General features: G+C 42.4%; 13 protein-coding genes across 25 annotated transcripts; 7 read left to right on the forward strand and 6 right to left on the reverse strand.

The window, feature by feature from the left end:
• Window positions 1–3,649: 3,649 nt before the first annotated feature.
• Window positions 3,650–38,701, forward strand: Msantd2 (Myb/SANT DNA binding domain containing 2). Of its 9 annotated transcripts, none has more exons than XM_041657658.1 (4): window positions 3,662–4,482; window positions 31,869–32,124; window positions 33,293–33,353; window positions 37,217–38,701. In XM_041657658.1, the coding sequence occupies exons 1-4, from the start codon at window positions 3,709–3,711 to the stop codon at window positions 38,067–38,069; spliced, it is 1,944 nt and encodes a 647-aa protein (XP_041513592.1). In that variant the 5' UTR covers window positions 3,662–3,708; the 3' UTR covers window positions 38,070–38,701. The 9 variants fall into 9 exon arrangements, 8 of the variants coding, with proteins under 8 accessions (XP_041513597.1, XP_041513598.1, XP_041513599.1 ...); XM_041657659.1 differs by having other exon boundaries at window positions 3,663–4,482; window positions 32,025–32,124; XM_041657661.1 differs by lacking the exon at window positions 3,662–4,482 and adding an exon at window positions 28,350–28,480 and having other exon boundaries at window positions 32,025–32,124.
• A 4,506-nt stretch (window positions 38,702–43,207) lies between these two features.
• Window positions 43,208–53,123, forward strand: Esam (endothelial cell adhesion molecule). Its single transcript, XM_041657479.1, has 7 exons — window positions 43,208–43,397; window positions 46,671–46,861; window positions 48,929–49,130; window positions 49,313–49,468; window positions 51,569–51,691; window positions 51,945–52,071; window positions 52,318–53,123. The coding sequence occupies exons 1-7, from the start codon at window positions 43,328–43,330 to the stop codon at window positions 52,634–52,636; spliced, it is 1,188 nt and encodes a 395-aa protein (XP_041513413.1). The 5' UTR covers window positions 43,208–43,327; the 3' UTR covers window positions 52,637–53,123.
• A 401-nt stretch (window positions 53,124–53,524) lies between these two features.
• On the forward strand, window positions 53,525–58,949 carry Vsig2 (V-set and immunoglobulin domain containing 2). The gene is made up of 7 exons (XM_041657273.1): window positions 53,525–54,162; window positions 54,610–54,767; window positions 55,008–55,215; window positions 56,111–56,269; window positions 57,093–57,212; window positions 57,324–57,468; window positions 58,820–58,949. The coding sequence occupies exons 1-7, from the start codon at window positions 53,964–53,966 to the stop codon at window positions 58,947–58,949; spliced, it is 1,119 nt and encodes a 372-aa protein (XP_041513207.1). The 5' UTR covers window positions 53,525–53,963.
• Window positions 58,950–59,274: 325 nt separating this feature from the next.
• Nrgn (neurogranin) lies at window positions 59,275–67,304 on the reverse strand. Of its 2 annotated transcripts, XM_041657271.1 has the most exons (4): window positions 67,039–67,271; window positions 60,725–60,951; window positions 60,477–60,494; window positions 59,275–60,097 (listed from the first exon to the last, which is right to left on the reverse strand). In XM_041657271.1, exons 1-2 carry the CDS (start codon window positions 67,051–67,053, stop codon window positions 60,730–60,732), a joined length of 237 nt encoding a protein of 78 aa, XP_041513205.1. In that variant the 5' UTR covers window positions 67,054–67,271; the 3' UTR covers window positions 59,275–60,097; window positions 60,477–60,494; window positions 60,725–60,729. The 2 variants fall into 2 exon arrangements, with proteins under 2 accessions (XP_041513205.1, XP_041513206.1); XM_041657272.1 differs by lacking the exon at window positions 60,477–60,494 and having other exon boundaries at window positions 67,039–67,304.
• A 2,784-nt stretch (window positions 67,305–70,088) lies between these two features.
• Window positions 70,089–170,547, forward strand: Siae (sialic acid acetylesterase). 4 transcript variants are annotated; one of them, XM_041657464.1, is made up of 13 exons: window positions 87,200–87,273; window positions 90,932–91,060; window positions 132,313–132,473; window positions 134,136–134,351; window positions 137,962–138,123; window positions 144,981–145,156; window positions 150,307–150,445; window positions 154,347–154,605; window positions 155,889–155,998; window positions 156,516–156,649; window positions 164,559–164,716; window positions 166,710–166,905; window positions 168,281–170,547. In XM_041657464.1, exons 4-13 carry the CDS (start codon window positions 134,285–134,287, stop codon window positions 168,497–168,499), a joined length of 1,620 nt encoding a protein of 539 aa, XP_041513398.1. In that variant the 5' UTR covers window positions 87,200–87,273; window positions 90,932–91,060; window positions 132,313–132,473; window positions 134,136–134,284; the 3' UTR covers window positions 168,500–170,547. The 4 variants fall into 4 exon arrangements, with proteins under 4 accessions (XP_041513400.1, XP_041513398.1, XP_041513401.1 ...); XM_041657466.1 differs by lacking the exons at window positions 87,200–87,273; window positions 90,932–91,060 and adding an exon at window positions 70,089–70,239; XM_041657467.1 differs by lacking the exon at window positions 90,932–91,060 and having other exon boundaries at window positions 87,209–87,273.
• Window positions 123,382–134,109, reverse strand: Spa17 (sperm autoantigenic protein 17). The gene is made up of 5 exons (XM_041657469.1): window positions 134,019–134,109; window positions 132,297–132,477; window positions 127,537–127,607; window positions 125,926–126,003; window positions 123,382–123,576 (listed from the first exon to the last, which is right to left on the reverse strand). Exons 2-5 carry the CDS (start codon window positions 132,448–132,450, stop codon window positions 123,433–123,435), a joined length of 447 nt encoding a protein of 148 aa, XP_041513403.1. The 5' UTR covers window positions 132,451–132,477; window positions 134,019–134,109; the 3' UTR covers window positions 123,382–123,432.
• A 1,951-nt stretch (window positions 170,548–172,498) lies between the features above and the next one.
• Window positions 172,499–180,308, reverse strand: Tbrg1 (transforming growth factor beta regulator 1). Its single transcript, XM_041657373.1, has 9 exons — window positions 180,055–180,308; window positions 178,282–178,352; window positions 177,439–177,659; window positions 176,429–176,565; window positions 176,006–176,152; window positions 174,676–174,773; window positions 174,316–174,426; window positions 173,394–173,536; window positions 172,499–172,835 (listed from the first exon to the last, which is right to left on the reverse strand). The coding sequence occupies exons 1-9, from the start codon at window positions 180,199–180,201 to the stop codon at window positions 172,690–172,692; spliced, it is 1,221 nt and encodes a 406-aa protein (XP_041513307.1). The 5' UTR covers window positions 180,202–180,308; the 3' UTR covers window positions 172,499–172,689.
• Window positions 180,309–184,351: 4,043 nt separating this feature from the next.
• Panx3 (pannexin 3) lies at window positions 184,352–191,502 on the reverse strand. Its single transcript, XM_041656698.1, has 4 exons — window positions 191,322–191,502; window positions 189,484–189,626; window positions 187,123–187,337; window positions 184,352–184,991 (listed from the first exon to the last, which is right to left on the reverse strand). Exons 1-4 carry the CDS (start codon window positions 191,500–191,502, stop codon window positions 184,352–184,354), a joined length of 1,179 nt encoding a protein of 392 aa, XP_041512632.1.
• A 36,180-nt stretch (window positions 191,503–227,682) lies between these two features.
• LOC121451859 (olfactory receptor 151-like) lies at window positions 227,683–228,612 on the reverse strand. The gene has a single exon (XM_041657649.1). It carries the CDS (start codon window positions 228,610–228,612, stop codon window positions 227,683–227,685), a length of 930 nt encoding a protein of 309 aa, XP_041513583.1.
• Window positions 228,613–240,238: 11,626 nt separating this feature from the next.
• LOC121451881 (olfactory receptor 151) lies at window positions 240,239–241,168 on the reverse strand. Its single transcript, XM_041657680.1, has one exon. It carries the CDS (start codon window positions 241,166–241,168, stop codon window positions 240,239–240,241), a length of 930 nt encoding a protein of 309 aa, XP_041513614.1.
• A 13,342-nt stretch (window positions 241,169–254,510) lies between these two features.
• On the forward strand, window positions 254,511–255,446 carry LOC121451872 (olfactory receptor 145-like). The gene has a single exon (XM_041657667.1). The coding sequence runs from the start codon at window positions 254,514–254,516 to the stop codon at window positions 255,444–255,446; it is 933 nt and encodes a 310-aa protein (XP_041513601.1). The 5' UTR covers window positions 254,511–254,513.
• A 16,779-nt stretch (window positions 255,447–272,225) lies between these two features.
• LOC121451894 (olfactory receptor 8B12-like) lies at window positions 272,226–273,158 on the forward strand. Its single transcript, XM_041657691.1, has one exon. The coding sequence runs from the start codon at window positions 272,226–272,228 to the stop codon at window positions 273,156–273,158; it is 933 nt and encodes a 310-aa protein (XP_041513625.1).
• A 7,089-nt stretch (window positions 273,159–280,247) lies between these two features.
• Window positions 280,248–281,192, forward strand: LOC121451778 (olfactory receptor 145-like). Its single transcript, XM_041657528.1, has one exon. It carries the CDS (start codon window positions 280,260–280,262, stop codon window positions 281,190–281,192), a length of 933 nt encoding a protein of 310 aa, XP_041513462.1. The 5' UTR covers window positions 280,248–280,259.
• Window positions 281,193–286,768: the final 5,576 nt, after the last annotated feature.

Here is a 286,768-nt window from a genome sequence, read left to right on the forward strand (position 1 = left end):
GTATTGGATGAAGGACTTCTCTCGAACTGCTTCAGGAAAGTCTTTGCTATTTATTTTACATTTTTATTTACTTTTGTGCGCATGTGTGAACATGCCAGTGTCATGGTGTGCATTCAGATGTCAGATGACAACCCGAGGGAGCTGGTTATCTCCTTTATCTGTGGGTCTGGGAGATCAAACTCAGGTGGTCTGACCAGGTAGCAAGTGCTATACCTGCTGAACTATTTTACCAGCCTGAGGATATCCAAGAAAAGGATGAAGAGATCAGGCAATAGTTAAGAGCATTTGCTGCTCTTGTAGAGGACCTGGGATCAGTTGCCAACACCCACAAGGCAGCTTACAAACTCTATAATTCCAGTTTCAGGGGTTCAATGTCCTCTTCTGGTCGATTTGGGCACCAGATACATGTAGGGCACACATACAAACATGCAAGCACTCACACATATACATAAAATCAAAGCAAATTAATATTCAAAAGCCAGGAAAACACTTGACATACAATTGAGGAAGTGATTGAAAGAATAAAGGGATGGTGTAAATCAACGAAAGTGGGCAGATAGCATATATTGCTCCATACTCCTTCCCATTTCATACACAAGTAGATGTTTATCTACTTGCAACTATCATTTGGACTCACAGTTTTACTTGTAGGATGTTCCTGCACATTTTAATCTTGATATAGTTTTTTTATTATATATACCTAAAGGTATGGAAAGGAAGCAGAATAATACAGAAATAGTAATTAGTAATTGCAGTTTGTGGGAGGTGAGTCCTCTCAATCAGCTTTATCTAGGAAAATTTTCTGAGTGAGTCAGAGTTGATATGAGAATCATCCATAATCAGACAATAGGAGAAAGGAGAATTGTTGGTGGATCTACATTAAGAGATAATAGAGAAATAAAACAGGAATTTAAAAACTCTTTGGAATCTCTCATTTGTATAGAATGATTCTCCCTTTCATGTATGCTAAATAACTTTATATTTAAAAAAACTGGACCAGCTAGGCAAAGGTGGTGCACACCTCTAACCCCAGCACTCAGGGAGGCAGAGACAGGCAAATCTCTGTGAGTTGGAGGCCAGCCTGGTTTACAGAGTGAGTTCCAGGGCAGTCAGAGACACACAGAGAAACCCTGTCTTGAAAAACCAAACCAAACCAACCAACAAGAAACAAAACTGGGCCTAGTAGGGTGGTGGTGGCACATGCCTTTAATCTTAGCACTTGGGAGGCAGAAGCAGGTGGATCTATATGAGTTGGAGGCCAGCCTGGTCTATAGAGTGAGTTCTAGGACAGCCAAGGCTACACAGAGGAAATCTTGTCTCAAAAAACCAAAGAGAAAAAAAGAAAGAAAAAAGAAAAAAAAACACAAAAAAACTGGGTTCTCATATAATGTTTATTGTAAACTGTCCACTATTCTAGGATACTTCCTATATTAAACCATTTAATTCTTTCAATAATACTGTGAGATTAGTCTCATTTCTTAGATGAAGAACTTGTTGCAGGTCATAGAAGTGGGATTTGAAGTCAGGTATCCAGACTTTAGGATCCATAGGCTTATCCAAGATGAATGAGTCTTGATGTTAGATAAAAGGGAACCACTAATTCCCTAGAGGTAGAGCTAGGAAGACAAAGAGTTCAAGGTCATCCTTGCCTATAATAGAACTTGTTCAAATAAATTTTGTAACTTCCTTAGGCTTCCTTATTCTGCAAACTTAACAAACTATGGTGGCAGTATTTGTGTCTCTGTGTGTATTTGAGATAAGGTCTGGTTAAGTAGATTTGACCTGGAACAGGCTGGCCTTGAACTCAGAGAACTCCGTCTGCCTCTGGAGTGCTGGGGTTAAAGTTGGCTCTGGTGGCATTTTACTATGATAGATGAAGGCGGTAATCTCTATTTATTACCTATTGCATAATCTTTTGACTTTCTAACAACTACCATAGCCATTCAGTTACTGTGGCTGATCTCAGCTTTTTCTTTTTCCTTTCAAAAACCTAACATAACTTTGTTAGTTAAAAACACATCACACATGCACACACAAACAAAAAAAATAAACACACTGCATAGTTTATTCATAATATTATTTGTCAGCTGCCTCAGTTACAAGTCTGTGTAGTCGGAGACTGCTCGCTTGTTTCCCCGACTGCCCAGACCCGAATAATCACACAGAGAAACTCTATTAATTACAACACTACTTGACCTATTAGCTCAGGCTTCTTCTTAACTAACTCTTACATCTTAAATTAACTCATTTTTATTAATCTGTGTTATCATAGTCACGAGGCTATGACTTACTGGTAAGGATCTGGCATCTGTCTCCTTCAATAGCTACACGGTGTCTCTCTGATTCTGCCTACTCTCTTCTCTCTCTCTCTCTCTCCCTCTCTCTCCCTCTCTCCCTCCCCTCCCTCCCTCCCTTCCAGCCTGGCTTTACTTCCAGAGGATCTGATGTCTTTCTCTGCCCTCACCAGCACCAGGCCCCACAGGCAAACATACACATAACACAAAAACACATTTAAAATGAAGTTTAATGTGTGTGTGTGTGTGTGAATGTGTGGGAACACGTGTGGCATGTCACATGTGTGAAGTCACAGAACAACAAATGGGAGTTGGTTATCTCTTTCTACCAGGGAGGTCCCCAGCAGCAAACACCCTACCTTGCTGAGCCATCTCTCCAGTCACTACAGTGGTTTTACAGTTAAGGATCCAAGAAACACATTTGTTTAGATAAACAAAAGTTAAGATTTCCAGTTTTAAGGAATATTGAAATTGGCCACTCTGGGGGAAACTGAGTTTGAGGCCAGCCAGGTCTACAGAGCAAGCTCCAAGAAAGCCAGGGCTACACAGACTCTGTGTCGAAACATAAAACAAAACAAAACCCCCAAAATATACAAAACAAACAAATAAAAGAGAATATAGATATACCTTACAGCTATGTGCTACTTCAGTGTTCTAGACTTTACAAAAATATTCAGGCATGACTGATGCATGCTAACATATCATCATGTCAGAACAGCTGTCATAATTGGTAGTGCTATTCATTTCCTTGTACTTGACCGTATGAAAAACTGGGAGATTTATACGACTTCCAAATCACAGAGGATTGAGATACTGGAGTAGCTAGTCTGCTGGCTCTAGAGTTCTTTCATGTCTCTCTCTCTCTCTCTCTCTCTCTCTCTCTCTCTCTCTATATATATATATATATATATATATATATATATATATTTTACAAGAAGAAGAAAGATATCTAGTGACCCTGTCACTGGCTACAGATACTCAGAGTAACACGAAAAAACAGGTTAGGCACTAGGCGAGGAATAGAGGGCTTGTGGGTGTGGCTCAGTGGAAGGGTGTTTGCCCAGCGGATCACATGAGTGTAATCAGTTACTATAGCGGATGAGTTTCCCGAAAAGCTAAAGCGTACACACTCTAGCACACATCTGCTCCTAAAAGCCTCGTTCAGAACTGTTACCCACAGCCTTCGCGCCTTGCCTTCCCCAACACTCTGTAGGGTTCCCTACTCTCCACCCTGGACGTCAGTCTCTGTACCTAAAGGCGGGCTTAGAGGGAGGACAGGCATAGGGGAGGAGACAGGAAAATACAGATAGCCAATTCGTCCTGAACTCGAGCCCCTCGCGGGCCTCACCCTTGTGGGGGCTGAGATTGGAGAGGAAGTGGGGAGGCTCCAATCAGTCCACGCTCCGGCGCCCTCATGCCCCCACCCTTCTCTGCTCGGGGCTCCGGCGCGCCCGGTCCCCGCCCGTCGCCTCCAGAGGGGAGCGGCCGGCGACAGCGCGCTCGCGGGATAAAGCGGAGATCTGCGGGCCACTCGAGCCCCCCAGACACGCCCTCCGTGCCCTCAGCGGGCAGCGAGCCACCCAGCCCCGAGCCAGGCCCCAGGGCAACCCCGGAGACCGAGGTGGCCGGATGCGCGGGCGCGTCACTTCCGGGCGGTGCAGCGGCGGCGGCTTGGAAGATGGCTGCGCCCTGTGGCTCGGAGCTGCCCGCCAACTCGCCGCTAAAAATTCCGAAGATGGAGGTGCTCTCCCCGGCTTCTCCTGGCGACCTGAGCGACGGGAACCCATCACTGTCCGACCCTTCCACGCCGCGGGGAGCCTCTCCTCTCGGGCCGGGCAGCGCGGCGGGCTCGGGGACTGCGGCGTCCGGGGGTCTCGGGCTGGGGGGCCGCAGCGCTGCCTCGTCCTCGGTTTCCTTCTCTCCCGGCGGCGGCGGCGGTGGTGGCGGGGCTGCGGCGGCCGCTGCCGCCGCCTGCCGGGGCATGTCGTGGACGCCGGCAGAGACTAACGCGCTCATCGCTGTGTGGGGCAACGAGCGGCTGGTGGAGGCGCGGTACCAGCAGCTGGAGGGAGCCGGCACGGTATTCGGCAGCAAGGCCCCCGGGCCGGCCATGTACGAGCGCGTGTCCCGGGCCCTGGCCGAGCTGGGCTACGACCGGACCCCGTCCCAGTGCCGGGAGCGCATCAAGGTAACCGGCCGCCCTGCCCGGGGCAGCGAACCAGAGGCAGAGAAGGCGGGGAAGCGGGCCTGGGGGCGGGGGCCGGGCCTAGCACGGGGCTCCCCTCCCGGGCCCCGGGTGCCCCTTGCGTCTCCCCCGCCTCTTTCTTCTCTCGCTGGGAAGGGGCGCTTCTTTCCAGATGGCCGCCAGCCCGTAGGTTTCCTGAGTTTGAAGTTGGGCGTGTCTGCCGCCGCCCCTCTTTCTTGCCAATTGAGGATGTTCCTGCGCTCTGAAGTTGCTAGTTTCTTATTGTGCGCGGGGCCGCACTGTCGCCGGTGCTGTCGCCCTTACTGCTTTGTTCCCAGGTAGAGGGGCTCTCAGGCTGAAGCTTTCCAGTTGGGATAGGATTGAGGAAGGGGCAGCAGGGTCCTGAATGAGCTCCCAGTTTAAGATTTTTTTTTTAGTAAGTGATGGAGTTTTAAGAAAGAGCCTTAGGAGGGCTGCCCTTTTGTGTCAGTCGCATTGCTTGTCACTTGAGGTGATGAGGACTAGCAAGGTTTGAGATGCGTTTGGAGAGTTGGAAAGGCTTAGTGAAAAGCAGGTCGTGTATTGTTATCGAGGAGGTAGAGGACACCTTGAATGTTAGCCTGGCTGAGGATTGCATTGGAATTTGGATTGGCGATCTCTTCAAAGTTAGTGTGGTTTGAGAGGATCCTACTTCTGAGGAAGCCCTTTCTTGACACCCAGTTTTTACTGCTTTTATTAAGGACCTGGATGCTGACAAGTAAAACAGTGTGCATCTGGCTGTCCTTGTGCGTCTGCATGTTTAAATGCGGAGACTTAATGTGGGCTACATTTTACCATCAGCCCGCGTAGCGCTTTTTCTCATGATTTGTCTAGGTGTTCTTGTCTGTCTTTGCAGACAAGGAGTTGTGGTTTAGTTATGTTCTTTCCCTCATTCTAGAGGCTACTAAAAGTTTCTCCCAGGTTTCTTTGAAAAGATTAGCAGTACTTAGTTATAGTATTCATTTCTGATAATGCAGGCACATTTTGTGGGGCATAAAAAACCGCCATGAACAGTCATAACTGAGAATAATCACATTAGCAAACAGCCACAGAACTCAGTAAGAACGGCTCTGAGTAAGGGTAGTCGCGATGAAACGGGGACATTGTGCAGAGTTCATGAAGTCTTGACTCCTGTGGTGTTCGCTTCAAGACCTTGTTACTTAGAAAACTTGCTCTAGAATCAGCTGTTCCATTATCACCAGCCCTTCAAGGAACTTGGCACTCACTGGAAAGTTAATTTAGATTATTTAGTGGTGTAATTTGAGGATTCTTATTGAATGCTGTTGTTAAACAAGAATGTAATTGAAATAATGTGTAATAGTGAAAAGCTGTTATTCTTCGGATTTCATTCACGGCTTTCTATTTAGGGTCATTCTTGTTAAGTTTGGGGCAGATTCTTTGCGCTGCTGAGGATAGAATCTGTCCACAAACTTTTCTGGAGTTCAGAGAGTATCTTGGGCATTTGTAAACTATGCCTCTTTTCTTGATTTTTATTCATAGGACTTTCAAAGTGTACTATCAAAACCTTGCTGAATATAAATCTCTCCATAAAATTGTTTCTCAAACAACCAGGGAATATCTAGTTGGAATGCTTCATTGTCCAGTTATGAGAAGGCAATCTAAAGCAAAGGAGATTGAGCCTCTGAAGAATTTAGAGGATCAGTTTACCTGTTTTCAGACAGGTAAGACCAAGTTGACCTCAAACTTCTAGTGTTCTGAGATTCTGAGTGGTTCTCTAACACACTGCAGCAATTAACAGACAAGACGGGCTGATGAATGTTTTGTAAAGTGCTTTACTCTGAATGATTTGGATTAAGCAGTTCAGACTCTCTTGTTAAGGAATCTGTTTCCTGGCAGAATAAAGATTAAGGACAAGTTCTGGTCTACCTTGTCCTTTGGTACACCGTCATACAGCAGGCACTGAATACTTCATTCACCAAATGAAGTTTAGAAAGAATTTTGGAAGGTTTTCTTGTTTTGTTTTTTGTTGCTGTGATAAAACACGGTCAAAACCAATGTGGGGAGTAAAGGGTTTTTTATTTGGCTTACAGGTTACAGTCCATTGTTTAGGGAAGCAAGGTGTCTTGGTTAACTTTTTTTAAATTGCTCTGAAGAGACACCATGATCAAAGCAATGTATTAAAGGCAACAGCTTTAGAGGGTAAGTTTAGGTGGGAAGCATGGCGGCAGATAAGCAGGCGTGGTGCTGGAACAGTAGTGAAGAACTAACCTCTGATCTTCAAACAGGAGGCAGAGAGAAAGAAACTGGGCCTGGTTGTGCTTTTGAAACTTAAAGCCCACCCCCAGTGATACACCTTAATTCTTCCCAAAACAGTTCCACCAACCAGGAACCAAACATATAAATGTATAAGCCTGTGGGGTCAAACAAGCACACCAGCACCAAAACAGTTCCACCAACCAGGGACCAAACATATAAATATATGAGCCTGTGAGGTCATTTTCCTTCAAACAAGCACACCAGGACAGAAGTTCAAGGAAGGAATCCGTAGGCAGGAACTGAGGAACTGCTTACTGGATTGCTTCCACTTGGTTTGCTCAGCTAGGCTTTTTTAGTAGCGCAGGCACACCTTCCCAGGGATGGTACCTCCTCCTACGTCAGTTAGCAATTAAATGCTTTACAGCTGTGGCTACAACTAGTCTGATGGAGGCATTTCTTCAGCTGAGGTTCCTTCTTCTCAGGTATGTCTAGGTTTGTGTCAGGTTGATAAAAGCTGTGACTGAATTATAAAAGTTTATAGTGGTGTTATTGAATTTAAAAATAAAGACTTTGGAACCAAATTAAAAAAATATATCGTATTAAAGCCAAGCTTCGAAGGCTGAGGCGTTACAGCTGTGTGGTGGAGTGCTTGCTTATTTTCTACAAGGCCTTGGAGTCAATCCCCAGCACTGTGGACAAATACAAAAACAAAACTGTTAATAATTCCCAAGCTTTGTTTCTTTAGAAAACTGTGTAAATGTGATCTTAAGCACAGAAGCAAATGTAGTCCTGAAACCATACAATTATGAGACAGCTGTCCAGGGAATGGAGATTATACTTAGGAAAATACAACCTTAAGTTCTTAGAGTCTTTGACCTAAAAATAAACCTTTTGGTTTCAATTTTTAGAAATACCGTCTTAGAACAAGTAATTCAGAAGCCTCTTGTGACTGTTTATTGATGAGAAATGCAAAAAGAAATGGGGGGGCTGGAGATAGACTCGGCTTAAGAGTGCTTGCAGCACCAGAGTTTGTTCCTCGATACTCATGACCACTTGTAGCTCCACCTCCAGGGGGTCGAATGCCCTCTTCTGGCCTCTGGGCAACTGCACATACATGGAATGCTGGGTGTACACACACACACACACATGCACGCACGCACACATTCATGCACATAAATAAATCTGAAAAAAAAAACAAAAAAGAAATCCAATTATTCATGCCATTGTTTTTAGCTGTAGAAAATAAATGAAGACAACCAGAAAGTGGTTTTTTTTTGTTTGTTTGTTTATCTTTTGGGGGGAGATGGGGTTGAGACAGGGTTTCTCTGTGTAGCCCTGACTGTCCTGGAACTTGCTCTATAAACCAGGCTAACTTTGAAGTCAGAGATCCACTTATCTCTGCTTCCAGAGTGCTGGGATTAAAGGCGAGCACCACCACCACCCAACTATTTATTTTATCTTAAGTGAGTGTTTTGTCTGCATATGTGTGTGTATACCACCGTATGTGTGTGTGTCTGGTGCCTGCAGAGTTAGATTGAGGGCATTGGATACCTGGAACTAGAGTTATGGTTGATGGTGAACTACCAAGTGGGTGGGTGCTGGGAACCGAACCCTCCTTCTCAGCAAGAGCAAGTGCACATTATCACTGAGCCATTTCTTCAGCCCCAAACCAGGGAGTTTTTGTATAGAGTAATGTAGCTTTTTTAAATGTAAGCTCAGGGCTAGAGTGTTAGAGCTTGTGCTTCATTTGTGGAATTGCCCTGGGTTCCATTCTCAACATTGCAGATTAAGCAAAACTCCTTAACAGAATGTAGACAAGACTGTAGTTACTGCCCAATCTGTTGCGCCCCTACAGTATTCTCAATAAACTATTAGAAAAACAAGTCAACAAAAGCCTTAACAGACTTGCAGGGAGAAAGAATATCATGTGAGTCATTTATGTTTCTTTTGTAATATATTTGAAATTCCCGTAAGTTTTCCATTATGTAAAGTTAGAAAAGGGGGCGGAAAAGATGTCTCGGGTTGAGAAGAGTACTGCATTTCTTCCACAGTATCTATGTTTGGTTCTCAGCACCCACAGGCAGGCTCACAAACATCTCACTCCAGGGGCACTAGCCACACAGTGATACACAGACGTACATGCAGACAAAATACCCATATGGATTACATGGGGGTGGGCTGTTTACAGATAGGTATCAGTAGAATTCTTCATTTTTCTCTTCTTTTTTTTTTTTTTTTTTTTTGAGACTGGGATTCATATAGCCAAGGCTGGCTTTAACTTAATATGTAGATGAAGCTAGTTTTGAACTTCTGATCCTTTTGTTTCTACCTTGTGAGTGTTGGGATTATAGGGCTATCCCACTTTGCCCATCTCTAGTAAATTCTTCTTGATTTTGAATAATAATCAAATTTTCATTTAGATAATTTCATTTAGATAAAATCTGTCTGCCTGTCCGTCTCTCTCTTTCTTCCGTTTTTCTAGAAAGGGTCTCACTATGGGGCCCTGGCTGTCCTGAAACTCACTCTGTAGAACTGGGTGGCCTCAAACTCACTGAGATCCGCCTGCCTCTGCCTCCCAGAGTGCTGGGATTTAAGGCGTGTGTCACCACTGCCCCTCCCCATTTAGATATTTGTTTGTAACATGGAGTACCTTCCTCATAAGAAGTCTGGGAAAGCTGACTCCTCTCCTAGCCGAACTGCTTTCTTTAAGTATATTAGTTCTCTAGAGTATGTTTGTTAGTTATACGATGAAAGTATTAAGATTATAAATATTAATAACTTTTGGATTTTGTTACTGAAATTAAACTTTTTAACATTGTTCAAGTGACTGTATTTCTAAGCCTACAATATTTTAATTGAAAGTCAAATATAAACATTGTTTAGAGTTGTAGAGTTTCATTTGACGTCTGCCATGATGTTAGTATTTGTTCTGGTTTCTTTTCTTTTTTTGGATAAAATAGGCATGTTTGAAGCTGCTTTGCTACACAGATTGTTTACTCTGAAATTTTCTTGCATTTTTGTTTGCCAGAAGAAAATGTGTTTGCTAACAGTTCCAGCCCAGTTTTGGAGTCAGATAAACAAATATAGAAGGCAGGTTTTTTATTTTTCTTTTGGTGTTGTTTTGTTTAATTGCATGGTTTTTCTTTTTCTGTAAACTTTTTCTTCGTATGTTCACTCACCAAATGGACCTTGAGTGTTTGTTATGCATGGGACTGTCTGCTAGTTGTTAGAGTACAAAAAGAACTGCTAAATACAGTTTCTGGATTGTCTGCTTGGAGTTAGAACACAAAACGCTGCTAAAGATAGTTTCTGTAATCTAAGTGCTTTTACTCCAGCTGAAGCTTGTGTACACACACCGAAGAGCTGAGAAGATGAAATACAAATGATGTTATACAGAACCGTACTTGATTAAGTGGCAGAGGACTAAAGCAAGTTGTAAGTGTGGCGACTTCAGAAGGGAAACCATCTTCTTCATGCATCCTCAGTAGTTGAAAGATCTGTCTTGACTTAGAATTCATGAAAGCATTCACTTCTGAGCCAGATGCCACATTCACACTCCAGTCAGTTAATCTGATGCACTGCAAACCTCGTCCTCAAGTCCCATATTTTTGGATGTTCGCCAAAAGTTTGCCACTCTGAACAGTTGTATATGTCTAGCTTTATGTGCAGTTGAAAGGCAAGGTGACTGTGACCTAACAAACTTGCCTTTGCTCTGTTCCATGCTGGTTAACCTTCAGAGTAGTCTTCTGTCTAGCAAACATAACAATTTTTTTGGGGGACACTGCTTAGATTTGTACATTGAAATAAATTTTGTAATTTAGTGCCCAAATCACAATACAGTATATTTGGACTTTTATTTTAGCATATGCCTTTTCATTGTGAGAACCAATAGAGCTGATATAACTTGGAGCCAAAAGATGCCTCTCCTCTTGTACAGCTTTTTGTTTTTTCGAGACAGGGTTTTTATGTATAGCTTTGGAGCCTGTCCTGGAACTTGCTCTGTACACCAGACTGACCTTGAATTGACAGAGATCCACCTGCCTCTGCCTCCCGAGTTCTGAGACTAAAGACCTGCGCTGCCACCACTGCCACCCACCGCTTGCACAAGCATTTAATGGACTAGCCATTCCTGAGGACTTTCTTTATTTTTGGCAAGTCTTTTCCTTCTCTTTGTATTGAAAGATCTCTAAGAAATGTTGTAACTTAAATGGATCCCGTTAGATCTATCTCCTTTCATTGGTTATATATACTGTTGTCCCAATCTTACTGTCACTTGAAAGCTTGTTTATCACTTTAAAGTTTACTTGTTTGGGGTTGAAAGTGTGGCTCAGTGGTAGAACATTTATTTGCCAGCATTGTAAGGCCTTGGGTTCTATCCAAAGCACTGTATGATCTGTTTTCTTTGAGCGAAGTATGGTGGCTTCTGCCTATAATCCCAGTACTAGGGCGGTTGAGTAGAAGGTTAAGGTCACCCTGATATATAGAGAGGTCAAGGTTTTCCTGGGCTAAGTTATCAAAGCCCTGTCTGTCTCGTGAATCTTACACTAGGGCTTCCAGCTTTAAAGAGATATGACAAGCTCCTGCTAGAACTGTGAGGGAATGGGGTTCTTTCAGTTACATCCTAGAATTTTTTTTTTTTAAAGCTTTTATCTAATGAAGAGTAGAGTTAAGTGTGAATCTGGGTCTGGGTCTGGTGACTTACATTTGCAATTCCAGTGCTCAGGAGGCAGAGGAAGAAGGATTACAAATTCAAGGCTGGCATGAGCTACATTCAAAGTGCCAAGCTAATCTGGAATACACAGAGAGACCCTGTACTAGTTACTTTTTTCCATTGCTGTCACAAAATATCTGACAAAAGCAGCTTGTGGAAGGAAGGGTTTATTTTGGTTCACAGTTGAGATGTAGTCCATTATTGCAGGGAAGTTGTAGCAGCAGGAATTTAAGGCAGCTGTGAATGTATTGTGTTCACAGTAAGGAGGCAGAGAGATGAATTCTGCTGTCTAGCTGTTTTTTATTCAGCCTGAGACCCCATCACAGGGCATGATGCCACCAGCATTCAGTTAGTTTCCTTCCTCAGACCTTTCTGGAAACACCTTCATAGATATATCCACAGCTGTGTTTCTGCAAGTGAGTCCAAATTTAGTCTTATCCATCATAAAAAAAAAAAACAAGAAAAGTAAAAGGGAAACATTTAAAAAGATAGATAAATATAGATGTAACTGGGTATATAACTATGGTAGAAACACTTGCCCTAGCATGGATAAGCCTTGCTTGGGTTCCTTCCCCAGGACAGCAAAGGGGGCATGGTGGAGCAGTGGAATCCCAGCACTTTGGGGAGTAGACACAGGAAGACAGGACTTTAAGGTCATTCTAATACGACTCTATGACTATGGCTATATAGAGAGGCTCATCTGGATTTCATGAGATCCTGTCTGAAAACCCAGAAAGGAAACATATAAACAAGCCATGTAGTATAAACGTTGCCATCCAGTAAAATTTTTCTGTGATGATGGGAATGTTTGTGTCTGTTAGTTCTGCTTGATTGTTATCAATTACATGTGACTACTGACCCTTTGGAATGTGACTAGGATGCCCAAGTAACTGGATTTTAAATTATATTTAGTTTCAATTAAGTTACTTAACCACCACTGCCCAAGCTCTCAAGCACTCTTTAAAAAGGTTCCCTTGGCCACATACTCAGACCTCTAGGGGAAGATCAGAATTCCTTTTACCTGTGATGCCATTCTGTTTCTCTGTAGGAGGAGCCTTGTAATGGTACAGTGCTGGAGGTGGAGATTTTAGTTGAAGAACTACAGTATTACCCTAATTGACTAGGACAGGTATTAAGTTCTTGGTTCTCTAGCACATGAAGTTCAGGGGGACTTTGTGTGGTAATAGAAAGACTTTACACCTGCATTACCTGTTATAGCAGACATTTAATGTGGGTGCTGTTGAATAACTGAAATATTACCAGAGTGGCTACAGATGAGTTTTGAATTTAATTTCATTTAAATGTGAATAGCCACATGTCTCAGTGCTGTTATATTGGCCAGGGCAACTTTGGAATTATAGTGTGCAAGTTTTTCTGCTGTGTAGTCCCCAAAGACTTGAAGTTCATGTACCGTCTAAAACATTTTTGTGCAGATAGTAAAATTTAAATCAGGTACTGGAGAAATGGCTCAGCAGTTAGGAACATTTGTTACTATTACAAAGGACCTTGGTTTAGTTTCCAGCAACCACATAGTGGCTCACTCGTAGCTCCAATTCCAGGGATCTGTTACCCTCATGACCTCCATGGGCACCGGGTAAGAATGTGGTATGCATACATACATGTGGGTAGCAATTACACACATAAGCTAGATAAAATAAATTTTAAAAAAATTTTAAAATTTTATAGGAAATTACTGATACTTAAAATGCTTAATCTGGTTTGGGATAAGACAGAGATGCTGTAGAATTTATGAATAATGTGCTTTGAAGCTGAAGAATCCTTGTAATATTCTTGTTGGTAAGTGTTAGCAGATTTATGGAGTAGGAAATATTCTAGTTTACATTTGAAAGAGGCAGTGTCTTAAACCCATTGTTTTTTGTTTTTGTTTTTGTTTTTTTGGTCATTTTAAATTCAGAAGCCAAACTTTATTCCTAACAATAAACAGTGGGTTTGTACTAATCTTCAAGTTTTTAGGTCCCTGATCAATCAGCAGAGGAAAGCCCTGGGTAGATTTTGGATATCTTTCTTGCCTGATCACAGTGGGACTCAATCCTTGAGATCCGGTGTTTCTTTAAGTAGTAAGGTCTGAAATAAAGACCTTAACTTTTCATTATGTACAATAAGTGTTTGAGAAGTACAGTGGTTCCTTTATCTTAAGGAGTTACACACTGAAAAACCAGTTACTGGCTAGTGACATTTGTGTGCGGAGTTGGCATTGATATGAAGCTCATGGACATTACGGTTGTGACGCTTCAAGAGCACATGGCATCTAGGCCCTCAGGCTTCGCCTGAAGGTGTAGTGCTGCTAAGTTGGGCAGAGGTGGTAAAGTAAAGGAGTGGCTGTGTGGTGTTCAGGAGCAACGTAACTTGGAGCCTTCTAAGTAGTGAAATTGCTCCAATTTTGTTTTGTTTTGTTTTTTCAAGATAGGGTTTCTCTGTAGTCTTGGCTGTTTTGGAACTTGATTTATAAACCTCGAACTCAGAGATGCATCTCCCTCTGCCGCCTCCTGAGTACCGGGATTAAAGGCATGTGCCAGCCCCCCCCCCCCCGCGCCCCCCCCCCCCCCCGCTCTGTTTGAAAATTCTTTTTTTTTTTTTTTTTTTTTTTTTTTTTTTGAGACAGGGTTTCTCTGTGGTTTTGGAGCCTGTCCTGGCACTAGCTCTTGTAGACCCGGCTGGCCTAGAACTCACAGAGATCCGCCTGCCTCTGCCTCTCGAGTGCTGGGATTAAAGGCGTGCGCCACCACCACCCGGCTATTTGAAAATTCTTAAGGATTATTTATTTATTTTTAAGAAATATTTATTTACTATGTATACAATACTCTGTGTATATTCCTGCAGTCCAGAAGAGGACACCAGACCCCATTACAGATGGTTGTGAGCCACCATGTGGTGCTGGGAATTGAACTCAGGACCTTTGGAATAGTAGGCAGTACTCTTAAACGCTGAGCCATCACTCCAGCCCTTAAGGATTATTTAAAAAGCAGTACCTTTTAATTAAAGAACAATTAATTAAAGGTGTGATTTAGGATCTGTGAATGATTGCTTTATAGTGTCATGAAGAACCATCTGAAAGAGTAAACTGGTAATTTCAGGGTGGCATGTGAGCAAATGCACCAATTCTAGGTAGTTTTTTAATGATTAGAACATTTTTTGTAGTATTGAACTATAGTTGTCTAAATATCTTTAATTGCATTCCTTAAAATTGATTTTAAGAAAAGCCAGAGTTGTACATCTTTGTTTGACTACAACCCACAAGAAGAATATATTTTACTCAGGGACTAGTACTCACATTAATATAATGTGTACATATAATAGAATAAGGTTCACAAAATATTAGTAATGATGACGATGATAGCTTATAGTGCTGCAATAAATGTAGCATGTACCACAATTGTTTTAAGTGCTTTACAACCATTAACTTGCTGACAGCATGAGTACTTTATTCCAGTAGGTCCTGTCCTACTTGAACATAGGCAGACTAGCTTCAGAGTCTTCTTTAGTAACTATAGATATGGAAACACCTAACGGGCACCTGCCCCTGCTATGCCCTCTTTGTTGACCCCTGGCACTACATTGTTTTTCATTCTCTCCAGTCTTTCCAAGTGATGCTTCCCCTGGTAACCCTACCTGAGGGGCTGCTCATCCATCCTATCCATAGCACAGTGTAGTGGTCTCCAAACATTTGCACCTAATACTGGTGTGAGAAAAATGAGAGGAAGATATTGGTAGCTCAGAGTCACATTGTCCCCACATGATGTAAACTCTGGAGACAGCAGAATAGAAGAGCTAGAGAGAGGGGAAAGGAGAGACAGCTTAGATTTCATCAAAGGGATTCGCAGAGCCCCTTTCTCCATGTTCCCTACCCCAAGCTTTACATTTGGGAGAGAAGCCTGCCTGACTTCCTGTCTATGGGAATGCTTCTCATGAACCAGCATGTTATATTAGCGATTCTGTGGGTGTGGTTCTTTGCTCTCTTGCGCATTGGTAGAACAGTGATCAGTGTCAGCCTTTGCCTCGAAGACTCTGCAGCAGTAGGGACCTATTCGCAGGGTCATGGAGTAGCCCAGAGATATTTGAGGCTTCCTCAATAATGTTTGCTATAAGGTGACACTGTAGAGACCAGAATACCTCCTGTTACTCTGTGTCCACAGGCTCAGCCCACCTCTTCTCCCCAGACTGGCTGTCTTCATATGTCCTTTGCTTACATCCATCCTTTTGACTTGTGTCATCCCCTGTTCAACCATCTTACTAGCTACCCTCTTGCAGCACCAGGATCCACCTCCCCGCCCCTCATCTATTCCTTGTTTTGTCTCTCAGGCAGGGAGGCAAGATTTTACTTAGTAGCTCAGACTACACAGTTACACAGTTGGAACTCACTGTGTAACTCAGTTTATTATTGAACTCATGATCTTCCTGCCTCAGCTTCCTATAATGCAGGAGCTATGGCCTGGGTACCAGTGACATCTTACTAGAACGGCTGTTTCCAGTGTGCATTGTCTCTTTAGCATTTATGTGGGCTCTTGTCACAAGGCCCCAAAATTGACTTCTCAAGCCATCCTACAGTTTGATACAAGAGGACTGAGCTGAGCTATCATCAGCACTTGGGAGTAGAGTTGGGAAGATCACCCTGAGCTTTGTGACATGAGACCCTGCCTCAACACCTCTCTAGCCCCCACTTCCCTAAAAGAAGACCTGGAAGATACAGAGATGAGACCAACATTTTTCATCCTGCTCTTTTTAAAAATTTATTACATTTACTTAGTGTGTATGTGCTCTTGGGTGTTCACATGCTGTGACACATCTTTTGGGAGTTGTTTCTCTTCTTATACCAATGTGGAACCCAGAGATTGAACTCCGGTCACTCAGGCTTGGTAGCAAGCACCTTTACACAATGAGCCATTTGTCAGCCTTGTGCTCTTGCTAAAATTTATTGTTTTATATTTAAATTTGGTTATTTTATATGTTTGGGCATTTTACCTGCATATATGTCTGTGCATCACATGTATGCCTGGTGCTTACAGAGGCCAGATGAAAATGTGTTTCAGGGATCAAACTTTTACCTGCCTACTGATCCATCGCTTGCCCACACTGCTTTTCTAGAGTTGTTACAACATGACACGAAGGCCCAGATTCTCCAGTGGAATGCTTGGTTGAATGAAGGAAGGGTCAAGGGAAGCAGTAGTGAGAAGAAAGGAGACTGGAGACAAACTGGAGGTCAGCTGATGTCCCAGGGAAGTGGGGCTTTCTCCATCTAACAAAGCCTTTTAATCCACCTGCTGATTTTTATAGCAGTCGCCGGCAGTGATGTGGACAGAGGGTCATCGTGGAGGCATGGAGTCCCTTCTGAACTCACCCTTGCAGTGAGTTAGGCAGACGGTGGGAGCAGTGGCAGTGAGGCTTGGAAGAAGAGAGCACATTCATTCCTGGCACAGCTTAACTTGCTCTAGAGCTGCCTGTCTACTTCTGCCAGTTCTTTGCTGTGGTCACAGATGACCTTCATGAAACTTTATGGCTAAGTTTTAGGCTTCATTACTCACAACCCAGTGAGACAGAAATAGAATACCATGTTAGGGCAGCCCTGCCCTGTGCCTGAAAGATTTTTAGCCTCCAGTCTGTCTGGTTTGGACAGATGTGGGCAGAAGGTAGATTGTCCCACCCTTTTTTTATTTTTTAAAATATTGCCAGAGATTAAGATTTCAGTTAAAAAAATTTAAATTATTAGCTCGCGCTGGTGGCGCACACCTTTAATCCCAGCACTTGGGAGGCAGAGGCAGGCAGATCTCTGAGTTCGAGGCCATCCTGGTCTACAAGAGCTAGTTCCAGGACTGGCCCCAAAGCTACAGAGAAACCCTGTCATGAATATTTTGAGACAAGATAGACCTGGCAGGCCTAGTACTCACTAGGTGAACTAGGTTAGTCTCAACGTTGCAACAATCTTCCTGTCACCTCCTCTGGAATGCTCATAAGAGTATGCCACCAGATTGGGCCAGCTTTCATAAGTTAATTGTCATACAAGTATTGTTTTATTACTAGGCTAAGATACATTAGCACAGCAATTCTCAGCCTGTGGGTCTCGATCCCCTTGGGTCAAATGACCCTTTTACAAAAGTCTCATATCAGATATCCTGCATATCAGGATATTTACATTATGATTCATAACACTAATAAAATTATATTTATGAAGTAACAATGAAAATAATTTTATGGTTGGGATCACAACATGATAAACTGTATGTATTAAAGGATCACAGCATTAGGAAGGTTGAGAATTACCGCACTAGCTGTATTTTACCATTGTGGGAAAAGCATACACCCGTTACCCCATCCCTGCTGCCATGGAAAGTCATGTTTAGAAAGTGAAATAAAATGGGAAAGAGCTAAGTTTCAAAAACAACTAACAAGTACTATTTAGTGCTTTGGATATTTATTTATTTGTGATTTTTGAGGCAGGATTTCCCTATGTAGCTCTGACTGTCTTTGAACTCACTTCATAGACCAGGCTGGCCTCACACTCAGAGATTCACCTGGTTCTGCCTCCTGAGTGCTGGGATTGAAGACATGCACCACCAAGCCTGGCAGTGCCTTATATTTTAAACAATTTTTAGGGTTACAGGAATAAGGACATACTCCTTAGTTTTATCACTGTGGGGAGGGGACTTATGCATCATACTGTATTCTGAGTACTTTTGCCTTTGCAGAAATTTCCATATGTATTTAAAATGGATGTTTAATGAACCAGTGCCTTTTATGCATATGCCACAATTATCCAGTTTGTAATCTGTATTGGGCCTTTCCACTGTTCTGAATACTAGGTGAAAGATGTCTGCACTTGGAAAAAGACATGTGTTTAAATCTTTGTAATTATCACCTATTTGTAGTTCAGCATCCTTGAGAACCTGTGGAAATACTGTGTTTTTCTTGGCACTAACCAAGTGTTACCTTTTTACTTCAGCTGTGCTATTTAAGTCTTAGTGAAATAATAAATTTGTATCTTTTCTCAGGTATTCTAGGAATAACAGTCATCATTTCAGTTTTCTGTGTGTGTTCTCAGCTCTGTTAATGAATAACATTTTGAGCTATCTGATATTGATTTAGTATAATTGATAGAGTAGACAGGAAGTTGTTTACTTCTGTGTTTTCTAGTTGCAATTCTTTAGTCTGTGAGACTCTTATTGTAATAGTTCAAACTTCTAAAATTTACAGTAAAGTACTTTTTATCTTAGATTACTTCATTTATTCAAATAAGCCAATTATGTGTGTAAGTGATGTTAATAAAACCAAAATAAAAGTTCATATCAACCAAAACTGCTCTTTATTATTTATTTAATTTATAAGTATTTTTCTCTCCATGGAAAGATTGGGTTGTAATTATAAAGAAGACTAGGAAAGCAGCAGGTCAACCTTGTATGTGGTGTCTGAACTGCATTACACACAATCTTAAAGAATTTGTATGCATTTTCCATCAAAGATTTATGGAGCCATTTTTATTTGCCATGTATTGAACATACCACAAGTATATCAATGAAAAGAATCACTTTTTTTTTTTTTTAAGAAAAAAAAAATAAAGACAGTAGCTCTAGCTCTGGCTGTCTTCACTGTGTGACTGATGGCTGTGAACTTCTGGGTGCCTCACCTTTGTCTCTCAAATTCTGGGGTTACAAGTCTGTTACCACACCTGGTTACAAAGCTGATTTTAAAAAACCACCGATCCTATATTCTAATAGAAAATGATGGCATTTATGTTCTTGCTGTGATGGGGATTGAGCCTAAAGCCTTGCATATGCTAGGTAGGCACTCTTTCATGATCCCACATACTCCAGTCTTAAGAAAATAGGCATATTTAAAATAGTTAATTCAAACCAAGTGGTTTACTCCTGTGATTCTAGCACCTGGTAGGAGGCAGAAGAGTTTGAGCCCAGCTTGGTTTGGTTACATATTGGAATCTTGTTTCAAAAATAAAAAAAAAATAAATAAGAACAATTAGCACAGGACAGAAGCACCCCAGACATATTTCTGTTAATGTGTTATTGGCTTGGCCTCAGCATGAACACCATACTTTGCGCTTTTGCATAAGGAATGGGTCGCTTTTGTTTTGTTGAGAGGGTTTTCATGCTATTTGTTTGTTTGTTTGTTTGTTTTTTTTTGGTTTTTCGAGATAGGGTTTCTCTATGTATCAGCCCTGGCTGTCTTGGAACAAGTTCTGTAGACCAGGCTGGCCTCAAACTCACAGAGATCTGCCCTACCTCTGCCTCCCAAGTGCTGGGTGGGATTAAAGGCCTGCACTGCCGCTGCCACCACTACCACCACCACCACTGACTCGTTATTTAATTTTTTTTGCATTGTATGCATCCAGGTGATGCTGAGATTTGCATCACCGAGCAGCAGAGTGCTGTGTTACTGTTCTGTCAGTGCCTAGCTAGCTCAGAGCTCCTATAGCCTCTTGATGCAGGTGCTGTGTAGTGTCCAGTCTTGAGCCAAACCAGGTAATTTCCTTCTCTTCCTCAAACTAGGAGACAATAGTTGGCGTTGAGAGGTCAAGGGTGCGCCATTTTAAAATGAAGTAAAACATTATTTTCCCTTTATGTAAGCAATGTATCCATATTACTAAACTAAGAAAACATGGAAGAAGTTGTAATTTCTTGACTATAGCATAGCCACACATTTTTCAACAAAATTGGGAAACCTACTCTTAATTTTAGTATATTTTCATGTGTCTAAAACAAGAATTCTGGGTTGGAGAGATGGCTCAGTGGTTAAGAGCACTGGGGGGGGGGGGTTCTCCCAGAGGTTCAGGGTTCAATTCCCAGTGCCCATATGACAGTTCACAGCTGTCTTCCAGTTACAGGGGATTAGACACCATCACAAAGACATACATGAGAGGCAAAACACCAGTGCACACAAAATGAAAATAAATCATTAAAAATTAAAAAAAAAAATCAAAAACTGCCGGGTGGTGGTGGTGGCACACACCTTTAATCCCAGCACTCAGGAGGCAGAAGCAGGTGGTTCTCTGTGAGTTCGAGGTCAGCCTGGTCTACAAGAGCTAGTTCCAGGATAGACTCCAAAGCTACAGCTTTTCAAGACAAGCTTTTTCTGTGTAGCTTTGGCTGTCCTGAAACTTACTCTGTAATCCCTCCTGAGTGCTGGGATTAAAGTGTGCACCTCCACCTCCTGGCTCATCCATATCTCTCATTTCACTATTTGTGGTGGGTTTTCCTTTGTACTGGCTTCTTGTGGCTTCATTCACTGGATAGGGAGTTATTGGAGTTCTTTTCCCTTTTTGGTCATATGTCAGTGTGTTAATTATGTTTTAGTTATAGTCATACTTAGCCTAAAAGTTGTTGAAATTGATTAGCTAACAAAGCTAAATGTTTCTAAATGATTCTATGTGTTTACATAGCAGTGCCACAAACCCTCACTTAGTATGAAGTCCTTTTGTGTGTTGAATTTATGTTAGCAAATGAAAAATGATTTTAAAAAGGTCTTTTCACTTCTAAAGTGGGTAACATACTGGTGTGACTTGGTTGAAGCTCCTGATTTGTCTCCCTGCCCTGTCCCTCCTGCATGACTCTGGTTTTGGTTTTGGTTTTTCAACACAGTGTTTCTCTGTGTGGCTCTGGCTGTCCTGGAACTCACTCTGTAGCCCAGACTGGCCTCAGACTCACATAGATCGAGCTACTTCTACCTCCCCAACACTGGGATTAAAGGCCTCCTCTGCCTGGCAGTAATAAGGTTCTTTTTGTGGAGATGAAGGGGTGTTGAAATAGTCTTTTTATGTAGTCCTGGTTGGCCTTGAACTTGGGATCATTCTCCAGATGCTGGGATCACTCCTGGCGTGTGGTTCATTTGAAGTGTCATTCACACTTTATTTATTGATTGAATGATTGATTGATTTAGCTTCTTCCAGACAGGGTTTCTCTGTGTAATCCTGGCTGTCCTGGAACTCGCTCTGTAGACCAGGCTGGCCTCGAACTCGCTGAGATCCGCCTGTCTCTGCCTCTCGAGAGCTGGAATTAAAAGTGTGCGCCACCATCGCTTGGCCACACTTTATTCTTCCTGTGTGCCTTTAATTTCCTGCTTTGCTTTACTTGAGTTTACCTTTGTTCACAAGATCCTCCATATACACTCATTGGGGCTGTATCATTTTGTAACAGTTATAGTAGCTAACATTTGTTGAATGAAAGCAATTAGCTACATTGCTTTAAGTGCTCTACTTCTCTTTTAATGCTCACAACAACCTGTGATGAAGTTCTGTCTTCAACTCCGCTTTACAGATGGAGAAATTAAGGCACAGAGATTAATTCGGCTAATGTCACAAAGCTAGCAGGTGGTTACAATAGAATACGCATTCTCACTCCAGACCCTGTGTTTATAACAACTTGGTTTATTTCCTCCTACAAATCATCAGCCCACTTTCTTTAAATTTTGACAACTGCAATAATGTTTTTGGAGCATAAAGCATAAATGTAATACCCAAACCATATAGTAACATTCAGAAGGACACACTACTATGCTTACATATATTTTTCTTTTCTCATTTGTTGTCCACCCCCCACCCCCGACAAAGGGAGGGTCTCATTATCCCAGGCTGGCCTCATACTCAGTACGTGGCTGAGAATGATGTTGAACTGCTGATTTTCCTGTCTCTAGTCCTAGGATCATAGGCATTTGCCCACCATGCCTCATTTGGAGAGATGGCTCGGCGGTTAAGAGCACTACCTGCTCTTTCAAAGGTCCTGAGTTCAATTCCCAGCAACCACATGGTGGCTCACAACCATCTGTAATGAGATCTGGTGCCCTCTTGAGGAAGAGACCTGGTCAGTCGTCCTCATCAACTTAAATCATGAAACCCAATATGGACAAGTTCAACAGAATCACCATATACAGGCGACCCATGCATGCTTCAGCATTGCCAGTGCATAAATTTCATTTCATTCAGGGATCAAACCCAGGACTACATGCATGCTAGGTAAGCATTCTACTAACTGAGCTACAACTTCAGCCTTCTTCTTCTTATTATTTTTTTAATTTTTATTTTATGTTCATTTGTTTTGTTTTGTTTTGTTTTGTTTTTGTCATGGTGTTGGGTCCTCTGAACTGGAGTTACAGACAGTTGTGAGCTGCCATGTGGGTGCTGAGAATTAAACTGATCATCTGAAAGAGCAGTCAGTATTCTTAACCACTGAGCCATTTCTCCGGACCTATTTTGTGTTGGTGTGTGTATGTGTGTTTTTCCGAGATTAAACCCAGGTCCCTTTATATACTGGGCAAGTACCTGTATTTCTCATTGAATTAATTTTTATCATTCAGATTTATGGAATCTTGCCGCCTCTGCTATATTAAATTATGATGCTCAATCTTCTATCTCACTTAAAATTAGGGATGGATTTCAAATAACTTGTATACTTGAGCAGGAAAATACAGTTATAATTATTCTCTATAGTCATTTGGATTTGAGCCCCTCAAAAATTCTTGTAAAACGAGAACTGGCACCACATCATTAGGGAATGTTTGAACTGAAGACTGCTTTTTGGAAATCTGTGTCATGGTTGGACATTAAGGCCATTAACTCTTAAAATGAAACCTATGAATATTTAATGTGATAATATACTGCTTGCTATATTGAGTATCTATCTACAGTGAAACATGTGTCAACTATAGATATGTCCAAGACAGAATCCTTAATTCTTAAAAGGACATGTTTCATCCATCCCATGAGAAGTGGAAGGTCGAATGAACCATTACACCTGAGTTTTCTCATTAAATTATCAACATAAAAAATAGATTTTATTATATAAATATTTTGCCTGCACATAAATTTAAGTCCATCATATATATGTATGCGGTGCTAAAGGAGACCAGAAGAGGGCATTCAGATCCCCTGAACTGGAGTTACAGGCAGTTGTGAGCTGCTATGTGGGTGCTGGGAATTGAACCTGGATCCTCTGGAAGAGCAGACATTGCTCTTAGCTGCTGAGCTGTCTTCCCAGTCTCCATAAACTTTTATTACTAGATCCATTCTTATTATCAGTGTCATTATAACTTTGAACTGTATAATACTCCTTACATGTGTCAAAACTCATGGTGAACAGTGAGTTAGTCAACTCACTGCTACAAAAGAAACTCAACAACAAACACAAATTCTGCTTTGGAAGCGTGTAGCACGAGTTCTAATTGGTCTTAGTAATAAAAACCCAGAGTCAGATGTTAAGGGGTGAAAGCTGAAAAATCAGAGAAGCAGAGCAGTCAGCCACTAGATCTCTTACCTCTGTGAAATCTCCAGACCAAAAAGAGGCCAAGCTCCTGTCTCCTTCCACTTTATATTCCTCTCTCCAACCAGGCATATCACTTTCTGTCTGTCTGTACAGACCTCCAGACCTTTACGGGTTAACTAGTGACTAGCTCCACCCTCTAGCTTCAGGCAAGCTTTATTTGTTAGAGCACAAACAAAATATCACCACAGAAGAGATTAAAACATGAAAATAAAACTAAAGTCTTTATTGTAGAAGATTCATTGTTACTCATTCACACCTTCAAGTCGATGGTGGTTCTTAAGCTGTCAACTCCTCTTAGAGGAGGTGTACTTGATGGGGATGGAGAGATGGCTCAGAGGTTAAGAGCATTGCCTGCTCTTCCAAAGGTCCTGAGTTCAATTCCCAGCAACCACATGGTGGCTCACAACCATCTGTAATGGGGTCTGGTGCCCTCTTCTGGCCTGCAGACATACACACAGACAGAATATTGTATATTTTTTTTTAAAAAAGGGAGGTGCGCTTGAACTATAGCATAAGAAATATCTACAAGGTACAATTTTTTTTACTATAAACACAGATAAGTGTGATACTTACTTGCCAAAAAGTTATAGATTATGACCATTTCCTCATGTTTTCTTTTATTTGCTACATGAGTAAATTTATATGAGTAAATGGTTGGAGATAAGAATGGAGATGAGATGAACTGTAATGAATACAAGCTGTGTTCCACACAATGGCATTTTTAAATCAACAATGGAAGTGTACAGGAAGACAGTTCCATAAGTCCCATTATAATGGAGCAAAAAATTTGTTGACATTTAGTCAAGAGATTGTAACTATCCTTATGTCCTATGACAAAACATTGCTCAGCATATTGTGATTCCGATAGAACAAACCTACTCTGTTGCTAAGCAACAGTCTAGGGCAACGGAGCATGGTGGCTCACTTCTGTAATCTGAGCACTTGCAAGGCACTCCTAGTTTGCTTTCTCTGTTGCTTTGATAAAATGGCCAAAAGCAATTTGAGAAGGAAAGGGTTTACTTCAATTTTACAGCTTACAATCTATCATAAAGAGAAGTCAGGGCCTGGACTCATTTAGGAACCTGAAGACAAGACCTGAAGCAGAGACCGTGGAGGAACACTGCTTACTGACTTGCTCCTCTGGCTTGGGCAGCTTGCTTAATTTTACCACCCAGGACCTCCTGCCCAGGTGTTAGTTACACTGACCATAGTGGTCAAGAAAATACACCGTAGACATGCCCATGATAACTGATAGATTTTTTTCAATTTAGGTTCCCTCTTGCCAGATGATATTAACTTGTGTCAGGTTGACAAAGTAATAAGTAGGCGAGGCTGATGCAGGAAGATTTCGATGAGTGCCAGGATAGCCCGAGTTACAGGGTGAGGCTAACAGGTACCAACTGTTAGTAAATTCGTGACAGTTTTAATGTTTTAGCTGAATACCACTTGGAGTCAGAGCCCCAAAGTGAAGGATGTATCGAGGAAACAGAAGCCTGGAAAAACATTCTGCCGTAGCAACTTTAGAGGAATGCTTTTCCTGGAGTCCAGTCTGTGGATTTTTTATGTTTAACGTTAACAGCCCTGTTTAGTGGTCTAAGGGCTTCCTTCCCTAGCATGCCTGACGGCCCGTTCCCAGTGTCACCTGCCTAGCTGTCGCCAACCTTTCCACAGTATCCTCCAGTTTTGTTGCAGTTCTTTAGTGTTTTGAAATGAGGTCTTCGGTGGCCTAGGCCCTCATTGTATTTCCAGGATGAATTTTAAAATATTACTTATTGCCACTTCAGAAAAGGAATTGTTGCTTATCACAGAAAAAAAAAGTGCCTTGAAAACAAAACAAAACAAAACAAAAACACAGCAGTCTGGCTTGTTGGCGCACACCTTTAGTCCTAGCACTTGGGAAGCAGAGGCAGACAGATCTCTGTGATTTTGAGGCCAGCCTGTTCTACAGAGTTAGTTCCAGGACAGGCTTCAAAGCTACACAGAGAAATCCTGTTTTGAAAAACAAAAACAAAACAAACAAAAGAAAGTAGAATGAGAACTTTATTCATTCTTTTTGATTATTGTGATAGGGTCTGGCTGTATAGCCCAGGCTGGAGAGATGGCCCAGTGGTTAAGAGCATTGCCTGCCCTTCCAAAGGTCCTGAGTTCAGTTCCCAGCAACCACATGGTGGCTCACAACCATCTGTAATGGGGTCTGGTGCCCTCTTCTGGACTGCAGACATACATGCCAGATAGAATATTGTATACATAATAAATAAGTAAATATTTAAAAAAATAGAATAGGCCAGAATTTTCTATCCTCCTGCCTGTCTCTCTTTTTTAAAATTATTTTTATTTCATGTGTACTTGTATTTTGCCTGCATGTATGACTGTGAAAGTGTCAGTTTCCCTGAAACTGGAGACAGACAGTTATGAGCTGCCATGTGGGTGCTGGTTATTGAACCTGGGTCCTCTGGAAGAGCAGCCAGCGCTCTTAACTACTGAGCCATCTCTCCAGCCCCGTGCCTCTACTTCTCTAGTGCCGGGGTAACAAATGTGCACCACCACATGTAGGAAACTTTTTTTTTTTTGCTTAAATAAGTCATTAAAATGAATTGAGAAACCAAGTAATATGTGATTTTTTTTTCTGAATCAGATACTGTTCTCCTTTGTTTTTATTTACTTGCTTGTTTGTGAGTTTTACTGAAATTTTCTTTAGGAAAAAAAAAATCAGAGAATCTTGGTGCTGTGTAGTATGCCTTTGGCTCCAGCTTATGAGAAGTTGAGGTGAGGAAATCTCTTGACTTTGGGTTCGGCATTGGCAGCACTCAGGTTCCATGTGTGGTGGTGCTATCACCTGCTAAGCCCTCCTGCTGGCCCTGGTTGTGCCAGTCTTTAGACTCCTCCGAAACCTGACTTCCTGAATTTACTATGTTCTTTTATGGAAGAAAAGCCTGTGAGCTGTACGGCAAACATAAAACAGAGGTGTGTGAACTCCTCGCAGTTCGTGAGAAGTTGTGATGTGTGCATTTTCCTCAGGAGGGGATCCATGGCTCCAATAGGCTGAGGATCTCTCCTGGCTAGGAAAAGGGAAAGCCAAAGGTTTAGAATTAGAAGGTTTTTACTTTTTTTACTTGCCAAAATTTGTTCTAACAATAGAACAGGGGTGGAGTGGAGGGGAGGGGAGGGGAGGATGGTAACACAAATTTCCTATATTTTTTCTTAGTTCTTGTGGAAAGTCAGTTTGCCAGATACTAAATGCATAAAATTAGGTATGATAAATACTAAGATTTTTGCCCAAATGGTTTTGTTTTATTTTTTTCTGCCCAAAATTTGCAATTGTATGTCAAAATATATAATTTCAAATTTATGCTTTTGGTTTGTTTGTTTCTTATTTTAAGTCAGATCTCTCTGTTTAGCTCTGGCTGTCTTGGAACTCTGTGTAGATCAGGCTGGCCTGGAACTCACAGATTCTCCTCCCACCCAGTGTTGGGATTGCAGGCATGCGCCACCTACTGTTAGCATGTTAGTCAAGCACTCTACCTACTGAGTTACTTCCCCAGCCCCCATATATTAGCGTGTGCCTGTGTGTGTGTGTTGCTTAAGATTGAACCCAGGGCCTTATACGTGCTGGGCAAGTACTCCACTGAGCTGTGTCCTTAGACCTTTTGAGTTTTTATTAAACTTGGTGTTTTGTTGCCTTAGTTAAGAGCCTCTGGTTGTAACTATAAATAGTTCAAAGGGAAAAGATCTATTTTACAGAGACTACTCATTTCTCTTAGAGGTATTTGTTTGGGGTTGTTTCCCAGAGACAAGGTCTCGCTGTATACCAGGCTGGCCTTGAACTTGTAGCAGTCTTTCTGTCTTGCATGCTGGTATTATAGATTATAGATGTGAACTGCCATGCCCAGTTCGAAGTGTTATTTTGACACTTTTATAAGAAAAACCTCCAGTTTTTGGAGATTCCCTTCCTGTGTAATTCCCCTTCTCCATATGACTTTTGAAGACTAGTTTTAATCGTTTGAGTGAGAGGAATTTTGGTTTTGTCATTGTTTAGTTGGCCACTGAGTATGTTTAGTATGGCCAGTTTGACAACTGCATATGAAAAGCGGTGTACTGTTTGTTTCTCTTATAACATTGTTTCCTGCTAATACAACTAAGCTATCCTCCCTGCGGGTTCACTTTATTCTTTATCTGACAGTGTAGACCAGCGAAGCCAGTGTTTTCTAAAAGCATGGTTATACAGCTATTGTGACTGATCTCTGCGCCTCCTCACTGTATGCTCTGACCAGTTGCTCTCAGCTCTTTTAGATCAGTGGTTTTTGTCATGGTGACTATTTTGTTAATATGAAGTGGGTTAACTACAGAGCCAGTAGCAGAACCCTTGGCCTGTGCCTGTATGAGCTATTTAGTTTTCTCCTGTATTGCCAAACCAGGGAGGAACTAGCTCTTCCCACTCTCTGAATACAAGAGCAGGGACTGAGGACACTGAAGTGAAAACACCTCAGTCTCACCCTTAGTGAGTTAGTAATGTCAGGAAGGGCTTTTGAAGCCTCTGGCCCTGCTTGTAGATCTTATTTTCCAAGCCTTTCATTATTTTATTTGCCCTTTTCTGAACTCTACAATTTCCCTCTCTTGTAGCTGGTTCGATGCCCAGAACTGAATGCTGTGCTCCAGCTGTGGTCTCACCGGTGCTGACTAGAGAGGAAGAGCCACCTTCATAGCTTACATGTGATTCCTCTGCCTATACAACCCAATACTGGATTTGCTTACTTTGGCAAGATAGCTGCATTGTGCACTGTATTAATGTTACGTGTACTGTAACCCTGGGTCTTTCTCTGCATTGCTGCCGTCAAACCTCAGTCCTGCCAATCTAAAAGTCCTGCCTTTGTGTACCCGCCCTCTTCCCCATAGACCCCCCCCCCCACATTCATTCACAACGGATGTCATCTTTTTATTCTCTAATTCCCTTTTACTTTAATCTTAAACTCTGGCAAGACTTTCACTCTGTCTTATAAATTGTCAGCTGTCAGCCCCCTCCCTCCCCGCTTTGGTAATGGAGCACCCCACAAGCCTTTTCTCTAGTTCTTTTCCATTTGTAGTCCTGTAACCCAAGCATTTGGTGTGGTGGATTCATAAGCTTTCACCTGGTGTTTGTGAATCAGGTGCTGGGAATAACTCTGGTTGGCCCCTGAAGTTCTTGCCTTGCTTTGTCTAGATTTCTTCAACTCCTTGGGACCTCTGTCTGGGTGGATAGTATAGTTTTATAGCCCCTCCTCCAGGGAGGAGATGCAAATGGACTGTCAACTTAATAGATTCCTAATAGACAGAAGTTAACTGTTGTCTTTTAATAGAATAGCCTTTAGTTTTTAAGTTTTTCCAGTTAGAGATCAATTTGCTATACATCTCTGAGGTGAGTGAGGTAAATGAAGGAAGTGAAGCGAATTTTTTTAATGTTAAGTAGGCTGTGGTTCACCGGGAAAGCCAAAATGTGAATCTTGTTGGATTTGGTAGCTTACTCAAGTGGGAGCTGCAGCCTCATTTTCCTGGACTCTGGAGCATCCTGATGCCTGATTTAGAGAAGGGTTTGTTTAGGATTGTTGATCCAGCCGCCCAGTCTTTTAATTATATGCTTTGATTAAGCATTTAGAGGGTAATGTATTCTATAATCTTTTCTGTGGGTGGTAAGAATTGGAAGGTCTCCAAATGTCCTTTTTATCTGTGTCTGAGCTCTCAAAGTGAATCCTAGTGTGTCTTAGGGTAGCAGTTAAGACACCTCAACCCCTCCCCACACCGTCTAGTGGATGTTCCCTATTTAAACAGACTGTCCTTGAGTTTTGGGCATTATCAGACCTACAAGGTACTGTTTACATGTATTTGTATCTTGAAGGAGAGAAAGTTGATTTGAAAATTTTAATTTTAGTGCCATTTCAGTATATCAGATTATTATGGTTTTAGACATCACCTGGTAGATGTCAGCACATTGTAAGCATGTGTTGCAGGTGTATATTACAACTAAGAGGTGTGTATAGCTGCCAGAGACCACTGATTTTAGTATTCGCAACTACATAACCAAAGGAAATTATAAGCTCAGTTTGGTGGCTTTGAAGAATGTCCTTTCTCTGGTTCCTCCCCATGCATATTATCAAAATTTGGTGAACTTATTTTTGATCAAGAGAATGAAAGTTTGCAAATATAGGAAGAAATTCATAGATGTGCTTGTGCCTCTGTCACTTCCTCATAAGTACGGTGCCTTTCTAAAAGGAAACGTTAGTTTTGTTCCTTAGCTTTTGGAGCAGCCCTCGGTGACAGAGCCAGTCAACTGGACTTTGGTGTTCTGTAGGCAGCCAGTAAGTAGTGAGACCATCTCCATTTATGGTCTCAGAAGAGGGAAAGGGACAGGACTGGAACTCTCTATTTACAGTCCTTAGGAATCAAGAGTGGTTGGGGTGTTCTTGGAGGCAGAAACTAGGCATTGTAAGATAAAAATAAATTGTCAGGGGCTGTTTGCAATTCAAATTCCTATCTCTGAGGAGGGCAGAGGGTGCTGGGAAAGGGGGGTATGTCCAAAGTCAAGTGAGATTTGCAACGCTTGTCTCTTTCCTTTGGGAGATTTGACCATGACACACATTTTCCAAGTTTATGTTTCTGGATTATTCTAGAAAGTTTTGTTAAGGGGTCATGATTCTCTGTTGAAAAAAGAAAGCTGAGATGACTTTTAAAGAGTTTGTGGGAAGCCTCGTTCTCTGTAAGGTACCATTTGAGGCTGTGGGAGAGGTGCTATGAAAGGGGTGCTGTCTGGGGGATGACCATGTCTCATGCTTTTCTTACTTATTATTCTTTTTGCCTGTGTGGGTTTCTGGCCTCAAGGGACAGATTTAAAGAGTCTTTGAGGGAGTGTGGTAGACTGTCAGCTGTCATTTAAAGGCACTGCACTCTTCATGGAGATGCCCTCACGACCCAGACTTGGTTTCATTTGGTGAGAATAGGTCAAGTATTGGCATATGGAAGGCAGTCTCTCCTTTAGGAGAATCAGATATTCTTGATAACACATATACATTAAGTTAGAGATAAACTAGTTTTAACAGTTCAGTTAGAAAAGTTAGATTTTTGTCTCTCGAAAAAATTCTGAGTGAAACTCTATATAGTAGAAAAGGGATTGGAAGGAAGAATGGGAGGCGAAGACAGGGAGAGCCTGAGTGAGACCAGAGCATCAAGCTGAGACAAGGCCCTTGATTGATCTTTTGATAGATATATCGAGAAAGATAGCAGGAGGTGTGCGCCCTTCACTTCGGGACACTGGGCTAGTCTGAAATCTACTAGAATGAGAGGCCGTGAGAACTGAGAGCTGAACCAGGCTGCGTTACCCGGTTTTGTCCTTGAGCTTGCACAATGGTATTTGCTGTGTGTCAAGTGACAGAGAAAGAGCAAGATGACTGTCTCACCTCCTAGAAAGATTGTTGGCCCTGATTGTTGGTTTGTTTAGTTGACAATTTCAGTTGGTAGACTAGTAAAATGTAGGTATTAATGTAATACTTACTTCTTGGTCATTGGGTCTGAGACTGGAGACTTAGGACATTTTTTATTTGATTTCTGTTTAAATTGTAGAAGTTTTTACCGTGACAGAGTGAGTTAGCGAGGAACACAGACTCTGTAAGGGATCTGTCTTGTTAGCTACTTGTCTAGGCAACTGTTTTCCCCTGTACTCCTTAACCAAGGGTAAGGAAGATGTTCTTCACTTGGGGAAATTCTTTTTTCTGTCCTTCCCTCACATTTTCCAAATTCTGGGCACCATAGCAGCTCTCTCTTGTGGCAGGTGTGCATCCTATTGGCTGGCTGGTATTTCGTTTTTTTCCTCCCCCTTATCCTTTTTAAGTGGGGGAGGGGGCATATAATATGTGTATGTGGGAAAATGCAATAATGTTGTAATGTTTCTTGTTGTTTTAATTGATAATTGCAAAATAATTGTTTGAATTATAGCATGTTTGAGTAAATGCTAAATTAGTATTTTTCTAATATAATAATGAATTTGAAATCTAGTATTCCTGTAACAATGTGTCTGTGTTTGTCTGTCTGTGTCTGTCTGATAGTAATTAATATCTGTGGTCCGTATCTGGAGGAGGAAGTACAGCTTTAAAGGAATAACAAAAGACTTTGTGTCTTAGACCCTTCGCAGGTGTTACAGTCGGGTGAAAGAACATGGTGTTGGGAAAAGAAAGAGCAGTTACACATTTGAACAGTTGGAACAGGTGTTTGGTCAGGGAGGATGGGATGCTCAGCCCTGCCAGCCTGTACTTATTAACAGTAGTGGCTTGTACCAGGAGCTGGAGTCAGATGGCAGCACTATGGAGGACTATTCACAGGAGGACTGGGGAAACCACAGTCAGGATCTCCATGGCTATCCAACAGATCAGGAATTGGGTAAGAAAACCAATGCATGTGTGTTGTGTGTGTATGCATGCCTGGTATGTGCACTGGTATTTATCATCTGTGATAGCTTCTAGTGCTGGCAGCACAAGGCGTATTGCTAAACTATTTGAGCCAACATGGGCATATTTGGTTTGGGTGATTTGGGTACCGCTAAGCTCCCTACAGATAGAAGAATTCCTAGTCTGAGTCATACAAGGAGGTTCACTGACAATCTTCTGCAACTCAAAATACCCTGCTCTTTGTAGCGCTAAGGTTCCTGCCAAGAGCATTGACTTTTGCTCCAGCTACATTTGATGGGCCATATAAGAGGATACATGTAGTCTTTTTCCTTACATCTCTGTATGTCAAGTCCACCAGTTTTGATTTTCTTATGTGGGAAATACAGCTCAGGTTTTAGCTGTAGCCTATGTATATCACCAGCAAGTTGTGTAATGAGTATGTTAGGAATAAATGCCCTTCCGCCTCAGGAGGTGCTCAGGATTGACTCTATACATTTGTTTCCCTTCCTTAAGGAAAAAAAAAATTACAGAAATCTTGCCCGGTGACAGAGAAATAAAGAAAAAGGGTAGATTGTTATCATAGTTTCTATTAGTACTTTAGAACTTCTTCCAAATATTGGAATGGGAAAAGAAAGAGGCTCTCAAATTGGTAAGATTATCAGCCATACGTAAGAAAACGAAGACTGGAAGAATAAGAATAGATGCCAAATGATCTGGCCTTTCAATCTCACAAGACCAGTAAGGCCTAGATTGCAGTGTCTTACAACCCTGTTTGCTGTAAAGAGTTAAATCACCCAGACCTCGAAAAAAGTAACACACAGAATATGCTGATCCTCGTATTTGGGGGAATAATTACTTACACTGTAAAGCCTACGTAGAAAACCTAAATAGAGCATAATCATTTTCGTTCTTGTTCTTTCAAAATCATGTTTGCAGTGAAATTAAGCTTTAAGCTCCTCGCTTGAAATCCACTGGTGACCTTGAAGAATTTTATACTTGGGAAGCCTGGTTTCTGATCTTGCATATAAATGTTCGCATCTCATTATATAAAGTTATATTTTTAAGTCTGGTACAGGGCAGTAAATAGAGCTACTTATCCACATAAATGTGTGCCACCATTTACAAAAGTATAACTTCTTTCAAAATTCTTTGTTTTTCAGATGAAATGCCAGTTTCAAAGAGAACATTAAAAATAAAACAAGAGTCTCCTGAAGAAGCACAGTAAGTACATGCTTCATTTTTTTCACCAATATGTCTAAATTTAGTGACCAAGGCATGGTATAGAAACTCCAGCCTTACCACCATGGAAGCGTGTCTGCTCTTTCTCCACTCTGCCACTAGGGACCTGAGATGCTGCATTTTACATACAGAAAGAAGAAACGTGTTACATGGAATCATGCGTTTCCTGTGTGGACGTGCTTCCTAAGACACAAGATGAGCCACAAAGACTTGAGCTTAGTGGGGCTGGGTGAAATGGTAGAGGGCCAAAGGGACATAATTTCTCTATAACACTGCAGTTTGAGAACAGAAAGGAAGCTCTTAGGTGACCTACTTACCATGTAGAAGTCAGCTCCTGGAGGAAAGACTGAGAAGGTCCAGGATAGAGCCTCTCACTGGCCCAACTGCTGTTCTTTCCCCTAAGAGTTTGTACCGTCCGTTACACTTACAGTTCTTTTTAATGGCTTTAAGTGAGTTCCTTATCAAAGCCCTTTAAAAAAATTAGTTTGGGGCTAATTGAAGAGCACTACTCACTTGTCTTCCTGGTAACCTTGAATTCATAGCACCCACATCTTGTGTGTTGCATTCCATATGTGTGATCTTGACATTTGAGACAGGAAGACACAAGCTGCCACTTGTCACTAGCTTTAAATGCTGGAACTTCATTGGTACTGGATCTTCAGAAGCCAGGAAGTAGGTAGATCTCAGGAACTACTCAAATAACTATGGTGCCAAATTGCTCCACACTTCTGAAATACCCTCGTGCTGAGGCCAGTAGGACTTTTTAGTATGCTCTGTCCTCTGCTGCTCTTTTTCTCCTAAGGAGTGAGAGGTTCTGAAAGAGCCGTTTACTGCTTGGTTAGCACTTCTGCAATTCCTCGCACTGTCTGCCTAGTGCTCATCATGGGACGTGTTGACTAAAATAAAAATAGCTTGGTTTGGGCAGTGGGTTGAGTTTTGTTCTCTCTCTCTCTCTCTCTGCATCTGTGGGGTTAGTTAACAAACTGATCCATGCATCACCAAGAATATTCACTAAATCATTTTGTTAACTTTTGTTTTCTAAGTGTCTGCTGTATGCAAAACACTAAGATAGTTCAGTGAACAAAATGAACAAGTCTCTGCCCTCTACTCCGTCTCCTATGTGTAGTCCTCCCTGAGATCAGTAAAACACGTTAAGGGCTGGAGAGATGGCTCAGTGTTTAAGAGCACTGACTGTAAAAGCATGGGAGTGGGAGTTCAGATCCCAGCACCTATGTAAGAAAGTTGGGCCTGGTCCTGTTATCACACATAAAGCTTGCACTGAAGGAAATGGAGCTTTGGGGTGGGCAGCTGCCTCTCAACTCAAAAAATGAAAGCTCCAACTTCAGTGAGAGAGGTGTCTCAAAGGAACATAGCTGAGAATGGTAGAGGAGGATACTTCTGCCCTCTTCTGGCTTCTGTACAACACATAAGTGTGCATACAGCAAACACATTTAATTCCTTTAAAAGAAGGAAATATGGGGCTGGAGAGATGGCTCAGTGGTTAAGAGCATTGCCTGCTCTTCCAAAGGTCCTGAGTTCAATTCCCAGCAACCACATGGTGGCTCACAACCATCTGTGAGGAGGTCTGGTGCCCTCTTCTGGCCTTCAGGCATACAGACAGAATATTGTATACATAATAAATAAATAAATAAATAAATATTTAAAAAAAAAATAAAAGAAGGAAATATACAAATGATTCAATGACTATGAAAGGTAATTCTCTTTTGACGTGTTGTCCCACTCAGTCAAATAGAGTAAGCGAGGAGTGAGCACCTTCATCTTCCCTGAGGAGGGAAGTAGGTCCCCAGCGAGCCAGTGCTTTCATTAGGTGCTTGCTTGGTCTCGAGAAGATTCCAAGCCAGACTCCTGGGTGACTGATAAACGTAAGGTACTCTTAGGTCCCAAGAAGCACCTGATAACACAGTGTTAGCCCTTTGTATTTTGTAAAGATAGGCCAGGGAGATGCTGTTCTGTATGTCCTCTAGAATGCTCCAAAGCTCTTCTAGAAGATACAAGATTTTAAAAGGAAAGTCTAAAGGACTGTGGCCTCTTTTGAAGATTCTGTTAGCAGAGAGCAGGAGAGAAAGCTCAGTGATTGAGTGCTTGGTGTTCTTGTAGAGGCCTCAATTTGAGATCCCAGCATTGGTGTCCAGAGGCTCACAGCTGCCTCTAACTCCTAGGCCTCCACCAGCACTTGCATACACTCACTTCCCCCTCCCAAATAGTAATTTTTAAAAAATGTACTCTTAGCAAATCCCCCTTTTTGATTGCAAGTATGGTCTAAGCACTTTAGTAGGTTAAACTTCGAATTGATTTTTAAAAATATAATAACTCGATTGCCAAGTTAATATTGAATAAGCCAAATTTACCATATCAAAGTTCGGCCATACTTAGCAAATATTTTTAAAAAATATTTTGTTTTGTTTTATGCACACATTTGCCTGATTGAGGGTGTTGGATCCCCTAGAACTGGATTTACAGACAGTTATGAGCTGTCATGCTAGTGCTGGGAATTGAACCCAGGTCCTCTAGAAGAGCAGCCAGTGCTCTTAACTGCTGAGCTATCTCTCCTGATTGCCACCTCCCCTACTCCTTGAGACAGGGTCTTTACATAGCCTTGGCTGTTCTGGAACTCACTGTGTGACCAGGCTGTCCTTGAACTCAAAGAGATCACCTGACTCAACCTCCCAAGTTCTGGGCTTAAAGGCATACATCACTATTCCCAATGAGAAACAACTTGGAATTGCATTTATGTAAATTACATGAAGTGTCAGTCAATACATTAGCTAATAGCCTGTTAGTTTATTAGTTCATAGCATGTTCTATCTTGATATGCTAATTACAGAAGTCATAACTGAAGATTTCTGTAATTTCACCTTTAATATTCTAACTAAAATTTGGGAGTGGTAATGAGTTCATACTAATTCATTTAATTAGAAATGGCATATTGCTCATGTCCTTAGTCATAACCACGTAATTATCTCTCCAGCACATGTGTGAAAATGACTGGACTGTCATAAATTCTGTTTTAAGAATTGTTATCTGGGGCAGCGCTGGTGCTTTGTTAAAGTAGCCTTTGGGTTTTGCACGTTGGCCCGGCGTCCACTATAAGAATTATGATAACCATTTATTAAAAATTTGTGATCTGCTGGGCAGTGATGGCACATGCTTTTAATCCCAGCACTCAGGAGGCAGAGGTGGGCCAGGTGGATCTCTGAGTTTGAGGCCTGCCTGATCTACAGAGTGAATTCCAGGCCATCCAGAACTACACAGAAAAACCTGGTCTTGAAAAACAAAACACAAAACAAAGCAAAAAAAAAAAAAATAATAATAATCATGCTCCTGAGAGGTATCAGTGACAGCACTAGTGATGAAAGTGCTTGTTCCAGCCTGGAAGCCCACGGCCAATCCCCGGAGTGCATGGGAAAGTAGGAGAGAAGCGACTCCAAGGTTTCCTTCTGACCTCCACACTAGTGACGTGCCACATACATACACACAATAGTAATTTTCTAAAATTTCATCGTTTCTGAAATCCTGGGATCTTAAGAATTTATATTTATTAAATTTAATACAGTGAGACTATGAAAAGCAGTTCATTTTTAATTCTAGGAACTCAATGGGATATTTCTGACATTTAATGCAGTGACCTTCCAATGTAGAAGCCTTTCTGAGATGTGGGTGTTTAAATGTAACGTTTTACTTACTCTTGTTGGCAGTGTTTTAAGATCTAGTGGTGCCCAGAATGGGCAGTTTAGGCACTGAACATTTCCATCATCTTAGAAAATTCTGTTAGATGTTGCTGCTCTAGACACTTCAAGAATTTGACTGTTAATTTCTCTTTCTAGGAAACGAGACACCATGCAGAATATTGTACAGATTTTGGAGTCAGTACAGTTGAAATGGGAACTGTTTCAGAGTTGGACAGACTTTTCAAGGCTCCATCTTTCCAATAAATTGGCCATTTTTGGAATTGGCTATAACACCCGCTGGAAAGAGGATATCCGTTACCATTATGCTGAGATCAGTTCCCAGGTGCCCCTTGGTAAGCGTCTTCGGGAGTACTTCAACTCTGAGAAGCCTGAGGGACGAATAATCATGACCCGAGTGCAGAAAATGAACTGGAAGAATGTGTACTACAAGTTCTTAGAGATCACCATTAGTGAAGCCAGGTGCCTGGAGCTGCACATGGAAATTGACTGGATACCCATTGCCCACTCCAAGCCAACGGGTGGGAATGTTGTTCAGTATTTACTGCCAGGAGGGATTCCGAAAAGTCCAGGTCTTTATGCCATTGGCTATGAAGAATGTGTTGAGAGGCCCCTCACCCCAGATGTCGAGCGCCAGGCCCTGGACCCAGGAAAAGAAGGCCGGGTTGGCCTGGAAACCCTCTCAGCACAAGCCTCGTTGCACGTGGAAGTAGAACCCACCCGGATCATCTACTGCTACCTCGGAATCGCTGAGGTCAGGACTCTGCAACAGTGCTTGTTTTTACATTTCCAAGCAAATACCAAAACCTTCAGTAAAGAGTGGGTTGGTATTAATGGATTTTTGTCTCAGAACTGTATTGTGGATCCTGGAATTTCCCCCAAATCCATCTATATCAAATTTGTAGAAGTAGAGAGGGATTTTCTTTCTGCTGGCTCATTAGTTGAGTGTCTGGAAAAAGCCATTGGATATCCCTTAAAATTTAACAACTGAGTGTCATCCTTCATAAGGATTTGGGCGTGTGCATTCTTCTCCATCCTTCCTGTTCCCCAGACTACCCCCAGTCCAGATGCTGCCCTCAGCCTCTCCGTGGGAACTCTGTCCACGATGAGACCAATGCAACATCTCAAGCAGCATAGCAGACACTGGGCAGAAAGGCAGACCTCACTGAAATGCTCATTTCGAGCAAGCAGGTCTTGCATGGTGGGGCAGTTCTTTTTTAAAAAAAGAAAACATTGATTTTTAAATGGATTTTAGAGCCCTGAAATGAACAAATGTAGGTACATTCCATATTGGACAAAACTTATACTTTGAGTTTCATATGAAATTGAAAATTGTATTTTTTTCACAATGTTTCATTTTTACACATCTCTATAAGTATTATTTACAACGTTGAATAAATAAGCAATAGATAATGACAAGTAAATCTTGAATCACAGTAAATAAGGCTGTTTTTCAATATTACCTTTAGCTACTATTGTGTATAATTTAGAGTTTCATCTTTTTCACCAACCAAGTGTTTTGCTATTTCCAATCAGTGTTGCCTGCAAAGACTTTTGTTTATGTGATGTACGATTTTTATGGTTGTGTTACCATTTAAATTAAAAAAAAATATTAAAGGAATTCCTGACCTTTTGGGTTGCTAGTTGAGCTTTCTGTACCAGAGTGTGGCTGCATTGATTGTGGGGCTCATGTCCAGCTTCGATGGAAGAGTGAAGAAGCCGAGGCTGGGCTCTGTCCAGTGCTAGTGCTCATCTAGAATGCTCAGGGCCCTAGGTTCAGTCCCCAGTACTGGAAAGAAAAGAATGGCCATACCAAACAGAGCATGCTGTTTCTCTATGTGTGAACAATGACCATAGTCCTTGTCGAGAGTTTCAGAAGGCATTCGACACCACAGTGTGTCTGTCCCTAGAAAACGACTGCGGGGATCTGCTTCTGACTTTGGGAGTACACATGGGCAGGGCGCTTTGACTCCTTGCCTTTCACTCAGTAACTGGAGTGAGTCTCCTAAGTACTGAGAGGACAGACGTAATGCCAACCTAGTGTGTCTAAAAAGAGAAAGTGAAGAGCCAGTAGAAACACAATACTAATGCCTTTGAAAAGCAATCCACGAGAGGAGAAACTGGAAGGTGTCGGTCCAGTAGATAAGGACTCTTGCACAGTCCTTTTCCGAGATTCCAGTGGGTCAGGCTCCACTCCACCTGGATGCTAGTGCGCTTGGCTAAGAATAGTCTCCAGTAGTCAAGGGTCACTTGGTCTTGTGACAGGAACTTGCTAGTTTGGCATTTGTCTTTAATGGTTCCTCAGCATCTCTCAGGTGTTCTGCTTTAAGAGGACAGCAAATCCAGATGAGAACTCTTAAGTCTCTGATTTTGTATACTGTTGAAAGTAAGACCACAGCCAGAAAGGAGGTGGTTAGTCCCAGCACCTGGGAGGCAGAGGCAGAGGCAGACGGATTTTTTTTTTAAATTATTTTATTGGTGTTTTAACCTGTATGTATATCTGTGTGAGGATGCTGGATCCTGGAGTTACAGACAGTTGTAAGCTGCCATATGGGTGCTGGGAATTGAACCCCGGTCCTATAGAAGAGCAGTCAGGGGGCTGGAGAGATGGCTCAGAGGTTAAGAGCACTGCCTGCTCTTCCAAAGGTCCTGAGTTCAATTCCCAGCAACCACATGGTGACTCACAACCATCTGTATGGGGTCTGGTGTCCTCTTCTGGCCTGCAGACATACACACAGACAGAATATTGTATACATAATAAATAAATAAATAAATTAATTAATTAAAAAAAAAAAGAAGAGCAGTCAGTGCTTTTAACCGCTGAGCCATCTCTCCAGCCCCAGGCAGACAGATTTCTAAGTTTGAGGACAGCCGGGTCTACAGAGTGAGTTCCAGGACAGCCAGGGCTACACAGAGAAACCTTGTCTCAAAAACTAGAAGTAAAATAAAAATTGCTTATGTAAACCCACAAAATTAAGTCACATTGGTGATTTTCCCCTTCTTATTTCAATATCATTTGGCCAATTCATGCGTGTATGTTTTTCTAGTGATCTAGAGCATTTTTAACCACTGGGATGGTTTATATTATTTGAGTCTGGGCTTATGGAGTTACCTTTTTTGTGATGTAAGCTGCTAAGAATAGGTGCCACTTGGAGAGTATAAATATCCCGAGACTGTCGTTGCAGCACCTGCTCAGTGTGCTCTGTGTGTGTGTGTGTGTGTGCGCGCTCGTGCATAGGGGCCTTGGAAGAGTCTTGTAAGTTTAACCTTTGGTTCTAAGGCTAAGGTGTATTGATGATCGGACAGCAGCAATCTCGTAATTAACAGTGGCAAACTGGAGGAACAAACATTACCAGGAATATTAAATGGCCCCTCCAATACAGCCACTGACCAATCAAGAACTAACATTAATACTGAATTTTTCTATATCCCTTCCTTGGCTAGTAGTTACTAGGTGGGGCAGAATATTTTAGGAACATTTGGTGAGGACTTTACCTGCATAATGTTACTGGGAGTGTGGCATTGTTAGACTCCTGCCATCAGGATGAGGGCAAAGATGAGACCAAGCTTGGGTTTCTGTTTGGCATGAAATGGTTTGAAGGTCAGGGAAGAGGACAAAACTGAGTGTTGGGAAATGGAGGCTTGTCAGGACCATGACTTGCTGATAGGAGTATCCTATCTGACCAGAGCAGTCTAGAAAAAGGTACCAGGATGTCTGGTAACTGGGCATTACCTAAAACAAGCGTACTACAGTTAAGGCCATAAGTATGCTTTTTATCTGATCCAGGAGTGATGGAGGCCCTTTATTCAAATGTTTTTAAAGACTTTTAGAATTACTTTTTAAAAAATTTTAACTTTCTTTACATGCATGAGTGTTTTGCTTGCATGTATGTGTTTGTGCCACACGTGTGCTTGGAGGTCAGAATAGAACATCAGATCTCCTAGTTTTGGAGTTCTGGATGGTTGTAAACCATGCGGATGCTGGGAACTGAACCCTTGTCCTCTGCCCAGTCTGTCTCTCCAAGCCCAGATTATAAATTCTTCGGAAGGTCTGAGAAGTGTGGTAGAGAGAAACCTATGAAGTTGTGAACTAGGCTTGCACACATCCAATGTTTATGTAAGCAGTTCTTAGTACAGGTGTGTGTTGATAGAGAGTTTTTACACCGCAGTGGAGAGCTGTCTACCCTAAAAAGTAAGCCAGAGCTTGTGGTGTGTCGTAGAGCGTCCCTGCTCACGTATTGACTTCCTCAGGCTCAGATGTGGTTGGAATAGGAGACAGTGAGGAAAATTCCTTTTGGTAAAAGCCTGGGAAGACTGCATCTGTGTCACATGGAGACAGTCACTCTTGTCATCCTTGTGGCCGTCCTGTACCTAAGGTAAGGTTTTTGGGAAACAGCTTCTGGACCACAATGGGCACCTGAGTCATCAGATGCATCGTGTCTGGGCTAGATCCAGGGCTTTGTACCCCCTTTTCCTGGGAGGAGCTATTTGGAGTGACAGTCCTGGTCCAGAAATGAATGAGGACTTTTTACACGAGGAGCTCAATGGGGCTGGAGAGATGGCTCCGAGGAGCATTCTGGTTTGACTCTGAACACTCAGATGGCCGTTCGAAACAGACTATTGCTCCAGTTCCAGGGCATTCAACACCCTCTTCGGGCCTCTACAGGAACCGGACACGTCGTATACAGACAACACGTGCAGGCAAAATGCCCATTTTTAAAAGTATAATATTCTGAAATCTAGAAAAATTTGAATTTGGTAGACTAGGATAGACTAGCACCACCTCTTTGACAATCCCAGTTTGAAGGTCTCTGCACTTGACTGAGCTGCCAAGAGGTAGATTCCAGAGATGTCAGGAGCAGCCTAGTGTTTGCGCAGGCATTTCGTAGAGCCACTGCATGACGGGTATTTGAAGAGGAGCCAGGCTGGCCGCACTGGCAAGAAATTGCTGGGGCTCTACAGGTGGGGAAAGTCATTACGCAATGCTGGAGCGGGTGCAGTGTGTGCTGCTGAGGGGGCCCGGCTGCCTCTGTTCCCTCCGAACAGGCTATGCCAGGCATCCCTCGTTATACGTAACCTTTGTTCAGTGGCGAAGCTCGGCCTAATAATTTGGAGCATCTTTTTCCGTGTTTCTTAGCTGTTGGGCAAAGGGCAAGCACCGCTGAGTTCCCTGCTGAAGCAGCCTCGGCCATCAGAGGGCGCATAGGTGCCTTCACCGAATGGCGTGGGAGGGGTATGGGGTTGAAATTAAATTCGCAGAGGAAAGATCTAGTCCTGGGAATTAAAGGATCAGAGCCGGTCTAAGCCGTTCACTGCAAGGGATGGTCAACAGTGAAGACACTAGTGGCTGGACAGAAGAAAAGGAAATTTATATCCGGTCCCCCTGCAGCTGTCCCTCCTCCCCAGTACGCATTAAGGATGAGGAGCTGGGGACAGTCGCCTCAGTTTCCTGCTCAGTTTCCTTGTACCAGTCTTCCCTGTTTGCAGCAATGAGGCTAAAGGCCGCGACTCCCTCGGGCCTCAGTTTCTGGAAGTTCTGGAGAACCGGCCCCTCTCTAGCCCTAGGAGAAGTAAGGCCTGTGGTGTCAGCTATCTTAGACTTCCTCGCCTGGAGCCTCGAGCCTGAGCCAGGCTGAGAGGGAGCTGGACGAAAGTTCGAATCCCCACCTCGTCAGCTGCGCCTGGCCCATCTGACCTCGCACTCCACACACAGCAAGGGCCCCTTCTTCCTCTGTGAAGGTCGCTCTGCTACGCAGCACCTCGGGCTTGGAGCGGGCCATTCTGGCCACAGCTGCTGGGCTTTTAGTGTCGGGTGAGGGTGGCTCCTAGACTTGGTTTAGTCTCCCATTCCTTTTATGTCACCTCAATGCCCAACGCCTGCGCAGGAGGTGTACAGGACTCCTCGGGCTGGTTCACGGGGTACCACGACCTCGCCAACCCTAGCACGAAGAGTAAACGGACAGAGGCAGCGGATCCGGCCATCCGAGCTCGGGCAGAGCTCTCCTCCCCCGCTGCGAGTCACTAGCGCCGCGCCCTGCAGGACGGTGACCTCTCCACCCCTTTGAATGCCCCGCCCCCGTCCAGTTGGTCCCCACCCCACCTCTCCATCCGCACACCCGGAGACTTGGGTTGGAGCCACACTTGTCAGTAGCCTGGTTCCTGTGCACATTCGAGTTGCCGCCGCTTACCACGGCACCTGTAGACAGTGTGTGCCCCAACTGTTCTGAGTACTCCGGGCCAAGAAGGGCCATGATTATTCCGGCTAGAATCCCCGAGCCCAACTTGCTGCGGGTTTTGTTCCTGGGACTGAGTACCCTCGGTGAGTCAAACCTCGGGCCTGGAGGGTCTTTGATCTTATAGATCCCATCCTAGATCCTAGGGAGGACTTTGGGAGTGGTTGTGACGTGATTTTTGCTTGACATTCTTGTCTTTCTTCATCACCCTCCACTTCAGGGTGTCCCTGGTTGGTGCTATGTTTTCTCCCTTCTATGGCCAGAACAGCTCCCAGCTTTGGTGTGGGGTGCGGTGTTGGGAGGGGATGGAGGCATCTCCAGGCAAGACCTCTGGGATGAGTTGGGGCAGCTATTCCCGTGTCCTCACCACCCCCACTCATCCCAGCTGGATAAGCTGAGGCACCAGATGAAACGGTGACTAAAGAGCTTACGGACTTAATTCCACTCCCCCCTCCCATTCAAGCTGATATGAAAGATCCCTGGGGGAATGTCTGGTCCTCCGCCTTGACGCAAGTACTTCAAGTCAGTACTTTATGTCACAGCGTTTCCCCCACCACATTGCTTTCTTTCCCTCCTGCTTCCTGCCCTGGAAATCAAAGGAGATGCCCCCAAAGCCTGACCATGAGGTCATTTGGACACAGGAAATTCGGGAAGAGGTCAAAACTGGAGACTAGTAACGCAGCACATTCTCAGGTCTACCATTATCCTTATCTTTTCTCCGATGGATCAGAAGGAACAAGGAAAACAGGGAAAGGGTGCTAAAGTGTCCAAGAGGAAGGACCCTCCTGAAGCCAGAAGTGCTTGGGAGAGCTTCCTGGGACATCTAGCAGTAGTTGAGGGTGACCCAGTGCTCTAGCTGGAGAGAAAAGATCCAGTAGGAACCAAGTTCACTATTAGTTATTCCCTGGCCTATTTTGCTATCTGGGTTTGACGTCCTGGGCTTTAACTCCTTTCTCAAGCTAGAGAATGCCAGAGCAAGCAAGACCTGGAAGAATGTGGAGTAAAATTCAGTCACATCGGAGGGGATCCCTTTGTTCCTGCCCACAGCCTGTCAACCTGTATGCCAGTGGTGTGGAGGGCCTGGGATCTTAAGGACCCCAGATCCATGAGTCTCATGAACTTCCACCCTCCCTAGCCGTCCAAAGCTTAGAGAATTTCCTGCTCCTTCAGCTTCTCCGCTCTACTTTTGCATCTTCAACCTCAGGTTCTGTTTCTTTTCTACATTCTTTCTCAATCTGACTCTTCGGTGTTGGAAGGGGCAGTATCAGTCTCTAAGCAAGGGAGAGGGAAAAAAAAATCTATACTGGATGCCTGGGCATCACAGACATCCTCTGCAGGTCACTCGTGGGCCCCTCCCCCCTTTCAACATTGAGACTTAGTTTGTCATATCAAAGACCCAGAACCTAAGTTGCTATATGATGTCATGGAGGTTGCCCTTCTTGGCCTCTGGAGGGTTAAATGGGCTCGCCCGTCCTAGGGAAGGCCCAAGGCAACAAGGCCCTCCTGCTCCAACTGCTCCTTCGTGGCTCATAGCTGCCCCCGGAGCGTGAGAAGCCCACAAGGGGAGTTTCTCAGAGAAAGAGGGAAACTAAAAATAGTAGCCCTGGGGAGCAGGGCCCATTCGCTCTGCTTAGGCCCTTCGCCTGTTCTCTCACTCTGGTCTCAGACTGGGCCAAATGATGCTATTCTTGAGCTGATCCAGAGTCCATCACTGGAACCCAGTAACTCCCCATTTTCCTCCATGTGGCACCCAGTTACCAAAGGTCTGACCAATTAGGGGTCTTCCGTTCCAAGTGACGCCAGAGCAGAGGGCTGGGAAATCTCAGGACCTCTTGCACGCCTAGTTTACCACTGAAAGAATAAGTGTGTCCATCGCTGCATCTCACTCCCGCTCCCCCATCGCCCCCACTTTGCAAACTGCAAATGCAAAAACCTAGAGTAGGCAGATAGTGCACCCTTGGCGAGCCAAGCTCGAGTCCATCTGGGCACAGACCATTTCCCCTCCTAACGGTCTTACAGCGAGTGTTTCTGAAAAGGCTAGGAAGAGCGACCGCCGCCAGGAGTCTCCAGGTGCGCCAGCAGGCAAAGTCTCTGGGGGAAGTGGAGCTTCTCAAGGCTGGGTTGTTTTCGCCTGCAGAGCCTCCGGTCTAGCGGCCCCGGCTTCATTGTCTTCTGCCTTATCGGCGGACGCAAGTTTCCTGCTCCTACCGCGGGGACCCGCCAGGAAATGTAAGGGGTGGGGGATGCCACGAAGGACAAGGAATAGGGGTGGGGTCCTGGGTTAAGACGAGGCCGGGAAGCGATGGGGGAGGCGCTCATCCTGGCTCGGTGGGTTCGGAGTCTCCCGAGCCTTCCGCCCGGCTCTGCCAGCACAGTCGTTGTGTGGCTTCTGAGCTGTTGCCGCCCGCTCAGCTTCTCCAAGGTGGCAGCTAGTTCCGAGTGCCGAAGAGTGTTCTGATCCCGGGAGAGCAGGGCCCAGGACCAGAGCCGTTCGAGTCCCCAGGCTCGGTTCTGTACTCATTCAAAGTTATTTTTCCAAAACCTTTAACACTGCACACCCTCTCGCCCCCCCGAAGAGCAAAAAGCAAGTGTTCTTGGCATTGGAGTGCCATCAGTGTTCCCCTATCTGAAACTGACACCCCTGTTCACCCGTACGCAGGATGCACGCACGGGGAGTTTTGTACTTGTGAGAAGATTGTCCTCACATCCCTCTCTGAAATTCCCTGCAACCCAGCGGCACTTGCTTTGATAGCCAAAAGTCTTCTCGAGGATTTGGTTGGGTCTCAGTCGTGCGTTTTCCTAGCATAGCAGACTCCATGGAGCTGAGCGGAGGCCTGGGATTCCCCTAGTCACCGACAGGCACCGGAGCTGTGAAGCACAGAACTCAAGCTCGCAATCGGTGGTTCAGAAGGAACCGCGGGGTTAATGAGTAACTGCTCAATCCCTCGCCTGCCCCCCCCCCAATCTGCCCATGGAGTCTGGATGACCTAGACCAGCACCTCCATTCTCCCTTGCTTTTCACCAAGGAGATTGGAGGAGCAAGTGTGTAACGTGGAGTGTGGATGAAAAGTAGGTCTGCCTTCCCTTCTGGAATCGCTCCTCCAGATTCTGTACCTCTGGATTAGAATGAAGACATAGAAATGTGGTCTCATTCCCACTCTAGACGCAATACTTCGGAGTGAAGAGGAGCAGGACCTTGGGAAACAGGTCTCAGGATAGTCCTCCAGGCTTTGTTCCTCCTCGAGGGATATTACTCCCCGCCTCCCTCCTTCCCCGTCAAGCGACTGACGTTGGTCAGGACCTTTGGGCTGACCAGGGAGCTAGCCCTGGGAGCTCACACCTCCTTGCTCTGATTTCAGCTTCCTTCTCACTGGCTCAGCTAGAGCTGCACGTGCCCGCCGGCCTCAACAAATTGGAGGCAGTAGAGGGAGAGGAAGTGGTGCTCCCCGTCTGGTACACGATGACGACGCCAGAGCAGTCTTCGTCCCACCCTTGGGAGGAGCCCCTCCTGATATGGTTCTTGGAACAAGAAGGGAAGGAATTAAACCAGGTGAGGGGAAAATCTTAGTCAATGACAACCTAGGGATGTAGGGATGAGATGTTGGAGAATGAGGGCGGAAGACAAAGGTATAGGGAAATAGGGAAGAGCAAGCGACCTCACAGTATTAGTGTTGGTTCTCATTGTGAAATCCAGCCTGGTTAAAGCACAGAGGCAGGCACGCATGCGTGTGTGCGTGCGGGGTGGGGGTGGGGCGCTAGAAGTATTGAAGAAACGTAGGGTGAGTGAAACATAGCTGTTTTCTGTTTGCAGACTCAATCTCACCCAGTAGATTCAGCTGGCCTCACAGACACCTCCTGCCTCTGCCTCCCAAACGCTGAGGTTAAAGGAGGGGGCATCATGGCCTGCATCATCAATTTTAAAAGTTCCACATGCTGTGTGTTAACAATTTTGGGCTTGAGATGTTGTCAAGTACAGGCCATATCTCTTCCTGGATCCACTTGCCTTCCACACATCCCCTCCCCTTTCCCCCCAAATCATCATCATCATCATCATCATCATCATCATCATCATCATCATCATTATCATCATGTTTGTCTATGTGCGGGTTTGTATGTGCCACAATGCTAGTACGGAGGTCAGAGAACAACCTTCAGGAATCAGTTCTTTCCTTCTATCTTTATGTGAGTTCCAGGGATTGAACTCAGACCATCAGGCTCGGTGGCAAATGCTTTTATCCAGTGAGACATCTTGCCAACCCCAAGCCCCCAAACTCTTTATATCTATGGAAGACAGTATGGCCTCCTTCCACCATTTGGCATCTCTGTTCATCCACTGCACAGGACTGGCACTCAGTGGCTCTTTTATCCAGTATCTGATGCCAGATTCTTGCTACTTGCAGGGATTCCTTGCATGGTCTTGGAAAATGTATTCAGGAAAGTCATTTGATCTTGCTATCTTGTCTTTTGTTTGTTTGTTTGTTTGGTTGGTTGGTTGGTTTTTGACGCAAGGTCTTTCTATAGCTCTGGCTATCCTGGAACTCACTATTTTGACCAGGCTAACCTTGAACTCCTAGAGATCCTCTGCTTCTGCCTTCCCATGCATTGGGATTAAAGGTGTGTGCTACCATGCCTGGTCTTGCTTTGTTTTGTTTGAGACAGAGTCTCATAGTTTATTCCGGCCTTAAACTTCAGATTCTCTGGCCTCTATCTTCCACGTGCTGGAATTAGGCTGGTACGGGCCTACAGATTCCTGCACACATGGGCGGGGCAGGGACTTTGCCCACTTAGCTTCTCATTCAGTCCCCCATTTGTATATGTGCATGTTTATATGTGCGTGCATGCTGATGTATGTACTTGGTGTACGTGCTCATGTACACAAGCATGTGAGAGTCAGACGTCAACCTTGGCATCATCCTTCAGGCACTATCTACCTTGCTTTTGAGAAAGGGCCTCATGCTAGCATTGGAGCACACCCATTGGACTAGTCCCAGAGACCACTTTTTGTGACTTTCCAGATTCAGGGTTATAAGTGCTCCACTGTGCTGGGATTCTTTGGTTGTTTGCATTGATTTTAAAGATCTTCATGGCTGTAAGACATCAGAGACTGAGCTATCCCACCCAGCTGTACCTTTCTTCCTCCCTCTCACCCATATATCCCTGGCTGTCTTGGAACTCACTCACCCTGTAGACCAGGCTGTCCTCGAACTCAGAGATCCGCCTGCCTCTGCCTCCCGAGTGCTGGGATGAAAGTCATGCATCACCTCCACCTGGACAGCCATAACTTTTAAAATTAGGAAATAAAAATCTTTTCTCCTTTTTAAAAAGATGTGTGTTCCAATGGTAGAACTTTCACATCTTACAATCTACAATCTAAATTTCTTTCATACACACTTCCTCTTGCATTGAATGCCCCTTCTTCTCCCACTGTGGTTTTCACCTAAAAAGCCACCATACAAGCGAAAGAGATGGTCTGTACATGGGAAAGGAAAACTGCCATGTATTGCGAGAGGGTGGGTGGGAAGATGGGTAAAAGGAAGGTGGTTTACATGAGGAGGCCATGAGGAAGTCCATTTTGGAGGAGGAACACAGGCTGAGCCAGATGTCCTGTCCCCACTAGGTGTTGTCCTATATCTATGGGGCTGTGTCCAGTAAACCTCGAGTATCCCTTGTCCATTCTATCACCACGCGGAATGTGTCCCTGAGGCTGGAGGCCCTCCAGGAGAAAGACTCTGGAACCTACCGCTGTTCTATCAATGTGCAAGATGGTGGAGGCACAGCCGTGGGTCACGGCAGCAAAAGCATAGAGCTCAAAGTGCTGGGTGAGTAAGGAGGGCATATCTCTGGGTCCCTTCTTACTCCAGCACAAGGGAGGCCAGAAAGGTCTCCCTCTCAAGTGGCTGAGTATAAGACCTGGGGATGAAATGTGGAATTACAAGAGATTGCTGGAGGGGAACCTGGGGGTCCTTAAGGTAAGGGTTGTAACCTATCTACCCTTCTCTAGTTCCTCCAGCTCCTCCATCCTGTAGTTTACAGGGTGCACCCTATGTGGGGACCAATGTGACCCTGAACTGCAAGTCCCCAAGGAGTAAACCTACTGCACAATATCAGTGGGAGAAGCTGGCCCCATCTGCCCAGGTCTTCTTTGGACCAACCTTAGGTAAGGGGATTTCTAGAGGTCACTGACACAGTAACTACAGATGGGGAAGGACGAGAGGTCTCTCCCAGACTGGGGTGACAAGGGTAGGCATTGCAGAAAAGGACAGGAGATGTGGAAAGAGGGTGAAAAAGATGTCATATTAAGTGAAAGTGCTATGCTCTACGCTTCCAAGAACTTTCGCATATAGTGGTACTAAGGTCTGGAGCTAAACTGCTTGCTGCTTCAAATTCCAGTCCTGCCACTCAATAACTTTGTGACTATACTCCCATTCCCGTATTTGTAAAATGAGATTTATACACATCAGCTATAAAAAATATTTGGGGGAATTGTGTGTGTGTGTGTGTGTGTGAGAGAGAGAGAGAGAGAGAGAGAGAGAGAGAGAGAGAGAGAGAGATAGATAGAGAGAGATAGAGATATAGATAGATAGATAGATAGATAGATAGATAGATAGATAGATAGAGGAGAGAGAGAGAGAGAGAAAGAGAGAGAGAGAGATGCTGGCAATTGAACTCATGACCTTGTACATAAAAGGCAAGCACTTGAACAGTGAGTCACACCCCAAGCTTCTTTAGTTTTTTTACAGAGTCTTGCTATGTAGCTAAGGTTGGCCTCAAACTAATGACCCTTCTGCCTTAGCCTCCTGAGTGCTGGGATTACATTACTAGGCTCAGCAACTGGAATATTTTAAGTATAAGTATTAGATAACTTTAGAAGATCATTACTAATTGCTGAGGCTTTGCAATGGTATTTTGATTGTATGAAATAACAGGGTTTCTTTCGAGACAGAGGCTCACTATGTATCTCTGGCTGTCCTAGAACTCGCTATGTAGAACCAGACTGACTTTAAACTCCCAGAGATCTGCCTGCCTCTGCCTCCAAAGTGCTGACATTAAAGCTGGGCATAACCACCCCCAGCTTAATTGATATTGTTTTTGAAGATATATTTTGAAGTGTTATTTTAAATAAGTTATTTATTACCGTTATTGTTGTGAATGATGGGTGTGTGCATGTGTGTGCCGTGGCACACGATAGAGGACAACTTTTGGGTGGGTTTCAGGGACTGAATGTAGATGGCCAGGCTTGTGTGGCAAGTGTTTTTACTCACCGAACCATCTCATTGGCCCCAAAATATTACTTTAAAATGTCAGTGGGAGAAGAGGAAGAAATAACATAAGTAAAGCAAAGTGTTAATTGCTGGGTGTAGGTGAGGGTATAAATATTTTCTTTTTTCCCCTTTTCTACTTTTCACTGAACCTATTTATTTTTGTTTTATTGGTGTATGGATGGAGCCCAGGGTCTTTCACACTCTAAGCATCAATTTTACTACTGAATTAAACCCCTGAAGCCCGTTTGACTTTTCTCCTCAAATAGAAATTGAGTGTGTATGCTTGAGCATGCGTGTGAAGGCCACTGTCACTTGGTATCACTCTCAGGGGCTATCTTCTCTAGGATTTGACACAGGGTCTCTCATTGGGATCTACCTTTGCTGATCTGTCTAAGACGTCTGGCCAGCATTTTGAACTATTTCCTTAGCCCCACATTTACGCATTAAGTAAGTATATAATAATTCAGAAAGGGCTCCATGAATAGGTATTTTTTGTTTGATAAACTAGTACAGGTAAAGAGCTCAGGCTGGACTTCAGCACAATCAATAGTCAAATGATCAGAATGGTTAGTCTATACAATCTTCTTAGCCCCACCAGGTAAGGAGCATTCACAGATGAAGAAGTGGGGACCCACAAGGCTCACATGGGGTGTTTGGGATCCCAACATTTCTAGTTCCTAGTCAAATGTTTTTTTCTGCCCCCTTCTCCCTTCACATTACCTTTCAGAAACAAATGTCGAATGATGCTTTGGATTTCTGTGTGGCACTTCCTGTTAAGACATAAGTCGGAAGTACCAAGTATAGAAATGGAGCAGGGGTTGAGTTAACCTGTGCGCAGAGCCCAGAGTGCTGCCACATTCTTCCGACTCATAAGGCCATGGATAAGCAGCGACTTTCAGAGACTCAAAGAGGGCATTCCAGAAGTAGGGCACGGTGTATATGCTTTCTTAATGGAAACGTTGGCCCTTGGACTGATAGCTAAATTGTGTCCGTAGATGCCGTCCGTGGATCCTTAAAGCTCACCAACATTTCCACTTCCATGTCTGGAGTCTATGTCTGCAAGGCCCAAAACAGAGTGGGCTTTTCCAAGTGCAACGTGACCCTGGAAGTGATGACAGGTCAGTGAGGGGTAAGTGTGGTGAAGAAGTGTGGTCAGTGGGTGGCATTGCAGGAAAAGAAGAAGCCTGTCTGCTGAGGCTTCTCACTGAACCATGACTGGGCATTGAACATAGTCAAAGCCAGGTCAACGTTTGGTCAGTGTCTGGCCATTTTCTACCCCTAACAGAGAAAATGGCAAACGTAACGGTGATAGTTGAGTAGTGGACAAGGAATGGAAAAGTGTCCCTCCCCCTGACACTAAGGATTTTTCAGGGTCTAAGGCTGCTGTGGTTGTCGGAGCTGTTGTGGGCACTCTGGTTGGGTTGGTGCTGCTGGCTGGACTGGTCTTGTTGTACCAACGCAGGACCAAGACCCTGGAGGAGCTGGCCAATGACATCAAGTAGGTGTCCCTGACCTTTGAGGAGGTGGGAACTCTTCTGACTTTTCTCTGGAGTCTGGGATTCAGGCCTTTGCCATTTTTAATGAAAAGATGAACAGGAACCATAGCAACATTCTTGAGAGAAGATTTAAGGGAAGAGAAAATGGGAATTGGTGTATGTGTGTGGAGGGGCAGAAAGACAGACAGGTAGGAACTCTTTCCCCTTTCTCCTTTCGGCTTCTGATGTGTTGCTTCTTTGATGATCAGGGAAGATGCCATTGCTCCTCGGACCTTGCCTTGGACCAAAGGCTCAGACACCATCTCCAAGAACGGAACACTTTCCTCTGTCTCCTCAGCACGGGCTCTCCGGCCACCCAAGACTGCTCCTCCAAGACCTGGCACATTTACCCCCACACCTAGCATCTCTAGCCAGGCACTATCCTCACCAAGACTGCCCAGGACAGATGGACCCCCGCCTCAGGCAGTATCCCTGAGCCCAGGTGGGGTTTCTTCTTCTGCCCTGAGCCGCATGGGTGCTGTACCTGTCATGGTGCCTGCTCAGAGTCAGGCTGGGTCTCTCGTGTGATGGTCCAGGCACCCATTGACTAAATCTGGCATCTCACCTTCCTGTGACACAGAGGACTGAATCTTGGGGGGACAACCACACTCTAGACCTCCAGTCCTCTGCCCCTACCTCCCTTTTATTATTGGAAAACTGGGCGTCAGTAAGATCAAAGTCTGGGTCAAATGAGAAACAAAGGAAATGGGCCCGAGGTGGGGGGTGGGCTCCACCTCTTCCCTGCGAAGCCACATGAATGTTGCTGAGACTGGCCACCCTCCAAGGGCCCTGGAGGAGACTGCCGGTCAGTGAGGCCGCTGTGGTCTGTAAAGACACCCTGTCGAATGCTGTCCTTTGCTTCCCACTCCAGCTCCCTGTATTAATATAACCTGTCCTGCTGGCTTGGCTGGGTTTTGTTGGAGCAGGGGATAGGGAAGACGTTTTAAAAACTAACTTGAAATCAGTGTTTTTGTTTTTATTTCGCAAATTTCAATAAAGATACTTGGCATTTTCATGGACTAGTAATCAAATCACTTTTGCTAACTAGGGCTTCACAGGACCTGAGTTGCGGGAGGCTATGCAGTAGATCTTACCTATTCAGGCTGTGTGTCCAGAAGACTTTATACGACTTCGGGGCTTATTGACTTTTAGTTTTTTTAGAGTTTGTAGAAGGGCCATTCACTGTTGTATGGAAAGGGAAGGTGCCAAAAGCCCGAGGTTGAGGAGCCCCTAACATAACCTCAGCAACCGGAGGTGGGGAGGGTGGAGAGGTGGGAGGAAGATGAAGAACCAGGGCACTTGTTGCTGGTGCTCTGGGCACTGCATTGCTTTGCTCTTTGTCTCTGGGGCTGAGGAGAGGAGCCTCACCTGCATTCTCTTTCCCATGCCTCTGCATCCGTAAACAAACTCACCTTCCTACTCTTTGGGTAGCTATCCCCTTTGCCATTTGAGGGAAGATGTAAGATGTGGTGCAGTGGGGATCTTCAGACCTCAGTTTCTCTGTCCTTAGTGGCTCTCAGATGGAGATGTGGGTGTAGCTTCCCTGAAGAGACTCTTATTTACCCTTGTCGGTGGTGGGAAGGATATCTCTGAAGAGTCCAGGACCCCCTTAGCTCCCAGGGATGCAAGCTTGCTGTCTATGGCCCCCAAGGTGACACCTTCAGTCAGTGGGTATCCTGCCAAACACACTTTCCTAGCAGAGTTCCGGTTATAAATCCTTGTCTTTAGCGTGCACTACCCAAGCCCCGCTTTTTCTCCAGAGCCTGGAAGCTTCAGAAATTAGGGGGAAATTAGGGCGGAAGAAGGATCCCAGAATCGGGCCTGGTGGAGGGAGGAGCGTTTCCCTTACTTGGGGATGCCCGCCTCTGCCCTTGTTTGCTCTGAGATAGCCAGTCTCTCTCCTGCCCAGCACAAGGCGCTGCCCTTGGGCTTTCCTATACTCTTCCGTCCTCTGACTAACAGACGACAGGATCTGGAGACAGTCGTGACCATGGCCTGGGCCCTGGTGGGGGCTTTCCTCTGCGGATCCTTGCTGGGCTTCGTGTGCCTGAGCGGTGAGGAGAGAATGGGAGGGCTGAACCTAAGCAAGAGCGAGCTGGGGGCAGGGCGGGGCTTACCTGGCCAGTTCCTTCCATTAGGTCAGGAGCCATTGTGCCAGGCTGGGAAGGGGCCATTGAAAGCAGGGAGGAAGGAGCAGGTAGGCAAGCTGGCAGGCTAATGAATTCAGCCTCTCTCGCCATCTAAGGATTTACCACCGCAGGGCCTTTTCTTGTTTCCTTTTCTGTCAATACATCCTCATACCTGGCCCAGTCTTGGACCTTTTACACACAAAAACCGGGTTGGGTCGTGGGCTCCTCCCTCCCGGAAACCTAGTTTCAGGAGACAAGGGGTTGAATTGAAGGAGGTGTTACGCTGTGGCAAGGGAAGCCCCAGCCTCTAAACAATCACGGTAGTGTGGGATGGACCCTCTAGATCGGTGGGATTGGGTTCCTCAGTCCCAGGGCTAGCCGTGGAGGTGACCGTGCCCACTGAGCCACTGAGCATGCCCAAGGGCAAGACTGCAGAGCTGAGCTGCAGGTACAGCACGTCCGTGGGGGACAACTTCGCCTTGGAGTGGAGCTTTGTGCAGCCTGGGAAACCCATCTCTGCATCTCTTCCTGTGAGTCAGGGCAGCTGTGCCTGCTGGGGTTGGCCAGGATGAAGGGTGGGGAGGGCGTTTACCTCCTGGGGCTTCAGCTACGTTGGCCCTACATTCTCCCTTCCTTTCCACAGCTCCTGTGTTCAATTCCCCTTAGCAAGCATAACCTGTTTCAGTTAACAAATTCACAGAACCCGAGGTGGTGTGGGGTTGATAGTAGAGTATACATTGGGGACATGAACACCTTGGGCTTCTTCTTAGATCCTGTACTTCACCAATGACCACCTGTATCCCACTGGCTCTAAAGCAGATCGGGCCAGCCTTCTCCACAACCCCCCCACAGGAGGAGTGGCTACTCTGAAACTGACTGACCTCCGCCCCTCAGACACCGGAACCTACCTCTGCAATGTTAACAACCCCCCAGATTTCTACACCAATGGGTTGGGCTTAATCAACCTTACCGTGCTTGGTAAGGCTCCTACCTTCTAAGTGTGCACTGACCCTGCCCACCCCCGCCCCCACTCCTGTCCTGATTTGAAGTCCAAGTCCAAGTCCACAGCTGCACTGGGAGCCTCCAGAAAACATTACCCCTTCCCAAGACTTTTAATCTAGATGGTTATACTCCAACTCTACCCCACAGTATCTCCCTTAGGGCCTAGTATCAATGTGGGGGGATGGGAGGAGGAAGAGAGAGGGAAGGAGAGAGACACACACACACACACACACACAGAGAGAGAGAGAGAGAGAGAGAGAGAGAGAGAGAGAGAGAGAGAAAGGAGAAACACATATAGAAAGAGAGGAAAGCAAAGAGAGAGAAAGAGAACCAACTATGGGGGGAGGGCTCAGCCATACTCCCCCATTCATTCAGAAACCTCATATTTGGATTCTGTCGCACCCAATGTCAGTGACAAAGAAGGGAAGGGGCCATTAGAGGAACAAAGCCTCTATAACTGAGTACCATATTGTGTTCAGAGCTTCCATCTCACCCTAAGTCAGAGCCTGTTCAAAGCTGAGCAAGAAGTTTTGAGAGCAGACAGGGATGTTTATATAAAAAAGAGAAGACCTAAGATATGGTGTGTGTCCTGTATATTCAAATATCTGAAGGGACTTGATGTGGAGAAGAAACTGTAATTTCTCTATTTATGGGCCCTAGTGGCAAAAACTGTAATTAATCAGCGCCTATTGTATTAACAACGTGCTTGGGCTCAGAATGAGGAAGACCTTTCTAAGACTTAGAATTCCCGGGAGTGGAAATCACTCCCGAGGTATGAACCACGATTTGGCGAAGATGTTCAAACAGAAAGTGTTGACATCATCAGGTCTGGGATGGGAGGATCACTGAGGTTCTTCTGTGAAATTGGCAGTGGCCCCCAGTGAGCCCGTATGCAGCCACAGTGGGCAAACCTCAGTGGGAGGCTCTGTTGCACTGAGATGCAGCTCTTCCGAGGGAGCTCCCAAGCCCGTGTACAACTGGGTCCGGCTCGGATCTTCTCCTACACCTCCTCCTGGTAGCATGGTTCAAGGTAAGAGTGCAGGGCATTGTGGAGATGGGGTTGGAGACCTAAGATCGGGTCTCTAAACCCCACACCCCACACCAGTTCATGACTAAGGCCCATTACCTCCTTTCTTGTATTCATGCCTTCCTGTCTGTCTTCCTGCTGCTGCTTGGGAAATACTTCTAAATATCCTGATAGCCTGGGAGAGTAGGGGGCAGGAAACTGTCTTCCAGTTCCTATTTGTCCACTCATTGGGGATTTCTTAAGGGGCCACAAATGGCTTCCAAACCCCCTAGAGGAAACGAAAGAGTAGCATGGACTGCCTCAAACATTCGATAGGTTTCTCTGGAGAGCCTTAGTTTCCTGTCGTTGGTTCCAGATGTCCTGTTTCATTCTGTAGCTACCATTCCAGTAAACCCCTTTATCCAGCAAGTTTCCTCCCCTAGTTCTCTGCCTTTGGAGGCAGCGGAGTTCAGAAAAGCAGTTGGGTCAGCTTACGGCTATTCTAGAAGATGGATGTTTAGTTATTAAGACTTTTGCTACTACTCAGGATCTGAGCTCATCCAGTAAACACCCCACCTTGCATTTCACCTTCCTGTACATGCAGTTTCTCCTCCCCGAAGAAAGCAGCTGGATGGGGGTGGCAAGGTTGCAGAAGCTGTACTGGCTTTGGACTTCCTCTCTGGGTCTTCTCAAATTACTCCCGTTGAGCCAGGATTCCCTCCAATCAAAGGGGTTAGACCTTTCTTGGTAGACTGTTTTAAGGACTGACTGCATTGAGCTATTGTAGTGGTAGCATGGCCTCATGTGAGTTGAATGCATGGTAACTTACTTCCTTCTCATTCTCTAGATGAAGTGTCTGGCCAGCTCATTCTCACCAATCTCTCTCTGACATCCTCTGGAATCTACCGTTGTGTGGCCAGCAACCAGATGGGCAGTGCCTCCTGCGAGCTGGACCTCTCAGTGACTGGTAGGGGATACTGTGTAGAGCCCTGTGGGAAAGGTTTGGCTTGGGAAGACTACATGACATTCTGAAAGTGGGCCCCAAACTTTGGCAACTCTGAAGGTCCTGTCTCCCTAGACTCGTCTGAAGGCCGAGTGGCCGGGACACTGATTGGGGTGCTCCTGGGTGTGCTGCTGCTGTCAGTTGCTGCATTCTGCCTGATCAGGTTCCAGAAAGAGAGGAAGAAGGAGCCCAAGGAGACATACAGGGGGAGTGACCTTCGGTGAGCAGGAAAACTGGGATGGTGCTGAGGGCAATGAAAGATCTTGGGCTCAAAGTGGATGTCTTTAGCCTTCAGGCTGATGTCATTGGAAGTATTTAAGGATGGGAGTTGGTGCTCAGCTCTGGCACAGGATGGAGGAATGGGTTCATAAGCTAAGATAGGAATAGCTCAGTTTTCAGGACTGCCTTGATGATCCTCCTCTTCACAATGAAATTTTTTCCTTTGGTTCTTTTTGTTTTATTTCTTTGTTTGTTTTCAAGACACAGTTTCTCTGTGTGGCCCTGGTTGTCCTGGAACTCACTCTGTAGACCAGGCTGGCCTCAGACTTACAGAGATTCGTCTGCTTCTCAAGTGCTGGGATTAAAGGCTGTGCCACTACCCCTGTTTCTTTCTGTTCTTAATGTGTATACATAGATACACAACAGGATCCATATATATGTACATACCTCACTTAATGCTTTTAAGTGTGTATGTGTATATATGTATATATATATATATATATAGGTGTGTGTAATCATACATACTTCCATGTGAGACATTCACACACACACACACACACACACACACACACACACACACCTCACATGGAAGTACTGAAGGGAGATGGATGGTGGATGCCAGGAGTGGCATTTGTCCTGAGATTAGTTATTCTGGGAATGGCAAACACAAAAGGCCAAAGCTCTCTTTGTTATACACTTGACATTTTAGCTGCAAGGCATGGGGTCAGAACAGGGATTGGTATAGCATTTCTTTTGCTTTCCTGAGACAGGGTCTCAGTAGGTAGCCTTGGCTGGCCCGCACCTCTTATGTAGATATAGGGATGACCTCAAACTCACAGAGATTCTCACGTTTCTGCTCCCAAGTACTAGGATTGATGGTGTGCACCACCATACCTGGTCATTTCTTTGTGTGTGTGTCTCCATGTGCACAAATGTACGTGTGTATGTGATCATACAGGTGAGTGTGCATGGATGTGGCCAGAAGACAACCTGGCCTTTTTAGGAAGGTTATTCATTGTGTGTTCATGTTGTACCTGTGTGGAAGGGTGGATGTGCTCTGTCACCCGTGTGGAAGTCAGGGGACAACTTAGCTAGATGGCAAGTGAGCCCCAGGGATCCATCCACCTCTCTCCATCTCTCCAGTTCGGGAATTACAAGCTCGTGCCTAAGAGGCACTCCTTAGGCAAAGTGTGTGTGTCAGGGGAGACAGGGCCTGGACTCTCTTAATTTTAAACAAAGTTCTGCAGATGATTCTCAGGAGAGCAAAGTTTAAATGTTCCTGAGTTAGGGGATGACAGTTGCCTGAAGGATGATGTTTCTAGCCTCTGTATGTCTTTGCTTGTATCCTTCAGGGAGGATGCCACCGCACCTGGGATTTCTGAGCAAGCTTCTAGGAGGGCCGATTTCAGCAAAGGGCTCCTGGAGAAGTCCCCATCCGCCAGCATGGTGACGACCAAGTCCAAACTCTCTATGGTTGTCTGACTTCTGATCCCTGAGGGTGGTGAGGGTAATGTTAATAATTAAAGTCCTTGGATAACATGTTGCCTCCTTTACTGGTGTGGTGAATTTCTCTCCTCTCCGTGATCCAAAGAGTACTACCAGTAAGGGGAGGAATGGATCTGAAAGTTCAGAAATGATGCTCCAGCAGGAAGTTCGGCAGGGTCAAAAGGATAGGTTTCATCCTAGGTGACTTTGCACACCTTTCGCCCTTCAATTCCGTTTGTTTCGACTCCCATTAGAGATTTGATGCAAACCCTTCCCCCCTCACTTCCCATTCCCTCCCGCCTCCCACCCTGCACCCTCTGAACACTTGAACATTCCTCTTTATTGTTCACATTCCAACCCAGAATGGTAACATGCACACGCAGAGATTAAAAACCTTCCAGCCACAACCCCAGGAGCCCAACGGGGGAGGGGCTATCTGGGGGCAGGGCCGCGGAAGACTCCTCCTACCGAGCCTCCCGGCGCACGGAGGCTTTTGCATAAACAAAGGAGAGCGGGAGGGGCTGCTCTCGGGTGCGCTAGGAAGGAAAAGTGGGTGACCGGCAGGTGTGGGATTGGACTTTTCTTCCCATCAGAGCAAGGGGCATTATCAGACACCATGAACACCCTCTTCCCCTCTTTCCTAGCCCCAGGTTTAAGGGGTTGAGGCTAGGCTGGGGTGACGGTACAAAAACTCGGGGCGCCCCCTTTCGTTGCCCACAGAACGAAAGGACTTGTGATGGTTGCTTTTCTTTTTCTTTTTTGAGAGTACTTGGGCGACGCTTTGGGCGCCCTCTGCAGTACGCGCAGCGAAGCGCACCGAGGCTGCGGAGGCAGAGCTGCATGCTGGGCGCAGGGACAGGTGGGTGTGAAGCAAAAGGACAATTTTGCGAATATGGGGTTTGGGATGAGGGTGGGAAGAAAAGGTGAAAGGGGGCCACGTTAGACTGGAGAGCTAACTAAAAGGGTACGGACTTGGCGACGTCGCGACGAAGCCAGCCTGGAGAGGGAGTCTCTAGGACGCGGCGGGGCGAGGTGGTGGGGAGGGCTCCTGAAGCTGGCTGGTTGGTGAGAAGGAGAGGATCACAAACACAGTAGGGAAGTCTTGTCACTGCGAAGGGGACGCGGCATCCATCTCTCCTCTGGAACTGAAGAGAGAGAAGGTCTGAGAATCTGCCCCCTGCTAGAGCCATCCCCCACCTCCCTTTCGGGGTGTGTCACCCACACGCCCTCCCCTGCTCACTGAGTTGAAATTAGCCCCGGGGCTGGTACGTGAGCCTCTCCTAGTGCGTATGGCCTTCGGCTGCGCTCGTGCAGTCAAATGAGGGTGACTGCGTGTCGGTGTTGGTTCATGTGTATTCCTACTGCAGCCTCAGGCATCTCGGCATACCAGAGGGGCTGCAAAGTTATGTTCCGTGACAGGGAGGGGTTAACGGCAAGCAGAGAGGAGGACTGGGCAATGGGGTCATTTCTCCCACCCAGTATCCTCCCCTACACACTTTGCAGCCTTGGAGACGTATTAATTACCTTCTAAAACGTTCAGTTCTTCGATTCAAGGTGAGGCAGAAATGAGGGAGGAAGAAACAAGTGAGCTCTAGGCACATTAGCATCCTTGGCCTTCTCTCACCCACCTGTCTCGTTGTCCTAGGTCCCCACCCTTAACTCCCTCCACGTTCTTCTCCACCATCACCCCAATCTTAGCCTTCCCAAGCTTTTTCCGAGCAAGCGCGAAAACCAAGAGCCTCCGGCCCGCCATGCCCCCTAGCCAGTCTCACCTGGCCTAGTCTCCGCTGGGGCCGCCGCCCGCGCCTCCCCGGGCGCCCCCAGCTCCGCCCGGTCCCCCGGGGCCCGGTCCCTTCCGGCCGCACTCTCCGCTCTTTATCTTCTTCCTTGCCATGTGGCCTCGGAAACTCGCCTGGATTTTGGCTGCAGCGGCGTTAGCTCCCGGATCATCCAGCGGGATGTCTAGAATATCGTCGTCTGGCTTGGAGCAGGCGCTCTCCTGAGGATGGGGCAGGGATTCTTATGGCTGATAAGGCCCATACTCCCGAGGGGATGGAATAAATTAGTGCCCTGGAAGATTGGGAGGACCTGGAGGGCGGTGGGAGAAGCAGAGCTGGAAGCCTCTTGAGGGACCGGTGAGCGCACCTCCTAGGCAGCAGCTACTAAGGAGGTTCTGGGCCAAAGGACACAGGAAGAAAGTGCATGGGAGAAGGGAGAAAGGAGAAAGCCAGCTAGCCCTACTGAAAGGAGCTTTAGTTCCAGGGTGCTGTGGAGTTGAGTGAAAAGTCTGGAAAAGCAGCCGAACTCCTAAAAGTGATTACCCTTTGCTCTGAGAAGATGCCTCCAGCTCAGAAGGGCCCTTCTGCGTATAGGATTCTCCAGGGAGTGAACACAAATATTTTCTACAAAGCACCCCCACCCCAGTAGTACTGCACCAGAGCTCAAGACTGGAGTTTGGGGAGTAGATGGAGGTCACTGCTCCTTGATTCAGCCAGAGGCCGGGATTCTGTGTTCCCATTGGGCTTGCCATTTCCTACTGTGCCCAGAGTTGGACTCACACACCAAAAAGAGGTAAAATAACAATAACAAAAAAGAAACAGGAGACAAGAAGTTCTTTTGTCAGTGTCCGCAGAAGAAACGTAGCCAGCAGCTTCCTTTAAGCCCTTACTTTGTCCCAGGTGCCACAGTGGTGTTTGCGAAGGTATTTTTAGTTCTTCCTCAGCAACAAAGCTGCCACACTCTTTCATGCTTACTTGAGTTTACCATGATAAAAGTCAATGATTAGAATGTCAAAATAAAACAAAAAAACCTACCCGGAGTCCCAGACAATTATCAGCTATTGGTAGATTTGAACCTTGTATGTCAAGTTCTAGAGTTCATTTTAATGCCTACGAAAGGAAATGCAACCAGCTGACCAGCTTAGCTTTACTCTTTGTTGCAATGGTGTGGTTTTGGGAAGTTTATCTGAGCCTTCTCAGTCTTAACTCTTCCATTTGAGAAAATCAGGATTATACTAGTCACCTCTGTGGGTTCTGGAGAACAGTAAAATCACATGGTATCCAGAAAGTTTCTGGCATAATCTAGCTGATCAGAAAACAGTAGCTATGCTATGATTATCTTGGAAAAGGTGATGTAAAATGATTGCTTATGTAAGGCCAAAGTTGTCCTATAACAACAATCTTGCACAGTTTGTCCTAATAACATGTCATGTGCCATGCAATGGTCCGACCAGTGATACGTCACGTATATGATCATGTGTATGATGGCAGTCTCTTAGGATCATACCAACTAGTGATGCCATAGCCATCCTAGTTTCATAAATACACCCTGTAATGTTTGCACCATTGTGAAGTTTGTCTAATGACACATTTCTCAGAACATAGTCCATCATTAAGGAATGTGTGATATAATTAAAGCCATCTCTATGCCCCAATGTTCCTTCCCTTCCCTTTCCTTTCTTTCACTTTCTCTTACTCCTGCTGTTTCTCATCCAGGGCCTTGTGCATGATAGGCAAATGGTTACCATTTAGCTACATCCCTACAGAAGGCAGCTTGTGTCCCAGGCAAGCCTTGAACTCTCAATCTTATACTGCCTCTATCTACAGAGTACTGTGGGCATGTTTTCATGTCAATTTCAGTTCCTCTGTCACCTCGCTCTACGTGAAACTAAAAAGGATGAAAATCAGACATGGTGGCAGATGCCTGTACTTTCAGTACTATGGAGCTATGATGCCCGAGGAAGGAAGATCAGGAGTTTGAGGAAATTGAGGAGTTTGGGCTGCCTAGGATCCTGTCTCAGACATGCACAGACACACCACCACCCCACTACAGGCAAAAAAAGAATAAAGAAAGGATGAAGAAATTGATGATATCAATTTCAGAGGCTGATCATTGCAGCATCAGTAATGACTGGGGAGGGATGTTGCTATGATGTCAGAAGGGCATTTTCTCTTGGTCTGCCTCCTAAGGCTTCTGGAATTTTGTCTTTATTTCTTGACCAGAGTGCTCACTGGTTTCCCTGTCTCTCTCTTCTCATATCAGGTGGCCAAAACCTCATTCTGTAAGCTTCTGCCTCATCCTGGCCATCAGTTTTGTATCTGATAGTTAGGAACGAGCAGGATACAAGTGAGGATTCAGTGTCCTCTGTCCTTGACAGATTTGCCCTACAAACATTTTTTAATTTTGATTTTTTACCTTTTATTATTGTTATTAATTTTGATTTTTCGAGACAGTTTTCTGTGTAGCTTTGGAGCCTGTCCTGGCACTCACTCGCTCTGTAGACCAAGCTGGCCTCGAACTCACAGAGATCTGCCTGCCTCTGCCTCCTGGGATTAAAGGCGTGTGCCACCACCACCTGGCTAATTTTGATTTATGTTTTGAGACAAGGACTCACCATGTAGCCTTAGATGGCAAGCAACTTGCTGTGTAGGCCAGGCTAGTCTTGAACTTCCCACAGTTGTCCTGCCTCTTAAGTGTTGAAAATACAGGTGTGAGCTACCATACCCATCCTGTAGCTTTTTACTCCAGTAGCCCAAGCCCAAGTTTACAGATGACTCCTCCTCCTCATGTTTCCCCAGCTGCTCTCATTTCCTGGGCCTCAGAGTTCCCGAATTTGTGCTCAAGATGCTTCTCAATCGATTTAAACACAGTTTCAAGGAGTTGCCAAGAGCCTAGTATGAGTGAGGATGGATGGGCCTAAAACACCCTTTATCTTTCTGTCTTTCTTAGCTCCAGGGCTGTCCCTGACATCTTGTTCTTCACATAAAATCCAAATCAACTCCTTTGGGTTTTCTGATTCTCTGAGTGCAAGTCTTTCTTGGAATAGTCTCAGGAAATAGACATCTTGAGAGGGAGGACACCCAGCCCAAACAGCGATTCCAGGTCCCCTCTCCTTGGTCTTGAGAACCCTAAAGGCTGCGAACTGATGCTGAGGGGTTGAGTGCTGAAGGAGTGTTTTTTTCCAACCATCCTAACCTGACCTTATCACCACCAGAATCAAAACCTGGAAAAATAAGCAAAGCCACCCCCACAGGGCTAGCATAAGGCTGCCTATGATGCTCCTCCCCTGAGTCTGCTCCCTGTCCCTCTGGCTGATTCCTTAGGACAGGATGCTCATGGCTACCCATAGGCAGAACTGGAGGCAAAAGGGAAAGGAACCCAGGGTCTGCTCATTGGTCATGGTGCTTGGGCAACTGCCTCCTAAAGTCAAGACTGATGCCAGCCTGTGCCGAGGGACTCTGAATGAACTGGGGACATCCAGGGGTGGGGGGAATGCACTTGCCAAAAAGGAGGAGCTATGGATGGGTACACCACTTTGCCTCCGAGACTCTCATTTTCTTCTGTGCCAAGCAGAGCTTAGCACAGGTGAATGGTATCCTACAGCCCCCCCAAACGATGCCCGTCTGCTGACTGTTATATGTCGGCCTTGTGCTAAACACTTGGCACATTTTATCCCATATAATCCCCATTTTAGAAGTGAAGAAACAACCTCAGAGACATTTTCTACCTCCCCCAGGTTTGCACAGCAAATAAATAGTGAAATGATCCGGTTCAGAAGCTTGTACTGCAACCACTGCCTGGGGCAGTTGCTGTTAACTGCTGTGGAGTCAACTAGACTACAAAAAAAGGAGTGAGATATCAAAACAGATCCCTTTTCCTATTAAATTAAGGCAGAAAAGTAACGTATGTTGGTTATGTCAGTCAGGCACTGGAACATTGACTAATAGCTCTGTGAAAAACATTCCTTGAAAAAAAGAACACAGATCTGTTTTCTTCTTCCTCATTTCTGTCTAAGCTTGCTTACCAAGGGGTGGGGGAAGGGGAAGACAAGTAAGAAAAGACTAAATTCTTCCCAAACATCAGGTGGGTTGGTTCTGGAGGGGAGTTCCAGTGTAAAAGATAAAGAGGCACATTGCTCTCTCTACAGCATAGGGCATGGGGGTGCCTGGTGGCAGCCCCGGCCTTCTCCAGTCCCCTACCCTTCTTGCCCTGTCCCCCTCTTTCTGCTCCCTCCACCACCACAGGCTGAGACTGACATTGATCTTGTGTGGCCCTTTGGTCCCGTGGACTTGGGACATGAAAACAGAAGACTGTGTCAGGGTCCATAGGAGGAGGTGCCCAGGGTCCTGGGCATTCACTACCTCTGGGTGGGCCATCCCTCTTCTTCTCAGGGGCTACTGAGTTCACACATGCCAACCACACCCTCAGCTACTATCTAAGAGCATCAGTTATCCGTCAGGCGACTACTACCTGCCATGTACCAGTGCTTTCCTGGGGACTCACTGTTAGGCAGCCTGCACCAATGGCTCCCTGGATATTCACAAGCCCTATCCAGGACAGTCAGGGCTTGCAGGCCGGGGTCCAACATCTCACCTGCCTCACCCTGCAGATTCCTAAGGAAAGAAACTCCATTCCATCCTAGGCTTCCCAGAGCCTCCACTCACTCCTGTCTTCCTGCTAGCCATGTCTCCTGATCCCTTTCTGCATCCTCTAGCTTTCTCAGCCTGTCCTTTCTTGCTTGGCAGTACTCTCCCCCCATTGACTCATAGCTCATAATCTGCCATCTATTTATCTTCTTACTTAATGAAACATTGCCGGGGGTGAGGGGCTCTTCTTGCATTTCTCCTTTCTGAGCCAAAAGGTGATTCCTGGGCTGAGTGTGTAGCTCAGAGGCAGAGTGTATATTTAGCACGCAGAAGGTCCAGAGTTCAATCTCCAGCACCAAGAATAAGGAAGTAAGTAAATAAAAAAATAAACAAGCAAACAAACTGTTCTCTGGAGAATAACAAGCAGTTTTCCCTGGAACTGTCAGTTTTCTTCGAGGTGCGGAACTGTATGTGATTGGCATGCTTCTTTTTCATAGTTTTTCTGGTCTATACATTAACTGCCATGAGCATTTACAGTAATGGAAAACAGAATACTTCAATGACGGGTTTTGAGAGGGCAGGCTCCACGCTCGTCAACGATGCCTGCCTGGGGGGAAATTACATCTCTAAACCTCCGTTTGTACAACTGTAAAAGACCTACCTCACAGAACTGGCACATCGGCTGTTGTTATGGATTCTAACAAGAGTTAAAATTTCAATCTTGGTTTGCTCCTAAGTTCTTGCTGCCTTTTGCCACCCAGACATCAGGAAGTCTCACCTCTTAAAGAAATGAGTTACTCTTTCCTTCAAAACTCATTTATTTATTTATTGCACACTGTGGGTGAAAGGTGGGGGTGCCCTCGTTTAAGTACCCTCTGGCGTCTTTAGCCAGGCTGACAGAAAGAGAATGCTAGGGGTTTGTAGTTGTCTTTCTCCGCAGATAGGGGCTAAGGATAAGTACACAGGTTTTATATAGGTCTGGCCACTCTACTCTTTAAGCCAGCCAGGAGCCAGGTCCTGGGCTGGGCGCCGTCACACAAGTCCTCTTAACAGGATCTGCTTAGGCGTTAGGCACTTGCAGCATCCAGTTTCCGTGTGGGCGCTGACACAGACACTTCCTCCCCTCGCCAGCAGGGCTCTCTCACGGTCACTAACCCAGCACCTTCTAAAAGAGAAGGCGTTGGGGGCCGGGCCAGCTCCTCCCTAGAACCACACTGACTAGGCTCTTTGCAGCCCATCACCACCAAGACCAGGTGGGTGTTCCCCGTCTTAGCCATATAAAGGCTAAACGATCATCCGAGGGTCGGTAAAGCTCTTGCCATGGTCCACGACGGCAGCAATAGGGTAGGGAATGATATGGGGACAAAAAATTCCAAGGGAAAGCACTTGTGTGCGCCAGCAACAATTTCCAGTATCTCCCTGGGGGAAATTCCACCTGACGCTAACCTGCAGCTTCCCTGAAGGAAAGCTCTGCTCAGCTCTCGATCCAACCTAGGTTGCCTTGGCCCCTGGGCGCTCAGACGCCCCCGCGAGCTGGGGAGCATTTCTCTCTGGGGCTTGGCTCAGATCAGTCCTTCCACCACCCAATACAAATATCGCTGCACCCTCTTTCCCCACATGGCTCCTAGGTCTTCCGCACCCACTTCCATCCTTCACTCACCCTCCAGGGCTTCTCGGGCGCCCCTTGCCCCAGACCAAGCTGAGTTCAAGCATGGACTTACCGTGCAGCAGTCCATGCCGGTGATGAGGGTCCTTGTCTGGGGTGGAGCCTGGCGCAGGACGAGGGGGTCTGTACGGTATCGGGTGGCAGCTCAGGGGCTGACAGGCACTACCCGACCAGACCAGAACCCAGACAAAATCAACCTCTCTCCTCTTGGGTCCGGTCTCCCGCGCTCAGCAACTCTTGCGAATGTAACCTGAGCACTGCGGCCTCGAAGCCAATCAGGAGGCACTTTCAGTAGGGTGGGCGGGGAGAACTGGAGCGAGGACCACTCCCCTCTCAGCGCTCTCTGCCTTGCTCGCTTTAATGCCCCAACCCCTCCGCCTACACACTTCCATCCATTCCTCCTACACACCCCATCTCCCAAATTCAATCCCTCTGCTCTAAACCACAGACTGCGAGGCAGATGTATGTCGGAGTAGGCACAAGTCTCCCAACATCCAGGGCACAAACACACATCTGGGCGCAGCACGCCTTACCGCCCATACACAGACAACCACGTACCCCACCCACCTCCCTATACTTTCACAACCCAGATTCGCAAACATTGCCCCCACTATCTCCCCTCTCTGCAAATACAAGGTCCAGAAACTGCAAACGAATTGCTCTCACCACTCTAGCTACGGAGAAAGCTGTTGATACACAGCCTGCAGGATGGGTACACAGTGATGCTGACGCTTCAAATCTCACACATCCATATATACTCCCGGCTCAGTGACGATGCCTATCCTTCCACATACAGACACAGCAGACACGACAGGCAAAAGCAACCACACAGGACCTGTACACACACCCTAAGAGGCACAAGTAAATTGCAAACTTCCTGTTTTGGAATTGGATGCTAGCTCATAGACAAAAATGCCAGCATTCCCGCTGCTGGCAATATCTGCATTGAATTGTTTCTTTTTCTAAAATTTTATTTAAATCATTGTTTTAGTATATATTAATTCTACATAATGCTTGGCTTCATTATGACTTTTTCATATGTGTACATAATGTATTCAAATAATTTTCACCTGGTTAGCCTCTCTTTCCTTCCTTCTACTCCCAATAATTCCCACCCCTTTCCACAAGTATCCCTTTCACCATCATGTCGTTTTTTTGAGGGGAGGAACCCACTGAATTTTATTAGGGTTGTTTACGGGAGCGTAGGTAGGCATCTTACCAGTGACTCACCACTGAAGAAAATGTCTCTCCCTACCCCACCAACCATTAACTGCTTATAAATCTTCTGGGAGAGATGGGACCTCATGAGTCCCTCCCCTTTCCATGACAGAGTATTGACGGGCCCAGTCTTGTCCAGATCTTGAGCAGGTAACCTGGATGCTGTGAGCTCAAGGGTGCAACAGCTAAGTCATTCCTGGAAGTCAGAATTCCATATCTCACCTCCCTCCTTCTTTCCACCCCTTTTCCCATGACGTTGTCTGAGCCTTGGAAGGGTTGGTTTTATATACACATCCACTCTATGACTGGGCATTCAATAGCCATTTATTTTCAGTACTAAGTGTCTGAAGGCCCCACTAACCAGGTATCTGTTTTGTGTCTATCTGTGATCTGTCTACCCATCTATCGATCCTTCCACTCATCCACACCAATAAAATCACTTATGCCCAGCACCCATTTTGATGCACTTATATGCTGGTACAGACTTTGCACACCCACCCTTCCCAAGCTGCACACTAGACTTCCTAACCTTTTAATTCACTGCCTCAAAATAAGACAAAAGTTAGCCACCCTCACTCTTGCTCTTTGGAAGAAAAAAGATGCTGTCAACTCAAGCAGCATAGAGGTCATCGCCAGTGCTGACCCCCTGAGCCCATGCTGGGAGAAGAGAGTGGGTTGGAGAGAGGCTGGGAAGCAGAGATATGGAAGGGATATCTGGGGTAGGCAACCTGTTCTTTTTGTGACCATTTAACCTCTCAGACTGTCAAGGTAGTAGAGCTGACTGTGTCGCATGTTATGCAGGTGGTTGGGACATCTCTGTGGAAACTCAATTCCTCCTCAGCTGAGATCGCTGGAGCTACAGGGAAGGAAGGGTTAGAGCAGAGAGGAAGAAATCCCCTATGGCTCTGAACAGGACAGGGAACCCCAAGTAGCAGAGCGGCAATGGCTCCACTGTCAGAGGCCAGCCACAACAGTGGGACTGTTGAGTGCCCATTTCACTGAGTATTTGGCCCATGGCTTTCCTTGCTAAAAGGCACATGAGTGGGAGGGATATACCAGAGTCCCTTAGGTTGGGGTCAGGATTAGCCAGTTTGGGGCTCCAAGTGGAGCTGGAGTCTGGCTAGGATTCCAGAGTTGGGGTGTAGGGGTGTCTCTCCAAGCATGTTTGGGACCCACCCACCCCTGTAACAGCAAATCTGTTCCCCAATCTGTCTCTGGCACATCTCTAGTCCCCCACCTCCACCAAATGGCAGGATGTCCTAGGAACTCGGGTCCTTGCCTAAATGACAGACACATCTGGAGTCCCTGGTTTGCCAACTTCCCCTGCACCTTTACTCCAGCATCCAGAGGGGAGAGGGAAGGGGGAAACTGAGGGGCAGAGAGGATATCAGGTCTGGACTCTGCTTTTCCCAAATTAGAGCTGAGGAATCTGGGATTTGGTGAGTTTGCAGTAAAGTCTCCCGAGTTGCTAGGCAACATAGCTCTGCAGGCTGTGCTGCCTCTGGGCCCTTCTTCCTGCTGGTCAGAACTGAAAGGAGGGGTATCTTTATCCCCCTCTTCCAACTCCCACACAGCACCTCCCTCCCTTCCTCCTGTAAAACACCTTTGTGTGGAGTGAGGGTGTCTAAACACTGGCAGACCCATGGGATACCAGATACGGCCACCGTCAGTTCCATCCACAAAACAACCATTTCAGGAGCAGCCCACTTGAAGTGCCCACACAGAACTGGCCTCATGCTTGGCCTGGGGGATGGGCAGACTTCAAGGTGAGGAAAAGACAGACAGAGAGGAAGGCAAAGCCTTGAATGAGAAGACAGACACACTCACAGTTCAGAAGCACAGAGCAAATGACACATAGATGCAGACTCGAAGGCATGCACCGTGGCTGCTCACATATCTTCAGAAACACCCTAAGCAGGCTGTGACACTGTGACATCCACCACTTCTTCCTGTTGGACTCCCTCACTGCTCTGGGACACACACTGAGGCTGGTAGGAAGCCCCTCTTCTGGACAAGGAGCCCGAACTTTGTCAGCAAGGTGAGCTGATGGGTCTGTTGCCTGTGGCTTTCTAGATGTCTTGGAGAAGGGACAGATGCAGTCTGGGGCCCTTGAGTGTGGCTGCATGAGTCTGGTCTTTGGCAAAGTGGTGTCAGGTCATGCTTCCCACCATAGTCTGTTTAGCCTTAGGGCCTGGTGTCAGAGGTCAAGTCTCAGAGAACTGCTTATGAGCTAATTTGGCTTAGGCCATCTACTTCTTAACTCTTCCAGTTTCAACTCCCCTGCCCATTTGCCAGCTCCCGCAGCTGGTGCGGGAGAGGACGGTAGACCTTGGAAAGAAGAAGAGTTCCAGAAAGGCCAGAGTAAGGAGGGAGCCGGGGCATGTTACAGTCCCGTGCTGGAGCCAGCAGGGATTGTGGAGGTAAAGACTAGGAGGTGAGGCAGGGGGAAGAGATGGTTAGACCAGTGAGAGGATAAACCACGAGTGTAGAGCCTCTATGGTCCAATGCGTATCCTCAGGACAGACAGAGAGGGGCTTGGAGAGGATTGGTCCTAGTCAGCAGAGGAAGAAAAAGCTGAAGGGTCACATGACAATCTATTTGCCAATACTTGTGGCTTCCCCTGCTGGGAGTGGGCCCTCTCTGAACATAACATCCCCGCTCAAGCCCACAGAGAGACTCCATAATAAGAAGGGGTGGGAAAACTGGAGGCTTGTGCCTTCGCAGAGCTGTGCTAGGGCTTCTAAGGTCAGGGTTTTACCCATTTGAGTGGAGGGAGTGGGGGTAGCAGGAAATTCAGTTTTCTCTGCAAATATTTCAGCTTTTGCTGTAGCCGTATTTTTAGCAACCTGGTTGGCAGAGGAAGAGCCTGGGTACATTTTTAAAGGGGCCTGTGCCAGACTGGAGGGCTCTTTACACCCTTAACCCACATGTCAGAAAGGAGGGGGAACAGGAGGGCACATGGCATAAGAGATGTGTTCAAACTTAAAATTCGGGGTTGCTGGTCTGTAGGTGACCATGAAGTCATCTTTATCAGCAGTCTTTGCTCATCACCAGCAGCCTTACAGTCTACAACACCATCAAGAAGAACTTGTGCCGAACTTGCCCTGTAGAGAACGCTATAGGGACACAGTCTAAAACTGTATAATATGTAGTTCACGCTCCAAGTCTATGGGTCTGAAGGTATGGACTCAGCTAAGTGCAGACTGCAAATATTCGGGAAAAATAAACTCATCTATACCGTTCAGATTTCCTTTCTTGTCATCATTCCATAATACAGTATAAGAATCATTTGCATAGCATTTACATTGAATTAAGTCTTATGCATAAGCTAGAGAAAGTCTAAAATATACAGAAGGATCTGCATAGACTGCATGAATACATGTCATTTTAAAGAACTTCTAAATTATTTAAATTTTTTATGTGTGTATGTATATGTCTCTGTGTGGGTATGTGCAAATGAATGCAGGTGCCCATGGAGACCAGAAGAGGGTGTTAGATCCCCCTGCAGCTGGACAGGCAATTGTGAGTCAGTCACCTGATAGGAATGATGGGAGCCAAACTTAGGTTCTCTGTAAAGGCAGTACCTGCTCTTAATGGCTGAGCCATCTTCTCAGCCCCAAATATGCCATTTTGTAGTAGAGACTTGAGCCTCTGGGAGAGAGTCCCCCTATGGATATTCAGGACAGGATATCCTCCAACAGTGAGGAGTGGATGCTAAGCTAAATCCATATAGTGTGTTCAGAGTGCTTCCATGGGCATCATTCAGTGTGGCCCTTTAAAGAACATGCTAGCATTTTAAATTCCCTTTGGGGCCAAGGCAACGTGAAATGCCCTGCTTTTTGTGCGATATCAGGTCTCCAGTGTGACTCAGGACTGGGGCTGCAGCGCATTGACTTTCTTCCCCAAAACACCTTATAGGACTAGAGAGAGGATGCCGGACATGCAAACACGAGGGCTTGTTTGGATCTCAGCCTTACTGTAAAAGCTGGGTGCTGGGGAGGGGAGAGATAGATAAACGCCTTGGACTTATTGTCCAGTTAGCCTACCTAGTCAGTGAGTTCCAGGTTTAGAGAGACCCTGTCTCAAAAATGAGTTAGAGGGTCACTGAGGAAGACACGTGTTATTAAGTCTCTACAAGCACACAACTCTTACACATGCATGCATACCCCCCCCCACACACACACACAACCTCTCATATCGTATTGGGTTTAGTGTGGTGAGTTGGGTTTGATTAAAAAATTAGTTCTGTTCACTTCTCTCTGAATTATTGTGCATAAAATAAAGGTAATAAATGACAGGAGCCAAATGAATGCCACAGACAGTAGCCATCATGGGAGCTGAGAATGTGGATGATCACAGAGACTTTCTGGATGCAGCTTGCCTGGAGCAAGGTTTGGACTCACAGAAGTGAAGAGAGAGGCCTGACCGTGGGCAGTGGAGGTAGGGCAAATGTTGTGAGCCACCATGTTCATTTCATGTCACCGAACTCACGCCATCTGTTCCTCTGGCTGGAGGAACCCTGATGATGGAAGTCTTGATCTCCTTCCCTATGCTCCGGGATTTTATGTTTGAAGTTCAGTGTCTCAGTGCCATTTATGGTGACATATTGGAGCATGTTTAGACCATGAGGAGCATGCCAAATGGTGCCATTACCTCGGTACTCAGCCTTACTGTTCTTTAGAGAGTTCCTCTTCCCTTCCTTCAGTTAGCTTCCTGCTTATTGCATGAGCAAAAGCTTCTGCTGCCCCACCAGTGTGTGTACCTGCCGGGCTAACACATCTTCCTGGAATGTTTGCTCAATGTGAGCATTTTAATAGCTAATGTTATTTGAATAGTAAACTCCAGAACCAACCTAAAAATAACCTTGTCAGTCAGAGATCCAGACACATGTCTGTTGTGACTGTTTTTTTTTTTTAAGACATAGTCTCATGTATATAAACTTGGCTGGCCTCAAATTTGCTATATATAGCCAAGGATCTCGAACTGCTGGGCCTTCTGCCTTCACTTCCTGAGTGCTGGGTTTGCAGGCATGTGCTACCACACCTGGTTTATGTGGCACTGCAAACGGACCCACGGATTTGTGCTTGCTAGGAAAGCACTTAGTCTACTGGGCTGCATTCATAGCAGCATTTTAATTGAAATTAAAGCTTTTACAGAAAGACTTGCTGAGCTATAATTTTTATATTATTTTATAGTCCATTTAAGGACCTTTGTTTCTTTTGTCACTTAGCTTGATAAGTTTAAAAAAAAACCCCAATTCTTGATTTGAGCAGTTGTGAATCTACTTACCCAAATGAGGGTTCTGACCACTCACCCAGGAGATGAGGGTCCTCTGAAAATCACCCAGAGTGACCATCTCCTGGCCTGTGTGTATGTGGTCAATGTTGCAGTCCTGTACTTCACCATAGTGACAGCCTCTGCAAGCTTGGAGTGGTTGTTCAGATCATAAATACTTATTTTTAAAACTTGTAATCAATCATTATACTGTGAGTTCGATAGGGAAACAGGTGAACTTCTAGGACACAGTGTAACATGATGACATCTCCTAAGACAGTGACACTTAAGTGTACACTACACAGATACCAATAACTGTGTGTGGGCTGAGTTAATTTGATTGTGGTGATCATTTTATAATGTTCGTATCTTAATTAGGGTTTCTATTGCTGTGATGAAACACCATCACTGAAAGCAAGTTGGGAAAGACAGGGTTTATTTGTCTTACACTTCCACATCATAGTCTATCATTGAAGGAAGTCAGGGCAGGAACTCAATGAGCAGGAACTGGTGCAGAGGCCATGGAGCAGTGTTGTTTACTGGCTTGCTCAGTCTGCTTTCTTAGAGAACCCAGGACCACTAACCTGGGGTGGCCCCACCCACAATGGACTGTGACCTACTGCATCAATCACTAATGAAGAAAATGGCCTACAGGTTTGCCTACAGCCTGATCTTATGGAGGCATTTTCTCAATTGAGGTTTCTTCCTCTCAGATAATGACTATAGCTTATGTTAAGTTGGTATAAAGCTAGCCAACACAGTACACATAAAACCAAATCATTGCATTGTATACTTACATATATACCATTTCATTCATCAATTATATATATATTAGGGAAAACATAAATATAAAACAATAAGGAAAAATTAGAACTGTTTAATCAATGTAGCTTTACCATGCTGTTTGGGGTATAGTGGACACTCAGTAAACATTTTTCTAATAATTGAATTAATAAAGGGTGAAATTAATGAATGAATGTCAAGAGGAAGGAAGATTTAGATTACTGACCATTGCAACAATCAGACATGACATTACTGGAAGTGGAACTGGTTCTGTTAGAGGCCCAATACTTCAGTGGCAAGAACACTTGCTGCTCTTGCAGAGGACCCAAATTCAGTTCCCAGCACCCACATGGCAGCTCACAACTGTCTGCAACTCCAGTTTTAAGGTTATCTGAGAATCAGACAAAACACTTATACACATAAAATAAGGTAAATACCTTTAAAAGATGAAATAAGGGCCAGGAGGTGGTGGCACATGCCTTTAATCCCAGCACTCAGGAGGCAGTGGCAGGTGGTCTATAGAGTATGAGGCTAGCCTGGTCTACAGAATGAGTTTCAGGACAGCCAGAGTTACATAGAGAAACCCTATCTCAAAAAACAAACCCAACCCAAACCAAAACAAACAAACAAACATAAGAAATAAGAAGGCAAGTCTTCTTGAGAGAGACAGATTTTCATGGCTCTGCAGTCTGGTCTCAGGCTTCCATTCTGATGAGCTGAGACATGAAGATGAGTTTCTCAGATGTTCGCATTGAGGTGGTTGCTTCATGGTAGCATGGCAGAGAAAGAATGTCAGGGCCTGCAAACCAGGTAGAAGCCATGTTTGTACCCCTGACTTGGCTTAATGTTACTGTTTATCTTAGTTTTAGCGGTCTCTTTCTTTGGCTTGATTAAGCATTCTGACATCAGCTCACCTATGCCCAGGGATGTTCATGGTAGAACTGTATCCCAGGTATTGACAAGAGAAGCCGAAGTAAGACAGTCAGTTTGATAGCTGGGAGCCTAAGCAGGTACCGCAAGAGAAACTTGCCTCAGAGTTTGAAGTCTTAGTGCTTTTTTATTTTGAGAGTCTCTTTTTAGTGATAATTTCAGAAAGCTTTACTTTTATTTTTTTAAAAAGTCAGGACATTTCTCTGATGGGCTAGTGAGATGTTGTTGATCCCATATTCCTTGAGTAAGTTCATATGCTAATGAGTGTCTAGTTTGCTCTGTTACTATGATACGCACCAATACCGAAAGGCAATCTGGGATGGAAGGAGCTTATTTCATCTCATGGCTTACTGCCGGTCCATCACTGAGGGGAGTCAAGGTCGGAGCTCAAGGCAGGAACCAGGAGGCAGGAACTGGAGCAGAACTGGGAGGGGTGCTGCTTACTGTTTTGCTCCCCTTGGCTTGTCCAGACTATTTTCTTTTTTTTTAATTTTATTTTATTGATATTTATTGAGCTCTACATTTTTCTCTGTTCCCCTCCCTGATTCTCCCCTCCTCCCTTCCACCCTCCCCCAAGGTCCTCATGCTCCCAATTTACTCAGGAGATCTGTCTTTTTCTACTTTCTACTTCTCATGTAGATTAGATCTATGTAAGTCTCTCTTAGTGTCCACATGGCCTAAATTCTCTGGGATTGTGGTTTGTAGGCTGGCTTTCTTTGCTTTATGTTTAAAAACCACCTATGAGTAAGTACATGTGATAATTGTCTTTCTGTGTCTGGGTTACCTCACTCAAAATAATGTTTCCTAGCTCCATCCATTTGCTTGCGAAATTCAAGCTGTCGTTATTTTTTTCTGCTGTGTAGTACTCCATTGTGTAAATGTACCACTTTTTTTTTTTATCCATTCTTCGATTGAGGGACATTTAGGTTGTTCTCAGGTTCTGTCTATGACAAACAAACCTGCTATGAACATAGTTGAGCACATGTCCTTGTGGCACGATTGAGCATCCTTTGGATATATACCCAAAAGTGGTATTACTGGGTCTTGAGGAAGGTTGTTTCCTAATTTTCTGAGAAATCCCCACACTGACATCCAAAGGGGCTGTACCAGCTTGCATTCCCAGCAATGCAGAAGTGATCCCTTTTCCCCACAACCTCTCCAGCATAAATTGTCATCAGTGATTTTGATCTTGGCCATTCTTACAGGTGTAAGATGGAATCTCAGAGTTGTTTTGATTTGCATTTCTCTGATGACTAAGGATGTTGAACATTTCCTTAAGTGTCTTTCAGCCATTTTAGATTCCTCTGTTGAGAGTTCTCTGTTTAGGTTTATAACTCCATTTTTTTAATTGGATTATGTGATCTTTTGGTGTGCAATTTCTTGAGTTCTTTGTATATTTTGTCTGATGTGGAGTTAGTGAAGATATTTTCCCAATCCATAGGCTGTCATTTTGTCTTGTTGACCATATCTTTTGCTTTACAGGTTTTCAGTTTCAGGAGGTCCCATTTATTTATTGTTTCTCTCAGTGTCTGTGCTGCTGGGGTTATATTTAGGGAGTGGTTCCCTGTGCTAATGTGTTCAAGTGTACTTCCCACTTTCTCTTCTATAAGGTTCAGTGTGGCTGGCTTTATGTTAAGGTCTTTGATACATTTGCACTTGAGTTTTGTGCATGGTGATAGATACGAGTCTATCTTTATTTTTCTATATGTTGATATCCAGTTATGCCAGCACCACTTGTTAAATATGCTTTCTTTTTTCCATTTGATATTTTTTGCTTCTTTATCAAAGATCAGGTGTTCAAAGATGTGTGGATTGATATCTGGATCTTGTATTCAGTTCCATTGGTCCTTCTGTCTGTTCTTACGCCAATACCAGGCTGTTTTCAGTATTAGATCTCTAGTAGATTTTGAAGTTAGGGATTGTGATGCCTCCAGAAGTTCTTTTATTGCACAGAATTGTTTTGGCTATTCTGGGTCTTTGCTTTTCCAAATGAAGTTGAATACCATTCTTTTGAGGTCTTTGAAGAAGTTTGCTGGAATTTTGATGAGCCAGACTGCTTTCTTATTGAAGAATTCAGGACTACCTGCCTGAGGGTGGCTCCACCCACAGTGGACTTTGCCCTCCCACATCAATAATTAATCAAGAAAATTTCCCAGAGACATGCCTCACAGGCCAATCTGAGGGAGGCAATTCCTTACTCAGTTGAGGGTTCCTCTACTCAGGGGGCTCTAGTTTGTGTCAAGTTAAGCCTTACAATGGCTTCTGCCTACTAGGACAAGCCAGTATCCTGTTGGGGGCAAAGGCTGAGGTGTGACTACCAACTCTAAGATGTTAAGGGTCTGGCACCTGCCAACAATGGCTTTAACCCTACAGAAATCATCTGCTGAAATATCACAGGTACTTCTCACAGTGAACCTGTCCGTATAGAAACATCTCTTACCGTTGATCTGCAGGAGGAAGGACATATTAACAGAATTGTTTGCATCAGCTGCTGTGTAATATGGTCATGACAGAGGTGAACAATTAGAACTCAGTCACCGTAGCTTCCTTGTGGGCACTACTCAGGATGAAAGGCATTTTATACAGCCTTGGGATGGTATCAGGGTAGGAATTTGGTTATTTGGGCCAATGTATTTCCATATGTAAAAATAAGAATACTTTTACCTAGATAACACACCCTTCCTGCACAACCCTGGGGAGTGAATTTGTTTTCTTGATCTCTATTTTGTGTGAGTTTTGGTCAGGCTAGAACCCTGAAAAATAAGAGATTGTTAAAACTTACGCTTTTGTTATTCAGCAGTTCATGCGGAACATTGAAGAGTATGCGCTCATATTGTTTGGGTTGATGTATTTGTGTTATTTCTGCTTTGCCTTCGCTGGGTTGTGTGTTGGAGTGGGGTGAGTGGGAGGAGAGCTGAACATGACTTGGTTCTGGATTGGGTTGTTAGTGGGAATGCTCCTGCTGCACAGAGCGAAGACATACTAGGGAAAACCATGTTTCCTTCTGACCCTTGGGCGTCAAGAAATTTCACTTTAATCTTTGTATGACTGGGCTTACACAGTCTTATACAGTATATGCTCTTCAAAAGAGAAAGAATGCCAAGTTTGGTCCTTAAAAAGGACGCAAAACATCCCGTTCCACTAGGTAGAAGGCAAGAGTGTAGCCCTGATACTGCAATGGCTAAGAGGGTGTCAGATCATGACAATGCACCGATTGTTTTGCAGGTTACTTCTAGGGATTCTTTGATGACGGTCTCAGAAAATTCCAGGAACAACTAGCAATTCAGTTCATGCAACCTCATGCAGCCTTGCTCTCCTAATTGGTTGTTCAAGTTTAGTTTTGCTTTGTTGAAGGACCCGTTATAGAATTTGGGGTGACCATTCAGTTTCTGCAGATGTCCTCAAAAGCCTCGTCTCCTAGTGTCTCATTATTCCTGTAGCATCTATAGCTTTTCCCAGATGTTCTGTGTCTGGGGCACAAGCTTGCTACAATTAGAATTACTCGTAATTAAGGAGGTGGCCGTTAAGAGAAAGATGAGAACTAAGTGACTTTGAACGCTTTCTCTCTAGCCAGATTACAGGTTGGTCGGCTACTTCTTTAAACAAAAACAAAGCCTTTTTAAGGTTAGCTCTGGAAGGAGACCTATGAAAGGGAGAAAGGGAGAGAGATGTTCGTTTATGTCACCTTTGCAGTTCCTCAGGCAATGAGAGTAGTTGATAACCCATATACAGCTACCAATCTGACTATCCCAATATTCGCAAGGGGCAATTAAACTCCCCAATGGTAAAGACTCGCTACATATTTTTCAGCAAATATGGGCTTGTTTCCTTTGAAATGGACCTTTAACTACTAGGTAGGACTGACTTGTACTGGTGATCTGAGACCTCTGGGATACTGGGAAAGAGGTGGTGGTGGTCTTTTTTGCTTCTTTATTGTTCATTATTATTATTGTCACCATCATTATTGCTATTATAAGCCAGCATGCACCCTGAATGTATGCATGTGTACATGGGCTTCGGAGTTTGTTTTTTTTTTTTTGATTTTCGAGACAGGATTTCTCCGTAGCGTTTTGGTTCCTGTCCTGGAACTAGCTCTTGTAGACCAGGCTGGCCTCGAACTCACAGAGATCCGCCTGTCTCTGCCTCTGCCTCCCGATTGCTGGGATTAAAGGTGTGCGCCACCACTGCCCGGACCTTCTGAGTTTATCTTAAGTTAAAGCATAGAATCTGTGAGTGTGTAAAGTCTCAAACAATTTTTGGGAGCACTTTCTGGGCCAAATATTTATTATGAGCATTTATTTTTAAATTATTATTTTTAAGTAATTAGTTAATTAGTCAGTTTTTAATTAATTAATTTTGGGTTTTCATGACAGCGTTTCTCTGCGAAACAGCTCTAGCTGTCCTGGTCACTTTGTAGAACAGACTGGCTTCGAACTCACAGAGATCCACCTGCCTTATTATGAGCATTTATTAGATTCCATCTGTTTGATACCAAGCACATCCATGCTGTATTCCTCAAGACTCTTTTGGGTAGAAGGGATACAAATCCAACTTACCTTAGCATAGCACTGATTCACTGGTGGGGCCCAGGGTTTTGTGGGCAATCCAGTTGCCGTGAGGTAAACTGAGCCCTTTTGCCACACACTTCTACATGAAGTGTGGCATCACCAGTAGCCTAAAGCAACAGGATTAAGCGAGTGTGAATTGGAGCCTCTGAAACTGTGAGCCAGAAAACTTTCTTCTTTACAATCGACTGTTCCAGCTGTTCTGTCATAATAATGGAAAGCTGGCTAGCAAAATGGGTAAATGGGTCTTTTATTTTTCTCCCTATCATTCAGCAAGGGTTCCCTCAGAGACTTTCTGCTGGCTATGCCCTCAGGTAGGTATGCTGTAAGATAGACGCTGACATTCTAAACCTTGAAAAGAAAAGAGATTATGTTTCTGTGTATCCACGTATCTTGTGAAGGACTCTAAGCACTCCTTGGACATTTGCCCATCATGTTAGTCGGCTTTCAATCACTATGACGAAGTGCTTGAGACAGTCAGTCGTGAGGAGGAACGGTTTTCAGCAACTCACAGCTTCGGAGGTTTCAGTCCATGTTTGCTTGGCCCTTTTGTCTTGGGTCTGTGGTGAGGCGGTACACTGTGGTGGGAGTTGTGTGGTGGAAGAGCCTATTCATTTCAGAGAGAGGAAAGGGTCAGGTTCCCAATAATCCCTCCAAAAGGGTGCTTCCGGAGACCTGGCTTCCTCTTACCAGGAAGAAACTCCTGACCTCTCAGATATGCCCCTGCTGGAGATCAAACCTTTAATGCGCATGGACTTTGGAGAGCATTCAGCATCCAAATTACAGCACTCATCACACTGACAGAAACTCCAGGGTGACGTGGGGTCATGGAGATGGCAGGCCAAACCTGGGAAAGGATGGCCAATTAAAACAATTTCCATCAATTTCTAGCAAGGTGAAATGATTAGGACACAGCCACGGCCATTCCTTTGGTTCCCACTGTCCCCTGGCTCTTCATTTGTAACACTGTGTGCTCATTGTACCTTCTTTTCTTCCCCATGGCGGCTGTCAGTGCCTGCAGAAGCAGAATTTGGCCTTTCATTTTGACACCCCAGCATTTAGCATAGTGCCTGACATATGGTAGGAGTTCAATAAATATTTATTGAAGGAATGTCATACACTGCTATGGTTTATATAGTTTACAATTCTGTAGTTAAAAATATAAGCATTCTCCAAAGGTCTGTCTGGTGCGTACTGCAATAATAAAAACTGGAACTCAAAAGTATCTGTATAATTTATCGGTAAATTATAAGCCCTTTGCCAAAGATTTCATGTGTGCACCTCATTGCACATCAGACATCATGAAAATTTATGTGCCACATGTTACAAGCCTTGCACCCAGCTGGGTGCAGAGGAGGCGAGGGAGGCTGCAGGAGTGAGGGTGGAGGTGCAGCCTATGTAGGGCCTCTGATCTTGTGGAGAGACAGGATAACCATGGCAATTAGCAAAGCTCTCCAGGACGACCTGTAATAAGTTTCTCCATTTAAGCTCTGGTGTTCCCTGGGGGAAGTCTAGGGTCTCTTCGGGTTCCCAGGAGGAATGTGGGGACATATTCGAGGCAGGGTTAGAGGAGCAACAAGGAGAAAAGCTGGAAAAAAAATGACACGTGGAAAGGTTAAAGATTTCAGATGACTCAGATTGGGGAAGAGAAGGCTGAGAGGAAACTGAATCATTTTCTTCAAGACAAAGAAGGGCTCTGGCTGGGGGATGATGGCCAGCTGTCCTCCATTGCCTTTGCATGCAGAGCAAAGGGAACTGGGCTTAGACCGGAGGCAGGGCTAAGATTAGAGAGCAGGAAGAACTTGGCAGTGAAGGATGTTGTATAACCTACTTTTTGAGACAACTTGAGGACTGAAGAGACTCCCACACTCCTGGTCTGGGCCCAGTGGACAAGTGCGCAGGGCTGATCTGGCTGGCTGGTTGCAAACAGAGGAGGTAGTCCTGTGGCTGCCTCTCCGTGTCCTCGATTTCCCCGTTGGAAGTTTAAGTTCCCAAATTTTGGAGCTGGCAAGGCAGCACCTCCCCCACCCACCGCGCACTCACTGCACCAGTGTTCCTGGGCTGGGTAATAATGCCTGTCATTTCCTCTCCCGGGGGAGTGGGGCTGCAACCGCCCTGACAGCCCCGAGGGATTGAAGGCAACTAAAAATAGTGCATTAAATATAATCTGTTGAGGGGCACATTTGCATTGCTTTTCTTCCCCCCTGCCTATCTCTTCATCCTTACTGGTGTGCCAGGCCCTGGTCTAGCTCTGGGCATTGAAGACAGGTTCTGGGTACCAGCTGTTCTCACTTAGTGGAAGAAGGATTGGCACTCTGCGAGAGTAATCCACCAAAAGTACAGTTGAGGGTCCTCAGGGTGCTCCTGGTACTCCTTGTCATTTTTTCCTGGGCCTCTGGGTCCTTCAGAACCCTTCTATGCAAGAAGAGGAGCTGGAAGTGGAGGAGGCAGTGTTGACAAGGAGAGCCAGCCAGGGCTTTGTTCTCCCATCAGCCACTTCCGTCTGCTACACAATCTCTCCGAGGTTAAATATTAATTAAGAGCAGAATGACAGTGAGAACTGAACAGTGTCACTTTCTGTCCCAACATAAATGCTAATTTCCTCACAGGTATAAAGTAACTCTGGGGTGGGACTGGCAGCCCAGAGAGAAGAGCTAGAGAAGGAAGGGAAACAGGAGACGGTAGTGAGGGTGGGGGTCCTTGTAACTGCTAAAATGGTCGTGAGACAGGGATGGTTTGAGAGGAAGGCCGGGGCTTTGCTGATGACAGAGTACATGTTTCCAGTGTGGCTCTGGGCTCTCTCCTTCTAACAACAGGGATCTGAGAGGTCAGGGAAGTAGTGGCTCCTTTCATGCCTATAAAACAGGGTTCTTTATTTTTTTTTCTTTATACAATGCTCTTATGATTAAAAAAATTCTAGCATACACCCAGGCTTGATACCTCAGGCCCATAATCCAACTACTTGGGCAGGGGGATTACATAGGTTCAAGCTACCTTGGTTAGCTTTGTGAGATTCTGTATCAAAATAAAAAGTCAAAAAAGGATGGTGGATATTGCTCAGTGGTAAAGGACTTGTTTAGCATGATAGAGGCCCCAGGTTAATACCCAGTATAGAAAACCCCACAGAAACAGCAGAATAATTAACAAAGCAGTGGGAATGTAACAAATTATGCAAATAGTCGATAGTTAACACTGAGCTTCCTCTTGCAGTAGATCAGGGACATCTGCCAGTGTGTCCAGGTGAGTCCTGTGATGAGTCCAGAGCTCATTCCTGTAACCTGTGTGCTCTGGAGTAAGGTGAGGCTCTGAGTTTGACCTCCATGCATGTGATGGTTTATCAGACTCCCAGAACGGCTTGCAAAGCTGCTCGAGTGCGTACAGGCAGGTATCTGGAGACAGAGTGGTGGATTTCTAGCAAGACTGGTATATTTCCAGTACCACCGTCATCACGTGATATGTATCAGTAGAGGCATGCCATGCTTAAAATGACTGCTACAGCTCTGAGTGGAACGAATGTATTCTAGGCAGGAAGAGGAAGTAGAGATGGGTCAGAGAATCAGGTAAATGGGTTAATGAGTTTCCCTAGAAATGTGCTTCTAACTTACTGGTGGAAGTAACAGAAACCCGCAAGAGAGACTGGAAAATATAATCTTCTAGCTGACTACACGTAGCTCCACACAAAACCAGTGTTTTTGTTAATAATGAGCAAAGAAGAGCAAATGGTAGACGACCAGGAGTTTCTGTTATTCTCTGCCTCAGAAAAGATAAGAATATTGATACTAGGGAGAGAAGTGTTAAGAAGATTCCAAGTCCAAATCCCGGATAAAACTAATGGAAGCGTCAGGCGGTGGTGGCGCATGCCTTTAATCCCAGCACTCCGGAGGCAGAGGCAGGTGGATCTCTGTGAGTTAGAGTTAGAGGCCAGCCTGGTCTACAGAGCTACTTCCAGGACCGTTAGGACGGTTACGCAGAGAAAACCTGTCTCGTATACCTCCCAAAACAACAACAACAACAGCAAGACAAAACAACAAAAACAAAACTGGCCTTGAAATGGGTGCTTTGGCTTCTCCTAAGCTCACAACTGGGCTTCTGAAGCTGGTTGCCCTAACTGAGGCTGGCAGAGCTAGTCTTTGAGCAGGGCCCCGTTCTTTCAAAGGAGGTTTACAAAGGAGATGCTTGTTTTATTCAGCTATGAACCTTGGAAACTACATCATCAACCGGCCAGGCCAGATATGCCCCCTGATGCAACAGTGGTCTCTCTGCTATGGGATATAATCGACTGCTTTCTTAAATTAGATCTGAGGCCCTCCTCCCTAGAAGGGAACTCATACCTACTACATTAAATCTGTTCCAAAGTCCAGGGCTGAGGAGGTCATAGGTTCTAGCGGGCCACCTAGGATTGTTGCTTTGCTAAATGGACACAATGTCAAGTCACTTCCCAACTGTTTTCATTTGTACCTATAGATGAGTGCTGCTGTCTGCCTTGGCCAGAGTAGCTTCTGATTGAACTCAACAATGGTCACTGTAGAGAGTCATAACTGTTAGGGGTCCGAGACTATGTGACTGTTGAAAGCGCTGTCCTAAACAGGACATCTATATAACCCCAAATCCCAAGCCTTGGGGGCATCCTAAGGGGATGGAAAGAATGGAAGAGGGTGCAGAGGGGTGCTGCGCAAACACTGTCCTCTGGCCACGACATGGCCGCTGTGCTCATGAGCCCACAGCACCTGTGGCCTGTGCAAGATCTGTACAAGATGGAAACTGTCAACCTCCCATCATGGATAGGAGAGGGACTCATGGGGCCCCACCTCCAGCTAGGAGCCCTTATCGGATGCTGTGGGAGGAAGAGTCATTTTCTGCTTTGGTGCAGCAATTAGTAAATTACCCATATTTAGTAAATAACCCCTCATTCACACTCTAATTAATCTCAGTGGGTCACACATGAAAAAGAACAATGAAAGGCCACGGGGATAGAAGGACTTGTTGGAAGAGGAAGGGGCTCAGTGGGAGTGGGAGAGGGATGGAAGAATATAACGGGGAGCTTGGAAGTGAATGGAATACATTATACATGTACGAAACTGCCAAATAATAATGGTGATGATATCGATAAGAATAAGAAACTGCCAAATAATAATGGCTCTTGTTTCACCAAGGAGCACAGCTCGGCAGGGGGCTTTGCAGTGTGTATCTAGGAATGACAGATTGGTCCCTGATAGTTATCATCATCCTAACAGCACGTTGCTCCCTACATCTGGAACAGATGGACAAAAGAAGAGAAGCCATTTCTCCCTCCTTGAGAAAGCTACAATTGGGAAAGATGTAGGAGGGTGAATTGAAAGTCTGTGTGGTTAGGATCACAGGGAGAGGGTGTTATTTCTCTTAGGTTTTTGCACCTAGGCACAAGCTGATTTGTCTGACTTCAGCGGACATCTCTAGTGGACTCTCAATCCTTCTCCAAGGGTCTGCTCTAAAAAGCCAGCCTTAGTTACTCTCTCCCATTCTCTTCACCCCAAGCCTGTCCTAGGAACCTTCTTGCAACTCTCTGATGGTCTCATGTCTTCATTACCATGTTCATCATGTTGTGTAAAGTCTCTTCCTCCCCAAGGATAGAGCTCTCTGGTGGTAGAGGAGGTTTCATGGCATATACTTCTTTGTGGGGATCAGTATGTGCCTGGTGGGGTAAAGTTTTCTAATTTATTTATTTATTTATTATTATTATTATTATTATTATTATTATTATTATTATTATTATTTTAGAGAGGGTTTCTCTGTGTAGCCTTGGCTGTCCTGCAACTCACCCTGTAGACCAGTCTGGCCTTGGAGTGAGAGGTCCTCTGGCCTCTGCCTCCTGAGTGTTGGTATTAAAGGCACGAACCACCATCACTTTAGTTTTATTGAAAGTAGTAGGTTCTTTTCTAACATAACATCTGATTGCAGTTCCCCTCCTTCTACACCTCCCAGTTCTTCCCCTCCTCCCTGCCCATCCAGGTCCACTCCATTTCTGTTTCTCATTAGGAAACAACAGTCTTCTAAGAAATAATATTAAAATATAACATAATAAAAATAATAAGATGGCTGCAGTGGAGACGCACGCCTTTAACCCCAGCACTTGGAAGGCAGATGCAGGTGGATCTCTGTGAGTTTGAGGCTAGCCTGGTCTACAAAGAGAGTCCCAGGACAGCCAGGGTTGTTCCACAGAGAAACCCAGTCTTGAAAAACCATATATGTATGTATATATATATACATATATATATGGTTTATATGTGATATTATATATATATGATAAAACAAAAACTATCACACTGAAGTTTAAAGGTTATTTTTAAGGAGCACCTATTATTACAAAAGCAAGAAAGGAGCTAGCATTAAAATGACTTAGCCATCAGCTTCTAGAAGCACAGAGATAGAAGACTCAACTGTTGGACTCATGAAAAGGCAGTGGTATAAGGGCTTGGGAATTTAGAAGAGAAGGTAACTCAGGTTTCTGTGATGACTCGCAGGAAAAATCCCACATGTGTCTGAGAAACCTGGGAGAGAATGAACCAGAGGAAAGGAGAAAGCCGGAGTGCATCTGGACACCAGGTGTTTGGGATCTCACAGTGTTTCTGCATTTCTAACAAGAGGAAACTAGTGTTGTGTGTGTTAGGTTGTTTCGAGGTTTGACCTCTGCCTTTCCTGGAAGAAAACTGTGCTGTCATGCTCCCATGTGACTGGAAGGTGCTGGTGAAGGTGTCAGAACTGCTCTGGGAAGGGGGAAGAGGAGGCAAGGAGCTGACTGTGTTGGAGTCTGGTGTGGTTATCACTTTGGTCCGTGTATTTGGTGGGGGGGGGGGGCTTGAGAAAGAGGGCTCGCCTTGGGTTCTCCCCTCACCCTTTCTTTTTCTGTCTCTCTTAAAATACCCCGTGTTCTTGCAGCAGTGTGGCTGCTCATCTAAAATAAAAACAGCAGGAAATGTAAATGGTCAGGTTCTCCTAGCAACAGGAGCCTGCCCACGCAGGGCGTGCGGAGCAGAGCAAAACTGTCCTGTGGCTGAGATGCGGGTGATTCGGGTGAGGAGCAAGTCTCTTCCAGATGGCCTCCTCCAATTTCCGGGAGGGACTGATTCGTAGGCAGCCACCTGCTGGGCCAAAGGCACCTCCTATAGGCTGGATTGGCAGAGGACCAAGTGTGGAGAGGAGGTGTAGGCTAAAGAATAGGGGTCAGAGAGGAATGCCCTAGGGCGACACCCCTCCCTAGTGGGGTAGCTGGAGCCCAATCTCTCAGAGAACTTACTGGAAGAGGGCTAACTCAGTGAGAGGCTAGATGGTTGCTGGGAAGGGCCTTGGGTTTGTGAGCATGCTTATGTGGTCCATTGCAACCAACCCACGGGGCTTTGTCATTTCTAAAGTTTCGGAACGAAGGAAGATGCAAGGTAGTTCAGGTTCCTAAGTAAAGGGATCAGCATCAGGAAACTGCGAAGACTCTCTAAGACATCTGGTTTAATCCCCTGCTATGAAGGAAGAAACTGAGGTCAAGAGAGGTAAGTGAATTTCCCAGGACACAGAAGTAATTAGTAGCGGAGGAGGAATTGGAAAACAGGGTTCCAGGCTGAGACATTTCATCTTAAGTAGAAGCTGCTGACAACCCTCCTCTGCGCACAGCGTGATAATTAGAAGCCATGATAACCTTGCTGGGCCCCTGGGGGGGGGGGGGGGGAACCAGTCATTTTAGGCGCTTCCAAAAAGGCTGAAGACGCTTGAGCGACAAACTAGGGTTGGGCAGGAGCCCAGAGAGGCGCCATGTGAGAATGTGAAAGTGAAAGAGGCCTTAGCTGGGAGGCTCAGCAGGAGCTCTGCTGGGTTCTTGGCCTGCCTTGGGGGCTTCTCTCCTGGAGAAAAAGAAGGAAGAACACGTCTGTGTTCAGAAAACTGGAGAAGGTGACCATGGCTTGCTCTAGAGGATTGACCCAAATGTGCGTGAACGTGAGACAGAAACTTGGGAAAGATTCTGGCTCTGGTTCCCAGAGAGGTCCACATACCCTAGATGGTGTGGATCTCTCTTACATAAGCAGTTCCTTCATTACTCACACCCTGGCTTGCTGCTGCAGCCCTCCTACAGCATCTCACCTAGAACACACCAGAGAGAACGGGGTTTAGTTCCAACTGGATACTGGAGACTCTGGGGACACGGTTGCACCTACGGGTTCCAGGGGTGGATAAAACAAATGCATCAGGAACACTATTGTATCCAGAGCTTGATTTCCGAGCCACTGGCCCCCGTGCCATCTCTCAGTGCCTATCTGCATGTTTCCCTTCCCAATGGACATCCCCACAACACCTGAGAGTGTCTTTAGTTCTTCTTTTCCTATGCTGCCTCATCCTTCCTGGCCAAAGCCCCAAACGGAGGTGGTCAGCTGATGACTGGAAGGAACATGGACTTTAGTGTCTGTAGCCCGACTCAAATTTGAAGTTGTCGAATTCGTGATCTTAGTCTACACTTCCCTAGCTCCTGAGGGTTGGCTTTTTCAACTGTAAAATGAGAGCAACGAGTCTGTTTCAGAGATCTATGTGAAGAACTGGTATAGCCCGACATACAATAGGCACTCAATAAATATTGCTTTATACACTTCTTACTTGTGGTAGCAGTTGCTCAGAGACCAGGTGGAGATTCAACTGCTGTTGCCAAGGCAGAGAATGCTATTTTCCAGGTAGCCCAAGATGGAGCTGTGGTTTCAATTCTTTATCACATAAAAAAAATGGCTTTGCTTTCGTAATTGGCAGAATCAGCTTTGATGGGTTGGTCTGGGCAAGCCATTTCTCTGCTTTGTTTTTCATCATTGTATCCCCAGCACAGCATGTATACAATAGACATTTGCTGAAGTTGTTTACATGCCGAAGGATACATCAAATTATGGGTAGTCAATTGACAAAAGGATATATAAAGCAGTGAGTGGATGTTTGGTATGCTCCAGGGTTCTCGCTGAGGCTGGGAAGACAGCCTATCAAGAGCTAGCCCTACTCTGGACAGTGCCTTTACTCCATCAAGACAACAGAGTCATAGGGATTTTTATAAGTAGATTTTGAAGAGGTAGGAGTGCGCGTGCATGTGTGTGTGCATGCATGCGTGTGTGTGTGTGTGTGTGTGTGTGTGTGTGTATGTGTTCCAGCAGCACAGATGAAGACACATTTCACTGAATTCTCTTCCAAGGAATTTGTTCTTTTCTCTTAGTTATGACTGCACACCCCCTCCACCTCAGTCCCTGCCTGACTTTCTCTCTCTCGTACACAGAACTGTGAGTTTGGATTTTGATCCTGCCATTTGAACTCCAGTTTCTATTCCTGTGAGCAGTACTGGCTTGTTCGCTGGTTCCTTGTTGCTGGAGTTGTAAAAATCAATGTCCCATTGTTGAGATGGTGGCTCCTGTGTCTAAAGGGGCATTGCATTGGACTTCTGGGAAATCCCAGAGACAACCTACCAATGGGCTCAGGTAGTGAGGCCCCCAGAGAATTCCAACACACCCCTCCTGGGAAAAGTACACCTGCTGAGCTCATCACATCTCCTGGAGTCTCAGAAGCACCGAAGTTTAGATTCCTTTTTCCTTACCTCCTGCACAAACACATTCGACTCGGGCACCAGGGATTATAGTCCCAGACTTCCATAGTGAGAAACAAGGTGTCTGACTTTTCCTTTCTGAAATAAAGGTCCCAGCTCCCAGGAATAAAGCTGCCTGACATCATTATCTATGAAACTGGTGGAAAGCAAGAAAATCATATTTCTCTTCATGGGTGGGAAATCAGGTCAGGCTCTGCCAAGGTATAGCAAACTCCCTCAGGCTGTAGAGAACATGTTCTGGTTTCTGCCCAGAAAAACTATAGAGGCAAACTGTGGCTGCCTACTACTGAGTATCAGGGGAAAAGCAGAGATATTTTTAACATACGGAATATCAGTGAACAGAATGCTAAGGAACCAGGAAACTTATTCCAATAAATATGAAGCATATGCTCTGCTCAAAGCAAACCCAGCTTTTGCTATATACAAATTTCACAAAAGGAAAAATATGTCAGAAATTGCATTATCTGATGGAAAGTGGGATACTATACCACTGTCTGCAGGAGACCCGCAAGATAGAGTGGGAAGAGTGGCTAAGTGGGTCAATGTGCTGGACTCTTCAGCAATCTTGTCTTGTGGGTGCGGGCTAGCTGTGGGCCCTTTGGCACAGAAGACACCCACTCCAACACCCTCATTTGTGATGGCAGGGGACTCCAGCAGCCACCGGACCATAATCTCTAGCTTCTCTATTCTGAATTGTCAGGCATACAAAATGCCTGTCTTGGTGGCAGAGATTCTCAGGTTTAGAAAAAAAACAAAACGAACAAAACATGGCACTTTGGATTTTATGTGACAGGTTCTTCTTCTTGCAGCTAAGGAAGGCAATTTGTATTCATCTCATTAGCGAGGCTCTAGTAATTGGGGGATATTAATTTTATTGCTAAACCTGACAAATACTTTACTCTCTCCTGTAGTGGGTAATTGCATCCCCAACAGCCTCTCTTTTGTGCCGCCAGATGGAAAGGATGTGTGTTTGCCATTTTCATTAATACAATTAGTACCTCAGCATCCCGTCTGCCCCCTCTCTAGCTGTGCACTGCCTGGGTCCTGGAGGAGGGTGCGTAGGAGGAGGGAGAGGAGGAGGAGGAAGAGGAGGAGGCCAGCCTGCCTGGGACTTAGGTGCTGGGGAGGCTGTGCCCAGGGGTTGGCAGAGAGCTGCTGAGAACCGCTGTTGAGAGCCAGCGAGCACAGCGCCTGGAGGCTGCCAAGCGCTAAACCACAACAATAACACCACTGCTGCCACCACTGACAACTCTGTGGTTAGGGAGCAACAAATCATTATGCTGCCTAGAACTCCCCAGTCCCAGAAGGGCGTGCACTCGCATGTGGGCGCCTCAGCCACCTTGGCTCCGGGGACTGCCTCTCTGTTGATGCCCCTGCTGCAGCCGGCTTCTGCTTGCTCGCTGCACTCTTTTCTGTCCATGCAACTCTGCAAGGAGGGGATGGGAACATGGTTCCCTGCTCTCCCTCCTTTGGGAAATGGTGCAAACGTTCTGCTCTTGCTGCCTGGGCCTCCACACTCCTTCTTGCTTTCCTTCTCCAAAAGCTGCTAACTGTTCCGAAGTTTTACTGTGCTCCTTGCTTCTCAGCCACCGCAGGCTCAGCTGGTCAGACAATCACTGTTAATGTCTTTCTTGGAGAGATGGAGAGGACGGCTGAAGCCATAGCGCACAAGGACTTCAAACTGTGTGTCAAGTCATAGGATGCCAAAGAAAAAGGTCAGTGCCATGTGTGGATCAGCCTACCTCTAGTTGTTGGTCAGGGGTATCCCAGAGAACCAGCCCCTCCCCCCAAATATTACAGGCTATTGTTATTGCTTTTGGTTGCTCACCTGAGCCAGTGGTAAGAGCTTGCTGCTGAAGACACCATAAAATATGACCCGAGGACTGTAGGAAGCTTTGTTGTCAGTGGCCAGCTTACAAATAATGACATGGAGACTTCTTAATTATGAAAGCTAGGTCTTACCTTGTCCCACTAGCTCTTATAACTTAAACCGACCCATTTATATCAACCTACATTTTGCCTTGCGGCTTTTTACCTTTCTTTTATTCTGTACGTCCGATTCCCGCCATGTCTCATTGACTATCTCCTCCTTCTTCCTCTCTCTGCCCGGAAGTCCCACCTACACCTCCTGACTAGTTATTGGCCTTTCAGATCTTTATTAAACCAATCACAGCAATATATCTCCACACAGTGGACAAATTGTCCACAACCCAGGACAATGAGAAATCAAGTCGATACTGATCAGGAAACTTCCCCCCGAAGCAGCTTTGCAAGCTATTGGATGGAGTGCAATAGTCTTACCCAGTTGTGAATTATAATGACAACCATGGCAAGATACTCTGGGACGCAATAGTGGCGTGCATGATATGGGACTAACCGGTCGATTTGTGATTGGATTTAAGGCCTTACACTTCATGGGGAAATGTGTGCCTGATACTGTAAATCTACCAAGGAATCCAGGGCTGGTATCCTGTGGCAAAACTACTACTATTATTTTGCTGAGTGGTCGTAGTATCAAACTACCATCTATGTTTGCATCTCTGTATCAATAGAATGATTACTGCAGGTTCTTTGTGCAATGAATAAACATTAGTGCAAAAACTCACAACTGTTCAAAATGTAGAGAATAGAGTCTTTGGAGCGCTTAGTCACAAATGAGACCTCTAGCTCACCCTTACTGCTCCTGAGGCTTAGAGACCATTGTGGAAGAGGAGGCAGAAAGATCATAGGTAGTAAAAGACTGAGCCGATGCCTTTTGGGTGCAACAGGACTGCTGCAGTGCTGAACTCAGAGCAATTGTAGCTGCCTGTGCAAGACCTGCCCTAAACCCAGCTGGTCAATACTCCAGCATGGAGGGGTAAGAACTGACAAGCCCCTACCTTTGGCTGGGAAGCTACTGACAGTTGGTGGCTTCTGCAGCAGGGATAGTAAATTTTATTTAATGGTCTCTGATAGGTCAACCATGTTCCAGTGTGTGGCCCTACATTCATAGGTATATGAGTAACACAAGTTGGAACCTGTGGGATGAAGAAGAAGAAGAAGAAGAAGAAGAAGAAGAAGAAGAGGAAGAGGAAGAGGAAGAGGAAGAGGAAGAGGAAGAAGAAGAAGAAGAAGAAGAAGAAGAAGAAGAAGAAGAAGAAGAAGAAGAAGAAATAATGCAGGGGCAGGAGGTAGGAGGAGTGTATCTGAGTGGAGGAGTGTATCTGAGTGGAGGCATATCCAGGAGAGGAGGGATATGACCAAATGCATTGCATGCTTGTCTGAAATTCTCAAACAATTAAAAAATTAATTAAGTTCCAGGACACCAAGGCTACACAGTGAAACCCTGTCTTGAAAAACCAAAAGCATATACTTACTTCAGAAACAAGAAAAAAAACCCAAAAATACTTCCAAGAAAGCACGCTCATAATCTGCTGTCTATTATCTAGAGCTGCCCATAGTTATCACTGATACACTGGAGACTGATGGCTTAAATGATAAATGTTTATGTCTCCAGTTCCGGAGGTTCAAAGACCAAGATCCAGGCGCTGGCTAATCCAGTGTTCCTGGAGAAGGCGGTCTTCCTGGTCTACAGACACCAGTCTTCTCTGTGTTCCCTCCCATGATGGAGAGGGAGACAGGAGAAGCCAGCTCTGTCTGCTTTTGTTTTTTGAGACAAGGTGTCACTATGAAGCCCACACTGGCCTGAAACTCCCTACTTAGCCCAGGTCGACCTTAAACTTATAAGTGATCCTCCTGCTTCTGCTTATCAGTGTTGGGATGACAGGAATGGGCACCAGGTCTCTCTTCTGATGAGGTTACTAATCTCACCATGAGGGAATCAGCCTCAGGGCTGAACTGCCTCTAAAGACCCCATGTTAAAAGGCCATCTCATGTGGAATAGGGTTCAGTACATAGGGGGTAGGGCACATACATGGGTGTTCCCATCTGTTCACAAATATCAGGCAGATGGGTACGTGGTGGTGCCACTTATTTTCAACCTGGCCATACCCAGAGATCGGGCATCTGTCCCTCCCCTTTCTCTGGCTTCTCAGTGCAATTTGGGGACCAATAAAAAGGAGTCACAGGGGCCTGGAAAGATGGCTCAGCAGTTAAGAGAACTGACTGCTCTTCCAGAGGACCTAGGTTCGATTCCCAGCATTCACAAGCTGGCTCACAACTGTTTGTAGCTCCAATTTCAGGGGGTCCATCTGACACCCTCTTCTGGCCTCTTCTCAGGCATGTGTATACTCGTATGCACCCATATACATAAAACACACAAACAAATAAATATTAAAGGAAAAAGATTCTCAGAAGCCTGCTCTAGACATCCAAGTCCTGCTCCTACAAAGAAGTCCGTCTTCCAGGGAACAGTAGCTGTTTTAGAGTAGGAAATGCTTTTAAAGATGTTAGTTTTACATCATATTGAGTGCTGTGACCCAGACCCAGAAAGACAAACACCACATGTACTCATTCATAAGTGGCTTTTAGACATAAAGCAAAGAAAAACCAGCCTACAGTTTACAATTCCAGAGAACCCAGACAACAAAGAAGACCCCAAGAGAGACACATGTGGATCTAATCTACATGGGTAGCAGAAAAAGACAAGATCTCCTGAGTAAAGTGGGAGCATGGGAACCATGGGGGACGATGGAAGGTGAGGGGGAGGAGAGCGGGAGTGGAGAGAAAGATATTGCTCAATAAAAACAATAAAAAGATTAGTTTTAAACAGGGCAGTGGTGGTGCATACCTTTAATCCCAGCACCTGAGAGGCAGAAGCAGGTAGATCTCTGAGTTAGAGGCTAACCTGGTCTGTAAAGTTCCAGGACAGCCAAGGCTACACAGTGAAACCCTGTCTTGAAAAACCAAAAGTAAAACCAAACCAAAATACAACCCCCCCCCATACTAGTTTTAAATGTTGTCATCATAGATGTTTTGTGTTTGAGATCAATGTTTATTCTGATTTAAACATACTATGCTTACATATATTAAAAAATTTACATGATAACCCATAATATGTAAATAAATTAAAATAGTTGGGCATTGTGGCTCACACCTAAAATCCTAACGGTTGGGAGGCTGAGGCAGGAGAATTGCTATGAGTTTAAGGCTAGCCTGTGAGATCCTGTCTCAAAAAACCAAAACAATTTTTAAAACAAAATAAATGATCCTCAGATATATCATGGAACAGCAGTAACAGCTATTACGTTGTGCAAATGTTTCCCCAGGGACATTGAGCCCCTTTTTCTCAGGTTATTGTCTGATGTTATCTCAGCCACTTGCTTCCTTCCAGCTTATGGTCTTCCACTCAGAAGCCTTCCTTCACTGTGGCTGTGCAGAGCAAGCATTGCAGAGACTGCCCTGCCTGTCCTGATCTCTGACCGTGTAAATGGTGTTGTCTGCTACACTTAAGGGTGGCAGGAGAGCCTGCCTGGATGGTTGACAAAAGTTTCCTTATTCTGAACTTGAAACTGGCAGCACCATGGGAGTTTCCAGAGCAAAGGGTGAAAGCAAATTTTGACATGTGGCACTTGTCACTTTGCTTCCGATGTGTGCAGAAACCACCCACTCATCTGGCCTTTTCCTTTTTCTTTTGATAGATGGAACCACTTACCCACCCCCCCCCCAAATAAAGTCTATTTAAAGTGGACAATTTTTATTAGAGTTTAAAGGAGAGACCCTAGGGCAGGCAAGCCATAAATCACAGCAGCTGCCTGGAGGAGGAGAGGAGGAGGAGAAAAGCCCATGCAATTTGGGTTACTCTGGCATGAAGGTCAGATACATGATGGACAGGCAGACGTATGGTGAGCAATCATTTGCTCTTTACGTTAGAAACTGGATCACGACATGAACCATGATCTTTCCGATCTCACTGGTGTGGGAAGTCTTTGAGAATTCTGTCACATTACTAAGAAATAAAATAACTCAGTGTTCTCTAGTGTTTTGAGTCACCCAGGGTATCTCTAGACCAGTTTAGGGTAGGCTGAGGTATGAAGGGTAGCATACCTCTCTCTTTGCTACAAGAAGTTAAGTTGCTTCTGATTATCTTTAACGATGGGACTGGTAGGAAAAAGATTTTGTTAAGCTACTTTCCACAGACCAGCTTCCAAGGGCTGCACTGTTTAGCTCCGCCAAGTTACTGTATCCAGAATGTCATGAATGTTACCACCCGTGAGTGCGTCTTCCGGTCTGTGGAGCCACTAAAACTAAGCAGATGTGATTGGAATCACAATTCTGCCTGTGTGTAATCACCAGTAGTAGGATAGTCTGGGGTCCCCCAGGACGGTAGCCTTGGGTTATTAGCTTAGTAAGGGAGACTGGGTTGGGCTGAGTTGATACTAGGAGCTTCTATTTGCTACTTGGAACTTGCTTCAGGCTATAGTAGATACTACTCTAAGAATCAGGGAATCGAAATAGGATTCTCCCAGCTACTAAACATTGACTCAAAATATTCATTCTGAGGCCAGAAATCACAAAATACCACTGATCTTAGATAAATCTTGAACTTTTTTTTTTTTTTGAGACAGGGTTTCTCTGTCTAGCCCTGGCTATCCTGAAACTCACTCTGTAGACCAGGCTGGCCTCAAACTCAGAGATCTACTTGCTTCTACCTCCCGAGATCTGGGATTAAAGGTGTGTGCTATTACTGCCTGGTGGGAACCTGTTGTTAAGAAGGATACTTTCATCATTAGTCAACCAAGATGGCATTTTAGGTTTTATTATTAGAATCAGTTCAATTTATTTTTTCTTTGTTTTCTTATTTTTAAGCATGTGTGTCTTCTTTTCTCCCTTTTTACTGAAAAAAGTTTCCCCCTGAATAATATATTCTGATTATGGTTTCCACTTCCTCTACTTATCCCCACTTGTCCTATCCAGAACCACTTCCTTCCTGTCTCTAATTAGAGAACAGCCAGGTGGTGATGGCGCACGCCTTTAATTCCAGCACTCGGGAGGCAGAGGCAGGTGGATCTCTGTGACTTTAAGGCCAGCCTAGTCTACAAGAGCTAGTTCCAGGACAGGCTCCAAAACAACAGAGAAACCCTGTCTTGAAAAACCAACAAAGCAAAACAAAACAAAACAAAAAACAATAACAGACTTCTAAGGGATAATAATAAAATAAAATACAGTAAGATAAAACAAAAACTAAAATATCAGAATTGAACACAACAAACAAAAAAGAAAAAAAAAGAACCCAAGAGAAGGCACAAGAAGCAGAGACCTCTTGTTAGCACACTCAGGGATCCTATAAAAGCACTAAACTGGAAACCATAATATATACGCAAAGGACCTGATACAGACTAGTACAGGGTCTGTGCATGCTACCTCCGTCTCTGAGAGTTCATGTGAGCTTTTTTAATTTAAAGGGTCTTATTTTCCTGGTGTTTTCCATCCCCTCTGGCTCTTACACTCTTTCTACCTCCTCTTCATCAGGGTTCCCTGAGATCTGAGAGGAGGGATTTTTATGGAGACATTCTACTTAGGGCTAAATTTTCCAAGGTCTCTTACTCTTCTCATAATATCTGTCTGTGGGTCACTGTATTTGTTCCCATCAGCTGCAGGAGGAAGTTTCTCTGATGATGGCTGATCAAAAGACGCTGGTTTATGTATATAGTAGAATATCATTAGGAGTCATTTTATTGCTGTTTTGAACAGCAGTCGTATTTGGTCTTACCCTTAATGCCCTAAGCTATCTCTCTAGTCTCTAGTCACCCAGGCACTGTCAAGTATGGGTTCTTTCTTGTGGAGCGGCCTTTAAGTCAAATCAGATGTTGATTGGTTCCACTCCTACAAGCCGTGTGCCGTCATTGCCCTAGCGTAATTTACAGGCAGGACACCTTTGTAGATCAAAGAATTTATGACTGGATTGCTGTTTATGTTTCTCTTTCGGTAGCATTCAGAGTACCTTCTGCACCAAATATGCTAGAACGTAGGAGTGAAGGCTCCATGCAGGTAACAGCTTGACTTTCCCACTTTTAATGAGTTGTTAAAGTGTTGTCTTCAGTGACGAGGCCTTGCTGTCTGTTTGTGGAGAGCAACCTATAGTCTTGGCAACAGGCCAGGTTGTTTGGGGATTCTTATGGGACCCCTTTAACTCAATTAGATGTAACTCAATCCTGGGACTGGGTTCATTTGGTGACAGGAGATGTACAGTTGGGCTCTGTCTCTCCCATTATTTGGTTATTTCATTTAGATTTCCTTCATATGTATTATATTTTAGGAAGATTCTACTGCATTAGGTTTCAATGCTAGCCCTCAAATGGTCATTAATTTTAACTGTTTCTCCCAGTCTTCCCTTCCTTGCCCTCCTCTTCCCTTCCCCTTCTTCCTTGATCCTTCTGTTCTAGCCCACCTCATCTTCCATAACTATCTATTCTTTTCCCTTTCCTAACAAGATCTCTCTGTCACCCTCGTCCCTTACCGTATGCTTAAACTCTGTGGTTTGAACAGATTGTAGCTTATCATTGACTTAACAGCTAATATTCACATATAAGCAGATACATACCATATTTGGCTTCCTAGGTCTGGGATATCTCATTTAGGATTTTTTTTAATTCCATCCATTTACTTATGAATTTTATGATTTTATTTTTCAAACAGATGAGTAATACCGCATTGTGTAAATATACCATATTTTCTTTATCCATTTTTCTGTTGAGGGGTATCTAGGTTGTTTCCAATTTCTGTCTATTATGAATGAATAGTAATGAATATGGTTGAAAAGTATCTCTTTGATAGGATACAGAATCCTTTGGATATATGCCCAAGAATGGTACAGCTGGATCTTGAGGTAGACTGATTCCCATCTTCTTGAAGAACTGCCATCCTGATTTCCACAGTGGCTGTACAAGTTTGCACTCTCACCAGCAATGGATGAGTGTTTCCTTACTCCACATCTTCACCAGCATGAGCTGTTACTTGTTTTGTTGATCTTAGCTACTCTAACAGGTGTAAGATGAAATCTCAAAGTAGTTTTAGTTTGCATTTTCCAGATGCCTAAGGATGTTGATCAAAGCACATATGGTATATCTAGTTTACTTTTCCCCTGTCCTTTAGCATTTTAACTACTTACCATGTCTGCTAGGTTCCAGGGAAGTTCTGATGCCTCAGCTTTGCTACCTGTCACTTTTGGACAGCTTAGCTGACTCCATGCTGCTTCCTCAGATCATGTGAGTAAACTCCAATTCTCCGTCGTGCCTCCACGTCAGCACATTCTTCCTCATCAAATCTTGCTTTATCTACTTGGCCTACTGACTTATGGAACCCACTTGAACACATGATACCCAGACTCCTGATTTAAGGTTTTGAATTTATGCTCTTCCTTAGGTAGAAACTTCATCTCCTCTTAAGTTTTACACTTTCATCATCTGGACTGTGTTGGTATTTAATTCTCTTTGAGGGATTAGAAGCAATGGAAGATCATGGAAATAGATATTCAAGAAAATCACATTTCATTGTATGGCTCCTTTCCAAGGTATGGTCTTCAGAATTTTTCAATTCTTTGCAAATGACCAGCTATAATCCTCCTGTTGGAGGTTTAGGGTGATTTTCAGCTCGAATTCTAAACTCACTTGAACCTGTATAACTCTCTCCAACATCTCAAGGTTTCATTACCTTTCCATTAGTACAATTAGCTTATGGTGGGAGATGGAAGCTGGAGAGTTTGAGGTATTTACCCCCAATAGTGGGGATCTAATCCAGAACCTTCCATATGCTAACTAAGTGCCTTATCACTTGTTATACTGTTTGCAGAATTATTAGGCCCAAGCCTGAGTCTGTCAGATTATATATATATATATATATATATATATATATATATATATATATATATAGAGAGAGAGAGAGAGAGAGAGAGAGAGAGGGGGGGGGAGTTCTACACTTTTCTCTGCTCCCCTCCCTGCCTCTCTCCTCCCCTTCAACCCTTTCCCAAGGTCGCCATGCTCCCAATTTACTCAGGAGATCTTGTCTTTTTCTATTTCCCCTGTCAGATCTTATAAATAAGCCAGGTTTAGCCCTTTGTTCTCAACAGACCAATTAAACAAACAAGTAATCTAGAAAAGCAGAAAAAGGAAACCTATATAATTTATACATGGGGAAGAGAGACAAAGATGACCCACAGTCCTCCTAGTCTGTCTTCAGGGCCCTGGCGTCAGGTTTAAGTCGTGGAGCCAAGGTGTGAATAGCTAAGTAGCCCCAGTCAAGATATTCCAGAACAGTTTAACATCTATTTCTCTTCTAGAAGACAATTTCTTCCTCTGTTTGGCATTAGGCATCAGTCTTCGCCCAGCATGAGATTCCTGAGAAAACTGTAGTTTCACAAGGATATTGTTTTTGTAGTCTGAATGCCAAAGCGAGGGACACAAGTATCTCTCTAGATTCTTTCTTATAAACTGGCCTCCACAGTTTCTCTCTCTTCTCTCTCTTCTCTCTCTCTCTCTCTCTCTCTCTCTCTCTCTCTCTCTCTCTGTGTGTGTGTGTGTGTGTGTGTGTGTGCGCGCGCGCGCGTGTTTTACCAACAGCTTTCCAGATATCAGTACTTAATTGTTTTCTTTTAAAAAAATTTAACCCTGTAACTATTAAAAATAACGTTTAGTTTTGGTCTTGGTTTATATTAGTTCAGTGACCAAAGGAGATGGACTCTTTTAAAGATGCCGCAAAGACTCTGACTTCCCATTAGATTCTGAGTTGGATATTTAAGTCACTTGATATTTTTTTTCCTTGTTTACCATTCTTAGAGCCATCAGAAGCCATCAGCTGACTATAGTCTCTACAAGCACTACCGTTACCATAGCAACTAAGTACCCCAGTCACTTTATTTCTATTGCCCTCCTCCACCTGAATCCACTTCATGCTGCCACCAGTGATAGGTTGCCACTGTTATTTCACTGAACACCTTGGGTTGCCAGCATTCTACTTTCTCCTGGTGAGGAGGGTGGTTGTGTGTTTCTCAAATATATGAGAGCAACAAAATATCAGACTACTATTTTGAGAGTGTGTTTTCTTGAGCCCCTCCTGGTACCTATCCCTGCATCTATCTGCAGCCAGGAAGGCAACATATGGTACACTCAAATGGGGGCAATTGAGATGGATTTAATAAAGGAAATATTTATATAGATGTAAGCAGGGGTGACAGATTGAGTAATGAACTTTGTTTTCTTTAAAGATTAATTTTATGTGTACAGGTATTTTGCAGGTATGTATATGTATTGCATATATGTACTTGTGCACTTGGAGGCCAGAAGAGGACATTATATTTCCTGTAACTGAAGTTATAAACAGTTTTTAGCCACCATGTTGGAAATAAACCTGGGTTTTCTGTAAGAGCAGTGAATGCTTTTAATCAGTGAACTATCTCTTCAATTCCAACTTATTAAAATATTTTGTTTTATTTTTATTTCTCTGTGTGTGGGAAAGAGAGAAAGAGGGAGAGAGAGGGAGACTGTGGAGGCCAGAAGAGGGATTGAATCCCCTGTAGCTGGAGTTACATATGGTAAGTTTACTCTATATCAAATAAATGGATCACAGTGATGAGAAAGAAAACTCATATAGTCCCTTCTGTATAACTGTATGACGGTGTGGAAGTGATACCGATTCAGCAACAATTTCTCTTTTCCCAGGTTAGCTTTTTGTGAAACAATACAGCAGTGAGCTGCAGCTTCCAGTTGCTTACAGGATGGTAGTGCAATCAGCAACTAAGTCTATGTAGCACACTGTGTTGCTTACATTTTAATTTTTGTTATGACAACAATTTGTGTGAGATATCCAGCCTTTGATCACAGAGCAAGTTTTCTGCTGATGTTTTTCCCAGCTTAGGCTAATATGAGTGTTCTGAGCACATTTAAGGTAGGTGAGTTGAACTGTGATGTTCAGTAGTCTAGGGGTATCAGGGTCATTCCATTTATGGTGTTCAACTTTGATGGGCTATTGGATGCAATCCATTGTAAGTCGAGCAGCGTCTGTACTCGTTTGTGCTTACAAGATGCTGCCACAGCCATTAAAGAACTATGGCTGCTAAGAAGGATGAAAGACATGGGAACAGAGTAGCTCCGACCACACATTATGTACAGTATGAAATGCTCTTGTTCTAGGTGCTAAATCGTGAAGTAATGATGTCTAGCTGAGCTCATCTGACTCAAGCAAGATCTAGTGGACCTGGACCTAGAGATTATAGAAACACATGGTAGCTTTGCAGCGTTAGTGTCACGGCAACCTGATGCAGTGGAGTAAACAAAGGGATGGGACAGATGGGACAGATGGAGCCTAAAAGACGGTGGGAAAGAAGTTACTAAGACCTAGAGAGAGTAGACAGGAAAGAATGCTTGGCTAGAGCTGTGGCATTTGGTGATGGATGCAGGGATCCATAGAAACCAGAGTGGTAGCCAAGGGAAATAACCGGCATCACCTTGCTGTCTCCTGCTCTCCAAGGACTCTATTAGTACAGCTCACTTCTTCATAGTAACTGAAGCAGGATGAAGATTTGGAAGGAGATAGAAAATATTATATGTATTTCGCATTTCTGAAAATCTTTCTGTTTTATTCTCACGATCATGTGATAGTCTGGTGGGGTTCAGGATTCCTGGCTTGAGATGATTCTTTGCAGAAACGTGAAAAAGTTTCCAGTGGACTAGGGAGAGGTTGCCAATTCTTCAGCTCTCTTTCTGTTTTTTTTTTTCCAGGACAAGGTTTCTCTATGTAGGCCTTGTTGTCCTGGGACAGCTCTTTAGACCCGGATGGCCTAGAACTCAGAGATCTGCCCGTCTCTGCCTCCCAAATGCTGGAATTAATGGCATGCTCAACCACCACCTGGCTTCTTCTTCAGCATCTTCTTTTTTTTGAGACAGGATTTTTCTGTGTAGCAGTCCTAGCTTTCCTGGAAATAGCTCTGTAGACCAGATTGGCCTCAAGCTCACAGAGACTTGCCTGTCTCTGCCTCCTGAGTGCTGGGACTGAAAGCGTGCACCATCGCCGCCCTTTCTTCTTTCAGCACTTTTGTGTGTGAACCATTAATTTTTATTCATCTCTGGAAACCAGTAGGATTTTCTTTGTCCTCAGTCAGATTTCACTACTTGCTAGCGTGTTGCTTGCACTGGATCTGCATTTTGTACACTATTCTAGACAATTTACAGAGTCTTGATTCTGCAACTATTTCCTGAATTATTCATTTAAAGATCACACTTCTCCTTGTCGTGCTTGTGTGTTATGTATGGCATGTATATGCCATGAGGTGCATGTGGAGGTCAAAGGAACATCTGAGTCAATTCTCTCCTTCCACCGTACTGGTCACCAGGGTTGAACTCGGGTTGTCAGCTTCATGGCCAGTGCCTTTACCCACTGAGCCATCTCACCAGCCCTCCATAATTTAGCCTCTGCTGTTACTCTGTTCTTTTAAAATCAAATTTCTTTTTTATTGTTAAAACCTTAGTGATTTGGTTTTACTGTGTGTGTGTGTGGGGGGGGGGCGTACTTACTAATAGAGGTGCCCATGGAGGCCAGAAGTGTTGGATTCCTCTGAAGCTAGAGTTCCAGGTGATAGTGAGCATCCTGATATGGGTGCTGGAAACTGAACTAGGGTCCCCTGGAAACGCATCAGGACACTCTTGGCCACAGAACCATCTCTTATTCCCCCTTTTTTTCTATTTTCTTTTTCTCTACTCCCTTCTTTCCTCCCCCATTCTCTTTTCTTCCTCATTTTTATCCCTTACTTCTTTCTCTTTCTCCTTCCTCTCTGCTGGAAACAGGGCCTTGTGTTACCTAGTGGGGCCAGATGGTCCTCCTGGTGATTGACCTGTTTTCTGAGAGCCAGCATACATTCTGGGAAAGAGTGCAGGGAAAGGGTCAGCAAAGGAAAGAAGGCAAAAAGGAGGGTACCTTGGTTCAAGAAAGTTGCCAGCCTGCTTCATCCAAAGATGCTCACTTGTGTGAGAAACACAGAGGAGGAGGCTGATCTGCTGAATTCCCTGTGTTCATGGTATAAGAGATGAAAAACCAAGAAAACAAGCAAAACCCCTTCAGTTGTAAAAATAACAAAGCTCCCCTCATCTACCCTCATTTTCTGTATCAGAAGCTACCTGGCATGTCTCATAGTCCTTGGCTGTTTAATAGTGATTTTTATTCAACGTGCAGAACCAGAAAGCCAATTGCATCATGGTCTTGATCATGTGAGTTTCTAACAGAATTTAAATCTAACTAATTTGATGGTGTATCTGCTGAGATCTCCTAATACCACTTAGCCTTAGATCAGCTTTTCCAGAAAGGACCTTATAACATTGCTCTGTGTGTGTGTGTGTGTGTGTGTGTGTGTGTGTGTGTGTGTAATGTATGTACCCATAAGTGTCAATGGGTCTTAGAAAAGGGCAAAGGACCTCTGGAAGCTGGAATTACAGGTGGTTGTGAGCCACTTAACTAGGTGCTGAGAACCAAACTCTGGTCCTCTACAAGAAGAACAAGTGGCCTTTTACCACACTGTGCCATCTCTCCAGCCCCAGGGACACTGCACCCTCTCTCCAGCTCCAGGGACACTGCACCCTCTCCTTTGAGAAGAAAAGGAGTTGGGAAGCCTTTGTACTCATGGTGTAGTATGCTATTAGGTTAGTCTGCTCTCTCCGGGTGTGGTGGTTTGAATGAAAATGGCCTCCATAGGCTCATAGGAAATGACATTATTTGACAGGATTAGGACCTGAGGCCTTGTTGGAGAAAGCAAGTGTTTCACTGGGGATGGACTTTGAGGTTTCATAACCAAAGTCTAGCTCTCTCTTTCTGCTGCCTGCAGACTGGCATGTAGAACGCTGAGCTATAAAAGTGTGTCTGCCTGCACGCTGTCATGCTTCCTGCCATGACAACAATGGACTAAACCACTGAACTGTAAGTCAGCCACAATGAAATGTTTTCCTTTGTAAGCGTTGCTGTGGTCATGGTGTCTCTTCACAGCAATAGAAACCCTAGCTAAGACACTGGGCATGGCATCCCATCTTTATAAGAACTGCTTCTATCTCCCAGTTCAGAGGTCATGCTACTCTCAGGACTACAAGCCTCAGTTATCTGTCAGGGCAAGGAATGAACACAGAAAAAAAGAGTTAAGGGACAGGACTGACTTTTCAACAGCCTTTATTGTCCTTTTTTTTTTTTTTTAAATGCTCATCCCCTTACCTGTCTTTTACCTCCACATCTGACACCTGACACCCACTAGTCCTTACGTCCACATCTGGTACCTGACACCCACTAGTCCTTACGTCCACATCTGGCACCTGTCCTTACGTCCACATCTGGCACCTGACACTCACTAGTCCTTTATCTTTTGTGGATTTCGTGGCACAAACTGTTTCTCAGACTTCCTCACAGAGGGTCTGGGATTCAGATGTCCTAATTTCTAGCTTTCATAAAGCTTTGGTGGTGTTCTCTTTCTGTTGTAAACACCAGGATTAGCTTCTAAGATAACAGCATTTCTAGAGGATAAAGAATTAGGTATATTGTGTTCAATTTTCTATCTCAATCTACAAATTTCTTTTTTTAAAAAATATTTATTAATTATTATCTATACAATATTCTGTCTGTGTGTATGTCTGCAGGCCAGAAGAGGGCATCAGACGTCATTACAGATGGTTGTGAGCCACCATGTGGTTGCTGGGAATTGAACTCAGGACCTTTGGAAGAGCAGGCAATGCTCTTAACCACTGAGCCATCTCTCCAGCCCTACAAATTTCTAAGTCAATCAAAATCTGGTATTTTGAGTTTCATTTAAATTAATCACAGTCTTATTGGGACTCAGAAGCTGCTATATTTTATAGAGTTTAATGTTAAGAATTACTAGTCAGGTGCACAGAATTGTTGCCATATGACTGAAAATGCTGTAGAGACAATAGCTGTTACAGAGACAAACATGGCTAGAAGCAGCTACTTGCCAATTCTTGGTCTAAAAAGACAATGAGAAGTTGGAATTACTAAAACTTTCTTAGGAAAGGGGTCTCCTGGAGCTAACACTCAAACAACTGAGGAGCCTGGTGGGTGGCTGAGTGCTGAAAACTGAATGTACGTGCTTCTGGGCTGAGCTGCTGCTCTGGGGCCAGGAAGACACACTGTTGGTGGCACTATAAGGAATAGGGAGCAAACAGGAAGCAGACAGGAGGGGTACCTTCCTCTTATGGCCTTGAAGTCTCTCCTGAGATACTCGCTGTGCAGAAAGCAGCCCTGCACCACAGAGCCAGTCCCAGTGGCCTTGGAGGAGAGAGGACAGCTTACTAACTACTCAGGATCTTCATGCCTTTTGCCCTCCTACAAAGTCAATTCTCATACTCTCCCCCTACCCCCACAAGAAAAGGAGACATTTGTACTCACATAGGGGAATGGAGTCTCAGAATCTAGTACTGGGAAATACTGTTGTCAAATCCAGTTGAAGTCTCATCTAAACATTTTGTTTCTCTACATCTTATGGGCCAGGGAGATCTCGGCTCAGTAGGTAAGGGCATTTGCCACCAAGCCAGATGACTTGAGTTCAATGTCTGGAACTCTATATTGTGGAAGGAGAAAACTGACTCCTGTAAGTTGTCCTCTGACCCTCTGACCTCCACTCAACAGTGTGAGACACCCCCCCCCCAGCTTTTTACAAAGTGAAAAATAAAAAGAGCTTGTTTCTATTGCTGTGACAAAACACCATGACCAAACAATTTAATTTGGGGTTCATGGTTCCAGAGGGTTAGAATTCATGACCCTCTTCTGTGGGACAATGGTATTCTACCCTGTAAAGATTTGTCACTTGTATTGCTTTAATAAAACACTGATTGGCCAGTAGCAAGGCAGGAAGTATATGCAGAGCAACCAGGCAGGAAGTATAGACAGGATGACCAGAACAGGAAAATTCTGAAAAGAGGAAAGGCTCAGCCAGATGCAAAGGAAACAAGATAAAAATGCCTCACTGATAAAGGTACCAAGCCACATGGCTAACACGAACAAAAATTATGGGTAAAAATTAGTTAATAAGAAAGCCTTAGCTAATAGGCCAACCAGTTTATAATTAATGTAGGCCTCTGTGTGTTTCTTTGAGACTGAACAACTATGGCACCAGGCATGATAGAAACCTCTGTCAACAACCCTCATTGTGGGGAACATGGCAGCAGATGGGTAAGAGCTCACATCTTGATCCACAAGTATGAGGCAGAGAGCGGTAACTGGGAATGGTGTGGGCTCAAAGCCTGTTCCCAGTGACACACCTTCTCCAACAAGGTCACACCTCTTAATCCTTCCCAAACATTTCCACCAACTGGGGGCCATTCTCATTCAAACCACGACAGGGCTACACATTATCTTTTGCATTGTTTCCTCCTCAGCTGGTTCAGGGTGTGACTGGAAAGAGAGGTGATATTTTGGTGTGGCAGTTTGAATAAGAAAGGTTCCCATAGGCTCATATATTTGACTGCTTAGTCATCAGAAAATGGCACTATTTGAGGAGGATTAGGAAGTGTGGCCTTGTTGGAGGAATTGTGTTATTAGGGGGTGAGTTTTGAGGTTTCACAAGCCCATGACAGGCCCAGTCTTTCTGTCTTTCTGTTTGTGGATCAGATTGTATCTCTCAGCTACTTTGCCAGCACCATACCTGCCTGCTGCCATAATGAAAATGGACTAAACCTCTGTAACTGTAAGCAAACGCCCAATTAAAGGCTTCCTTTATAAGAGTTTCCTTGGTCATGGTGTCTTTCTTTCTTTCTTTTTTTTTTTTTTTATTTTTTTTGGTTTTCCAAGACAGGGTTTCTCTGTAGCTTTGGAGCCTTTCCTGGAACTAGCTCTTATAGACCAGAATGGCCTTGAACTTACAGAGATCTGCCTGCCTCTGCCTCCCAGGTGCTGGGATTAAATGCATGTGCCACCACTGCCTGGCTCACAGTTGGCTTTCTAAAAGTCCCCCATAGTATGATCATTATAAATTTTATGGCAACTCTCATTCCAAAGAGCAGAATAAATGGGTTCTGGTTCATGACATCAATTTATGGGAAATTAAAAAATTTTGCTTGGCTGTACATGAAAATTTGTATGGCACCACTCTGTTGTGGGATAGTCTTTCGTATACTGTGAAACTGTGTCTCTGCCAAGGCACCTTCTGATTGGTTTAATAAAGAGCTGAATGGTCAATAGCTAGGCAGGAGAGGATAGGTGGGACTTCCGGGAAGAGAAAGGAAATCTGGGAAGAAGAAAGGTGGGATTCATCAGTAAGATGCAGAGTAGGTAAGATGTACAGATGTAGGTAATGAGCCAAGTGACAGAACATAGATTAATATAAACATGTGAATTTAAGTTTTAGGAGCTATTTGGGAATAAGGCTAATCTAAAGCTAAACTTTCATACTTCATAAGAAGTCTCTGTGTTATTATTTGGGAGTTGGTGTTCTGAAGAAAGTCTGGTTACACCTCTCCCTTTCCCTTCACCCTTTTCCTCTTCCTCTCTTCTTTGGAAGCATAGTTTATCAAGTATATTACAAGGGAGTTTTGGTTGCTATCCCCCTTTTTGATAGTGCATTTCTTTCCCTTTTTAAAAAGTCTATTTTTATGTGTATGAATCTTTTGTTTGCCTGTATGTATGTCCACCATGTTCATGCTTGTCCACAGAAGCCAGAAGAGGCTATCAGAGGCCCTCAAAATGGAGGTACAAATGGTTGTGGGCTGTCATATGGGTACTGAAGTTCTCTTAACCACTGAATCATCGCAAGATTGTGTTTCACTTAGCTGAGGTTAGTCTTGAACTTACCATATAACCAAGGATGACTCCTGATAATCATGCCTTAGCTTCCCCAGTTCTGGATCACAGGCATGTCTCACTATATCTGGCTTGAAATGATTTTCTTTGTTAGAGAGCCTTAACATCATTTTTCCATATGCTCACTAGATATAGGCCTTCTTTCTCTGTTCTTTCATTTTGCCCACTTTTCTATTTTTTCTTCTTAATTTGTAAGCATTCTTACAGTTTTTCCTGAAACATATTTGAAGTATATAGATAAGAATGAAAGTTATGACAATTTATGTTCCCACCACCCAGCCTCAGTATTGCTCAGCACCATTTTAGTCAGTCAGGTTGTCCTCCAATTCAGTCTGCCTGCCTCCATCTTTGTGAGTGCTGGAAACACAGGTGTATGACACTGTAACCAGTTTATCTCATTTTTAAAAGAAACAATGAAACAGGGGCTAGAGAGGTAAGTCAGCCTGTAAGAGCAAGTATTTCTCTTGCTGAAGACCAGAGCTAGATTCCCAGCTCTCATTTTGGGTGGCTCACAACTGCCTATATATCTCCAGATCCAGGGGGAGCTGACGGATGCCTCTAGTCTCTGTAGGCACCTACACTTATGTGCACATACCCCTCTAGTCTCTGGAGGCACCTACACTTATGTGCACATACCCCTCACCCATACATACACAAAATTAAAAATAATCTTTTAAAAAAGAGAAACAAAACATTTCATATATGTGCTTCTGTGGCCTGCCACATCCTGATTTCTCTGTTCCTCTCCTAACATAATCAGTATCACAAGTTTAGTATCCACTCTTCCCTTGCAGTCTTTATACTGAGTAGGAGTTTGTATTCTGTACACTAGTTTTCCCCTTAATTTTATGCAATTTGAATTGAAAATATCTCTTCTCAGTCTGTTGTTGTTGTTTTTTTTTACCTTGCTTATGGTGTTTTCTTTTTTTAATATATGAAAGTCAAATTTGAATGTGACCACATTTATCAAATGTTTCTGTATGGCTTGTGCTTTTTTACTGTCTCCTTCAGCCCTGCCTCTTTTCGCTGCACTCATTTTGTGAATGCTTGTCTCATCTTTTATGGAATGTCTGTTTCCTTGAGGAAATGTCCTGACTTAATGTATCTCCTTCAGCCTCTACAAACTTCAGTGCAGTGTTTGCCAGTCGGTAGTTGCAGGTGGGCTGTGTGACTGTGTGCCTGTGCACACTCAGATCTACCTGCTGCGTTTGTATGGCTGTATACTGTGCACATCCAGATCTACCTGCTGCATTTAGCTGGTAGTTTCTACCTTTGCACTCTTTCCTCCTCCTTATTGTCAGCTTTCCTTTCTTTTCCTTTGCCCAGGACTTAGAGCACAGGAGTTTTCAGTCTGTTACAGATTACTGAAAATGATTAAAAATGAAGAAATTTGTGCCCACAAGTCAAAGTTCAAAGATTTTAGCATTTGTTTAGTATGTTGTTGACATAATCACTAAGCAAACAGACATGGTATGTTTCTTTAGTCTCTACTTCCTGCTTGGTCAGTTTTATCTGAAATCTTGTTCTCCCTTGGAACTACATGACATTGTTAGTACTCTATTCAGGGGTTTTGCACCTTTAAACTATAGACATTTGGCCTTGATATTTTTTTTATGGTGGTGGTATATCTTACCTTAGTGTTATACAATGTTTAGAAAACATGTTGGACTTCTACCTACAGATATTTATAACCCGTTTCCTCCCTGTCCTGAGCTGCTACAACAGAAAATGTCTCCAGACATTGACAGCTGTCTCTTGAGGTAGGAAATCACCCTGGCCGAGCCTGACTATCTTAGTTCATTTTCTTTTTTAGGACATCTGATATGCACTAATAAAGGAGTGTATTTAGCTCATAGCTCTGAAGGCTGACATCAAGTGGCACAAAGGATAAAGGAGAAACCCTGCCCCATATATATATAAATATGTCCAGGAACTAGCTCTTGTAGACCAGGCTGGTCTTGAACTCACAGAGATCTGCCTAAGTGCTCAGATTAAAGGCATGTGTCACCACCATCTGGCTATTGAAATGTTTATTGTCAGTGGTGATGCTATAACATACATGTAAAGTACAGCTTGTATTAGCAAATACATTTTTTTTAAAAATTTTATTGAAACGTCTTTTCATTTATTTTACAAACTGACTGCAGTTTCCCCTTCCTCTTCTCCTCTAAGTCCCCTGCTCCCCCTGCTTCCCATTTACTACACCTCTTCTGCTCCTCCATTCAGAAAGGAGCAGGCCTCCTATGGGCTTGAGCAAAGCATGGCACATCAAGTTGAGGCATGACCAAGCTCCTCCCCTTGCATCAAGGCTGGGCAAAGTAATCCAGTATGAAGAACAGGTTTCCAAAAGCCAGCTAAGCAACACATAGAGAGAGGTCTTGATCTCACCACTAGGAGCCTTACAAAGAGACCAAGTTATACAACTGTCACACAGGTGTAGAGGGCCTAGCTAGGTCCCATGAGCTCAGGTCAGATGTCTTTGTGGGTCTGGCCCCCATGGTGAACTCCTGGCTCATACAATCCCTCCTTCTTTTCTTTAGCAAGACTCCCCCAGGAGCTCACCCCAATGCTTGACAGTGGATCTCTGCCTCTGCTTCTATCAGTTACTAGATGGAGTATCTCTGATGACATTTAGGGTAGTCATCAATCTGATTAGAGTAGATGGCCAGTGCAGGCATCCTCTTCATCATTGCTAGGAGTCTCAGCTGGGGTCACCCTTGTGAATTCTTGGGTTTTTTTTCTGGTGCCAGGTTTCTCCCTAACCCCCAAATAGTCCCCTATCAAACAAAATGTCTCTTTTCTTACTTTCCCCCTCCATCCCACCTCCAACCCACCTCCCACACCCAGCCTGTCCAACCAATTCCATCAAGATCCCATCCCTCGGCTGGGCGGTGGTGGCCCATGCCTTTAATCCCAGCACTCGGGAGGCAGAGGCAGGCGGATCTCTGTGAGTTCGAGGTCAGTTTGGTCTACAAGAGCTAGTTTCAGGACAGGCTCCAAAGCTACAGAGAAACCCTGTCACAAAAAACAAAAAACAAAAAAAAAAAAAAAAGAAGGAAAGAAAGAAAAAGAAAAGGACAAAGATCCCATCCCTTCATACCTCTCCCCACCCCCAGTTTACCCAGGAGATCTCTCCTATTTCTTCTTCCCAGGGAAGTCCATGCATCCCTCTTTGTGCCCTCCTTGTTATATAGCCTTTCTGGGGCTGTGGATAATATAGTATATTATAATTTTACTTTACTCCTAATATTCACTTAAGAGTTAGTATATAGCATGTTTGTCTTTCTGTGTCTGGGTTACCTTATTCAGAATATTTTTTTTCTAGTTCAGTCCAGTTGCCTGCAAATTCATGAGGTCATTGTTTTTTAACAACTGATTAATACTTCATCTTGTAAATGTACCACATTTTCCTTATCCATTTTTGGTAGGGGGGTATCTAGGTTATTTCCAGGGTCTGGTTATTACAAATAATGCTGCTATGAACATAACTGAGTAAATGTCCTTGTATGATTGAGAATCCTTTGGATATAAGCCCAAGATTAGTATAGCTGGGTCTTAAAATAGATTGATTCTGAATTTTCTGAGAAACTGCCATACTGATTTCCAAAGTGGCTGTACCAGTTTGCACTCCTACGAGCAGTGGAGGAGTGTTCCCCTTACTCTACATCCTCTCCAGCATAAGCTGTCATTAGTGTTTTTGAACTTGGCCATTCTGACAGGTATCTCAGAGTTATTTTGATTTGTATTTACTTGATGGGTAAAGATGTGGAGCAATTCCTTAAATGTCTTTCACCCATTTGAGATTTTTCTGTTGAGAATTCTCTGTTTATATCTGTACCCCATTTAAAAATTGGATTATTTGGTAGTTTGATGTCTAGTTTCTTAAGTTCTTTATTTTAGAGATCAGCACTCTGTCAGATGTGTGATTAGTGAAAATCTTTTCCCATTTTGTAGGCTGCCACTTTGTCCTATTGACCATGTCCTTTGCCTTACTTAAGCTTTTCAGTTTCAGGAGGTCCCATTTATTAATTGTCCATCTCAGTGTCTGTGTTACTGGTGTTATATCCAGGAAGAAGTCTCCAGTGCCAATGCATTCAAAGCCACTTCCCACTTTCTCTTCTAATGGCTTCAATGTAACTGGATTTATATGGAGGCCTTTGATCCACTAGGACTTGAGTTTTGTGCATGGTGATAGATATGGATCTATTTGCCTTTTTCTACATGTTGATATCCAGTTATACCAGCACCATTATTTGAAGTACTTTCTTTTCCCCATTGTACAATTTTGGCTTCTTTGTCAAAAATCAGGTTTTCATATTCTACTCTATTAATCCATATGTCTCTTTTTATGCCAATACCAAGATGTTTTTATCACTATAGCTCTATAGTAGAGCTTGAAGTCATGGATGGTAATGCCTCCAGAGGTTCTATTACTGTACAGAATTGTTTTAGCTATCCTGGGTATTTTATTTTTCCATATGAAATTGAGCATTGTCCTTTCAAGGTCTTTGAAGTATTGTATTGGGATTTTGAAGGGGATTGCATAAAATTTGTAGATTGCTTTTGGTAAAATCAGACCACGGTAATTTCTATAAAGGAAAACATTAAACTGGGGCTGGCTTACAGTTTAGAGGTTTTGTCCATTTTCATCATGGTGGGAAGTATGGCAGCACTCAGGCAGACATGGTGCTGGAGAGGAAGCCAAGAATTCCACGTCTGAATTGACAGGCAGCTGGAAGAGAGTGTGAAACTGGGCCTGGCTTGAGCACTTGAAACCTCAAAGTCCACCCCCAGGGACACACTTCCTCCAGCAAGGTCTCAACTGCTCCATCAAGGCCACAGCTTCCAATAGTGCCACTCCCTATGAGTCTATGGTACCGTTTTCATTCAAACTGCCACAATGTTTCTAAATATTTTATGTTCTTCCCCCTTTACATGATTTTCCATTTTCTTCTAATTTCAAATCTTGCTGAGCCTCTCTCATGTTTGCAACTCTAACAAGTATCATTAACAGCACAATTTATATGGCAGATGCCCTACTTTTACTTTTGCTGCTGTGATACTATACAGCAAAAAGTAACAAGAGAATGTTCAGATTACAGTCCCAGGTTGCAGTCTTGGAAGAGTTGGTCACGTGACATCTACAGTTACAAGCAGAGAGAGATGGATGCATGCATGCTTACGATTCAGCTCATTTTCTGCACTCTAAAAATATTTATTTTTAAATTGCATGTAGATATGTGTGTCTCTGTGTTGGAATGTATATATGAATGCATGTGCCTGCAAAGGCCAAAAGAGGCCATGGGATTCGCTGGAGCTAGAGCTGGCAGGAGTAACATTGTTACTCCTTGGGACTTGGAAACTAAACTCAGGACTCCTTTAAGAGCAGTATTTCTCTAGGCCATAACTCCAGCTTCATTTTCTCCACTCATACAGTGCAGCACCCAAACCCAGGGAATGGTCCTGCCTACAGTGGCTATGTGTTTTAAATCAATTAGTGCAATTAAGACAAACCCCTATAGACAAGCTCGCAGGCTAGCCAAATCTAGACAGTCCCTCCTTAGTGATTCTAAATCATGTCAAGTTGACAATTGAAAAAAGTCATCACAGCAGGCTACCCAAAATCCATATTTCTATATCACATTAATCTCTCACCTATTGTTTTAATATTTTCCTTTCATTCTTGACACTTCTCTATGACATAATGTCTGGTTTTTAGAACCAACAGGATAAACTGAAAAAGGAAGGTGTGATAGTTTGAATATAATTGCCCTCCCTAATCTCACAGGGAGTGGCACTATTAGGAAGTGTGGCTTTGTTGAAGTGGGTATGACTTTGCTGGAGGAAGTGAGTCACTGTGGGGGCAGACTTTGAGGTTTCCTATGCTCAGGATAGTGCCCAGTGTCTCAGTCAACTTTCCTGTTACCTACAAGATGTAGGACTCTCAGCTACTCTTCTAACACCATGTCTGCTTGTGTGCCACCATGTTCCCCACTATGATAATGGACTGAACCTCTGAAACTGCAAGCAAGCCCCCTCAATTAAATGTTTTCCTTATAAGAGTTGCTTGGGGTATTGGTGTCTTTTCACAGCAATAGAAACCCAAACTAAGAAGTCAAAAGGCTTTAAAAAAAAAAACTATTCCAAGAGAAGATCTCACTTTTATACCCAGAGTAATGACCTGAACTGAGATGATATCTGGTGAAAAGCATTCCACAGAGATGCAGGGAGCACCACACATAAAATCCCTAAGATGAAAGCAAGCCTAGAAAGTCTGAAAGATACTGATGCCAGTGTGTCTGGATCCCAGTGAATAAGCAAAGTGGGGCTGGAAATAAAAAAATCTGAAAAGGCTTTTGCAGACCATTATGACACCTTCATTTACAACTTGCAGTGAAATGAGAAGCCATTGAGGGTTTAAAAGGAGGGACATTTCATAGAGCTGGAGATTTTGGGGGTGGACGTATGGGTAATTTTGTGTGCAAATTTGACTGGGTAAACGAATGCTCAGACAACTCATCCAAAGATATTTATGGGCAATTCTAGTAGTGATCAGCATTTAAATAAACATGCTAAGGGAGGTAGGTCTCCCCTCACCACAGGGTTCAACAGAGTGAAAATGCAAAGGAAGAGTGAATTCTCTTTGGAGCAGGGGTAATCCATCTTCTTTTGGTCTTAGAGACCGGAGCTCCTGGTTTGAGACCTTGCGAACTCCAGGACTTACAGCACAGGTACCTTCCTGATGTCAGGCCTTTGGTCTTGGACTGAGAATTACACTTTTGGCATCTGACTCTCCTGAACGTTCAGATTCTGACTGAATTACATGACTGGATTTCCTGATTCTCCTGCTTGTTAATGACATATCATTCTGAACCTCCATAATTAAATCATTGTGTGTGGGGGTGTGGGGGTGTGGGGGTGTGAGGGTGTGCATGTGTATATGTGAAAAGTTCTTTCTTTTCCTTTGGACAATTCTAAGACAGAGCAGGAACAGAAAGGTTAGTTAGATATTATAGCTAAGGGCTCTATTGAAATTTAGTTTCAATTCTTGAAAATCATAAAAGAAAAAAAAGAGATGTTTTAACTTTTAGTACACAGAGTTTATGGTAGCCAAATACATAGAAACTTCACTAATTCTAAAGATAACCTTATTAGCACAAATATTACCAGCAGGCCTGAAGAGACGTCTCAGACACAGGTTCCATTCCCAGCACTTACATGGCAGCTCACAACCATCTTCTCTCTCTCTCTCTCTCTCTCTCTCTCTCTCTCTCTCTCTCTTTTCAAGACAGGGTTTCTCTGAGTAATAGCCCTGGAACTTGCTCTGTAGACCAGACTGGCCTTGAACTCAGAGAGATCCACCTGCCTTTGCCTCCCACGTCCTGGGATTAAAGGCATGTGCTATCACTGCCTGGCTCTCACAACCATCTTTAATTCCAGTTCCAGGCCATCTTTTCTGACCCCCAAAGGCATCAGGTACACAGCTGGTGCACATAAAAATATTCAGGCAAAATATACTCTTGTATACAAAATAAAAATAATAAAGCTTAAAATACATTTAAAAATAAGTACTAACATCAACTAAAAGAGAGAAAAACCCGTGTAAGTTATAGACAGCCCCTTCGGCATTCAATTTCCTACAAACAGGAAGCAGGTTGAGAACTCCACTGCCCTTTGCAAATATCTGAGGAAAACATGGAATTCAGGTACAGGGGACAGAGTGGGTGTCTATCCATGAGACATCATTCCACCTTTCATCTCACACAGGAAACTGGTTACTCTGGAATTTCATCATTGTGATTGTGATTTGCTTTTTTAATTCAAAGATTTCTACATCAGGAAAAGGCACACCTGGACTTTGTAGAGATCATGAGATTCTAGATGTCAAAGATTTGATGGACCTTCTAGGGGGTTAGGATCAAGAGTGAATGTATTTTGCATGTGGGGAGGATGTAATTATAACCAAGAAAGCAGCCTACATAGGTTAAATTGGTCCCCATTACTCCCTACCCTATACTAAAATAGTATTTTGCACACAGACTCCTTTGCTATGCTGCAAATAAATAAGGGATTACACTATTGCCTTTATATTTGGCCAAATGACTTTCTTTGGTCGATGGGATGGAGCACAAGTGACAAGTGCAAACACTTGAAATATTTGCCTGTGGTCTTGCTGCTTTTGCTTCTGTGGTCATCATGGGAAGGGCTTGTCTGAGGTTGTATCCTTCAGCAGAGGCAGGTGACCTGAGATTAGAGCATACAGTATGCCTCGAAATTAAGGCAACTGCTTGTGAATTACTATTCACAAGAGAGATGATGGGAACTAGGATCAAAGTGCTGCAATGGGCATGGCAAGATGTGTTTAGCTTCTGGGTATACTTTATAGGTAGACCCCACAGATTTGCTGAGCATATATTTGATAGGAGGGAAAGTGATGAGTTAAAGATGAATCTGGAGATTTGGGTCTAGAAAGTAGGAAGAATGGAGTGGCCATTTGCAATGTATATTATATTAGTAAGTTATCATGTGTTGTTTGAATTTAGTGAGAAGTTGTCATTGGAAGCTGGTTGCCCCAACCTCCATTTTCAGACATGTCTGTCTCATAAGTGTCCTCCAAACCAGGTGTGGTGGTGTACGCCTTTAGTCCCAGCATTTTGGAGGCAGATGCAGGTAGATCTCTGTGACTTTGGGGCCAGCAGTGGATTATATGGTGAATTCCAGGACAGATAGAGCTAAAAAATAAAACCCTGCCTCCAAGAAAACAAAAAACAACACAAGACAGAAAAAGTGTCCCTCCTAGGCCACTTGTCTGAGGATGGATTGCATCCTCATAACTATGTGTCAGGAGTGGGCAAGCAAGGCCTGAGCAAATTCTGGGAGCAGGTAGGAAGGCCCAAGCAACCTCAGAGAGCGCTGAGTGACTGGAACCATGGCCCTGACTCTAGCTCAAGGACAGACCATCTGAGCCTTGAACCCACTGGCATAGGGAGAAGTGATCATCGGAGAAACAGCCTCAATTACACCAGCTGGAAGAAAAGATGGGTAGACAGCAAGGTAAGAACACACTCAACAAGGCATCACCAAAAAATAGTGGTTTAATGACAGCAAGACTTGAACACCCCAACACAGATGAAGCAGAAGAAAACACCCTTAAAAATAACTTTAGCTCCAAAGCTACAGAGAAACCCTGTCTTGAAAAAACAAAACAAAACAAAAATAACTTTAAGAAAATATTTGGGGCCCTTAAAATCGGAAATGAAAAATTCCCTCAAATAGAAAAAATAGAGGAAAAGACAACAAAAAGTTGGAAGAAATCAACAAAATCCTTAAAGAAAACCAAAAAAAGGGGGGGGGGATTAAAGAGGTAAAAGAAACAATTCAAGACTAGAAAACCTGAAATAGAGATAATAAAGAATACAAACTGAGGAAATTCTGGAATGGAAAAAATGGGTAAACTATCAGGAACCACAAATGAAAGCATAAACAGCAGAATACAAGAGATGGAAGAGAGAATCTCGGGAGTTGAAGATATGATAGAGGAAATAGGCTTATTGGTCAAAGAAAATGTTAAATCTAACAAAAGCTTAACACAAAATATCCAGGAAATCCAGGACACCATGAAAAGACCAAACCTAAGAATAATATGGATAGAAGGAGAAGGCCAACTCAAAGGCACAGAAAATATACTCAATAAAATCATAGAAGAAAACTTTCCCAACCTAAAGAAGGCTATGCCTATGAGAATACAAGAATCTTACAGAATACCAGATAGACTGACCAAAAAAAAGGTCCCTTGCCATATTGTAATCAAAACACTAAACTTACAGAACAAAAGAAGAATATTAAGAACTGCAAAGGAAAAAGGCCAAGTAATATATAAAGGCAGACCTATCAGAATTACGACTGACTTTTCAATGGAAACAATGAAAGCCAGAAGGTCCTGGTCAAGTGTTATGCAGACCTATTAAGAGACCACAGATGCCAACCCAGACTACTATACCCAGCAAAACTTTCAATTACAATAAATAAAGAAAACAAGATATTCCAAGACAGAACCAGATTTAACCAATACCTAGCCACAAACCCAGGCCTACACAAAGTACTAGAAGGAAAATTCCAACCCAAGGAAGTCAGCTACACCCACAAAAATTCAGACAATAGATGATCTCACAGCAACAAATACCAAAGAAGGTAAAACACACACAATAATATCAGCACCGATGAAAACTAAAATAACAGGAACCAGTAATCACTGGTCATTAATATTCCTCAATATAAATGGACTCAACTCACATATAAAAAGACACAGATTGGATATGAAAACAGAATCCATCCTTCTGATGCATAGAAGAAACACACCTCAACCTCAAAGACAGACATCACCTCAGAGTAAAGGGTTGGGGAAAAAATTCTAATCAAATGGACCTAAGAAACAGGTGTAGCTATCCTAATTTCGAACAACATTGACTTCAAACTAAAGTCAGTCAAAAGAGACAAAGAAAGACATTTCATATTTATCACAGGAAAAATCCATGAAGAGGAAATCTCAATACTGAACATCTATGCCCCAAATACAAGTGCATCTCATATGTAAAAGAAACACTACTAAAGCTTAAATCATACATTAAACCCAACATACTAACAGTGGGAGACTTTAACACCCCACTCTCACTACTGGACATGCCTACCAGAAAGAAACTTAATGAGAAATAATGAAACTAACAAATGTTATAACTCAAATGGATTAACAGACATATATAGAACATTCCATCCAAACATAAAAGAATATATCTTCTCAGCACCTCATGGGACCTTCTTAAAAACTGACCACATACTTGGTAACAAAGCAAACCTCAACAGATACAAGAAAAAATTGGAATAACTCCATGTATCTTATCAGATCACCATGGCTTAAAGTTCAAATTCAGTAGTAACACTAATTTCAGAAAGTCAACAAACACATGGAAACGGAACAATGCTCACTTGACCAATGGGTCAAGAAAAAATAAAGAAATTAAAACCTCCTAAAATTCAATGAAAATGACTGCACAAAATACCTGAACTTATGGGACACAATATAAGCAGTGTTAAGAGGAAAGTTCATAGCACTAAATGCCTACATAAAGCAGATGGAAAATTCCCACAAAGTGCTAGAACACAAAAAATATAAAATAGCAAATTCACCCAGGAGAAATAGACAGGAAATAATCAAATTGAGAACTGAAATCAACAAAATAGAAACCAAGAAAACAATACAAAAAAATCAGTGAGACAAAGAGTTGGTTCTTCAAGAAAATAAACAAAATAGACAAACCTTTATTCAAACTAACCAAAAGTCATAGAAAGAATATCCAAATGAACAAAATCAGAAATGAAAAGGGGGACATCAGACACAGAGAAAATCCAGAGAATTTCAGGTCATACTTCAAAAACTTGTACTCCACAAAATGTAAAACTTAAAGGAGATGAACAATTATCTGGATAAATATCACTTACCAAAATTAAATCAATACCCGATAAGCAAATTAAATAGACTTATAAACACTAAGGAAATAGAAACAACCATCAAAAATCTCTCAACCAAAACAGCCAAGGACCAAATAGTTTCAGTGCAGAATTCTAAAAGATTTTCAAAGAACTAATACCAACACTCCTCAAATTGTTCCACACAACAGAAACGAAACATTGCTAAACTCTTTTAATGAGGCCACAATTACTCTGATACCAAACTACATAAAGACATACTAAGAAAGAGAATTACAGACAAATCTCACTCATGAACATTGATGCAAAAATACTCAATAAAACACTGGCAAACTGAATCCAAGAACACATCAGAAAAATCATTCACCATGATAACCAAGTACGCTTTATCCCAGAGATGCTGGGATGGTTCATATATAAAAATCTGTCAATGTAATCCACCATATAAACAAACTGAAAAGAAAAAAAACCACATGATCATTTCATTAGATACTGAAAAAGCCTTTGTAAAATTTAACACCTGCTCATGATAAAAGTCTTAGAGAGAGCAGGGATTCAAGGAACATACATAAATATAATAAAAGCAATATACAGCAAGGCAACAGCCAACATCAAACTAAATGGCAAGAAACTCAAGGCAATCTATCCAGCTGAAATCAGAAAGAAGACAAGGTTGTTCACTCCCTCCATATCTATTCAATACAGCACTTGAAGTTCTGTAGCACAATAAGACAAAAAAGGAGATCAAGGGGATGGATACAAATTGGAAAACTCATGAACACCTTCAGTAATGCAACAGGATACAAGATTAACAAAAAAAATCAATAGCCCTTCTTTATACAGATGATAAAAAGGCTGAGAAAGAAATCAGAGAAGCATCACCCTTTACAATAGCCACAAATAACATAAAATATCTTGGGGTAACTCTAACTAAACAAGTGGAAGACCTGTATCACAAGAACTTTAAGTTTTTTTAACAAAAGAAATTGGCGAAGACACCAGAAAATGGAAAGATCTCCAATGCTCTTAAGTAGGTAGAATTAACATAGTAAAAATGGCAATTTTACCAAAAGAAATCTTCAGATTCAATGCAATGCCCATCAAAATCCCAGCAAAATTCTTTACAGACCTCGAAAGAACAATATGCAAATTCACAAGGAAAAAGAAAAAAACCAGGATAGCCAAAGCAATATTGTACAATAAAGGAATTTCTAGAGGCATCACTGTCCCTGACTTCAAACTCTACTATAGAGCTACAGTAATGAAAACCACTTAGTATTGGCATAAAACCAGACAGGAGGACCAATGGAATTGAATCGAAGACCTGGGTATCAATCCACACACCTATGAACACCTGTTTTTTTGACAAAGAAGATAAAAATATAAAATGAAAAAAAAGAAAGCAAATTCAACAAACGTTGCTGGCATAACTAGATATCAACATATAGAAGAATGCAAATAGATCCATATCTATCACTGTTGGATGAGAGCCAGTTGTTGGTTCCTGGCTGCTTAGCAGCTCAGCCAGAATAATCACACAGAAACTGTGTTAATTAAATCACCGCTTGCCCCATTAGCTCTAGCTTCTTATCAGCTACATTTAAAAAAGGAAGGTTTTAACTTTTAGTAATATTACATATAACAAAACAGGTATCAAGGAAGACTTACAGTTACAGTATTTATATCTATTTTATCTTTTATCATAACTAAAGAAAACTATAACTATAAATTCTTCAATTCCATCAAAGACCACAGAAGGATATATTACCTAAGGAAACAGGAAGTATATTGTAAGCAACTTTCAAAACTCTAGAATTGACAGAGAAATCTCACTGCCTGGACAGTCACCCAAAGTTCTTCTGTACCATTGGGGCATCCATCTTCAGCCTACATGCCCAAAGTATCCAGTAGACTTTTCCATGAAGCAGGAAATTTCAAAGACAGTTCTGCCTATACTGGAAGTTTGCCAGTCACTTTCTTCTGTATCCTGCATAATGTCTAACAGAGTCTTTCATGAAGCAGGAACCCTGAAAGATCATCTTATCTTTAGGCAAGTTCAGCAGTCACTTTCCGGGGGTCCTGCATGTCCAGTTCACATAGCATACCAGGCAAGGGCTTAAAATTGTATCAATAAACCAAAATTCACACCAATGTAAATCTCTAAAGAATATCCCCCCTTTAAATGTAAACAAACATTTATAAACAATATTTGGGAATATGGACATAATTCTTCTCCAAACTGCTTCCTGCTGTTTATTGGGTGAAGTAAGTTTTTGATGGGTGTTCAAGAAAACCTTTCAGGGGCTCTTGGTCCATCAAACCACATTAGCCTGGAATGAATCCACAGGTTCTCATCCTCTGTGGAAACAAAAGAAGAACCTCTTTTCCAAAACAACATATCCTTAGATCCAAATTATGAAGTCAAGATACCATTATAATATACATGCTGGTTTAGCTTAGCAACCCATTCAATGAAATGTCTTTCTGTACTTAGCTCTTTAACAGTCAAAAAATTCAAAGAAAGCACAATAATATAAATAACCCAGACTATCTGTGTATATTCCATATTTACGTGGCTTATTTGTTTTTACACTATTACTTTTTAATATTTATTTTATTATCTTTGCTCTGTCTCTTTAAAGACAAGGAACATCAGTGGGGAGGGCAGGAGCTTTACTTACCTTTGTAACAACTCAAACATTAAAAGGAAATTAGGGCTCAGTCAGGGCCCTGGGATTCATCACCACCAACACCGAGAAGAAGCAGAAAGCAAACTATACTTAAAAGGAAGTGAGGTTATCAGCAGAAGAGAAAGATGAGCTGAAGCCCAGATTCCAAAGGCCAGGTAGAGTGGCTTTACTCACTAGTTGTCAGTGTGAGGGCCAACCATGATAATCTAAATCTGGGCAGAAAGGAAGTTCTCCTCCAACCATTATCACCTGGAATTCTGGCCATCAATAAATTTAAATGGAGCCTAGAGTCTCAATAGTTGGGTTTTTGATCCTACTGCACGTACTGGCTTTGGGGGAGCCTAGGCAGTTTGGATGCTCACCTTACTAAACCTGGATGGAGGTGGGCGGTCCTTGGACTTCCCACAGGGCAGGGAACCCTGTTTGCTCTTCGAGCTGAGGAGGGAGAGGGACTTGATGGGGGAGGGGGAGAAAAATGGGAGGCGGTGGCGGGGAGGAGGCAGAAATCCTTAATAAATAAATAAATTAAAAAAAAATAGTTTACCCTGAGACAATGCCTGGCAGGCTGAGATTATCTGACTCTCACCCAAGAGCAGACCGTTCAAAGGAAATTCCTGGTATTCCAAGCACTGTAGATAGAAACACCTGCCAGCACTTCACCAGGACACCCCTAGACAAATGTCAGCCAATCAGGGGTCCTGGACCTCAGAGACCCCTCACCCCCACCCTTTACTACTATAAAAACCCAATTCTAATTGAGCTTGGGGCTCTCCAGATACTCCAATACATTGGACTTGTGGAGAGACCAAGTTTGCAAACTTGATTAAAATAAAGGCTCTTTGCTTTTACATATGGGACTCCTTTGTTGGCTTTTGTGGGGACCCACAAATTTGGGCATAACAATCAGACCACAACTCAAGGTCTGAAGTGTCAGGCACTACTGTTCAGATGCTGAATATATATATGTAAGCTGGGGACAAGTAGAGATGATCCTCCTGGTCCCAAGGAAGTCTTCATGGGGTGTGTTTCAATGCCATGTTTACTAAACAAATGCTAATGACAGATTTTCACAACAGCAACAAATGCTATTCTACTACATCAAATCTCCCTTACTGAGGAAAAAATGACAATCACAACATTGATGGATTTGGATCACTTTTTCATGTTTTCTAGGGTGGGGGGTAAAGCCAGTATCCTCACTCGGCTTCCTCTCCTTTCTCTTGTTCCCTTTTATCTGACTTCATTTTCTTTACCTCTTCTCTGGCCACATGTCCCCGGAAGATGGATTGTATTTTGAGAGCAGCAAGCTCCTTTTCTCTTTCTTCCTCAGTGAACTCCTCCTTCATTGAAAGAAGAGAAAGTGAGACCCCTTTCCAGAATGCTGCCTCTTAGATGCCGTAGAAAGGAATGTATAGATTTAACTAATTTACAGATGCAACTATCTGAAGTCTGTTGCTTCCTGGGGGATTTTATACATTGTCACACACTGTGTATGTACCAAAGGCTACATGCCAAACGAGCATACATTCAGCTTGCTACTCTTCAATATGTCTTAATACAAGATCGTTGCCAACTTCTTTTCCCTTGTTTCTAGACAGCACCTATTTAATGTTTCCTGAGAAATAACCTTTTGTTCAGGGTGGGGAAGCAAGAATTATTGAAGTAAGTACTGTTCTGTGTTAACACCAGCATATGTGCTATTTTGAAGGAATTGTGATTATACAAGACTGATAAATGTTAATTCTAATTTCTAAATGTTTAGACAATTAAAACCACACATTTAGAGGTGGAGCACCAAAGAGAAAGCCAATTTACTATTAGTAAATTGGACTTATCAGGGTTGGTTAAACAGCGACATACAGTTTCTTCTTTTTCTTTTAAATTTAGGTATAATTTACAGATGGCAAAATTCATGGATCCTAAATGTAGAACTGAAAAAAATATGGCCCTCAATATATCTTTTTTAAGCTACGGAAACGATAAGTACACATTTTAAAAATCCTCAAGTTATCACTTGTAGTACAAGTTGAAACATTTTCACCTCCTCAAATCTTGCTCCTAAAAAGTACCCTTTATTGTAGGTTGCGTGTCTCTGTGTGTATTTGTGTATGTTTATACATCCTTATAAAATTTCTCTATCTGTGAGTCCATTTACATGAAGACACATTTGTTTTTCAGTTTAAAACAAGACCATGCTAATTGGAGTGCTCTATAGCTACTTTCCCCATGAAACAAGATATCTGGGCTCTTTCTTCTATGCTATTATTTCATATATAATTTTGCTCAGTTTTAAGGGGAGGGACATGGACATTGTGTTCCATTGTACTGAAATTTATTATTCAGTCAACTATTGATGGACCTTTGAGCTATTCAAATCTATTCACGCTATTTCATATTTCAAACTGAGTTAAGTTTAGCTCTTAAACTTTTAAATACAAATAGACAGGCATAAAATTCTTTGAGGTGATTCTCCAATATGGGCAAGTGAATTACTCTTAAGTTAAAAATCAATGGGACCATAACACAAACTTGTAGTAGCTTATAAAAGACAATCTACAAGAGAAGTAAGGAAATGGCTCTGCTTTTCTATATTCCCTGAATCCCTATTATGTCGGATGCCACTGTTAGATCATTTAGATTGTAGTAGTATTATTCTAGATTAGTTAAATAATGTAAGGAAAGGTTGGTGTAAAGTCAAGGACCCTGAGGTGCATATTCATTTTAGGTATCAATATTGCTAACTGAGATTCTAGGACATGAAACGGAACTCAAAGGTTTGAACTCTGACATTGTACAGAATGAATTCTTTTATGCAAAACCTTGCTTTTCTTTTTCCTTTTTTTAAAGGATGGGGTTACATTATGCAGCCTTATCCATCCTAGAACTAACTCTGTAAACCAGGCTGGCCTTGAACTCACAGAGATTAAAGGCATGCACCGCAGCCACCACCACCAGGCAAAGCCTGTTTTTTAATTAGTTTGGACTATGAAGAATACAGGTAATAATGTTCTGGTAAATGTTTAACTGGCTCTACAGGGAAATAATAGAACAAACAACATTGCCTTCCTAAAAGACCACCAAAACTCTGGTTTGTAGTGTTTACCTTGGTCTCAATACTTTTAGTATTTTAAGTTATCAAAATGATGTTTATTGCATTGTAGACAATTATCTCCAAGTAATGGCTTTAGCACACCACTGAATAGAAATAGGTAGTCTCTTTGAGGGTGGATTTTCCTATGTGTAGGAGGTTTGGACGTAGAATATCAAGGCAGGAAATTATTTCTATAGAAGATCTTGCAGGAAGTATGAGTAAGCCATACCGTGTAAGGCCATTTTATTTGGTAGTATGTAATTGTTTCCCTTTAGTTATCTCTAACCTTTGCCTTTGTGTGGTAGCAATGGCAACAAGTAGTGGAAAAATTCCCAAAGTAGAATATTAATATGAAAGATGAGAGGCAGTTCCAAGTTCATCTGTCTACCTCTTCCATGGAAAGATTTTCTGATCTAGATTTTTTAAAGGGAAGAATGCATTTATGAAAATAATCTGCTAGTTTATCACCAATGTTAATCATCTAGAAAGCATGATTTTAATTTCAAAAAGTGTGTTGATATATATTTTGTGCACAACTTTAAACTCATCGATGCCATTTTGGATAGCAATACATAAGTAAATGAAAAATACTACATACAAAGGCCGTAACTGGTGTTTCTTCATTAGCAGATGATTTGGCCATTTCTTCTTCACATTTCTCAGTTTGTTCTTGGTCCTAGAAAGAGATGAGAGGGCCACATAGGAACTGTTTTGAAGATAGAAAACTCTGGACCATACTGCATAAGAGAAACTTCAAGTTAAAGTACTGAGAAGCATTGGGGAATTAAAGATATATATATATATATTATATTTATCTTTAATATATATAGTATATGTATATTTAAATAATAATTTGTCTTGGAAGAAAGAAGTGAACAAAAACTCAAGGTATAAACCACCATCTCACACTAAAAATTGATTCAGTTTGGTAATAAATCTTAAGGATAGTTAAAAAAAGTTTATAGTTTCTACAATAGTAATAAAATAAAAGTCATTGTATTCCATACTATGAAGCCAGGTTGACTTTTTAATGACAATTATAAGTTAAAAACTCAGTCAGTATTACAGAAGAGAAGGGGATTTGGGAAGAGCAAGTAATAGAGGATGAATATGATCACCTTATGTGCATACATAAAGATGTTAGCCATTATTTTATGCAATCAACATACAATAATATATTAAATCAAGGAAGTGAGTTTCACTTTGGAAAAAGATATAAGCATAAAGGAGGAGCCAGCTCAGTCTGTTCTGACATGACTAATCCAGTCTTCTGCTAAACAGAAGCACTGCTAACTCACTGCCTTCAGGAAGAGAGTCTAACATAGAACATGGAAAATTGAGGATAAATAAATAAATAACATAAAACCATAAAAACCCAAAATAAAAGAAACTCCTTGAATTTTCTATGTGACACAAGGACTTAACATTTTCAATATTATCTCTTTGATTTAAGTAAAAAATATAAACGAACAAACCAAAAACTCATGCGTATAGATAATCAGGGTTAAACTACAAATAAAAGCAACAGACTCACACAAGCAGGTATAAATAAATGGATAGAAATTCACTTCTGAATGAAAAGTAACAGCTTCTACAAAAATATTTTGCAAATCTATTGGAGTACATTAAAGCCTGAACTTTGTCAATCTCTAAAATCTCTGTCAGAGTAACAACAGAGAAAATGGTGTTTCTTCAGCTCTCTAGAGTAGTATTCTAAAAAAATTTAATTTATTGTCATTTGTTGTTGTTGTTGTTGCTGTTTCGAGATAGGGTTTCTCTGTGTAGCCCTGGCTGTCCTAGAACTTGCTCTGCAGACCAGGTTGGCCTCGAACTCAGAGATCTACCTGCCTCTGCCTCTGAGTTCCAAGATCAAAGGCATGCATGATCATATTTAATTCAAATTAGTCTTTTTGTAACATGCAAATGGAAAAGTTGGACTAATAATGTTTTATTTTATGAAATATAATTTATGACTTATGATGCTCAATAAAGTTTAAACAATAAGAGATGAGAGTAATTCTGTGATATCATGTTCTTTCTCCTATTGGTCATCTTTAAATTTATGCTAAGTATCAGTAGTCAATTCAGATATTTTAGAAGATTATCTCTCATTATAAAAAAGTTTTAGTAAGCTATTAATAAAGCTTGACACACTTCTCGAAAGTTGGGGGAGACAATAGCCAAATCTGGTAGCTTCATAGGACTATACCTTGAATGCATGGTTGTTATAGAAGCGGTCCTCTAGCTTAGCCCCCCATTCTGCTGGATCAAAGTTGGTTTCTAAATAACAAAAATATTTTTATATTTATTTTGTGTTCATTACAGTGACTCTAGAACAATACAGGAATACAGGTTTCTTGTTTCAAATCATAGGTTCTTTACTGATAGCTGAAAATCTTACTGGCATTGAACAGCCCAGGGCTACAGGCATAAACAATTATTAAATATATGATGACTAGTTTAACACTGAGTGATCCTTTAGGGACATTTACTCACAAGAAAATGGTAAAGAAAGAACAAATGCCAATATTCAAGTGAACAGACACCAAAAGCATGCATTAACAACGCATAAAAGCATACAAAATATGGTTAAAGGATCAGGGAGTCTGGAAAAGTGAAAGATAAGGGAGGGTTTTCAAATGAAACACTATGTAGACAATTAACATAGACAAGAAGTATTTCTAGCCAAATATAATTTTCTTTAATTTTCTGTCATGAAGATTTCAAACTCCCAAAGTAGGATGTTCTGACAACCTCATGGGCACACTCCCTAGAGGCTACAATGGCCAATTCATGGCTTATCATTTTATCTCTACATATTCTTCTGGTTATTTTCCGGCCAACCCTAAACACCATATTAATTCATCTGTAAACATTTAAATTTGTAACTTTAAAATAGTCTTTAAAATATAAGCATGTACCATTACCATATCTGAAATATTAGCAGTTCCTTACAATCATCCTGCATCTAGCCTACTATCCAAAACTGTCTGTAATATCTAATATACTTAGGTATCTTGGTCATCAGAGCCCCAAAATGGACACACACTACCTTTTGTTATGCCTTTTAAAGAATTTTTAGTGGAAAATCCACCACCACCTTGTTTTTCTGTGTAATTTATTTGTTGATGCAGTTGGGCCAGTTTTCCTTTGGAATGTTCCAGTGCAGTTATTTCTGACGACTCCACTGGGAATTTTAACAGGGTCATTTGCCCTTAAATTCTCCGTAGTTAGAGTTGCAGGCTTCATCTGATTCAGATTTGATTGTTTTGGCAAGAATATTGATTGGTAGTGCTACTTAATCTCAGAAGATAAGTCATAACTTGCTCTCTCTAACCTTTAAATAATTTTTATGGGATCATGATGAGTGTTCCCTAACTTGTTTAGGGGTACAAAATGATAATGTTATAAATTAATCAGTACTTATTTTTGAGTGGATTCAATAAAGAAAACAGGCAACCATTTGGTTACCCTGAAATATGGCTCTTACAAAAAAGGTTACAGGTTTGATTCTCTCACCAGCTCTCTGAATAACCAGCTGGCTCCCAGAACTTTCCTGGGCAGTCTGACAATGATGAATTCTGTGACTGATTTTAGTATTATGATCTCACAAATATTTAGTAACCTGGGTGAATTCTGGTCCACGGAGTTTTATTATTTTTTCTTAATTCTTTCTTTGTCCAAAATCTGGTTAGTGGTAGCTTATCCAGGTGCTTGGATGCTCCTCAGGTCTTTGCTAGCATCCCTAGAAATCGTTAGGAGCTTATTTCCTGGGATGGAAAGATGGCCAGCCTAGTCTTACATATTTATCCCATGTGTATAGAACTGCAAGTCTGACTCATGGGAATTGGTATTCAGGGATGATAATATAGGGGACAGATGTCCACTAACATTTGGTTAGTCATGATTTTGAGTTTTCAAAATCTACCAAAAATGACTTTCATTAAAAAACGCATTTTAAAATAGTGCATACATGCATGAGTATGTGAGTGCATGCTCTATATATGTATGGGCACGGACATGCTATGGCACATGATTGGAAGTCAGATGGCAAATTTCAGGAGTCTGCCTGGTCTTTCCACAATGTGGGTCGTGGAAGTTGAACTCTAGTTTTCTGGCTTTTCACCAGGTGCCTTCACTCTCTGAGCTGCTTCCATTTTAAAAGAGAAAAGATCACATTGCTATTTCTAAATTCAAGATTACATGGTTTTATTAAACTATCTATAAAATTATATCTTCTTACACTCCAAATTTTATTTCCAATAAGACTAGCATACTTGCTTGATTTATTCTTTAATATACAGGTCAAAGTTTCTGGAATAACTCTACATATTAGTCAGCTTTTATCACTGTCACAAATACCTGATATAAAAAAGGTAAGGTCTACGTTGGTTTACAATTTGAGATATTAGTTAAAGACTGTTTTGCTAGCACAAAAATTTTAAAAAGCAAAACAAAACACCTAATATGTATATTTGGGTTGTTTTCATAATGCTGTAATGAAAAGTGCAGAGGTTCAACTTCTGGGCTGCAGGTTAAACAAATATGGAATTTTGGCATATGTTGCAAAATTCCTTTCCTTTAGACTTTATATTACATATTTAGTAGGAATGGGTATAAGGGCTTATTTCTCTGAGCTGTATCTACAAACCATACTGTCAAAGTGTCGACTTTCTGACAGTACGATGCAGGAGTAGGTGATGGCAGTTCAGTGTAATTTCTTCTATTTTTCTTTGTGTGTGTGTGTGTGTGTGTGTGTGTGTGTGCGCGCGCGCCTATGGAAACAAAGAAGAAGTCAGATTCCCTGGAACTGTAGTTACAGGCAGTTGTGAGCCTCCAGAAGTGGGTACTGTTATCTGAACTTGGGTCCTCTGCAAAAGCATTAAGTGCTCTTTACCCCTATACCATCTCTCCATCCCTAGCTGAGTGACATTTTGATTTGAATTGCTATTATGGGCCAGTCTGACTACACTTTCATGTTAAGGGCTATCTGTGTTTACCTCTGTGTGAACTGTTTGTTGGTATCTCCTGGTATACATATGTTACAACACAATATTTTTACAAGCTGTTTATTAGGTTTATTAACTTACTGGTATGCAAATTGCAAGCATTTTTTCTTAGTTTGCTATTTGCGTTTTTGTTTTCTTCATGGTGCTTTGCCACATACAAGTTTGCTTTTTATATTGTCAATTCTATCAATCTGTTTCCCCGTTGTATTTGGATTTGAAGCAACGAAGGCAACTTAGCAAGCAAGATGTTTTCTCCTAGCATCTATATGGTTTCTATTTCATGTTTAAATTTGGAGTCAGGTTATAATTTATTTGGATGTATGCCATAAAGAATTGATGCTATTTTGTTTATCCATTTTTATCTCACATCATTTAAGAAGTTCATTTTCCCTACTGATTGGAGAGACCACTTACATTGTATATTAACAGGTTTCCCACACAAAAAATGGAGCCTAGTAACCATCTATGAAAAATGGTGGCAAGGGATTCTTGCAATGTGGGAGACTGGATGAGAAACCTACAATCGTTTATTTTGCCTTTGCTTGGGAAGGCTAAATTCTTACACTGTGTCAGTTGGAAATTCATGTGTAGTTGATATAGGAGGAAGTGGGTGTGGTGGTTAAATTTTTTCAAAGGTTTTAGTCATTTGTTTATCAGAGAGCTTGCATTCTGAGGCCATTCGTCATCAATTGTTTTTATTACTATGACCTGGTAACAATGACTCAAATATGATTTTAGTGGTATGTTCCTGAGTTCTAAAGTTAAACAAATGACCATAGATTTTTACTGCATGAATTTGCAAAATTACTGTTATAATAACAAAATTCTTGTTCATAAAACTACTACTTTTAATCAAACATGTTTAATAGCCTTTCCCCACTAACGTTGCAGGCTGTGCACCCTGACTAGATATGGGACAGATCGGCAGTAATCAGGAAATTGGTGAAATTTTGAGTTCTTCAAAGGCAGGATCATAATGGGCAGGGGAGGAGCTGTTTGTGTGTATGGGAGTTGTTTTGATTCTTGCCTTGCTCTGGGTTTCTTCTCTTTGTAAAATGATTTACAAAAGAACGTCTGTTTGGTTGGGGCTATTTCTAGTCTCCTTTGCCCAAAGTAATGATAACAAAGCTTATATAACAGGATTGTTTGAGGCAAAGAACAGGTTTTCAGTACAAAGTTACGATTGTAACAGTCCTCTTTGACCACTGGGCCAGACCTTCATAGTCATGAATCTTCAAGGTTGGGATCTGAAGATTGTCTTTATGAAAGGGAATGTAGGAACTTCACTTTGGCTTGAAATCAAAAAGTCACTATTAGCATGGACCCTAGTCTCTATGTAGGAAGGGACCTGGAGAGCATAGAGAATGTAAATTCCCTTCCCCAACTGGCAATCCACTTGCCAAAGCAGTTTGTTTCTGTGTCTTCGTTGAAGAACAGTTTCATATACCCCAGAAAAAACTAATTTACTTAATCTAAAGAGTGTTGAAATATTTTTATAACACTTATAATACTTTCAAATGAGAGGAATCAAAATTTAAAGAAAGCCACAAATTATCCTCCCAGGAAGAACAGACAGTCAGCTAACAGAGATGCATAGGAGCAGGCCCGCCTCCTTCAACACCCTGGGTGTGAGAAAGGCAGCGAGCGTGGCCTGGGGAGTGAACCGGTACAGACTGTTTCCAACAGCAAGAACCTGTCTCATAAAGGCTTTCTGCACAATCAACACGATCTTAAGTTTTTGTTGTTGTTATTCTTCTCTTTTTTGTGTATGTGTATGTTTTTGTGTTCCCATGTGTGTGGGTACATGTGTGTGTGTGTGTGTTGAGGGTGTGTGAACGTGTGTTTGCATATGTATGGAGATCACAGGCTGAAGACAGGTATATTCTTCAATTGTAAGTTTTACCATAACAGAATGCTTAGTTAATTTAAAAATTCCTATTTTTTTTTTAAAAGAGCTTACTCTCTCTTTTTTCTAGAAGGTTTTCAAAATACGCTGCGGCAAAAGCTGGTATATTCTCCGGTTGCTCCCTCAGAATCTCCCGTGTCAGCCCTTCAAGAAGATTTCCAAATCCTTGTGGAATTCGGTAGTGGGTGTTGGAGAAAGGAATCGACATCTCCTTGGAAAGAATTGCCTATGGTACCTGAAGATTTAGTTAAAAGTATCTAATTTTAATGTGTCTAATTTAAAGTACATAATCACAGCTACAACAAACCAACTCACAACACAACTCAAATTATTTCACAGACACACACATTTTGGACTTTAAAAAGAAAAGTTCATACAATCCAGGCCTGGTGGTGAACTACCTCAGTAGGTAAAGATAGCCTGGAAAGAAATCCCTGCAATCCACATTGTGGAAGGCGAGAATTGACTCCCACAAACTGTTCCAGAGGCAGGCTGTGTCCCCCCATACAGACATTCGCACTCAATAAATGCAAACACAATTCAACCCTCTAAGTCTACCCATTTCTTTTGGAGTTTTTAACTCTATCACGAATCACTGGATTTTTGTTTTGTTTTTCCTTTTGAGATAAGGTGTCTCTACATAGCCCTGGCTGTCCTGTCTCCCAAGTGGTGGGATTAAAGGCGTGTCACACCACAGCCCGAGAATTATAGTATTATAAATGCAGATCCACTACTTTGGACAAATCACTCTTTTTAGAGAGCCACAGTTTTCCCTAGATATTAAGTACTTTGTCTTCCTGTCCTTACAAGGTGAGGTTGCTTTTGCTAGCCGGCAATATTTAAGAGACAGTGGTTGCTGGGAAGCTCATATAGTCCTGTTTACATTGCTAAGAAGAAACCGTTTAAAGTTTAAAATTAAAAAACAAACAACTGGTCAGCTGGGGGCGGGGGAGCACTCCTCTGATCCCAGTAATTGGGAGACAGGTGGGCAAATCTCCGAGTCTGAGGCCAGTCTAATCTACAAAGCAAGTCCAGGACAGTCAGGGTTACACAAAGAAACCCTGTCTCGGGAGGGAGGGACCCCAAAAGCAACCCCCCCAAAAAAACTAGCCTTGGTTGCAGAAATTATTATAATTTGTTGAATAAAATTTCACTTTCTTTTTCAGCCCCCACTTCTGAAGCATAGCCTATAAAGTCTTCAAGCACCTCTGTATTCTAGGTATTCTAGGGTAGGGCTGAGAAAGAGAGGTCGTGGTTTTGGAAGCCAGCCTTTGAAGTTTGGTGAAGTCTTATTTCCTGTGTTTGCCTGGCCTTGTATTTTGTAATTCAAGGGCTGGTGGCTGAAAGGTGACTGACAAAGAGAGGGCTGGGTCACTGAGTAAAGACAGCTTGGGGATTGGGTTCTTTACCCTGAGAGGCACAAAGGGGCGCTGGGAGGGGTCTAGGCGGGAGGACTTGAGGTTTAACGATGCCTAACCTTAGAGAGTCTTCCTTCTCTCTTGTGGGCGGGAACAGGAGATTAAATACTGAATTTTTGAGGACTGTGAAAAGCCCTAAACCGGGCGGGGAAGCGAGGGTGGTAGAGGGGGAAGACGGGTCAAACCATGGGCGGGACGTCGACGACCTAACGTTCCAGATTCTCCAAGAAAGGGCTTTCCGGGCTCCCTATCCGCTCTAGGGGTTGCGGGAGTGTAGGGAATGCCGAGAGACTAGGCCACACGACGAAAAAGGCGAAGCCTCCACGTTGGAGAGGGAATGGGGGGGAAACTGCCTCACCTCTTCTTTCTCTTCAAGCTGGTGCGGATGGTTCCAGTTGTTTTATCTCGTTGCTGGGTAACCGTTTTTTTTTATTTTTTTTTGTTTTTTTTTTTTTAAACTACGGCGGCCGGGAAGGAGAGGGCCCGCTCCTTGCCGAGGATGGTTTCGCGTACTGAAGACTCGAGGGTGGGGCCCCGCCCACCACACAGAGATCACGCCCCCGTCCCCGCCCCTGCCTAGGGCCTCTTCCTGAGTCCAGCGCTTTGACACGAATTTCCGCAAGCATGGTTGCCCTGGGGTCTGTGTATGGTCTGCTGCTGCTCATAATCGTTCGAGCCAGCAGAAGTGCAGGTGAGGTGACATGACTCTGCGGGACCCTTCCCTTTCAGATCCTCTGCAGGATCTTGGCCCTCCTTCCCTCTCAAAGTCTGGTTTGAGTCAGAACTGGTCTTTTCCTACCTAGGCCCTGGGTGAAGGTGAAGGTCCTGCTGGGCGGTCAGCTGCCTTTATCCCCACCCACCCACGGTCCTTCACTTAAAGCATTGGGGGCAAAGGGACACTTCGGTTTATCAAGTTGGGGAGGCTCCTATGTGCCCAGACCGAAGCCTTTAGGAGAGCTCTGAGAGAAGGGGGCGAAGCTAGTTAGATAATATTTGGAAACAGGTGACTGAGTCATCCAAAATACTTCAGCTCCTGCCCCCACAGTGGTACCCTTGGGGAGGGCTTCTATCGGAATGGGTGCCTTGAGGGAATTAAATTTTACTAGTTTAAGTGGTTATTAGGTCTAAGAAATGCAACCCCCTCACTAGTGCAGAATAATTTAAGGTTCAGCTCTGAATTTTGGTGCAGCTTAGAGAGATTGGTGGAGGGAGAAGGCTCATTGCCCTGGGGACAGGGGGAGGCTAACTCACACTGGTCATTCTGTAGGGCAGAGTTTGTCATCTGACTAATCCAGACTGGACATTGCCTCTCAGCAAGGAGGTGCCTGATGATAGGAATCTGTCTCAAAGTAAATCTTTGAGAATCTTCACTCAAAGTGATAGTTAAAGCTGGATCCACCCACCCTTTTTCTTATTTGGATCACTGAAAGAGTGAACCCCAAACACTGTCAATAAATGAAATTTGGGGGGGTTGGGATTATAGCTCAGCAGTAGAGCTCTTGGCTAGAATGCTAGGAATTTGGATTTTGTTTACCACAGTAAAAAGAAATGAAGGTTGAAGTGAGAAGAAAAGGCTTGTTGGTGTTCCATCTAAGCACAAGACATCAATGGCCTTTCAGAGTTTCAAAGCTGTAGTTAGCGGTCTCTCCCATTTCTTGTCTCTCTCATGATCCTGGAAACCTATCAGAGGAGGTGGGGAGAAGGTAAAGACAGTGGAGTTTTCCTCTTAGTTATTTTTCTTAAGGTCTGTCACATTTAATATCACTATTTTATTTCCTTTGGGTCATATTACATGACCTTGGTTGCTCTTGCCATTCATTGGTGCTCTAGAGTTCTCTCCCTTCTTCCTGGCATATCCTAAGGTCTTTCTTTTAACTCTCTCCTTTTGCTCATGTTTATAATGTAACAAAAAGTTACACTTCACAATGAGGGTCCCTATGAACTCACCACCCAGTGTGAGAGCGACTGCCAGAGTACTCCTCATTAGTACCTCAGCTGGGTTCTCATCAGAGGTAACCACTGTCCGAAAACTTTTGCTGGTCTACTTGTAATGATTGCTTCTTCCCCACAGCTCCCGTTCTCATTTTCCACTTCAGTTCTCAAATGAAGAGAGAAATCCAGCACCTTTAAAAAAATTCATTTTGACTATGCCTGGTTGTTTGAGATGCGTGACTCTTTTCCGTCCGTTTCTGGTCCTCAGTGTCTTTCACATCTGTCCAGCTTAGAATGTGAACTTTGTGAGGGTAGAATATATAATTTTTCTTTACACTATCATCACGATCTAACTGAAGCAAAAAGGAAATTATTCCTTCAGAATTAGATGACATGGATTCTAATTCTATCATAAACTACCTTCTGAGGCCAGTCAAGGAAATGACTGTCTCCAGTATCTTCAGCACTCCGTTACATGTGTAACTTCCTAGTAGGTTGCAAAATCCCCAGCAGCCAGACTTTTTAATCTATTATTGGTAGTATTTTCCCTCCACCGTTACAGCCTCAGTGTGTAAAATAGTGCCTGGCACACAGTAGGTATCAAGAGATATTTGTTGACTTCACAGCTATTCTTAAAAATTGCTTAATCTATTTGTGTCCTAGTTCCTTGGTGGGTAATGTGTTTAAATCTCTTGATCAGTCAGTAACACAATTATACTATTATTATAAAGTATTTTCCACCTCTAAAATTCTTTTGCTCATCCTAAAGCCATTCGCAGAGACATTCTATAAATGCGTGTTGGCAAACACAGACTGGCTTGAAAAGGCATTTCCCAGCCTGTGGACAGACTACTGGCTGCATACTCCAGTTCGTAAACAACGTTTTCTTCACTCAGTTCCTCTAACTCCAGCCCTCTCTCTACTTAGTTCTTATTTATGCCTTTGCTTTTCAGCTTTTGTTCTGTATCCACCCGAGACAGGGCCCTCCCACACATATGCCTCCCGGTTTCCCCAGCAGGCCGCCAGCCTGCTTATGCAATTCTGGGATGTTGTGGTTCTAGAGTGTTTTGCTCATGGTACACGCATCGTGAGCTTGTTAAGCCTTCTGGATGATCTTTGATTGTCGTGGAGGCTTCATGATCAAATGAACTCCTGAGTGAGAAAGAGAGCTGAGGATTTTTAGGGACTTGTCTGGTATTCTAAGAGCAGTATAAATAGGCCACCAAGCTTGTGAGGAGACCCCGTTAGCTCTACTGACCTGTTAAGTATAGCCTAAGGGGCCTGCCATCTTTTGTAGCTTCCAGGGAGGAAAATGTCAGCTTTGTTTGTTAATTCTAATTCTCTTTCCTGCCTATCATGCTTATTAAAAAAAATAAACCTTAATTTTGTTAATTATTTTCTTTGGAGGATTTAAAAAAATCTTTTCTGTTGAGACAAATTGGGATGTAAGTTTTATGATTTTCCTAGTTAAATTTCTGTGAGCTCACTGGGATCATGTGGATCAACGCTTGTTATTTAAAAAGTACTTCGATATAGGCTATGAGTAAAAATAGAAATGATCTCGTTAAAGTGAATTCTTATTCAGTCTTCTTAGTGACTCTTAGCACAGCATCCAATATGCAAGCATGCCTCCTCTTTCTTTTGCCTGTGAAATGGTGACGAGACATTTTCTCTGAGATTTTAACCTTCTGTCTCTCCATGATCTTAATTTTGTGTCCCTAATTTATCTGAATTTCTCAGGGAGATTTGTCACCGTCATAAGCGTGCTATCCCGGGTCATCAAAAAACAATCAAAAATCCCCCAAACCCAGACAATAACGATGGCAACAATGCGTGCTGAGAGGAATGATGTGAAGGGATTTGGCAGTGGCAGGATGGAAGATGGGCACGGCATTAGAGAGGCTATGCTGGAGACAGGCATCACTCTTCCTTCCTAGCTCCTAGGAGTGGGCACAGTGACGGAGAGTTGGGGAAGGAAGTGGTTTGGTTTTCTTATAAACACCATCTGTGAGGTATGTGCACGGTTCGGTTCACTTTTAGTGATTAGGAAGAAAAGTTAAGTGTTAGAGCCAAGTTTTAGAGCAAGGGCGTGTTGACCAAGAGCTATGAAGGGGAGGGAAGGAGAGTGTGTACATTGGTTGTTGTCCTGGACCCTAAGTTTTCCTTAATGATCATGTTATCCTGTGATGCACATTGTTGGAAACTGTCCTTATTATGTTGTTATTTAGTTAAGAGCAGCACAGTCTAGTTTTGGAAGATTACAAGGCTCGCGTAGACTCATATTCTTTTGTATAAGGACTGTATGTTACTTCCACTTGATGCTCAGTCTCTCTGATGATAGTCTCCTACATGTTTGCCAACATTTTTAGGTGTTGGTTTTCGCTTTGCCTCATACATCGATAATTACATGGTGCTGCAGAAGGAGCCTTCAGGGGCAGTGATCTGGGGCTTTGGTACACCTGGAGCTACAGTGACAGTGACCTTGTGCCAAGGTCAGGAAACCCTCACTAAGAAAGTGACCAGCGTGAAAGGTAAGGCAGCCCATTTTCTCTTCAGTTGTTGTCTTCTTCTGCCACCTGCTGGATTATCTGAAAATGAATGCTTATAGTTCCAGCTCAGGCTGTCAATCCATCCATCCATCCATCCATCCATCCATCCATCCATCCATCCATGCATCCAACCATAAAAGCTATTTTATTTGACTATTTACTATGTGAATAGGCACCGAAGATACCACAAATGGTAACAAGGCTCAAAGGGTTTGCTAAGGACTTTATTGAGCAGAACAGATTATGCAGAAGTTTGATGAACACTGATAAATTATCTGTGGAGTTCTATGAGATACAGAAGAGAGGCATATACCTCAGCGTGATTTCTATGGAAAAGATGCCAATGAAGATGATATTTGAGCTGAATCATACATGCCAGAGAGGCAGTCCTAGATTCGAGAGAGATGGCTCAGTGGGTGAGAGCTTTTGATGCTCCTGCAGAGGACCTGGGTTCAGTTCCCAGCCCTCACACTGGGTGACTCATAAGGCCCTGTAAACTCCAGCTCCAGGGGATCTGATGCCCTCTTCTGTTTACTCTGGGCACCTACATATACATGGTACACATGGACACACACACACATGGACACACACACACACACAATTTCTTAAAAAGTTTTAAAAAAAAAGAGTCAATTTGGAGATCTGCTAAATAACTTTGGCTCTAGAGTTCATGGGCTAGGTTCTGATTCTGACTCTGTCATTTCTGGGTATATAATTTAGACATATCAAATATTTAAGTGACAGTGTGTTTTCCATGTATAAAGTAGAAGTGGTACTAATTATTAATGGATGATAATGAGGAGTAAATACATAAATTAGTTAAAACAGTGTTTGGCACATTAACTTGGGTGGATATTATTGTTACTATTACTGTTGCTATTATTTACTCAGTTATTCCAATATTTATTATCTACTATGTGCGAGGTACTGGTGTTAAGGTGATACATAAAACTGATTTAGCCTCTCCGTTAGTGAAGCCTGAAGGTTAGGGAAGGCAGGAAAATAAAGAATACTTATAGCTATGTGAGATGTGCACCACAATAAGGAAGGATAGTGTGTGTGTGTGTGTGTGTGTGTGTATGTGTGTGTGTATGTGTGTGTGTGTGTATGTGTGTGTATGTGTGTGTATGTGTGTGTGTGAGTGTGTGTGTGAGTGTGTGTGTGTGTGTGAGTGTGTGTGTGTATGTGTGTGTGTGTGTGTGTGTGTGTGTGTGAGTTTAGCAGGGTAATGGACTTAGTTTAAGACTTGTCTTGAAAGAGGAGGCACAAGTCCTGGATACAGGGGTAGGAGACCATGTGTAACACTGGAGAATTGCCGTGGAGGTATGTTGTTCTGGGACACTGGGCTAAGTGACTGGTGGTGGATGACGGTAGATGGGACAGCATAGAGGCTTGTATCTTTGCTAAAGCACATAAGTCATGGATCTGTAGATTTTAAGCAATAAAAACACACAAGCAGATCAAAAGGGTTTGACAGCCATCAGATAGGGCTGGTAGAGCTGTGGGCAGACTCTTATGATATGATATGCAGATGTTCACAGTGAGGACTTGAGAGTATGGCTGTGGGGATGAAGGCTCAAGGTGAGAGTAAAGAGGTCTCTGGAGAAGGGATAAGGATGTCCAAGAGTGGATTCTGGGGACCAAGCTCAGGTCCTCTACACGAGCAGCATGCACTCTTGACTGCTGAGCCAGCCTCCAGTCCCTATTTGTGGTTTGTGAGATGCACTGAAAGTAAAGAATTCCAAGACTGCTGTGATTTCTGCCTAGTCTGTCCTCAAATATGTTATGTAGCTGAGAATTACACTGAGCTTCTGGTCCTTTTTCTTCTGTGTCCTAAGGCAGCAAAGTGTGGGTCATGACCCCTTTGACCCTTTCACAGGTCGCCTAAGACTATCAGAAATATCAGATATTCTCACTATGATTCATCACAGCAGCAAGATTACATCCAGGAAGTGGCAACAAAAATAATCTTATGATTGGGGTCATCACAATATGAGGAACTGTATTAAAGGGCCGCAGTCCTAAAGGATGGGAGTGTAGGCATGAACCATCATCACACCTGGTTTATGCGGTGCTGGGGAGTGAATCCGGAGCTTTGTGCGTGCTATGCAAGTTCTCTATCAACTCAGCTATATCCCCAGTCTCCTTTTTGAAAGCATATGAAATAGTGGGTCTCATTATTGGCATTTTATGCATAGGTATCATTATATTTTGCTCACATTCACTTCTTTACCCATCTTCCACCTCCTGACTCTAACTGCTTGTCTCCTTTCCCCCTCCAAGTAGTCCATTCTGCCTTCATGTCTAGTATTATGTTGAATATATTTTATTTAAATCTAGATTATTTGTGATAGATGTGATATTTGTCCTTGTCTGACTTATTTAGCTTAATATGATGCTTTTCTATTTTATCCATTTTCCTTACAAATGATATAATTTCATTCCTTTTTATGTCTGAGTAAAAATCCATTGCATGTAGGTACATAACACATTTTCTTCTTTATCTATTGATGATATCTGGGCCGATTTTTTATCTTGGCTATTGTGACTAGTGCCTCAGAAGCATAGATGTGTAAGTATCTCTGTGATGTGCTGGTTTATCTTCATTCAGGTATATACTCTGGAATTTACCTGCAGGTATAGCTGGATCACACGGTCATTTTACTTTTAATTTTTTGAACATATTAATCTTCTTTTCTTCTTTCTTTCTTTCTTTCTTTCTTTCTTTCTTTCTTTATTTATTTATTTATTTTTTGAGACAGAGTTTCTCTGTGTAGCCCTGGCTGTCCTGGAACTTACTCTGAGAACCAGACTGACCTCAAATTTAGATAGAGATCCACCTGCCTCTGCCTCATGAGTGCTGGGTTTAAAGGTGTGTGCCACCATCGCCTGGCTAGAGCATATTAATTTTCATGGATACTTAGTCAGCTTATGTTCCCATTAGTAGTCTATAAAGGTTCCTCACCGGCTTTTGTTGTCACTTTTTTTCTTAATGATGGCCGTTGTGACTGAGGTGAATAGACTTTCCGCCTTCGTAAAATAATCTAGTCTCAACAGGGACGTTTCACCTCTCCTCTGCTGCAGAACTATTGATTGAAAGAAGGTCATAGGTTCTTTTTGCTCTGGAGCAGGGAGGATAATACAAGCTTGTAACTTTAGAACCTGCTCTAAGGTATGTATGCCACAACATGCTATAGTTTATATGATTTTCATAAGCAGCTTTACTGACATAAAGTGTTCAGTTTTTATTTTGTTCTTATTTGGTGGTGATAGATTTGCATTTTAAGCTATAGACTGAATGTCGGTAGTAAGGGATGGTTCAGGCAGCAAGGTTTTCACCTTTGTGCCACATTTAAAAGCCACATGATCACGTTACAGCCAATGTAGAGTCAGGTTCTGTGTGGAGAAGTGAAGAGAGCCGCTTCTTTTAGCCCTACGTGTTCCTCTTGAGAAGATAAAAGGCCTTGGATATCCCACCCCCTTCTTGGTATTGGGCACAGTGACCTGCAAAATAATTAATATTTGATATGACTAATAAGAAGAAAGGAAAGAAAATATTTTATGATTAATCATGTCTTTACACACGTTATTTTCATTTTGTCCTTTTGATGGTGGTTTCCATCTTGAGGCTGGAGTTATCTGGGGAAAATGGAGAGAAAAGGGAGATAGGGAATTCTTTCTTCGCGTCTGTCCTTGGCTGTCATATTCAGATCAGTAGTTAGGCAAGCCATGAGACATGCTGTTACATGTGAAAACATAGAGCCCTTGCCAGTGTGCCTGGCTTTCTTCTCAGCATAACCCAGGGTTGGAGTTCATTTTTGTCATTTACTTGATGGGGTGCTTGGCAAAATGTAAGCAGGCTAAGAAGCTGTATGATGAAGCAAGGAGATCAGTCTTCCTAGATGGTAGAAGAAAAAAAATGTAAGGATGCAGAATTAAGGAAGGTCTTACTGCACTGAAAATGAAAACTTAGAGAAGCGTGGGGGGGGTGGGGGGGTGGGGGGCAGGACTGGCACGAGAGGTAACAAGGTAGCAAATGACGATTGCCCAGCAGGCAAGGCCAGAGCAACTGTGGGTCAGAAGACCAAGAACCAGCAGAAAGCCCATTGGATGCTAGATGAGTTATGGTCTCTGGCTCAGATTTTCTGTCTGTACCCATTCTAGCAGACTTGATGGGTGAACAGACTTTCTAAAAGCTCGTAAGTGGCCTGTGGCTTGCTCCCCATCAGCAACCTGTTCGGAATTGAGAGTGCCAGGACTAGCCAGTTCTCCTTGTGAAACACGGTGGCTTCTGACTTTAGAATCCCACCCTTGGTCTAAGACATCACAGAGGCTGCACTCTTTCCTGCAGGCAGTATCCACACAGAATCAGATCCTATAGCTTGTGAGTCATCTCTTGAATGGGCGTTCCCATCAGTGAATTCACTGCTGTGCAATAAGTTTCTCCTGCTCTGTTGCCCAATACAGCATTGGGTCAGGGCTTATTTTTCATTTTCTTAAATAAGAGAGGGAAAACACTAGAAACTCAACGATTTTAGCTAGCCAAGATGGAGGCTTTTTGAGAGATTGAAGACAGGTTTCTCTGGTACAAAGGATTTTGAGATCAGAGCTCAGCCTCCAGGTTCGGTTTTCCTCAGGTTCTAGGCCCTCCCAGTAGTCTCTCTACTATAGTGGAGAGTAAAGATGGTGGCGCTGTTTTGCCTCTTCTCCTTCCTATCTTTTTGTTGTTGGACATTGTCTTAGTCAGGGTGTCTGTTGCTGTGAAGAGACACCATGACCACGGCAACTCTTACAAAGGAAAACATTTAAATGGGGCTGCTTACAGGTTCAGGGGTTTAGTCCATTATCATTATGGCAAGAAGCATGGTGGCACACAGGCAGACATGGTGCTGGAGAACGAGCTGAGAGTTCTGTATCTGGATAGGCAGGCAGCAGGAAGAGAGAGCTACTGGATCTGGCTTGAGCATTTGAAACACCAAAGCCCATCCGCAGTGATACAGTTCCTCCAATAAGGTCACACCTAATGCCTCTTCCTAAGCATTCACATATATGAGCCATGGGGGCCAATCTTATTCATATCACCGTAGATAGTGACACTTGTTAGAAGTGCTGGCCAGAGGAGCTTTTGCCACCACCTGTGTGTGCCGAAAAGCTAAGGGAAAATACCCAATTAATACCTCTGAATCCTTGGATAATAGGAGAAGTCTAAGACATGGTCCTGTGTTAAGTTTTCTGGCACTTGACCCCATCAGCACACATGAGCAGTGTTAGTGGCAGGAGGACAGAGTAGTCTTGGGAGATGTGTCAGTGCGGGAAGCCTGGAAAGACCTTGGCAAGCCTGTATTAGGACAGATTGGAATGTCTGCCTGTTCAGAAGTGTGAGCCATACGGAGCACATCACACCTGTGCGACTCAATCTGTACTCGCTGCCCACTGTTTCCAAAACAGTGATTTTTCTGGTTTAGGTGGAATTATGAATTTTATACGCTGATGCCTGGCTATTGGTCAGAGAAATACAATAGTGAGCATGTGGTCCTGGGCTTCGCTGACCTCCTGGAGGGGAGCGACAAGCTCAGCTGCTTTTGCTTTTCAGAGGCCAAATATGTAGTCATTTCCTCCGGCATTCTAAGCGACCCTTTATGGCTTCAGTTTTTCCTAGTTTTCCGGTGTGCATCTGGGCATCTGTTTCTGCTTAGCTGTCTCTGGCTAGAAAGAGCCTCGGCTGCCCAGCATGGAGTAGGTGCTTGGGTGGTATTTATGTAATTGTCTATGTAATTATTTCTTCGCATAGGTTAGGGGAATAACTTTCCACTGCTCTGTTGCCCCATCTCCCCATTCTTTTCCTTTGAATTTAGATTGATGTGACGGCAACTGTGTTAAGCCAGTTCATGTTTGACCATTTTTATGTTAAAATGTTTTCTCTGCCTTTTCTATGTTTGTATTTCCCTGTTCTGCTGTTTTTATGTTTTCTTGGTGTTTTTCTTGCATACTTTGCCACTTGGAAGACAATTTTTTTTTAAATCTCTGAGTATGACAGTGCCTGCAGTGATGCAGTGACCGGGAAGAAGGGCAGTGGAAGGTGTGGCTCCCGGGGAGCAAGCCAGGGAGCCCTAAAATAGGGTCTTTCGTAGCGTCTCCTTTCCTTAGTGGAGTCCCAAAAGCTCATTCTGAATAATCGACTGGGCAAGTTAAAATGTCTTTTCTGCAGAGATTAATTTATACGCTTCCCACTACTTGTTGACGTGTTCGTTTCTCCACTCACCTGTTCGTTAATGGGAGAGCCCAGTGCCACCAGCAATGTTAATACTTGTTAGTAACGTGGGAGGAGGTGGGGTGGATGACAAGGGTGATTCTGCTTAGTAAAGGGAATATTCAGAGTAGAAACGAGTCTTAGCCTGTGCTCACATTTGATTGGATAATTGCAAGTTAGTTCAGGGTGCTGTGTAAATCAGAAAGATTAGATTATGGTAATATTGACAGTTGGATAGTGTAATGAGAATTTCTATTTTGTGTTTTTTAAATTTTTTTAAAACTAACTGTCCTTGAATTTTAATCTATCTGTATTTTTGTCTCTCCTAATTTAGGATTATAACTGGGTAACTAATTTTTCCTATAAACGCCTTAGATAAAAATAAGCGTGGATTGGTACAGATTAAGGATAAAAGGGCTGCTGTTCTCGACAGCTCCATCCCCCCTTGTCTGGAATTTGGCCAATCCCTATAGCTTTGCATACAGTTTGTCACAGAGCCTGGGCATAGCCACACGTGGAGTGTGTTTGGGGTTTGACTTCGTTTTAGGTGGTTGGTTGGCTAATTCCTTGGAGTCTGTTGTTGTTGCAGCACACTCCAACACTTGGATGGTGGTGCTGGATCCCATGGAGCCCGGGGGACCCTTTGAAGTGATGGCACAGCAGACTCTGGGGACAACGAATGTCACCCTGAGGGTTCACGATGTCTTATTTGGAGACGTCTGGCTGTGCAGTGGGCAGAGTAACATGCAGATGACTGTGTCACAGGTAATTCGGAGTCTCAGCTGACAATAAATGTTGATGATGATGGGGAGGAAGAGAGAAGAAGGAGAAGGGAAAAAGACTAACAAGGAAAAGGAAGGCTGTTTTCATTTACTAAGTGCTTACCATGCGCAGGATCTAATCCGACTGCTTTCATACTAAATTGTTTTATTTAGCAACCTAAAGAAGTGAACTATTGATTATATTGGAGTTATTGGTTGGCACTAATTGTGTTTATATACTCAGTTTTTTCCCTAAAGAGGTTAAAGCTTACCTCTATTCCTATCTTTATCCTCCAAACTGAGTTTCTTTTCTAGTTGATTTATCTCTTCTTGCCTTTCTTGACTATCCATTTTTCTGTTTTTAAGAAATATTTTAAGTTTGAGGTTTAGGAATCTGTAAAACCAAGCCATGCTTTCCTTTCAATTCTCTCTTTGGTAAAAGTATAAACTAGAGGGGCTGGAGAGATGAGTCACTGGTTAAGAGCACTGGCTGTTATTCCAGAGGACCCAGGTTCAATTCCCAGCACCTACACATCAGCTCATAACTGTCTGTAACTCCAGTTCCAGTGGAGCCAACAGGCACACATGCAGGAAAAACACCAATGCACATAAAATGAAAATAAATCACTAAAAAAGTGGAAACTAGAGTACTTTTATATATGTTAAGCCTTTTTTTTTTTTTTTTGAGATAGGGTTTCTTTGTGTAGCCCTGTTCCTGGCTGTCCTGGATCTAGCTCTGTATATCAGGCTGACTTTAAACTTAGCCATTCGCCTTCCTCTGTCTCCTAAGGACTGGGATTAAAGGTTTGTGTCACCACTGCCTGGCTTGTTTATACAGCTTTTATTCTTTATAATTTCATTATTTCCTTTAGGAAAACCTGTTGCCAAACAATGGTATTAAATGGTTGACAAATCTACTTCATTTTACCCATGTTTAACTAATTAAAAAATCTGACTTTTTGTATATATAGTTTTCTAATCAGTATTTTGTGAACTCTTCCTGCCTTAATTAAATATGTGGAAGTATTTTAAGTTGAAATGCCTATTAAGCTAAACTTGGCCTGAACCTTGTTGGCATGTTTGAATGGACACAGATGTGAGGTTTTATCCTGGTAGGAATCATGGTTTTATACAGAAGTGGAATTGCTGTCAAGTCATTAGAGAAAGCAGTGCTTTCCCTCATGTTTAATTGTAGTTCTGTGTTTTCACAGAAAGGCATGGACCAGATCTGTTTGTATCTATATAGTAACTTTCTCAATAGCAGACTATGCCAAGGGATCCCATCCCATTTTCTGTCAAGCTAAATCAGATCTTGATTGCTAAGCGTAAACACTTTCTTTCTGCCTGGAATTTTCTTGAGCATCTTCTGAATTAACTCTGGGATGAGAGCTCTGAGATGGAGGGGGACAGAAAAGAGGATTCTATCTGAAACATATGTGTTCTCTCTCTCTCTCTCTCTCTCTCTCTCTCTCTCTCTCTCTCTCTCTCTCTCTCGCTGATGCACTTAGTTTGTAAGGCAGTATTTTAGGTGCGATATTACCGAAAGCCACATTTTCCAGTCTTTTAACAGTGTGCAGAGCCTTCTCTTTTGATAGGAAGCATGCATTGCACGGCTCCCCCTTGATGCTTTTGCTCCTTTCTCTGTCCAGATTCCCAGTGCACATAAGCACACAAGCACAGGGCTGTCTCTCTCCCCTTTCCTCCCTCCATGAGCCTTTTTGAGGAGGTAAGATTCTCACTATAACCTACCCCTCTTCACATTCAAAGAAGGAAATGGCAGATTGTATGCCCATCTTGTTGTTAGGGTAAAATGGAATTTTAAAGCTGAATGTTATTTATAACACCGAGTGAGATGTTTATAAATGGAGAAAAGTCTAAATGTTCATCTGCCACCTCAGGGTAGGTCTTAAGACTCAGCTATTTCCAGTAAGCTTAGGAAAAGATGGCCAGTATCAGACAAGAAGCCCAAATTGCCCATCACTTGACAATCTCTTCCTTCTTATTTTACATATAGAGAAATTAATATACGGAAGAGAGGGATGGGTGCCACATTCCAGTAGCAGACTCTTGGAAGTATGGCAGATGGCTTATATACCATTATTACCTCAACCTTAGAACTAAACTGATATAGTAGAAGATGAAACAAAGTACTAAATCTCCAGATTCTTCTGTGTCGATGACTAGATGTCCGTCCACCACATGTGTGAGTGTGAGCACACACATACGTTTACATTTTCATACATTCACATACATACACACTTACACATGTGTCTTGTTCCCCCTTGCAGGCCCCTTGCTTAGAGCCTCTGAGGGAAATCGATTCTTGGCGTGTCTTCATTAATTCAAGAATGTGGTACAAAGGTTACAAAATGAACACTGGTGAGCAGCTGCTTTGATGGGGACCTGTCTGGTCCCTGGAGAGACAGCGGTGCTCTCCCTCAGCCCAGGCAGCCTTAATGACTTCAAATACCTTGGTATTCATTTACATCCTCATTTAAATACTTGGTAGGGAAATAATTATACTGAGGTGTTTGATGAGATGAAATCTGATCTCAGCAGATGGAGTAAAGCTTCCCTTTCATCAGCAGGGAAACCAAGTGTCATTTAAATGAAAATCTTCCTGAAATCTCTTTATTCCTAAATTTGCTGCCAACATCCCAGAGGAAATGCTTCCATCAAAAAGGCAGTGGTATTGGGAACGGGGACCAATTTCAGACGTGATTGTCATCAGGTACAGCAGGAATTTTCCCCACCCCCATTTTTGATAACACCCAGCTTTCCAGTTCTGGCAAATATGAGAAAAGATGGAAGCCTTCCAGTTAATGTTTTGAATCCAATTCCCTGGGCTGGTAACAATACAGGAGCATGCCAGCCACCCTGACTCCACTGCCCTCGCACTACCCAGGCAGACTCAGCAATGGGGTTGGAAGACAACTAGCATGTTCTCCCATCCTGCTTCCCCAAGCTGGCGTCTCATTGCTATGAGCTGCTCGCGTTCCCAGGCAGTGCGGAAGCTAGTGTGGGTGGAGGGAATGAAAGCAGCTTCATCCACTGTTTCCATGGAAGCAACACACGATGCTTCGTGCTCAGTGCAGAGCTGAATTTGAAAGGAGGTGACTTTTTTACAGGTACTTAACGCTAAAAAATAATTTCCCTGCCAGGGTACACTGTGAGCACATCAGCTTGTTTCTCTTTGCCATCCATTTTCCATTAAACCTGCCTGGTAAGCTCCTGAAGACTGATCAGGATTTCCAGTGGAATTTTCCTGTGACTGTGTGATGTCTGCCCTAAGTATGGAGACCTTCACAGCTGGAGTTGATACTGCCCAGTAGGCACATCAGGTTGTGGCTCCCACAGTGACCCAAGAGCAATTTCCTTTGTATTTGCTTGTGTTGGCTACAGCCAGTGCAGTAGTCAACTCAAGGCGATTCTAGGGACAGCAGTTTTCAATGAGACGCCAAGGGGGCACCCTGGCTGCTTTATCCTTTTCCTTCTTCTGGATCATGGGCTGGAAGGCCAGCTGTATTCTCTGCGGTGGCTGGGAGGGAAAGCGAAGCAGCTGCCATCTCTGTGGCTGGAGGCCAATGCAAAGTACCCTGGCCTCCTGTGCCTTGCTGTGGCAGCCGGACCCAGCTGGAGAGCCTGCTCCCTGAGGCACATGGTAACTGACCTTCCTGATGATCCTGTTGGTCCTTTGTCTTGGGAGAAGCTGACTGCTCTGGGGGATAGAGAAGACTCTGGAGCAAATGCGCACACAAATACAAAACCAAGCCAAGATATTGTTCTTCGATTTTTACCATAAAGGAAACAACATCAACAGACCTGTGCTGGCTGGTTTTGTGTGTCAGTTTGACATAAACTAGAGTCATCAGAGGAAGGAAGGAGCCTCAGCTGAGGAAATGCCTCCTTAAGATTGAGCTGTAAGGCATTTCCTCGTTTAGTGATCAGTGGGGAGGGCCCAGCCTATGATAGATGGTGCCATCCCTGAACTGTCGGTCCTGGGTTCTATAAGAAGGTGAGTTAAGGAAGCCATAGGAAGCAAGCCAGTAAGCAGCAACCCCCATGGCCTGTGCATCAGCTCTTGCCTCCAGGATCCTGTCTTGTTACTTCCTGACTTCCTTCAGTGATGAACAGCAATGCTGAAGTGTAAGCCTAATAAACCCTTTCCTCCTCAACTTGCTTTTTGGTCATGGTGTTTCGTCACAGCAATAGAAACCTTAATGAAGACAAAACCCCAAACAATAACCCAACAAGAGTGCAAGAGACCACGATGAAAGGAAGTAGGGTGCTCCTAAGATTTAGAGGAACGAGGCTTACCAGGCCTGATGAGTAAGTCACTCAGTACGGCACGTACAATCTTGCCCAGAATAGCACCAGACCACTGTGTCATGAGGACTCGTGGGGTGGTTTGGGACATGTGGTATCTCTGGGCAGACACGTTTCTTTCTTTAGTTCATTGGGACTCTTCTGAACCTTCCCCTGGCAGCACTTTTCAGATTACCTCTCTTGCTAGCTTTTTCCTTAGTGACTATGACCCACCCCAGGATCAAGATGAGAGTAACCTAGGTTCCACAGTCATTTCTCTTGTGTGTTTCTTTGTAATCTTTTTCTTTATTAATGGTATATAGATTAAATAAGTCATGGTCTATGTTGTCTCCACAGACACTCCCTAAACACCATTGTTAAAAGGAGTTAATTCAGAGACTCTGTGTTAGCCGGTATCAGTTACCAGAGGGAACAAGTCTTTTAGTTTCATATTAAACTATGGGCTGGGAGGTGTAGCTTGGTAGTAGAAGGATTCCCAGGCATGCCCTAGGCCCTAGATCCAGTCCTCAGAGCCATGGGGGTGAGGGGAGACAATGATGTAATACATAGTGTTCTTTAGCTGTATTCCGGCACAGCTCTTCTTGTCCTGTATAGACCTGCTGTGGCATATGACAGGTTCCCTCGCTTGTGAGTTGTGATTCATCATGGACTCCATTGGTCAGAGTGGACCCAATGGTTTTGGTCCAAACCATTACTGATTTGGTTATTCCTTTGTTCTCTGTGTATCCAAGTGTTAGAAGGAGCTCAGTGGATTGCAAGAAGTGTTTACTGAGAAGCTACAAGCCAGCTTGCTGTCTCTCAGGTTAACGGACCCTCTCATCTTTCTAGATCTTTAATGCCTCGAAGGAGTTGTCTGACAGTGCTGCCTACCAGTCTGTGCGCATCTTCTCTGTCTCCCTTGTCCAGGCAGAGGAGGAACTGGAAGACCTTGATGAGGTTGACCTGTCGTGGTCCAAGCCCACTGCAGGTACGTGAGTGCTTCAGCCTGCACATCTCTAGGGAATGGGTTAGTGACTTAAGCAGAACCTGTAACCCCTCAATTTGGTTCTTATTATTACAGAACTATCCTTTTGTTCCTATTGGGTCTCCATCCCATCCCTGATGATCATGGTTTCATGTTTCATGTCCACCCTGAGTCTTGCCCTGGTGTTCAGGAAAGGGCTCTTGCTTTTACTTTAGAACAGTACTGATGTTGTTCAGCATGAGGGGGGCCAGCATCTTCCTCCCTCATGGTAACCCTCTCTGTTGCCCCGCCCCCATGTTGGTGTTTGAGTACAACTTATTGATGTCCTTTTAGAGTGAATTTGGATCTGCCCCAGCTTCCTCCAGAGCCTTTTTCATCAGGATTTATTCTGCCCTTTTTCTCCATTCGACACAGAGTCTTTATTTCGTGTCTTTGCCTTTTCTGCTGCAGACTCTGCACTAGTCCAAGGACAGGGCAGAGAGTGTGAGAGACACATAATTCCTACTGCAAGGGTTTAGCCTTGCTCTTTCTTTTCACAAACTAAAACAGAGCCAACATCGTCTCATGACGCTCCATCTCTTCCTGTTGCTTTAAACTTTCTAGAGTCTTTTGTTTTCATTTTCTTCACTGCCTTGACATGTTTCACTCCTTTTTTTTTCTTTTCTTTTTTTCGAGATAGGGCTTCTCTGTGTAGCCCTGGCTGTCCTGAAACTCTGTCTATAGAACAGACTGACCTCGAGCTCCAAGATCCTCCTGCTGGCCTCTGCCTCCTGAATGATGGAATTAAAGGTGTGCGCCACCATCGCCTAGCAACATGGTCCATTCTTCAGTCCTTGGTAGTCTGGATCTTACACCTCAACACTTTGTTCACCTTAATGTTACTGCTCTCGTTATAAACTCTGTGACCTCAGCGGCAGTTGGCACTGTTGACCACTGCCCTTAGCCACTCCTAACCATGTGGTAATTCTTTCCAGTTCTCCTGCCACCACCCCCTCACCCCTGTTCTTTGCTTCCTTAATCCTACTTTCAAATGTGGTCTCCATGTTCTTTCTAGGCCCTTTCTTTTTTACTTTATATATGCTTTCCCTCAGAGACTTTATTTGTTCCTCCTTTTTCAAGTATTAGTGTATTCACCAAGCTCCCGAGAGCCTATCATTTGCTAGGCACTGTTTTAAGTGCTTTGGGTATAGCAGTGAACGACACAGGTAAAAACACCTGACCTCATGTGCTTATAATCTACTGTGAAAAAATTCAGGAACCCAGTACTTAGTAAACTACATTCTGTCTGATTCTTAGGGGCAGTGGTTAATAGGGCCTGTTTCCGTGCCTTAACCTGAGTTTGATCCCTAGGACCCAACATGATGAAAGGGTGGAACTAGCTCCCACCTCTGTCTCTGTCTCTCTTACACACACACACATTCCATAAAGAATGCCAGTTTTGCTATCTAGTGCCTAGAGATGATAAAATGTTTGCCGTGTAAGCCTGAGGACCTGAATCTGGAACCCCAGGCAAACGTGGCAGCATGTGTCTATAATTCCATCACTGGGGAGGCAGACACAAGCTGATCTCTGCAGCTCACTGGTCAGCCAGCTTAGCCGAATAAATAAGTCTCAGGCTTAGTGAGAGGCCATATCAAACAAATGAGGGAACGCATTGCTGAGAGCTGCCGTGGGAATATACAGTGACAGTGGTAGCTCTCAGCAATAAATAAATGGAAACATGAATATCTAAGTAAGGAGGAGGGCAGTCGAAAAAGACACCTGACATCAATTCTGGTCTCTACATAGGTACCCACACATGCTTGCACATCTACACACACACACACACACACCACAAATAAATAAATTCTTGCCTATCCTATGTCCTCCTAACCTATTTTCTTCCTTCTCAGTGACCTTTCTCCTCTACCTACCAGGCAGATCTATCTTAAACTGGCTACCCACAGCCACCTAACACTAGAACACACACACTTGCTCTGATTGTATCCTAGACATCAGAGACATAGGTATGAATAAGATAAGTTTCTGCCTTCGGGTAACTAAAACTATAGAAGACAAATACTCTTCTATAGCTGCGAGACACCATGACCAGGGCAACTTACAGAAGAAAACATTTAATTGAGGGCTTGCTTATAGCTTCAGAGGGGAGAGAGAGAGAGAGAGAGAGAGAGAGAGAGAGAGAGAGAGAGAGAGGGGGAGAGGGGGAGAGAGGGAGAGGGAGGAGAGAGGGAGAGAGGGAGAGGGAGAGGGAGAGGGGGGAGAGGGAGAGAGGGAGAGAGGGAGAGGAGAGGGAGAGGGGGGAGAGGGAGAGAGGGAGAGAGGGAGAGGAGAGGGAGAGGGAGAGGGAGAGGGGGGAGAGAGGGAGAGAGGGAGAGGGAGAGAGGGAGAGGGAGAGAGGAGAGAGAAGGGGCTTGGCATGGACTTTTGAAGCCTCAAAGCCCACTCCCAGGGGCATACCTCCAACAAGGCTCCATCTCCTAATCACGGCTAACAGTGGAGTCAGTGCCATTCTGACCACCATAGAGGGAAACACTGAGCAGATTATTACAGGAAGTGACTTGATCAGCCTGTGCAGAGAGGGGAGGAAGCCAGTCTAGACCGGACTTTTTAAGAAATATATTTTTTATTTTATGTTCATTAGTGTTTTTTCCTACATATATGTCTGTATGAGGGTGTCAAGAAACCCTGGAACTGGAGTTACAGACAGTTGTGAGCTGCCCCGTGGGTGCTGGCAATTGAACCCTGGTCCTCTGGGAGAGCAGCCAGCGCTCTTAACTGCTGAGCCACCTCTCTGGCCCCCAAACCAGGCTTTTTATGAACTTCATTTCATTTAGTATTTTTTCTTTGTTAACTCTGCCTTTCACTTCTCTGCCTCTCTTAAGACACTGTATTGCCATTTGACTCAGCTAATCACTTGACTTACTCAGTAAGCTTTAGAGCTCCGAGCGGTTCTTTGTGGTTCATTCACTGCTGCTGTGTCTCAGCCATCATGTAGCTTGGCACATAGCAGGTGCTCAATTCTAATTCGTCGGAAATTGATTTGATTTTCTGTGTTTGCACTATCACTTCTTGGGTTTGAGTCCTTTGCAGTACTACGCCAGTGCCTAAGTACTGATCTGAATCCGTATGGTCACTGTGCGTGTTTGCATCCTCCCTCCCCTCACCAACTTCCTCCCTGTGGAACTCAGGTGCAGCAGCTTATGTTGGTTCTGGGGCAGTGTGAACAGATAAACCAGAAAGAGCAAAGCTGGGGATGGCCGTGTCTCCCCTTCTGCTGGATTTCTCAGCACTCCATTACATTAGGCATGGAGTTGGTCATAAAATCATCCAGAGAAAAAAAAATGCATCTCATCCCTCCCTCCTGACTGCTTGCCTTAAGTGAGTAGCCAGACAAGAGGGTGGAAAAGGGACCTGATGGTTCTTGTGCCACTTACCTCCTGAAGATGGCGAAGATTCCTAGATTACAAGGTGCCTGAGGTTCTAGGGTACCTCAAAAGCTGCTTAGAGTTTTGGTTTCCTGATTACATAAGTGCATTATTTCTGTTCAGACGGCAACATAGTTGTTTTCATTTGCCTTGATGCCACACTGAGAGCTCTAGTTCCTCGTTATGGGAGAAAACATAAACAATTGAAAAAACAAACAAACAACCTAAAAAGCTACCAAGAGAAATGGTCACTAATGAGGGGGTGGGGGAGAAGATTCTCCATAGGGGAGCTTTGGAAGCTAAGCTTCATCATGGGCTGTATCTTGTTTCTGTCCCTCATTTTACCTTGCTTCTGAAGGTCTTAGAAAGGAGTCCAGGGCTGGCTCCTGCCCCCAGCTCTCACCTAGACTGATCTCACAGCTCTGGTTTGTATTCCCTTGCTTTTCTCATTACTGTCCCTGTAATATTTCTCTGCCCAGGAAACTTGGGCCATGGAAATTTCACTTACATGTCAGCAGTGTGCTGGCTCTTTGGGCGTTACCTGTATGACACTCTGCAATATCCCATTGGACTGGTCTCCTCCAGTTGGGGTGGGACACCCATTGAAGTCTGGTCATCTAGAAGGTCACTGGAAGCCTGTGGAGTCCCTGATACATGGAATGCAAGAGTTCTTCAGCCTGAGATAAAGCCCACAAAGAGGGAGTGTGAGAGTGATGGACCCTTGTGTCCTCTGAGGAGGTAAGTGTGCACTGAATGTCCACATTTGTCCTGCGTGTGTGGAGTTATCCATGTACAGGGTACAGCTGTTGTCATGAGCACTGTAGTTATCTGGGTACATGCCAGTAGGGGATAACGACCATTTAACTCAGTAACAGCAGTAGCTGAGTGCTTGCTGCCGTTTGCTATGGAGTGTACTGCACTAGGCTCTTACATCCCTAAAGTGTCGATACTGCTGCTGTTCCGTGGTTAAAGACACTGAGTCCCACAGAGGATCAATAAGTGGCTGTGGGCAGGACTAGTAAGTGGGCTAATCCAACCCCAACACCTGGGTTCCTCTTGGCCACCGTACAAGCTCTCGTGCCTCAAGAGTAAACAGCCAGGCAGGAAGGAATGCATAAATATGTATTTAAAATATATTAGTGTGCTGAGTAAGCCTGCCTGAGAAAAGCTGGGTGGGGAGAATATCTGGGGGAGAGAAAGAACTAGTTAGTGAAAAACGAAACAAAGCCCTAAAGAATACTGTATGCAGGTGAAGGTGAACGGCATGTGCCCCACTTCTGCGAGCCCTGTTTCATCCTCTCTGGGAGGGGGAGAGCTTTGCTCGCGGTACAGTTGGGACATTTGGATACAGGCTTGCCTGGGAATGAGTGGGGTGGAGACAGTAAGTTTGGACAAAGAGAATGGCCTTTGGGAGAGTAGGAGGGAAAGTCCTATCTGGCTGTGGTGGTGTTTTAAAGCCAGATCTCTGAGGAGTGGGGGTGCAAACGCAAATGGCGGGGGAAAGTGGGGGTCCTCGTACAGAGCTGCTGCACAGCTAAATGCATATATGTATTCCACAGGAAGTTTGGAACCATATCCAAAGTCAGAAAAAAAAAAAACCAAACCTTCTTTTTGACTCAGTAATGCTGCTGCTGGGAATTTATCTTGCAAAAAGAATTAAGTATGTATGCATTTTGTTTAGCTCTATGGAAGATAATCGTGATATTACTGACAAAAGCAAAACACTTAAGCTAGTCTAAGCGTCTCTCTACTGAGGAATAGTTAGCTGAAATTATTGCCTGTAAATCGGCCTCCCTCTCGCTTTAATGGCCATATCTGGAAACTGGCATGGCTTCCTGTGGACTTGCACAGAACTGACTCAGAAGAGCCTGGAGGTAGAACCCCAAGGCTTTTCCCGTGCTCTCAAGTGAAATGCAACTGGATTAGCCCTGTGCTGTTTCTTCTGAGGTTTGTCCAAGTGAGCGTGCGTGGGCAGGCTGACTATTGTGATCTGGTGACCCTGTTCATCTTTCCGATTCCAGGTTCTTCCGGGCTGCTTTAGTGGCTGGACCCTCAGCGCACTCTGTCCTCTGGAATGCCATGATCCATCCACTGCAAAACATGACTTTGAAAGGGGCGGTGTGGTACCAGGGTGAGCTTACCCTTTCTCCATTGTATCAGTTAGCTTTTGCCGTGTGGCCAAGTGCCCCAAGAAGTTAATGGTGTCAAAGCCCAGTGACTTTATACTTTTGTTTAGCTCTCTCTTCTCTGGCTTAACAGGGTGGTTCTCCTATCTGTGCTGCTTCAGCTGGTTTTGTCTGGGATCTCTTATTTGTCCTTAGCTACCTGCTAAGTTATCTGGTGGCCAGAGGGCCAAGGATGGCCTGTCTCTCATAACCATTGACTAGGGGCTGCGTGCTGGGCTTCGTGATTCTCAGGTAGCCTGTTCTTTAGCAGATTGGCTCACAAATATTTTTCATTTCCTTTATGGTCCCAGAGTTCCAGGAACCTAGAGAGAGCCACGCCTAGAGCCTCTGGGCACAGCAAGTGATGACCCCATAAGAACTTGCAGGCTACTACTTCAGGGCGTGGATGGGGAGAAGAAAAATGTAAGGCATTTTAAAAATCCACACCAAAGTCCTCTCATGATTTCGGTGATGTTTTTTTAGGGGAGTCCAATGCAGATTATAACCGAGACCTGTACTCCTGCATGTTTCCCGCACTCATTGACGACTGGCGCCAGACCTTCCACCATGGCTCCCAGGGGCAGACAGAGCGTTTCTTTCCTTTTGGATTTGTCCAGGTATGTGTCAGAGGAAGGGTGCTGAGCATATGTGGAAGGCATGCGCCATGCAGATCTCTGTCCAGGAGTTTGCGTTCCCACGTTTGTTTTCAGTGTGTGCTAACTCCGAGCTGTGTATAACCCTTAATTCACATGAATTTACTGAAGAGATGATGAAATCTTTAAACATGTTAATAAACAGCTAATATTTTTTATTCTAAAAGCACTCCAATTTCACTGGAAAACTTTCAAAGATGAAACAAACACCCAAACAAAAACAATCCCAGCTACCACCACTACCACCACCACCACCACGATTATAAAGCTGAGAATTCTAGAAAAAAAAAAGCATACTTCTGTTTGTATACAATTGTTGTTTCTCTTCCCATCATATTGTAAACATTTTCATGCCAATAAATCGTATTCTTCAACATGATTTGTCATGCTTACAGAATATTCAGAAATACGGATTCACTGAAACACATTGAAATGAGTTCTTAATGGACAGGCACTAGGTGGTTTCTCTTATTTTGCATTTACAAGCTGTGTTGTTTTCCTGAAAGCAGATTCCTTGTAACTTAATTATTGCCCAATGATAAATTCCCAGAAATGAAACAGCTGGGTCAGAAGATATACCTCCCCAAAGACTTTATCCACATCCCATTTCTTGTTAAAATTATGCAATTGTGTAAATGTGTACCCTTAGCAGTGGGTGAGAATGTGGACTGTCCCATGCTGAGCAGGGTTGTGCATTTCCCCGGCTGGCTCAGGCTGGCTCGGCTGCCTCCCTAGACTACTCACAAACTGCTCAACCAACCAGCCATGTTAGCTTTCCACTGTCTCCGTGACTTGCTGTTATCCCTGACACCCTCTAGATCTGGCCATATCGCCTGCCTGTCTTTCAAGCATCATACATATCCTTGGTTTGAAGACCTAGTCGGGTCTCTGCCTGGATTTTTAGGAAACTTTGTGTGACTAGTGAGAGTCTGGGCTAGATGCCTTTCCCCCAGATAATGCATTTCTTAGTAATCACTTACGCTCTTGTTTGGTTTACATGTAGTTGTATGGGTGGCTATATTTCTGGGGGTCAGCTTTGTGTTTCTAGTATGTGGTTGTTTGGCACTTTTCAGATAATGGCTTGCAACACAAAATGAAAACATTGTGAGGAAAAGCTGTGCTTTCTGTCAGAGGAAGCTGGTCAGAAATATTTTGCTTTCACCCTTAGATAAAGGTGATAAACGTATGGGCCAAGTTCAGATGTGTTCACGACATATTTAATGCCTAGACTTTTTAGTGGAGTGGTAGTTCTGGCTTTTATGACTCGGAAATTACACAATTAAGGTATTATGAAAACATCCAGCCGTCAGTGGCCACTGTTGTGGTTCAGTTATTACCCTGTGAGCCATAAACTCTTTGTTCTCATCACCTTCCCTCTCTTGTGCCTTTATCTTCCTTACCATACCCTTCCTGGAGAAGCCTTTTGTGTATGTGTGTTTATGTGGTGTGTGCTTCTGTGTATCAGCAAGAGCCAGTCCTCACCTTGTTTAAGACAGGGTTCTGTTAGCTCATATGCCAGGCGAACTGGTCCACAAGCTTGTGGGGGACGTTCTTGTCTCTGCTTCCCCTCTTGTTCTGGAAATACTGGACTCAGAGATGTGCGCTACTGAATACTTATCTCTTGTTCTGGAAATACTGGACTCAGAGATGTGCGCTACTGAACCTGACTTTATATGGATTCTGTGGATTTGAACTCAGATCCTTATGCTTGGGCAGCAAGGGCTTTACCCACAGATCCATCTCCACAGCTGAGCCTGGCTTTATGTGAGTTCTGTGGATCTGAACTCAGAGCCTCTTGCTTGCGTGGCGTGAAGATTTTCCTCACAGAGCCATTTCCCCAGCCACCAAACCCTGTGTTTGAGAAAAGTTTTTTTTTTTTTTTTTTTTTTTTTTTTTTTACTTTTCTTCACCTAACATGGCTGAATGATGATTTTCAGTTCTCTTACTGTTTCTCAGCTCGTGTATTTGGTTGTTTGAAGGTGACTCCCTAATTCAAATGAAAAATATGCACTGGATACTTATAAACATGGCATCTGGTCTTCTTAAATTTTAGTCTATAAAATTACCCTTTAACCTTAACTTTATCACTAACAAAAAATATGCCGATTACTTGTAATATTATCTTATGTATTTATGTAAGGATGTGAATTCAAAGGGAAGTCCTGAATGAGACAGCCTAGCCCAATGCTGGGCTGGAGTTAGCATCTGGGGCTCCAGTTACCCACCCCCTCCCGCAGTGACACTCCTTGCGCTGTGTGCTGTTGAGCAACTTGTCAAGCGTTTTTCTTATTTTAAGTAGTGTGTAACTTAATCTGTATGAAAACATGCTGCATGTTAGCATTTATTATTTTTGCAGAGCTGGTGGGGTATTCTAGTTACTGGTAGAAGGATGGCTGGAAGCATGAGAGAAAGAAGATCCGGAGGCTGGGTTTTAAAAGGGACCTTGGAGGAAGAGATTGAAAACTTCCCTGTTATGTGTAACATCTTCTGAATGTGGCTAGTTTTGTGGGCTTTTTGTTTTACGGTTATATGTCTTCATTAGCCTCTGTATTTGTAAGAAGCACCACGGGAGACTGAACCACACTTGACTGTACTTCAGATTAGGAAAAACACAAGCGTTTCATTTGGGTGTGGAGTATCCTGGTGCCCCCAAGTGGCTGGCGTGTGGTAGTGCCGCCCGTGAAACAACCCCAGGAATTCCCAGCAGACTGCCATTTTGAGGAAAGGCCTTTAGCTGGAGGGGCTGATGTAGCTGGTCTGCCTGTTGAGCTTTGCTTCCAGTAGCTTTGTTGCTTTGTTTCCATTATGACTCTGCCTGGTGAATATAGTTCCATTTACAGTCCTTGCCTTGACAGAAGATGGAGGACTAATTAGGGTGTGTGTGCGTGTGTGTGTGTGTGTGTGTGTGTGTGTACACATTTGTACGGGGACATGTGCACGTACAGGCATGTGGGAGGCGCGAGGATAGCTTTTGGTATGGTTCCTCATGTGCTGTTCTTTGTTTGTTGAGATGAAGTCTCTCTCAGCCTGGACCCTGTGTGTGCTTCTGCAGTGCCGGGCTTGTGTTTTCTGGTGATCAAACATTCCATTCAGGCCCTTGATTGACTGGGCTGTCTCCTCAGCCTTATTATTTTCTTTTTGATGAGATTCTGCTGTGAAGCAAGGTTTGTTGTTTCCTATGTTAAACCAGGTTTGCATAGCAGGATCCTAACAAGAAAACTGGAATGTTCCTTTGCTTCTGTGCCTCAGTCAGGGCTCTCGTCACTGCTTTAACCTTTCTTTGTTTTCCTGATGTCGCACACATCGCTCACGAATCAGGAAACATCTTTAAAGTTTCATCTGGGCACGTGTGTAGAGGATGCCAGGTTTTTTTCTGGGCAGCGTGATGAGTAAGGCTGGGTAGAACGCTTTGTAGAATGGAGCGTCTCTGGTGGGGTCAGGCTTTTTGAAATAGAGTCAGACGACAATTTGGGTGCTGTCCAGACTGTGTCTTGACTTGTTAGATCATGGTTGTGAAAAGATAGAGTAGGCTGATGCCTTTCGTTGGCTGGAACCAGGGCTGAGAATGAGATGCTGTCTAAATCATCAGAAAATAAACTCAGAAGGAAAATCCCAGCAGAAACTCATGTGTCACTGTGATGCTAAGGCATCCTCTTCCTTTTTATGTGATCTTCTATTACTGTTTGGTAGTTATATGTAATGGTAGATTTCATTAGGATGTATTCTTCATGTTCACAAGCAATTTGGTTATATTCACCCCATTGCTTTCTCTAGTCCCCCTTTCTTTCCTCTTTCCAAGGAGCTCCCATTCTACTTCCGTGTGTGTGTGTGTGTGTTCCAGTGTAGGATCATGGGTGAAGGTTTATTTACAGGAGCATGGGCACCTTACCAGTAGCTCCATCACTGGAGAAATGTCTCTACCTCTCTTCTCAACCTTTAGCTGTATACAAATTCTCAAAGAGGGGTTAGGTGTGGGGGCTTCACATGCCCCTCCCCTTCTCATGACAGTGTTGACAAGCTCAATCTTGTATAGATCTTGTGCAGGTAATCACCGCTGTTGTGAGTTCGAGAATACTAGCCATCTAGAAGTTAGAGGTCCATGTGAGTTCGAGAATACTAGCCATGGTATATCTAGAAGTTAGAGGTCCATGTGAGTTTGAGAATACTAGCCATGGTATATCTAGAAGTTAGAGGTCCATATCTTTAAAGGTCTACTCTTCCTTTGACCCTTACATTCTTTTCTCCCCTTCTTCCTCAAAGCACCTTGAACTTCGGAGGGATTGGCATGGGCATTGGATTTATGGCTGGGCATTTACCAGTCATTTGTTCTCAGCACTTTGATTAATAAACCTTCTCTCAGGAGCCCCTGTTCTTTGCAGGGCTGGGAGCATATTAGCATGAATTAGTTAATCTTATTTACTGCTCACTGTGTAGGGTCTAGAGCGCTTCACTCTTACCCCGACTGCTCCTTCACTAGCCAAGGACTCTCCCTTGACTTACCATCTCTTATCAAAAGCCTTTCTTCTTGTTTCTACGCTGACTCTTCCTCTTCAGGCTATTCTCAATGTATCAGTCAGGGTTTCAGTGTGCCCCCCACCTTGACTTGCAACTAATATCACGAGGGCCATGTATGCTCTGCTCCCACCACCCTTGACCTCACTTCCTAATGCTCTCTGCCTGTTCCATCTGAGCCATACTGGTTGCCTGATTTTTTTCCTTAAGTACACTAGGCGTACTTTGACTTTAATTCCTGACACTTTCTTTTTTTCCTGCCTGCAAAGTATTTTCTCTACTCTATTTTCTCTTGCTGCATAATAACTATATTTAGCAGCTTAAAACCATCCAACATATATTTATTTATTATCTCGCAGTTCCCGTTTGCTGTGTGCCTGGCACAGGTGGCCTAGCTGGATGCTGGTGTCAGGCAGAGCTGGAGGGAGTCTCCTCTGAGACTCGGGGTTCTTGTCTAAACTCCCACAATTGTTGGCAAAATTAATTTCCTTGAAGCTTCTCTAGGACTGTGGCAGTCAGATTCCTGAAAGGCAGCAGGGGCCAGTCTGTGACTCCAGACCTTCTCTGAAAGGGCACCCCTGACTGGTCAGACTCACCAAGATTCCTACCCTTTTGATCTTGAAGTCAACATTACATCTGCAAATGCATTCTTTGCCATGTGACGGGACATAATCCTAGGGATAGCATCCCATTACCATAGTATGTTGGTTAGGAGCAAGCTACCCCCACACAAAGGGTACAGTCTCATATAAGGATGTGGGCTAGTGTGTGTCATCTTAGAATTCTCCCTAACATCCTTTGATATCCACATAGCTTGCTTTCTTATGCTGTTGTCTTTGTTCAGCCTCAGAACTCTCTCTTTTCATATTATATACGAATTCATATTATATATTATTATTTTCTTGGTGACAAAGTGAGTTACCCTATTTTGTTTGTTTGTCAGGTCTCTCCCCTGGAATGCATCTTGTAAAAATATTGCCACTCTGAGTTTTGTTCCCTACTCTATCTTCTTGGTGAGGTTGTTGCCTGAATCAAGTAAGCACTCATTGAGAGAATGAATGAGTGGACTGCCTGACACTACACCAGTGTTAGTCTTCACAGGTTCTTTCTGGAACGGTGTTTTCTACAGGTTCTAGTTGTCTTTGGTGAATTTCTCTAGAACCCAAGCAGATGATCCAAATGTTACTGATTCTAAGCTACACACTTAGTGTTTTCTCTTGAGCCCTGTGTCTGGTTGGCTGCTTGGTCCTGTTGGTTTATCTCATTCCTGAGCATCCCATTCCCACTGTTACCCCTCTAGATAGGTCTGGCTTCTGTCTGTCTGTCTAGAAATACTAAGCTTTGTGCCAGCATAATGAGTACCTGAGACAAGTCAACATCTCTTAAAGATTCTCCCGCCTAACCAGCAGCACTCACTGGGACCAGTCCTTGAATGTGTGCACTTTTGTGGTTATTCATCTTCGGAGGTGGACATACCTCACGGCCCGCCAGCTTCCCTGTCCAGTCGCCATGCTAGCTTTACAACTTGCCTTTACTATGTCGACAGTTTCGATGGCACTCAGTGAACTGAAATTCTTTTAAGGCTGACCATTTTCCAGTTCTCAGTTCAGAGGATTTGAGCCACAGTGCTGTGTAGCTACCCCGTCTTGAGTGGCTGTCATTGTTTACAGAATCAAGTAGGAACCGTGCTCCCATCTTGGTCAGCTGTCTTTCCAACCTTGCGTTTCAGTCACAAACCCATGCAGGTGGTCTGCACCCTCCCTCAGAACAGCAATTCTTCAAGAAGCTGTTCTTCTTCATCTGAGCAGGGCTCCTTGGATGGCTTCTTTGCCTTTTTGCTTTTTTAAAAACTCCTAAATATATTGAGTCTTTGCACAACAGTAGTCACTGTCTGCTTGAAATGTAGGCTCAAATTGCTGTAGCACCAATTAGCTTTCAATCTATACTATTGTATGTGGCCGCATATTACTTTTAGTTTGTCATGCTCCGCTCTATCCCTCCAACAAGGCTGTAAAGTACTTGTACTAGGTAGCTACAACTTTGTAACAAACCACTTCCAAACCCCATGGCTCAGAACAGTCTTTAAGTTATAGTTCACATAGCCAAGGAACCCTCGGGCTTCCGTGATCTTGGCTTAGCCCCTCTGGGCTCTTCAGAGCTGTGTGGCTGAGCCAGGGCTCAGCTCCAGTTGAAGCAGAGCTGGACTTGTTAGATGGACAGACAGCTCCGTTCCACAGCTCTCATTCTTCTCTAGAGAGCAGTAGGCTAGCCAAGCCACATTCCTCTCTCAGTGGTGCCAGAAGTACAGACTAGGCAAGACCTACTGACACCTAGGCTGGCACACATTAATCTCAGCTTCCAAGGTCAAAGCAAACCTCATGACTGACCTCAGAGTCAATGGGTGGAGGAATATACTGCTTCTTATAATAAGAGGAACTGCAAAGTCACATCCAAGAGGTGTGGATGTGAGGAGGAGTGAAGACTTGGGGTCTTTTTGAGACTTGCCATGTACAGGGTGGAGCCTCCTTTGCTTCTCTCTGGTGCCAGCCCTGTGCTGCATGCTCATCTATCAGCTCCCTGTGGCAGTGTAACAAATTACCCCGGATATGTAGCTAAAAACATCATTGTTATCTACTCATATTGCACAGCTGGCGAGACTGAGCTAGGTCGTGTTTGTTCATCTCTGTCCTAGGTATTGTTAGTGAGACTTGCTAGTGTGGCCATAATCTGATTGCAGCATCTAGAATTCACACGACTGGCCCTTCAGCTGCTGTTTTTAGCTGTCTCCATATTATGTCCCAAACCTTCTCTATTTACAGTTTCTCCAGCAGAGTAGCTGGATATTTTTTGTCCTTTCATGGCTAATGGATGATTTTAAGAACACGAAGCTACAAGCAAAGGCCTCTGGACATAGATTCAGAAGCTGTATACAAATTCTGCCTCATTTTATTGATCAGCAAACCACAGGGTGAGCCTAAATTAAGTAGAAAAAAGAATGAGACTTACAATACATTGTAAAAAGTCACGTGGCTAAGCCGGGCGGTGGTGGCGCACGCCTTTAATCCCAGCACTCGGGAGGCAGAGGCAGGTGGATCTCTGTGAGTTCGAGACCAGCCTGGTCTACAAGAGCTAGTGCCAGGACAGGCTCCAAAGCCACAGAGAAACCCTGTCTCAAAAAAAAAAAAGTCACGTGGCTGTTGGAGACTATGCTGTCCATCCCCGGAGACACCCTCAACAATATGAGATGCTCAGAAAATACTTGAATAAATGTTTGGACAAAACAGTGGAGCAGAAGCAAAGTATCAGTGAGAAGCATCCAGGAGTCAAATACAGTAAAAATGACAGCATCTTTCTTTTCTAGCTGTCTTCATACACCTTGATGAACACATCAGATTATGGATTTCCTGAGATTCGCTGGCACCAAACAGCAGACTTTGGCTTTGTCCCCAACCTGAAGATGCCCAATACTTTCATGGCTGTTGCTATGGATCTCTGTGATCGGGACTCACCTTTTGGCAGGTATGCTTCCCTCTTCAACTTTGCTTCACCAGTAAATATTCTTGCCTGTTGTCTTTCAATGTGATGTTCACTTGTAATGGGATGGATTGGACTCTGGGTTGGAGCTTAGATATACTACATATCAATCATCTATGCTGGGATGTGCTGCAATAATCCAAACCAAAGCACACCTCCCCCAATACAGAAACTCTGACCAATAAACCAACCAAGACCCCCTTGGCACCTACCTCAGGGCTTTGATGCCACAGGAGCTTATGTCATGCTCACACTCAGTCAAGCAGGTCAATAGAGACTTTGCTCATTACAGTTGTTCACAGATCCAGAGCAAAAGTCTCCAAAGATCTGGGACGTAGCTTAGTAGTAGAGTGCTTATCTAATGTGTTCTAAGCTCTTGGTTCAAGCCCTAGTATCATCCCTAAAGAAATGACTCTCCAAGCTTATCTTCCTCCCATCATTACTTTTAAGTCTTATATTGGGAAGTAAGTGCTGTCATCTGGAAGCCACGTGTATTAGTGAAGGTTTCTGTTGCTGCTACAAACACAATCACCAAAACTGCTTGGAAAGGAAAGGATTTATTTCAGCATACAGTTCCACATCACAGTCCGTCATCAGAGGGAGTTAGGGTAGAAACTGAAGCAGGGCAGGAATCTGGAGCCAGAGCTGATGCAGAGGCCATGTTGGAATGTGCTGCTTATGCCTGCTTTTTTCTAGAACCCAGGACCACCAGGGCAGGGTGGCATCACCCACAATGAGCTGGGCCCTCCCACAATTACAAACCAAGAAAGTGTACCTCCTCTTCCCCACAGGCCAGTCTGGCAGGGGCATTTTCTCAACTGAGGTTCCCTCTTCTCAAATGACTCTGGCTGGTGTCCAGACAACTTAAAATATACTACACAAGTCACTTTTGCTTACACTGAATCACTAAACTAAATCATGGATATAATCACCTTTGGTGAGAATAGGCTATGGAATTGTAGGATGGACTCAGGGAAGGCTGGCATTTTTGTTGTCAGCACCAATGAATATTGCATACTAGCTGTAGGATATAGTATTCCAAATATGAAATGGAGCCTGATACATGACCTTTAAGTTACAGAAGGAACTTGATCATATTTATTGAGGGAATAAATAAAAGGCAGACAGACCTGAATGATGAACATCTGGTCAGAGGAGGGATGGCTTTTAGTGGTAGGCAGTAGATGTTAGCTATCCTAGGCTTGGGTTATTGCGGCACATCCCAGCATGGACAGCGGATACATAGTGTACCTAAGCTGCAACCAACAGTCCAGTCCATTCCCTTACACTTCACCCTTCTCTCTCCTTTTCTTCCTTCTCGCCCTCAGTTGCTGAAGGTTCTAAACCCATCTATCTCTCATTATCGCTTACTGTTCTGAAGATCACTAGCCACTGATTATTGATTTCAGCCAATTTTAGTCTTTCCTCTTTCTTTTTCCTCCTCTTTCTTTGCCCCTTCTTTTTCCCTTCTTTTTCCTTTTTTTTCTTTAGCATTTTGAGACAGACTCTCACTGAGTTGACCAGACTGGCCCTGAACGTGTGATCTTTCTGCCTCTGCCTCCTAAGTGCTTCTCGTACAGGCATGTGCTACCATACCCGGAAATCCTTTCCTCTCTTTCTTCCCTCTTCTTTAAAAAAAGATTTTAGAGACCAGAGAGATGCCTCAGTGGTTAGGGACACTTGCCACTTTTCCAGAGGTCCCCAGTTTGGTTTCCAGAACCCACATGGTGGCTCACAACTCTCTATTACTCCAGTTCTAGAGGATGTGACACTCTCTTCTGGCCCCCACGGGCACCAGGTGTGTATGTGATGCATACATACATGCAGGCAACACATACGTACACATAAAATAAAAATAAATGCACCTTTGAAGAATTGTTACTTTATCCCTACTTGAGTGCTTTGAATACTCTGCCTTATAACATGTAGTTATTGTTGCGCTCAGTCCCATCATCCTCCTTGTGTTCTTACACTGCAGCATCCACCCTCGAGATAAACAGACTGTGGCCTACCGACTGCACTTGGGGGCTCGAGCTGTGGCTTATGGTGAGAAAAATTTGACCTTTCAAGGACCACTACCTAAGAAGATAGAGCTCTTGGCTCACAACGGGCTGCTCAGCCTCACATATGACCAGGAAATCAAGGTGCATAGGCAAGATAACAAGACATTTGAGGTGAGAAAGCAGGGGGGAGAATGAGGATGGGTTTATGTCTGTGGTAATGGGGAGTCTTTCCCCCACCGGGGCCCTTTTCCATCACTGCAGTGTGATGTTGGAACAGCTGCTGGGTGGCTGGGGTGGTGGTGAGCTCATCTCAGAAGGACAAATGCACAACTATTGATCCATTAGTTTGGACACAAGTTTGATACAGCAACCAAGGGAGGGAAAATCAGCCCCTAATAAACCATATTACTTTCCTATTTTCTTTCTCAGGGCAGCCACCTTTGCTCAGAGAATGGCCTTATTCAGACTTTATCTGTTAAATGATCATTGCTGTAAACGAATCCCCTAAACCTTAGCTGTCTTTTTTGTTGCACTGTGCTAAAATCTGAATTTCTCAGAGTTTAGCATCTGTTTTGAAAAACTTAAGCTGCATGATTCTAAGCTTAGTGTGAACTAACATAGTCAGTCTGACCACTGATTGAAGAGGTGAATTAGAATCTCTTGTAGTTGAGGGAAGAGGCTTTCTCAGATGCCTCGTCTTTGGGAAACCTGAGGACAACAGGCTCGGAGCTGAGGTGTGAAAAGAGGGCGTGGTAGGAGATGATAATCGTGACAGGTGACCTTTGTGCAGGAGGTTAGAGCTGGAGCTCCCAGGGGTCCACGTGCCTCAGAGGCCTGGTCAGTGTCCGTCCTCTGCTAATTTCCACGCGGGCTTGAGGTGAATTTAGAGATTGTCAAGAAAGCTCTGCACTCTCCCGTTGTTAGCTGGTGGTCTGCCTTTCATCTGGCCCTGGGACCAACTTTGGTTGGCGTTAGGGCAGAATTTAACCTTTAGGTTCCGGATAATTTGTCTTCTCTGGATTGCTTTCTAATGCCCAAGGTTCAGCAGCCATGGTGGCTCTATGTCCCGCCTTACTGCATCCTCCTCTGGGAGTGCCAGAGAGCCACAGCTGGGTTGCTAGCTCACTCACATTCTGGCTTTAACATCTGGAGGTAGACATCAGCTGGACAATGCTCAGGGGTCCAGTCTCTGAATGCGGGACTATTGTTCCTTGTCTCCCCAGAAAGTTAATATTTTTCAATGGGTTTTAATTACTTAATCACTTGAACATTGAAATTTCTTTTTGGTGCTGAGATCAAACCCAGGGCCTTGTAAATGCTAGGCATAGGCACTTTCACCAAGCTATAACTTTAGCCTACATGAACACTTACTATTAACCCGTGACTCCGTCACCAGACCCATCAAACTGCTCTCTGGCTCAGAGTGGCTTATTTTCCCTCCTTTCTAGTATGTCTGAAAGAGTGGGTCTTTGTTTTTTTTTCTTTTTTTGGGGGGGGGGGGCACACCCCTCTAATTTGCCTGGCCATTCTGTGTTTCTCTTATTAGATCTCCTGTTGCAGTGACCATCAGTGCAAATGGCTTCCAGCTCCTATGAACACGTTCTCCACCCAGACCCTGATCTTGGGTATCAATGCTTGTCATGGCACCGTGGTTGCTGTTCGCTATGCCTGGATCACATGGCCCTGTGAATATAAGCAGTGTGCCATTTACCACCTTAGCAGTACCTTGCCAGCTCCTCCCTTCACTGCTCATATTACACACTAGGTTCCTGGACTTAAGGCGGGGCTGTCAAAGAACATTTGACACCTCTTAAATACAAGGGCATTTAGGAGTTTAAATGATGACAGCTATGGCTTTTAAGGGCAATTATCAGAAGTCTCATTGAATAGCTCCCAGCTACCATATGGCTCTTCCCATATTCTGAGATGAGCATTGACCAACAGACACTTGAAAATACTTACCTTTGTCTTCTAGGCTGATCTAATTCTTAACTGCAACATTGGGCCTTACCACCACCTACTTCCCTGATATAGGGAGTGAAATGCCCATTTATGCCCCTTCATCCAAAACTGAGAACCCTCAGGCATGTGAGAGATGTTGAAGGCCGCAGAGGCTGGTGCTTTGCGTGTTCTTTCCAAATCCCTGAAAATGGCTGGGGATGCTAAGAAGTTCCCATCTGCGGAACAGCTGTTTTTTGTGAAGCGTTACTACCTCATGACTAATCTTTCAGGTAACCTTAGACCATGTATTTGCATCCTCATTAAACTCCCAAAACTATCAGTATTCAGCACAAATCTTATTCTAAAATGAATCTTTGAGACATATCAGTCCTATGTTTAGGCATAGTGGCAGGTGCTAAGGACGGGCCTTAAGGAATAAAGAGAGAGGGCCCAAAGGGTGGAGAAATCACAGGCATAGGGACACATGAAGGTAGATGTACTTGGGGCAAATAAGTCTCAGGTCCCTGAGAGCTAGAAGTTGACTAAGGCTAATCCCCATTGAAGAAAGAGTTTAGGTGAAAGAAAAGCCCCATGATAAGAATGAGTGCAGGCAAGGCAAAGGTGTTGGTGCAGTCTGCCAGCTGATCAGAGACAGCTGGCAGCTCTGACAATTGCATCTAGTAGACATTGGTAATAAACCAAGTGTGCTATGCACACCTTTAATCCTAGCACTTGGGAGGCAGAGATGGTGGATCTCTTGAGTTCAAATCCAGTTGGTCTACAGAGTAATTTCCAGAACAGCCAGAATTATGTAGAGAAACACTCGCTTGAATTCCCCCCAAAGAAATTGGAAATAAAAGTATTATAACTAGTGATATATCTATATATTCAGTCAGATTGTTAGCAAGAGATTTAGTGTCCTTGAAGCATGGAAAGGAGTACGCGTGTCACCTGCACGTAGCTCTTTTGTTTGGTGTGAGAAGTGGGAACTGAAGCAGTGAGCATTTGTTATTATTCTGTGGGGCTGTGGTGTTACTAGAAGCAGCAAGATGTGTCAGGAGTTTATTTGGTTAAAAACAAAACAAAACAAAAAACCAAACTATCTATTCTGCAAGGGCCTTGACTTGTGTGGATTTCTAGCCTACATTCAATTCCTAATGCTCACACGCTGACCTCTCTGCATCTGCCATATGAGAACATAAGCCCAGTAACCATCAGTTCTCAAGAAAAAGTCAAATCTACCTGCCCGGCCCTCTGCCAAACCCTGGTGTTAATCCCACCAAACAAGAGTAAGGACCGTTACCCAAATTCTTTGGTCAAATTATTCAAGCTTTATTTTCTGTGAGGCAGAGCTAGCTCCCTAAAGTGGGGGTTTAAAGAAAATAGCATCGAACACAGGGAAGGGTTTATAAAGTTCAAAAACTGCAAGACTACATGGTTTTCCAGGATTGGGGGATTTCCAGAGGAATGTTGGTTACATAGGAATTTAGCTGAACATTTCAAAAATTATTTGGTAGAACATCTTATCAGGGTACATTCAGGGTGTGAGTCAAACTCCATAGAGTAGGGAGCATGTCAAATTCCAGAAACAGGCTAAAGCACGGTCAAGCTTGAATTCTGCAGCAAACAAACTTATTCTTAGGAACTTATTCTTACCTTGTAAAAAAAGGGTTCCATACTTAAAATGAAGTTGGGCTGGTTCATCACTGGTACACATGCTTATGTTGTTCTAATGTGGAGGCTGCCAGGAACCCGAGCCCAGTGTCCTTTAACACCCAATAATTGGTACATACAGTGCAAACTTTGTTTCAGATAAATCATGTGGCAATGAAGTCATTATGAATAAAATTTTAGTATTTGAAAAGTTTTAAACATTGTGTGCAGATTGTTTATTTCCCCAAATGGAAATAATGTACAACTGTTTGAAAATTAATCATTTTCAATCATTTGGGTTAAAGGAGAGTGTAAAAACCAGTCCTGAATCATCACTCGAGGAGAAACACTGCTGTGCTGACTTTCGCCTGGCTTGTACTGTATTTCATATGATATATATATATATATATATATGTAAATATGTATACACACTATAGTTGAAGCCAACCTTTCCATGTCTCATATGTTTTAGTGGGATGTGACCTTGAAAAGATTTAGGTGTTGACTCAAAGTTAAAGTTTTTTTTGGGGGGGGGGGAGGACAGGGTCTCACTATACAGCTCTGGCTGTCCTGGAACTATGTAAACCAGGCTGGCCTTGAACTCAAGAGATCTGCCTACCTCTACCTCTGAAATGCTGGGATTAAAGGCATGAGCCACTGCACCCAGTAATTCTGTAAATGTATGCAGCTAGAGGATTAAGGTTTGTAGTTCAAAAGTTGTGAACTTGTGCTAATCCACCAAATTGTAAAAAATGTTGAGGTAGGATCTTACTTTTAGTCTTGGCTTGCTTTGAACTCACAAATCTGCCTACTTTTCCTTGTTAAGATTAACAGTGTGTACCACCATGTTTGACTTAAAATGAAGCTTTAGTTTGTCTCTATTCAGGTTGTAATTACAATTGGCTGACACTTTTATATGGCAAAAGGAGCATGCTCTAGTAACTTGACAAAAATAAGACCAGGGTATTATTCTCTCCATTCTCTTAGATAGGAAGTTATGAACTTGGGCCCAAGTAAAGTACACTGATTCAGAAGTAGGTGCCACAGAAAGTCCCCCAACTTTGATGTTGTATGAAGGATCCAAAAAGTCCAATTGTGTAGAATACAGTAAAAAACGAGTCTGTATGGAGGAAGGGAACTAATCCTTAACTATGTTGTATCTGAACTTGTGTTAACATTGGGTACAAATGCATTCTTTAATAAGGAACTGAGTTACGGAGGACTTTATCCCCTCAAAAGATGTGCAAAACTCGACAAAAAATATGAATAAATATATGGATTCCCAGTTTGGAGATAAGCAGAACTTTTCTACTGATATTGACAAGAAAATAAAGCCAGGGCCTGGGTTACAGGGGCTTGGTGACTCAATATTCCTAACTAGGATTAGAATTTAGTGTATCAAGTTGTTAGACTCTCTGCTTACTTCATGAATCAGCAGCTGCCATGATCTCACTTTGCTAATGGGAACCCCTCTGTGATGTTACAGTCTTAGGGAGTTAGGTCCAAATAGCTCTGCATAACTGTAGGGATATATTTGTATTTTGATAAATAAAGCTTGCCTGAAGTTCAGAGAGTAAAACAGCCACACTGGTCAGCCTTCCAGACCAGGCAGTGGTTGACACACTAGTTGCCATAGAAACTGGGCGGTAGTGGTGCATGCCTTGAATCCCAGCCCTAGAGAGGAATATAAGACAGGAGGAGACAGCTCTCACAGTCTCATTCTGAGGATTCCTGGAGGCAGGATCACCATTTTGGACTGAGGTAGATGTAAGAGCCAGTGGCTGGCTGTTTTGCTTTTCTGACCTTCAGGTTGAACCCCTATTTCTGTCTCTGGGTTTTTATTAATTGTGCTTCATTTGGCCCCCAACATGGGGCTCGAACCCATGGCCTTGAGATTAAAAGTCTTATGCTCTACCATCTCCCTTCCACTTAGTCAAAGCAAAGCAGTTAGCTAAGAACCCGGGACAAGCTGTCACCAGGCATCTTGAATTTTGACTTCCCAGGCTCCCAACTATGAGTAGTAAATTTGTTTATAAGCTACCAAGAGCATGGCAATTTGTTATAGCAGCCCAACAGACTAAGTACATTTATATAGACTTAAGTTTACTTCAGGGAGAACTGAACAAGTATGATCAGATCCTGACTACAAGAAGATAAAAATAAGCAGAACTGTCAAGAGATATTTATTACTAAAAATAAAAGCAACTGAGGTTTTATCCCAGGGTACACTGTCAGCACAGGAACAGCCACGGTGAAATGTGTTAATATCGTCTCTGCTTCTCAATTGCTACCTCCTTCCACATAGAGTAAGTTTAAGTTAAACACTCATGATGATGAAAGGAAGTGGGCTCTCTGCCCTCTTCAGTCTGAAGACTGCATTGGGCTACACTGTGATGGAGACTTGAGATGCTGCAAGTCAGTGTCCACCAAGGGCTCATGTGTCAGGAACTCTGGTTGGTAAGATGACACAAAAGCTTCATGCTGAAGCTCAGGCAGGTCCAGGGATCCTGAAAAAAACAATTCCTTAACACATCATTGCCTGGGAATCTCAGGACTGTTTTGCTTGGATGCATACACAGCCTCTTAATTCCTTACACTTGTAAAAGTCAACCCTGTTTTGCCTTTGGCTGGTAAATAGACAGACAGGTATTTCCTTTAACTGTGGAACAAAGATGAACAGACTTAGTGAACTGTCATACACACAAACCCTTATATCCCTAAAATCCCCAAGCCCCTGACCACTTTTCATTTCTGGAAAATAATCCAGGCAACATAGGGCAGGGTCAGAAGCCACCACTGGCCTTTGCCTTCAGCTCAAGTTTTATTCCCTGTACAGTGCACCCTGCCAGTTTGCATCGGTCTCACTTAAGTTACAGAAAACAGTGAAGTTTCTGGGCAGGTTCTGTGGTAACACGGGAGCCCCAGGCAGGCTTCCCATCCCCCTTACTCTCACTTTCTATGGCTGGCTCAATGAAGCACGCTACTTACTGCCTGCCAATGTGTGATGAGGGTGCAGTAGTCTAATGATGGTCGATGTTCAAACCAGAAAGGGAAAGTTAAGATACCTGGCAGAATGGAATCCTCATGGTCATCATCAAAGGGCTGTGTCTGAAAGGCTTCAAGGCTCATAGCCGCATCGTTCTCTGGCAGCTCCTGGGAGAGCTGCCCCTTCCTGGGTCTGCATGCATCAGATTTCACCCACTGATAACTGTGGACCAAAGGGAGTCATCCTGGAGAGCTGCCTGTTAGCCCACAATAACCCTTCCTACCAATTGGATCAACTTTTTTTTCATCTGGTCTTCCTCCGCTATGTATCTAAAAAGCATCAGCTAAGAAAAACAACCCAAGCAAACCTGAGCAGGCAAGCCTCTGGTGACAGGTGACAGTCTCCACAGTATACAAAATGGCACAAATTGAGCAGCCTTAATTTGAGAATTCAAAATACTCCAACACATTTTGTGTAACCATGAAAACAATGGGAAATTCTACACCTCAAGGGATGGTCACAAAATGAAGGTGCACTAAAAATATAGTATAAAACTGTCCAGGGTGTATTAATAGTGTGTATAGCAAACAACTGGATTTCCTATTTAGACTTAGGTTTTGTCTCCAAGTTACCTCTTGTGCATATAAAGTCACCCCCCCACCACCACACCGCCCAAACTTGATCTGAAGACCATGAATACAGAGATCCACCTGCCTCTGCCTCCCAAGTATGGGAATTATGAGTATGCACCACCACACCTGGCCCACATAGAAAGTCTTAAAAAACCCCAAACTGAAGTAGTCTCCTCAAGCATTTTGGATATGGAGCACACTGGGTAACTGGCTCCTGCTCACCTATCTAGGTGGATAAGTGGGTCAGCGTTGTGGCACACGGTAAAGGAGCAAGCACACCTTTGACACAGAAATGCATACACAAACAAAGTACACTGGTCCACGGGCAGCTGAGCGCCTACCAGTGGAACAGTTTTGGCTCCCACTTACTTGGCGCAGTTCTGAGCTTCCGGACAACTCTGAATCAGGTTGTGGATGATTGGATGGGAAAACCCGAAGAACTCAGCACCACATGAAAGTAAGTTAGGCATCAGTTTCCCCCTAAGCAGAAGAGAGAGAGCTTTAACTTGAGAGCTTAGGAGGAGAAGACAGGCTTAAGAATGGAACAGTAGTATGAGCAGACACCACACTTAGGCCTTCCTAATATCCTCTGAGGCCAGCAGCTGAAGAGTCTAAGGATACAGCTTAGGTTTCTATAAAGCAAGAGATCTCCAGGCACTGAGAGAGAAATGTCTCAATTATACCAATGGTGAACCCTTTTGTGAGTCCTCTAGCTGGTGGACAACTTACGTTGCAACACTGATGGCCCTGACCAGTTCTTCATAACAAGCATCTGCAGAAGAGCCGACGATGGTGTTCTGGGGGTCATCTTCAGGAACAATCTCAAACTGAGAATGACAGGAACAACTAGGTCAATTTACAATGGGAGAGAGGTAGAGTTGTATGACTCCTGTAAACAGCCTCAGTCTCTAAAGCTGCTGCACAACATGCCAGGAGACGGGCACAAAAGCATCTTACAATGTTGTTAAAAGTTCAAACCCAAGTAAACAGAGAAAATCCCGTGACTTCTGATTCTCTGTACCTTGTTTGACTTTCGGTCAGCACTGAACTTACTCCATACCTTTCTATCCACTTACAACCCCCAAGTCCAAATAAAACCAGTACTTTACAGAAATGAACACCTTGTTCTATGTCATGCTCTATTTCTCTGGGAAATACAAGCGTACCTAGAAATATTCTGGGCCAAAGGATACTTTACCAATTTTCACTGTGTATTTGTTTTTTCTTTATCTTTGCCAATACTGGATATTATCAAACTAAAGTCACCTAATGTTGGAAAAAAATTGAAGCCAAATTTTTATTATAAATCAATCATATTATACTAAAAAATAAAATCTTGTTTGATTAGTGACCTAAGAACAGTAAATTTTCTTTTTGCATTTTGTCTCCCAGAGGAAATGAAGAATCATGTGATTTTCATTAAAATTCTAGTAAGACTCTGATTGGATATGTGCTGCACTTACAGATGTTGAAAATGTGGTACAGCGCACAATAGTAACTTTCCCTATTAGCATACTTTCTGTGGAGCTGAAATGATGTCAAACACCAGCTCCATGGGCCAGAGCTGTGACAGAGATGAGTTTCCCACAGTTAGGTAGGCTCAGGTTCCGACTCAAGGGTCCTTACCACGCCTCCAGCTCAGTGTTCTTGATTGGCAGCTGTATCAGAGAGGGAACCAAGGAACTCTGACACTGCTGTTTTTTTCCTGAGGGTCCTTGTATCTTAAATGAAGCAACAATTTATCAAATGATCTCTGTTTGAATTTGCACTTAACCTAAACCAACTTGTTCTAGCCTCAAACAGTAACAGTATGTGTGGTAAAATTACTATGGTTTAAGGAAAAGATATCACCTAGTGAATTAAAAACAAATTTGTATCCAAATCAAACACCCAGAAGTACAGCTGTGACAGGTTTTCTGCATCTTGGTATTGAACAAATGGTAACTATAGTATCTTACAGTCTGTCAGAATAAGTAAACAGTCAAAAAGCCAAGGATAAAAGAAGTTCTCAAAACAGAAAGAAATAACAAGAAAGGAAAATAATCATGAGGAGGTGTACCTGGGGTTGCACACCACCGTCCTTGATCTGACAGGTGTACAGACACTTCTGGTCTGGGTACTTCATGCTGGCAAACACTCGAGTACTGCAGTAGCCCACAGGGTAGATGGCACTCTCATCATGGAAGCCAGGTCGGTTGGTGATGATCTATAAAAGATTGCCCAGTTCTGAGTTCAGGTCACTTAAGGCTTTAGAGGCCCAGTTTACTATGGTAGCCTTTAGAGCCACTGTGGGGCTGCAGAGAGTGACAAATCCAACAGAAAGTGATGGCCGTGAACAGACGACACTGACCTGGTTTCGTAGGGACGAGAGATTTTCTGGGGTTGGTATAGATCAGCAAAGGGCTGCTGCCAGTGGGAACAGGGAAGGCTCAACCCCACTCCCACGGTTCTGATTATCTGTCTATGTGCTGGTCTCACTCACCTCCCCCAGGCTATATACTGTTAGACCCCCCAGTCCAATGGGGAACACAGGCCGTCCTGAGGGATCCAGGGCAATGGGCCGAACCAGCTTGCGAGCACCTCCCTCCATTTTCTTTTTCTTGGATGTTTTCTTCAGAACTGAAACGCAAATCTGGAGTCACCCACTTTAGGTCCCTTCCATTGCAAAGGGGAAGGGAAATTTACATATGAATGGTAAAGGCAGAAAGCAAATCTTGGCTTATACAGATGCTTTTTATGATGGCATTTTATACCTTAAGCCCATCGTAAGTTGAAAATACTATAATACATATAATATACTTAAATTAACAAGTATCACGGCAACAGAGTACACTGTGGAGTATCAAGTGTTTCCACAAGTATGTGTCTGTCTAGGAGCTGTAGCTTGAAGCTATTAGCTAATATCAGAATATCACACTGCATATCACTATCTTAAGAAAAGATCAAAATTCAAAGTCCAATTTTTACTGAATGCATACTGCTTTCATAAAATTGTCAAGTTGAGAAATCACTAAGTAGAACCAACAGCTGTGACTGAGGTACCATCTGCATTCACTAAATAGCCATATGGACCCATCCCCAAAGCCCAAGAATCTAACAGCCGATAACAGTAACCAGTTCTAACATAAGCACTGTGCTGCTAAAAATCTTACATGTTTAAAGTACTCCTCAACTGTACTACCAGGAATTCCTGAAGGACAGCAGTGTGCTCAAAAGGCCACCCTGCCCATTTCCCTGCCTTTAGGGAAGAGCAGTGAATGCAGTCCAGCGAGCAGGGGCACAAGATGAGGGGCAGAGGCCTCCGGCTGCTTATCCCCATCTATCAGGTCTAACCGGGATCTCTCCAAAGTAGCTTCTATAGCACATGTGTTTTTCAGGGACTTTAAGGAACTTTATGAAACACATGTGGCCCCTGTGTCCACCAGTTAGTCTACCAGGTCTTCGTATCAGTGTAGTCACTGAGACAATGGATACACTGTCTTCTTAAAATACCTTCCAGTTTGTTGTTCTCTTTGCCCTTTTCTTTTTTCTCCTTCTTGGATTTCTTCCCAAATGGTTCCTCGGCCCCAGTGTTGGGCCCAGTTCCCTGGATAGTTCCCACAGAGCTGGCCACCCCATAAGCCAGGGCCAGAGTGGAGCTGTGGGAAGGAACTGCAGCTTGGGGTTCCCCTTCAGTTAGAGCCTGAAGCTGGAGGAGCTTCTTCAGCAAGTATCTGAGGTTGAGAGGAATGGGAGGAGAGGCGTGACGTTCTGGCTTTGTTTTTCTTTTTTTTTTTCTTTCTCAATTCATCATTTTACTTAAGTATTGGGAAGTACAGAATTATATACAATGATTATCACACTCAAACAATAAGGTTCTCATTGGAACCTGGAGACAATGAAGCCCCAGAGGATAATCAATAGTCAAGAAATTGAGATAATGGCTAGAGTTTCTCTTGCACCAGCAGGGCTCTTCTTCCTTTAGGGTGGAAGGCCTGAGGTGTCTGAAGGGTGTTTGCAGGAGGTAGAGGTATCCACATACCCACTGTGCTTTGCATAGGGAAGTACAGACCAAATATTTGTAGAATGAGTATTATGTATTTTATCCCTTCGTTTTCCTAACTGGGAAGTGATAATTACATGTAGAAGAAGGCTCTATCAGAAAGATGAGAGGAAGAACTCTCTTGTCATCAGAGCCCAACAAAGCTTGGGTAGAAACACCACAGGTTTGGAGTTTCTTTGTATTGCTTCAAGTGGTTGTGCTATGTGCAAGAATCCACTGGAGAAAAAAACATCTCCAAACCGACCACTAATAAAAATAACAACAACAACAACAACAAAATGAAGCTTGTTTACCTTCTTTCTTCTTTTGCCTTAAGAAATTTTTCCTCAAGACGAGCAATTTCATCACAAATAGCAGCATTTTCCTTTAAGAAAAAAATGGACTGTAATCACATCAAATGAATTGAAAAAGCCATTTTCGGGGAACAAGATCTATATCTCAAACAAACAAACAAAAACCCCTCTGTGTTTCAGCATAAAAGGGAAATGCTATTCTACTCTGCACACAAGCTATTAGTACATCTTTACAGGACTGGGAGGTGGCTGAGCAGGGAAAGGCACCTTCTATGCAAGCACAACTTGATTTGATCCCCAGAACCCGTAGTGGAAGGAGAGAAATGACTCCTGAAAATTGTCTGCTAACTTTTACATGTGTTTGGTGGCATACACACACACATCAATAATAAAAAGAAATAAAATAAGGCAAAGTGTTTGGGTTCTACTGCAGGCAGAGAAGTTACATAATTTCTTATCCAGTGAGTGGACACCTTCCGATGAATAGGGGCATTCTTAATGCATATGTCAGAACAATATGGTACACCAGGATTGTCATCAATACCAATCAAGGTATGTGGTCACTCCAGTTAGTGTAGCCTTTGGAGAGAAAATGACACACTACCTATACTCAGAATTACACCACTACAGAATTCTAAGGATCAGCTACGCTCATCAGCCTTGACCTTGACAATCTACAAGAAATTAAATACAGTGTGTAAAATCCTTATCACCATTCTTTACTGACGACTCAGTCTATCTTAAAACCAGTTCTGAAGGAAACACCCATTTAGGTGCTTCACAGGTGGAACTTTGTTCAGTGTTCAAAACATCCTCTGGCTTCACAAGATTTTCATATACTTAAAGAACCATCATCTTTAAAATAAATTGTAAGCATTAGGCAACTATGACAGGAAGTGACAAAAGGGAACAGTAAGTAAGGTGTTGCGATCTTCATTTCTTTTCTTAATTTTTTTCAACACAACACATACAAATATTAATGTTTTAGGAATAACAAATTTAATGTTCAAGCTTTCCCTGATGCATCTAAAAGGCCTATATTTAATTGAAATTTTGTAGAAACAAGAGTTAAACTACTGATTCAGATGTGTGAGAGCATTTGGAACGTAGACCTATTTCCAAGCGCCGAGCTGACTCAGGTTAAGCCAGGATAGTCTGAGTATTAGACATATCAGACCCTAGTAAGTCTTGTGGGCAAAACAATTCATTCACTAAATCCGAAATCCCTACAGTTAAGGCAGGAAGTGCAGATACACCTCGACAACAAGGCCATAGTGTGAGTCCTTATGTGACGACTTAAATTTCCCCAGTATCAGGAAGAGGGGAGGCAGAAACACCTGGAAGACTCGTCAAAGGCAACTACAACTCTGAAAGATTCAGGGCCTATTTAAGCAAGGTGTCAGGCGATGGGTTGGGGCGTGCTTAGGAATTGGGCTGTGTAGTGTAAATCATAAACTGTAATCAGGATATTCGAGTTGTAGTCCGGGCAAACCATCTCTCTGAGCTTCAAGTGTTCTCGCATTAAAAGACACTTAATGCTGAGTTCATCTAGAAAACTGAAACGTAGCAAAAAGGTAATGATTACAGTTTACTGGCGGGACACTTTGCAGTTCTCATTTACAGAGGAGTAGACAGGACTAGAGAAATGACAACTTATCCAAGGATGGGGGACTAATAAGTGACGAAACTAACGCTGGCCTGACACTGTGTCTCTAGGAGACAAACAGGTGGGCAGAACAGTCCCAGGGAGAGAGCGGTTGAACCCAGACTCACAAACACTGTAGCCTTGGCTGCTTTGCGCAGCCGCAGGTACTTCAACCGATACTTCTCGTTCTGGCTCTTCTTGGGGAGCTTTTTCATCCTGGCCTTGTTGGACAGCGGGGTGCGCGGCTCGGAAGCCAGGCCGCCCAGCAGGCTCATGATCCAGCCCCAGCTGGGGGGCTTGGGGCTGCGGGGGGCATGAAAGGGAGGTGACACCAGCAGGTACTCCCCGGCACTTCCGCGTCAGGGTCCCAAGGAAGCCGCGCCGGAAGTTACGCAAGACTCTGGCCACGTGTAACTTCCGGGCTTGGGAGCTGCGGGTGGTCCGGGCCTGGGCGGACTGGGAGGAGGGGTGTGGCACCCGGGAGAAGCTGAGGCTGGAAGGGACCGGTCCTACCCGGGTGTTAGTGTGCGTCGTAGAGGAAGGAAAACAGATTAAAACACCAAACCCTTGCGGACTCTCCGGTTCTCTCTGCGCTCAGGCGGGTGCGAGTTAACGTTTGCGTTTTCCAGTTGCTCTGAGCAGACCTTCCTGGGTTTTAGGAGACTTGAGTATTAGTGCTGGAACTCAGCTTCCCATTTATTCTACTTACACAAGTGTTGTGAACTTTGGGGATAGGGAAAAAAAAAAGACCTCGATTGTTCCAAAGCTTGCTGTCTAGTTAGCAAACGGTTTTAATAAAATGTTAGCACAAAGTCGGCGTTCAGTGGTTTTTGAATGAAACAGAGTATTTCTGTTCATATGTACCGTATTATTGTTTTTTAATAGTTAAGTTTAATGTTTATAACTAAGGCCAGCGGACAAATCTTTTAATTACAAGATTGTCCTAGACGGGACAGCAGGTTTACATTATTTTAGCAGTGTCACTGAGCATCTTGTTTACGTTTTTTTTTTCCTCTGAAAACAATATAAGTAATGAGATGGGTGGAATTTCCAAAGTAGTGTCCTGATACAGGAGAATTGCTGTTAAATTCTCAAAAGTCTAGACATTTAAGGTTGTACATGAAAACTCAGAAAGATGTAATTGACAAGTTCTCTGATTTCTAAAGAAAAATCTAATCCTAATAAAAACAACAGAGTAAAGTAAGTGACCCACGTACTTCATCTCTGAAAGCTGTAAAACAGTTGCAGTATTGACAAAATGGATTTGTTATTGTTTGTTTTTTAAGACAGGGTCTCTCTTTGTGGCTCTGTAGGCCAGGCTGGCCTTGAACTCACAGAGATCAGCCTGCCTCTGCTTCCTGAGTGCTGAGATTAAAGGTGTGCGCCATTGCCATCCTTGGACAAAATGGATTTTACACAAAGAAAAAGCTTGTAGATATTCTCCTGTGACTGCCCGTGTTATAAATGACTTTTTTTTTTTTCCGTTTTTCGAGACAGGGTTTCTCTGTGGCTTTGGAGCCTGTCCTGGAACTAGCTCTGTAGACCAGGCTGGCCTCGAACTCACAGAGATCCGCCTGCCTCTGCCTCCCAAGTGCTGGAATTAAAGGCGTGCGCCACCTTTTGATCAAAGGCTTTTGATCGACCTGAGTGTGTCTAATGATGCAACGTTGCCTTCACAAATGTACCCATGGCAGTCCTGTAAATTCAGCTTTGGAAATTGTCAGAATTATGAAAGCCTACAAAATCCACTGTCTTAGGAAATATGTACTGGAATCTTAGCTTGGAACCTGAAAACAGTCATAGTAATTGAAATTGACTTCATTCTTATTAAAAAATGTTATTTTTAGTTATTTGATTTTTTTTTTTTGTAGCTGTGTTTTGTTCTTATAGACTCTGTCTGACTTTATTTGTATGTTGTTTGACTTTTTTGGTCAGTTCGTGTGACACACATCTCTGTGGCCAAGGCCTTTTGATAATGGACTATGTAAATGAGTTTGTGAGTTCCAAACCATGTGTTGCTACTGACTAACCCATTCTTTCACTAATTTGTGCAGATTAGTGTCTACCATGACATAACCGTTAGAAAACTTCATTGATATAGTATGAAAGTTTATTTCTGCAGTAGATTTTGCTAGGTATGGCAATAACCACTAGGGAAAGAGAAAGACAATAGGAAGAATTCTTGAAGGAGCTTCTCCTGGGCACCCTAAAATAGAAGTAGTTGTTGGCACAGTGAATGGCAGAGAAGGGCACCCTGGAGGGGAGACTGCATGTCCAAATACTCAGTGTCGTGAGAAGCATTGGTGCTACAAGTGATTACAGTGAAAGCTATGTGTAGCTGTTAATGGGGTTGGCTTCTAGCTTCCAGTCTATGGAAGGAAAGAATTCAGAGTAGAGACAGAGTTTAAACAGGACTTTATTTAGCATGCAAAGCAAGCCCTCGCGGGAGAGATGGAAGTGTGCTGTCTGGGGGTGTGTGTATGTGGACAGTAGTCCAGAGGGTTCTGTGTTGTGGATTTCAATGAAGTTAGAAGTGAGTAACATCTTTATGAAGTAAAATGACTTGTTTTTCTTCTCAAAGCATGATGAGCATATTTCCTTTTTATGGTATTTCTTCCCATGATCCTCTCTAGAAATATGCATGCAGTGGTGGGTTAAAGGGCTGGGGACGAAGGTGAAGGAGGAAGGGAGGGAAGAGGAGGAGGAGGTGTGGTGGTATTATCAGAGTCAGAATGTAAATGCTATTGTAATGAGCTGAGATCTTTTGAGGGCAGAGATGCGTGTACGTCAAAGTGCCCCGGTGTTTTGGTTTTTGATATAGCAGGAACTACGTATCTGTAGCTTCAAGGATTTCTAACTGCAAAGACACATTCTGTTGTCGGGAGACACAACTACCAAAATGCAGCTGTGGTTTGTTTGTTTTGCTTCCCTCACATCTAATTTCTATTTGAGGTTTTCAAAGTGCAATGACTAATCTCACGTCTGTCTGTTAGTTAAGAAAACTATGTCATTCTATAGTACAGTCCAGTCATTCTATTAATTTTAAAATTGAAAGCTGGGGATAGAATTTTAAAGTAGTTTGGTTAAGTTGTACAAACAAAAACAGGGCTCGGGCTGCTTCCTAGGGCTGCTTTCTCCTGGCTCCACCACTCATGTCCGTCCATCTTTTTATCTAACGGGGAAGCAAGAGGAGAGAGACACTCAAGTAGTGGGCAGCGTGTACAGCACCAAAGGTGTCTATACTCAATGAGCAGTTGGGCTTTCATTAATGGCACAAGACTTTTATTAATGCCATCCGTGAGCTCTTGGCTTGCTTTAGGTAAATTTACCTGAGTTTGTCAGAAGTAACATGACTTTTCTACTTACCTATATGAAGAGGGATCTAAATGGCTTGTTTAAAAATTCTCTCAAGAAATACATAACATACAGCTAAAAATTTTCATTAAGAGGCACCATGGTATTGTGGGTAAAGCACAGCCTATGGAATCAGAGCAAAACTTTGGCAGTCAGATGCAAGGATGGAGTAGTGAAACGGAGAACGGACAGAAGTAGATCAACGTGACGTTCATGTTTAACATTTGTTTGTTTGTTTATTTATTTGCTTGTGGAGATCAGAAGCTAACTTGCAGGCATCAGTTTTCTCTTTCTATCATTTGGGTCCCAGGATTGAACTCAGGTCGTCAGGCTTGGCAGCAAGCCCCTTAACCTACTGTCCTTCAGTTGTTGACTGTACGTGAAGGTGTGGAATCTCTTGAACTTTTAAGACTTGTGAAAATGTTCATAGTCCGTAATCTGAGCCCTTGTGGAAAAGAGGCCAGTTTATATATAATTAAAAGTATATCTGTCCCCTAAAAATTCCGTTCATGGTCTTTGCTTCTGTCCTTACATCCCACGAACAGACTACAAGTTAAAGTCATTTCTTGTCTTGCTTTGCAGGCAATGGAGGATTTGACAAGGCTGAAGGTGTCTTCAGAGCAAGATGGACAGGCAAATCAAAGTGTTTCCAGGGATTTCATATCCTTACTAATCTCTCACCAAATTGCTCTACCTGCTCATTGGGGTGAGGCAAGCAGACTTCTAGAGTGGATATTGTGAGAATTTTCCTCCATAAATGGCCTTTAGAATCTTTCTGTGTTCAAAGTCTAGACTTCAATTTATTCATTCAGTGTCACTGTCCTCAGAATTCTCTAGACCTAATTTTTCTATTCTTTGACTCTTCATTTCTAGGCTTCACATTGAATATTTATGCATTGATTCTATCTTCTTATAAATACAGGGTATTCAGCTGATCTAACCTTAGCGATTTTAAGTGGATATAATATCATCATCTTTATTATTTTTTTTTTTGGTCTTTTACTTTGTCTAGCTTGTGAAGAAGGAGAGTAACTTTATACAAAACTTATCTCTCCATGGTTCCTTTCTTAACTATGGGTGTTCATCATGCATCGGTTGGGTGAGATGTTTAGGTTTTGAGGGTTCTAACCCAGCCAATAAGGTCATAAAATCAACCACTGTGTCAATGTTGTGTTTCTGGGTGGTTGTGTCTTTCAACACACATAAGACACTGAGCCAGCTGAAAGAGATGAGCTCAGAGATGTTAGCTCGGAGGAAAAGAAGGATTACATTGAGGTCATTGATGGGGCATCCCAGCATCTTTCTACTGAGGAGATCAAAAGCTGGCAGCATCTCATAGATGGAAAGGAGCCGTTTGTCCCACCGACATAGCCGTGTGAGATTGTATATTATCACTGGAACCAGGAGGGTGTATATTGCTGCACTGGAGAGGCTAACGATCTGGAAGACAGACAGGGAAGTCAGCCTGCAGGTGATCAGCTCTGGCACATGGGTCTCAGCGTGTAGCAGCCCTGTCTTGATGGAGCAGTTGAATTCTTCTTGGAAGAAGACATCTAAGTGGAAGTGGCCAAGGTATAGGTAAGTGGCTGAGGTGAAGAAAAGTAAGAGGGAGTTCCTCAGGAGGTAGGTGGCCACTAGTGAATGGGAGCGTTGCTTGCATGCCAGGTACCGCTCTAACAAGGCGAACTCAAAGTATCGTTCTTTCCGGGCCCTGGGCAGGGGAAGGAAGAAGGCTTTGTTAGGAAGCATCCTTTTAGAACCACATCCCAAAAGTCATGTGGGAGACTAGCAGTTCTGTGTGTCTAACATGACATTATTTTTTTAACCTTTTTTTTTTAAATTTTATGCACATGGGTAGTTAGCCTGCACATCTGCTTGTGTGCTACATGCGTACATTTTTGAAGAAGCCAGAAGTGGGCGTTGGATCTCCCGGGACCGAGTTACAGATGTTGTGAGCAGCCATGTGAGCGCTAAGAAGGTAACTCCAGTCTTCTGCAAGAGCAGCCAGTGGTTTTACCTGCTGATCTATCTCCCCAGCCCCAAGCATGACAGTTTTAGTATCTATGAAAATCTATATTCCCTTCACGATCATAACCACAATTCTTCACTCAGAGGGGGTGTGTGAGTACTCTCCAGCTCTCCAAACATTAAATACAGTGTCTTTTTTTTTAAATATTTATTTATTACGTATACAATATTCTGTCTGTGTGTATGTCTACAGGCCAGAAGAGGGCACCAGACCTCATTCCAGATGGTTGTGAGCCACCATGTGGTTGCTGGGAATTGAACTCAGGACCTTTGGAAGAGCAGGCAATGCTCTTAACCACTGAGCCATCTCTCCAGCCCCCAAAATACAGTGTCTTAAATCCAGGGATGATCAATAAAGTATGAATGATCACAGTCCGAGTGAATTCCTGTCCAACAAGGTTAACTGAAGCTCAAAGTAGGACTTACAAAGCAATAAGCTTATGATTGGGAATGTAAATAATGGAATTCTGTGTTCTGAGTATGATTTTGAGGCCAGTTCATTCATTTTATACAGATTAAAACACTAACAACTCAGAGAACCGTGCTGGGGAGGTACAGGTAAGCCTGTCTCTGCTTTGAGGAAGCTTTAGTGTCTGCCTTGAGGGGAAGGGCAGATAAGATTTGTTATCTACAGTAAAATTAATGCTTGTTGCTGAGTGCACATAAACCATAACAGTTGTGAATATTAGGAGATGGAATAGCAGTGTACGTTAGAGTGTTCAGAAGCCATGAGAGAGAATATCAGCTTAAATATGGGTTCCAAAATGGTAGAGCAGAGCTTTTTTGGAGGACACGGCATGCACATGAACACGAGACAGAACACGATCACAAATCTTAGCTAAACTCCCCTTTCACTGGCTCCCACTGGCCATAACAGACCTATTTAAAAACGGCACCGTTTTTTATCTCTCAGCTTTCCAGTTCCCTTGCCCTCTGTTACCTTTTTCTTTCATACTGTTTGTCATCTACGAAAATGTATTTTATGTGTGTACCTTGCTTACTTGCTGCCTGCTTTCCTTCAATTGACTCTCAGCCCCACACTGGTAAGTATAGCTTTGTTGCCTTTGTCCCTGTCCTTCCTGAACATCGACATGTGTGCACGTGTGTGCATGTACACACAGACCACACACACACACACACACACACACACACACACACACACACACACACTCAAAGCCCGGTACTTAGATAGATGAAGGACTAATTCTATCATTGATTTTCTCAGGGATAAGGGGAAACTACTTAGGCAAAATAGAAGATTTTTGTTGTCCAGACTATGTTAAGTATCCCATATCCCAGATCTTTCGGGTCTGGGAGTATCTCAGATTTTTCCTTGTGGGGTTCATACATGGAATACTTGAAAGAGTTTATCAATGATATTTTTAAAAAATTGGATTTTGGAACATTGGTCAATTTGGGGATTAAGAATACTCAAATTGTAACTAGAAGTTTGAAAAGTAGTTGACATTGTGCTTGAGGCCTTGGACAGATATTTGAGACTTTCAACCTTTTTTTGTTGTTGTTGTTAAGCATTGGGGAGTTAGCCGAGGTTTCTGAGCAAGCAAATGATATTCAAAGTAATATTTTAGAGCTATTAATCCCTAAAACCCAGTGTGTTCCTTTGTAACCTAGAGGCCGAGTCCTCTTCTGTCTGCAGGAATGAGGAGGTCATCCCTTCCAAGAGTGAAGGGATGAACTGAGTACTTTGTTCTCTCGAGAGGGATGGCATAGAGAAAATATAAAGATGATTATGCACCGGTATAAATTTAATATGCCATAGAGTTCTTTAGAAAAACCTAGAGGGAGCAACTTACTTCTCTAGCTCATCCCAGAAGACATGGGGGTCAGAGCTCTTCTGCCGGATCTTCAACATGTGCTGCACCAGGCGGATGGAGCGGTTGTAGGACTTGTCCAGTTCACTGATGATGAACAACAGGTCAGAGCTGAGGGCCGGCACAGCTGCATATTGCCACAGCAGTACTGGCAGATACATGGCCACAGCCAGGGCTAGTAGCGAGTAGGGGAGAGCCTGCAAGGAAGAGAAGGCTGAGCAGGGAGGCCAGGGTATTGGGCCTTGAATGATGGTTAAGTGGGTGCTTTGCTGCTCTTCTAGTCCCACTTTAGAAGGGAAGAGAGTGCACAGAGTCGACTACCCAAAGCTCTGCCCACATGTAATAATATAGTGAAGCTCGTAGAGGAGCAACATCGTCACTCCATGTTACCCAGATCCATGGTCTATGGGTTTTCTGATCTATGATCTGTCTGGGGCTCCAAAGAGAAGAGAAAAAAGGAAGCTGAAGAGGAATGGAGGATAGAAAGTGTCTGATAGGGAGATCTCTGTCTCCTCTGCCTCAGCAGTGCAAACTGAGAATCTAGCTTGAGAATTTGACCAACAGTGGTCCCGGAATCCTAGGTGAGGGAAAATATTGTTTCATTTATATATCCTGTCCTGTGCTTGTCTTTTTCTAATCTCTGGATCCTCAGCAGTGTCGAGTGACAGCACTGCACGTGCTTTGGGAATTCTTTGGGGGTTATTTCAGGATAATGGAATGGACCTTTAGAAAATGTAGGTCATGTCTTCTCAGCTACACTGGTGTTTTTAAAGACTTTCCTCCTCTCATATGAAGATAGGCATTCATACATGGCGAATACCCAGGATGGTGTGTCTGTGAGTCAGACAGAAGAGACAGAAGATATATCTCTTGCAGCCCTCAGAGGAATCAACTGCTGACACTTTACATTTCTGATTAGGTTGCCCTTTGTTGTGGTGGCCTGGGCAAGGAGGACAGGGCCTTCTCTTCAGTTTTCTTATTATACTTTTGCATCCAACAGAGGCAGACTCATCTCTTTATCCATAGCACACTCTCCTTGTGAAGGATTTGTGAATCTATGTTTGTTCCTCAGCACACAGGATGCATTATTTCACTTGGTTTTCACAAGTACGCTATGGTGGGGTGCCATCCCTGTGTCTATTTACAGTGGGGGGAGCTGCATCAAGGCCAAGGCCGAGTCAAGCATCTGCACACACCACACACTCAGCAGGTGGAAGAGTGAAAATTTGGAACAGGATGGGAGGCTTAGGAGCTTATTCTCCTGATGACCCCTTGACCCACAGTTTCTTCCAGATTGCTTTGTCTTTGCAGTAGCAAGTTTAGAGGTAAAAATGGAAGCCCTCTCCCTCTCTCTCTCTTTCTCTCTTTCTCATCCTGGTGACACTGATGGTCAGGCATTTTGACCTTTCCTAACATGAATCTCCTCCCAAATCTGTGGACTTATCACTGTCTTGGCCTGCTGACCTCCACCAAGTCTCTGGTTTTGCCTTCTAAGATGACAAGAAAGAACAAAGACAAAGTATAAGGACAAAGAAAACAGAAGATGAGGAGGCCAGAGCAGCAAAATATTGAAAGCTGGGGATCAGCTGCCTGATACAAGATGTGGTGTGAGGAGAAGCAGGGATTCCAGGCAAGAACAACTATCGGCAACCCAGAACCAGGAATCAGGGATACGGGTGAAACTGAAAAGCAAGAGTATATATAAGTCGGTATGAAACAGGATACCGAAAAGTAGGTGTGAGATGCTGAACTGCAGATTTTTCAGCAATATACAGCAGCCAAGCAACCACCCTTCCCCATTCCTGAAGGAAGGCTTGAAGTTTTGTCTCTGAAGAGACTAAACCGCTCTATGCTTACGTCTACTATGTGCAGGAGAACTATTCTGAAGGGCGGGGGAACGAAGAACTAGATGAGGTGACCCATGCCTCAGTTCCCGGAGGGTTAGCAGTCAGGCTTGGTACCTGCTGAAGTCTAACCCTCTCCTCCAACTCAGGTCTGAAGGACTCAGAGACAGCAGACAATCCTAGCATAGGACTAGATACTAATATCTGAGTTTCTTTCCAATGAATCACACCAAAGGGATCTTCTTTACCTGAAACTTGTCAGCAAGCCTCGCCCACAAGCACAAAACTTCCAATCAGATGAAAGCTGGCAACCAGAGATCAACAGGCATTTGAGGAACCCCAGAGTATGAAAGTCAGCTGCCAAAGTAAATGGGCAAGGGCAGGGCAAAGTGGAAGGGGGCATGTGGGCAAGGGTGGCATGCAGTGGGAGGGATATGGTGGTTCAGTCCACCCCCACTCCCAAGCAGGAAGCCGTCCTGCAAGGACCCTTGTGTTTTACCTTGTGAGGCCAGAGAGACTTCACCTGGTACTGCCCAGACTCGTCCTGCTTATGGTGAGCCAGGGAGTCCCAGCAGGAGCTGTCCACGTAGGCAGCCTGTCTGACGCTGAAGTTGCTGGGAGAGAAGCAGCTGATCGGAGATCCTGCAAAAGGACCATGACTTTGAGGCAGCCTTGGTTGCAGCAGAGGGATGGAAGTCATCCAAGAGCTTTCTGGGCGAGGGGACATCCTTATGACTTGGTAACCGTCTGTGGCTGGCAGGCCTTGCCTTCTCTCTAAGTCTCAGCTTTCCGGGCCCTGCACTGCTGCGTCATGATGGAATGGCCCGCACAGTTTGGCCTGTGCTACCAATGCACTGACTTGCTCTTTTAGGTCTGATGGGCCTTAACTCTCAAGTTTCCCCAGGCTCCCACATTGGAAGCCACCAGAGAGACTCCTTGAATTCAGCAATTTGCTACCAGAAAGCTTGACATTTAATAGTGACATTTCCGTTCAAGAAAGATGATGTCTTTTTTGGTTGTTGTTGTTTTTATTTTTCAAGACAAGGTTTCTCTGTCTAGCTCTGGCTAAACTGGAACTCAATCTGAAGACCAGACTGGCCTAGAACTCAGAGAGAACTGTCTGCCTCTGACTCCGTGAATGCTGGAATTAAAGGCTGTGCCACCACCACCCAGCAGAGAGATGTCTTCCTTTAAAAGTATTTTTGAAATTATTATATGTGTGTGTCTAGTGTGTGCATGGGTTGTGTCATACTTGTGGGGGCCAGAAGATGACTTGTAGAAATTGCTTCTGTCCTTCTGCCATAGTTTCAGAGTTCCCCCATGTGTGAACTGTACCTCATGCGGGCAGACTTGGCAGCAAGCGCCTTTACCTGCTTGGTCATCTTGTCAGCGTTGCTTTGTTTTGGGATAGAGTCTCACTGTGTAGCTCAGGCTGACTTCAAACTTGTCACCCCCCTACCTCAGGCTCCAGAATGCTGGGATTACAGGTGTGTGTACTATTCTCAGATTAAAAGATGACTCTCTTTTGTTTTGTAAAATGCAGAGGACTAATGTCTACATGGAAAGGGAAATGGGTTTGGACGAGAGGATCTAGCTTTCCTGTTTCTTATCAGAAATTGGTAGAGCTGGGAACCACTCCTGTTCCCATCCTTGCAGGTGAAGAAGCAGAGAGAGGTGGAATACCTCATCAGAAAATGCAGTCAACTAATGGGCACAGACAGGAAAAAACAAAACAAAACAAGGGGCCCAGTTGACTGCAGTAGAGAGACCAGCAGGCTTTCTGAGTTAACCCAGTGCTTACAACATTGCAAACGTGCCTGCATTAGTGTCTGTTTATGTCTAGGGTCGTGGAAAAGACATAGGGGTTTGTTGAGCGCCTCCCAACAAGGCTGTATTAACTCTGCAAGTGGGGGTGGGAAGAGGGTTCAGAGGAGAAAAAAATTTGCTGACAGTGGGCTAAGAGTCCTTTCTTGTCTCTAGAAGCCAAAATGATAGTTTGTATCATTGATTTGACACAAAATGCATGACTGCTAAAGTGAAGAACTAGTTTTGATTTCAAATTTTTGTTTATTTTTTTAGTTTCAGGTATATATAGTATGTTGAGCATATTCTTTCCTTCATACTCCCCACACTCTCCTTGCTCCACCCACCCCCTTCTTTATTGTAAGATTTTCAGGTTGACTCTCGTAACTTTTTGGTTCTTCTGCTTTGCAGGTGCACTAGACTCACCCATGACCTGCCTCTTAGGAATCCAGTCCAGCTCAAAGCCAGGAAACCTACTTCAGACAGCTCTCACTTTATCCTGGGTGTAGGGTGGAATGAAGTCGGGTCTCTTACCTGATGAGAACTCCTGGGCAAAAGCCAGAGACATCAGTAGCAAGGGGAAGCCCACAGTGATGAACTTGATTATCTTGTCCAGGGGCAGCTCTAGCCGCAGTCCTTTGAGGCGAGAGCCCCGGCGGTCAGGCAGCAGGGCATCAGAGAGCATATACTCTGCAGCTGTGTGTGCCAGTGACATGATGCTGCCGCGCTCAAGGTGCAGAGGAGGCTGCTGCTCTCGACAATCCCGGGACAGCGGGGCGAAGTAGTGACAGCTTCACCCAGCTACTTTGTAGCCAACCAAGGGGTGGCCCCAGCTTTACGCATCTGTGCTAGGACCAGGCAATGGTTCTCTACCTAACTGTCCAGGCTCCGAGCCAGTGAGACACTCTGGCAATTAGAGGAAGGCGTAGCCTCAGTGGGTCCTCGTTGGAGGAGGGTCAGGCTTCACGTGTGGCTGGTGCCAGGCGCTTGCCTGGGTTGTCTCCCAGCAGGCGAAGCCCTGTGGCTTTATGTTGCCCTCTGATTAATACAGTATTTTCAGCAGAGTGGTCGAGAGAAGGAGGGGCCGTGGGCTCAGCCCCCCATGTAATTGGTGTGGAATTTGGGTGGAGATTGCTTAAATATGTTGAAGGCTCTCATTTTGTGGTTTGGGGTGGGAATGGAGCCCCCAGGATTCAGCGAGGATAGTTGCCCGTATAGAGCAGCCTTTGTCTCAGGGACGAGTTTTGCTTAAGGTCCTAACTTCCTCCCAGAAACTGCCCTGCATTTGGTGTTAACTTTCCTTCCCCCACTCTCGGCTTCTTTCAACAGTGTATTTACACTTTTCAGTTCCGTAGAGCTTGCCTCGCTGGGGGAGGCCCGACAGTGTGGAGTAGTGGGAACACCACGACCTTTGAACTTTGGGAGGAAAGGTTGTCCCTGGAGACCCAACAGTGCCTATTTTTCAACTGTATTATTCCAGACAAGTCGCTTTGTCGAAATTTTCTCTTCTCTCATGGACCAGTCTGTTAGAGACCATGTCGGCTTGGTTGTGCGCATGAGAACGTGCTTGCTAGATTGTAAAACCCAGGGCGTGCCCTACATTTTGGTAAGTGTCCACAGGGCCTGGGTGTTAAAGGCTTGGCTGCCAGCCTGTGATACCCTGGGGATGTGGTGGAGCAAGCAGAGGACACTGGGGCTTGTCCTTGTTGGGGACAGCTTTTTTCCTGTGTGCTTCGGCCATGAGCCACTGTGCCACTCCCGAAGGACTAAATAAACCTAGGACTTAATAAACATCCCCTCCCTTTGTGTTCTGCTTTTTACAGTGAGGAAGCCTCACGTGTGACGAGCTCTGTCCCCATCTCACCTTCTCTTCCCTTTAAGTTGATTATATCTGAAACTTTGTCACACTAACAGCAAATGGATGAGAACACCAAATGGCAGGTCAAGTTGATATGTGGTTGGGTTGGAGACCAAGACAGTCTTGTCTGTAATACTGCCCTTAAACATGGGAATGAAGACCCTTCCCTGGCCTCCTTTTGGCCTTCCTTGGCTGTATTATTCCTGGGGGCAGGGAGTCTGTGGGCAGATGGGATGTGCTCATTCTGTGCTATGCCGAACTGGTGTGCCGTTCAAACCACTTTACAGCACCCTTGCTTCTGCAGCTCCCTACCCACGGGCCTTGGCCTGCTTTCAGGGCTTGTGTGGGCCCTTTTCTCAGGCTCGGGTACACCTTCTTAAGGGATGACTGTGCGGGTACACACCCAAGGTCTAAGAAACAGCTACTTAGCATGGTTGGAATTTAAATATCCTGACACGTCCACACATGCAATTGTGAGTCCCCCCCTCCTTTAGTGTGGGACTTGGCTGTGTTGGGATAGAGACGTGGGATAGTGCAATGATTCTAAATTGAGCCTAAAATTGCTGATCCTTATGAAGTGTGTGTATGTGTGTGTGTTTGTGTGTATGTGTGCCTGTGTGCATGTGCGTGTGTGTGTGTGTGTGTGTGTGTGTGTGTGTGAAGCCAGGCAGGTAGAACATGTATAACAATTTGTTAGCTTGGTTGTTAATTTTTTACTTTTTAGATATATGTGATATATATATATATATATATATATATATATATATATATATATACTTTTATCCTGTGGCCATAGTTGTTTAGGCTGGGCCAGCCTTCCCCTCGTCTCACTGGCTCGAGGCCCACCCTAATTTAGAGTTGCCCCATGAATGCTAATGAGTTAGGTATCCAGACCACAAGAGGAATGCTTTGTTTTCTGTCCTCTACTACCCTTTCTGGATTTCTGTATCTTTTAATTATGTGTATTTTTGTCAATGGTTATGGTAGGTTGTTGTGCATATATAGTCTTTTGATTTTTTAAAAATATTTGTGTTTTTGAAGTATACTATCCATACACAGTATAATATGCCAACATGAGCCATTCAGTAATGCTTCATCTGAGTAAGAAACAGAGCATTTGACTCCTCAGACACTGCAATGTGTTCCTTCTATTAGTTCTCTCTTCCCCAAAGGTAGCTGTCACCCTAACTTCTAGTAGCATAGGTTAGTTTAGCAATTTTAACACCTTAAAGATGGAGGGCCAGGGATATAACTCAGGGGTAAAACAGTTGTCTAGCATTTGTGAGGCCCTGGGTTCAACCAGTCTTTGGAACTTCCACCTCTGCCCCAACCCCCTAAAGGAAAGAACAGTTTTTATTTTGTATTGTGAGGTGGCTTAGTGGGAAAAGACATTTCTTTGCTGCCAAACCTGACTCCTATGTTTATGAAAATTATGTAGTTTGTTGCTTGTTTTTGTATTCCATACTGATGAAATTACATTAATTTTTTGGTATTTGGATTCATGGTTCAAAATACCTTAGAGATCTATCCATGCTGCTCTGTGAGTCAGATGTTGATCCCATTTTATTGTAGAAACATAAACATATTTGTGCTTCACACATTGGGAGTCATCAGGCTTTCCAGGTTCTGGCCATTAAAATAATGTTTTTGTGAACCTCGCAATATGCATCTTATGATGGACATATGTATGTGTTTATGCTGGATATATACTCAGAAGAGGACTGCTGGTCACAATGACATACATATGTTCATCTTCATATCTTTCCAAGTGGTTGTTTATACTTTCACCAAAAGCTTCTGAGAGTCCTAAGAGCTCTTTGTTAGTAATTTTTTCCAATTAAAAATTTTAAGACCTTTTGGAATGTGTGAAAAGTAATGTGTGAAAAAATGTGTGGTTTTAATTTGAAGTTTCTCTGATGAGTAATTGGTTGTTTTGGTCTCTTTGATGCCAATCTTTTATGAAGTGTGTGCTTAGGACTTTTGCTTGCTTTTCAGTTGTTTTTCCTACCTTTCCCTAATGTTCTGAGACTATTTTGAGAAGTCTGTTTTACTTGATATCTTCTTGCTGTCCATTGCTGCATTTTCATTTTCTTCTTGGTGTTTTCTAATGTCTTGAAATTCTCATTCTACTGCAATTGATGAATTTTTGTTTTTTTCCTTTTCTAATGAATTTTATTTATTTATTTATTTATTCTTCTCTCACATAATACATCTTGACAGCAGTTTCCCCTCCCTCCACTGCCCCCACCTCCTCCCTCTCTCAGATCCAATCCTTCTTCCTTCAGAAAAGAACAGGCCTTCCAGGGATATCAACTGAACACAATAAGACTAGGCACAAACCCTATCAAGACTGAGTGAGACAACACAGTAGGGGGTAAAGTGTCCCCAAAACAGGCAAAAGAGTCAGAGACACCCCCCACTCCCACTGTTAGGAGTCCCCCAAGAACACCAAGTTACATCTTTTTTTTTAACAGAAAGCTTTGTGTGTGTGTGTGTGTGTGTGTGTGTGTGTGTGTGTGTCATCTGCAGGAAACCATCGGCTATTCCAAAATTAAGAAAAGCAATTCTTATGTGTTCTCTAATATATCTTTGCTTCGTATTTCTTTTTGTGTTTGGAGTCCATCTGAAATTTTTTTAAAACCAAGGGATGGAATGGAGGTCAAGGTATATTATTTTTTACATGTCTTTCCAATGATTCACCCAGTTTATTGAAAAGCCCACCTCTTCCCTTGGTAGTGTACTGTTGCTATTGTCAACCAGATTACTGGACTCCACTTGCCTATTTTCTTCTTTTTTTTTTTCCTTTTTTTTTTAAGAGTACTTCCAGTTCTTTTTTTTTTTATTTTTTAATTTATTTATTTATTAAGGATTTCTGCCTCCTCCCCGCAACCGCTTCTCATTTCCCTCCCCTTTTTTTTATTTAGTATACAATGCTCTGTATACATGTACAGCTGCATGCCAGAAGATCTCATTACAGATGGTTGTGAACCACCATGTGGTGTCTGGGAACTGAACTCAGGACCTCTGAAAGAACAGTCAGAGCTCTTAACCACTGAGCCATCTCTTCCACCTTCCACTTGCCTATTTTTGTATCAATTCTATAGTATTTTAATTATGAAGACTCTATAACAGGTGTTAATACTATAATGTAATATTGTTGTTGCTCAAGATTGTTGTGGATAATGTTGGTCTTCTGTACTTTTATTTGAATTTTGCAATCAGATTATGAATTTTAGTAGGGAATTCCAGCCAGAACTTTTGATCAGGTCTTTTAAATCTATAACTTAATTTATTTATGCCTTTGGAAATTTCTGTTTATTGAACTTTTGGTCTTTTGTTGAGGTTTATTTTTTATGTTTTGGTAGTGTGTGTCTGCATGTGTGAGCGCAGGTGCTCATGGGAGCCAGAAGAGAGCACTGGATCCCCTGGAGCTGAAGTTACAGGCAGTTGTGGGTTCTTGATGTGGGTGCTGGGAATCAAAGTCAGGTCCTCTGTAACAGCAGCATGTGCCCTTACCCATCTCTCCAACTCCACTTTTCACTTTTTAGTGGAAAGGACTTACATATCTCTTGTTGGATTTGTTTGTTTGGCATTTTGGTTCCTTTGCTAATTGAATTAAAAAAAATCAGTTACTTGTTGCTAATATATGGAAATACAATAGATTTTTTTCTATATAAAGCTTATATTCAACAGTCTTTATGGTCACTTATTGATTATATAATTTGCCGAAACATTCATTTTTTATCAATACAACTATATTGTCCTAGTCCGGGTTTCTATTGCTGTAAAGAGACACCATGACCACGGCAACTCTTAGAAAGGAAAACATTTAATTGGGGCTAGCTTACAGTTCAGAGGTTTAGTTCATTGTCATCATGCAGAAAGATAGAGGCATTCAGGCAGATGTGGAGGTGGAGGAGCTGAGAGTCCTACATCCAGATCAGAAGGCAACAGAAAGCTAGCATGACCCTGGACTTGGCTTATGTATTTGAAACCTCAAAGCCCACTCCCAGTGATGTAAGACTTTAAGACAATCCTGAAGCCATTTTTGACAATTCTGAATCCTCTCTGCCTCTGTGCCATAGTGCTTCCCCTCCTCCCCTGGGAACCAAGAACCTAACAGCTACACTCGCACATACTCAGTTCCTGAACAATTACCCATATACGTATGTTTTGGTTCGGTCCCCTGGGAAACGGGGTCAAAATGACCTCTTACCTCATCTAATCTGGCAACAGCTCTCCAGTCAATTATTGGTAATAGCCCTTTCAAATAAGCCAATCAGAATAGTCAAAGACCAACCCCCCTTGCTTCTGTGGCCCTTTTAAAAGTAGACTGTACCAGCTATTTGAGGTCCCTCGGCTTCCCGAATGCTGGGGGACCCTGTCATGACAGAATTAATAAAATCCTCATGCTTTTGCATTGGCTGTGGTGTGTGAGATGGTCTCTGGGGGCGACTCCTTCTTGGTGTTTGGACCCTAGAGTCCAACAGTGACACACTTCCTCCAACAAAGCCACACCTACTCTCACAAGGCTACACCTTATGGTAGTGCCACTCCCTATGACCCTATGAGGGCCATTTTCATTTAACCACCACATGTCTATGAAAAGAATTGTACTTTTCTCTTTCCTAGTCTTTATATCTTTATTTTCCCAGTTGCACTAATTTGATTCTTCAGGGCGTCTAACACAACACTGTATCTTTGTTTCTTTTTCTTTTTTTTTACTTTTCTATTTATTTATTTATTTATTGAAAAAATTTCTGCCTCCTCCCTGCCTCCCATTTCCCTCCCCCTCCTCCCCCTCCTCTCCCCCTCCCCCTCCTCTCCCCCTCTCCTCAGTCCTCTTCCCCTCTCCCTACTCCATTCCCCCTCCATCTCAAGTCTAAAGAGCAGTCCAGATTCCCTGCCCTGTGGGAAGTCCAAGGTCCTTCCCCTCCATCCAGGTCCAGGAAGGTGAGCATCCAAACAGGCTAGGCTCCCACAAAGCCAGTTCATGCAGTAGGATCGAAACCCAGTGCCATTGTCCTAGGCATCAGCCCTCATTGTCTGCCACATTCAGAGAGTCTGGTTTTATCCCATGCTTTTTCAGTTCCAGTCCAGCTGGCCTTGGTGAGCTCCCAATAGATCAGCCCCACTGTCACAGTGGGTGGGTGCACCCCTCGTGGTCCTGACTTCCTTGCTCAGGTTCTCCCTCCTTTTGCTCCTCATTTGGACCTTGGGAGCTTAGTTCGGTGCTCCAGTGTGGGTCTCTGTCTCTATCTCCATCCATTGCCAGATGAAGGTTCTATGGTGATATGTAAGATATTCATCAGTATGGCTATAGGATAGGGTCATTTCTGGTTCATAGCAGCATTATTTGTAATAGCCAGAGCCTGGAAACAACCTAGATGCCCTTCAATGGAAGAATGGATGAAGAAAGTGTGGAATATATACATATTAGAGTACTACTCAGCGGTAAAAAACAATGACATCTTGAATTTTGCATGCAAATGGATGGAAATAGAAAACACTATCCTGAGTGAGGTAACGCAGACCCCAAAAGATGAACATGAGATGTACTCACTCATAATTGGTTTCTAGCCATAAATAAAGGACATTGAGCCTATAATTTGTGATCCTAGAGAAGCTAAATAAGAAGGTGAACCCAAAGAAAAACATATAGTCATCTGCCTGGATATGGGAAGTAGACAAGATTGCTGGGCAAAAACTGGGAACTTGGGGGTGGGGTGGGATGGGGGTAAGGGGAAATGGGGTGAGAAAAGTAAGAAGGGGAGGATGGGGGGAGCTTGGGGGAATGGGATGGTTGGGATAAAGGAAGGATGGATATGGGAGCAGGGAAGTATATATCCTAATTAAGGGAGCCATCTTAGGGTTGGCAAGAGTCTTGACTCTAGAGGGGCTCTCAGGTGTCCAGGGATATGTCCCCAGTTAGTACCTTGGGCAACTGAGGAGAGGGAATATAACTGCATCTTTATCTCATTCTTTGTCTTAGGCAGAAAGTTTTCAATGTTTAATATTTATTTGGATGCTCACTGTAGATCTCTTTCTTTTGTTTTCTTGATTTTTGTGGTAGATCACATTTTCCACGTTAAAGAACTTTTATTTATTGCTAGTTTCCTAAGAATGTTTATAAAGAATAGATGTTGAGTTTAAAAAATGAGTTTCTTGGGCACATTGAAATATTCATAGGATTTTTCTCTTTATATATGTTATTAACATGGCATATATTGGTGGATGTTGGAATGTTAAATTATTCTTACATTGGTTAAATAAATGTCACTGCCTCTAGTATTTCATCAACTTGGTTTTATTAGTTTCAGTTTAATAAAATTTCTTCAAGTTTTTTAGATTATGTTTAAGCAATTGAGAAATTAATTTAATTTTTCATTGTAATATTGTGGCAGGTTATGCTGACCACACTGAAAGAATTAGCAAGTTTTTTAAAAAAACTCTATTTGGTGAAAGAATATTGTAAGTATTTGGAAATATTTGCAGCTGAAAACATTATCTCAGAGTTTTCTTCGTGTGGAAATTTTATTGATGGATGTAATTTCTTTAATGAATATGTGGCTATTCAGAGTGTATAGTTTCACTTGTGTGGCTTATAAGTTACTAGTTTACTGCTATTGCATACAAATTTTACAAAAACTTAGGGCTTAAACAACAGCAAAACCCACTTATTATATTCTGTAGATGAAAAGTTGGGGAGCAGTTTGGCTGAGCTGTTCTGGCCTTTAAGTAGTTTGCCATCAGTACCCAATGCCCTACGTGGTTACAGTCCTAGAATTCAAATTCTTTCTGCAGTAGGCCGCACTTCCTCACCACAGGGGGCTTCTCAGGGTGAGGTGGAGCTGGTTTATCTGGAGCAGATGACCAAAGAGAGGAAGCAACAAAACTCTGCTGTGCCTTTAATGAGCAAATCTTTGCAGTCGCCATTAATGGATGCTTCTGTCTTTCTTTTATTTACTGAAAGAAGGCCACTAAATCCAGCTTGTTTCCAGAAAGATTGTCAAAGAATTCATACACTACTTTAAGCAATATTGGATAAGTGAAAAAAAGTGAGGAAATTATCCATTTTTTATCCCAAAGCCAAACTTATTACCACACTGTTAATAACATCCCCATAACAATATTTTGTTATATAATTTGAAATATACAGCAAAGATGAAAGAACTTTTAACTAAACATCTGCAATCTTTAATTTTATTATTTTCATATTTTGTTGCCTATCTCTCCATCCTGTACCCACCAATCCATCTTTTAAAATATTTATTTCCAAATAAATTGCAAGCCCTCTTTTTTTCTAAACACTTCAGCATGTATAGCATAACTTACTTTTGTTCTTATTTGCAGTTTAATTCTTTTGAGATAAAATTTACATGCAATTGAACGTACGAAGTTTAGCTGTATACATGGAATTTGATGCATTCACATGCCAAGACCAGAAAAATCCCTTTTGATTCTGTTTTAGAGATCATGGTTTTCTAGTGGAACTCTCCATACTTATTTTTTTTATTATAATCTTTCTTTAAAATAGCTTTATTTATTTATTTTACATCCCAGCCACAGTTTTCCCTTTCCTCCCAAACCCTCCCCCAACTTACCCTCTGCTCCTCCCATCCCCAATCCTCTCCTCTGTTTCTGTTTAGGAAAGCGCAGGTCTCCCATGAATATCAACAAGCATGGCATATCAAGTTTCAGTAAGACGAAGCACCTCCCTATGTATTAAGGCCGTGCAACGTGACCCAGTATGAGGAATAGCGTCCCAAAAGCCAGTAATAAAGTTGGAGACAGCCTCTGTTTCCACTGTTAGAAGTCCCACAAGCGGACCACGCTACACAACCATAACATATATGCAGAGAGCCTAGGTCAGTCCTATGCAGGCTCCCTGGTTGTCGGTTGAGTCTTCATAAGGGTCTATGAGTTCAGGTTATTTGATGCTGTGAGTTTTCTTGTGACCCCTCTGACTCCTACAATCCTTTCTCTCTCCTGCTGCAGGATCCCCTGAGCGCCACCAAATGTTTAGCTCTGTGTCTGCATCTGCTACCATCAGTTGTTGGACGAAGGCTTTCTGATGACAGCTGGGCTAGGCACCAATCTATGTGGACAGCCGAATATCATTAGACATCATTACGTTGACTTTTTTTTTTAACCTTCTAGTCATGTTTGATTCTATTCTATGTCTCTGGGCCATCCAACCTGTGGGCCCTGGTGCTCTAGGCAGTGTCAGGGGTGGGCTTACTCTGGTGGCATGGGTTTTAGGCCAGACCAGTAATTGGTTGGCCATTCCCCTAATCTCTAGGCCACCCTTACCTCAGCACATCCTATAGGCAGAGCAGACTGTGGGTTGAAGGTTATATGGGTGGGTTGGGGTCCTACTCTCTCCTCTTGAAGTCTTGCCTGGTCATAGCAGGTGGCCAGGTCAGGTAACACGTGTGCTATTGCTAGGAGTCTTAGTTGGGATCTTCCTTGTAGATTTCCTTGTGCCAGGTTTTTACCAGACTCTGAGATGTCCCCCCTTTCCAGGAGTCCCTTTCAGTACTCTCTCCCAGCTCTCACCCTGATCACTCATACTCCCATGCCCACTTGTGTCAAGGTCCAGCCCCGACCAAAGTGGGGATACGAGCCACCTGCCCTCAGTTCTTTCACGAAATCTCTTCTATTTTTCCTTTACAGGGAGATCCAAAGTTCCTCCCTTGAAACCTTGTTACCTAGTCTCTCTGTGTTTGTGAACTGTAGCATAATTATTCTTTATTTTATAGCTCAGTGTCATGTATGGAAATTCGCCATACTTATGTAATTTATTTGTTTTATACTTAGTTGACCATATTAATTAGAATTATTTTATAATCTTTATCAGTAACTCTGGAAGCTAGGCAATCTATGGATTCACTTCTACTGTCTTCTTTGTTGACTGATGCTATCTATGGTTTTTATCTGGAGTGTCCCACAGGCCCACATGTAAAATGTTTGATTCTTGGTATGGCATTACTGGGGAGGTAGAAACTGAGCCTGGTGAAAAGTTTTGTGACATCAAGTGCCACCCTTAAAGAGGATCATAGGGTCCTGATCTCTTCTTCTTGTTCTGTTCCCTCCACACATCTCTTTATGACCACAAGGCAAACAGTTTTGTTCTGGCATTCATATCTCAAAGACTGAAAGTCATGAGGTCACTCAATCATCGACTAAACTGTCCATAAATGAGTCGAAGTAACGTTTTTCTTTATAGGTTGATCCTATCAGTCATCTGTTACAGGAAGAGAAAGCTGAGTAGGATTGTCATATGGCCATAACTCTTTGCATGTCTGTATGTTAATTTGTAACATACACTGAACATGGTGTATGAGAAACCACAGAACCATAGATACTCTAGCTAGTCTGTCGCCAGAGATGGCTCTTGTTTCTTCTGTTAGGCACACAGACAAGTACTGATCACTACCTACTCTGGAACAGGCTCCGTCAGGCCTGTGTTGAAAAGGCACACTCCGCATTACTGCTGTATGATCTCTCCCAATTTTTAACAGAAGGTTTTTCAACTTTGAGTGACCGAAGACTTTTTACTCTCTTGAGAGGATTTTCTTTTTGCTCCTTAGCTTCCAGTTATAGGTAGCCTCAAACTTTGGTCCCTGTTTCAAAGTTTGTGGGGTGAGCTTAGGGCTAGCACTTCCCTTGGGACTGTCTTTGTTTCCTGAGTACCACAGAGTGGAGGAACTTTCACTTTGCATAGGATTCTGTGCGGATGTCAGCTCACATAGTCCCAGCATCCTGCAAATGTCCCATAGGGGAAACCGACCATGTGTTTGAAGCTCCTCAAGTTTCCATCTGTCATCCCACCCCTGTAGCAACAGCTTAAGGCTTTGATGGCTCATTTTCTCCCTGACAGAGGCCTTCTACTTGGACTAAAGCCAATGGAGAATTGCTGCTTAGAAGCAGAAGCTTCACCCAGAGTAAAAATTTCTAGCTATAGATACATTTTCTGTTATGATCTTACAGAAGAATTTGGTTAGGATACTAACTTTCTATGTCTTTTAAGGTTATGGGAGTGCAGTAATATGTTGTCATTTTAATTAGCATTTCCTTCTATAATTAATGAGTTTAAGTATCTCTTTATATGTACATTAACTATTTCTGCGAAGTAAATTGGTTAATATCTTTAAACAGTGAATGCAATCCACTTACTGTAGGTCAGGAATTTGGGAGCAGCTTAGCTAGTTTGCTTACAAGGTTACATTTAAGAGATTGGCTTTGCTCACCTGAGGGTTGACCTGGGATTGGGAGTGTCCTATCCCAGATGACTTTTGGCAGAAGGCCTCTGTGACTGAAAAAGTGCCTTGCTTCCTTACATGCGGTCCTTTGCACAGGACTGCTATCTTTCTACATGGTTCCTGACCTTTGCTGAAAGGAGCTGAAGTGAAGAGAAGCAGGGTTGTATAACACTCATGGAAAAAGCCCGGAGCTGCTGCTGAGAACTGTGGATTTGCCCTCTGTGAAGCTGATGAAGAAGCTGGGGAGATTATGAATAGGACAGAGGGACTATTGATATACTGACTGTTATGTAAAACTAACCCCCAAAGATCATATCAATAACATAAAGGCTAACGTGTAAAGGAAGGAATCAATGGTGGCTAACTCAAAATAGGATAGTTTCAGTATGAAGTTCAATGTCTACTGTTGATCCATTTGTCCTCTTTACAAATACTACAACTTGGGCTGGAGAAATTGCTCACTGGTTAAGAACACTGGTTAACCTTCCAGAAGACTCAAGTTCAATCCCCAGCACCCAGTTGTGAATTAGAGTTCACAACTGCCTGTAAATCCAGTCTCAGGTAATTCAGTGTCCTCTTCTGGATTCCAAGGGTACCAGGTACACTTGTGGTATGCAGACATGCATGCAGGCAAACAACCATACACATAAAATAAATAAATAAATAAAATTATTAAAAAGGAAAATAAATCCTGTAGTTAATTAGAAAGGTGACCCGACAATATGCAATGACACTGGTTGCCAGCCAGAATGTAATCTTGGTCCAGCAAACACAGGGAAGAAGTGCAATGTGGCATGCTATTCTTAGCACAAAATTGTGTTCTTCTCCATTACAAAGTTTATCAGTATTTTAGAGGCTCTGCGAGGGAAGACATCCTGAGTGATTAATATATGATGATAATTGCACACACACACACACACACACACACACACACACGCAGATACAGTGTGCACCCAAACAAGCTGTTCTTAGAAATATTGATGGAACTTGAATAGTTAAATTTCTGTCACACAGATGTAAACATGAGAAAGTCATGAAGAAACTGTTGTAGGTGTCTCATTTGGTCACATGTCACCAAAGAAGCAAAAGAATAAAGAACAAGGAATTGTACACACCCACAGCTCATGTATGTTTTCCCAACTGTGTCCTTATGAAAATTGTATTTATATTTGTGGATACATATACATTGGAAATGGAAGAAAATATGAAGGGAAGTGAGATTCAGCACTTTGCCTGTGTATGCCAATAGCTGAGTATACTTTGCATATGAAATTGGATCCAACAAATTGGGAGTTGGGCTCAAACCCCAGGATTGTTGAGACGCCAGCATCTGAGACTAGGCTGGGCACAGTGTTCTACTGGAGAAGAACCAGATATTATCAATCATGAATTTTGTACTTAAAAAAATTGGGCAAATTTCTCTTGGAACGTAGTTTGTCCTCATAAGATAAGGGTGCTAAGGAAAGATGAGCTCCAGAGCGCTCCTTCTGCATTCAGAGGAGCTCAGGAGAGTTCAGATGAGGGCAGCATTAAAATGTGTAACCAGATCCAGAACATAACATTCTCAGAACAAAAGAAAACCGATTTAATTGGGGAACTGGGTCCGCCTCTTTCTGTGTCTTTTGTATTGTGGTCTCAAGAAGTCTGGCTGTCCTTCACCTCCTTATGTCTTCTTTTTCCTTCACGGAAAATGTCAGCCACGCTTGCTGCTTCACTGCTTCTGTATATTTAAGCTTTGATTCTCGAGGCACTTTATTGGCTTAGCTCTCTTTTCAACCTCTCGAGGCTTACTGTTGATGGTGATTATAGGTTGGCACCGAGAGGATCATTGAGAACTCTTGAGCCCCTTAAAACTAAAAGGTAGGTTGAGGTTTTACCTTTTAAAAGAAATCATTTTGAAGCTATGAAACTCAGAAGGTAACACCAGAAGATATTTTCATCACCTTGGATATGGTAATGAATTCTTAGGTTTGACAGTAAAACTAAGAGAACTGAAAATCGACAAACATAGACATTTTCCCCAAAGAAGGGGTTTATATTTCAAGTAAGCGTATGAAAAGACACTAAATAACATTAGCCATTAGGAAATTATAAAGTAAATTCACATTGAAATACCACTTCACATCCAGTAAGAGGCTTACCCTAAAAAAGATGGCCAGGCTGGAAAGATAGCTCAGCAGTCTCCATATATTGCTCTTCCAGAGGACCGTGGTTAGATTCCCAGCACTCATGTGAGGCTGCTCATAGCGCCTGTAACCTTAGTTCCAGGGGATCTGATGCCCTCTACTGGCTTCTATGAGCAATGGCACACAACACATACCTGCACGCATATGCGCATGTATGTACGCAGTTGAAACAAAAAGATGGGTAATAACAAATACCAGTGAAACTATAGAGAAATTGGAATTCTCATACTTAAATTAAAAAAATGAATTTCTTTATTCATTTAATTCGTGTGTGTGTGTGAGACATTCTATGCATTAAAATCAGAGGACTTCTTGCTTAAGTTGCCTCTCTGCTTCTACCATGTGGGTCCCAGGGATCAAGCTCAGTTCATCAGATTTGGTGGCTAATGCCTTTATCTTCTGAGGCATCACACTAGCCCAAATGCTTGTATTTTAAATACTGTGGTGTTGAGTTGTAATCCACTTGTCGTACAGCTCACTTGTTTGAAGAGTACAATCTCACGGCTTTTAGTGTGTTCACAGGACTGTACAAACCATCACTGCAATCCACTATAGAGTATTTTTATCAACCCAAGACAGCAAATACATAGCTGTTAGCATTTGTTCCAAATCCTTTTCTGCAGACCATTTTCTTCCACTCCATGGTCCTAGGTAACCACTCATTTACTCCGTCTGTCTGTCCCTCCTTCTCTTTCTGATTTCTCTCTTTCTCCCTCTCCTTCTATGCAGGCATACTTACACCCTCCTTGGCTAACATCTTACCACCCTCCACCCTAACCATGTAAGTTTGTGGCAACCAATATTCTATTATCCCCTTTAGTGAAACCAGTTTTTAGGTTTCACGTATGAATGAGATCATACTGCATTTGTCTCTCTATATGCCTGACTTTAAAAAAGTGTCTTCTAATTCACCCATGTTTTTACAAATGCCAAGGTTTTGTTCTCTTAATGACTTAATAGCATTCCATTATGCATATATCACATTTATCCGTCCGTCCATCCACCGATGTACATCTAAGTGTATTTCGTGTCTTAGCTACTATGAATAGTCCTGGCAGTGAAGACATTTCTTCAATATACTGGTTTAATTTCCTTTGGCTATATGTACCTGGCAGTGAACTAATAGCAGCACGATGTTAAATTGCTCATTGAATTTAATTTTGAACAAACTATGTACTGTTTCTTACAATGACTATGCTAATTTATGTTGCTGGCAGCAGTGTGGAAGGGAGAACTGTCATACATCACTGTGGAAATCTAAAATGGCGCAGCCACTGTGAAACAGTTTCAGATGGCAGTGGTTTTCTTCAGATTTGACATTAAAAGCATAAGCAAGAAATTTAGAACCAAATAAATTAAACTCAGACATGGTGGTTACTGACAAGTTGAACACAGTGACACCATACGACCTAACCGAAGATGCAATTGAATACAATACAATAACAAAGTATCACTGTATTTTTTTTTTGGAATTTAAAATAGCAAAAGCAATTCTCATGCATGTCAAATGATAAATACACATAAAACACATTAAATCAAACCCATCACACTCCTTCTGTCCAAATGACGAACATTCTTTTTAAAAAAACATTTATTTATTATGTGTATAGTGTATATAGTGTTCTGTCTACATGCATGCCTGCTGGTCAGGAGAGGGTGCCAAATCTTATTACAGATGGGTTTGAGTGACCATGTGGTTGCTGGGAATTGAGCTCAGGACCTCTGGAAGAGCAAAAAAGTGCTCTTAACCACTGAGCCATCTCTCCAGCCTGCAAATGATGAACATTCTTAACCACTTCATGTTACCTTTCCAAAGATTTCCATGTGGGTTCATATGCCTTATTTTCCTAAAGTAATATATACTGTTTATAATTTATGTTTTCAGCATCACATTTTACAGTGCATAATTGTGGGCTAGGGAGATGTTTCAGTCAGTATGTACTTGCTGTGTAAACCTGAGTACCCAAGTGTGTATCCCTGGCAACCGTGTAAAGCCTGGCATGGAAACGCACACTTATAGTCACAGAATCAGCGTGGTGAAGCTAGAAGGGACCCTGGATTCACTGGTTGCTAAGTGGAGAGCTACAGATTCAGAGAGATACTCTGTCTCAAAGATGGAGAGTGACTGAGAAAGACATCAGATGTCAACCTCTGGCCTCAATATACATGAACATGTATACACACATATACTCACATAAATGAAATAGAGGACATTATTTTGCTTGATTTCACATATATTCCTCAGACTCTCGAAAAGATTCATTAGGCTTCTATTTAGAATGGTGAAGACAAGAAGTCCATATTGCAACATGAGGTTCACACTTTAAGTTAGGTAGTCAGAAATGGCTTTATTTATGACCTTTGGGATGTGCCTTTCTAGCTTTATGTCAGATAAAAGTCTTGACATCCAGAGCAAGGTACACAGATCAATCACTGCCAGTTGTCTTGCTAGTGGCAGGGTCTTAGGACCGACAGCACTCTGATTCCCAAGCGTACGCTGAACTCTGGGTCAGATAGTTCGATTTGCCATCCAGATGTCAAATATCTGAGAACAAGGACGGAAAATGGGTGGTTCCAGAGCAATGTTCACAAACAGGGCTGCAGAGGCGACTCAGAAGGCCTCCCTCTACCCACGAAGCAACAAAGAAACTGATAAAAAGCAGAACCAACTTTGCAGAACTCGGAGTACTAACATGGATCTTGCAGAGACCAGGGAATGCATACTTTCTTAGCAAGAGAGCATCGTGGCTTTTAAGTTGTGCTGGATGCCTCTCCTATTCCAGCTTGTTGGCAGCAGCCTTGGAGACAGCAGCCCACATTCCTGGCTTAAGTATCTGGCAGAGAGCACAACAGACCTCCTAAAGAAGGTTGAAGTTTTTAATTATAGAAATTCAAGGTGAACAGCATGTTTCCTTCCATTCAAGGAGATGGGGATTTTGTAATATTATAATACAGTACTGCATTACAATAAATGTACAATATTACAATAAATGTAATATTTACACTTCCTTATCCAACTGACTGCTGGGGGGTAGCTTTTGTTCCTTTCCACACTTTAATCAAAATCTTTTAAAATGTCTGTTTAGGAACGTAGAGATGAATCAGCAGATTCAGCAGTTAAAGTGCTTGCTACGCAGATAAAGGGACCTGAGTTTGAAAGTTCAGAAGCTACAGAGAAGCTGGTCACGAGTGCCTGTCTATTATCCTGGTGCTCCCACGGTGAGAAGGCTGGTGGAGACTGGAGAATCTCCAGATTCCACAGCTAGCTAGCCTGGCACACGCAGCAGCAAACGTTAAAGAGACCCTGCTTTACTGGCGAGTGAGATGGGCACACAAGGTTGTCCTCTGACTTTCGTATGCATGTGGTAACATGCAGGCCTGCACATATGAACACACACAAACCCCCACATGAAATACATATTTCATTTGCACTCACTAATGTTCTATGTTTATGGGGTACTGGGATGTCTCTGCGCATGCGGCACTGTGACAATTGGATCCGGAGGATTGGTATCACTTCGGACACAGCAAGTCTCTGTGTTGGAAACATTCATCATGCTCTTGGTGATCTGAAAATAAGCAGTTGATTATTTCCGCCTATGGTCACACCACTGTGTTATAGAATATTACACACTACTCTTATCCAGCTGCATCCTTATACCCATTAAGGAGATGAATATTTATACATTGTGAGATGACTACTACAGTAAGCAATTAGGACACTTGTCATCTTACGTAATTCTTTGTGTGTATTCACCTAAACTCTTACCTCAAGTCGAAATTCCAACACACAATATGCAGTTATTAATTGGAGCTTTTGGGCTGCACATTGTTTCTTTACATTTGTTCATTTTATGTCACTGCCAGTTTGTGCCCTTTGACCCATGTGTCCCTGTTATATGCCTCTCCCACCTCCAGTGAGCACTGTTCCATTCCACAGAGTTAATTTCTCCTTAGGTTCCACATGCAAGAGAGGCCACAAGAGAGTTTGTCTTTCTGCGCATCTCCTTAGTTTACCTAGCGAAGTATCTTCCGGATTCATGTTCAAAGGTAGGTAGTATTCCATTGTGTATGAAGAGAGGAGCCTGAAATTGTCTTGCTCCAAGGTTGCTGGGATGACCTTGTAGAAGGGGAGGAAGGAGGTGGGACTTGAGCCATTAAGAGGTGGTTATATTAGTGGCAGCCTGAAGCGAGGTATGGCGACTGGGATAAACGGCACATTGGCTAGGAAGCGTAGGAGGAGAGAATGGAGAATAAGATATTCTGGTAACTCAGGACTTCACAAAGCTTCATGTGAGAATCTAAACAACCACGTGCCATTGTTTTCTTATTCATCATTATTGTATGCTTAATTTTATTTTAGTGTATGTATGTGTTTTGTGTGTACACAAATGCACAAGAGTATGCAGGCCAGAGGCTAGTTCTGTGGAATCAGTTCTCTCTTTCCACTTTTAAGTGGCTTCTGGGGATCGAACTCAGGTCTTCAGGATTGCCTGGAAAGTATTTTTTCCAGCTTAATCATGTTGCCTGCCTAGAAAGGCCTCAGGCACACTTAGGTCGAATACTGTTCATAAGAGGCCTGAGTAGGTCCTAAGCCCTCATCTTTGGCTAACCTTCAGGCAGCATTATTTATAGCAGCTTAAAAGTGGAAACAACTCACATAACCATAAACGAATAAAAGGACAGATATGATGTAGCATCTCTACACAATGAGATGCGATTCAGCTATGGAAAGGAACAAAGCCGAGCAAGGTGATGCATGCCTGTAATCCCAGCACTTGGCAAGTAGAGTCCAGAGGATCAGGAGTTCAAGGCAACCTTGCTACATGGTGAGTTCTAGGCCAGACTGGTCTACATGACACTATCAAAAGAAAAAACAAAGAGAAAGAAATGAAGATGCAAGGTGTGCTCTGATATGGGTAAGCCCTGAAGTCATTAGGCTGAGTGAGAGAAGCCAGTGCGAAGGCCACAGAGGCCGTCAGTTCATTTAGAAGAAACTTATCCACAATAGGTTCAGGCCACTGGTTTCCATGGGCTGGAGGTAACAGAGAGCAGGGAATGGCTGTGTTATAAGTGCAGATTTTGGGGGCTGGGGTGGGATTGGTAGAATGTTTTGGAAGTAAATAGTGTTTAACAAGATGAACTAAAAGCCTATGGGTGAGAACTCTAAAATGCTTAAAACGGTGAATTTTATGTTATGTGACTTTTATCTCAATAAGAATAAATAATTGAAAAACAACACTAACTTGCACTCTAATAAAACTGAAACACATTTGCAATGAAGTCTCCATGGCAACAGTCTCTGTGGCGACATCAACTCAGGAGCTTTCCCAGGGGTTACATCATCCAGCACAGAATCCTCCTAGGTTGTTGGAGAAAAGTGAACTTTTAATGAATCCCGGAGGGTTTTTTCTTGAGTCTTGAGGAGCATTAGCCTTGTGGGGCTTATTTGAACTTTGTCATAATGAATTGTTTTTCTCTATGTGTAACTCTTGTGCAGTGGGGTAGAGAACAGGCATTAGGGTTTACTAATGACTCTGAAAAACGTATCCACCTTCTAAGTAAACAATCCGCAAATGATGGGGTTTGAGAGATGGCTCAGCGGTTAAGAACACTTGTTGCTCTGGCAGAGGATCAGCCTTGGGTCCTCAACACCCAGTAGTTCACAGATCACTCTGGTTCTAGGGGATACAACGCCCTCTTCTGGGCAGTCACTGAATTTCACTTGGTGCACAGACATAAATGCAGGCAAATCACACGTTCTCTCTCTCTCCCCCGGCTCTTCCTTTACCCCTCCCCCACCTTAAAAAAAAGGAAAAACAAATAAATCCCGCAAATCAGGCAGTGTCTGTGGAGGCATGCAGTATAGAGGAGAAACATGGCGAGCAGAGTGTCCATACATTCCTGAACATAAACAGGCCTCCTTGGGGAGAAGCCGGACTTGGCTTTTGCGTCATGACTCCTATTTCTTCTCCAGGAGGAGAAATTGCAGCTTTTAACTGTCCTCAAACTCGAGTCCGTTTGCTGCCTGAACTTTGAATTTCTTCAAAGAGAGGGTAATAGATTTGACTAACATGCCAGTTACTAGCCAGTTTGTTGAGAGAGATGATTCTTGCTCAGTCGACTGGGTTGGTTCCCGTTTTGTAGTCTGGGGCTGCCTTTGAACTCATAGAAATCCCCCTTTTTCAGTTCCCCAAATTAGTGTCCCACTATGTGACTTTTTGTTAATTTCTATCATAAATAAATTACTAAAATAAGCTCCCCATACAAAAGGGGAAGTGGTGTGTCCAAATAACCATGTTCTAACTGTACTGCACTTGAAGGAATGGATTCTATTGCTCCTGGAACCTGAGTTCATAATGAGTGGAGTTTGCTTATTTCTACTCTTTTTTTTTTTTAACTAGAAATGACATTTCTACACAGGTGCACGGTGTGCTTTGTCATGCTCATCTGCCGTTGCTCTCTTGTTCTTCTTCCTCTCCCTAAATGGACACCCTTCCTCTCCTGTAAACTAGACTCTGCGTGTGAGAGAATAATGTGGTATTTGTTTCTCTGAATCTGGCTTGTTTTGTTCTGTATGATGATCTTCAGTTCCACCCATTTTCCTGCAAGTGACGTAAACTTTGCACTTCCTCTTAAAAAATTTTATTTATTTATTTTTATTTTATGTGCATGAGTGTTTTGCTGGCACGAGTATGTAGGCCCCATATGTGCCCGGTACCCTAGGAGGTCAGAAGAGTGTGTCCGAAGGCCTGGAACTGGAGTTGCAGACACTCGTGGACTGCTGCATGGGGGCTAGGAATGGAGCCAGGGGCTCTGGAAGAGCAGCCAGCACTCGACCGCCGAGACATCTCTCCAGCTGCAGGATTTTGTGCTTCTTAATGGCTGTTGATAGTTTATGAAAGGAATTCAGAGAAGCTGCCGTTGGGCGTCTGAAGAACAAAACTAGGAGTTCACAGTGACATTTGCTGTATGCCTCAGGATTCTTTCTTTCTTTATTAAAAATTTCCACCTCCTCCCCTCCTCCCATTTCCCTCCCTCTCCCCCCACTTCCTTTCTCCCTCCCTCTCCAGTTCTAAGAGCAGTCAGGGTTCCCTGCCCCGTGGGAAGTCCTAGGTCCTCCCCACTCCATCCAGGTCTAGGAAGGTGAACATCCAAACAGACTAGGCTCCCAGAAGCCAGTCCATGCAGTAGAATCAAAACCCAGTTTGGATGTTCACCTTCCTAGATATGGACGGAGAGGACCTAGGACTTAACACAGGGCAGGGAACCCGGACTGCTCTGTGGACTGGAGAGGGAGGGGGAGAGGAGTGGGGGGAGGGGGAGAAGGGTGGGAGGAGGGGGAGAAGGTTGGGAGGAGGGGGAGAAGGGTGGGAGGAGGGGAAGGGAAATGGGAGGCTGGGAGGAGGTGGAAACTTGTTTTTTGTTTATGTTTTTTTTTCTTCTTTTTGCAATTAAAAAAAAAAAACCCAGTGCCATTGTCCTTGGCTTCTCAGTCAGTCCTCATTGTCAGCCACGTTCAGGGAGTCCGGTTTGATCACATGCTCCATCAGTCCCAGTCCAGCTGGCCTTGGTGAGCTCCCATTAGATCAGTCCCATTGTCTCAGTGGGTGGGCGCACCCCTCGTGGTCCTGACTTCCTTGCTCATGTTCTCCCTCCTTCTGCTCCTCATTTGGACCTTGGGGGCTCAGTCCGGTGCTCCAATGTGGGTCTCTGTCTCTATCTCCACCCATCACCGGATGGGTTCTATGGTAATATGCAAGATATTCATCAGCGTGGCTATAAGATAAGGCCAGTTCAGGCACCCTCTCCTCTGCTGCCCAGGGAACTAGTTGGGGAAATCTCCTTGGACACCTGGGAACCCCTCTAGAGCCAAGACTCTAGCCAACCCTAAAATGGCTCCCTTGGTTAGGATAACTTCTTCCCTGCTCCCATATCCACCTTTCCTCCATCTCAATTATCCCATTCTCCCAATCTCTCCCCAATCATCCCCTTCTCCATTCTCTCTCCCCATCTCCCCTTCCCCCCTTCCCCCCAATCCCCCCCACCCCCCTGCTCCCAACTTTTGCCCGGTGATCTTGTCAACTTTTAAGATCCAGGAGGATAACTATGTTTTTCTTTGGGCTCACCTTCTTATTTAGCTTCTCTAGGATCACGAACTATAGGCTCAATGTCCTTTGTTTATGGCTAGAATCCGCTTATGAGTGAGTACATACCATAACCCAGACCCAAAAAAGAGGAATATGCTTCAGGATTTTTTAATGCACGCGGAGAGCTTTTGTCCTCTGAATGATATCCAGAATCTTCCCTGCTGAGATCAGTTCTAGCTTGATTTCTGTGTCCTGACACCAAACTGTGTGGTGTCTTCAACAATAGGTCTTCTCCATCTAACTTTTGTGTCAACAAAGAGCAATGGGAATAGACTGTATTTTTTTTTTTTTAGAGCATCTTGGACTAATCTGGTCAGTAACTCAAAGGGAAGGGTCCTGAATTGGATGCCAGGATTTTTTTTTCTATTAAAAACTGTAAATTCTCAGTACTTATGTAGGCAAATTTATTTCAAAATCTTTTAAAAATATATATTTTTCAATTATAAGGGAATAGGTTTTTACATGACTTTTGCATATGTCCTTCGATTTTGCTAACCTTCCCCTGTATACAGTCAAGGGCCGATGCTAACTTTTAAATAATTCATCCCATTTCTTGCTTATTTCTCTTCGGATCTTGTGTCATAGTATATCTATCTTGACCATATGCTTATATTAAAACTCTGAATTTTCTAAGCAGTTTAAAAATTGCTAATTTTTCTAAGCCAACTGATCCATGGCAGTACTTACCAATATGTTGGTCTATTTTTTGTCATTTGTGTTTTTTTATTTTATATTCATAAATATACTTAATTAGTAGTATGGTAAAAAATTGCTCTTTTTAGTTCTTTCTTGGACTAAAGGGAGCCTCTTGAGTGAATTGCATTCTTTTTCTTGAAGTTTAGGTATGCTGCCACCAGGTGGCAGTAGCAGAAGGGGTCATCCTACCGGGGCAGACAAGGGTGTTCGGGCTGTGCTACTTTAATCCTGTGATTGTAATGCACAGACAGAGTGTAAATATACTTATGCATAAATACACATTTATTTTAAAAAGTAAATTCTAGCAAGCATTAAAATACAATCCAGTGGAAATTATATAGGAAAACTGGAGTGTCCTTGTTCCCAACTGTAACGGGTATAGCACTGCTCCTCAGAAGCAGTGGCAGAACAAATATGTATTTTACTCTTCAAGGCAGTATCTGCAGCTGTTTCATGAAACACATATCTCAGTGGGCGTGACTAGTTCTGTAGAATTTAGCTGTAAATGGTGCTTGAAACAATGGCTTTGTCATGTGCAGAATCTTGAAGCCCTTTCCAATCGTTTCATGCACAAGGGTGTTGCACAGTGTGTTAGAGAGATAGCCTCTGTAAGGATTCCCACTTGGCATCAACCCTATGCCATATTCTGTAACGGGGAAGGGAGAGAGAAGTTGTTTTCTCCTATTAGTTTCTGTGTGGATAGAAAGGCCACGCTCTCCTACCTTTCCTTAGGGAGAGACAGAAATCTCTGGATTTCTACATAGGACATTGTGGGGTTATCTGTAACCCAACATCAGCTGTTCTCTGGTTGCTCTCGAAATGGGACACATCCTGTGGATTTACACCCAAACTGCTGGTGACATCCCAGGGACAGATCAGTAGGGATGTCTGAGTTAAGCGGGAAATCATCATTTTAAGATGTGTATGCCCGGCGTTGGTGGCACACACCTTTAATCCCAGCAGTCGGGAGGCAGAGGCAGGTGGATTTGTGTAAGTTTAATGTCAGCCTGGTCTATAAGAGCTAGTTCCAGGACAGGCCCCCAAAGCTACAGAGAAACCCTGTCTCAAAAAAAACCAAAAAGAAAAAAAAAGCGTAAGGGGTAGTTGTAGAAATTAAATCTATATCTTAGATGCAGCGTAGCTCTGAACTCTACTTACTGAGCAAGTATCTACCATGCAGCAAGAAGGGAACAGGCTGGTCCTGGTCAGTGGAGCGCCTGCTCCTTCCGCATCCTTCGAGGTCAACACATGTGAAAACGCCTTCCTTTGATCTCCTGTGGAATCTCCCAGAGGGAACAATGCCTCTAACTACTGATGTCCAGAGACAGCAAGGGCAAGAGTTTGCTTTCTGTCCCTGGAGCATATAGCTGAGTTCACTATTTATGAAGAGAAGGTTTATCTTGGCTAGTTACAGCTTCCAGGCCATGACCTTTGGCCTCGCTGCTCTGGGCCTGTGCTGAGGCATCACATCCCTGTGGGAGTGGACGGTGGAGCAAAGTGTGCTCACCTCACAGCTGGGGGTAGAAGACGGAAGGAAGGCCCAGGCTCTCCCATTTCCTCAATGAATCTTCAGGGTCTAACCTCTTAAATGACCCTTCTACTATGACCTTTCTACTAGGCCCAACCTCTTAACTCTTTCTTTGGTCCACAAAGACCCCTTCCTGGTGACCAAGCCTGCCCACACATAGGCCTTTGGAGAACTTTTGCCATTTCACTAAGCTGTACAATGATTTAGTCATTATGTTACCCACCTTTTTCTAATATAATGGAATTTTCTGGGGCTCCATAGACATTTATGCCACTTTCCCTACCTGGAAAGCTCTCATTCATCTTCTCATGATCATTTAGGATTCTATTTAACATTTAGGAATCATAGTACAAATATCACCTTAACTTATATTGGCGTTGTATCACAATAAACATTTTATAAATTGAAAACATCATTAATTAAAAATGTTTAATCCATCTAACCTACTAACACATCTAATCCATCTAACACTAGCTTAGCTCAGTCTACTTTACACTTGTTCAGAACACTTATATTATTTTATAGCTGGACAATGTTGTCCACTGGTCCACTGTTTGCTCATTATTTGACAATGTTCCCTGGGTGTTCATGTGATAAAGCTAAGGTCATCGTCATAAGTTCTACATTTAACATATGATTTAACTAGTCTTCATATTTTAACCCATGACCGTTATGAGTTAAAGGTCAGTCTCTTATATGACATCCACATGCACACAAGTTCATGACATCTATGCCCACATCAATATAAGGAACATCTTGTATTAATTGCTCACCTTATAAACCTTTCTTAGGAAAGGCTTATGCTGGACCCCATAACATTACCCAAAGCAACATTAATTTCTTTATGAACGCCTTGAGTCTTTGCCTGCCATTGCTTTGGACTCTTGATGAATGGTTGCATGTTCTGGTCTTTGCTTCCAGAACAAACGTATTTCACTTATATTCACATATATTCACTTATATATTTTACAATTATCTTTAACAGCTTCTCTTTAAAAACCTCAGCACTGTTAGAATCAGCCTGTTGCCTTGTCACTAGCCTTTACGTTACAGGGTTGGTGATTCTGAAACAATGGAACCCCCTGTAACTTTCTATAAGTTGTGTTTGTGCATGAGTGTGTGTGTGTGTGTGCCTGTGTGTGTGTGTGTGTGTGTGTGTGTGTGTGTGTGTGTAGCATTATTGGCATACTTTTAGTGAATCAGCAGGGTTCTCCCCGAGCTGGGATTGTTAGTAAGCTAGGCAGTATGGGCTTCTGTACTGGTCTTCCTTCTATGCCAGTACTCCCTTGTTATCCAGAGTGCAGCTCTCTTCTTCACGAAGGTAGGTTTCATGGATGCTGATAAGAAAGTTTCTGTCTCACTGATTCACTTTCTGTACTTTGATATGTCTGGTATTATCAATTGTGAGAAGCTTTACTTATCTGTTCTGATTGCCACTGACCTCTTCCTTCGTATTGGTTAACTACTTTGAGTTTAATCTCAACTGTAATTGTAGCTGGCATGGTTCCTTGTCTTCAAAAGAGAGAAATCTGGGTTTGAAAATTTAGCTTTGTGGTAGAGTGCTTGCCTTAGCTTTGAGAGAAACCGAGAGAAGTTGTTTTTTTGTTCTTACCAGAAATGAGGCACACTATTGGTCGTTTTGTTGACATGAGATCTAAAGACACAAAATACAACATCTCTAAACCTTTGCAATACTCCTAAGTATCAGTTGTTATTGATCCTATGGCTGACTGGGAGCTGGTGACCTACCACATTGCTCAGTTTCGTGAAAGAGAGTCTGACTCCATATTCAGTTAGGTAGGCAGTAAAGTCAAAGCTTGATATATGATTTATACTCTCAAACCATTGTGTGTGTGTGTGTGTGTGTGTGTGTGTGTGTGTGTGTGTGTGCATGTGTGTATGTGAATCAACTGTGAGTTAGGGGTATCTGTAATAGGTTGTTAGCATACCTTGACAATGAGTTCCTACAGTAATGATGTTAAAATATATAACATGGTTCCAAGCAAAGACAGAGTGTAGAACAAAGATGTGGCTACTTAACCTGTCATGAGAGCAAAGGTGAATCACATACTAAAGCTATAGTCATTTAAAAACATGAAACCATGAAATAAATCTTATGAAATGGGTAGCAGGCTTGTCCTTATGTAACCTCCACTGACAAGGTGTGTGTCTGTTTCCACACATGTGCATTTGTATATCATATAAAAGATTGACCTCTGGCATACCTGTGATGGTTTAAAATATACAATATAACCATCCCACGTATTATTTGCCTGTAATAAGGATGCCCTTTGCTTATTGGGCTTGGGAAACATTTTGGGATGTAATAAGTTATTTTAAGAAATTTCCCCACAGAATTTGAGTTGGTCTTTTTGCTTGTTGACATTAGAGAGTTAATATTTGGTTTTTATTCCTTTAAATGTAGCTCTTGTAAGACAGTTGACTACAGAATCTGAAGTGCAGGCTTATTTTTTGCTCTCACTAAAACATCAAAGAGAGACTAGATGGGATTAAAAAGTATAAATACAACCTGAGTCCTGTGGACGAGCCAAGGGAGAGTGGAGGAGAATTGTAACGAGATATGGAGTGAGAGAGGGCTGAACACAGCCTGGAATGTCTTCTCCACTCCCTCATGCTTTTCTCAGCCTCTGCTCTGGATATCTTCTTACTAAAAAAAGGTGATGTCTCTTGGTCTCAAAACATGAAATATGACCCTCATAAAATCAGCAGGTTGGGAATTTTTTTGAAAGATATAGGGTATTTCACAGAACTGCAGAGGAAGTTAAGAAACAGAATAGCTTCTCTAGTCAGTCACCAGGCAAGCCTCCTGCAGGCAGGCTGCTCCGACACCCATTGATTGAACCCTGTAAGCTACAAGTTCCACTCTGCCCCCAAACCCTCCTGTCCCCTGCGACCTCAGATGAACTCTGAAACACAGGTTGCAACTATACAGAGAGGACCAAGAGGTGAGTGATCGATCACCCACCCAACAGGGCACCCCACTCTCTAGGTTTTCCATACTGGAGCAAAACCCAGGGTCCCTCCCTCACCTACCTCAGCTTCTCTAGTCAGTGAGTAGGCAAGCTTCCTGCAGGTAGGCTGCTCCAACATGCCCATCCCATCAATGGGACCCTGCAAACTACAACCACAGTACAGAGCAGACCAAGAGCAGTTCCCAAAGACACAGAGAGCAACTGCAAGGATTGGACCAAGAGGCAAAGACACTGCTGACACCAATTGGAGGAAGAGATTGATAGGTGCCAATGCAAGAATTCATCCAACAACCTAAAAAGCAACATGGTAACATCAGAACCCAGTGATCACACAACAGGAAGACTTGATCATTTGGATCCAGAAGAAGCAGAACAAAATGATTTTAAATGTAACTTTATGAGAATGATGGATAGCTTTAAAGAGGAAATGACAAATTCCCTTAAAGAAATGGAGGAAAAGAAAGTTAAGACACTAGATTTGCAAAATGACGTCCAAGGAAGCTAGGAAGCTAGAAATATAGCTGAAGTCACAAATACGGGATGCACTGGCTTAAGGCACGAGGACGAGTGACCACTGCCCCTGGATCCATCTGGTGCCACTGTACAGCATACTTCGGTGCCATTAGTTGTCAATTGGTCTTTTCTACTGAATTAGTCCCGACTCTTTATACTGTTTTCACAGAAGAACATCTCTGAGTGGAAGCATTAGTTGGTGGAGGCCGAGTGTCCTTCTGCACTGATGACAGAAGGCACATGTAGAAATTTCCTCAAGCTCTATTATCTGGTATAACTAGGCACCAGATAGATTTTCCTGACAGAGATACAGTGCAGGTGTGGAAAGCCACACATTAGATCTGCCTCACAGTCCTTTGGATTTCTGAATTCTGCTTCTGAGGAAGGCTATTTGTACTTTTGATGACCAGTTTCTAAAGAAATTGTTCTTTGTATATTTTGAAGATCAGACCTCTGTCTGATGTGGGGTTAGTGAAGATCTTTTCCCATTCTGTAGGCTGCCGTTTTGTCTTATTGATTATGGTCTTTGCTTTACAGAAGGTTTTCAGTTTTAGGAGGTCCCATTTATTAATTGTTTCTCTCAGGATCTGTGCTACTGGGATTATATTTAGGAAGTGGTCTCCTGTGCCAGTGCATTCAAGTGTACCTCCCACTTTCTCTTTTATGAGGATCAGGGTGGTTGATTTTATGTTGGGGTCTTTGATCCATTTGGACTTGAATTTTGTGCATGGATTTATTTTCATTTTTCTACATGTTGATATCCATTTGTTGAATATGCTTTATTTTGTCAAAAATCATGTGTTCATTGGTGTGTGAATTGATATCTGGGTCTTTTATTCAGTTTCATGGGTCCTCCTGTTTTTTAGGCCAATACCAGGCTGTTTTCAGTACTGTAGCTCTGAAGTAGAGTTTGAAGTCAGTGATTGTGATACCTCTAGAAGTTCCTTTATTATATAAGATTGTTTTGGCTATTCTAGGTTTTTTGTTTTTCCATATGAAGTTGAGTACTGTCCTTTCGAGGTCTGTGAAGAATTTTGTGGAGATTTTGATGGGCATTGCATTGACTCTGTAGATTGCTTTTGGTAAGATTGTCATTTTTACTATGCTATTTCTACTACCCAAGAGCATGGGAGATCTTTACATTTTCTGGTGTCTTCTTCAATTTCTTTCTTCAAAGATTTAAAGTTCTTGTCATACAAGTCTTCCACTTATTTGGGGAGAGTTACTCCAAGATATTTTATGTTATTTGTGGCTGCTGTGAAGAGTGATGTTTTCCTGATTTCTTTCTCAGTCCATTTATCATCTATGTAAAGGAGGGTTAGTGATTTTTTTGAGTTAATCTTGTATCATGCTACATTGCTGAAAGTGTTTATGAGTTATAGAAGTTCCTCAGTAGAATTTTTAGGGTTACTTATGTAAATTATCAAATCATCAACAAATAGTGAGAGTTTGACTTCTTCTTTTCTGATCTGTATACCCTTGATCTCCTTTTGTTGGCTTATAGCTCTAGTAGAACTTCAAGTACTATATTGAATAGATATGGAGAGAGTGGCCAACCTTGTCTTGTTTCTGATTTCAGTGGGATCACTGTGAGTTTCTCTCCATTTAGGTTGATGTTGACTGTTGGCTTGCTGTATATTACCTTTATTATGTTATGTTTAGGTATGTTCCTTGTATCCCTGCTCTCTCCAAGACCTTTATCATGAAGGGATGTTGTATTTTGTCAAAATCTTTTAAAGCAACTAATGAGATTATCATTTTTTTAGCTTGTTTATATGGTGGATTACATTTTCATATGTTGAACCATCCCTGCATCTCTGGGATGAAGTCAACTTGGATGATTTTTCTGATGTGTTCTTAGATTTGGTTTGCCAGTATTTTGAGTATTTTTTCATTAATATTCATGAGTGAGATTGTTCTGTTATTCTCTTTCTTGGTAATGTTTTTATGTGGTTTGGGTATCAGGGTAGCCTCATAAAAAGAGTTTGGCAATGTTCTTTCTGTTTCTATTGTGTGGAACAATTTGAAGGGTATTGGTATTAGTTAGTCTTTGAAAATCTTGTAGAATTCTGCATTAAAACCACCTGGTCGTGGGCTATTTTTGGTTGGGAGACTTTAGATGACTGTTTCTATTTCTTTAGCTATTATAGGTCTATTTAATTTGTTTTTCTGGTCTTGATTTAATTTTGGTAAGTGATATTTATCCAGAAAGCTGTCCATTTCTTTTTCAATTTTGTGCAGTACAGGTTTTTGAAATATGACCTACTGATTCTCTGGATTTCCATCATGTCTGTTGTTATGCCCCCCTTTTCATTTCTGAATTTGTTAATTTGAATATTCTCTTTTTGTCTTTTGGTTAATTTGGATAAAGGTTTGTCTATTTTGTTGATTTTCTTGAAGAACCAACTCTTTGTCTCATTGATTCTTGGTACTGTTTCTTTGTTTGTATTTTGTCGATTTTAGCTCTCAATTTGATTTTTTTCCTGTCATCTAGTTCTCCTGGGTGAGTTTGCTTTTATTTTTGTACTAAAGTTTTCAGGTGTTCTGTTAACTCACTACTGTGGGATGTGGGATTTTTCCAGCTTCCTTATGTGGGCATTTACTGTTTTGAACTTTCCTCTTAACACTGCTTTCATTGTGTCCCATAAATTTGGGTATGTTTTGAGGTCATTTTTATTGGATATTAGGAAGTCTTTAATTTCTTCCTTTATTTCTTCCTTGACCCATTGATGCTTCAGGTGAGCATTGTTTAATTTCCATGTGTTTGTGGGCTTTCTGAAATTAGTGTTGCTGTTGCATTCTAATTTTAATTTGTGGTGACCCAATAAGATACATGGGGTTGTTCCAAATTTTGTATCTTTGAGGTTTCCTTTGTTACCTAGTATGTGGTCAGTTTTTGAGAAGGTTCCTTGAGGTGCTGAGAAGAAGGTATATTCTTTTATTTTGGATAAAAATAACTGTTAAGTCCACTTGATTAATGACATTTGCTAGTTCTCTTATTTGTCTGGTAATTTTCTGTCTTACAGACCTGTCCAGTGGTGAGAGTAGGGTGTTGAAGTCTCCCACTATTACTGTGTGGGGTTTAATGTGTAATTTCAACTTTAGCAGTGTTTCTTTTACATACGAGGGTGCCCTTGTATTTGGGGCCTAGATGTTCAGTATTGAGATTTCCTCTTGATTGAAGCTCATTTTTCTTAACACTGACTCTCTCACTGGATATACAGGTACCAATTCATTTACCTTTGTATTCATTGTTCATTTGGAAGAGCTGTCTGCATACTATGCTCTTTATCAGATACATTATTCACCAATATTCTCTTCCAGTATGTGGCTTATGTTCCTAATCTCAGTTAATCAAGGTATTATTTTTATTATTTGAGGCAGATTTCACCATGTGGCCTAAGTTGGTATTGAACTTCAGGGCTCAAATGATCTATATTCCTGCTTCCTGTATAACTGAGATATGTGTGTTCGACATACTCCCACATTGCATATGTTTTCTTGCATAAAATTTTAATATGCATAAGCAACAGTGTGTTTTATTTCTTATCATCTTTATTTTCTCACTGTGTAGGGTATCTTTAAGCTATACTGCCTGTGACTATTCTTAGATATTATAAAGTCTCCACAACAAATGATCTGCTAATTTTCTTAAAGATGGAGTCCTGTTTTGCCCATTTCCCATCACCAAAATTAATAGCACAAAGCGTTTTTGCACATGTCCTCCTGTGTACATGGGAGGCAAGATATTGAGTCATGTACACCTGGGCTAGAACTAATGCGTGTATGCACACTTAGCCTTGTGTTTTCTAAGTAATGCCTTCCTGTTTTCTAGAACAATCACAGAATACAAGTGTTCTTCCTCACTAACATGCATCGCTCCCCAGCTTTTAAGCCTTTACCATTCTCACAGGTGTAAGAAGATATATCACTGCTTTAGTTTGCATTTCTGTGTTTAGTGATCTGAGAACCTCTTCATGTGGTGGATGACAGTCCATACTTCCTCTGTAAACTGGGTTCTCTGTCCATTTCCGATTTATTCTGATTATTATTGTGATTTCTGTAGTCTATTACAGATCGGTGTTAGGATATTAAGATATTATCCCATATATTAGGCTTTTCTCAGATTGGGTTACATTACTATCACTGGTGTTCTTTGCTACATGAATTCTGTAACAATTTATAATTAAAATTGATCATTATTTTTTCTTTATGGTTTCACACCTTAAGCTGATTATTTTCCTTTGTATTTTATTCTAATTAAAATAAAGTTACAGTGGTAGAAGGCACATTTCTTCGATGAAAGAGAAGAAAGAAAAATGAGTGGAAGAGTCAAGAGGAAATGACTGTCTTAACATCTGCTACATCTTTCTAATGTGTTAGAAAGCTAAAACTACACTTCCCAGATTATTTTGAGCTTAATTGCAGAAATAATTGGTTTCAAAGAATTTGTGTGATATCTGGAAGGTGAGAGAGTACAAATGTAACCACAATTAGCTAGGGTTTGAAAAAAAATTACTGGGCCTTGCTTAGTAGCAGTTCAGTAGGTTTGGTGTGAATCTGAAAATTTGCACATCTACCAAGTTCCCAGGTGACATCTATCCTAGGATCCTGTCATTTATGTTGGTCTTTCAAGTGTGAGACAGATTTGCCATGGAAATTCAGGCTCCTAACTATTGGAGAATTATTTGCAGGTTCCTCACTAGTCATACTAAGCCAATGAGCATGAATCAAATGGTTAATATTGGCCATCAGCTTGGCAGGGTCTGGAGTCACCCAGGAGATAAACCTTTGGGCCTGTCTGTAAGGAAGTTTCTAGATTAGTTGGGATGACCCATATTAAATGTGAGCAAAGCCTTTACATTTATGTACTTAAAAACATACAGATTCCATATCTGAATGAAACTTGTGATGTTGTTCATTTCAAACTGGCTTGTTTTGCTTGACATAATAATGCTTCCTAATTTTGTCTACTTTATCTTAAAGTGGCACAATTTTAATTTTCTTAATGAATGAATGATATTCCAGTGTGTAATGTGGGATTCCTATCTATATGTCATGCATATGTTTTATTACCATTGGTTAATAAAGAAGTTGCTTTGGCCTATGGCAGGGTAGAATAGAGCTAGGGGAAAAATTAAACTGAATGTAGGGAAAAGAAGGTAGAGTCAAAGAGATACCGTGCAGTTGCCAAAAGAGAAAGATGCTGGAAACTTACTGGTAGGCCATGATCTCATGGTGATACACAGATTAATAGAAATGGGTTAATTTAAGATTTAAGAGCTAACTAGAAATATATGTGAGCCATGGGCCAAATAACATTATAATAAATACAGTTTCTGTGTGATTATTTGGGTCAGGGCAGCCGGAAACCAAGGCATAGTCTTCATTTACAAGTGTATCTACAGGTTTATCTGTTAATAGACATTGCTATGGTTAATTGACTGGAGTTAGACTCAACTAGGAGACATACACCTAGGAATGCCCATGAAGGACTCACTGAGGAGCAAAGGCACACTGTTACAAGGAGTGGGGCCCCATGTTTATCCCTGCTGCCCGGCTAGCTTAGCCCCTGAAATAACCACACAGAAACTGTATTCATTAAAACACTGCTTGGCCCATTAGTTCTAGTTTCTTATTGGCTAATTCTTATATCTTAATTTAACCCATTTCTATTAATCTGTGTATCGCCATGTGACTGTGGCTTACCAGCAAGATTCTATCTAGAGTCCATCTCGGGCAGAAGATCCATGGCGTCTCTCACTCTGCCCTTCTTCCCAGCATCCTGTTCTGTCTTCTCTGCCTAAGTTCTTCCCTATCAGGCCCAAAGTATTTTATTTATTCATTTAACCAGTGAAAGCAACATATGAACAAAAAAAAACTTCCTACACTAGCACACCCTGAATGCTGTTACTTCATGGACTGGAGTCTTAGGTTAAATAAAAGGAGGAAAAGGAGGCAGCCAACCAGCACCAGCATTCATGCTCTTCTGCTTCCTGAGTGCAGATGATGATTGTGTGGGGATATGCATACTTGAGTGCAGTGCATGCAGAAGTCAAAAGAAGGTGCTAAATCTCCTGGAACTGCAGTTGTAGACAGTTGTGAGCCACCCCGCTAAGGTGCTGAGTTCTGAACTCAGGTTCTTCACAAGAACAGTACACTCTTAACTGTTGGGCCTTCTCTGTAGCCCCTCAGGACTCTTTTTGACCCACTGCTATTAGTTTCTAATACTTTGTTGAGTGTCTGATATGAAGTATGTTCTGATGTATCTAACTCATGCTTTTGACTTCAGACCTAGAGGAAAACACTTTCATAGAAATTTGCTTTTTTTAGTGAGGAAATGAAAGTTCAGAAACACAAAATAGATTTGAGACTAGATTATTGCTTCTGAAGCCATAACTATTTTCAGATATTTGCTGATAGAATTAAGAAACTTAGGACTACAGAGTTCTCAAGTCATTGCTGCTTTCTTTCCATAAAAATGTCCAATAATTTTTACCAGGATATATTTTGTTATTTGTTTTGGGATAATTTTCTTATACGATGTATGTTTTTTCTTGCTCTTGTTCTTTTTTGTTTTCTTCTTCCTTTCCTTCTCCTCCTCTTATCACTGTTAGAGAGTATATGTATATATATATATACATATATGTATATATATGTATAGATGTGTGTGTTTGTTAAATTTATCTTTCTTCTTGTGTTCTGTTGTCTTTGTTGGGATTTCTTCACCGGGGCTCTTTATTTGTTCTCCTTTGTCCAGTTTCTATATTTACTGTTTTCCCATTAAATCTCTTCATTTTATTTTTAATTTTACTTTTAAATTCACACATATATTTACATGTATAAAATAAAGAAAACAAGGCTATCTACTTGAGAGTGGGAAACATGGCAAAACTGGCCACTGGGCAAGGAACTGCCCATGCATCGACCGTGACAAAATGCACGATATCCAGACAGGACAAGTAGGATGCAAGAAAAAAGACTATCAAATCTTGCCAAGACAGGGTAAGACAGTTTTGAAAAATTTCTTGTCTCTGAAAATGGTCTGTCAGTTACTCTAGGCCTTAGCCAAAGTTGGTTGCTTCAACATTGAAAATGAGACTTTGGGTGATTGCCAAGGTAGCTATTGAATTCTAATTTTAATCCAATAAGTTATATGGGGTTATTCCAGTTTTTTTTTGTATCTGCTGAGGTTTGCTTTGTTACCTAGTATGTGGTCAATTTTTGAGAAGGTTCCATGAGGTTCTGAGAAGAAGGTATATTCTTTTATGTTTGGATGGATTGTTCTATTGATATCTGTTAAGTCCATTTGATTCATAATATCTGTTAGTTCCCACATTTCTCTGTTAATTTTCTGTCTGATATACTTGTCCAGTGGTGAGAGTGGAGTGTTGAAGTCTCCCACTGTTAGTGTGTGGGGTTTAATGTGTGATTTAAGCTTTAGAAGTGTTTCTTTGACATATGAGGGTGTCTTTGTATTTGGCGCATAGTTGTTCAGTATTGAGATTTCCCCTTGATGAATTTTTCCTGTGACTAATATGAAATATCCTTCTTTGTCTCTTTTTATTGATTTTAGTTTGAAGCCTATTTTGTTAGTTATTAGGATAGCTACACCAGCTTCTTTCTAGGTTCATTTGATTGGAAAAATTTCCACAACCCTTTACTCTGAGGCAATGTCTGTCTTTGAGGTTGAGGTGTGTTTATTGTATGCAGCGGAAGGATGGATTTTGTTTTGGTATCCAATCTGTTAGCCTGTGTCTTTTTATAGGTGAGTTGAGTACATTTATATAAAGGAATATCAATGACCAGTGATTGCCAGTTCCTGTTATTTTAGATTTTGTTGTTGGTGATGTTATTGTGTGTTTTTTACCTTTTTTGGGATTTGCTGCTCTGAGATCATCTATTGTCTGTGTTTTTGTTGGAGTAACCAACTTCCGAGGGTTGTAGTTTTCCTTCTACTACTTTGTGTAGGGCTGGGTTTGTGGCTATAACTAGCTCTTACAAGTTAAATTAACCCATATTTCTTATCTATCCCCTGCCAAAATGTGGTACAATTTTCAGCATGGCATATTCTTCTTGTTCTCTCTTCATCTCCTAGTGACTCCCCTGGTTTTTCTCTTCTTTCCTTCCCTGCCCCTCCTTTTTAAATTTCCTGCCGCAAGTCCCACCTAATCTTTTGCTGCCCAGCTATTCATCAGTCAGTGTTTTATTAACCAAATGAGAGTAATATACACCCACATACAAAAAGATTATTCCATAGCATGCTCCATTAGCATCATGGTGGGATATGGCAGTGTGCAAGCAGACATGGTGCTGGACAAGGAGCTGAGAGTTTTATATCTTTATACGAAGATAGCACGACTTGATCTGAGATACTGGGTATGAGCATATATGACACCTCAAAGCTCACCCTCACAGTGACACAATTCCTCCAAAAAGACCACACCAACTCCAGCAAAGCCACACCTCCTAAGAGTGCCACATCCTTTGGGGAACTTTTTCTTTCAAACCACCACAGACCTTAAAAATCAACAAATAGAAATCAGAGGTTTATGCAGAGGAAAGGAGAAAATAAGTAGAAAAAACACAGACTCAACCACAGGAAGAAACGAGTGTTTTGTCTTCACAGCTGGGTAGGCTTACAGAAGTTATCACACAGGTGCTTACAATCACATACTCTTACATGGAGAAAGACCAACATTTCCATCAAAGGAGTTTTCTCTTCAGTGTTTTGTCCAGGGCAGCCTTCACCTCTTTGTTTCTCAGGCTGTAGATCAGGGGGTTGAGCATGGGGATCACTGTGGTGTAGAACACAGAAGCTACATTTTCCTGGGCCAGGGAACTGGCTGTGGAAGGCTTTAAGTACATGAAGGCAGTGGATCCATAGAACAAGCCCACAGCTGCAAAGTGGGAGCTGCAGGTGCTGAAGGCTTTGGACCTGCCCTCAGTGGAGCTGATGTGCAGGATGCTCGACAGGATGAAGGCGTAGGAAATTAGTACTGTTAAGCTTGTTGCTATAATATTGAACCCAGCTAAAAAAAAGACAGTCACCTCTACATCATAGGTACTAGAGCAGGAGAGCTTCATGAGGGGGAGGATGTCACAGAAGTAATGGCTGATGAGGTCTTCACAATAATGTAACTTTAACATGAGGCCTGTCTCTATTGTTGAGCCAATGAATCCCATGGCATAGACAAAAGCTACCAGCATGGAGCAGAGGGCAGGAGACATGATGATGTTGTAAAGCAAGGGGTGGCAGATGGCCACGTAGCGGTCATAGGCCATCACAGTGAGCATGTAACACTCAGCAATGACGAAAACAAGGAAGAAGTAGAGCTGTGACATGCACCCGTCATAGGAGATGAGGTTTCTTTGGGACACAAAGTTGATGAGCATTTTTGGGGTAATGACAGAGGAGTAGCAGAGATCCACAAATGACAAGTTGCTGAGGAAGAAGTACATGGGGGTGTGAAGCTGTGTGTTGAGTCCAATCAAGGTGATCATGCCCAGGTTTCCCACCATGGTGACCGTGTAGATCCCCAGGAAGAGGAGGAAGAGGGGCAGCTGGAGCTCTGGCCTGTTAGTTAACCCCTTGAGGATGAACTCTGTCACCATGGAGTGATTTTCTGAAACCATTGTGTCTAGGCGGGAGTCCTGTGGGGTGGAAGAGAAGGAGCTTGTGAGGGGCTGTACTTGTCCCCCTCAGAGCAACTAGTTTTCTGCATTTGACAGCTGCTGAACAATCCTGATTATGTCAGATGCATCTTTTCCACACTGTTGCTTAGCTGTCAGAACTAGCCTAGGATTTCAGCGATCTTGAAGCTGAGAGTCTTAGGAGAGAGTTCTGATTTTTTTTTAAACTGGTTTTACAATTGTCTCAGAGCTGTGGTTCTGGACCAGCATTTACCTTCTTACAAAAATTATCTGGTTTCATTTCATAGTCATTAAATCAGAAAGTTTATGTTGAAGGCCAGGAATATATTTCAACAGTTTCTCTACAGATGTTTATGTTTGTCAACTTTGTAACTAATCAGTGGTCTTTTCATAATTTCTAGCCATATTATATGTAATTTCTTTTAATATTTATATATATGTGTTCTTGCCTGAATGTATATATGTGTACCATGTGCATGCAGGAGTCTGTGAAGGTCCAAAGAGGCATCAAATCCCCTGGAACTGCAATTACGGACATTTGTGAGAGCCATGTTGGTATTGGAAATGGAACTTGTACTCTGTGCAAGAGCGTTAAGTTCTCTTAACCACTGAGACATCTCTCAAACTTCATCTACGCTTTTTTAAAATATTCATTTAATGACTATACTAATATTTGAAATAGGTGTCTTATGAGGATGACCTGGCATGTGTTCCTCTTTTACTGGTTGCAGGTCAAGGTCTGTATCTGAGACACAGTAATATCAGTTTAACAGCACAGGACAAATCACATTTAAAAATATTCATTCAAAAGTTGAGTCAGATAACTCACATATAGAATCCCAACACTCAGGAGGTGGAGGTAGGGGAATTTCTAGGAGTTTGAGTACAGCCTGGACTATACAGTGAAAATCTGTTTCATAAGACAAATAAACATTAATCATCTTCCTTAAATGCTTTCTTTCTATGAAAATAGGAGTTGGCATCTAGTAGTCTCGGTGATTCAAAGGCCTTGAGGTTCTTAGGCTGTGGTCCTAGGCATTTCAGTGCCCAGTGTCACCTGCTTTGTGTGTCCACCTGGAGGAGAGAACACCGATGCCTGGATTCTGTCCAGATGTCCAGAGCACATAGCATTATCTTCAGTAAATGCTCCACAGGCAACTTATGGTAACATTAGTTTCAGAAAGTAATGACATCCTAATCATGGCATCCTCATACTTCTAAAGGCAAATACTGAGATTACAGATATGTCTACAGGGAGCATCCATCAATGTTGGTGGATACATTATTTCACAAATTCTCTCTTGTTGGAAAATGTATTTTTTTTAAAAAACTTTAAAAATGTAGAGATCAATGTTATAAATCCTAAAAGTTCCCCGTTACATATGTGTGGAGAAGGTTTGAGAAAGTTGATGTACCAGAGAAACTTGGAGTTGAACTCACTCTGTTTTCTCTGGTTTTTTCCTTTGACTCTAATGTGAAGCTTTGGACTGCTTACCTGCCCTCTCAGAAATGGGTGACTTGGGCAGGTTGTGTCCTCCAAGTCTAGGATGTGCATAGAAGAGAAATGTTGGCTAGTAGTTTGTTATTTATTAGAAAATTGAAAGTTGAAAATTAAAGTTACTCAGTTTTTTTAAATTGAAAGTAGAATACTTTAATTCCAGCTCTGGGGAGGCAAAGACAGGTGGATCTTTGTGAGTTCAAGGCCAGCCTGGTCTATAGAGTGAGCTTCAGAACAGTCACAGAGAAACCTGTGTTGAACTCCCACCTGAAAAATATTCATCTCTCATACAATACATCCAATCACAAGGAACACAAGAGTAAGTTAAAGGACTATGACTTCTGTTCTATTCTGTATTTTTAAAACACTCTTGCTTTCTGTATCTTCTCTTTGTGAATCAATCATCATTTATTAAAATTAATTTATCAAATTTTGAAGCAATATGAAGGATATTGAAAAAATATTGCACTTTTAAAAATCAAAGTGCCGTATATGCATTGTACTTATTAGAGATTCAGATGAACAATGACAAAAAAGGAAAAATACCAAAAAGGAAAAACATCACAAATATGTGAATATAATATGTAAAACCTGTACTACGGGACAGTGTGCTGGCCGGGAACTGGGCTGAAGATTTAAACACATAAACACACAGACAGAGGCACAGGGACATGTGTCATCCTTGAAACAAGAATGCCAAGAATGGCAACTTTATTGTGCTTAGGGGGTAGCTTATATAAGGTTCTGGCCACGCCCCAGCTCTAGGGATCTTTCAGCTGCAGACCCCTCAGAACCCACTCACCTGCCATCAGGGTCTTGTGCTCAGAGCTGCTGCAAGGCTCAGGAAAACAAGTTGTTTTGCTTGGAGCAGCTGCAAGCAGTTACACCAGCATAGGAAATTCAGTGTCTGGGGATCCACAGTCCCCATCAGTAGTGAAGTTTCTTATTTAGAACATGGTATTAGTAGGAATCTTCTTGTATATTTGCATTACATGCTATGGCAATGCATTATGATAAAATATTCCTTACATTCAAAGAGATCAGAACTTTTGAATGACCTCCCAGTCAGAGTTATAACATCTGGAGGCCACTTAAGATTTAGGACTGTTATCCTCCTGTGTACTCTGCCTGCTTCTTCAATCTGCTTAAGAGAACAATGTAGCAATCAGCCTTAGTTGCCTCCACAATCTAAGTTCATGCAAAGCTGTAATCTTTTATTCAAAGTTTTTGGTTCATATGATATATTATGATCGTGTTTTCCCCTCCCCCAGTTCCTCACAGGTCCTTCCTACCTCCCTACCTGCACAAATTTCCTCTCTCTCAAAAAACAACTAGCCAAAAACAAACATTAAACTGCCTAAACTCCAAAATCAAAACAAAGATACCCCCACTAAGACAAAAAAAGCTCGAACAAAATGAAATAAAGCAAAAGCCCACTGAAATCCCCAGCAATATGCAGTTAGCTATAATTTAGAGTTATTCCTATTCCACGTTTCCTATGCATGTTTGTGTATGTGCCATGATAATTGTGTGCTGGAAACAGAAAAGAGTCTGGAAACAACTTTATAAGATGCATATCCACCACAAATGTTGCAGACAGCACTTGAATATTACTTGATGAAATTAATATTTGTTGACTCTGAGATTCCATCTTACACCTGACAGAATGGCTAAGATCAGAGAAACAAGTGACAACTCATACTGGAGAGGATGTGGAGTAAGGAGTACATTCCTCCATTGCTGGTGGGAGTACAAACTTGTACAGCCATTACGGAAATTAATATGTCAGTTTCTCAGAAAATTGGAAATCAATCTCCCTCAAGACCTAGTTATTCCATTCTTGGGCATAGACCCAAAGGATGCTCAATCATACCATAAGGACATTTGCTCAACTATCTTCATAGCAGATTTATTTGTAATAGCCAGAATCTGGAAACAGCCTAGATACTCCTCTACCAAGGAATAGATAAAGGAAACTTGGTACATTTACACAACAGAGTATTACTCAGCTGTTAAAAAAACAATGACATCAGAAAATTTGCAGACCAGTAGATGGAACTAGAAAAGATCACCCTGAGTGAGGTAACCCAGACCCAGAGAGACAACACATGGTATGTACTCACTTATAAGTGAATATTAGCTGTAAAGTAAAGGGTAAACTATGTTACAATTCACAAACTCAGAAAACCTAGGTAACAAAAAGGTCTCCCTTGGAAGGGGAAATATAATAGATTTTGTGGGTAGACTGGGGGTAGGTGGGGATGAGAACAGAAGGGATCAGGTTGGTATAGACAGGGACAGTGCTGAGAAAGATGACTGAAAAAGAGGGGCATTTCAGGGTGAAGTAAAACCTGGTACAAGGGAAACTCCCAGGAATCTACAAGGATGACACCAGCTAAGACTCCTAGCAATAGTGGATATACAGCTTGAACGGATTTCCAGCGGAGGGATGGGATAACAAACCTAGCCACATAATCTTCAACCTAAAGTCTGTCCTGCTTACAGGATGTGATGAGATTGGTGCCTAGCCCAGTTGACACCAGAGAGATTTCATCTCTCAATTGATGGGAATAGGCAGAGAGCAACAGTCAAACATTAGGTGGAGCTTGGGGAATTCTAAGAAGAGGAGGAGGAAGGATTGTAGGAGCTAGAGCGGTCAAGGTCACCACAGGAAAACCCACACAAACAACTAACTTGGGTTCGAGGGGGCTCACAGAGACTGAACCAACCAGGGAGCCTGAGTCTAAGCTAGCCCCTCTACATATATGTTACAGTTATGTAGCTTGGTCATCTTGTGGGACTCCTAACAGTGGGAGCAAGAGTTGTCTCTGACTCTTTTACTGACTTTTGGGATTGTATTTCTCATACTGGGTCTCCTTGCCTAGCCTTAATAAATGGGGAGGTGCTTAGTTTTATTGCAACTTGATATGCTATGTTTTATTGCTATCCATGGGAGGCCTTCTCTTTCCTGAATAGAAATGGAGGAGGAGAGGATGGGGTGGGCAGAGGGGAGGTGTGGGAGAGGGGCTGGGAGGAGAGGAAGAGGGGAAACTGTGGATTGTTAAATAAATAAATAAATAAAAATTAAATGAATAAATAAATACACAATGTTTGCTTTTTGGGTCAGTTGCAGTCAGAAAGGCAATCCCTTATAAAACTCTGTTGAAGATTTTTTAAAGTATCTCTCATTCCTTCCCCATGTGGCACTTTCTGTGTTGTTCAATAAAGGAGAGAGCAAAACCCTTTGTTAGTGACAGAACACAGACACAGACGTAGACACAGACTTGCAGGGACAGTTTTACTAGACAGTCTTCAGGCAGGCATAGATTCAGACTCATACAACAGACAGATGGTAGAAGACACAGGGAGAGCAAGGTATCTCAAATCTGGGCTTCCTTTTGGTTCAATGACACCAAGGGGAAGTACTTTGGTTTCTTTCCTTAATTTGACACCAATGCATTATTAGTGACTTCAAGTTTATTATTAAGGTGTCAGATCTATGCAATGTACGTCTAGAATAAAACAATTTGTAAATCTTTGTATAGGATTTAAAAATTGTTTGATTTTTTTAATCTTGCATTTTTTTTCAGGTGTTAAGAACAAGTCTTTAAGCCTTTAGATTGTAGTTTGAAGACAAGAAAATCTCTGTTGCTAAATAAGCTTTTTGTTTGTTTGTTTTTGAGACAAGATTTCTCTGTGCAGCCCTGGCTGTCCTGAAACTTGCTCTGTAGACCTGGCTGGCCTCAGTCCCACAGAGATCTGCCTTCCAAGTACTGGGATTAAAGGCGTGCGCCACCACTGCCCAGCCTAAATAAGCTTTCTATGGTAAATTGTTACTGGTGGTAAATTTAGCTTTATGTCAATAAATATTGGAAGCATCTATGATCTTTTAAATATTTTATTTATTATTAACTATAAAATATTTTCTATATACAAGTGACTAAGAAAATCCTACATAGCCCCTTTGAATCAACGCCCTGATTCTAGAAGCAATATGAAATATAGAAAATCTACCACGGACAACCATTCTCCCAGATTAGATTGTATTGATCTATGACGGACAGAGTGGACATCATTCTCTGAGTGCTATGAGAAAACCCCTGAGTGGGAGCGTCTACACAGCCGGCGTTAAAAATATTACTTCTGTAGTCTTCTAATGACATAAAGATAGAACCACATGCCGTATGTTTCCTGTGAGTTATACTCCAATGACTTTTATATTTACCAAGCCTGAAGAGGCTCAGGATTGTCATCAATGAGAACACAGCACACACAGAACAAGACACTTGGAGAAGGAAAACAAACATACAATCAGAAACATACTGTATATAAAAAGATGAGATTATTGAAGAAAAATTTTTCTTTAAACGTTATACAAGTGTGAAATAAATACCTTTGTGGAAGGGAAGTGACAGTCAGCTCTCCTGGAAACTTTAAGGGATGCCTTGATCTCAACAATTAACAAATGCTGAAAACAGATATTATCTGTGATTTTAGGTCTAGTGCTAAATTTACCCAAAAGGCCTGGCACTGTTAGAAAAACGAAGTCAACATGACTGGGGAGCTGGGGTCCTGCTTACATAGGCGTGTTCAGAAAAATCTCCTGGGAGGAAGCACATGGGGACCATGGTCCTCTCTAAAGGAACAATTAATTAATCTTGGCTGGTACCCGCTCTGTGCATTCTGCTCCCTCCTCCCTTGTGTTAATTTCCCTCTCTGAGGTAGAGGAATCTTGATGGAAAGTTAGAATGTAAATTGAGCACTGGAATAGTTTAGTACCATACGCTATTTCACTGTGTGATGATCACTACCATTATCACTGTCACCATCATCATGGTGTTCCCAGATACCTCATGTCACTACTGCCAACATCACCTCACGTCACCATGCCATGATGTTTTTTGCCTGTCACTACTAATTTGTTATACATGATGTGGCACTGGCTAATTAAGGCTTTTGAAAACAAACTCAAAAGATTTTACTAAAACAAACCGTTTTAGTAAAAGAATGCTAAACTTGTAATGGTCAATCCTCCCTTGCCTGCTGATACCAGCATAACTTGTTTTAGTTCTCAGCACTTGTGCTGGGTGGTTCATAGCTACTTGTATTATTATACCAGCTTCAGGGTATCTGACACCTTTTCTGAACTCTGTTGATGCCTGAACTCACATGTGCCGTATTACACACACACACACACACACACACACACACACACACACACACACACAGAAAAATAAAAATATATACGGCATCATGAGATCTATGAGGACATTCATGTTGCAGAGTTTTAAACTGAAGTCTGTACTTGGTGATAATTGTAGATTATCTGTATCCATGCCAAACAATATGGGGAGAGCCCATGTTGGACCTTCTTTGCTGTTTTACTGAATTTACCATCTTGCAAAACAATAGTACATTCTCCTATCCAGGATACTGACACAGTGACACAGTACACTGATTTCATTCTTTTTTTTTCTTCCCTCTGAGACAGGGTTTCTCTGTGTAACAGTCGTGGTTGTTCTGAAACTTGCTCTGTAGACCAGGCTGGCCTTGAACTCACAGGAATCAGCCTGCCTCTGCCGGCCAAGTGCTGGGATTAAAGGAGTACGCCACCACCTTCCCACTTACATCACCTTTGTTTCTAATTTTCAGAACGATGATTTGATTTTCTGTTTTCATCATTCTGACCTGTGATTTCTCTTTAGTTTCATTAGAAACTCATGGTTAAAACACATTTTATGTGGTGTGATCCATTACCGTAAGTCTGTTTTATTAATGTGCTTTTTAACCTTTGCATTTGAATCCCTCTTCAGGTTCTTTCTGACTCAGCAATAGCACTTTCTAATGCCTTCCTTGCTATCTGATGTGACAAGACATTGTATTTTTTCTTTTATTTTTCATTCTTTGCACACTGGGGATTAACCATTTCTCTAAGAAAGTTGCCTTCTTTTCTTTCAATGGTGAAATGTTATTTTATGAGCATACACTTGATGCTGGAGGAACATGGTTTCAGGACCTGACAAACAGAGAAAAGGGAGCTCTCTCCTTTTACCCCTCTGCAATTTTCTTCCCCCTTTTCTCCTTCTTTCCCTTTGCTTTCCTTCCTCTCTCCTTCCTTTCCTTCCACCCTCCCTCTCCCCCTTCCTTATTTTCTCTTCTTTTTTCTTTCCCTCTCCCTCCCTTCTGTACTTCCTCCTTTTTGAAATAATAATAATAATAATAACAACAACAACAACAATAATAATAATTTCCCATTAGCATCACCAGGCTATGTTTTATTATCCATTCTGGGGTACAGCTCATGGGTAGGATGTTTCTTCTGTGTATTTTATTTCGATTTATTTACCCATGGAAAGTACTATTTTGAATCATTGTTTTAAAGTATTTCTCTTTTGAGATTTCTACCCCATGTCAATTCGTTTTTTAATACTAACATTTGAATTATTTACTTATAAATCTCCATTTCAATGCTTTCTTATCAATTTGTATTTCTCCCAATGTTAACTGTTGTCTTTATTTTTCTGTTACTCCCTGTTTTGTTTTAATTTAAAATTTCTTCTTATATTTATAATAGTTTTTAAATGAGATCTATGCAATTTATGAGTTTTCCAAATTCTCACTTTTTTGCTTTTTCATACATTATTTAATTTTGCTTAGTGTGTTGACTCATTTTAAAGTAATACTATAATATTGTTTGTCTTTGAGCCCATGTTTATGCCTTCTTCTGCGTCCTTCTAATTGTTTTATATCACACAAGATGTATTTCTGATATAAACAATTTATGGACTTTTCTCAACAAAGAAAACAAATGAAAGACCAAATTCTTAGTAACAGAACTGAGTTTTGTCCCCTCTGTTGCTGTGTTCCAGGGAGAAAGGGCTTTTTGTGGCTCATAGCTGAAGTCTCTCACAAGAGAAGCCAAGGTGGCCAGAGTTTGAACCAGGTGGTCATGACTGAAATCCAGACATCAATGAATGCATGCTGGAGCTCATACTTTTTCTCTTTATACAGTCCAATGTCCTAGTTAGACAGCGGTGCCATCCACAGTGGCCAAGTCTTAATTAACTAATGTAATCAAAGTAATTCCTCACAGACATGCTCAGAGAGCCTTCTCCCAGGCGATTCTAGATTCCATCAAGTTGACAATTAATATTAACCATCCACTTCTTATCGACCTGACACCCAAGCACACCACTTTCAATGCCTAATTTTCTACCATTTATCTTTTATAGGCTCTTGATAACTTTATAATGTAAAACATACAGTCCAGTATGAAAAGTCCCTATAGCCACTAAAAGTTTCAATAGTTTAAAGGTTAAAATTTCTTAATGTGAGCTCCAATAAAATAAAGAAAATTACATAACCAACATATATTGACACAGAGTAAACTTTCCTATTCCAAAATGAAAGAATCAGAGTACAGAAAGCAGTTGTGACTAAAAGTAAACCAAAATTCTACAGGAAAACACCATCCTATGTCTAGCATTGTGATGGGATCAGCTGAATGCCAAAAGGCGTAGTCAATCCCAATCCTCCAGCCCTGCCACCTGCAGCAAGCAAACCCTCTCATTTATGTAAACTGTATACTTTCAGTCCTCTCTGATGAATGTTCCATAGTCCTTGCACCTGTAATACCTCAGATTTTTCTACTTCTCACCTGTCTTTATCTTCACTGCTTCAAGCAGTGGCCTGCAGGGACTTCAACGATGCCAAATTTTCAGTTGCTTTCCATGGCACCTCCAATCTTGCGTCTTTCATGCCTTCAAAACCACTCTCATGTGGAGGCAACTGCTAATTTTGTCTGAAAACTTGAGGTGCAGCTTGTATTCTTTCGAGCACACTTTATCCATTTTGTGTGCTTATCCAAGGGAAATAATTTTCTCAGGCAGTTACAGTTGGGGAATAGTGATCATTCATTGGAGGGTTTCTTCCTTTAGATGAATTTGGGTTTCCAAACATGGAGCCTCTGCAAGGTGGAGTTTTGACCTAGGACACTTCTTATCGCTTCAGTGCAACGAAACAGTTAGAGCCACTTTCTCACTAACAGTCTGAATACTCTCCTGTTTTTAAATTTCTTCTGCAAACAAATTATAATGACAATTTAAAATAATAATAATTTAAAAATGAAATATAATGGAAATTGTATTAAAGTTCAACCTCATTCAGTTTCTCGAGATATAGGCAATATGAAACCAGATTCTTGACCAAAATATTACCCAAATGACCCCAGACCACTTTCTGATAGAATTCTTATTCTATTCTGAAGCCTCATGAGCCAGGCTCTCATTGTCTTTGTTTCTCTCAGCATCCTTCCAGTTCGTGGCCCATTAACCCTGGCTTCCAACGCTCAAGGATCTTTCTAATCCTAAACTGCAAATATTCCCCCCCCCCCCCCCCAGCAATGGTTTCACATCTAAGAACCAGATTTTGGTCTTAGTTCATTTTCATTGCCATGATAAAATACTCTGACCAAAGCAAATCAAAGGAGGAAGGGCTCATTCAGTTTTGTAGTGGAAGGACAGAGTTCATCATGGTGGAAGACATCAGGAAATTGAAACAAATGGTCATACTGCTTTCATACTTGGAAACCAGAAAGTGAGAATCGATTGTTGCTTTTCAGTAGTATTTGTTCATTGATGCAATCCAGGATCCTAGTCAGACAATGGAACCATCCACTGTGGTTAGGTAGTTTCTGTTAGAGGTAGTTTCATAAAGATCTTCAAAACAAAATTATCTTCAAATACTACATATTCAAGGAAATTCATCCAATTCATAAAGCAATTTGTTATTACATCACTATCAAATCAATCATTTCCATGGAAAGAAAAATGCATTTATATTTTTAATAAATTAAGTAAAGACATGGTTAATGAGAAAGAATTTATTGTCTCCTCATGGAAGGTATTTTGTTTAATGTGAGGGTACTGTTGTTGATGGGGGGTGGTTTTAAGTAGTATGGAGTCAATTCTATAGTGAGAAAATTTAAAAGTGAAAAGTCTAATTAGGGAATAAACAGTGAATATCCAGCTCTGATGACAAAGACCTTTCTTGCCATGGAAACCATGGACATTCTGGCAAGATGTTCAATCTTTCACAGACTTTTTCTGCAAGACTTTATTTTGGTAAGTAGGTTAAACTAAGTTGAAGCATGTTATTATGGAAACAGCCAATTCTACAGATTTGGATCTGGTTGTATTGGCTTGCATGGAACACAGAGTTCTCTTTTTCTGGAGTTGCCTGATTTGAAGATTAGCAATAATTAAATTGAATTTAAGTAAATTGTGAAACTGATTAAGTCAATCAAATTCAGTGCCTCACTCTCTCTAGGCTTGTGCTCTAACTCGGAGTTACAGTTTTGCTTCCACCTTCTCTCTTTGGCTTTAAGATTTCTCATTTTGAGGAAGCAGAGATGTTCTCTTGCCTTTAGTTATAGTTAGAGGAGATCAATAGTGGTAGAAATTGCACCTTAGGTAGGGGAAAGGTCATGACAAAATGAATAAAAAGCTACTTAGGTGAGAGTATCCCACGGTCCATTGATCCACATTCTATTTGGGCTAAAGAAGGTGAAGCTGATTTTCCCAGAATCACTTGTATGTATTAATTTAGAAGTAAATTAGATTCCATTAATTGAGTAAACTTGTGTGAGGTTTGCTGGTATGTTACCCATGCTCTAGTGGATAGCCACACACTAAGGAGCACATGGAGCATTAATTGGGCTCAGTTGGTTATTAAAAATAAGAAAGGACATCAAAGTGGGAGATACACATATTGGGGGGTGATAGGAAGGAGTCGGAGAAAGGAGAGGGGATGGGCACAATCAATATACATTATATACATACATGAAAATATCAGAGGATAAAAATTTTAAATTGCTTAACGTTTGTCTCCTATAGAGGAGCTAGCTCCCAATTATAAGAACAATGACCTTAAAATTGTATGTCCAGAGAAACAATAGGAGAAAAGATGAGAATAAGGAAAAGGAAATGAAGCATGTACCCAACCACGAAGAGTAGTGCTTGTTTCTTATCCACAGTTGGGTAGGCTTGCTGAGTGCATTTTCCAGGTGTTTGCAACCACGTACTCTTACACGGATAAAGATCAACATTTCCATCAAAGGAGTTTTCTCCTCAGTGTTTTGTCCAGGGCAGCCTTCACCTCTTTGTTTCTCAGGCTGTAGATCAGGGGGTTGAGCATGGGGATCACTGTGGTGTAGAACACAGAAGCTACATTCTCCTGGGCCAGGGAACTGGCTGTGGAAGGCTTTAAGTACATGAAGGCAGTGGATCCATAGAACAAGCCCACAGCTGCAAAGTGGGAGCTGCAGGTGCTGAAGGCTTTGGACCTGCCCTCAGTGGAGCTGATGCTCAGGATGCTTGACAGGATGAAGGCATAGGAAATTAGTACCGTTAAACTTGTGACTACAATATCGAACCCAGCTAAAAAGAAGACAGCCATCTCTACATCATAGGTACTAGAGCAGGAGAGCTTCATGAGGGGGAGGATGTCACAGAAGTAATGACTGATGAGGTCTTCACAATAATGTAACTTTAACATGAGGCCTGTCTCTATTGTTGAGCCAATGAGTCCTATGGCATAGACAAAAGCTACCAGCATGGAGCAGAGGGCAGGAGACATGATGATGTTGTAAAGCAAGGGGTGGCAGATGGCCACGTAGCGGTCATAGGCCATCACAGTGAGCATGTAACACTCAGCAATGACGAAAACAAGGAAGAAGTAGAGCTGTGACATGCACCCGTCATAGGAGATGAGGTTTCTTTGGGACACAAAGTTGATGAGCATTTTTGGGGTAATGACAGAGGAGTAGCAGAGATCCACAAATGACAAGTTGCTGAGGAAGAAGTACATGGGGGTGTGAAGCTGTGTGTTGAGTCCAATCAAGGTGATCATGCCCAGGTTTCCCACCATGGTGACCGTGTAGATCCCCAGGAAGAGGAGGAAGAGGGGCAGCTGGAGCTCTGGCCTGTTAGTTAACCCCTTGAGGATGAACTCTGTCACCATGGAGTGATTTTCTGAAACCATTGTGTCTAGGCGGGAGTCCTGTGGGGTGAAAGAGAAGGAGCTTGTGAGGGACTGTCCTTGCCCTGTTTGGAGCAGCTGGTTTTCTGCATTTGACACTTGCTGAACTGTCCTGGTTATGGCAGATGTGTCTTCTCCACATCTTGCTTCTTGCTGACCGAAGGACCAGTCCATAGGGTTTCAGAGGTCTTGACGTTTAGTACAAGGAAACGTTCTATACTTATTATCTCTGTCCTGCCATATTTGATGGGCAGTTGCATGTGTTGTAGAGCCAGCAAATGCTTCCTACTCAATTCAATGTTATTATTTTTAGACCATAATACTAAAACACTGCACTATTTATCACTAAAGTAAAATTAAGTATATTATATATACACAATACATATGTAACATTGAGCTATTTATTACTAATGTCAAGTTATGTATATTTTATATACACCTACATATATAATATATTTGTCTTTAAGAAGGATGGGTTATTATTGGAAGTTATGATACATAATGAATTGAATCCTCATTTTTAAGGTGTCTTTTTCATTTTCTTTCTTTTTTTTTCTTTTAATTAGGTACTTTTATGTAGTTCAGGTTATCCTTGAACTTGTGATGTCTGATCCTCTTCTTCCTGCTTGTTGGGATTACAGGCATGTGCTGTTCTACCCAGCATGGGAAACAGTTTTTTATGTCAGAACACAAATCTCACTGTGGTCATTGTTTCTGATACAGTTATTAATTATTGACATCTCTGCAGTACTCTGAAGTTTGCTTATCCTTTCAAAAGCCAATTTTAGTATTAGTTTTTTTTAAAAAGGAATTTTCCATTTAGTATGTGTGGCACATGTTCCTGTGTGTGTGTTGTGTGTGTGTGTGTGTGTGTGTGTGTGCGCACGCGCGCGTGTATGTGTGCACACACACATGTAAAGGCCAGAAAAGGGCATTTTTTTTTCTTTTTCTGGCTCAACCCAAGTTTTTGACATAGTGTGTTTATTTGGTCCTCAAGCTCAGGTTTTGACCAGACAGCCTGTGAGGTCCTATGATTCCTTTGTCTCTACACTCATCATTGGGCTTACAGATATGTACCCATGATTGGCCTTTATGTGGATATTATGGATTCAAACTCAGGCCCACTTGCTTGCCCAATAAGTGCTCTTTCCCACTGAGCTCTATATCTCGAATCATGTAACTCTTAAAGGTATTGGTTGTGGAAATACATGGGATAAGAAAAGAATTTACCTTCTTATTACACAGTGAGAAAACTTTACTGCCAGAGCAGTTGTATTTCACAAGCGAGTCTTGTGCTAAGTGACTGGACCAAGACCCACTAGGATTTGCTGACTCACCTCCAGAGGCTTTCTCTTTGTCACAAGTCTCTTTCCTTTCCCTTCACTTTAAGACTTATAAATCACACAGTTATATGCCAAGACATGTGTGCTGTTAGCATGTGCTAGCAAAGGAAGAAGACTAATGCTATGATTTTGTAATTATAGCTCAATAACATAAAGTACTAAATGTTCAGTAAGTTACTCATGATATAAGAGTAAGAATCAAACGGGTCCAAAAACCGATCCTAAAATACTTGGTCTCCACTAAACTTTCAGTGTAGATATTCTGTGAGTATCATTTTTTTGTTAATTGATAAAATAAATATATTTTAATTTTGATTGCATATTCTCTTTACAGAATACCCACAGTACACATACATTATAGTAAATCAGAAATATAGCTAAGAGAAAACATGACAAACTCCACATTTTTTGCTACCTGAAGACTAACTGCACTGCACTGACATGCTGGTGGTAACATTTTGTCAACTAATTTTTATGTAGCATTTTAAAATAATGGTTTAAATATGTTCCTACCATAATAATAACTGGCATCAGTTGTACTTCTTTTAAAAATTGTGTGTGTATGTGTGTGTGTGTGTGTATAACTGGCAGCAGTTGTTTCTCTTATTCTAACCATGTGGGTTCTAGGGATCAAACTCAGGCTGTCAGGTTTGGCAGAAAGTGGACTTAGCTACTGAGTCAGGTTTCTTTATTTTTCTTAATTAGAAAAGAATCTCTAAAATCTTTGGGACTTGCTTTGAGTCTTAGAACATCTGCATTATATTGTAGGGTTTATATATTGAATTAGTGATAGAAAGGTGCTTAATCAAAATTAAATAGTGAAGTATCAGAGATGAGTACGATTTATTATTTTTACTTACTACAGAATAATTTTTATCTAGCTGACAAGTAATTAAAAATATTGCATATCCCCTTCTACTCAATCTCTAATACATATGCTAAGAAACATTCAGTAACCATTAGCATAGATCAAAATGCTTTGCAAACCAAAACAGGGAGAATGTTGATTACCCAGTGTAGTGTAGACGGTAATACTACCTTGGAGAGTGAGCCCAGACAGCCTTGATTTAATTTTTCACTTATATAATCTTATTCTGCAGCTTTTGATTCTTCTTTTTCTTTTTTTCCCTATAGATTTTTGAGACAATATCTCATGTTGCAGTCCTGGCTGACCTTCAACTTGCAATGATCCTGCTGTCTTACTTATCTGGCCAAGTGCTGAAAGTACAGGTAACAGTGTGATCCACCAGCTCCAGCTCAATCTTCTAATAATATAAAAGACCAGCTAGAACCACAGTTTACTGATGAATAACTATGGATACTAATTATCCTTCAGAGGATCAGGATTGTTGCTCAAGAGAGTACAACACACAGAGAACAAAGCATTTGAAAGTGAAGGTGAATATATGGTCCTAAATTGCCTGAACTATGAACAAGAACCAACAAGAGAAAAACAATCCCTTATATAGGTTATAGGCATGTAAATGAATACCTGTATTGAAGTGAAGTGAAACAGTGTCTCCTAGAAAATCTGGGATGCCTGGTTTCAAAAATTAGTAAATTCTAGAAGTACACAGATGTGTATCCTTCATGAAATTTACTCAAAGGGCCCGGTCCTGTCATGAGAAAAGGATTGCCATTTGGAAAGGCGATGTGTTATGACTGAGAGCTGAGGGTTCTGTTTACATATATATGTGTGTGCCATCTCCTGGGATGTAGTCACTCTGGAGATCATGGTTGTCTCTAAAGTAATATTTAGCTCTTGTTTTCTCTTGCTCTGTGCATCATGTTTTATTTCCCAGGTGTGTTAATTTTTCTTTTTTCTGTAGAGTCATCTTGCACTTTTGTAGAAGGAGCTGTGGGCCGCTTCCCACCACCTGCCTCCCACATGGCTAGCTTTACCAAAAATAATTACACAGAAACTGTATTCATTTAAACACTGCCTAGCCCATTAGTTTCAGCCTCTTATTGGCTAATTCTCACATCTTTCTTTAACCCATATTTAGTAATCTGTGTAGAACCATGAGGTGGTGGCATACTGGGAAGATTCTAACCTGCGTCCATCTTGGAGAGGAGAGCTATGGTGTCTGCCTCACTTCCCTTCTTCCCAGCATTCTGTTCCGTCTACTCCACCCACCTAATTTTTTGCCCTATTAAAAGGTCAAGGCAGTTTTTTTTTTATTTAACTAATGAAATCAAACAAAACAAAAGACCCTCCTACATCACACTTTCAGAATTTAGACTATAATGGGAGAATGAACTATTTAGCACCAATAGTCCAGGTACTGCCCCCACCCTCACCACCATCATCATCATCACTGTTGTGACCATCGTCATAACCTTGACTGCCACTGTCATCAGCATCTTCTCCATAGGCACCCTGGTAACTACCAGTAACATCAGGCTCAGTGCCATGATAGTTATTATTCCTCGTTAATAATTCAACATGATGAATCATGAGCTAGCCTTGAAATGTTTGTTTTAAAGAGTTTTGTTGGAAAAAATTCTGCCAATTGAGGAAATTTAGACCTAGAAAGACAAATGATACCTGTTATCTCTCCAATTCAAATCTTGGCTTCTTTGTTTTGCAGGTTTAGCTTTGTGCACAAGAAGAAGCCTGTTGCTAAACTTCTGTTCCAGTGGGAGAGCAACATCTTCTAACAACTGTACTCAGTCAGAATACTGACATCTGTATGGCCTGCTAATTTTATTCAGAGCTTTCCAGTTTTACCCACACTCATTTTGTCACTATTTTTTGTGTTATCTATTCAACAGTATAGGTTCTTGTATCTACTATCACAGTTGAGATAAAAACATGTAAAATATATTTTTTATGACTTTAAAACAATGATTTGGTTTCTTAATATCCTTCTAAGGTGACTCTTTTCTTTTGTGTCTTTATAAATTACTAGTGTGAACAATACAATTCCTATACTTTTGTTATCAAAGTTTTATTTTTATGTTTTACAATTTATTTCCATTATTTTAAATTTTGTATGTGTCTGTGTTGGTATGTTCATGTGAGCAGAAATACCTTTGGAGGCAAAGGCAACATACTCCCCCTTGGAGCTTGAGTTACCGACAGTTGTGTGCTGGGAAACAAACATAGGTGCTCTGCAAGAGTGGTGAGTGATCTTAATCAGTAAACCATCTCTCTAGGCATTAAAGTTCTCTATACTTGGTTTCTGGACTTCCTAATTTGTCTCTGAACTTAATTATAGTCATCTCTAATACCTTCCTTGCCATCTGGTATGACAGGATGTTGTGATTTATCACAGTGTTTTCATTTTTCAGAACTGAGTCATTCATGCCTCCAAGAAACTTGATTCTTTCAGTGGGGAAATGACACCTCAGGAATGTAGACCTGGTGCCAGAGAGCTCATGGTTTCTGGATCATCACCATTTCCAGGTCCAGAGAGGATCACTGCTTCTGGAACATCTCTGCCACTTCTGTTTTTTTTTTTCTTCTGACAGTTAAGACATCAGGACTACGAATTCTCAAAGGGTCTCTTGTTTCTCTTTGTCTGTTTTCTGCACTTTTGCCTTGTATCCCTAAAAAAAGTACAGAAAGTTTCCTAGAATGTTTTTTTATTGATTTTTATTGAGCTCTACATTTTTCTCTGCTCCCTTCCCTGCCTCTCCTCTTCCCTGTTCAACCCTCCCCCAAGTTCCCCATGCTCCCAATTTACTCAGGAGATCTTGTCTTTTTCTGCTTCCCATGTAGATTAGATCTATGTAAGTCTCTCTTAGGGTCCTCATTGTTGTCTAAGTTCTCTGGGATTGTGATTTGTAGGCTGCTTTTCTTTGCTTTATGTTTAAAAATCACCTATGAGTGATAACTGTCTTTTTGTGTTTGGGTTACCTCACTCAAAATGATGTTTTCTAGTTCCACCCATTTTACTTCAAAATTCAAGATGTCATCATTTTTTCTGCTGTGTAGTATTCCACTGTTTAAATGTACCACATTTTCCTTATCCATTCTTCAGTCGAGGGGCATATGGTTGTTTCCAGGTCCTGGCTATGACAAACAATGATGCTATAAACATAGTTGAGCACATGTCCTTGTGGCATGACTGAGCATCCTTTGGATATATACCCAAGAGTGGTATTACTGGGTCTTGAGGAAGGTTGTTTCCTAATTTTCTGAGAAATCTCCACACTGACATCTAAAGGTGCTGTACCAGCTTGCATTCCCACCAGCAATGCAGAAATGTTCCCTTTACCCCACAACCTCTCCAGTATAAATTGTCATCAGTGTTTTTGATCTTAGCCATTCTTACAGATGTAAGATGGAATCTCAGAGTTGTTTTGATTTGCGTTTCTCTGATGACTAAGGATGTTGAACATTTCCTTAAGTGTCTTTTAGCCATTTTAGATTCCTCTGTTGAGAGTTCTTTGTTTAGGTCTGTACTCCATTTTTTTTATTGGATTATTTGCTCTTTTGATGACCAATTTCTTGAGTTCTTGGTATATTTTGGAGATCAGACATCTGTCTGATGTGGGGTCCTAGAATGTTTTAATTGTTTTTTCTGAGACAGTTTTCTCAAGTGTGGGGTTTCTTCTTAAAGTGTACCTTGTGTGCCCTAAACGCATTAAAGCTGACTCCATGGAAATGGAAATGTGTCAGTGTTATAGTAAAGAAAGAAAACAAAGTACTTCCTTTTGTATTGACCTGACTAACAGCAAGTCCAAGTCTGAGTTCCCCACCTCCCTCTGTGTCTTCTGTCTGTAGTTTGTGGTTCCTGGTTTGTTTTTTGTGAATCTGGCTGATATGTTCCCATTTCCTGCATTTGTGTCTTACTTATAACCATCTGATGTCTAACTAATCCTAACACAGGCCTTTACTCCTTTGTTGAACAGCACAGAAAGCATCACAGGGGGAAGGAATGAAGAGTATTTTACAGAAATCTCTAACAGAGTTTTATAAGAGAATAAGTTATTTACACCAATTGACCCAATGCACTTAGCACTGCAAACATAGTCTTATCAAGAAATATCCATATCTGAAATTACTTAAACTCAAAACATACAAAGAAATCATTTAGAAGTCCATAATTTAAAAACCCAAGCAATTCAATTAAAAAAGCCACATTTAATAATATTTATTATATACAGGAAGATATCAAATGAAAAGAATTTGGTATCCCATTAGAGAAAATAAAATCTGAACCAAATCCACAGAGTGTGTTCTTTGTATAATATATTGCTTCATAAATTTTTGTTTTTGTTCTTTTTCAAGACAGGGTTTTTCTGTCCAAGCTGGCCTTAACCTTAGAGATCCACCTGCCTCTGCCTCCCAAGTGCTGGGATTTAAGGTATGCGACCACTGCCCATCTTGTCTCATAATTTTAGCTAGTCATGGAACACTTTATCCAGAAAAGTCTTTGTAAGCTAGATCTAGTTCCTGCAATTCTTGTTTTTCATTAACAATGATTCTCTCTCTCACTTTCTGTCTTTTTCTTAATCTCTTCTTTATTTCAACCCATTGCAAATCTTGATCTATTTTTGGTTTTGGAAATTATAGATTCTCTAGTACAGAAATGGCATATTTTGGTTTATGAATGTAATATTTTAAGATAAGAATTTGATTTTGAAAATCTTTGTGGAGCTATCTGTAGCAAAGATAAACCATGATGCAGCTGCATCTACACCTTTCTTTCCACTAGTTTTTATGATACGTTCCTGTTTAATTTCTTGTGCAAATACATTGACTGTAAATCTTCTATCACTGGGTAGAAATGATTTGGCATCATTGTTAAAAAGATTTCAAGACTTCTGTCTCGGAGTTATGTTGTAGATTTGAGATTGTAGTATTGAAGTTGGCCTCCCCACAGTTGTATCCATTGATTTCTGTATTGTTTCCAGTTGTAGTTTTATGTAATGGCCTCATTTGCTGTAAAGAGAAACTTCCTTGATGAGAGATAAGAGCTCCATGAGTATAGAATGTATTAGGAATTATGCTGGCCTAGTAAGGCGGTGGTAGTAGGCTTTTCTCTAAGACCCATGACCTCACTAGCCAGTAGGTCATGTGGCCTCCTCTACTTTGATTATAATATATTATATATAATATATAAAATATATTATTTTATTATGAATAATATATAACATATATTTGATTATAATATTTATTATAATTCACCACAGAACTTTCTCTGGTGCCAAGAATGACCGTGAACTTCTGATTCTTCTGCCTTTACCCTCTCAGTGATGGGATCACAGACATGCACCAGCATACCGAGTTTATTTGGTGCTGAGAGTCTAACCCAGGCTTTGTGTTTGATAGACAAGCACTTTTCCAAAATTTTAAGGAATGGGTGAGCAGTAAGGGAATGATGTAATTCAAGGTCATACCTAGTTTGTCCTCTTGGCAGCTCTAGGGTACAGTTACCCTTTACCTTTGTTTTTCTCCTCTGTCACCTGCATAACTTCTTTTATTCCACAATTATTAGCTAAATTGAATATTCACTGAGGCTATGTACAATATTCAAAAATATCCTTAAGGTTTCTATAATTATTCCTGTTCTTCACATGGACGTATTGGGTCATTGCTAAACATGCTACTGAACTTCACGTTCTGTTTTACTTCTGAAAGGCACTTTTAGATGTTGCACATGTATCCTAGATGCTTCTGTTAATCATTTTCCCTTCCTGTGTGTGGCCATCTTTTAGGATGCCCTTACTCCTTGAATTTCAATTATTGCCTCTTCAAAGACACATTTAGAACAAGTTATTATTGCTCTGCTTTTTGCATTATCAAGCATGCATCTCTTTCTTCTCTACCATGGTCTGACCTTATATTTTCACTTTCTTTTTGATCTTTGTCTTTTAGATATTTATGGTCTTATCTATCTAACATTTTGTTAATTGCCCTCCTCAGTATTATTTCTTATTAATGTCTGTTTCTGCTTTTCTGGGTCTCAGACCTTAATCAAATTTGATTCGTGCTTTTCTTATCAATCCCCATTTTAACATAGAGACATTGCTACATACCAACTGTTCCACTATTGTGTCTCCTGCACCTTTCACCTGTCTGTATTTATTGCTGTGGAAAGTCTTCTGGCTGTTCTCCCTGTCTGCCCTTTCCTCTCTTTCAGCTTGTTCTGACATTGCCATTTATATAAAAATCACTGCTATTAAGAAAGACAGTTCTGAGTGCTAATATTATTTAATCAATTCTTTTTTGCCGTCTAAGTGTTATAATCAGCACCATTTATTCCCCCTTTGAGATATGATTATTATTAGTTTTGAGGTTAGAGATTGAAGTTCAGAGAGAGGTTGCACACCTACTAAGGTCACATATTTAGCAGGAGACAGAGCCAAGATTTATACTGAAGTTAGCTCACATTTTGAGTGCTGAGGGACATCATAATTTACGATTCACCATTACTACTGATCACTCAGTTAGAATGGCAGTCATAAACTTAGCTGATCTAGGCAAGTGGACAAGTGGTCACCTTATTGATAGTATGCTATAGCTCCTTTCCAACGGTTATATTCACTTAGATGTATGAGGAGTGTTGAAGACTCGTCTTCTTTTGAAAGTAGTTTTCAAAAGATAACACACCAACATTTGGCTTCATTGTAACATTTTCAAATTTGTTTCTTTAAATCTCCCCCTTTTTAGCCTCTACTTTGCCATCTCCCTTTCTATCTCTAGAAACTTCTTTCCCGTGTTGTTGCATGTTTGCTATTAAGCTCCACCACATCAAGACCTCATTTTCTTCTCTCATGGCTCCCTTTCTGGTTTATGACATATACCCACATTCATACCTACATGCAGACATAGACTCAGACACAAACACAGACACACATGCATAACCCAACAGAACATTAAAGCTAGCATTTTCATATGAAAGAAACATGCAGTGAATACTTTATCTTTCTAAGTCTAGGTTATCTTGCATAATATGATAATCTCCAAATTTAGTTATTTTTCTGCAAATTTTACTTTTCCTTATGACTCAATAAAACTACATTGTATATTTGTTCCACACTTTTATGACCTATTGATAAATGTCTAGGCAGATTCTAGTATTTTCTTGCTATTATAAATATCAATAAACATGGATATGCAAGTGCCTATGCAGTAAAGTCCTTTGGACATATGTGTTGGTCGGTGTTCTATTGCTGTTAAGAGACACCATGACCATGACATAAAGGAAAACGTTTAATGGAGTTCGTTGACAGTTTCCGAGGTTTAGTCCATTATCTTCATCACAGGGAGCATGGCAACGTGCAGACAGACATGGTACTTCTAAGTTCTACACCTAGATCCAAAGGTAGCAGGAAGAGAAAGAGATCTTGGACCTGGCTTGGACCCTTAAAGCCTCAAAGCCCACTTCTAGTGACACACTTCCCCTAACAAGGCTATTCCTCCTGTTTCAAATAGTGCTACTCTCTGGAGACAACTACTTTAATTATTGAGTGTATGGGACTGTTCTTGCTCAAATTACCACACCATATGCCCAGGAGTGGCATATCTGGGTCATATTGTAGTTCTACTTTTAGGTTTTTGCAGTCTTTACACTAATTTCCATAGTGGGCACACAAGTTCACATTCCACCAGCAGCGAACAGGGCTACTTCTTTCTTCTCATCCTCACCACTTTTTACAGCCTTTTGTTTTCTTGATGAGAGCCATTCTGACTAGGGCAAGGTGGAATCTTAAAGCAGCTTTATTTGAATTTGCCTGATGGATGAGGATGTTGAAAGCCTTTACAATATTTATTGCGTGGATCAGCAGGATGGTCTAACAGGCAAAGATGATTTCTATCAAGTTTGGTAATCACAGTTCAATCCCTGTGACCCACATGGTAGAAGAAGAGAACCAGCGTCTGAAAGTTGTCCTCTTTTCTCCACATATTGGCTGTTCTAGGCATGTGTGCATGCATGCGTGTGTGTGTATGTGTGTGTGTGTGTACGTACACAACAAATAAATGTGATTAAATGCATTTGTAAACAATTTGCACTTCATATTTTGAATTATTTAACTATTTGTTAAATTCACCAGCACATTTATTAATTGAAAGTATTGATTTTCTGTGTGTTTAATTGTACAGCCCTTTGTAAATTCTATGTAGTAACATTCAGCTGTCTTAGCATCCTTGAACTCTGGCCATAGCTTCACTAGTAGGCACGCCTGCCATTTGCTTGGGATACATACTTTACTATGTATGGTTTGGAAATTTCCACTAAGGAAAGGTTGGGGTGGTTGCAGTAGTTGCCATAATTTTATTTCTATCTCCTGCTGTTCAAGTTTGCGAGGAGCTGTTTTATTGTTGTCCCTTTTTCTTTTATTATTTTTTATTTTTATTGAGCTCTACATTTTTCTCTGCTCCCCTCCCTGTCTCTCCCTTCCTCTTCAACCTTCCCCCATGGTCCCCATGCTCCCAATTTACTTAGGAGATATTTATTGTTGTTCTTACATTACTTGTGCTTAGAAAGGTGCTATACCAGATATTCTATTACATGCAATCTGATGTCTGATCTTTAAAGTATGCCACACATTTTTATTACTTTTACTTTGCATTCCAGACACACCAAAGGTTATATGGGTTCATGGAGAAGGAGAGCTCAGAATTGGAGAGACTTAAGGCAGATCTGTCACTTCAGGTCATCATCTTCCTTCTATGAACTGAGCAGTGTCTTCATGAGACGAGAGTAGCTGGTAATTGTGTGAATCCCCTAGCTGTTGATACTGAAAATACTTAGAAATATTTGAAAGATGCTGTGGCATCACACCCAAAGATTCTGATTGCTGCCCCAGACTTTCTTTCTAAGACTCACTTTAGATATTTGTATGGAGCAATCAGGTTTGAAAAACAGAACGAGCAATAACCTTTCTAGATCCTTCAGGTCTCAGCTTCCCTGGCTTCCATGCTGACTGGCTTTGATATTTAAGGAGACAGAGCCTAGACAAAGGATGGATGGTGAAGGCAGAGGCGGAAGGATGGGTGCAGAAGACAAGAAAGACAAAGGCAAACTAAAGAGGCAGTTGGGAGAAGTGCTCGGAGAGAGTGAAGGAAGGCAAAGACAGTCGGAATATTGACTAGTTAGTAGCTTAGAGAGAGGCTGCTCTGGAGAACTGTCCTGCTATCCTCGGGAGTTTTTTTTTGTTTTTTTTTGGGGGAGGGGGCTATCATTAAACTTGCTTAAATGAGATGACAGGAAGGGAAATCAGCTTTCTTGTTGATTTCTGGTAAATATTAATTAATATTAATTCCTGGAATGAATTGAAATCTGAATAAACCTTTTAATACGCTAAAGTATAATAGCTCTGCAAAATTTTCTCAACTGTATTCACTTCTATTAAAAACCACTGGACATTATTTATCATTTTAAAAGACACTGCCTTATGAGTTTCAGTGGGTTCCATAAGGAAGTTGATCTAATGGTTAGAAAAAGGACGTTGAATTGGGCAGTCTTGGATATAGTTGTGTACTTTGAAGCACACCATCTCTTTTGCAAAGGTCCAGACTTCAGTAATGGAAGCAAGAGGTGTGATAAGGAATGAATAAATGATTTAAAAAATTTAATTCTTTTATTATTTCGTGTTTATAATATAATCACATCATTTCTTCCCTTCCCTTTCCTCCCTCTAAACCTTCCATATACCCCTCCTTACTCAAATTCATGGCCTCTTTTTCATTAGATTTTGTTATACACACACATATATAGATATGCATATATATTCCTAAATACATAAATACAAAATAGATATGCTTTTGAGTTTTTAGATCTTGGCAGCTCCATGAGTCAGTGTAAGGACACAGTAGTAAGTATCTTACAGGGAATTTAAAAACTAGCTATTGTTTTCACAATATTTTTTTCTTGAATATTATTGGGTAACTATTAGCTGAAAGAAAAATTTTCTTCAAAAAGCCAAATTGTCAATTCTACAGAAAGCAAGCGTTTTTGCTTCCTTTGGGAAAGTAACTCTGAGGAAATGATCCCGAGGGTGATTCAGTCTTCATAATCAGTCCACTGAGACTGTGAACCAGAATGACTGTTTATTCTCCTGTTACTGCTGGTCAGGACAGGAGCTGCCTCCTTCCAGGAAGCTGTAGGAACTTTCTGATAAATTAACAGCTGAAAGTCAAGAGTTTCAGTACAAAGAGAATTTTAAGATGAATCTAAGATTCTGAGCTTTGGTCTGGGAAAGGAGATCTGGATTTCTAAGCTGCTGTCTTCTATTGACCAGGGTTTTATCTCTCACAGAACACTTTGGAGGAGAGACAGTAGCCAGAACATTCCTGCCGTGAGTAAAGGAAGGTCCATGCCTGTGTGATCCCGATCAGTCATGAAACACAGGTTATACATGCAGGCTGTGGGTGGGACTCCTGCGGCTTCCCTTCACCCTGAAGTCTGGAGGGTTTGTCACTTTGGGTATTTCATAGTTGCACTTATTCAATCTGTAAAGAGAAGATAATACTATGATCACATATTCTCAGAGCTTCTAAGAAAGCCCCAAATACGTGTTAGTGTATAATGTTTCTATTCGCCGTTCATGCACCTACAAGTTTGTGAGAAACCCAATGTCACACTTTTACGGTGCAGACTGAGACACTGTTACAGCTTGGTGACATCTACCTGTCAAGATTCATCCAAGAGAAGAGGATCATGCTTTAGCAACTTGTACAGAAGCAGGAGAGGACAGGATATAGAAAATGGACTGATGTTGAAGTCGGAAAGATACATACTCTGTTCAGGATCCCTCTTTTGGGCACCACTTGCTCTGATCCTGGAGGCAAAGGGCAGCCTTTTGTTGTTATCTGGAATGTAGAGTCACTTGACTGTTCACTGCTGGTTGTAGGAAATGGTAAAAACCTTCCTTCCTCCCTTCCTCTCTTCCTTCCTTTCTCCCTTCCTCCCTCCATCTCTTCCCCTCCCTCCCTCTCTCTCCCTCCCCTCTCTCCAAAGACAGGATAGATTTGTGAGGATGGTGATGATGCTTCTTTGCATTCATTGGTCCTGTTCTCTTTCACACAGGCCTTCCTCCTGAAAAGAATGACTGCCAAAAATTCCTCTGTGACAGAGTTCATCCTTGCAGGCCTGACAGATCAGCCAGGACTCCTCATGCCCCTCCTCTTCCTGTTCCTGGCTTTCTACATGGTCACCATGGTGGGGAACCTGGGCTTGATCTCCCTGATAGGGTTGAACCCTCACTTGCACACCCCCATGTACTTCTTTCTCTTCAATCTTTCCTTAATAGATTCCTGTTACTCCTCCACCATCATCCCCAAAATGCTGGTGAGTTTTATCTCAAAGAAGAACACCATCTCACATTCGGGGTGTATGTCACAGCTGTTTTTCTTCTGTTTCTTTGTTGTCTCTGAGTCTTTCATTCTGTCAGCCATGGCATATGACCGTTATGTTGCCATCTGCAACCCCCTGATGTACACAGTCACCATGTCTCCCCAGGTGTGTTTACTGCTTTTACTGGGTGTGTATGTCATGGGCTTTTCTGGAGGTATGGCCCATACAGGAAACATATTGAATCTGACCTTCTGTGCTGACAACCTTGTCAATCACTTCATGTGTGACATCCTTCCTCTTCTGGAGCTGTCCTGCAACAGCACCTTCACAAATGAGTTGGTAGTCTTCATTGTGGTGGCCTTTGATATTGGCGTGCCCATTGCCACCATCTTCATTTCTTATGCCCTCATCCTCTCTAGCATCCTTCGCATGCATTCCACAGAGGGCAGGTCCAAGGCCTTCAGAACCTGCAGCTCCCACATAATTGTAGTTTGTCTTTTCTTTGGTTCTGGGGCTTTTGCGTACCTCAAACCACCTTCCATATTACCCCTTGACCAAGGAAAAGTGTCTTCCTTGTTCTATACCATTGTAGTACCAATGTTGAACCCTCTGATCTATAGCTTGAGAAATAAGGATGTCCAAGTTGCTCTGAGGAAAACCCTTGTCGGCCGAGTATTTTCTTAACAGAGGACCAGTGTCATGAGCTGCACTGGTGTGATTCGTCAGTGAGTAATATTCATATGGAAAAATCTGTGTTTGGATAAGAAGATACAGGTTGCAGTGAGGTATTCAAGGTCTAGATGTTTTTCTTCTTCTTGCACAAGAAGAGATGTTTATGGCACTAGGGAGTGAACCTAGGTCTTTATGAATTCTGGGCAATTGCTCTACCACCCAACTACATTCAGTCCAAAAACAGTGTTTCAAATCATATTTAAGCAAGATTTTTACACAGCTCTATTCTTCCAATATTTCTTTAAATGAGAAAATGTATTTCTCTAGTGAAAATGCACAAATACATAATTTGGTGTTATTTTCTCTTTCACTTGTAAACTTTATTTTTCTGTAACTTGCAAATGTTAAAGAAAATAGCAACATTCCATGGTGTCAGCATAGTTAGTGTTCATAGCCTGTATCCTAACAGACCAGGCTCTGTAATGTATCCAATTTTTAATTTTATGAACATTTTATAATAGTGACAGACCATTTATTCTTGAATGGGCCTTATAAATTATTTAATCAAGTCTCATTTAACAGATATTGGAGACTTAGAAATTTGTTGTTATTCAAGGATAACAAAATATTATCAAAATAAACTTATATTCAGAAAGTGTAATTCATGTCTTTTTATGATTTGTCTTTATGCTGAGTTTTCTTGCCATATTGTTCCTTCTTCATGATTTTCTTTTGTTGATAATAATTTTAAAATTACCTCATTTAAATTAAATTATGATTATCTTTTCTCCATTCTCTTTTTTCTCAAGTTCCTTCCACGCACCCACTTACTCTTTCAAATTCATGACCTGTTTTTCTTTAATTATTATATATTACTAAATGTGAAAGATACAAGTTAATTAGTTTGTGTAATATGCTCTGTTGGTATATGATGTCTGATATCAGTGCTAACCCCTTGGTAAGATTACCATCTAAAAACATGATAATACATTAAAATATGATTTTGCTTGCAATAATGTAATGTTGCTTCTTAAGAAGGCTATTTTTGGGATAGTGGATTGAGATGCTACCACTAGATACTACCACTAGTTTCTACTAGGTGCTCTTCTAGAGGACCTGCACATAGTTCTGAGCATCTAGATAAGGTGGTTTCCAACTAGGATCCAATACCTTCCTCTGACTTGCAAGTGCACACGCACCTCTCTCTCTCTCTCTCTCTCTCTCTCTCTCTCTCTCTCTCTCACACACACACACACACATTAAAAAATCTTTAAAAATCAAGCAAATTTTCAATACTACATTTTAAATAAAATAAGAAAAATTTCCTTGTTTTTAGTCAAGTGATGATGGAAACATGACTGCATTATGTGTTTGTCATTGACTTAAGAGAGAGGTCATGTGTAGAATGCAGCAACTTCAGTCTCATGTGTTAGGATTCCTGGGGTCTTAATTGTTATAAAAACACTGAAAACAAAGTAATATATATTTAAAGAAAATAAGCAGAATTTAGAGCTTTTTGAGTATGAACTTGAGTATTTGAGCTTTGATGGAGGAATCTGTGACTCACTATAAACAACTGATTGGGAGTAGTGAGGGAACAATGAATAATTTGGAGGGACACAGTTATTTATCAAGAAAGAAAGCTGCTTGTTAGAAGTATTTGCATTAGGTTTTAAGGACATGCTAACCCAATTAGTGTCTTAGCCATTCAGTTTTAGCATTTTATTCAACATTTTCTTTAATATAGTAGAAAGACTTATGTGAACATCCAAATTACTAGCTAGCTAGAAATATGAATTAAAATCAATGAACCTGGATGAAAAAATACTCAATAAAACACTCCCAAATAAAATCCAGGAACACATCAAATAGATCATCCATCACAATCAAGTGGACTTTATCTCAGAGATGCAGGGATGGTTCAACATACACAAATCTGTTAATGTAATCAATCATACAAATGAAGAGAAAGAAAGATAAAAACACATGACCATCTCATTAAATGCTGAAAAAGACTTTGACAAAACCCAACACCCCTTCCTAATAAAAGTCTTTTTTTTAATTTTTTTCTTTTTAATTTATTTATTTATTAGGGATTTCTGCCTCCTCCCCGCAACCGCTTCCCATTTCCCTCCCCCTCCCCCGATCAAGTCCCCCTCCCTCATCTGCTCGAAGAGCAATCAGGGTTCCCTGACCTGTGGGAAGCCCAAGGACTGCCCACCTCTATCCAGGTCTCGTAAGGTGAGCATCCAAACTGCCTAGGCCCCCACAAAGCCAGTATGGTCTGAAAAAGCATGGGATAAATCTGGACTAGCTGAACATAGCGGACAATGAGGAATACTGAGAACTCAAGAACAATCGCAGTGGGTTTTTGATCCTAATAAAAGTCTTGGAGAGATCAGGGATACAGGGAACATACATAAGTATAATAAAAGCAATATACAGTAAGCCAGCAGCCAACATCAAATTCAATGGAGAGAAACTAAAAGTAATTCCATTAAAATAAGGAATAAGAGAAGTCTGTCCACTCTCTATATATCAACTCTCTATATTATTTAAAGTTCAAGCTAGAGCAATAAGAAAACCAAAGGAGATCAAGGGGATACAAATTTGAAAAGAAGTCAATTCCTGGGACAGGTGGGAGAGCTGGCCCTGTGTTCATGTGAGCAGGAGAGCCAACTCTGTCAGCGCATGTGTGGATGAGTCAGACTGAAACTAAATATGAGAGAGCTATCCCCACCTTTAATCTGGCGGACCAACCCTACAACTGCCAAGGTCCTAATGAGAGCCTGAAGGGTCCGGTCCTAAAACTCTCTTCAGAGTTCAGATTGGAAGCTACAACAAGTAAAAAGAACCTTCTTTTTTTGAGGGGGGTATCCGAGAGCTAGCAAACTCTCTCACATGTGCTTTTCTGAATCAGTCTCTCTATTCTTCTTTTGCCTCTATTCTAATTTTCTTGTCCTCTTTCTAACTATTAAAGCTTTGGCTAGCTTCTTCTCCTCTTAGCTTAAAAACTCATCTTTCTACAGGAGCTTTGAAGTGATAAAAATTAAAATAGTTACCTCTCATTGGTCAAAAACACATTCCTAGGGTAAGTGATGGGGAACTGAGCCATTGCCATGGTAGCACAAGGTTTCATGGTTACAGGAATAAGACAGTGACCAGACCAGGGCAGGGGTGGGGCACAGTGTCAAGTGACAAACTTTGACATGTAGGTCTATTGTTAGCAGGCTGGCAAACGAAGAATTGGCATGCTTTTCTTAGGGTGCTTTGTGTAGCAAACTGGTTAGACATCTGTGACTTTGACCTTGTGCATAGCTGTAATTTTTAAACTTATGATCCATTTACAAAAAGCCTTTAGTCTAGTTTGAACTTTATTTGAGGTGAAAGTGAGCTAATTGTATACAGTTAGTCTGAACAAAAAAGGAACAAAGCAGGCTTTTAAGTGTCTAAGTACACAAGGGATAAATAGATCTAGTTATGAAGCATACATTCTATATATCAAAATTATATAACTAAATGAAAAGTCATCTTCCTGACTACCCACAGATATACATGCAATCATTGAGATGAAATCATAAGACTACATATATACATCACAAGCGATTACACACCACAATACAGGTATAGGTGAGACGCAAAGTTGCTTTAGAGAAAGTGAGCAACAATTGCCAGAGCTGATGGTCTTGCAGCCCTTGCCTGGACAGGATTAACCTCCATCAGAATCACTCTTTTGTTGGGTTGACATCTGAATTATCAATTACCATATGCTGTATATTTCCATGACTTTCAACACAGACCCAGGGTTATGACTTGTTCCATCCCAGCATCCACCCCATCTATGATCTACTGACTCATAGACCCAAAGCTGCAGGATCCACAACACAGGACAACAACAGGATATCCAGGAAGAGTCCTAGAGTTCTAGTGAGGGACCAGCATTGATAGTGTAATAGAAACTAGAGGCCTTGAACCAGACCAATGAATTTTTGCAATGAAGATTTGCAAGTAATGATATGTGGACAAAGGGGTTTGTGAAATGACTCACCAAATTATATTTAAAAATTTTTTCTTTCTACATTTTTTTCCTTTTTTTTTCTCTTAAATTTTGTTTTATTTTGAGGGGTACAGGAGTGGAGAGTAGATATGAAGGGATGGTGAAATGAATGGGATCAAGACACATGATGTAAAAGACACTAGAATAAATAAAGAAATAAATAAGAAAAGAAGTCAAACTATTGCTATTTGCAGATGAAATGATAGTATACATAAACTACCTCCTGAAAATCTACCAGATGTTGCAGGGAGCACTATTAGTTCCCAGTCACCCAGCTAGCTTAGACCTGAGATAATCACACAAAACCATATTATTTAAATCACTGCTTGGTCCATTAGCGCTAGTTTCTTATTGGCTAACTCTTATGTAGTAATTTAACCCATCTCCATTAATCTGTGCATCACCACAAGGTCGTGGCCTACCAGCAAATTTTCAGCATGTCTGTCTCCAGAGGTTCCATGCCTTCTTTTTTGGACTCTGCCCTTCTTCCTCTTAGTATTCTGTTTAGTTTCCTCTGCCTACCTAAGTTCTGCCCTGCTATAGGTTCAAAGCAGTTTCTTTATTCATTAATGGTAATCACAGTACATAGAGGGGACTCCCACATCAACTAGAGAACTTCTACAGCAGATAAACACCTCTAGCAAAGTAGTTGTATATAAGATTAACTACAAAAAACCTCAGCACAAATCAATACCACTCATATATACATGATAAAAGGGTTACGAAAGAAATCAGGGAAACAACATCCTTAACAATAACCACAAACAATATAATATATATTGGAGTAATTCTGAATAAGCAAGTGAAAGACCTGTATGACAAGAACTTCAATTCTTTAAAGAAAGAAATTGGAGAAGATATCAGAAGATGGGAAGATCTTCCATGCTCATGGATGAGCAGGAATTAATATTTCAAAAATGGTAGTCTTACCAAAAGCAATCTATAGACTCAATGCAATCTCCATCAAAATTCCAACAAAATTCTTTACAGAATTTGAAAGACAATATACAACTTCATATAGAAAAACAAAAAGCAAGGATAACTGAAACAATCTTGTACAATAAAAGAACTGCTGGATGTACCAGGATCCCTGATTTCAAGCTCTACTATAGCTATATAGTAATAAAAACAGCAAGGTACTATCATAAAAACAGAGAGGTGGATCAATGGAATTGAATTGAAGATCTAGACATAAATCTCCACACATTAATGGATAATTGATTTTTGATTAAGAAGTAAATACTATACAATGATGAAAAGAAAGTATCTACAACAAATGTTGCATAACAGCATGTAGAAGAATGAAAAAGGTGCCTAGAACTCAAGTCTCAACATAAACCCAGCTAAACTGAACCTGATAGAAGAGAAAATGGGGAATAGCCTTTAACACACTGGCACAGGAGACAATTTCTTGAAGAGAATACTAGTATCATAGACAGTAAGATCAACAATTAATAAATGGAATCTCAGAAAATTTTTTTGAAAGAATTAGGACAAAATGGCAGCCTACACAATAGGAAAAGATCTTCATTAATCACACAAGCAACAAAGAAGGGTTGATCTCTAAGATATATAAAGAACTCAAGAAGCTAATCATTAGAAAACAAGCAAGCAAATAAACAAATAATCCAATTAAAAAATGGGGTACTGACCTAAACAGAGAATTCTCAACAGAAGAATCTTAAATGGCAGAGAAACATTTAAATGTTCAGCATTCTTAGCTATCAGGGAAATGCAAATCAAAATGATTCTCAGATTCCATCTTACACATGTCAGAATGGCTAAGATCAGAACAAAAATGATAGCTTATGTTGGAAGGGATGTGGAACAAGGGGAGCACTCCTCCACTGTTGGTGGGAGTGGAAGCTTATATGGCGACTTGGGAAATCAATATGGTGGTTGCTCAGAAAGTCAGGAATCAACCTAACTCAATACCCAGCTATGTCATTCCTGGGTATAGACCCAAAGGATGCTCTGCCTTCCCACAAGGACACTTGCTCATCTATGTTTATAGCAGCTTAATTTGTAATTGCCAGAAACTGGAAACAACCTAGATGCCCTTCAACCAAATAATGGACAAAGGAAATGTGGTACACTTACACAATGCAGTATTATTCAGTTTTAAAAAACAATGACAACAGGAAATTTGAAGACAAATTGATAGAACTAGAAAAAAGTCATTCTGAGTGACATAATCCAGACCAAGCAAGACAAATGTCTTATGTATTTACTCATAAGTGTCTATTAACTGTAAAGTAAAGGATAACCATGTACAATCCACAGACCCAGAAAGGCTAGGTAATGAAGAGTGCAAAAGCGGGGGACACATGAATATCCATGGGAAGGGGAGATAGAGGATTTCTCCTGGTTGGACTGGGGGCTGGTGGGCATTGGAACTTGAGGGATTATGGTGAACTGTGACTACCCTGGTTATCATTGGAGAACCTTCATCCAGTGATTGATGGAGGCAGATTCAGAGACCCAAGACCAGATACTGGGGAGAGGGACAAGGGGTTCTGGGAAACAGGGGGTAATGAGCATCACAGGGAAACCCACAGAAACCACTAGCCTGGACCAGAGGAACTTACAGTCTGAAACAATATCCAAGGAAGGATCCTGCATGGGACAGAACTAGGTCCTCTGTGTATAAGTTACAGTTGTGTAGGTTGGTCTATATGTGGGAATCCCAGCAATGGGAGCAGGGGCTGTCCCGGGTGATTTTACTGGCTCTTGGGAACCTATTCCTCATACTGGTTTGCCTTGTCCAGCCTAAATACAAGGGGGTGGGGTGAGATGGGGAGTGCTCAGTCTTATGGCAGCTTGGTAAGCATAATGGGAGGCCTGGCCCTTTCTGAGCAGTTAAGGATAAGGAGGTGATTGAGGGGGTAGATGAAATGGAGGAGGTGGCAGGTATGGAAGGAGAGGAGGGAAGGGAGGCTTCAGTTGGGATGTAAATTAAATAAATAACTTAATAAAAATCAACGAAGGAGCAGACGGGTATTTACTAAGTGAGAATAAATATTTTCTTCTTTTGTTGTTTTACCTTTGGCACAATGGTTGCACCTTAATCTACTACTATTACAACCATTAGTTGCAGCTCCCCAGTTACTGGCCTGGTTCTCTAGCAGTGGACTGGCAGCTCAGGCTTCAGTCAGGCAGTTCTCACAGGCACTGACCCTGCCACTGCTTTAAAGGTAGCTTTAACTAAATCTCAATCATTGTAATCATAAATAAGACTCAAGATTCAAAGGCTGGAGTGAAAACTTGCAAGCTCAGAGAGGTTGAGTAGCAACTATAGCTAACCCTCTCTCCTTGCTGGCGTGCATGGAAGACCATTGCTTATGCTTCACCAAACCACAAACAGCTGTGCCACTCCAAACCCCATCCTACTACTCCATGTGTCTCTCTATCTCTCTTGGATGCCCTCTGAGACTCTATGATTACTTTTTGCCAACTGGTTGCTAACACAGGCTCTTGACACAAGGTTAATTTTGTTTAAATAATGCAATAGCAAACTTAGGGTTCACAGTGTGATCAAATATCTCCCAACACATTAAGAGAATGGGAAAGTCTGGCCCGGCTCATTGGGCTACCAGGCGTCCCTGTTTAGGTGCTGAGGAGTTCCATCTGACGGGTGAGTGTGTGCTATTCAGGGGCAGAGTGTCCCCGAAGAGAGCACAAACCCTCCTCCCCCAGCTCCTGCTGCAGGGCTGTCTTTCTTACACAGGACCCAGCCCCCCAGCCCCCTCTTCCCCCAAGCCTGCCCTGCTGTCTGCTAGGACCTGCGCTCAAGAACAGTATTTCGCTCCTACACTAAGGCTACCCATCCAGAGCGGTGAGTACCTGCATACCGGGCAGGCCTCAAGGTCCCCTGCAAGGGAGCCTGGGTACCTTCAGCTTGTGCTGCAGGGTCTCCTGTGCTCCACTGGACCCCACCCTGCCTGCCACGTTCTTCCTTTTGTCCCAGGCTCATTGGGCTACCAGGCGTCCCTGTTTAGGTGCTGAGGAGTTCCATCTGGATGGGTGAGTGTGTGCTATCCAGGGGCGGATTGTCCCCGAAGAGAGCACAAACCCCCTCCCCCAGCTCCTTCTGCAGGGCTGTCTTTCTTACACACGACCCTGTCCCCAAACCTGCCCCGTTTGCAAGGTCCTTTGCTTAGGAACAGTTTCCTGCTCCTACACTAAGGCTACCCGACCAGAGCGGTGAGTGCCTGCCTATTGGTCAGGCTTCTAGGACCCCCGAAAGGGATAGCGGGCACCTTCAGCTTGTGCTGCAGGGTCTCCTGTGCTCTACTTGACCCCGCCCTGCTCACCAAGTTCATCCTTTTGTCCGCGGGTCATTGGACTACCAGGCGTCCATGTTTCGGTGCTGAGGAGTTCCATCTGCATGGGAACGGTTCCTGCTTCTACACTGAGGAGATACACCCAGAGAGTCAGTCACAGCAAAGACTGGACCAAGACACCAGGACTATCCTGGCTCCATTTGAAGGAAGAGATGGGAAGGCACCAATGCAAGAATTCCTCTAACAACCTGAAAGGCAACATGACATCTCCAGAATCCAGGGATCCTGAAATAAGAAGAATTGTACACCCTACTCCAGAAGAATTAGAAGAAATCAACTCAAAAGTGAATTATATGAAAATAATAGAGGACGTTAAACAGGAGGTGAAAAACTGCCATAAACAATTAGAGATTACAAACAAAAAGGTAGAGGAAATGAATAAATCACTCAAAGATACCCAAGAAAACCAAGAGAAACAAGAAAAAGCAATCAAACAGGTAAGAGAAGTGGTTCAAGATTTGAAGAATGAAATGGAAGTAATGAAGAAAACACAAACCGAGCGAAGGATGGAGATGGAAAATCTGGGTAAACGAACAGGAACTACAGAGACAAGTACTACCAACAGATTAAAAGAGATAGAAGAAAGAATGTCAGACACTGAAGATACCATAGAGAAAATAAACACACTGATCAAAGCAAACAGCAAAACCAACAAATTCTCATCACAAAACATTCAGGAAATCTGGGACACAATAAAAAAACCAAACCTAAGAATAATAGGGGTAGAAGAAGGAGAAGTACAGCTCAACGGTCCAGAAAATATATTTAATAAGCCAGGCGGTGGTGGTGCACGCCTTTAATCCCAGCACTTGGGAGCCAGAGGCAGGCAGATCTTTGTGAGTTCGAAACCAGCCTGGTCTACAAGAGCTAGTTTTAGGACAGGCTCCAAAACCACAGAGAAACCCTGTCTCGAAAAACCAAAAAAAAAAAAAAATTATAGAAGAAAACTATAGCCCATACTACTATACCCAGCCAAGCTATTGTTCACTATAAATGGAGAAAACAAAATTTTCCAGGATAAAAACAAATTTAAACAATATGTAGCCACAAATCCAGCCTTACAGAAAGTAATAGAAGGAAAATCACAACCCAAGGAGTCCAACAATGCCCACAATAACTCAGTCATCTAATGACCCTTGAACAGCACAACTCGAAGAAGGGAAACACACAAACTCCAATACAAAAAAAAAGTAAAAATGACCGGAGTTAACAACCACTGGTCATTAATATCACTTAATATCAATGGACTCAACTCACCTATAAATAGGCACAGGCTAAGAGATTGGATAAGAAAACAGGATCCAATATTCTGCTGTTTACAAGAAACACACCTCAACCACAAAGACAGGCACCTACTCAGAGTAAAGGGCTGGGAAAAGGCTTATCAAGCAAATGGACCTAAAAAACAAGCAGATGTGGCCACACTAATTTCTAACAAAGTTGACTTCAAACTAAAATCAATCAGAAGAGATGGAGAGGGACATTTTTTACACATAACAGGAACAATTCATCAGGACAAAGTCTCCATCCTGAATATCTATGCCCCTAATATAAAAGCACCCACTTACGTAAAAGAAACATTACTAAAACTCAAGGCAGTCATCAAACCGCACACACTAATAGTAGGAGACTTCAACACTTGTCTCTCACCAATGGACAGGTCAATCAGACAGAAACCTAACAGAGAAATTAGAGAATTAAGGGAGGTAATGAATCAAATGGACTTAACAGACTTCTATAGATCATTCCACCCAAATAGGAAAGAATATACCTTCTTCTCTGCAGCTCATGGAACCTTCTCGAAAATTGACCACATACTCGGTAATAAAGCAAACTTAAACAGTTACAAAAATTATTAGTAACCACCTATGTTTTATCGGATCACCATGGATTAAAGTTAGAATTCAACAACAATGCTACCCCCAGAAAGCCTAGGATCTCATGGAAACTGCACAGTCAACCCACACCTGAATCAAGGAAGAAATAAAGAAAGAAATTAAAGCCTTTCTTGAATTCAATGAAAATAAACACTCAACATACTCAAACCTATGGGACACTATGAAAGCAGTCCTAAGAGGAAAGTTCATAGCACTAAGTGCCCACTTAAAGAAAACAGAGAAAGTACACATTGGAGACCTAACAGCCCACCTGAAAGCTCTAGAAAAAAAAGAAGCAGACTCACCTAGGAGGAGTATAAGACTGGAAATAATCAAACTGAGGGCTGAAATCAACAAAATAGAAACACAGAAAACAATCCAAAGAATCAATGAAACAAAAAGCTGGTTCTCGGAGAAAATCAACAAGACTGATAAATCCCTATCCAAACTAATCAAATGGCAGAGAGAGAATATGCAAATTAACAAGATCAGAAATGAAAAGGGAGACATAACCACAAACACAGAGGAACTCCAGAAAATCATTAGATCTTGCCACAAAAGCCTGTATGCAACAAAATTAGAAAATGTTAAAAAATGGACACTTTTTAAGATAAGTACCATATACCAAAGTTAGACCAGGACCAGGTGAACAGTCTAGATAGACCTGTTAGTCGCGAAGAAATAGAAGTTGTTATAAAAAACCTCCCTACCAAAAAAAGCCCAGGTCCAGACTGTTTCAATGCAGAATTCTACCAGAACTTCCAAGAAGACCTAATACTCCTTAATGTATTTCACAATATAGAAACAGAAAAGTCATTGCCAAATTCCTTCTATGATGCTACAGTTACCCTGATAAAAAAAACCACACAGACTCAACCAAGAAAGAGAATTACAGGCCAATCTCACTCATGAACATCGACGCAAAAATCCTCAACAAAATACTGGCAAACCGAATCCAAGAACACATTAGAAAAATTATCCATTATGATCAAATAGGCTTCATCCCAGGGATGCAGGGCTGGTTCAACATACGAAAATCTATCAATGTAATCCATCATATAAATAAACTGAAAGAAAAAAACCACGTGATCATTTCATTAGATGCTGAAAAATCATTTGACAAAATTCAACATCCCTTTATGATAAAGGTCTTAGAGAGATTAGGGATACAAGGGTCATACCTAACTATAATAAAAGCTATTTATAGCAAGCCGACAGCTAACATCAAATTAAATGGAGAGAAACTCAAAGCCATCCCACTAAAATCAGGAACACGACAAGGCTGTCCATTCTCTCCATACCTCTTCAATATAGTCCTGAAGTTCTAGCAATAGCAATAAGACAACATAAGGGTATCAAAGGGAGTCGAATGGTAAGGAAGAAGTTAAACTTTCATTATTTGCAGATGATATGATAGTGTACATAAGTGACCCCAAAAATTCCAGCAAAGAACTCCTACAGCTGATAAACACCTTTAGTAACGTGGCAGGATACAAGATCAATTCCAAAAAATCAGTTGCCCTCCTATACACAAAGGATAAGGAAGCAGAGAGGGAAATCAGAGAAGCATCACCTTTCATGATAGCCACAAATAACATAAAATACCTTGAGGTAACCCTAACCAAGGAAGTGAAGGATCTATTTGACAAGAACTTTAAGTCTTTGAAGAAAGACATTGAGGAGGATACCAGTAAATGGAAGGATCTCCCTTGCTCTTGGATTGGGAGGATCAACATAGTGAAAATGGCAATTCTACCAAAGGCAATTTATGGATTCAATGCAATCCCCATTAGAATCCCATGGAAATTCTTCACAGATCTTGAGAGGACATTAATCAACTTTATATGGAAGAACAAAGAACCCAGGATAGCCAAAACAATCTTATACAATAAAGGAACTTCTGGAGGCATTACCATCCTTGACTTTAAACTCTATTACAGAGCTTCAGTATTGAAAACAGCTTGGTATTGGCATAAAAACAGAGAAGTCGATCAATGAAATAGAGTAGAAGACCCGGATTTTAACCCACAAACCTATGAACACCTGATTTTTGATAAAGGAGCTAAAAGTATTCAATGAAGAAAGAAAGTATCTTCAATAAATGGTGCTGGCAGAACTGGATGTCAATCTGTAGAAGAATGAAAATAGATCCATATCTATCCCCATGTACAAATCCAAATGGATTAAAGACCTCTGTATCAGTCCAAACACATTGAACCTGATAGAAGAGAAAGTGGGAAGTAGTCTACAACATATGGGCACAGGAGATCACTTCCTACGTATATCCCCAGCAGCACAGACATTAAGGACAACATTGAATAAATGGGACCTCCTGAAACTGAGAAGGTTCTGTAAAGCAAAGGACACTGTCACTAAGACAAAAAGGCGACCCACTGACTGGGAGAAGATCTTCACCAACCCTGCAACAGAAAAAGGTCTGATCTCCAAAATATATGAAGAACTCAAGAAACTAGACTTTAAAATGCTAATTAACCCAATAAAAAATGGGGCACTGAACTGAACAGAGAATTCTCAACAGAAGAAATTCAAATGGCCAAAAGACTCTTAAGGTCATGCTCAACCTCCTTGGCAATCAGGGAAATGCAAATTAGAACAACTTTGAGATACCATCTTACACCTGTCAGAATGGCTAAAATCAAAAACACCAATGACAGCCTTTGCTGGAGAGGTTGTGGAGTAAGGGGCACACTCACCCATTGCTGGTGGGAATGCAAACTTGTGCAACCACTTTGGAAATCAGTGTGGCGATTTCTCATGAAATTCGGGATCAACCTACCCCAAGATCCAGTAATACCACTCTTGGGAATATACCCAAGAGATGCCCTATCATACGACAAAAGCATTTGTTCAACTATGCTCATAGTAGCATTATTTGTAATAGCCAGAACCTGGAAACAACCTAGATGCCCTTCAATGGAAGAATGGATGAAGAAAGTGTGGAATATATACATATTAGAGTACTACTCAGCGGTAAAAAACAATGACTTCTTGAATTTTGCATGCAAATGGATGGAAATAGAAAACACTATCCTGAGTGAGGTAAGCCAGACCCAAAAAGATGAACATGGTATGTACTCACTCATAATTGGTTTCCAGCCATAAATAAAGAACATTGAGCCTATAATTTGTGATCCTAGAGAAGCTAAATAAGAAGGTGAACCCAAAGAAAAACATATAGTCATCCGCCTGGATATGGGAAGTAGACAAGATTGCAGGGCAAAAACTGGGAATTTGGGGGTGAGGTGGCATGGGGCTAAGGGGAATTGGGGTGAGAAACGTGAGAAGGGGATTGGGGGAGCTTGGGGGAATGGGATAGTGGGGATAAAGGAAGGGTGGACACGCGAACAGAGAAATATATATCCTAATTAAGGGAACCATCTTAGTGTTGGCAAGAGTCTTGACTCTAGAGGGGCTCACAGGTGTCCAGGGAGATGTTTCCAGATAGTACCTTGGGCAACTGAAGAGAGGGAACCTGAAATGACCCTATCCTATAGCCATACTGATGAATATCTTGCATATCACCTTAGAACCTTCATCTGGTGATGGATTAAGATAGAGATAGAGACCCAAATTGGATCACCGGACTGAGCTCTTAAGATCCAAATGAGGAGCAGAAGGAGGGAGAACATGAGCAAGGAAGTCAGGACCACGAGGGGTGTACCCACCCACTGTGACAGTGGAAGTGATCTATTGGGAGCTCACCAAGGCCAGTGGGACTGGGACTGAATAAGCATGGGATGAAACTGAACTTTCTGAACATGGCGGACAATGAAGGCTGATGAGAAGCCAAGGACAATGGCACTAGGTTTCTATCCTAATGGGAGCCTAGACTATTTGGATGCTTACCCTCCTGGACCTGGATAGAAGTGGGAGGATTTTGGACTTCCCACAGGGCAGGGAATCTGGACTGCTCTTCTTTCTTGAGAGGGAGGGGGAATGGAGTTGGGGCGAGGGGGAGTGGGGAGGGGAGTGGGGGGAGGGACAATGTGTGGGAGGAGGGGAAGGGAAATGGGAAATGAGGAGGAGGCGGACTTCTTTTTTTCCTCAACAACTAAAAAAAATAAAGAAAAAAAAAGAAAAAAAAAAAAAGAATGGGAAAGTCTGAGGCATAGGACCCAGCTTCTTTTCTGTGTGTTTTTTCTCTTGATGCTAGGTTGTTACTTGTGTTGAACTGGAAATGTTTGTGTTTACACCAGTAATATATTGATCCTATAGATTTATGTAAGGTTCTTTTTATCCAGTTTCCCTTGTAATTTTAATTACATGTCTCCTTATTTTTGACTGAATTATGTTACTGTGTGATAGTCATTTGACTTATATATGTGCTGTATGTATTACAAATCTTCCATAAACTTTCATTGCTTTAAAATAATAATTATTTTTGAAGAATCTTTAAAGTAAAATATTTTTTATATAGCCACATATTTGACATTTCCAGGTATCTGAATTTCCTCCTGCAGACTGATACTTTCATCTGCAAGGATTTTTTTCTCCCGTCTCATTTCTTGCAGTGCTTGGTGATAAGTGATTTCATCTTTCATTTGTTTGACAATTTCTTTGTTTCATTTCTGGAGGTATTTTTACCAGATATATAATAGCAGATTGACAATTGTTTTCTTTCAGAGTTTTATAGATGTCATTTAATTGTCTTCTCATTTCCATTTCTTTTGTAATAAAATGAGTTGATCTCTTTTCAGCTCCTTAGAAATCACTGAATGTCTTGTCTCTGCCTGTTACAAAGTTCTTTTTATTAATCTAATTTTCAGCTGTTTGACTATGGTGTACATAATATACAAAATACATTTTATAATCACTTTTATTGTGTGTGTGAGTTTTCTTTAACTTATCTTGTTTTCTGGTTCATCAAACTTGTTGGATGGAAGCTTTTCATTTGGTACTTAAAATTATTTTTCTGCCTAATTTTTAGTTCATGCTTTGGAACTGTGAGTACACATGTTTGTTTAACATTGTCCTAGAACTTGGGTTACTGTGGTTTTTTAAAAATTAGTTTTCTCATCTGAAATTAGCATAGATGATTTCTATTAATTCTATCTTTGATTTCATTGATACTTTGAGTGACTTTACCTGGTCTGATATTAAGTCAATTCACTGATTTCCTAACTTCCCATAAAAAGTTTCAGTTTTGCCATTTTCATTGGTATTTTGTTGCCTCTAATACTCTGTTGGAATGTACTATTTGTTAGCTCATTTTCCCTTTTATGTAAACTAAAAAAGTAATTTGAGTCATTATTTTAAAGTTCTTACCTTTAATCCCAGGTTATACTGCTCTGCATTAACTGAATATATTTTTACTTTTGGACCCTGGGCCAATTCCTATCACTTCACTGTATTTATAGTAAGCTTCCACTTTCTGACATTGAAGATTTGGGTATGTTTAAGGACCCAGGACTCTGCCCTCCCCCATTATTATAATTGTGAACTGTCAGAGGAATTGTTTCTAGAAAGCAAGCACGCAGTTCTACAGGAGAAACAAACATTTCTGCTCCCTCAGGGAGTGGAACTCTGAGGAAATGGTCTTGGGGGAGCTTCGGTCTTAAGCAGGCCACTGAGATCGCCAACTGGAATGACACTCTTACTCTGTTATTCACAGAGCAGGAGCTGTCCTCTTGGAAACTGGAAGACTATTGGATAAACAACAGTTGTAAGTCAGGGCTTTCAATATAGAGAAGATTACAAATTTGTTGTTGTTGAGATTTTGAGCTTTGGCCCTGGAAAGGAGAAGGCCCGAAGCTGTAAACCATTGTCTTCTGTCACCAGGACTTTATCTCTCCCCTAGAACACTTCTGAGTAGAGACAGGAGGCAGAACATCTATCCCTGCTGTGAGTAAAGAAAGTCCATGCCTGTGTGATCCTGACCAGCTGTGAAACACAGGTTAGGAATGAGCTTGTATGATACTGCAGAGCTCTCCGTCTGTCTGAGGTCTGGAGGGTTTGTGAGATTGAGAGTTCTGTGTGTCAGTCTGTATAGTCTAGATTGCTGTATGGTGACATATTCTTAGAGCGTTTCACAGTACTGCTGAACGAGTGTTAGCCTAGAACATTATTACTAAAACTATGTGAAGTTGAGATAAGAGGCACTGTGAAACCTTATTTCAACTTGTTCCTATATAGTGCTAGCCCACAGCCAGGATGTCTTCTGTCTGATAGGATTCATTGCAGGGTTGAGGTCCAGGTTTCAGTGACTGGTATAGAGGCTGGAGACAAGAGAGCATTGATAAAGGCCTGACTTATGAGTCTAAACAATATACCCAGTGCCTGCACTCATCCTGGAGGATAAGTGGAGCCCTTTACTCTGCTCTGGAAGTTAGAGTCACTTACTTGGTAGTTCATGACTACCCACTTTAAAGAGCTTAAACCTTCTTACCAGAGTTTACTTCTTTAGATTCCATTTTCATGAAGGGTACTTGGCTTTGTGAGGATGGTGACGATGTTCCTTTTTCTCTTTGTCATGCAGGCCTTGCTCCTGAGAAGAATGGCTGCCAAGAATTTCTCTGTGACAGAGTTCATCCTTGCAGGCCTGACAGATCAGCCAGGACTCCTCATGCCCCTCCTCTTCCTGTTCCTGGCTTTCTACATGGTCACCATGGTGGGGAACCTGGGCTTGATCTCCCTGATAGGGCTGAACCCTCACTTGCACACCCCCATGTACTTCTTTCTCTTCAATCTTTCCTTAATAGATTCCTGTTACTCTTCCACTATCATCCCCAAAATGCTGGTGAGTTTTATCTCAAAGAAGAACACCATCTCATACTCGGGGTGTATGTCACAGCTGTTTTTCTTCTGTTTCTTTGTTTTCTCTGAGTCTTTCATTCTGTCAGCCATGGCATATGACCGTTATGTTGCCATCTGCAACCCCCTGATGTACACAGTCACCATGTCTCCCCAGGTGTATGTCCTCCTTTTACTGGGTGTGTATGCGATGGGCTTTTCTGGAGGCATGGCCCATACAGGAAACATATTGAATCTGACCTTCTGTGCTGACAACCTTGTCAATCACTTCATGTGTGACATCCTTCCTCTTCTGGAGCTGTCCTGCAACAGCACCTTCACAAATGAGTTGGTAGTCTTCATTGTGGTGGCCTTTGGTATTGGCGTGCCCATTGCCACCATCTTCATTTCTTATGCCCTCATCCTGTCTAGCATCCTTCACATGCATTCCACAGAGGGCAGGTCCAAGGCCTTTGGAACCTGCAGCTCTCATATAATTGTAGTTTGTCTTTTCTTTGGTTCTGGGGCTTTTGCGTACCTCAAACCACCTTCCATATTACCCCTTGACCAAGGAAAAGTGTCTTCCTTGTTCTATACCATTGTAGTACCAATGCTGAACCCTCTGATCTATAGCTTGAGAAATAAGGATGTCAAAGTTGCTCTGAGGAAAACCTTTGTCAGCAGAGTATTCTCTTAACAGAGGAGCAGTGTCATGAGGTGCAGGTGTGTGTTTGTTCAGTGAGCAGTATTCACATGGGAAGATCTGTGTTTGAATAAGAAGACACAAGGTTGCAACTGGGCTTTAAGGTCTAGTTGCTTTTTTTTCTTCTTGCACAAATAAGGAAGGTTATGGCACTAGGGAGTGAACCTAGGACTTTATGGATGAATGTCAATTTTTCACCAATGTGCTACATTAGACTATTAATGGAATTTCAAATCTTGCATTTGAACAAGGTTTTAACAGAGCTCTATTTTTCCTTTCCCTTGTTCTGCCTTTATTCCTCCAATATTTCTATTTCTTTTCTTAAATGAGAAAGTATACTTCTATATTGAAAATGCAGAAATATATAATTATGTGTTATTTCTTTTTTCTTTGTAACTAAAAGCATTGAGCAAAATAGCAATTTCCCCTAATGCTACAACAGTCAGAGTTCCCAGCTTGTTTCTCAATATGCTAGACTCCGCCGTTCATCCAATTTTTAAGTTTCTGTGAGCTTTTCTTATAATCACAGACTATTTATTAATATTATTAATTCTTTATTTTTTAACTAATTAATTAATTTATTTATTATTTTGCTTTTTTGAGACAGGTTTTTTTCTGTAGCTTAGGAGTCTGTTCTGAAACTCACTATGCTGACCTGTAGGTATCAGGATACCTGTAGACAGTCAAGTACACTTTCCAGGCTTACTGATGTTTGTAGAAGGATTTGTGCTTGTATTTCTGAAACAGTGGAGTGTGTAGGAGTGAGGAAGAGTGTGTGGCTTTCCATTCACCTAGATGGGTCAGAAGGGAGGAAGCAATGCTTCCCTCCATCCTGTGCTGGAGGAAGGGACGGTTGGAGAGTAATGAAGCATGCCTGGGAAGTGTGCTAAGCTAGCTACACACCCAGGAGGGAGAGTTAGAACCCCAACTCTTGCATAACCCACTTTGTCTTTGGAGAGGTTGTGGATTTGCTGAGTTAGAATCTGAAGCAGCAAATGTATCTGTTATTGCTGTTGGCGTGGCTTGGATTTCTGAGAACAAAGAGCATGAAGACAGAAGGAAAGGACATGGCAGTGACCCAGCGCCTGCCGCGTGGAGGACAGTCTGATGCCTCATTTAGGTGGCATGATCAGAATCCTGGACTGGGAGGAAATTGTTCCCCAAGAGGACAGGCTAGTTAAAGCTGGGATCAACACTCTGTAAAGGCCACCCATATGTAACCCAGAATAAGTCTATGTCTGTCTGTCTGTCTGTCTGTCTGTCTGTCTCCATGCTCACTTCTATCTCTTTCTTTGTATATGAAATTCCCTCTCTCCTGTCACAGGCTGGGCTTAAACTCCTGATCTTCCTGCTTAAGATTCTTGCATGGGAGAGAGATGTGCCCCTGTGTCCAGTGTAGAATAAAGCTTTCTTTTTAAAGCAGCAAAGGGTTATTACACATATGCCGAAATTATACTAGTTTTCTTTATAGAACTTGTTCATTAATAAAATGTACATATTATTTTTAAGGCCATCCACAACGCTGGTTTCTTAAGCCTATATTTTTTCTGCCTGTTGGGGATATTCTTGCCCAACCCTGACACAAATTATAAAATTTCCATCAGAAGAAGTTCACACCTGAAGCAACTTGCAAAAGTTGTTCGAGGTAGTAAGAGTCTGCTGTGCAAAATAAATTCATCAGGGGAGGACTCCTGATATAAAAGTAGAGAGACCACCAGTAGTGAGACATTGTGCAACTGTAGCCTTGGCCTGGTTATAGTGGTGAGCAGCTACAGCTGGAAACTTGTAGTTGTTCGGGAGCAGGAAGAATATTAAGATATATCCCCTTGGCGTGGAATTCATCTACCCAGGCATCGGAGCCTCTGAGAGCATGATCACATTCTCTTCCCTGGCTTGAGGTTTTTATGAGATTGCTATCCTCTTCTGTTCTCATCATTTCTAGTACTTCATCATCAAAAGTTGCAGGAAGTTAAATGAAAGTGACCAAGAAAATAATTTAAATCATTAAATCACAACTGGTAGATTAAAAACACAGGCGATAACTCATGCTGTAGAGGATATTGAGCAAGGGTTGGAAATGGGGGCTGGAAAAAAAAAGGATGGATGGATATGGGCATTTGGGAGATAGTATAGAAACCTAGTGCAGTGGAAGCTTCCTGGAATCTATGAAGGTGATCCTAATGAGGACTCCTAGTATTGGGGATACAGAGTCTCAACTGACCATTTCTTGGAACTAGGCAAGGCTTCCAAGGAGGGGTCTGGGTTGCATTCAATTGAATTGTTGGCAAGCCGAATCCCATGGAAATCCCTAAACAACTCAGGCTGATGTAAAGTCAAAATGACTATACAAAATGACAGTGGGGCCCAACTACTTCCAAGAACATTCACAGCTTGTTAAACATGTAGGCACCAGCTCAACTTCTCCATGGTCTAGTCTCTTTGGTGCAGGAAAGCACTCTTAGGAGTAGCAGAATGTAGATACAAACCCAGACACAAAACCTTTGACCTACAATGTATACTGTATGCAAAACTTGCTAGAGTAATGGTGGCAAAAAATTTGTGACAGTTTCCAGCAAGTGTCTGATTTGGCTTAAGGTCTACTGGTGTGGGAGGTCCTATATTGTTTGTAAATGTTTCTTTACATTTAATGGGGGATGTGCTATAGAGATTTGCATTGGTATGGATCTTGGTTTATTGACACAAATTTAAGTTCAATTTATATATATATATATATATATATATATATATATATATTGTATTTTTAATAAGGTATTGAGTTTGTCCAGCTCATTAAAAATGTATAATTAAGAAATATAGGTTAATAGATAATCATCTATAATAGTCAAGCTTGTAGTCATGTTAGTTAGATTTTCTAGACATATACAGATCTATTTCAGTTAGGTAGGTACTTTTCAAATCTTTCAGAGACGTTCAGAATATGGTATTTAAAATGTTTTAAGAACTTAGGACTTTTCATAGCAATGAGACACATCTGTTCCTGGAAGCACCAATTACTTCAAAAGGAAGATGGGCATCGAAAAGATTCCTTATGTAGTTTACTAGCAATTTGGGCAAGAAACTGCTCTTGCCTGGACTTCTTGATGTTGTGCTGTATGAGCTGGACATGCAGGACTCACAGAAAAATGATTGCTGAAGTTGCCTAAAGAAGATGAGACCATCCTTTGGGGTTCCTGTTTCATGAAAGAGTCTGCCAGACATTCTCCAGGACACAGAAGAAAGTGACTGACAAACTGCATTCTTTAAAATTTCCTGCTTCATGGAAAAGTTTCTCAGATAGTATGGGCCAGCATGCTGAAGATGGATGCCCCAGTAGTTCAGAAGGACTTTGGGTGACTGTCCAGGCAGCAAGATTTCTCTGTCAATTCTAGAGTTCTGGTTGTAGCTTACAATGTACTTCCTGTTTACTTAGGTAATATTATATAATTCTGGAATCTTTGATAGAGTTGAAGAATTTATAGTTATATTTATAGTTTTCCTTAGTTATGATAAGAGATAAAGTAGATACAAATATTGTAACTGCAAATTTTGCTTGATATGTTTTGTTATATTTAATTTTACTGTGTTAAAGTTATAACCTTCCTTTTTATTAAAACAGAAAAGAGGAAATGGTATGAGAGGTCCTTCTGTATATGTGTGGCTTTTATTAGTTAAGGAATAAAGAAACTGCCTTGGCCTGTTGGTAGGGCAGAGTAGAACTAGGTGGGAAAAACTATACTGAATGCTGGGAGAAAGAAGGTAGAGTCAGTGAGAAGCCATGTAGCCCCACCAGAGACAGACGCTGGATTGAACTTTACATGGTAAGCCACAGCCGTGTGGCGATACACAGATTAATAGAAATGGGTTAAATTAAGATGTACGAGTTAACCAATAAGAAGCTAGAGCTATTGAGTCAAGCAGTGATTTAATTAATACAGTTTCTGTGTGATTATTTTGGGAGTCTGGGCTCCTGGGAAATGAATAAGCGGGCTCCTACAGCAGCCTACTACATGAGAAGGAACCCATACCTACCACTTCTTGGGTAATCACGAACAAGAGACTAGATAGCCCAAAGCCCTAGCATAAAACCATACAAGACTGGTCAAAAAACCCAACCCAACTGAAACCAAACCAAACCAAAACAAGAAAATGATTCCTAATGCGATTCTTTTATAACTTATAGGTCAGGACCTTATGTCATCATCATCAGAGATCATCAGAGAGAGAGACAGAGAGACTTCCTCCAGCAGTATATGGAAATGGATGCAGAGATCCACAGCTAGACATTCTGCAGATAGAAAGTCTAAATTGGATGTCACCATCAAATCCCTCTCCTCAGACCTCAGGGAATTCTGTGGAAGAGAAGGCAGAAACAGTGTAAGAGTCAGAGGGGATGGAAGACACTAAGAGAATATGACCCTCTGAATCAATTAATTAAGGCTCATGTGAGCTCACAGTCTGAAGCCACAAAGCACATAGCCTACATGGGTTTGGGCTACACCAGATCCTCTGGGTATATATCATAGCTATTAACTTAGCATTTTTATGGGCATCCTGATTTTGATAACAAGTAGGTTTCTGACTGTTTCCCTGCTCTTGGTACTCTTTTTCTCCAGTTGGGTTGCTGTGTTCAACTTTAATATGAAAGTTTTTTCTTAATCCTTTTACATTTTTTTTTAATAATCTTTGGGTGTTCTCTCTTAGAAGCCTGTTCTTTTCTAATGAGATACAGAAAGGAAGTGGATCTGGAGGGCAAGAGGGTGAGAAGGAAGTGGAAGGATTGGAGGGAGAGGAAATTACAATCAGGATATATTATATGTGAAAAGAATCTATTTTCAATAAAAAAGAAATTAAAAAACAAAACAAAACAACAGCAAAAACTCAAATGCCTTGTACTTTTATCTTCCAACAATAGGCTGCCTGCTGATGGACTGGCTCAATGAGTTCAGGACAGAGCAGGGCATACTGCACAACAGTTCCTAGCCAAGCAACCATCCTAACTTTTTTCAAACCAACCAAACCCAAATTAGGGGAAGAAAATTCTTCAAAGACTTCGAGAACTCTAGACCTCTGGCTTCCTGAGTGACTTGTCTGCTTCAGTGAGCCTGCTGTGTGTATATTTCCTCACCTCAATACACACCTTTCTTGAAGATTCTGTCATGGAAGTTCAAGTTTTCTCCTGTGCTATCTGTTGCACTAGGGATTTCCTGTCCCTTAATTTTTAATTGGCAGATAAAGCAACCCTGATCAAAACCCTTACATTGCACTACTGACATGAGTGTATTGGTCAATGTGGCTCTGTAATACAGGGGGGTCATTCAAGCCTGCTACCATGGAAATTGATTGCTTAGGACTGTTTGTGCTGAGGTTGCTGCCTTGGGCCTGCTCTGTCAGAGGTCCCTGTCTTGGGCCAGGTCCACAGAGGTCTCTGTCTCTGGCCTATTCACTTGCAGATTCCAGACTCAAGGTTGGGACTCTGGCTCCAGCATATTCCCTCAGCTGTCACTCACTTTTACCTGTTCCTGTGGAGTTTGCTGCCTCAGGCCTGTTCAGACAGAGGTCGTTGGCTCAGACTTGTTTCAGTAGATGTCCTAGGTTTATTCCTGTGTGTGTGTGTGTGTATGTGTGACTATTGTGAATGATAGAGTTTAGTATAGCTGATTTCTATTAATTCTGTCCTTAATTTCACAATAGTTTACCATAGTATGATATTAAGTAAATTCACTCAATTCCCATCTTCCTATAAAAAAGTTTCAATTTTGAAATTTTTATTGGTATTTTGTTTCCTCTTATACTCTGTTAGAATGTACTATTTGTTAGCTTTTTTCCCTTTTATGTAAACTAAGAATGTAATTTGAGTGGTTATTTTCAAGTCCTTACCTCTAATTCCAGGCTGTACTGCTCTGCGTTTACTGAATATATTTTTACTTTTGGACCCTGGATCAGTTTCTATTACTTTATTGTATTTATAGTAAGTTTCAATTTTCTGACATGATGATTTGGATATGTTTCAGGACCCATGATCATTCCCTCCCCCATTATTATAACTGTGAAGTGTCAGAAAGAATTGTTTCTAGAAAACAATCACGCAATTCTACAGGAGAAACAAACATTTCTGCTTCCTCGGGGAGTGGAACTCTGAGGAAATGGTCCTGGGGGAGCCTCTGTCTTCATAACCAGGCTTCCAAGATTTGCATACCAGAACGACACTCTTACTCTGTTATTCACAGAGCAGGAGCTGTCCTCTTGGAAGCTGGAAGGCTATTGGATAAACAATTGTAAGTCAGGGTTTTCAATACAGAGTGGATTACAAGATAAACCAAAGATTCTGAGCTTTGGCTTGGGAAGATGGTCCAGAGGTCTAAGGTGTTATCTTCTATTCATCAGGTCTTTATCTCCCCCAGAACACTTCATGAGGAGAGACAGTAGGCAGAACATCCATCCCTGCTGTGAGTAAAGGAAGTCCATGCCTGTGTGATCTTGACCAGCTGTGAAACACAGGTTAGGAATGAGCTTGTATGAAACTGCCAGAGCTCCCTTTCTTTCTATGGCCTGGAGGGTTTGTGGCTTTGAGTACTCTGTGGCTCATCTGTAGAGTATAGACTGTTGTATGGTGTTACATATTCTTAGAGACTTCCCCAGTACCCCTCAATGTGTGTTAGCCTAGATCATTATTACTAAATGTAAGTGCAGTTGGGTTAGAGACTGTGGAAAACAGTATTTCACCTTGTTACTGTGCTGACCCAGGGCCAAGTTGTTTTCTGCCTGTTTGGATTCACTGCAGAGCAGAGGTCCAGATTTCAATGACTGGTGTAGAGGCTTGAGAATGGAGGACATGGTAAATGACTGACTTGTGAGTCTAAAAGATATCCCTAATGCTCGCCCTCATATGGAGCATAAGTGGAGCTCTTTACTGTGCTCAGGAGTCGCTTGGTAGTTCACGACTACCCACTTTAAATAGCTTAAACCTTCCTACTGGAGTTCGCTTCTCCTTTGGATTCCATTTTCCTGAAGGGTACTTAGGTTTGTGAGGATGGTGATGATGTTCCTTTTTCTCCACTGGTCCTCTTTGTCATGCAGGTCTTGCTCCTGAGAAGAATGACTGCCAAGAATTCCTCTGTGACAGAATTCATCCTTGCAGGCCTGACAGACCAGCCAGGACTCCTCATGCCTCTTTTCTTTTTGTTTCTAGGTTTTTATTTGGTCACTGTGTTGGGTAACCTGGGTTTGATCACCCTAATTGGGCTGAATTCTCACTTGCACACCCCCATGTACTTCTTTCTCTTCAATCTTTCCTTAATAGATTCCTGTTACTCATCCACCATCTCCCCGAAAATGTTGATGAGTTTTATTTCAAATCAGAACATTATCTCACACCCAGGGTGTATGACCCAGCTTTTTTTCTTTTGTTTCTTTGTAATCTCTGAGTCCTTCATTCTGTCAGCCATGGCATATGACCGTTATGTTGCCATCTGTCATCCCCTGATGTATATGGTTACCATGTCTCCCAAGGTATGTTTACTCCTTTTGCTTGGTGTATATTTAATGGGCTTTGTTGGAGCCATGGCCCACACAATATCCATGGCAAGACTGACCTTCTGTGCTGACAATCTTGTAAACCACTACATGTGTGACATCCTTCCCCTTCTGGAACACTCTTGCACCAGCACCTATGTGAATGAGCTAGTAGTCTTTATTTTTGTGAGCTTTGATATTGGTGTGCCCATTGTCACCATCTTCATTTCTTATGCCCTCATCCTCTCTAGCATTCTTCGTATGCATTCCACAGAGGGCAGGTCCAAGGCCTTCAGCACCTGCAGCTCCCACATGATTGTGGTTTGTCTTTTCTTTGGTTCTGGGGCTTTCATGTACCTTCAGCCACCTTCCATATTGTCCCTTGACCAAGGAAAAGTGTCTTCCTTGTTCTATACCATCGTAGTACCAATGCTGAACCCTCTGATCTATAGCTTGAGAAATAAAGATGTTAAAGTTGCTTTGAGGAAAACCTTGAGCAAGAGAATAATATTTTGAGGAGCTGTATCTTGAGGTGCAGTGATAAGAATGGTCAATGAGTAGTATTCATATGGAAAGAACAGTGCTTTGATAAGAAGATGCAATGTTGCCATGGGGGGTTCAAGGTTTGATTAAATTTATTTTCTTGCACAAGACATTTACGGCACTAGGTAATGAGCTTAGGTCTTCATGTATACTGGACACTTGCTCTACCAGTGAGCTTCAGTATTCCAGAGATAGAGTTTCAAGTCTTTACTGAAGAAGAGTTTAACATAGCTCTATTCTTCTTGACCTTTGCTCTGTTTAAAATCTTTCCAGATTTTTTAATTTTATGCATATTTTATATTTCTGTAGGCTACTTATTGTTTGAAATGTTTAAGAAGGAATTTAATTTATTCTAAGTTATTAACAATAATAAAAAATATAAAGTAAGCAAATCCAACCAACTAGATTTGAGCACATTTGTGGAAACTGATAGTTTTTATCCCCTGAGTAACAGCATATATATTTTTTATGCTGTGTTTTCTTAAAACATTATCATTATTTCTGATTTCCCTCTTACAACTTTAGCCACACATTAAAATCTGATTCAATCCATAATAACACAACTCCTCAAAAACATTTTCCAATTTTATTATTATTGTTAAAGAAGATATGAAAAGAAAACTTCATTAAGTCTCTCTTGTTCAAGAGAAAAGGGAAAATACTATTGTATTATGTGGTTCTTACTGAGGTAGGACTGAGGCCATGTGTGGAACTCTGTACCATAATTCTCTGTATTGGGACTTCCAGAGGCTTTGTGCTTTTAAGGATAGTTAGTGTGAAATTATCTATTAAGACAAATGAGTAGAATTTAGATTTTTTTTTGAAACAGGGTTTCTCTCTAGTTTTGGAGCCTGTCCTGAAACTAGCTCTTGTAGACCGGACTGGCCTCAAACTCACAGAGATGTCTCTGCCTCCTGAGTGCTGGGATTAAAGGCATGCACCACCAGCGCCCAACAAATTTAGAGTTCTTGTTTTTTGGGGGGGAGGTAGTTGAGTATTGATGGAGAAATCTGTTATTTGGGATAACCACACAAGGTTCTGGTGGTTTAAGGGCTCAGTGAATCATTTGGGGGATGCTCTTATTTATCAAGGCAGCATCAAATGTCTGCTTATTAGAAGAGACAATTTATTTGCATTGAATTTTTAGGACCAGCTAAACCTATTAGTGGTTGAATGCTTTTACTTTTGATCTTTTTATTTAGCATTTTTTGGTGTCATGGTGGGAAGACTTCTTTTCCCTTGAGCACTAGTGCTAGATGACTAGAAATATGAATTTTAAAGCAATGAATAAAAATGTATGCTTGGTTCTTTTACTATAATAATGAGAAACAATTTCTTCTGTCTCAGGCTTTCTTGAGCTATTTCCTTATGTTAGGTAACGGGAAAAAAAACAGGAAAAAAATCATTTACATATCAGAACCCAGGTAAAATAGACCCTTGGATAGATCTGGCCTCTTGGTCCAATCCCTTTTCTGTGACAGCTTTCCTCAGCAGAAAGAGACAGGGGTTTTCTAGATGAACGGCTCTGATGTACTTGCTACTCTCTTGCTTGCCCAGTGAGATGGATGTTATTTCTTTTAACAAGCAATTTTGAGGTGCTGTGTTTCTACTCCAGACTCATCGTGACTACGGTGATCAACGAGTTCCTATAGGAGTTGACGGAAGCAGGCTACTTAACACAAATACTGGGAAAACACATGTCGAGTCAGGATAATGGCTTTGAGGCCACCCTGAGCTAAAATAGAGGAGTTCTCTTATTCAACTGAATATGAAGGCTCCTCATTTCCTCAGCAGTCCTCTGTGCTCCTGTTTTCTCATTGGCACCTGCCACACCAATGGGGTATCAGTTGGCTGTTTGCCTCAGGTTAGCCAAATGTTCAAACTCAGCCTTCCTGCCTGTCGCTCATAGCCTTGTCTACAGACACCTGTAATTAGACAATGAAGTGCCCTTCCTAGTATTGCTAATACCTATGGAAGCTGACACCTGGATTTTGTACAATGCTCTGGAATGATATTGCAGGGTGAAAGTCTTGAGGAAGAGGTTTTTACCTCCCATTTCATCTTCAGGAGCCAGGAGGGAGAAGTGATGCTTATCTCCCTGTTGTGGTCATAGGAAGAGGTGGGGGGCCATTATTGAACCATCCCTGGGGCATGTGGTGAGCCAGCTCCAGTCAGGAAAGGCAGAAACCTTGATATGGCCCACATTTTCTTGGTAGAGGTTGTGAGTTTGCTGAGTTAGAATCTAAAACAGTAGCTGTACCTGCTTATTTATATTTGTGTGGTATGGGTTTTGGACAAAACATAAAAGGCAAGTGAAGAAAGAAGGAAAGAAACTGTCAGTGATGCTTGCTGTGTCTGTACATGTCCAGACTCATCATTTAGAAAACATAATTGCCCAGTAAACAATATGTGATCAGGTAAAAGGATATGAATGTGAAGAATATTGTAATGCTATAAATGATAAAGGAAAATGCAGGTAAAATTGCCATCCCTTTAGACATTCAATAGAACTAGATACATTAAAGATACTGACAATACCAAGTACTAATCAGCACATGAGCACATTTATGAGTGATAAAAATGCAAAATGGTAGAACCACTTTAGAAAACACTGGAAATGATTTTCGTAAAATTAAAATTAGATGTTCTATTTAATACAGAAAATCCATTTCTAAGTATTGACAAAAACACAGTTGGAAGCATATATCCATAGAAACTTATGTATGGACATTTATAGCAGCTTTATTTATCTTAGCCTTCAATTGCAAGCAATCCAAATCTTCCCAAAGTGGTAAATTAACATGTTAATTTCAACATATTCATGCAAGAGAATACTATTTAACAACAACCGGGGACAGATACACACAGGAAAGAATCTCAGCAAGAACAAACCTCAAATCTTTATGGTGAGGGAAAAAAACTTTCCATTAAAGTGGCTAACATTTTTCTTTGCTCCCTTCCCTGCAATGTAGAGCTCAATAAAAATCAATAAAAAAGTGGCTAACCTATTTCATATTTTTAAAAATAGGAAAAACTTATCTATCCAGTAATTGCTTAGGGCTGAAGTGTAAGGTAGGGTTTAGCAGCTTCCTCTTCTATAAAAGCGTTCTTCTTTGGAGGGAAGTTCCATCAGGCACAAGATCTGTTCTAAGAGGAGGAAAAATACTCCATCCTGCACGGAAACTCTCTAAAGAGCTTCATAGAAGTTAAGAACTTTTCTTCAGTTCTTAGTTCAGGAAGTTAAGAACTCAGTTGCTTCAAGAAATCCCTGAAATCAACCTAGTTTTCTGGTTCCCTCCCTCCTCATATGCTTATAAGCAGTGAGCATCCTGGACAGACATTCTCCGACAACCTGAAGCACCTAGAATAGGCCCAAACCCGGCAGAAAGAGTTAGACTAGGAAACCAGCAAGGACCAGCTGAGCTGATTGGAAGAGGCTCAGGCCAAATGTGCTGCGTGGAAGAGACACCAATCTGTCAATCTAAGAATTGTGCAGTGAGCCCCAGATTCCCAGCTTTCATCAATCGCTCATGCTGGGATGGGTTTTGCTGATGAAGCCGTATATGAGTCATTCCTGCTACTGTAATTAATTCCTCACCCCTACTCCTGTAAGGAACACCAATAAACTCATTGGTTCAGCAAGTTGGATTTGTTAGTATTCTGATTTTGCTCTGCCATTGGTTCCCTAATCTGGAATGAGTAGACATTTTCTCATGTATCCCTTGAAATAGTGTCACACAACAGGCAAGGGGTAACTTATTACAGTACAGAACATTTAAAAGCATTTTAAAAATGAGTTCTTTATATATTTTATGTCCAAGGTATTTTGCGTGCATGTATGTCTATGTGAAGGTGTCAGATATTCTCAAACTGGAATTACAGACAGTTGTGAGCTGCCATGTGGGAGCTGGGAAGTGAACCAGAGTCCTCCAGGAGAGCAGTCAGTGCTCTTAACCTCTGAACCACCTCTCTTGCCCCAAATATCGAACCTTTCAGAAAAGTGAAACAGCACACGTTAATTGCATGGATTCATAATTTGTTAAAATTACTGAACTGGTCACATGAATTATGTTCATTTTCTTGAATTTCAATTATATATCTATAAGATATATTTAAGTATCCATTTGCAACTATGAGTAACTAAGGATAAGAAATACAAACATGGGGCTGGAGAGATGGCTCAGTGGTTAAGAGCATTGCCTGCTCTTCCAAAGGTCCTGAGTTCAATTCCTGGCAACCACATGGTGGCTCACAACCATCTGGAATAAGGTTTGGTGCCCTCTTCTGGCCTGCAGACATACACACAGACAGAATATTGTATACATAATAAATAAATATTAAAAAAAGAAATACAAACATAAATTCCTGAAACTCAATGTAACTGATCTGAAGCATAAAAGTTGAGTTGTATTTCTGACCTTGGTAGAAGATGTAATATTTTGAATAGATAAGTCCCTCAAGCTAGTCCCAAGAGCCATAAGCCTTATAATACTGATATGTAAAATGATGTTTTCTGACAATGTATAAAGAAATACATACTGTCTCTCATTCATCAAAGGTCAACCCAAATGGGCCTGTCAGTCACCTGGATAAAAACCAAGTCCCCCAGCAAAGCTTCTTGTTCTAGAAGAAAATTACAACTGATCAACATGCTGAGAATAAATAATTGTTGAATGTCCAACCCTATGCAGGACGTTATAACTCTTCCTCTTAAGCTTAGTGAACACTGAAGAGGAAGGGGAAAGAATGTACGAGTTGGAAGATGGGAGGAGAGCTGTAAAACCCCATCTCCTGGACATGCCACAGCTGCCACAGCCATGAAGCCATAGCAACCATGGTTATTTGCACAACATGTGCACAAGCTCTGGCCTGTCAACATTCCATTATGGTTCGGGGGGGGGGTTTGGGAGCCCCCACCTGTTCTTGAGGAACTGTCATGTTTACTGTTAATCATCATCTTAAAATGTCGGGGTTCACCTAGGAGACCACATCTGTATCCTTCTGTGAGGTGTCATCTGGAGAGTGTCTGAGAGACTGCTGTGAGTAGGTTAACTGAAGTGAGAAGGTCCATTTCATTGTTGAGGATTTAGCCTGTCTCCAATGGAGAAAGTGTGCTGAGCACCATGATGGCTTCCTGCTTCCTGACTGTGGGTGTGATGGCATGGTTGCTTTATTCTCCTGTGCCTTGGACTTCCTTCAGCACCAAGATGGGCTTTTCCTCTAAGTGTGAACCAGGATCAACCCTTCCTTTTAAATTATTTTTCCAGAAGATTTTATCACAGGAACAGGAAAGTAATTAAGGCAGGAGCCAAAATAGAATTCCTCAATATTTCAAAAATTTTGGAGCTCATCACTGAGTGTGGGTTTCTGTCCCTGTAGACAGTCTCATGTGTCCCACAGAGAGGATTACACAGGAGTTTGTACCTGATTAGAGTTTTGCTTCATTGTTTTCTTTAAATTGTGTAGTTTCTTTGTATTTATAAAAGGGTTAATTTAATTTATCAATTAATTAAAATGTCTCTGTTATGCTTAGGATAATTTCCCTGCTT

The sequence above is a fragment of the Microtus oregoni genome, unplaced genomic scaffold, assembly GCF_018167655.1.
Source record: "Microtus oregoni isolate MIOR12 unplaced genomic scaffold, Mior012 000008F_ref0000371, whole genome shotgun sequence".
NCBI lineage: Eukaryota > Metazoa > Chordata > Mammalia > Rodentia > Cricetidae > Microtus > Microtus oregoni.

What these genes read in the sequence shown, in the direction of transcription:
- Msantd2 (XM_041657658.1), top strand. Translation starts at nt 3,709, where the DNA reads ATGCCCCCACCCTTCTCTGCTCGGGGCTCCGGCGCGCCCGGTCCCCGC. An exon ending in TCCAACAGATCAGGAATTGG is followed by an intron (nt 32,125 to 33,292) that starts GTAAGAAAACCA and finishes TTTGTTTTTCAG; the next exon opens with ATGAAATGCCAGTTTCAAAG. An exon ending in GAGTCTCCTGAAGAAGCACA is followed by an intron (nt 33,354 to 37,216) that starts GTAAGTACATGC and finishes TTCTCTTTCTAG; the next exon opens with GAAACGAGACACCATGCAGA.
- Esam (XM_041657479.1), top strand. Translation starts at nt 43,328, where the DNA reads ATGATTATTCCGGCTAGAATCCCCGAGCCCAACTTGCTGCGGGTTTTG. An exon ending in CCTGGGACTGAGTACCCTCG is followed by an intron (nt 43,398 to 46,670) that starts GTGAGTCAAACC and finishes CTCTGATTTCAG; the next exon opens with CTTCCTTCTCACTGGCTCAG. An exon ending in AAGGGAAGGAATTAAACCAG is followed by an intron (nt 46,862 to 48,928) that starts GTGAGGGGAAAA and finishes TGTCCCCACTAG; the next exon opens with GTGTTGTCCTATATCTATGG.
- Vsig2 (XM_041657273.1), top strand. Translation starts at nt 53,964, where the DNA reads ATGCCCGCCTCTGCCCTTGTTTGCTCTGAGATAGCCAGTCTCTCTCCT. An exon ending in GCTGGACCTCTCAGTGACTG is followed by an intron (nt 57,213 to 57,323) that starts GTAGGGGATACT and finishes CTGTCTCCCTAG; the next exon opens with ACTCGTCTGAAGGCCGAGTG. An exon ending in TACAGGGGGAGTGACCTTCG is followed by an intron (nt 57,469 to 58,819) that starts GTGAGCAGGAAA and finishes TGTATCCTTCAG; the next exon opens with GGAGGATGCCACCGCACCTG.
- Spa17 (XM_041657469.1), bottom strand. Translation starts at nt 132,450, where the DNA reads ATGTCGATTCCTTTCTCCAACACCCACTACCGAATTCCACAAGGATTT. An exon ending in ATAACAACCATGCATTCAAG is followed by an intron (nt 126,004 to 127,536) that starts GTATAGTCCTAT and finishes ATCTCTTTCTAG; the next exon opens with GACCAAGAACAAACTGAGAA. An exon ending in AAACACCAGTTACGGCCTTT is followed by an intron (nt 123,577 to 125,925) that starts GTATGTAGTATT and finishes CTTTCAATGAAG; the next exon opens with GAGGAGTTCACTGAGGAAGA.
- Siae (XM_041657466.1), top strand. Translation starts at nt 134,285, where the DNA reads ATGGTTGCCCTGGGGTCTGTGTATGGTCTGCTGCTGCTCATAATCGTT. An exon ending in TGCAGATGACTGTGTCACAG is followed by an intron (nt 145,157 to 150,306) that starts GTAATTCGGAGT and finishes TCATCTTTCTAG; the next exon opens with ATCTTTAATGCCTCGAAGGA. An exon ending in CGGGACTCACCTTTTGGCAG is followed by an intron (nt 164,717 to 166,709) that starts GTATGCTTCCCT and finishes CTTACACTGCAG; the next exon opens with CATCCACCCTCGAGATAAAC.
- Tbrg1 (XM_041657373.1), bottom strand. Translation starts at nt 180,201, where the DNA reads ATGAGCCTGCTGGGCGGCCTGGCTTCCGAGCCGCGCACCCCGCTGTCC. An exon ending in CAGCCAAGGCTACAGTGTTT is followed by an intron (nt 178,353 to 180,054) that starts GTGAGTCTGGGT and finishes TTTTTCTTAAAG; the next exon opens with GAAAATGCTGCTATTTGTGA. An exon ending in AAGGCAAAAGAAGAAAGAAG is followed by an intron (nt 177,660 to 178,281) that starts GTAAACAAGCTT and finishes TCTCAACCTCAG; the next exon opens with ATACTTGCTGAAGAAGCTCC.
- Panx3 (XM_041656698.1), bottom strand. Translation starts at nt 191,502, where the DNA reads ATGTCACTGGCACACACAGCTGCAGAGTATATGCTCTCTGATGCCCTG. An exon ending in TGCCCAGGAGTTCTCATCAG is followed by an intron (nt 189,627 to 191,321) that starts GTAAGAGACCCG and finishes GTCCTTTTGCAG; the next exon opens with GATCTCCGATCAGCTGCTTC. An exon ending in AGTCTCTCTGGCCTCACAAG is followed by an intron (nt 187,338 to 189,483) that starts GTAAAACACAAG and finishes TCTTCCTTGCAG; the next exon opens with GCTCTCCCCTACTCGCTACT.
- LOC121451859 (XM_041657649.1), bottom strand. Translation starts at nt 228,612, where the DNA reads ATGGTTTCAGAAAATCACTCCATGGTGACAGAGTTCATCCTCAAGGGG.
- LOC121451881 (XM_041657680.1), bottom strand. Translation starts at nt 241,168, where the DNA reads ATGGTTTCAGAAAATCACTCCATGGTGACAGAGTTCATCCTCAAGGGG.
- LOC121451872 (XM_041657667.1), top strand. Translation starts at nt 254,514, where the DNA reads ATGACTGCCAAAAATTCCTCTGTGACAGAGTTCATCCTTGCAGGCCTG.
- LOC121451894 (XM_041657691.1), top strand. Translation starts at nt 272,226, where the DNA reads ATGGCTGCCAAGAATTTCTCTGTGACAGAGTTCATCCTTGCAGGCCTG.
- LOC121451778 (XM_041657528.1), top strand. Translation starts at nt 280,260, where the DNA reads ATGACTGCCAAGAATTCCTCTGTGACAGAATTCATCCTTGCAGGCCTG.